Here is a 283,874-nt window from a genome sequence, read left to right as displayed (position 1 = left end):
GGGGAGAGTGGTGGGTAATGAAATATGATGGAGAGGTAGAGATATAAATATGGTGGGAAGGATAGACCTAGGAATGGGGAGAGATAGAGGGTGGGAGGGAGAAGTGGTGATCGAGAGAATGGAGAGAGAGAGAGAGAGGGAGAGAGAAGAAGAGAGAGCGAGGGAGAAATGGATAGATATGGGGGTAAGGAATGAAGGTGAGAGACAAAGGGAGAGAAGGTGGGAGAGACCTAAAGAAATAAAGGTAGTGAGGGGGAGGTGTGTAGAGAGAAAGAAAACATATAGTAGAGAGTGAAGGGTAGGAAATAGAGGTCAATAGGTAGTGTTAGATCTTAGGGTTGAGAGGAGAGAATGAGATATAGAGAGGTAGAAATGGGATAGAGGAAGAGTGATAAAGAGATCTAGGTCTATAGGTTTAGAGATTGGGGGAGATAAATATAGTGACATAGAGAGAGTGAGAGAATTATGATAGAAGCATGATAGTTACTAAAATTTTACTATCTAAAAATTTGAATGAGTGTCTGAAACCTAGAATCTACATCTTAACTCCTAGAGGTATGCAACCACTCTCAAACATCCTACCAATATTCACATGAATTATAACATAAAGTATAAGAAAGGAAAAAGACATATTTAAATGTGACTTATACTCAAATGTTATATTTCATGTATATATTCTTATTGGGAGAGAGGGAGTGAAAGAGAAAGACAATTTGCCAAATGGAAATGAAATTTTCAAAATGCATTTTCATTTGGCAATCACCTTATTTGGTGCATGCCAAATAGGTTTGGTATGAGAAAACCTTATTTTTGAAACACCAAACCTATTAGTGCATGCCAAATATGGTGAGTACCTTATTTCTTGCATACCAAATGGCTTTGTTTGGGCAAAAAAAATTGGCAACGTTTTGGACCCTCATCTTGGTGTATTTACCCATATTGTAATAGTGAGGAAATGGGGTTCACTAGTCTAAACATGCAAACTAGGAATTGAACCCATTCACAACAACATCACATAAAGGGGAATAGAGTCTAATAAGACCAACTATAAACTTATTGGAAAGGGTTGGGCAGACTATTGAATTTTATTCACCTTGTTTGAGTTTAAATCAACATGAACAAAGAGTTTTAGTATAGATATATATACACTGACTATAGATTTGGAAGTGGGAAGTAGTGAGTAACCTATATCTGAAATTTGAGCTCAAAAATGTTAGGTTGTGGGGATAGGTAACCTAGTCCTGAAGGTGTCGGATTCAAATATCAGAAACAGTTTCAAGATCCAAATGTCACTTGGATTCTCCTCCTGAAATTTCATCACAAAAGTGTCAGACACTGTTTTTTGATTGTCAATGTCTAGGGTTTTCTATTTCTTCGAAATTTGGTTCAGTTTGTCTTAGTTTATACTTTTTGGATCTATATTCATTGTCTTCATAACTTGTCACCTACACACATAAGAGAGGAAAATTGTTGTTGAGCTAATATGGGTTTTCCTAGGTCAACCCTTAGGTTTAGAAAAGAGATGGATCTAGAAATAAAATGCTAAATTGAAATATCATACCTTCTTTGTGAATATTATTTTGTCATATAAAGCCTTCATAAAAATATTGACATTTTAATGTATAAATTCATGGATGTCTTCATAATAACTTGATCATGGTTGCCATCTTGAATGCTTGAAATCTAAACACTTGACCTCTCCTTCACTGCTCTGATGATGCTTGATTTCTTGCTCACTTGAATTTGAATTGTAGAGTGAATTTCCTTAATGAGAGATGTTTGTGAGATATATGAAATGAGGGGATAAGACTTCCTTTTATTATTATCCTCATGAAACATGTTGAAAATTATGAATATGCCAACATCATAAATCAATTCCCGCTCAATAGTTTTTGATCATTAGAGGGTTAAAAAATGGGCCATTTTGGTCTAGATTGTGGTGCCCAGTGTCCTATTCTAGGAGGACTATGGTGCCTAGCCCCCTAGTCCAGTCCATCTGTGATAAATCAAGGTCCACAAATTAAAGAAATGAATGAGGATCATAGATTTGACACTGGTGTGAGAAAAATTACAAATCATCAAGACATAGAAGGTAGATTCAATAGAGTGAGGCCTAAGTGAGTATGAAATTGCATAAGGATACATTTTATGACACAACATTTAGCCCCCACTTTAGTGGGAGTATGAACTTATGCTCATACTCTTGATAAAGTGCATTACAACACAAAAACACTTTCATAGAGATATTAAGGAGATAAGAAACACCAAACCCCCAAGGACTTAAGATCTCATTAGTCTAATATCAAGATAAAAGGAGAAACACAATGAGGAAGAGGATAAAGATATAACTTATTGGTCTAGTAAGGATCTTCTTACTATAGGTCATGTCGGCACAAAAATTACAAAACAAAGCCTTAACTTTCAAAGTAATATAACAAATATTAACCATGCAAAATGGGTGTTGTAGTGTGCAACAAACATGTCACGGTGTGTGATCAAAGTGTACAAACTAAACCTCAAATTTGTGTGCACAAAGTGTAACATAGAGTGGAGTGTATGCCCCCACATTAAAGTGATTGTGTATGCCTTATAGGGAGAAATTTCTTTAAGGTAACATACATGCATCCAAAAGAGAAGCACATCATAATAGTGAAATACCCTGAAGATTAGGAAAATCAAAGGTGATCAGTAACAAGACACAAAGAGAGAGCACATAAGGGATCCACTATCTGGGGTTAGTATGTGCATCAGATAAGTCATGCATATCAAATATGATTGTAATGAATTAATCTCATCCCACGTCAAAGGTACTATAACTACAAGTAAAATGGAAGAAGAGCACATAAGATGAACAACACAAGTCTTATTGGCTCAATATGGAAGTGACAACAAAGAAAGATCTTAGTGATTTGTGTTATCCCCAAGTAGACAACATAAAAGTATATTTACAACAATCAAACATTTATGATATAACATGAATACAACATATAAAAGAATTGAGATACATATAGAGGAATGTCACAATAGGTTTGATCCCTTCATTACATTTGTGACAACAAAGAAACAAGAGTCATCCAAAGAGAGTTTAACATAACACAAAGAAACATCAAGCATCACATCATGGGGGAACACATCACATGCAAGAAAACACTCACAAGAGTCTACTGCACAAGTGAACCTAGTCTAGCAAATCATCCCCTTCCCAGTCTTTCTTAACATCATTTAAGGATGGTGGACAAGATGCAAGAGGATCCACAACATGCATAGTAGAAGGATTTATCGCAAGTTCTAAACAAGGACCATCTTCTAATGATGAATCACTTTGTTTGTCACTAGGAGGTAGGATTTAAGATTTTACAAATCTTGAAGACAACTCATGATTAATCTCAACATCCTCATACATATCATTAGACTCATTATTATCCGCAGTATTATCATCAATATCATCATCCAAATCAATTACAATATGCACGAAGGAGATGAAGAAGAACAATCATTTTGCATAGATAATTTTAATTTTTGACATGGATGATTAAGATAGAGCTCCTCTGTAGGATCAAGAGAAGGTTGGGAAAATAAAAACAAAGTCAACATTTGATGGCTTAGGGGAGGAAACAATTTAGAAAGAAAGCTCGCAAGACTTGCAATGATGTCTTCATCGGTGTTCTCTTGCACTACAATTTATCTTATTAGGACTTGAAGATTGAGAATGTTGGGGATCAATCAACATGGGCTTCTTATCTTCCTTTATAGAAGGAGGAACTAAAAAAACATCACTAGGTCAAGAGATATAGGATGCTAAGTGCTTTTATCTTTGACCATTATAAGATGAAGGAGGTGGGACCGAAACATATATAGGAGGAACAAGAGGAGTAGGAAGAAGTCCAGGTCTAAGATGTGGAGGAGGGATATCCATATCCATAGGTGAAGAATCCTTAAGCTTACTCAAAGTTGATATCCTTTCATGTTTGAATTTTTTATAAGACGAGAAAGAATATCCTCACAAGGTTACAAAGGTTTCAATTTCTAAGGCTAAAAACAATCAAGGGTGAAGTTTCCATGTTTTGCTAAGGGTTGATAATGTTGAATCGTTGAATGGACCAAAATACTAAGAGGGGGGGGGAGGGTGAATCAGTATTCCCACACTTCTAAAACTTTTACTTTTATTTTTTAATCTTAGCAATTAATGTCGGCAACATGAATCAACAAATGCAAAATAAGTAAACAATACAACCACAAAATGAACACCAGATTTTTACATGTGGAAAAGCCAAATGGAAAAAACCATGGAGAGGGTTAACTGTCAAGATAATATTGTAGACACCTAAAATTGTCCAATCTAATTAAATAAATATTTTTATTTATTTAATTATTTTAAGCCTAATTCTTCTATTAATTAAATAAATCTTTATTTATTTAATTAATTCATTAATCCTCTTCAAGCCTTTTCCCCCATTTAAATAAATAGATTTATTTATTTAAATTGCCTTTTTCCTAAATTAAATAAATATTTTATTTATTTAATTGATCCCACTTCTTCTATTAATTAAATAAATCTTTATTTATTTAATTAATTTATTAGCCTTTTCTACCCATGACACATGTCATTCATCTCTTAATTCCTACACTACCTACCCTCTCATTATTTTCTTATTTCTTCTACCTACCCTCTAATCCTAGCCGACCATTTATCTTTTACACCTCTCAATCTTATCCCTCCATCTCTTACAGTGTCTTCTATATAAGGAGATACTTCCTTCGTTATAAATCCTCCGAAGCATTCAAACTTTCATATGCGATCAAGCCTACTTGCAACCATATTTCTATTCTTTGTTGAGCTCTTGTGCACACATAAAATCTGAGAGCAAATATATCAAGCAAGATCAATGGAGATAGGAAGAATGGAGATTCAAACCCTATTAGACATGTGATGGTATCATCTTTTTGATTTCATTGATTTGCATTGTCTTAGGTAATCTTCATATGTTATGGTGGATCTTTGTTGTTGTTAGGCTAGGGTTTCGTGGTTGAAGCTATTCAATCTTTCAATATTGTTGTTTCCATTTTTACCATAAACATTTTGGAACATTCGATGGGACTCTTGTCCTTTTGCACTTAACATCTTGGTTGCAGATTTTATGCTTTTGAAGTTGCAGATTTGATAGTTTCGCGTCTGCGCATACTGGAACCACGTTTTTTCTTTTCTATCACGTCTGTGACCCTTGAAATCGCATTTGCATCCTCGACATCATTTTACATTTTTCAGATTGCAGATCCACGTCTATGTTCCCGAATCGCGTTTGTGCATCTTTTAACCACGCCTATGTTGCAGATCTGCGTCTGTGTTGCCGAAATGCATCTGTGAGGGTTGAAGGCACGTCTGTGTCCTGTAACCGTGTCTGCATGAGATTCAATTACGTCTATGTTTTTTATTTTGCAATTTTTGGTTTTTGTTCCAGTTTTTAGGGCTTTATTTCATCATTTTAATTTCAGATTTGGTTTATCTGGCTAATATCTTGTGATCTAGCTAACAAATTGGTGTAGCTTGTCCTTGAAGCAACATGTCTTGTCGAAGGCCCCCTTTTTCACAAAGTCTTTTGGATCTAAAATTTACCTAACTCGTGTGCTCGCAAGAGGGGTATTATTGCAAAACTACTAACAAATCTTTGTTGCTAAATTTTGGCAAGAGTTTTTGATATTCATTGTGTGCCTTGTTTTCATAGATTACCAAACACTTCAATTGGTGCACTGAAATTGAACCAGTGTCTTTTGTGTCTTGAGCAATAGGCTCTTTGTGTTTAATCTCTAGAGGGCCTATCTCCTCGTGTGGTCTTTATGACTACTAGTGAGGAGAGAATGACCCAAGTGGTAGCGAGGAAAACCCACCTCTTCTGAACCATTATAAATATCTATATCCATGGTGAAAGCCATGGGTAATGTGTGTTGATTAGTTCATACCAACACTATGTCTCCCCATAAATTTGTTTGATCAAATTTATTTGATCAGTAGTAGGGCGTAAGCCCTACCGGTTGGGAGCCTTATGTATTTACAGAGTTGAAAGTGCCACATGTATGGGCACATGAGCAAATGCCCTTACTAGCACCTTTTTGTTTTAGAAAGCTAAAATCCTTCTAGTTGTTGGGGCAGGAGGTCAGACCTCTGGAGCGGCCCACACACATACGGTTCTTAGTAGAGATACAAAATTCACCACAGGGAGTTTTTGTGGGGACTGGTGCTTGGCTACCCCAGAGAAGTGAGTACCGAGGGTGGAGCCAGTGGGGTCAAGCATCTAAGTATCCGCTTTGAATAGCGTAGCCTTAGGGGAAACCCCATGTGGGATCAACAACTATTGTCTTGGACAACCATAAGAATTGTGCTTGTCCTCTTTTAAACATTCAAGATCAAACATCCAAAACATTATGTCTTTTGTGTCTTCAAGTGTATGCAAAACATTTATACATCGAACAAAACACTTTCTTTTGAGTCATTTTGATTCTAAACACTTGCAAACATTGAGTCCTCATCAACATTGTGTCCTCTTGTCATGAAAAAACGGTCAAAAAAATTCAGATTGGGTCACAACAAACAACTTTACAAATTTGAAAATTTTTACTCAGTTTCTGGAAATGCGTCTGTGTCTAACAGAAACATGTATGTGTCATTTAACCACATTTGTGTAGGACAGAAACATGTCTGTGTCTGACAGAAACGCGTATGTGTCATTTAACCACATCTGTGTAGGACAAAAATGCATCTGTGTAGGACAGAAATGCGTTTGTGTTATCACAAGCAAAACTGCATTCGCAAAATCTTAGAAAAGACTATGTGCAGTGTTCAAACACGTTTGTGTCATTTAACCGCATCTGTGAAGTATACAGGCACGTTTGTGTTCAGCATTGGAAAAAACTTACAGTCCAACAAACAATAGCAATCAGTTTCAGATTTCTTGAGCTTCCTAAGTTATTTCTTCGGGTTTTCATCTAGCATTCAGCCTATTTTTGGGTCTCACAAAGTTCATCATTGCTTTACACCTTGCATTACATTCACATTTGTCTAAACTTGAGTCAAAAGGTCACTTGCTTGTCCTCATCTTGCTTTGTCAACACACTACATACAACAACATTTTGCTAAGTGGTCCCTCATCAAGGTCTATCACCTTTGGGTTTCATTTGGTCTTACTTAGAGTCAAGGTCAACTTACCTCATCAAGAGAAACTATCATCTCTTTGGAAGCCACACCTACTCTACTACATGCATACTTGGTCTTACACTTTGGACTTTGCAAGTAAACCTCAGATTCATTTACATTCCATCCAACTCTTGGTCTTCCATAATCTTTCCATTTTCATATAGTCTCACACATCTTGATCAAGACCTATTTCATGGTTGAAACTCGTTCCCAAAAATATAGGAGAGAAGCTAAAGAGGCTCAAGACTCTGCAAACATGAGTGGTTATGAGTATGACAATGATATCTTTTTTAATTTTGATCATACCACATTACCTGACATGGACATTTATAGAAACATTAAGAATGTTGAGAACATGGAAAATACAAACAACAATGATACACACAATGACAATGTGGACAACATTCCAGTACATTCAACAGAATTGGAAGACTATTATGGATCCCCATTTTAATAGATTGGTTGAGGAAATCATGAGAAGAGATAGACAATATTTTCTACAGGTAATGGCACAAAGTGGAGCTAAGATACCTCGTGATTTTGACATGTCTCAAATAGTGGAAAATTGACCTATGCAAGAAACTCAACTCAACATGAATCAAAGGAGACCTAATAGTGGAGGTACTAAAGGACCACGTTTCGTGCCTAAGTCACCATCAGCTTTGTTTCAAAAACCTGAGGTCCCAAATACACATGGTCAAGCTTATGATACGCAAAAAAGAGCATCTCATGAACAACTTTGTCTACACATACCATTATGGAAGTCTTATGTAGATAAATACACTCAATTGCATACCAATGCTAAGGACCAACCTCCAAAACAATTGGATATCCAGAGGCATGCTCAAAATTTGGACACAAGAAAACCCCGTGTCAAATTTGGGGGCACTACACAAGAACAAACTCATGCCATGCCTGTAGAATATGATATGCATGGACAAAGTAGATATTCCATTCCTCATTTTGACTCTATACCAAGTGGTCCCTATACGCAGTATCATTATAGACCTCCTCCATATGAACATGTTTATGATCAATACCATCCATATATGTAGTATGCTCACCCTCCACCCGGTGGCTCAGGCATGTGATATGGTCCAAGAAGTCGATCTCCACCTAAGAACAATTTAGAACAACAAATAAAGGACGTACAAAAGAAAATGAAGGACATTAATACACCAAAGCCAACTTACACAATGAGAGATATATGTCCCTATCCATTTGACAAAAGCATTCGAATGCCTCCTTTTCCTACACATTTCGTGACACATAAGTTTGATAAGTACAGAACCAAAGGAGACCCTAAGGTACATATAAGACAATTTTTCACAAATTGCATTGAGGTAGCAATGGAAGAAACATACTTGATGAGACTGTTCCCACCAAGCTTAAGTGATCAAGCTATGGAATGGTTCTCCCAACTTCCACCTGGAATTAAGTCACGAGGTGATCTAGCAAAATCTTTTATCCAACATTTCTCATATAACATAGAGACAGATATATCAGTCACCACTTTGTGCAACACCAAGCAAAAGGATGGGGAGTCATTTTCATCATTCTTACAAAGATGGAGGAATTTAGCTAGCAAATGCTCTTGTGAAATTCCACAAAAATGAATGGTAGAGATGTTCACCCAGAATGTCAACAAAGAAATTGGTTATGACTTGAGGAAAGCTTGTTTGTCGACTTTTAAGGACATCATTGAGAAGGGATTAGCAACATAAAAGGTCTTAATTGAGAAAGGATTTATTAAGATGTTCAAAGAAAATAAAGAGGATTTTAAAGGAAAGGACAAGCCACGAATTTGGAACAAGAACAAGAACACAGTAAATGATGGCGTTGTCGATGCTAACACAGTGAGACCAAAAATCATTCTTTCAGAATCAAGTTCTTCTACAAACAACCAAGTGAATACTAAAACAACTTCTAAACCATGAAGGAAATATACCCCATTGGGAGAACCACTTGAATATGCTTTCAAGAAGCTAGTGGCAAACAAGATAATAACAATTCCAGACAATCCTCCATATGAACCAAAGGTCAAACCAAATTGGTGGAATGATGATGAGTATTATGAATATCACAAGAGCAAGGGACATGAAACAAGAAATTGTCATCACTTGAAGAACATCATACACGATCTTATTGATAGAAGTGACATTGAGATCGAAGGAAATTCATCCAATCAAGAACATGAGATGTTTAAGGAACCATTCCCTAAACATGACAAGGGAAAATCCAAAGCCATAGATGAGCAAGCCAACTATACAAAAGCATCCTATAACTATGATTCAACTGTTAATCACATTTCGATGGACAATTATGTCTCTACCATTATCATAAAGGACAAAGCACCTGAAAATTCTACCCAAAGACCTAAAGTTGTCTTTAAAAGGCATTGGACCTTCTTTTGAATCTACCTCTGAATGTAATGTCACAACTCGTCGAGGTAAGGTCACCTTGCAAGGTGCTCCAGCTAAAACCACCACTTCCTCAACAACCAAACCTAAGTATGATCTGGTAGAACAGTTAGGGAGGACGCCCGCACTTATCTCCATCCTTGAGATTTTACGCATATCCCCCGCACATAAAGCCATCCTTGATAAAACTTTGAGAGAAACTTTTGTCCCCATTGATCTGAACATGGACCAGTTTCAAGCCATGGTGGGATACCTTTCCGTTCCACATTCTCTCACATTCACTAAAGCTAACAACGTCTCCGTAAGCCAACCACATAATTCACCTTTACACATTGAAGCCTTCCTACACAAACATATAATAAAATGAGTCCTGATAGATGGAGGAGATGGTCTCAATATATGTACTATGAACACGATAATACAATTGGGATATTCAGATAAAGTTGTGAATGCTACAAACAAAATTACCATCAAGGCATATGATGATGAAGAGCGTTCATCCAAAGGTACAGTCACCTTGCCTCTTAGAGTAGGGCCGGTTACAAAGGATGTGGTTTTTCAAGTCCTAGACCTCGATCTCACATACAACATATTGCTAGGACGTCCATGAATTCATGAGATGAGAGAAGTCCCATCTACATACCATCAATGCATTAATTTTCCTCATAATGGAGTTGAAGTAACAGTTAATGGTGATCCTAATCCATTTATATACTGCAATAATTTGAGACCAAAAGCTGAGACAATAATTCCAATTAATAGAGAGGCTATCCCATCTTCTGCATATATTGACCCTGGATCATTAAAACCTTCAATATCAAAGCAAGGTGAGCTTAAAGGGATATATCAATACAAAGGCATGGGTGAATACACTCTAAATCAAACCATGTGCTTGCGGTAAGTTATGAGTTCACCTAAAGAATATGGATGACCACATCCTTCTAAATAGGTATCTATCATTACGCTAAAATGGGATCCTACTATATTCCAAAAGCGGGGTGAAATGGAAGAAGAAGACTTATACAAAATGCTTTACAAAGACCCTGAAGATGGTACACAAGATCACATCAAGATACCATGTGAAAAATATGGCAATTCAAGATCCTACAAAATTTGGGTACGATGGTAAAAGTCCTCTTGGCTTAAGAAAAGAAGGCATCACTCAACCTTTGCAACCAGAATTAACATTTAAAAATCAACACTCAAAAGGGCTTGGTTTTATATCTTCCAGGGTAAACACTCGCAAATCAGAAGAAGCATTGCAAATCATGATTTCCAATGATCAACAAGAGAACCGCTATTTCACTAACTCTAATGGATGGGAATGGGGTTCAAACAAATCCTCCAGTGATTATGAACTCACCAAGACATTCAGAGAACCAGGTGAACCCACAAAAGAAGAGGAATTTCATAGAAAATTCAGAGTTGGTCAAGAAACAATCCCTGAGGATCCCACACAGTCTTTGTCTTTGGATTCTAGGTTGAAATCATGGAGAATGAGGACACCCATTCCAGAATGCACTTTTAATGATGACAATTTGGACTTGTTCACGATCGAGACAGATGAGGAAAGTGCCAGTGATGACCTCAACAACTACCTTGACATACCTGAATATAACTGTATCTACACCCTAACACCCGCTGACTTCGAAAACATTGAAGGCCTTCCCCTTGGTCACCACCAACTTATTGATTGGGACCATGAAGGACCTATACAATTCGACACATTCCAAAACGATGAAGCCTTTATCAACTATTTAGGCAGACATGATGATCTTCCGCTTGGGGACCATAAGGCAAGATACACTATAGAACTCAACATCATGGCATATTTTGGTGAGGGTGTTGGGCCTTCCAGTCGCAAAAATATAAAAACAAAACAAAACACGGGTTTCACGGTGAAAACCACATTGTGGCACTGTCTAACCCCAAAAAAGTAAAAAGAAAGGATGTATCTAAGGGTGAAAACCTCTATGAGGCACTCGAAGATGGAAGGCTCGACATTCTCCCGGCATCATATGAAGAAAAATCATCGATGTTAGTAGAAGAGACCATCAAAACAAATATCGGTATAGAAGAGATTCCACATAACATATTCTGGGCACAATCTCTGACAGAGAGAGAAAGACTGAAGTTCATAAGTTTCTTCACAGAGCGACAAATCAATTTTGCATGGTCATATGTCGATATGCCTAGACTGGATCCGGATTTAGTAATGCATCATTTGACAGTTAAATTGGGGGCAAAGCTAGTGAAAAATAAATTAAGAAAGATGCATCCACAAGTGGCATTATTAGTCAAGGTAGAGCTTGAAAAATTGTTGGATGTCGGATTCATACGACCAATTGATTATCCTAAATGGATCTCCAACCTAGTACTAGTCAGTAAGCCAGATTGCAGCATCAGAATATGTATAGATTTCAGAGACATCAACAAAGCTTGTCCTAAGGATGACTTTCCATTGCCAAACATTGACCTGATCGTAGATCTTACATCAGGTCATGCAATGTTATCTTTGATGGACAGATTCTCTGGCTACAATCAAATAAAAATCACATTCGAGGATCAACACAAAACAACATTTACTTGTCCCTGGGGAACTTTCTGCTGGAATGTCATGCCCTTCGGGCTAAAGAATGCAGGCACTACATACCAACGAGCCATGACCACTATCTTTCATGATCTTATGCATGTAACTGTAGAAGATTATGTTGGTGACCTTTTGGGAAAATCATTAGACAGAGACACACATTTGGACATCATTTCAGTCGTTTTTGATCGGTTGGAAAAATACAAGGTGAGACTAAATCCCAAGAAATGTGTCTTTGGAGTAACCTCCGGGAAGCTCCTTGGATACATTGTTTCAAAAAGAGGAATTGAAGTCGATCCAACAAAAGTCTAAGCGATCCTAGAAATGCCACCACCAAGAAATATCAGTCAACTTTGATCTTTACAAGGAAGACTTCAGTCCATACGGCGATTCATAGCACAACTTGCGGATAAATGTCATCCTTTTCAAAACTTGCTACACAAAAACATCAAATTCAAATGGGATTATAACTGTCCATAGGATTTTCAGATACTCAAAGATTATCTTCTGAATCCACCAATCCCAGAACAACCCCTATTACTCTACATATCAGCTACATCAACAACACTGGGGGCACTCTTAGCGCAACAAGATGCTGAGGGCAAAGAAAAGGCAGTATATTACATTAGTCGTACTTTGGTCGGTTATGAGTTAAACTACACACCAATTGAGCATGCATGTCTCGCTGTGGTTTTTGCTTCGCAGAAATTACGACATTACATGCTAACTCATAAAACTAAGTTGGTCGCAAGGATTGATCCATTGAAGTATCTGCTCAATAAGGTGACACTTACTGGCAAACTATCCAAATGGGCGATGCTCTTGAGTGAATTCGACATTGAATATGTGAAAAGAAAAGCAATAAAGGGACAAGCCATCACAGATCAATTAGCAGATGCTCCTCTAATTTTAGAATTTCCAGATGAATCCATCATGGTGGTATCACACACGAAGCCTTGGTAACTGTACTTTGACGGCTCATACACGCAACATGGTGCAGGAGCTTGCATCCTCTTTATCACACCTCAAGGGGATTCCATTCCCAAATTATACATTTTCATTTCCTTGCACTAATAACATAGCAGAATACAAGGCATTAACAACTGGATTACGGATTGCAGTTCAGTGGAAGATCCAGGAACTTCATGTTTTTGGGGACTCTCAACTTGTAATTCATCAAGCAACTGATGACTACCAAATAAAGGATGAAAAATTAATGCCTTACAAGAAAATGGTAGATGACTTCAAGCAATATTTCATGAAGTTAACCTTTGAGTAGATACCAAGAGAGTAGAATCTAGCCGCAGATGCCATGGCTACTATTGCCTCGCTGATCGATCTACCGCAGAATGAAACCCGCTATTAGTTCTTGGTGGATAACCTTTTGGTTCCCTCGTATGAGATCACTCCTACTGAGATGATATGTGCCATTGGTCCTAATCCTCAGTTATACGGTTCCATTTTAACATACCTTCATAACAACACCCTTCCTCCTGACTTATCCAACAACCAACGTCGTACTTTCATTCGCCAATCTTCCCGATACGTCATTTTAGCCGATATCCTATATTTTCGAGGTCTAGATGGCACTCTCCTTAGATGTTTAGAAAGGGACGAAGCTCATTTTGCGTTATGCGAAGTTCATGAAGGAATATGTGGTCCACATTCTAGTGGTCCTACCTTAGCCAAGAAACTCATCAGGACTGGATATTACTGGCCCAATATGGAAAAAGATTCATATCAGTTTGTTAATAAATGTAAGCAATGTCAAATTCATGGAGACCTTATTCATGCGCCAGCGCAAGAACTTCAACCGATTGCGACTCCTTGGCCCTTTTGTTAGTGGGGACTCGATCTCATAGGCAAGATTCACCCTCCTTCCAATGACCACAAATTCATTATCACTTCCACAAAGTATTTCACAAAATGGATTGAAGTTGTGCCTCTTACACAAGTCACTAGAAAATAGATTGCTACATTCATTCTCAACTATATCATTTTCTGGTATGGTATTCCTCTTTCCATCATCACTGATAACAGACGTCCCTTCAAAAACCAATGTTCGTGAACTTTGTGATCGCTTTCATATTACCCATCGTTTCTCCACTCCCTATTACCCCCAAGGTAATGGTCAAGCTGAGGTGTCTAATAAAACAATTCTTAAAATCCTAAAAAAGACAGTCGATGACGCTGGCCGAAATTGGCATATCCAACTTAATCCCACACTTTGGGCTTATCGCACAAGTGTTCGCACACCTACAGGAGCCACACCTTATTCACTTGTCTATGGCGCTGAAGCTATCTTGCATATTGAGGTCGAGTTACCATCTTTACGAGTCTCTCTGCACAACATTATCAGTGATGAAGACTACAGGGTCTCTCGCTTACAAGAACTAGAACTACTGGATGAATGAAGACAAACTGCTTTTAATCATCTCAAGGCTTATCAACAACAAATGAGTCGCAGTTACAATCAAAAGGTAAAGCCTCATACATTTGTGGTAGGTGACTTAGTTCTCAAAGAAAATCCTAAACATCAGCAAGACAAAGAGAAGAAGGGCAAGTTTGAACCAAATTGGCTTGGTCCTTACATCATTACAACAACCTATGGATCCGGTGCATATCAGCTCTCAACCCCAGAGGGTGAACCTTTGGAGGATCCTATCAACAACATGCACCTTCGCATGTTTTACACATATCTCTTCAAAGTCTCCTAAATAAAAATTAATTAATTAATTAATTAATTAAAAAAATACAAAAATAAAAATAAAAAATACAAAAAAATTAAAAAATAAAAAAAATGCAAAAATGCAAAAATGCAAAAAAATAAAAAAAATTGAAAAAATCGAAAAAAGTAAAGAGAAAAAAATCCATCCAACAGTGAAAACCACTTTGGTGGTGCCCTAGGAAAGTACCATGGTGAAAACCAGGTCACCAACGCCATGTGTAGAGACATTGCTCCTCCCTCCTTTAGGATTCCATTTCATCCTTTCACTTTGCACACACTCACAACCTTTCCGTCCATAATAAATTAGCTCCTATTTGTGGCTAAGGCAAATCCTACATCTAGTGATGGGTGTGGCACTAAGAGCATCACATGTTCCGAGGAGTACAATTTCTTCCAGTTTTCTTCAATCTATCCGCGCACAATCCACAATAAAGCAACACTTGCATCGTAGATCCACAATAAAGCTCTATCTTCTTCGCAATAAAGTATTAGTTTCATGGATTCAATCAACTTCCAATGAGACACAAGCAACAACGGGCTTCAACAAATCAATTTTTTTTCAACAGACTTAGACAACATTATGGTTCAGTGCTATCTATCATTTTGTGAAAGTAAATGTAGTCACATAAATCTGTCCATTTAATTAAATGAATATTTAATATTTATTTGATTATTTAACCATCAATTAATAATTAATTAAATTAATATATTTAATTAATTCATCTTAACCCTCTTCTCCTATTAATTAAATAAATTATTCAATTTATTTGATTTAATTCACTTAACCAAATTCAGACCATTAATTAAATAAATAAATCATATTTATTTAATTAAATCTTCTCTCACATTTAAATAAATTAATATTTATTTAAAACCCCCAAAATCCCACCTCTCACATTTAAATAAATAAATCATTTATTTAAATCACCTTTATCCTCCACCCACTTGCATTTTCCTACAAATGCAAGTTGCACAATTATTTTAAATAAATAATTTATTTAAATCACCTTTATCCTCCACCCACTTGTATATTCCTACAAAAGCAAGTTGCACAACTATTTTAAATAAATTATTTATTTAAAATCCTATTTATCCTCACCCACTTGAAACCTTTAATGGTTTCCCTTAAAGTAGTCAAACTTGATGGCTTTAAAGTCTTCAAACTTGATGGCTTCCTTCTATAATCTTCTTAAGACTTTAATGGTTTTCCTTAAAGTCTTCAAGCCTTTAATGGTTTCCCTCAAAGTCTTCAAGCATTTTAAATGCTTTATCTTCTTTTTCTCATTTAAATAAATTAATATTTATTTAAATATTTATCCAAATTCAACTTACACCATTTAATTGAAATAAATGATTTTATTTTAATTGAAAATACCAAAATTTCTCCCACTTGCATTTTCCTACAAAATCCACTTGTATGCCTAAACCCCTTCTAGATTCTTCTAAACCCTTCCTAATTAGCCTAAATTCATCCCTTAAATATTGTCACATTCCTAAGCAAATTGGAGTCACTTCTCAAAGACTCCAAAGTCTTTGAAAAGCAATTAATGCTTTGTGTGTTCAACAAATTAACCCTCAAAGTCTTGGATAACCTTTGAAAGCTTCCAACCTTCAACCACTAAATGGCTCAAAGTCTTTGATAACCATTGAAGGCTTCCAACCTTCAACCACTTAATCCCCAAAGTCTCCAATAACCATTAATGGTTAATTCAACCCTCCCACATGGTTAAAACATTTGTTTTGACTCAACCTCTACCCAACCCAAAGGTCTCATCAGGCCATTAATGCTTTGACCATGATTATCTCTTAAACATTTGCACAAAGGTTTATCCTTGGATTAACTCTTAATCCAGTGGGTAATCTTAATTTAGACTTGACCCTTGCCTTCTAGATAACCATGAAGTCTTCTCAGGCCTTTAATGCCTCCAACCTCTTCTCTCAACCCAATCCTATGTTGAAACTTGTCACCATTTTATTGGTGCCAATTGTGCACATGGATCCCCAACTTTCAATCCTAACCCTTGTTAAGATTGCTCAATCTTAACCCTTCATTTCCCTATTTCTTCTATAAATAGAACCCTTCTCCTCAAGCAAAAGGAGAAGCATTTTAGAGTATTGTTGTTATACTGGCATTAGCATAGAGCTTTTTCATAGCATCACTATCTACTCTAGCATAGTATTTAGCTTTTCATTTCATATTTGAAGCTTAGTATTAAATCTCAATCCTCCATAAGCATCCATAGTGCAAAAAGCTGCTGAGAGCTACACTCATTTGGGACTTGGAGAGGAGAGGAACAAGGGAGGAGCAACTATGAGCATCTTGATTAGCTATTTCATTTTATGTTTATATGCTTTCTATTTCATGCTTAATATCTCTCTTGATATGCCTGTTTAGGATAATCTTTTGTCGCTAACACTAACGTTTGTTTCTTGTGCTCTTGTGTGTGTTGCCATCAAACAGATTTTCTAATCCTTTTTGCAGAGCATCATTTGGTGAACCCGACGTGAATCCAAACACCAAAAAGATCAATTTTTTTTTTTTTAACCAATAACATGTTTGAATGTTGAAAATGTCACACAGGTTGCGATTTTGACACTGTTTTGGTGCGTTTGGCATTATTTTGGCGCTATTCCCCCTGTTTCAGTGTTTTTCCCTTCTTTGTCTTTCCCTTTCTTTTAATACGTTTGTGTTAAATAGTGCCTCTGTTCAAACGCAGACTAGCGCTATTGTAACAAAACGTTGTACAAATCACTTTGTAACCAAAAAAAATAAAAAACCAAAAAAAAAAAAAAAAAAATTAGGCTTGTAGAAGCCCACCAAATAGGCGGATTTTACTAACTATTTTTCTCTTTTGTGCAGATTTAAATTAGATTAAAAAGTAGATTTATATTTTTTACTAACTTGTTTTTTGAAGTTGGTTTTAAAAATGAATTCACTTTTTATTTTGGTTTAAAATTAACTTCACATTTCAAATTTGGGCTTTTAAAAAAGAATCACACATTTGTTTGGGGCTCTTAAAAAGAATTTCATTGTTCAAAGGTAAAAAGAACCACAAACTTATACAAAAACAACTTTATTTTTTTTGCAAGTTAGGAAACAAACTTCGTTTTGGTGCTTAAAATCAACAAGGCAAATTTTATTTCTTGCATCAAGATAAAACTCACAATCCACACTTCCATTTTTGGTGCAAATAAAATTCACAATCAACTTGTCTCATTTTCAAAGCAATTTTCCTTCAAAGAAAAACGTGTTTTTCATTAAGTTGACCAGGATTTTCAAAATTCTAGATTACAAAACACATTGCCTTTGAAGTTAAAAAGAACACCATGACTGTTGGAGCAACATCTCCAAATAGTTAGATCATATTGCCATGATGGATTAAAAAGAACAAATGAATTTCATGTTTGGCACGCTTGTGCACAAAAGTCAGTCGAGTGGACCTACTTCTAACACACACTATCCTCTCCCTTGGCTCTCGTGGTCCTAGGTGCAAGAGAAAAGTGTTAGTAACACTCAAAATTTTATTTTTTTAAGAGAGGCCTGCCAAGGGATCGATACTCTTGGGAACGACCTCGAGCGGTAAATCCTTCGAGCCGCTATAGAAATCAGGTGAGAGCGAAAGCTGTAGCCTTGGGTATAGCTGTTCCTACAGTGTAACTGGCCGAAAGGACAAATGGGCCCCACCACCAGTTACAAGGCTCTTAAGTGAGTCACTGCAGAATGAACTTATGTCCAAAGCCATCGAACATGACTAAACACCTTTAAGTAGTAGCTCACCCGTTCTATTGATTGAGGATATTTGAGATACAATTTAGTGCAAGAGCATAGAAGGTTTTGCTCCCAAGATACTCACCATACATATTTCCTTGAGTAGAAACATAGCTTTTTGAAAAGTCACTTGTGACTTGATAAAAGTGGTGACTCCCCCATCATAGGGATCATCTATTTGTTATGCTCGTGCAAGACTTAGTATATCACATCCTTACCTGCCACGGCGGGATTCATAAGGTATGTAGTACCAAAGTCGAAGAAATATCAAGATGTGGGCTAAATTTATCACAACTGGCCACTTGACCTTAGGGATAAAAAGTGTTTGAAGTGTGTTCGTTTTACAGACCTAGTGCAAATTGAGCCGACTTCAGGCTTTGGAAATACACCTTAAAATAAATCTAAAGGAAGGGTCAAAAACAAGTCCAAGGATTGGGTTGATCTAGACCCATACTCATTTGTGCCTTTGAGGCTACAATTTTGTGTTTGTGTGCTTGCTTTGTTTTCTTGTCAAAGAAAAATCAGAAAATCAATCCCAAAAACAAAGTATTCATCCAACATTTCTCAAAAACAACCAAAAGTACCAAAAACAAAGTGCAAAACAACAAAGAGACAAATTTTATGACCATTCTTCACATCTTGCGAAAGAAGAAGTGTCATCAGAATATCCCCTTGAAAAGGAGACCACTAAGCTCAAAGGCTTTGATCAAAAGGAGGAAATTCTTCTATCTCAATAGACAAATTTTTGTCTCACATAGAGTCTTTCTACATCGCATGCGTCTATACCTTCAAGAAAAAAAAAACACAAACGAGTTTGATTCAGAATCATTGAACCGCAGAGCTTTTATGCAATATAGGGCTCTGAGTTATCACAAAAATCAAGGAGGAAAGATTAATCCCAACTTCTTCCCAAAACATCTGTATCACCTACAACACAGCTCGAGAAGTGCCACCAACGCCTGAAAGGGAAGAGGTAGAGTTTGTTCCATTTGTAACACAAAGTTTTTATTGAAGTTGAAAAACAAAACATCCATCATCTCATTCATACATCATTATTCCATCATCAATTCATCCCAAAACTCTCAAAACATTAAGAGGTTCTTGTCCCAAGTTCTCTTTTAGATATTGCTTGAAATCAAACACATCACATCACTTTTAGATTGTTTCTACATCTAGGATAAGCTCATCCTAAGAGACACATCTACGCAGGTTAAAACTAGTTCATGAGTGAATCCTCTCATTGCTAGGTAGTCAAAATCTGTAACACATCTCAGATTTCTCTACACCTTATCACATCCAAACTCCTCAAAACAAACAAGCAATTCAAAGAAGGAATTTTGGTTACATCTACCTTAAAGTGCTAGAGATCCCCATACAATACAAATCACCAATCATCAATCTTTCATCAATAACTCATCATCATCTTCAATCAACTTCAACACAAACTTACAAACAAAATGGCTCAAACCCGATCGCGATCAAGGCAACGAGAAATAGAAATTGAGGAAGAAGAAGACAACCTCAATGAATTTCAAGAAGCACTTGGAGGAACTGTAACTGATGAAAACCCAAGTACTCCCACTCCTTCAACAATTGAAAGGGCTCAGCATAACCCTCACTTCAACAAATTATTTGATGAAATATTAAGGAGCAATGCGGATGCTCACTTCTTAAAACTCGCTCAAGAAGGAGCCAAACTCCCCTCGGACTTTGATCTTGCCCAATTAAGACAAGCATCAGAAAGACAAAGTCACCATGAGGAGGAAAGGGGTAGAAATCACATTAGATATAACATTCCTCGAGGTAACCCACCACCTCCTCCTCCAAATGAAATAGAGATGTTGCGGCAACAAGTCGAGAATCTCGCCCAACAACTTCATAGTGGTGTTAAGACCAATCAATTCTCACTTAACGACATTTGTCCCTATCCTTTTGATAGGAATCTTTATATGCCACCCTTTCCACGCGGGTTCGAAACACCCAAATTTGAAAAATATAGAGGAAAGGGGGATCCCCGTGATCATGTCCGAGAATTTCATTCCGCTTGTCTTGAAGTGGCTTATGAGGACACATACCTAATGCGCCTTTTTCCCCAAAGCTTGGGAGGAACCACCACATCATGGTTTTCCCGATTACCAGGTGGCATTAGAACATTTGAGGAACTCATCCAGAAGTTCCTATCTCATTACTCTCATAATATTGAACGCGACATCACCATGGCTGATCTATGCAACACCAAACAAAAACCAGGTGAATTATTCTCAGTATTCCTGCAACGATGGCGCCAAATGTCTAGCAGACGTTCTCTTCAGTTACCTGAACGAGAACTAGTGGAAATTTTCATTTCCAACTTAAACGAAGAAATGGAATTTCACCTGGATGTCAAAGATACCGATTCTTTTAACGATATGATCACCAAAGGTATAAAGTGTGAACGGGCACTCATCAAAAAAGGACTCATCAAAATCTTTAATGAACCCAAAGATGGTCCTCGCCCGCGCTTCAATAGTGATAAACCAAACTTCTGGAACAAGAATAAGAATATCGTCAACGATGGGGTTGTGGATGCTCGGACTGTCCAAAATGCACAACCTGTGGTTCGGTTTGTAGGACAAAATCCTCCACCTCAAAATAACACAAATGTTCCTCTTAATCAAGGTCGCATCACATCTCATGATGAACCAAGACCTCGTCCACAAAAACAAAAACGCACATACACTCCCTTAGGGGAACCCATTGAAACAGTGATGCGACAACTCATTTCTCAGAATTTGATCACTTTACCTAAGTTATCAAATTATGAGCCTCAAGTCAAACCAGCATGGTGGAGAGATACTGAACATTGTGAGTTCCATCAAGGAAGAGGACATAAGACAAGTAATTGTCATCGATTGAAAGATCTCATTCAGGATCTTATTGACCGAGGAGAAATTGAAATTGAAGGACATGACCCAAAAACAACCAATAATGATCATCAGATGTTCAAGAATCCACTTCCATCACAAGATCAAAGGGGTCCTTCCACTTCCAGACGAGGTCCTGATACCACTGATTATACGCAGGCTGCGTATAATTACACTGTCAATCACCTGTATGATGCCAGTGAACAAATTGCAACTATCACCTTCAAAAATCCCACCTCAAATTGCAATGTTGTTACACGTCGTGGCAAGGTCACCATCAAGGCAGCTCCACAAGGCACCACCTCCGTCCCAAAGCAGTACAATCTTGTGGAACAATTAGACAAAACCCCTGCACTTATATCCATTTTGGAACTATTGCGCCTATCACCATCTCATAAAACAATCTTGGATCAAGCACTCCAAGAGGCGTCAGTCCCTGCAAACCTGAATACAGACCAATTTCAAGCCATGGTTGGAAATCTAAAGTCATCACCTTGTCTCACTTTTTCCGAAAGTGACAACTCTTCTTTCCAACAACCTCATAATGCTTCGCTACACATTGAAGGCTTTGTCAACCAACACAGGATCAAGCGAGTCTTGATAGATAATGGAGCAGGCCTAAACATTTGTACACTACAGTTGGTCACAGCATTGGGATATGCAATAGAATCAGTGGATCCTCGCAAGAAGATCACCATCAAGGCCTATGATGATGCAGAGCGTTCATCCAAAGGAGCGGTGGTGCTACCAATCCGAGTGGGCCCTGTGGTAAAACACATAATTTGTCAGGTTCTGGACCTTCCTCTGCCATATAATCTATTATTAGGGAGACCTTGGATACATGCCATGCAAGCCGTTCCATCTACCTACCATCAATGTATCAAGTTCCCACATAACGGTGCAGAGATCACAATCCTGGGCGACGCAAATCCCTTTGCATTTTGCCATAATATCAGCCATCAACCAGAGATTACTGTTCCTAATAATAGGGAAGCCATTTCCTCCACATCATATGTAAATCCCGCCTCTCTTGCCAGTTCAAACACTCCTATACCCAAGCAAGAAAAGCTTAAGATGAAAGTCGCAGAGGAAGGTCCTGGAGAATACAACTTGAGTCAGCTCTTTTGTGTGGGACAAATGCCTACTTCTCCTAGAACACATGGTAAACCACAGCAGTTACCCCAGCAACCACTAAACATGCCTGCATGTGCCTTAACGCCTTTCATCCTTGGAAAGAATCAAGAGGAAGAGACACAAGATAAGGACCTAGCGGAATGGATCTATAAAGATCCCATCACCACTGACAAACCGCGAGTTACACTTCCTACAGAACAGTATGGCAAAGGCCTCCTCATTATGCAAAGAATGGGATATGATGGTCAGAGTGCTTTGGGATACTGCAAACAAGGACGACATGAACCGCTGCTGCCAGAGTTCAAGCCCAAAGGTAATACAGGCCTAGGCTTTGAAAAAGAGATCCTTCCTAAACTTAGATTTAAAGGAAAACCTAGCAAACCATTTTGCCCACCTACTGTAAAGAAGACACCTTTCATAATCAAAGCACCATCAAGCAATATTGTCACTGCCCCATCGAGGCTCACAAACCCACCGCAACCATCATCAATATCACTCATCCCACCAATCGAACTAGTAATCCCATCCACAGCAGTCATCACATCAATAAAACCATTCATAGCAGCAACTATATTGGAACCCGTAGTAGCATCTATGGCACCAGCCGTTCCAATAGAAACCACTAAATCAACACTGCCGATACTTCCAGTGACAAATCCTCTAATCCCCATCACGGTTCCTGCAGCACCGATCACCACAAAGATACATAAACCAATCACACCTGTCGTGTTCAACTCCAAAGACATCCCAGTATGGTATAGCAATCGGATGCTCGAAAGTGATTCAGAGACTGACTCACATGAGTGGGAATTCGATTCAGTGCAGCTTAACACTTCAGATGAGGAAGACACATCACCACCTCCGCCACGCAAAGACATTCCTGTTTACGGAGAAGCACAGATAAAGACCACTTGGGTACCTGAGCTGGAAACATCTTCCACAGACCCTACGTCTCATCCTACGCCGGATTCTGACAGGGAGAGTACCATCAACGACCTTCACCACACTGTCTTAACCCTCACTGATACATCTCCCGCACTTAACTTAATCGATGAGGTAATGCCCATTATCCACCCTGAACTCATCGAATGGAATCAACCAAATCCCCCATGTCTTGACCTCTTCCAAAACGATGAGGCTATCATTGACTTTTTGGAATTAAGGGATAATCTACCAAGCGGGGATCACAAAGCTGGATTCGCCATTGAACTTAATAGCGCAGCATACTTCGGGGCGGATGCCAAACCCTTCAGCTGCAAAAATATAACATTAAAACATGGATCTTCTAGTGAAAACCACACTGTGGCACTGTTTGATCCAACAAAAGTAAAAAGAAAGAGCGTATCCAACGGTGAAAACCTCTCTGAGGCGCCTGAGGATGAAGGGTTTGACATTCTCCCTGCTAATACACAACAGGAACGATCAACGATCCTCATTGAGGAGACCAAAGAATACAATGTGGGGACTCCTGAAAACCCTCATATCATACATCTGGCATCTCTTCTCACTCCAGAGGAACAACCTCAATTTATAGAGTTCTTCCAACAGCGTCAGATCAACTTTGCATGGTCATATGCAGACATGCCTGGGCTTGATCCTGATTTAGTCATGCATCATCTCACAGTAGCAAAAGGAGCCAAACCTGTCAAGCAGAAGCTTCGTAAGATGCATCCTCAGATTGCCGTGCTAGTCAAAACAGAACTCAAGAAACTCCTGGATGTTGGTTTCATTAGACCAATTGATTATGCAGAATGGATCTCCAACATTGTACCAGTTGGCAAACCAAAAGGGGGCATCCGCATTTGTACAGACTTCAGAGATCTGAATAAGGCATGTCCTAAGGATGACTTCCCTCTACCAAATATCGACATCATAGTAGATTTGACAGCAGGACATGCCATGCTTTCACTCATGGATGGCTTTTCAGGATACAATCAAATAAAGATCGCACCAAAGGACCAACATAAGACAGCCTTCACATGTCCATGGGGCACATACTGCTGGAATGTAATGCCTTTTGGTCTAAAGAATGCAGGAGCGACCTATCAAAGAGCAATGACCACCATCTTCCATGACATGATGCATACTATAATGGAAGATTATGTGGATGATTTACTAGCAAAATCACTTACTAGAGAAGGACATCTTCACATCTTAGATAAAATCTTTGATAGACTGGAACAATACCATGTTCGACTCAACCCAAAGAAATGTGTCTTCGGAGTGACCTCCGGGAAGCTTCTAGGATACATTGTCTCAAGCAAAGGCATTGAGGTCGATCCAGCAAAGGTTAAAGCAATCATGGACATGCCACCTCCAAAGAATATCAGTCAGCTAAGAACACTACAAGGACGGCTTCAATCTATCCGCAGATTCATTGCACAATTGGCTGATAAGTGTCACCCATTCACACACCTGCTACACAAGAACATCCGCTTTCAGTGGGATGACAGATGCCAGCAAGCATTTCAGGCGCTTAAAGACTATCTCATAAATCCACCATTGCTGATGCCACCAGATCCAAGTAGACCGTTGTTACTTTATATCTCAGCGACAAGTACAGCATTAGGTGTATTACTGGCACAACATAATGCAGAAGGAAAAGAGTGTGCTATTTACTACATCTCTCGCACACTGGTGGGCTATGAACTCAATTACACACCTATTGAGCGAGCTTGCCTAGCAGTAATCTTGGTAGCCACTAAACTGAGGCACTATCTGTTAACACACAAGGTGCAACTCATTGCAAAGATTGATCCACTCAAGTATTTACTCAGCAAAGCAGCATTGACAGGCCGCTTGGCCAAATGGGTGATGATTCTAAGTGAATTTGACATTAAGTATGTGGACCGTAAAGCTATCAAAGGTCAAGTTATTGCAGATCAGTTGGCCGATGCACCACTCATAGGCGATCATCCCCTCATTTCCAATTTTCCAGATGAAGAGATATTCATGCTCACAGAAGTACAACCATGGAAGCTATATTTTGATGGTTCATACACTAGGCACGGCTCGGGGGCAGGCATTCTGTTTATCACACCTCAAGGTGATAGCATCCCGAAGTCTTACAGGCTCACATTTCCATGCACAAACAACATAGCAGAGTATGAGGCCTTGATCATAGGACTCAGGTTATCCGTACAATGGAAATTAAAATAATTGCAAGTATATGGGGATTCCCAACTAGTCATTCGACAAGCAACCGATGAATATCAGACCAAGGATGATAAACTCATGCCATACAAGCAAATGGTGGACAATCTAAAGACATCATTTACTACTATCACTTTTGAGCAGATACCAAGAGATCAGAATCGAGCTGCTGACGCTATGGCTACCATCGCATCTCTACTAGATCTTCCACAGAATTCAACACGCTACGAGTTCTTGGTAGAACAGCTTTGGATCCCCGCTTATGATATCCCCGAATCTGAAATGATATGTTGCCTTGTCGGTTCTGAATCCCCATGGTATGGTGAGTTCTACACTTATCTCCGTGATCACACCCTTCCTCCCAACCAATCAAATAATCAACGTAAAACCTTCATTCGCCAAACTGCTCGATATACCATTATTGCTGAAACCCTATACCGACGTAGTCTTGATGGTACTCTCCTTCGATGTCTGGAACAAGATGAGATAACAAAGGCTTTGGAAGAGGTACATGAAGGAATTTGCGGGACTCATTCAAGTGGTCCATCACTAGCCAAGAAGATCATGCGAGCTGGATACTATTGGCCATCTATGGAAAAGGATTCCTACTACTTTGTCAGGAAGTGCAAAAAATGTCAAGTTCATGGCGACCTAATACATGCACCAGCTCAAGAACTGCAACCAATCACAACACCATGGCCTTTTTGTCAATGGGGCCTTGATCTTGTGGGTAAAATCCATCCATCTTCATCCAATGGCCATAAATTCATTATTACCGCCACCGAATATTTCACCAAGTGGATCGAAGCTGTTCCACTTACCCAAGTCACCGGCAAGCAGATCGCCTCATTCATCCTCAATTACATCATCTGCCGGTATGGTGTGCCCATGTCCATTGTCACAGATAACGGTCTTCCTTTCAAAAATCAGGATGTTCGTGAGCTTTGTGAGAAATTTCATATCCAACACCGCTTTTCCACTCCCTATTACCCACAAGGCAATGGTCAGGCCGAAGCATCCAATAAAAACATATTGAGGATCCTAAAGAAAACAGTCAATGATGCCGGCCGTGATTGGCATGTTCAATTGAATCCAGCGCTATGGGCATATCGAACTAGCATTCGGACCCCTACAGGTGCAACTCCTTATTCATTGGTCTATGGTGCCGAAGCTATCTTACCTATTGAGGTTGAGATACCATCATTACGAGTTTCCTTGCATAATCTCATTGATGATGAAGCATACAGAGTCTCACGCCTTCAGGACTTAGAGTTACTTGATGAGAAGCGACAAGATGCATACAATCACCTCAAAGCCTATCAGCAGCGCATGAGTAGAAGTTACAATCACCGAGTTAGATCTCGTACATTTGAGGTAGGTGATCTTGTTCTTCGAGAAAATCCTCGCAACCAACCAAATAGAGAACATCAAGGCAAGTTTGAATCAAACTGGCTGGGCCCATATGTTGTCACTGCTGTATTCGGGTCCGGGGCATATCAGTTGGCTACTTCAGAAGGAGAACCGCTTGCAGATCCAATCAATAGCATGCACCTCAAAAGATTTTATACCTAAGGTGTACAGAGCATCAGGCTCCCCTACATATCAGAAAAATACCAAAAACATTCAGAAAATGTCCTGAAGAAAATACAAAAACATTCAAAAAAGTAAAGAAAAATCATGCATCCAAATGGTGAACAACCACTCCGGTGGCACCTTGGGTAAGTACGATGGCGAAAACCTGGCAAACAGGCGCCACTCGTAAAGGCTATGGCTCCATTGTCTTTCAGGCTTGTTGCGATCACATTCATACATACACACATCCATCCATCTAACCATGGCTTGTTATTTTATCTGTAATCCAAGAAAGTACTTCATGCGTCTAGCATCCCGCTTTTTCATAAATCATGTCCAACTTGGGGGCAATGCCCTTACAATCTAGATGATGGAAGTGGATTCTACATTACTGGTGATTCATTGGCAAAAACATTCAAAAATGTCTCGCAAAATACAAAAACATTCAAAAATGTCTCGCAAAATACAAAAACATTCAAAAATGTCTCGCAAAATCCAAAAACATTCAAAAATGACTCACAAAATCCAAAAACATTCAAAAACTATTACACAAAATCCAAAAACATCGAAAAACCCATCGAAAATCACACCAAAACATGGCAACACCTTGTACATATTCATTCAAGCAGATGCAAAACCAACATTAACACAGTACTCACACAATGACCATTTATCAATCGACCACACAATCCACATCCAACAAATCAGAAACTGTCTTTAAAAACAAGGATGCATCCTTCCTTACCAAAACAAAGACAAAAGTGACGTTTTCTTTGACAAGAAAATTATGTTAAGCTATCAAATGCTTGGTTGATTCGTGAGTAATTCATTTGTTTATCTGTATCGGGATCTTTCAGCATTGTTTTGTATCGTTTGCGCATTATTTCCGATGAAGTTCTGGGACATGTACTAATGGTGTCTACGTGGGAAGTTCACCAAGCTACGTGATCTTATGCAAAATGCAGTCATAGATCACTACGGCTTGCTGACTACAGCGTATACCTCGACCATATGAGCATGAACCATTACCAAGGATCCATATTCTTTATTCTTTATGTATATATTGTTTGTTTGCAGGTACAATTCTCTTTCTTTGGTTCCTCCTACCTCATCCAAACTGGATAAAGGTTTTATCTCTTATTACGGTATGCACTTGTCTCAAGATATGATCAGCCTAAGATCAAGGAGGACGATCCAAGTCATGCATGAACGGTGATAATCCTTGTCTGTTTCGCAAGCAATACTCAGGTCAACTTGATCCATTATATCAAGTTGCTTGTATTAACTTGCTATATAAAAATCCATGTAAGAAATACTCTGGTCATCTTGAATCTTTATGTCAAGTTGCTTGTATTTTCTTACAACATTTTAAAGCTCAATGATGAAAAATAAAGCACTATGGATCGTCATTTCATCTCATCTGTATATATTGCATTTCGTTGCATTCCACCCATCCATACATTCATAATAGCTGCATATCATGCATACGTAGTCATAATAATGCATACTCTATTTTACTCATCTTCTTCCATAGGACTCGGTCCTAGTCCTCCATATCTTCTATCTAACATTGAACCCCCCCCACCCTCCCCATCTCGATAATCACCATCACATACCCTACATCATGTCCCAATCAACCTAATCAAGCCACGTTCATCACCATACATCTCTAATAGGAGGGATTGTGTTTCCCATCCTCATTCATCCACACAATCAAGCCAGTTACTCTGTCTACACAGATACATCGACTCCCACACACCTAGACTATCAACAGATACTCTGATCAAGTATCTTCGGGTCTCAACAGGTAATCGATTATGGTAATCCTAGACTACATCAGGCATTTATCATAATGACCTAGTCTCAACGGGGCTACCATGATTCCCCACAACCATCCATCACACGCACATACTATCAATTGATTAGCCAATCAAACACAATCCAACGGACAATTACATCAATTGTCTACGTCTCAACGAGTATTTTGCTTCATATACCTTGACTTCATCGGGCAATTACATCAATTGTCTAAGTCACATCAGGTCACTTTGATTCACTTACTCAGACTTTATCATGTCCAAGTGACCAACTGACATCAACTGTCACGCTTTGACTTGACCGGGGCAATTAAACCGATTGCACCAGATTGTCCAAACAATTTTGATCAATTGTATAGCATCAATCAAAACCCCACACTACATCTGCTATGTATCTCTTGCATGACCTCAGGGTACTCATTGGCTTGTTGTTTCTTCATATTCACTCCATTTTCTCCCATTCTTTCATCATTAGTTCTAATTTCTTCTATTCTACCTCCCCTCCGCTTTTCATTCTTTTTCGAGAGATCGCCCGATTTTTCAAAAAAAATTCGACCCATCTCTCGAGGGGGCATACCACCCATTAAATTTACATTTTATGGGGCATTTCTTCACACCTATTTTTCTTTCTTTGAAACGACGCGATAAACCGCACCGTCTCAAAGAGGGGCAAATGTAGTCACATAAATCTGTCCATTTAATTAAATGAATATTTAATATTTATTTGATTATTTAACCATCAATTAATAATTAATTAAATTAATATATTTAATTAATTCATCTTAACCCTCTTCTCCTATTAATTAAATAAATTATTCAATTTATTTGATTTAATTCACTTAACCAAATTCAGACCATTAATTAAATAAATAAATCATATTTATTTAATTAAATCTTCTCTCACATTTAAATAAATTAATATTTATTTAAAACCCCCAAAATCCCACCTCTCACATTTAAATAAATAAATCATTTATTTAAATCACCTTTATCCTCCACCCACTTGCATTTTCCTACAAATGCAAGTTGCACAATTATTTTAAATAAATAATTTATTTAAATCACCTTTATCCTCCACCCACTTGTATATTCCTACAAAAGCAAGTTGCACAACTATTTTAAATAAATTATTTATTTAAAATCCTATTTATCCTCACCCACTTGAAACCTTTAATGGTTTCCCTTAAAGTAGTCAAACTTGATGGCTTTAAAGTCTTCAAACTTGATGGCTTCCTTCTATAATCTTCTTAAGACTTTAATGGTTTTCCTTAAAGTCTTCAAGCCTTTAATGGTTTCCCTCAAAGTCTTCAAGCATTTTAAATGCTTTATCTTCTTTTTCTCATTTAAATAAATTAATATTTATTTAAATATTTATCCAAATTCAACTTACACCATTTAATTGAAATAAATGATTTTATTTTAATTGAAAATACCAAAATTTCTCCCACTTGCATTTTCCTACAAAATCCACTTGTATGCTTAAACCCCTTCTAGATTCTTCTAAACCCTTCCTAATTAGCCTAAATTCATCCCTTAAATATTGTCACATTCCTAAGCAAATTGGAGTCACTTCTCAAAGACTCCAAAGTCTTTGAAAAGCAATTAATGCTTTGTGTGTTCAACAAATTAACCCTCAAAGTCTTGGATAACCTTTGAAAGCTTCCAACCTTCAACCACTAAATGGCTCAAAGTCTTTGATAACCATTGAAGGCTTCCAACCTTCAACCACTTAATCCCCAAAGTCTCCAATAACCATTAATGGTTAATTCAACCCTCCCACATGGTTAAAACATTTGTTTTGACTCAACCTCTACCCAACCCAAAGGTCTTATCAGGCCATTAATGCTTTGACCATGATTATCTCTTAAACATTTGCACAAAGGTTTATCCTTGGATTAACTCTTAATCCAGTGGGTAATCTTAATTTAGACTTGACCCTTGCCTTCTAGATAACCATGAGGTCTTCTCAGGCCTTTAATGCCTCCAACCTCTTCTCTCAACCCAATCCTATGTTGAAACTTGTCACCATTTTATTGGTGCCAATTGTGCACATGGATCCCCAACTTTCAATCCTAACCCTTGTTAAGATTGCTCAATCTTAACCCTTCATTTCCCTATTTCTTCTATAAATAGAACCCTTCTCCTCAAGCAAAAGGAGAAGCATTTTAGAGTATTGTTGTTATACTGGCATTAGCATAGAGCTTTTTCATAGCATCACTATCTACTCTAGCATAGTATTTAGCTTTTCATTTCATATTTGAAGCTTAGTATTAAATCTCAATCCTCCATAAGCATCCATAGTGCAAAAAGCTGCTGAGAGCTACACTCATTTGGGACTTGGAGAGGAGAGGAACAAGGGAGGAGCAACTATGAGCATCTTGATTAGCTATTTCATTTTATGTTTATATGCTTTCTATTTCATGCTTAATATCTCTCTTGATATGCCTGTTTAGGATAATCTTTTGTCGCTAACACTAACGTTTGTTTCTTGTGCTCTTGTGTGTGTTGCCATCAAACAGATTTTCTAATCCTTTTTGCAGAGCATCAGTAAACATTGTGACCACAATCAAACAAGATTTATACAAGTGACAAGAGACACTAAACTTGAGGACTACAGTGGATGTTGGTGTCGAATCTTGGTTTTCTTTTGATTTTATCTTTTGGTCTTTTAGCTTTTCTAGGATGTCTCTGACTAGAGATTCTATCTCCGGGATGTCTTTGACTAGAAAGGCAAGGATGGGGTACCGTCACCTATTTTTCTTTGTTGTCTATGGATTGTCTCTTAGTAATCCTATGACTTGTCCAAGGATATGAGGACACTATGAGTCTAGTGTGAACTGGGGCATTCCTTGTTTGTGACTGTCTGATCTCCATGCAAATAGGTACAATGAATTTCCAGGTCAAACATATGCCTCGATTGTCATAACCTATTTGCCATAATAAATCTCAATGATGATAATAGCATGAGAAGCTCTTTCACTTCCATATCTTCTATCTGCCATCCCCCTTTTTTGATTGACCTCCATCGTCCTTGAGTCTATGTAGCCTGCTATCACATGACTGAGTATAATGACACGCCAAAAATATTTGCATTTCATGTAGTCTGCACCTGCATTACCACATATTAGCATTTCATACATACATATAGATATCACAATTGCATCACATCGTGCACACAACACATGTTAGCACATTTTACATTCTCATCATGTAAATAGTTATTTGCATTGTCATATTCATTTGCATTTCATACATTCACATTTGCATCATGCATGACATATTAAAAACATAAAAGAAAAAAATATTGCATTTCATCATGTACATATTTGCATCCATATCATAAGCATCACATAGGTACACATGCATATAAATTCCGCAAGGATGAATCATCTCATATATATATCAAAAATCATAAGTGTCATGATACAATGATGTCAAAATACATATGGCTACACAATCACCCAAAGGTGTCAACATCATCATACAAAATGGTACAAAAACTGATACATAGGGAGCCCTCCAAGGTTATGATGAACTCCCTCCCTCAGAGCCAGCTGGCCTTGATGGAGTCTGAGCCCTGGAAGGACCCGCCCCAGGATTATCTCTCCTGCCCCCTCTAACTAGTGGTGGTGGAGGACCCATGACCCCACTGCTAGATGCTTGTCTCCTGTCTCTCCCTCCAGAGGTCGTCATCGTCTGCAATGGTCTCCTGAAGCTCCTAGCCGGCTGCTCTGGTGGCACCACTCTATAGTACAGGTCTCGCCAATAGGCTATCTCCTCCCCTGCTCGTAGAACATAGGCGTATCTAGCTCCTGTGTCCTCTGCTGCCAGCCTCCCTACCCTCAGTGTTGTCTTAGCCTCTATGTAGCGCTGAATAGCCTGATCTCTCTCTTGCTCAGTGTCCCTCAACTGTCTCGTGAGCTTAGCCGCATCCCTCTCCAGATCCTGGATCTCATCTTCCTATCCTTGGCAGATCTCCCTCAAGGATAGTAGCTCATCCTCCTCCTCTCTCCCTTCACCCTGTCCCTGTGGTTTCTCCTGTACCTATCTGGGAACCTATGTTGTTGGCACTCGTAACAACAATCCACCTCTACTCCTCACTACATGCATCTATCTCTCCTCTCCACCCTCTCCTCCGAGCCACTCCTCTCTACCACTTCCCCTCGCCTCCGTCGTCGACCTTTGCCTCCACCATCCCCACTATCATCTCCACCATCTCCACCATCCCCCTCTATCAGTTCCCCTGGATCTGTCAGCCATGGAAATGGATGCTCTCTCCAATATGTAGTGTACTATGCATCCATCCCTGCATCCTCCACATCCACCCAAATGTCCCAAGGCATTGAAACCATCTCCAAAATCTGTGTCACAACTTGATCATAAGACAATAATGGCCTTAAATGCACTTGATCCCTCACTGTCCGTGCATACATCCCTGACCCCCGTGGCATCCGTTGTATCTAGTCGAACTACCTCTCAATAATATATGGTGTCCTCCCTATCAAATACCTGCTCCTGAATAAATATGGCAACTCCACTGCATCATCCTCCCACTCCTCACAGTCTAAGTAAGGCCTCCATACTACACTGTCTATCTTATCAATCACCCTGTGCCAATACTCTAGGCTCCCAATTTGTGGCTGAGAAGTAATCATATCATATAGATGTACATAGCTACACCCATGTCCCCTACCTCTAAAGTGTATCGGTCATGTAACCGATAGATGCTCATATGCCAATACCTGCAACAAGGTCACTCTGCATCCTAATCATGTTGATCCATGATACATAAACTGATGCAACTCATAATGCAAGTGTGCCAGTAGACACAGACCCCATGCAAACCTGGTGTGCTCAGTCACCAACATCTCCAGTGTCCTCCCCCATCCCACAACCAACCCTCATGTCACCTTATCCGGACATAGGAATCCACTGATCACTCTTGCCAGCACAGTCCGTAGTGCCAATCCTGTAGCTATCATGGTGTCCCAAGACACAAGTCCTGCCCTCGTCTCCAATCCTGGATCCTGGAACACTCATCTCAATGCATCCCGATCTCCCTCTTGATCATAAGGAACCAACTCCCCAACGATCGGTATCCTCGGTATCCTATATACATCCTCTAAGGTGACTGTCATCTCACCCATCAAAAAATGAAATGTGCATGTCCTTGAGTGCCATCTCTCAGCTAGTGATGTCAACAATCCCATGTTCGCCCAAAACTCAGGCACATACATAATATATCGCAAGCCCATAGCCTCCACTGCTGCTCTATCCTTGAATCTCAGCTCTGCTCGCAAACTCTTAGTCGAAGGGAATCTCTCTCATGACTCCAACATCGATAGGTCCTCCTGCAGTCAAACCAAACAACCATGTCAATCCTAGTGGTACTCCTTGTTCATCACAAAGTGCTGGTTTTTATCCTAGTGCTTATATCTATCATATGGTACTCTATCCTAGTAGTACTCCCTATTCATCACAAAGTGCTTCTTTTTATCTTAGTGCTTATATCTAATATATGGCACTCTATCCTAGTAGCACTCCATGTTCATCACAAAGTGTTGTTTTTATCCTATCTTTTAGGGCACTTGCTTGAGCGCATCCTCTTGAGTAGCTTATCCAATTGACAACATATGTTCTATCACAAAATTGTCAATTTCAGCCTAATCCAATTGGCAATGTATGTTCTATCACAGAATTGCCAATTTCATTGGTACTCCCTGTTCATCACAAAGTGCCTCAATCTATCCTATCCTAGGGCCTCTGCTTGAGTGTATCCTCTTAAGTAGTTTCCTGATTATGTTGCATCACATAATTGTCAATCCTAGCCCTGTCTGTTATCCTAGTCTTCCCTAGAGGACCTGCTTGAGTGTATCCTCTTAGCAGCTTATCCAATCGACAACGTATGTTTACCACAGAATTGTTGATTCGACCTTGAAGACATAAACGTGCATTCATGACACAAACGCGCTTGCATACTTCACAAACGTGCCTGCCCTTCACAGACGCACCTGAATCATACAGACGTGCCTCTGTTCGACACATACGCGTTGGTCCTACACAAACGCACCTACACTTCACAGACGCGCTTAAACTTGACATAGGCGCACCTAGCCTACCCAGACGCGCCTGACACCAACGTAGATGCGCCTTAGCGTGTTTTTTACCCCGCTTGACATTTTTGCAACCTACCTAATGCACATTTATTACCCTACCTAACATGCATTTATGACAACAATTAATGCAACAAGATACAAGGAGGTTTTGTGGTACTTATTGGCTCTCCTGGATTTGCTGGCCTCTGATATCGACGAACGCGATCGAATCTATGCACCAATGCCATCATTGTTGATTGCTCTCTGCTCTCTCTACACTCTAATCTCTTAGGTGTGTGGATGACAATGAGGATGTTTTCCCTCATAGTCTATCTTATAAACTAACCTAGCCCTAGTCTCCCGAGTCAGTCTTCTTTATCCCGTGACTCTGTCACTCTATCCTATCTTGTCAGTCCTTTCTAGCCTTTCTTTCTTATCGAGAGATTGTCTATGATCTTTTCAGACATTTTAATCCAATCTCTCGAGGGGGCATATCATTCCCATCTTGGGACAACTTTGTATCAGTTCATCTTATCTTCTTTGAAACAACGCGACAAGCTGCATTGTCTCAAAGAGGGGCAAAATATAGACACCTAAAATTGTCTAGTCTAATTAAATAAATATTTGTATTTATTTAATTATTTTAAGCCCAATTCTTCTATTAATTAAATAAATCTTTATTAATTTTATTTAATTCATTAATCCTCTTCTAGCCTTTTTCCTCATTTAAATAAATACATTTATTTATTTAAATTATCTTTTTCCTAAATTAAATAAATATTTTATTTATTTAATTGATCCCACTTCTTCTATTAATTAAATGGATTGTTTATTTAATTAATTCATTAGCCTTTTCTACCCATGACACATGTCATTCATCTCTTAATTCCTACACTACCTACCCTCTGATTATTTTCTTATCTCTGCTACCTACCCTCTAATCCTAGTCGACCATTTATCTTTTACACCTCTCAATCTTATCCCTCCGTCTCTTACAGTGTCTTCTATATAAGGAGATACTTCCTTCATTATCAATCCTCCAAAGCATTCAAACTTTCATATGCGATCAAGCCTACTTGCAACCACATTTCCATTCTTTGTTGAGCTCTTGTGCACACATAAAATATGAGAACAAATATATCAAGCAAGATCAATGGAGATAGGAAGAATGGAGATTCAAACCCTATTAGACATATGATGTTATCATAGTTGTGATTTCATTGATTTGCATTATCTTAGGTAATGTTTATATGTTATGATGGATCTTTGTTGTTGTTAGGCTAGGATTTCATGGTTGAATCTATTCAGTCTTTCAATATTGTTGTTTCCATTTTTACCATAAACAAATATAACTAGTTATATGGTACCATAAACAAATATAACCAGTTATATTGTGTTTACAAAGGGGTGGTTGTGATGGCATAAAAATGGAACCAAGTAGCTAAGACCTAATCCCACTCTCATGTACACAATTTTTAATACGAAAGAGCCTAGGGAGATATCCCACTTTGACTAATTTTGTTATGGAGAAGGGAGAGTCAAGGAATATCTCTTCGAGTTTCTATTCCTTTGTTGTAATGAAGAGTAGATATGCAAAATATGATGCCACAATCAACTATGCTAGGAGATGAGAAATGAAGAACACATAAACTGAAAAATGTAGATTATGTCCAAACTGTAACTGAGACACTGAAAGTAGAACTAAGAAATGGATTCAGAGGTGCACTTGCTGCTGAAAATTAGAGCAAACTAGGCAGGACTAGGGTGCCACACCCTGGTCCCTGTCTGAATAGGAAGCTAGAACTCTGGATCTGGGATCTTGAGGTCCTAAAATGTAGAACTGCCACAAAAAGTTACAAAACCCTGTGGACCAAGGCACCATGCCCTGGTCCTTGTAAACTAAGACCAAATTTTGAGGTTGGGTCTGTGTCTGTGTTTTCCGTCAGTTTCAAGAATCGTGTGTGCACCGAATTCCTGTACCTGCAACATGAAAAAGGGTGTCCAGGTGGCAATATAGGGTTTTTCCTTAGTCAAACCCCTTTTTTTGATGGTTTCCACCTCCACAAATAGAAGATGATGTACTAAAAATGTGTGTGCAATAATCTTGTGTGTATGCAAGATCCTAAATGAAAATGACAAGGAACCTAGAGTTCTACCCTACACTTTGGAGAGTAAACCCTAAATGCTTGTAAATGTAAATGTAAATGCTTCGAATCACAAATGAAATAAGAGATCTAAATAATGAATGCAAATCTAGAAATCAAGCTCATACAAAGACATGAAAATACCATGAAACCATATGAAACCCTAAAGGAGAGGTACAAGCCAATCAATAGTTGGTGATTTCCTATTATTCTTCAATATCTTCAAAGCTCCTAATTGATATTGAAAAGGCTTGATGTAGACTTGATGAATGCTTGGTTTGTTGTTGTAGACTTCACATAATTTGTACTTTCACTTCACAAGAGGCTCCTTCAAAATTGCTAGATCGGATCCTTCAAATGAGGAAAGGGAAGACTATATGTAAGGAACCCTAACTTTGTTTTCAACTTTAGGCCAACCTAGAATCAATATTTTTTCACAAATATCAGGATTTAAACATTAAAATACTACCAAAACATGCTCTCGAAATTCAGGACCAGGTAGCTAGCTACCTGGTCTAACCAACTTTTTGCCAAATTTTCAGGGAAGCAATATATTGTGATGCTAAAGCAAACTCCAGAAGGATATGGAAATTCGTGATGTCTAGATATGCAAAATCGAGCCTTGAAGGTCAAAATAGGACATAATTAGGGTATTTGATGAAATTATTTATTGGAGGAATAAAATAAAAGGGACACACTTAATGTAAAGGGCCCAATTTTATGATGTGCAGAGTGATGAAAGAAGACATTAGATTTAATTAAATTAATTAATTAAATGCTTAAAGGGAAATTAAGATGCAAGATGAAAACACACTAAGGTGGGTGCTAACCTAAGTGTGGAATTGTACCACCCAATAAAGGGTGTACAATTTACGATGCTACAGTGGCTCATTGCCATAATACAAAAATGAATCAGTGCCGGAATGCTCACTACAATACAAATAAGTGAACTAAGGAAAGTTTCATCTCCAAATTCATGAAGTCAGTTCTAAGATAAGCTTGGATATCTACTTACAACAACTCACAATAGATCCGATAAGGGATCTCTCCAAATTGTCCACAATTGCCTGTAGCAGATCTGGTAAGGGATTACTGTAACACTATGGTTGTACTCTGCTAATCCAACTGCTTGCAGTTGATCTAATAAGGGATTACTGCAACACTATCTACACTATGACTTTCCTACATACACCTTCACTCATACATCATAATCTATTGTCACACTGTATACTGCTCTTCTATCCACAACTCTATTACTTGCACACTTCTTACTCTGCTATTCATCACACACCACACTTCTTTTCCACATCTCTCTCTCTCTCTCTCTCTCTCTCTCTCTCTCTCTCTCTCTCTCTCTCTCTCTCTCTCTCTCTCTCTCTCTCTCTCTCTCTCTCTATATATATATATATATATATATATATATACATTGAGATAATATGTCGACCAAGCACAACTGATTTATACAATAATACATTGCTCGAATCAACATGTTACCAAAATATGTTTTGATCAAAATAGGTAATCAAGTCAGTCTTTACTGATCTTCTACATGCTTCCTTCACATGCTTCAATTACCGAAACACCCGCCTCAATTACCGAAACAAAAAAGGTCTATCAAACCCATAGATACAAACCCATAAGCATAAATACCAAGCAAAACAACTCATATCTTCAAGATACAGATGACACAGATTCCGATTAATAAATTATAATGCAATACAAACATTCGGTAATACAAGAGACACAACTGATACTAGAAACTTGATACAAATCATGATAAGCAAAACATCTTTCAGAAAATAACTTCAGTAGATCATACATACTTACTATGCTACATCCGATCCAACTGGATCACCGGGTTTGACATCAATGACAACATTCACACAAATCTAACAATTTCCCCCTTTGTCATTGATGACAAAACATCTCAAAAAGAATAATCTCTAAAACATGTCTGCATACATACAAATCCCCCTCACTCATATGACTCACATCTCTCCATTTCTCCATTAACCTCTCTCCCTAATTCTCTATTTACCTTGTTGATCAGGTTGAAAGCACTGAAGTACTGAGAAGGGGGGGGGGGGGGGTGACTCAGTATTTCCACAAACTTAAAATCTTTCTTCTCAACTAAAACCTTCCACAAAAAATATCAAACAAACTTGACTGATCTAGAATAATGCAAAATAAACATGAAGAACGCAACCACAAGATAAACATCGAATTTTAAACGTGGAAAACCCAAATGGGAAAAACCATGGAGAGTGTTAAATCTTAGGATAGTATAACTAGTTATATTTGTGTTTACAAAAGGGGTGGCTCACTACCAAGTGGCTCATTGCCAGATTAGAAAAGCGGCTCAGTGCAAGACTACTCACTACAGATATACAAGGAAAATGGCTAACTACCGGAATGCTCACTGCAATTGAAAAGGTTGAACTGGAAAAGAATTGCATCTCCAAATGCATGGGATTAGTTCTAAAGTTAAGCTCAGATTACAAATCTTAAACTCTACAACAAATCCAGTTAGAGATCGATGTACAACTATCCTGTAGCAGGTCCGGTAAAGGACTACTACACCACTACAACACCGTCTGTCTTTGTTGTCCGCAACTCACACTTCACACATTGCTATCTTTGCTGCTAACTCTCTTTCTCACACCACTCACACCTTCATACACTTATCCTTGTCATCATGCTAATACTTATGTATATGTATATATATCGAAGGACACAAATACAAAATAGTGTGTCAGCTATCCTCAACATGTTATCAATATGCTCATGTCAGCCTCCACAAGACTTCTACACACTTCCTTTTCATACTTCAATTGCCAATGCATATACCGAGATTACCAGAATGGGGCAGAGTCATCCAGACCCAAGAGTACCGACCCATTATTGCAAGATCAAGTTCAATATCTCCAAAATATAGACTTCACACATACCAAGAGGACTGCAACACAAAGCTCGAAGAGATACTACTGATATTGACCAAAGCAGCTAATAACAGGATCAATGAGAACACAAAGTGCACTAAAAAATCTGAAACAAAAATCATCCAGATATGTCCTCAACACATATATCAACAACATCTGTACATAATAAGAAACTGCACATACTAACTACATACAACCTTGCATACAACATCCACAACATCCAGGTTAATATTTGAACCACGCACATTGTCTGGTCCAAACCAGATAGTCGGTTTGACATCAATGATAACAATTTATTCACACAAGTCTAACATACATTTCTCCCCCTTTGATATCAAGGACAAAGGGTGCCTTTGATGAAAAAAAAATGCATTTAATAACAAAAAAAAGTGCTAATATTGTATGTCAAACCAAAAAAGGATTCTTAACTGCTCTTCTTCTGAAAAATCTGCTTATATTTCTCCTTGAGCTCTGGAAGGAGAACCTTCCAGGAATGCACAACTAGTTTGATGCTAACAGATAAAATTCAACATTCAACTAACACATCAATAGCAATAGATAAATTGTCTGAAATAGATGGATTTTGTTCATAATCAATTGCATCATTAAGCAATACTGAGAAATGTTATAGTTTAGCTTCAATAATCTTTTAGCTTCAACTATCTCCTTAACTTTCCAGAAAATGCTCACATAATCTTCCTTTTGCCTTTGCAAAGATAATAGCTCAGGCTACAGAGAATTTACCTTCTTTCTTTGCTCACCATCTTTGTCTCTCAGAAAATCAAATGACTTATCGATAGAATTCCATCATATTTACATCATATTTCATGCAAGCATATGTTTGTGTTTGAATGTTCTATGAGTTGTCATGTTATTGCAACAACATTTGTGATCACATCCAGAGAGCATTACATCATTGATCTTCAATCAACCATTGCAAATTTGAGGTATTATGATACAACATTTACTTCAGTATTTCAATTACAGTTTCAATTCAATTCAAGGTTTTAAATCTAGTAAAAATGGTTTTCTAGATAGTTTCACTTAGATCAAAGGAACTGAATTACCAAACTTGAAGCCTAAATTGATCTATAGATCTCTAATCTCATCCCAAGACCTCACCAAGTACATAAATGATTGTTGGAATCTTATTGTTCTAGAAAGAATTGGTAAATAACTTTTAAGATCTTATGGAACAATGTTTTAAAACCTAAAGTAGCTTGCTTTAAATGGTTATTTACAATTCAAAGACTCCCATTTGCTATATCTTCCTCTGTTGTTACTTTTTGTTCTATTTACAAATAAAAATTATGAGCATTAGACATATCTTTTTTGATTGCTTCTTTGCTAGAGAAATTTGGAATATGTTATTTTATGATTTGGTTGGGTGGGGAGATAATGAAAACACAATTTGGCAAGAGATTCTCTTTGTTTTTGTGAATGGCTTAGGTCACTTTTATAACTTGTTTTGGCTTACTTTGTCTGCTTATATTTTATGGGCATACTGGAAGGAAAGAAACGAGGACATGTTTTAGGGTACTAGGAGAGTGCTTACTAGGTCTTTAAGAAGACTCATATTTTATGTACTATTTTTGTGCTGGTAACACTTGCTATGAAAATATCAAAGGAAAAGTTTAAGAAACTACTTAAAAATGGAATAATGGAGAGCAACAAAGAAGAGGTAAAATATGAAGGACATTGACCTTACAATAAGGATGATACTGTCCTATATATGTAGAGTTATATAGCTTTCCAAAAGAAATACAACAAGTAACACTCTACTGAGGTTGAAATATTGATCTCAAGTTTCAAAGAGGGCCAAGAGTCTATATTAATTAGGGACAAGACTTCACTATAGAAATAATCATATCCAATGAAGAGTTGTCAGTTGTTGATCCACCTTGGAACGAAAATGATTCATATAGTGAGAGCAGGAACTTTCGACAAAGTCTCAAAAGGCTGTCTACTACATTTTGGAAATAGTATGTTTTTGCCCACGACAGTTAGATCTATAGATGAATTCTATTTCAAGGACAAGCATTATAATGTATAGTTCTATAGTTTATTTACTCATACTTAAAAACATATATCGTATTATTTTGATCAATTTTGTATCATAAACAACATAAAAATGGTCTATACCCTTTGATTTTGATCTTAATTAGAGTCTGCATGGTCTCTTAGTAGCTTACTAAAATGGGAGAATGAGCCATCCTAAACAGTTTTAGTTGGTTATGTACTTTCATTTTTTATTTACAATCTTTAATACAAAAAAGTTTGATTTTGATATTTAAGTGAGGAGGATTGTTGTGTTTACATTAAACATATTGATGATTATATTCTAATCATGATATTATATATGGATAACATGTTATTTTTAGTAATACCAAGGGGATGATTAGGAAGATTATAACTCAACTTTCTAGCGCATTTGAGGGTGACAACGTTAATACCTGTAATAAAAATCAAAAGGTGTTGGGTTTTAAGATTTTTTTAGCTTAGTCAAAATAAGCACGTTGACAGTATTTTGCAACAATTTCTATGCATAGTTGTATGTTGAACTTGTGAGTATTCCTTCACCTCTTGGCACTAAGATTTATTTGTGTATCTATCCTAAGTTAGATGATGATTTAGAAGATATGTACAATGCACCTTATAATAATGTTGTAGGGAACCCGATGTATGCAATGGTTTGTACGAGACCAAATATTGCCTAAATAGTAAGAGGCCTTAGAAAGTTTATGTTTAACCTTGTAAAGAGCACTAGACATGTGTTGAAATATTATTTATACATTTATGAGAAATTTTTAATTATTTATTATATTATCATGATTCTAATGATGTGGGTAAGATGTTAGACATACATGATTTTGTTGATGGAATTGGGCAAGTGTCTTCGATAGTCAAAACTCCACTAATTACTATTCATTTTCTTTGTTTGGTAGTGTCATTATTTGGATGAGTAAGAGGCAACTCACTATTGCTTTCTCCACTACTAAATAATATTACATGGCTACTACATGTGCTTGTAAAGAGGTAATCTGATTACAAAGACTATGTTCAAGAGTTGGTTTTTATTGCATAGTGGTTCAAACTAGATGTGATAGTTAGAGCGTTATTTTTTTTCGTCTAAGAATCACCATGTACCATGCTTGTATGACGCTTATTGATGTACAATATCACTTTGTTTATGAGATGGTTGAGAGTGATAAGGTCATGATTTAAAAAAATTGACACTTTAGATAATGTTATAAATTCACTTACAAAAGTAACGAGCATGGAAATATTCTCTTGGTGCATGGGAGGCCATGGGTATTGTATGCTATGCTTGAATAATTTCATGCTATTTATGTCATGACAACGGATAATAGTAAATGAAAGATTGCTATGTTAGTTTCTATTAAATTGTAAAACTAATGGATATGTTGGACCTCTAATTTTCTTGGAATGGGTAACTTAGACACCTACAAGGAGTTGAGGGAAATCATTTTATTATTATTATTCTTTGGATTATGCAATATATTATTGTAATGACATTGAATAAGGGAGCTTACAAAAGGAATGCAAAAATAGGGAGTTATGGAGTACTTTTTCAAAACAGGCAATGCAAATGCAATTATTGCACTCATGGAATTGTTGCAAATGAAAAAGGGGGCTTATTGACATCTTACAGTAGAGACTATTATGTGTCAGTGTCTAAGAGAAGTGATTTTCTATTTTGAAGACCAATCTCATGTAGTAGGTCGTGATAATTTTTATCATAATATTTTGTGACCATGTCTGACCTATAATATTGTTTTATAATAATTTTTGAAGCCTCCTTAAAGTCTATATATTGAAAAGTTAGATATATAATTATTGTGAATCTCACAATTCTGAAATATGATTTCTATGAGATGCATTGAACTTGACTAAATTTTGTCTAAAAAATTCCTAATTATTTAAACCCTAAACTTATCCTATTTAGATGACATTTATATGTTTCCCACTATAAAAGTATTCGAATGGCTTGTCCTTGAAGATTGCCTCCTATCCTCGCAAATACACAAGCATTCGCATCCTTAGGTGATCGTCCCAAAGCACTCCTTCACGAGACCCTACTTTAAGTGTACATTTCAAATTCAAACTTCACACAGGGGCCAATAATTTGGAGGGAAATAGAATGCACCTCTTCAGAAGAAACCAGAGCATTTTACTTCAAACAATTTTCTTCGTCATCATTTTCAGTTGAATTCTCCAAATTTGTCCGAGAAGCTCAATTTAGAGGGCTTCCTTTCAAATCTGGTGTTAGGCGAGCTATTTTTTTCCCCTTTCAATGGCTATTGTCCAGGACAGCGAGGGAATTTTAACCCTAGAAGATGAAGAGGAAGAAGAAAAGGAAGAAGAAGAGGCTTCTGATGACGATGGTGATTATAATGACAATGACGACGACGACTACAATACAGACGACGACGAAGAAGTAAACAACGACAAAGATGAAGAAAATAATGAAGATTGTTGCAATTCATACCGAGACAGGAAGAAGCAAAATGTCGCGGCATTGTTGAGGTAACGAACTCCTACTCAAACTTTCTAGTTAAGTGCAATTAGGGAAATTTTATGGAACGGAAATTTCCCTTGAGGGAAAAACTTTGCCCTTGGTATGCTGTATCCATTTTAGGCACGTGATTGATATTTTTATTCAATTATAATACTTTATCACGTTTCGTGAAAATTTATTTAATTTCAATACTTTATCATGTTCTGTGAGATGAAATCTGCACTAATTTGTCCAATTTCAACATATATTTACCCAATTCAGTAATTTATGGTGCTTTGTGAGATTAGATCCGCACTATTTTAATCCGATTTCAACACCTTACCATGTTTGACGATGTTTGGAATTAACATAATCTTAGTGAAATTCTAGCGAGCGCCTCAGCCTTCGGGGCTTCCTTGTCTTTCGGATACTTAGTTTCCTTCATTTGCTTTTCCTGATCTTCTCATTACTTTATCCTGTCTGTCACCGTGACTCACATTTTATCTCCTATCATTGTTGGTACATCGTTTTCGGTTCTAGCTGAGTTAATTTATTTTATTATATTTCTTTGACTGTAAATATTAGAACATTGATCTTTCCCCACAAGTTTGCGACAGCCTCATCTATTTTATGCTTCTCGATGTCACTGCATTTATGCAGGTCCATTCTTCCCATAATTGATTACCTGCTGTGTTAAAACAGGATTTTGCATTCTTTCAAACACTTACGTCTGTAATTGTTTGCAACTGAAATTCAAGGCACAAATTTAGCGCAGCCATCAACTTAATTGTTTATAACTGTACTTATTCATCTTCGATTTTTCATTGTTGCAATATGCGCACTTTATCATGCATCACATTGAGTAGAATTAATATGTTCTTAGTCAAATTTGAGCAACTATCTGAATCTTCAGGAATTCTTTTCAGGTCTTTCAGATAATTTAACACATTTTTTGATCTCCTCATTACCTTGTCTAGTGTGCCACTGTGACTTCTGATCCAACTGAAAAGGTGCTTTGGTGCATCTTTTCGACTTTTTTTTGAGTTCATTTATTCTATTTTCTGTCTGCTTTTACTAATAATTCAGAACATTGATCTTTTCCTAGAAGTTTGTTCTCACCTCCTTTAGTTTCCGTTTCTTGATGTAATTGCATTAATGCAGGTCCATTCTGGTACTAAGAGAGTTTGCCGTGTCAAATAATCTTTTGCATGCTTTCAAACACTTTACTCTGGCATAAGGTTGGAGTAGCAGTTAACTTAAGTGTTCCACTAACAATAATTCTTCAATTTTGATTCTTCAAGGAATAACTCTTCATTTTTTTTTCTTCGAGCAATAATACTTTTTTTTTGATTTTCCAAATGCTTTTGCCAACTGCTATCTTGTGCACAAAAAATTTAATGTCCGACGTAAACGTGTTATTTTGCATGAAGCAGATAGAGCTGAAACCAAGGACCTCCCATGTGCACACGGGGGTACTCTGCTAGTGAGATACTAGGCCCTTTGTGGTTATTGGCTTATGTTAACTTTGGAGCATGGTTTGCTTTCTTCTGACAAAAGTGAAATCACTTAGTTCAGGTAGTTGCAGCCTTTTGTCAATATGTCCTGTAAGCCTGTCGTGAAGTATGCCAGGTATATTATCTTGCCCACCTATCATCTTGTAATTGCCTTGGAAACCTGTAAGCTTGTTAATGTTTTCCTTGATTTCCATCTCCAAACCCCTTATCAGTGCCAACTTTTTTACTGCATTGCTTTGAATGCCATGATGCCCAATCCATGCTATGCACCATATGATAGCAGCATTTCCTGTTAAGTACTTTGCTTCAGTTCTCCTTGTTTTGGGTTTAGCCATCTAATCTCTCAAGATTCAATATTTGCTGGATGCTTATGGAGTACACTGTCCTAGTTGAATTCTACTTCAAATAGAGAGAGGTTTGAATTCAATTAGTATTCTTTGAGTTTCTGGAAATGAAAAGGATAAAACACTAAAAAAAAAACCACAAGATAACTGACAAATATTTTTACTCTGGGAACTCCAGTATGTTGAAAATGAGCTGGAAGTTTCAAATGCTTTGCTTTGTCTTCACTCCATTGGTCAAAAGTAGTTACAAAGAGTTTGAATAAATCATATTCAACATTCTTCCTTTTTTTGTGTAAAGATAACCCCCTGATTTTTTTTAAATTTTTTTTGCCAAATGGAATAACAACTTGACCATGCAAATAAGAGATTTCTTGCTGATAAAGGAATCGATTTAAATTTTTTTCAATAATCATGCGATATGTGGTTACAATGTCCAAGAAGTTTAATCATTTCAAATAACACATTAACATATAACGAATAAGATATCTAACCCAGTAATCATAACACCAAAATACTTCAAACATGAACCTTAACGATGCAACTCAGATCTGAAAACAGTAGTCACAAAATGAAGTCAGACCACATTCAATGCTGATGTTGGTCATTCCACAGGCATATGACCCTCTCTTAGTGCAGCGATATAGACAATAGGCCCTTTCAAGCAATCTAACTTTCCCCACAAATGCTCAGAACTGAATACTTTGCCTTATCACATGGAATGATCACCTTCAAAGACTGCAAATCAGATTACAGACCCTCTGCAATAGCAATCTGCCACTCCAAACTTGTTCCCAAGTGCTTAGAACTTAATATCTAGCCTTTCCAACTGGATTAATCACTTCGAAAGTCTGAAAGTCAGAGGTTAAACCTCTGCAACAGAAATCAGCTAGCATTGATCACAGTAAAGTATCAGAAATCTACACCAAACTCCAAGCGAACTACAGAAAAGTTACATTTGGGACTCTAGGTAAGGGGGGCCTTCACAAAAGGGGCGATTTCATCCATAAAATTATTTTGAACAGATAACCCTTGCAAGAAGCTTCCAACGTAGTCGCCTTGCATTTAGAAATTTTAGGAAAAATACCCAGAACCAAATTATAAATCCTTCCAATTTCAACCAGCACCTTGGGAATACATTAACAATCTGCTCCAACACAACAAAACCTCCAAAAATCTCTTAGCATAACACTCCAAACTGAAAACCCATAACTTACTTCCATAATACCTAAAAAATCTTCATCATTGTGCAAATCTATAACCCAAAAACTTCAAAAAACCCTTGTATTTCCTGTGAAGAATCACTAGATCAGCTAGGGTGGGTCTCTCACCACCGAAACCAACAAGATTGAAGAGGGTTTTCATCCTCAATAATATTTGGAAGAACTCAAATGCTCATTTTGACAAGATATCTATATGTGTACAAACTCTCCTTTAAGAAATGAGAGCCTGAACTCCAATTTATAAAGTTTTTAGAGAAATTAGGGTATTCAATTTTTTTAAATATTTAATTTTCCTCAAAAAGGTCCCCATAACACCTTTTTAAAACAACTTTAGTCCCCCAACCTAAGTGTCTAGTTTGGGGATATTCGCTTTCTGAAATATTTAAACTTAACTTAATATTAAAACATTAATGTAATACTTAACTGTAAATATTAAAATAATTTCAATCACCTTAAAAATTGCCAAGACACTGAAAATGAAACTAATTCAAATGGAAACAGATTTGGGGCTGAAGCGGATGGCAGGTGCCAGAATGTAAAGACCTTAAGGTCTGTATGATCTAAAACTATGTTTTTCTGAACCAGTAATTGCAAATTCAGGAATTTTTTTATTATTGAACTGATATAGAATATAGAATTCGAACAACAACACATAGCAGAGGATAACTCTTGAGGGTTTCGTCTCAAGACCACTTAGAGCTCAAACAACAACACATAGCAGCAGTGGTGATCTCTTGGGGGTTCCGTCCTGTTGATGTGTGTTTTATGCACATGCAAGCATCAGAATAAAATACCAAAGTACTTTACCCTCTCTTGAACAAAATCACCTCAGATGCTAAGGGTAAGATCAACTAAAATGATTCCAAGGTTTCTACAGTCAGGTCTTGACGAGTGGGTAACTCAATGGTCGATGTGAATTGCTGTTTTCACTTGGGGTCTTACACAATTGTTCGAATCAGCTTCGCTTATTATGAATGTGGAAAGGGTATGTCGATAACTTAGGATTTAGCAATGTAGTTCTTGAATTAATTCTAACAAGACTTTCTAAAAAAGGACAAAAGAGAGTAGGGATAGGAAATTTATTCTAAAACCTAGAATGCAAGAAGTGATGAACAAATTCAGTGGAATCAAACTAGGCAAGGTCTCACCATCAAGTCGAACAGATTTTGACACAAGCTTAGTGCAATCATCTAAGGTGTATTTCATAGATTTTCAAATTACTACCATCAAACATTGATACCATCCAAGTTGATGCATAACAATGGATGTATAATAATCAAAATTAAGCTTGCATAAACTTCCAATTGACCACGCACGACACACTTACAATCAACAAGAGGCTAGTGGTATGGATAAAAGGATTCCACACAAATACATTCAACAAATTCTTTCATTCAATCTAACAAACATTGAAAGCAAATTCTAATCTAACTTGGAGGAATTGAGAACCTTGAATGCAAGACAACACTTAAACAAAATCACCATCAATTCGAACAACGATTTATATTCAAATCTGCAACATCTACCAACAATATTCAAAAATCTCTCTCTTACAAATGAGAGGCAATGGGGCATACATAGAGTCTCATACAAAATGGATGGTCAAGATTAAATCAAAATCAAGGGCCAAGATCATGGCAACAAAGCCCTAGAGTTGCCTTAATTAGGGTTTACATAAAAAATGGAGCCACCAACATATGACCCAATAGAAAGATACCTAGTCATCAAATAGGGAATCTTTTAGAAGATTCTGCCTTACATCTCTTTCTCTCACAGCATAATCCAAGAATCTAGCTAATACGGAATCTAACTCCTCCATGGAAATGCTGGGTAAGGTATCCTGCTGTAAATCAATCACGTCCAATGCATCCGAGCAAGCATCCAAGGTGTTCTCCCAATCTGGCATGAGCCTTTGTGAATTGTGAACATGAATCAACAAAGAGACCAAGTCATCCATCTGACTCTTCTTCAAAGAGTCCAACTGATTGAAGTACATGAACTTCATTTTGTCTCTCAATTCAACTAAGTGTAAACCATTGGCTTCGTTGACATCAACTCCCAATGATTCCTCAATTGAGACAAGGATCTTTAACTGAATATCATGAATTGATCCTTCCATCTCTGCACAATTCTTTTGTGCGCTCTCATAAGTTGATTTCTTCATGGCTAATGAACAATACCAGCCATGGAAATCGTATCTATCTCCATTGTGCACAATACTCTCCCTGATCAATGTGGATGTAGGAATTTTCTTCAAAGCTCTGAGGCGTGGAATAGTCTTCTCCTGAATAGGTCAAAATTCCTCCCAAACTCCCTCTAGATTTTGTATCCTGAATATGAGCCTTGTTGTCTTGTCAAAAGCCTTGACTAAATGAGTAAGGAAATCATTCGCCTGTCTCTTTGTATCTTCAATCCATTTCTCCACTTTCGAGAGTGTATCTCTCGCTGCCTCATAATGTGTATGTAGTCCACGATTAACTGCAACAGGGGAAATAAGGGTGGGATTCTATTGTGACCATTTCACACATCGCCCCATTGCAAATGGGGACCCCTGCTTTTTTAGGGTTTGTTTTCTAGGTCTTTTAGGGTTTTGTTAGTTGGCCTTTGCATTTTGAGTGTCGCCAAGGGGATCACCTGGATAGCAGGTTCTGCTTGAGTTAGGTCAAATTGGTGAGTGATGAAGTCTGAAAGTCCTGATCTTGAAATTTGGCTAAGTCTGGAAACTGAAAATCCTCCAAAAACTAGATTTTGCAATATAGCTCCTAGAGGTCTGAAACCACTCTCAAACATCCTGAAAGTATATATGGAATATAACTTAAAGTAACTTAAATGTTATATTCCATAAAATTATCCTGACAGAGATTTCAAAAAGTCGCTCCGGACCCTCAGAGAGGGCCCACAACGAGATTTTGATTTCCTTCATTTTGCAATAAAAAGAGACCAAGTTTTGATCATGAATGGAAAATAAATGACTTTTTCCACCCACCTGAAGAAGTTTTGACTAGAAATGATGAAGGACTTTGTTGAAAATAGAAAAATCGCTCCTGACCCTCAGAGAGGGCCCACAGCGAGAAATCTTATAAGGGTCATTGCTAGCCTTATTTGGTTGATTTGAGAGGTCAAAAGCGTGGTGAAGGATAGAATGAGCATAATGAAGTATCCAGACTTGATCAAAGATGATAAATTGAAGGAGTTTTTCCTAGGAAAGGTAAAATCGCTCCTGACCCTCAGAGAGGGCCCACAGCGATTTTCTTTATGTACACATTTTTGGACCTTTCTTGGACATGAATTTTTATTCATAGCAAAGAACAAGATGACATCTTCCTTGGCAAAGTGATTTTTAGGTGAAAAGTGAAGCATTTTGGTCCAGGTAGCAAAAATCGCTCCTGACCCTCAGAGAGGGTCCATAGTGAGATTTTCAAATATGCATTATTCTTACAACATCAAAGTGATTTTATGATTGGAAGGGATGAAGGAAAGCATGTTCTATCCGTTGAATATAATTTGGAGGATCAACACAAGATGAAATCAACCTAAAATTCAAAAATCGCTCCTGACCCTCAGAGAGGGCCCACAGCGAAAAATCGCTTCGGACCCTTAGAGAGGGCCCACAACGAGAAACCTAAAATGGGAATTTTTCACCCAAGTTTGAGGAAAGCTAAGGTTAGGCATGGATTTGAAACGATGTTTGAAAAGCCTTGAAGTGAAAAGAAATCATTGAGAATCAATATTTTGAAGGCAATTACAAAAATCGCTCCGGACCCTCAGAGAGGGCCCATAGCGATTTTCCAGTTTTCCCTCCTTGGTTTGAAGAATTGAGATAAAAACTTGCTTGGACAGGAGGAGGACGTGATGTGTTATGCCTTGGAGGTGATTTGAAGATTAAAAGATAAAGGAGTTTGCCTAAAACCAAAAAATCGCTCCGGACCCTCACTAAAGGCCCACAACGAGATTTTCAAAAAATGCATGTTTTCTTCAAAATGGTGCTAAGGCAAGGTTAGGAGAAGGAGAAAAGACCTCCAAGAGCGTGATGAATATTATTTTGCCTTTGAAACTTGATGATTTTGGTCAGAAAATGAAAAGTCGCTCCAGACCCTCAGTGAAGGCCCACAGTGAAAAATCGCTCTGGACCCTCAGAGAGGGCCCATAGCGATATTGTTGAAAATCCTCATTTTACCTTGCAACAACAAAGCGAATTTGGTTGGAGTGGATTAAGGAAGGACATTGCCAAATGATGAATGAAGTTTCAATGAAAAATGATGAAGAATCAAGCCTAAAATCAAAAAATCGCTTCGGACCCTCAGAGAGGGCCCAGAGCGATTTTTCAGGATCCTCTCCTTTGTTTGAGGAATTGAGACCAAATCTTGTGTGGATAGGAAGAAGAGATGATATTTTATGTCTTGGAAGCAATTTGGAATCCAAAAGATGAAGGATTAAGAGCAAGATTGAAAAATCGCTCCTGACCTTTTCCGAAGGTCCAGGGCAAAATTGGTGATATCCTTCATTTTTACATTTTTGAGCGTTGATATTCCTTAAAATTCACCAAGTTGCTAACTTTGAGGCCTTTGGAAGGGCTAAATCATATTCGCATTAAATTAAAGGCATTTTAATTTAATAAATTAATTTTTAGGCCTTGAAATAATAAAAAATCCACTTTGGAGGCATTAAAATTAATTTTCACATTTTAAATGAAGGTGAGCGCTCAAATACATTTATTTGCTTTTACAAGCAAGTCAGCCTTCTTTTGAGGGGGATTTTATTTCATTTTCATTTCCCTTTTGGCAAGTCGGCCTTGGAGGGAATCAAGGTGAGCACTCTAATATGGGGGATGCTTTGTTCAAGTTTAGTCATTCATTCATCCTTTCCTAAGTGCGAAATTGGAGAGCTATTTGAGGAGCGAAATCCAGAGGTTGAAGTGCAATTTGGAGGAGTGAAATCTAGCTAGAGTGGAGCGAATTTCTACTAAGTGTTGAAGATCAAAGAGGGTGGAGTCTATTCTTTTTGAAGCTAGAGGAGGCGCAATTTGTTCAAAAGATGGCTTTGATCTACACTTTGCCTAGCAAAACCTATTTTTTACATCATTTCTTAGAGTTTAATACTCAAGAGGAGGTATGGCAAAATCATCTTGACACCCTTGTTTAAGGTTTGATTTTTGGACATTTGTTTTGAAAAGTCTAAGTATCGCATGGTTAATTAGGAAATGATAACTCAAGATTTATCATGAAGTTTCCTAATTAAAATCCTAAATCTTCCTTTTTAGTCTATATTTCTAGACTTCAAGATATATTACTAATTTTGAAATGTTGTGTAGGTATCAAGATGGCGACTCTTGAGGTTGGAGTATCTACAGGTCGGCAGGCTCTCATCAAAGAAGATCCAGTCCAGGACAAAGATAATCTCCTCCAGCTCAGTATCATCAAAGAAGATCAAGCAAGGATAAGGGCGACCTCCTCCAGTTTAGCATCGACAAGGACGACCTTCTTCGGTCAAGTATCATCAGGAATGACTTCTTCCAATCCAACATTCCAAGGCGAGGTACATCATCATCCTGCACATCAAAGACAAGAGAAGTTAGGGCAAGGGTTCGTTGAAGGAGCAGATAGTTCCAGAAGAGTTAATTAAAGCTAGCTTCTCAGCAACATCAAATTGGCATCAACCAAGTGTCAGAAGAGTTGGCATCCTAGTCATCACTTCTCCAGTCGGTGTGGTCCACCACAGCATGTCCAGATTCAATGTACTTAACTCATGGAAGGTGGCACAAACTTCTATGTACCTACCCCAACTATCTATTGGTCGAATTTTCCAGAGAAGACATGTGTCCTTAAAATGTAATTTTATCATTGGTCAAGCATTAAATGTTATGTAATGGTTGTAACAAACCCTAATTAGGGTTTTCATTGTTGAATCTTGGCCATTGATCACAAATTGATCTTAGCCATCGAATTGTATTAAGGGCACTATATAAGCCCCGGCTCTTCATTTTTGTAAAGGCAGTTAGAAAGAAGATAATAGGAGATAGAGAGTCAGCAGTTAGAATAGTGAATTAGTCTAGCAATTGGAGTAGAGTAGAGAGAGAAGGCAAAAGATTGTTGCCAAGATGTTGTTGTAAAAGGCTTGTAAAACTTCATTGAAGAAATGGTGAAATTTATGGGTCGATTCAACAATTTGCATGGTCTCTATACTTCTAATATTTGATTTCATGTTATTAGATGAGTGGAAGAAATGTGCTTGATTGATGGTGAAATTCGTATATCCATACTACTAGCAATTTGTTGATTGCAGACTTGCCTTGTGTAGTCAATTGGAATCATTCAGCTTAAGCTTAACTTCAATTGTCGCTTCTTCATTGATATGCATCAGCTTGATGGTGTCTATGCCTGCAGTGATGATTTGAACATCATAAAGCTTTCTTTCGAAGATCGCACTAACCTTGTGGAGATGGTCCTGGGATGTCAAAACAAGACCTAGTTAGAATTTCATCAAAGATCAATCATTGCTCCTACATTCTTAGTATCAGAATTAGATCCTTTTCTCGCCCTCATCTTTTTTCCTTTTTTTTCAAATCAAAGCTAGTAAAATCTTGTGTTCCAGCAGCACTCAAAGCAAATCAGACGTTTAGTCATCAAGTGTAAGTCCCCTTGTGATTCCAGCAAATCACATCATACCACAGAGAGCTTATCCACACGTAGAGATCCTACAGCAAGGAACCTTGAAGTCATCCCGATTGATCCTTTTCGCGATATCTTAAGCATTCAGAGACTTTATTCAAGAGAGGATAAGGTACCTTTAGGTATTTTATTCTGTGTTTGGTCGTGTACAAAATACACGTCAACAGATTCTCACGCCTTATCCTTGCAATATACTCTCTTAGTTTGATATTTTCTTCTTCATACTTCTCTCTTTTCAATCTCCCTATCCAATCTTGCACTGATTGCCTTGAGATTATCACCAACCTCCTGAAATTCTTGCTCTTTTGTAGCACGACCAAGGGCAACTAAAGTAATCTGGAAATCCATGGGAGTAGCAATGTTTGTTGTCACATCTACAATAGGAACAACCACCTGCGCTATCCACATTCCTGTCTCATCTTTAGCTATATGTGACAAAATTTTAGCTTTCTTAGGTTCTTTCTCCTTGTTGCTCCTAGCTAAGTAGTCATCAATAGGTTGTGCCTCTACCATCCTCTTACTTTTCTCCATACTCCTCATCAGCCAATCAGGAATAGCGGCCATCTCCATACCATCATTGAGACATATCTCTCGATCAAGCTCTCTCAACGTCGAGATAACATCATCATCATCATTAGGATCATCTCTGGTCAAATTGTATACATTCGTCCCCAAACTAACCTCCAGGAGGACAGTAGGAGATCCTGACTGATCATCATCTTCATTAAGTGGAGTATATGTAGCCGTGGCATGTAAATCCTAAACATTCTTTGGTAATATCACTGTGCTGGAACATTGCTCAAACTCTTTGTTCTGTTTTGGCAGTTCAACTTCCTTGATTGATGAGACACTAAGGGGAGGTGAAGGAATGATAATCTTTTGCTTCATCTTCTTAACCTCCTCAATCTTCTTCTCTTTGGCCTTGACTTCTCTTGGTGTGTTCTTCCTTCGCTTGGGAGCTTGACTCTCCTCATTTGCATGAATCCTTATGTCGCTTATAGTCCTTTGATCATCTTTGGAAGAGGGTTCCTCCTGTTTCATCTTTCCATAAGTGAAGGTAACACCTATGTCAACTAACTTGCTCATCTGATTGTCTATCCATCCTCGGGAGAAACTTAGGACCTCTCTCATCAATACATTCAAATCTGTCACTTCTTGTTCTGACCAATTAGGCAATAGAAATGCCTTCTTCATTTCATTCTCATATTGTGGATGTGTATGATCTATTTCATCTAATATCTGATTAGGAATGACATTTTGGACCACATTCTTCTTTTCACTGCCTGCTCGTCTATCAGGTTGGTCCAATAATCCTCTATGTCTACCTTGTGGATGGACTTATCTCCTCCGATCCTTCCTATTTTCTTATTCGGATCAAACCTTTCTCTTCTTTTGTATGTTGCAAACCGATAGAATGCAAGTTCTTCAACTGCTGTGCTAGCTGTTGTGGCGGATTGGCAAACTTCCAATGTCTTCACTACCGAAATAGGAAATGATATGCTCGTTCTATGTTTGTCCTTCTGGATAGAATCAAACTCCAGAAGCTGTCTCACCACCTCAAGTGATATCATTCCGTCTGTAGGATACTGTTGATGTATTTTTTATGCAAATGCGAACACAAAATAAAATACCAAGGTATCTTATCCTCTCTTGAACAAAGTTTCCTCAAATGCTAAAGATTTCGCCTAAGGATCAATCGAGGCAACTCCAAGGTTCTGGTATGTAGGGTCTCTACGTGTGGATAAGCTCAATTTGGTTTGATGTGATTATGTTGGATTCACAAGGGGACTTACGTTCAAATGCCTGAGCGTTTAATTTGCTGGAACTCAAGTCCTATCTACTCACCGGGAAGAATAAAGAAATAGCAAAAGGTAAAGGGCTCAGAAAGTCTACTCTAAGACCTAGAATGCAAGAAGATGGATGAATGACTAGTTGGAGTCCTACTGGGCTAGGTCTCACCATCAAACTGAACAATTCAACACCAACTCAGTGTGATCTTCTAAGGGATACTTCGAATATGTTCAAATCGTTACACCATCTGATACTGATCACCATTCAAGTTAATGCATAAACAATAGACGCGTAACAACTCGAGATTAAGCTCATTCAATGCTAGTTGATCACGCATGGCGCACTTACAATCAGCAAGAGGTTAGTGGTTTGGACTAGGCGGATTCCACGCGAGTGCATTCAATAACCTCCTTCATTCAATCTAATTATTTACCATCTAAAATGAAGATTCAACAAGAGACCATGCATATTGCAAAGAAACGACACATTTCACCATAACTTCAATGAAAATGGAGTTCATTTACAATTTAGGCAACAATTTCTTGCCTTTTCCTCCTAGTCTAATCTAGTTGCTATTCTATTTTACTGACTATTAGCTATTCTAACCTCTATTAACCAACTATTAACCTTTACAAATGAAGAGCTAGAGCTTTATATAGGGAGCTCTTTACAATTCAATGGCTCTGATTGATTTAGAATGAATCTCTAGGATTACAAGATAGAAAACCCTAATTAGGGTTTGTTACAACAAACTTCTTTAGCTAGTGAGAAAATTATATTCAATGCTTGAGAACCAATAGGAAACAGGGGTAGGTACATCGAAGTTTGTGCCATCACTGGTGAGTCAGCTACATTGAATCTGGACATGCTGATGTGGACCTATCTGACTGGAGGAATAGTGACTGGGATGCCACCTTGTCTTGTACTTGCTCATATCTCTCTTGATACTCAATTTGGTGATGCCGAGAAGCTAACTTTGATTAACTCTTCAGAAATTATTTGCTTGTTCAATGTACCTTTGCACTGACCTCGGTTGATCCTCCTCTGTCCTTGATGTATTTGAGAAACGATGTACCTTTCCTTGGCTCTCTTGCGTTTGATAAAATCCCTTCATCGTCAAGTCACTGCCCGTCTGGTAGCTCATAAAGCATTGAAGTGTTATAAGATCTTTCTTTTGAGATCTTGTGGCTTATCCATGTGGAAGAATGAGGTCTTTGAGGATGGTTAGCTTTACTATTTGCAACTCCTTGAACACTTGAAGTCCTTAGCACTTTGAGTCTTCTTTTATGCGCTTGAAGTGTCCTTGATGAATGATGGAACTGGAAAAGGTCGCCTTGTCTGTTCTTCCTTCTAGCCCACTCTTGTTGATCTGCAAAACAAACCAAAAGATGATTAAGTATATAGATTATATTTATCCTAACATGGTATTTCTTGCTTTAAATCATCAACAAGAAGGCATTAGAATCAATTTCGCTTTAGACCCTCCGGAAGGACAGACTCTATACTGAAATTCGTTGTGGATCCTCTCCAGGGATAGGCCCTATAATGAGATTTTCGCTCTGAACCCTCTCCAAGGACAAGCCCTATAATGAGATTTTCACTCTGGACCCTCTCCAAGGGCCAGGAGAGAAATTGACACTTTGTTCAATTTTCCTTCATAAATCTTCATTTCTCATCCCTTTCTCATAAAAAACAAGTCTTCTGCCTCCAAAAATGCTTAAGAATAGGTTTCGCTTGAGGGCCTAGGCAAAACAAAAGACCTCCTAAGAATTTCGCTCTGAACCCTTTGGAAGGGTCAGGAGCGAAATTGACATTTTTGGACAAATTCTTCACTCTTTGAGACCACAACTCACTCAAATGCATGCCTAGGGATGCCCCTAAGTTCAATCAACCTCCATCAATGTTAGGCTTGATACAAAATTGAGAGCAAAAGGAGGTTTCAAGAGAATTCGCTCTAGACCCTTTGGAAGGGTCAGGAGCTTAAGTGAAATTCGCTTTGGACCCTTTGGAAGGGTTAGGAGCCAAATTTGCCATTTAGTCTTAATTCCATCATTTCCTTTGCTCCAATCCACCTTGCAAGGCAAGTATACATCACTCTTCCCTCAACTACGCCATAGGAACAAAGATCTTAATCTCAAACAAGGAGCAAATAGAGGTTTTAGGAAATTTTGCTCCGGACCCTTTGGAAGGGTCAGGAGCGAAATTTGCCGCCTTGGCTCAAATTCATCATTGCCTTCACCTCAATTCACTTCTTAAGGCAAGAATATATGAATCCCCCCTCAACCATGTCCTAGGAACAATAACTTTAATTTGAACAAGGAGGAAATATGTGTTTTTAGGAGAATTCGCTCTAGACCCTTTGGAAGGGTCAGGAGCGAAATTCTTCCTAGGGCCAATTTCTTCATCCATTTATCCTTTCTTTGCCTTGAATTTCACTTACTACACCTCCTCCTATCACCATCAAGTCAATTTGCTAACAAAACAAGGTTCATTTAGTGCACTAGGTGAAATTGAGAGTCTTCCTAAGGATTTCGCTCTGGACCCTTTGGAAGGGTTAGGAGCGAAATTTGCATTTCTAGGCTCAATTTACATTTCTAGGCTCAATTTACATCCAATTTGATATGCTCACAAGGCATAAATAGGTCATTCCCCATTCCATCAAGGCGTAGGAGCAAGGATTTTAATCTATGCTAGAAGCAGGAGAGGTTTTTAGAGAAATTCGCTCTGGACCCTTTGGAAGGGTCAGGAGCGAAATTCATGTTTTAAGCCCAATTTCTTCATTTTCCCCTCAACTTTGCTCTTAGACTTGGCTTTTTGGTCCTCCCTCCATCTCAATCAAGTCCATTTGCCCTCAAATCTACTTGAAATAGGATTCATTCAACTGTTTGAGTGAGATATGAGGTCTCTTGAAGGATTTCACTCTGGACCCTTTGAAAGGGCCAGGAGCAAAATTCATGTTTTAGGCTCAATTCTTGACCTTTTCTCCAAATTTCCATGTCTACGTTTGTCCAAGGCGTCTCTAAGGGTGAACTCAACCTTTTTTCCCTCAATCCATGCCTTAGGATGGACGTTTTGTCTAAAATAGGAATCAAAAGGGAGCTAAGGAAGATTTTGCTCTAGATCCTTTGAGAGGGTCAGGAGCGAATTTGACACTATCACCCAAATTCCTCATTCAACTCTCAAGATTTCATGCTTAATCTTCGTGTCCTTTGCTCCTCGAAGGGTAAAATTAGTATCAAACAAGGTCCTAGACATAACGCAAAGACTCTCCCAAACTTAATCAAGACATAACCCCAAGACTAGAGCAAGGCATGACCTAGAGAAGGCTTTCAAAGAGACCCTGACCTGGACCACCTACTGACCCACCTCAATTCAAGTAGACCTTGCTATGCTAATGATCTCTCTGACAATTCTTCAATGCAAAGGCTAATAGTCAAGAACCTAAAAGACCAAGCCAAGAAGACTAACCCCAGAAAGGAAAAAGTAGGGGTCCCCATTTGCAATGGGGCGATGTGTGAATACGTCACAACAGATACCTAGGAAGACTGTAAGGTTCGGATTGAAATCCATGAATCCTTAGGTATGTGAAAGTGGGAAACTGTATATACCACGATCCATATTTCTCTATCAGCACTGTTGCCTCCTTGGACAACCTCCTGTGGATTCCGCCTTGCAACATTCGCGTTATGTACATAGTGAATGCATCATTCACTCTCTTACAATCTTCAATTTGATACATGTTCAGCCGTGGATAACATTCATAACTCCTGAACTACCCTTGTCCATTCCCGACTTCACCTATTCATATCAATCCTTTGTAGGTAACAAAATGTGCAAGTAGGTACACTAGGTAGGAAGTCATGGCGAATGACTTGGATCTCTCTATATTCCCTAGTTGAAAATCCAGATTGTCACTTATGATTTTGACCAATTAATCAGTGTTCCTTTCAGACAATCCTTGATGAAATAGAACATCTATCAGTCATATATTGCACCTTGTGGCATCCCCATCACTCGGTTAAGCAGGAATACTAAATCACTATATTCATCTTTGAAATCTGTGCACATGAGTGTCTTGGGAGCCTTGGAATGATGAGACCTAGGTTCGATCATCCATTCCTTGTTAACTACGGTCTTGCATGCATCCATCTTCTTATATCTTTCTTCATATTCATCCTTGGTTCTATCTTTCATGTCCGCTCCACGTGGAATTCCAAACACCTCAGCAATTGCATCCTCAACAAGGTAGGCAATGATGGCACCCTTAGGAGTCTTGATCATTTGTGAGCGAGGATCATATCATCGTGCACGCTCTAGGATTAGCTCGCTACACTGTATGGACTGCGGGAATCCAACAGCCTGATAAATACCACTCTTCATAATGTTTGCAAAAGCTGGGGAAGGAATTTGGCTTCCAATTCCGAACATCTGCTGCCGCATTTGGTCCATGTTCAGGAAATGCATGTTTGTGTTTGTAATCTCCTTCCATCTGGATGACATCTTGGATTCTGGATAGAATCCCGTCTCAACTATTTTCTGTTTTGCCCTCCGAATGGTAATTCTGGACTTCGACTTTGCACTTGTATTGAGCTAGAAGTTAGACACTTAAGAAAATTTATCCTGATAACTATTTTCAGAATTAAATAAGTTATGATTTCTTAATGATCTAGACAAGTTTATGGATGGAAATCAAGAATTTTATTCATATCTTAAACGAATTCTGAAAATAGAACGAAAATATGACAAGATTAGGGTATGAAACCCTCATGAAATTCGTTAAAATGATCAATTTTCAGACTTAGCAAAAGTCTGAAGACACCTCCTTATACTTAGAAATTTTACCCAAATTAGAGTGCAAAGGAGTATACCGGATCGGGAAATGAACTAGGAAAGGTGTGAAAAGTAGTGTTTTCACACAAAAGTTGTCCGAGGACACCTTCTCAAGGTCAACAATGGCTGCCAAACAGCTTGCAACTCTATAAATCAGTCATTAAAATCTTGTTGCAATCGCGTGTTATGCCAAATCTATGATGAAAATAAATTTCCCAAGGCAAAAATGAATAAATCTGAGCATGTATGTAGGGCTGGAAGTGAATTTTCAATCTGAAGACAATTCTGAAAATGGAGTTTTCAGACTTACCAGCACCTCTAGGAATGATAGTTAACTCAGAAAATTGCCAAGAAATGGTGCAAAAATGCAATCCAAGTGAAATCGCCTAATAGGTAGGTGGCTGGAAATGAATGTTTTCTGAGGACAGCTCCTTGACAATGGAGTTTCAGACCTGCAACAGCATTAAGAAGGTCTGAAAATGCTTTAAAAATCCTCAAAAAACACCCCCAAACAAAAATCGCCTAGGCTGGAACAAGCTGGCTGGTGAAAAATAGTTCTGATAATATTTTACCAGCCAACAATGGAGGTCATGCAAGCTGCAAATAATGGTGTCAAACTCAGATCTGCAAATTATGACAGCAAGGAATGACCATGGCAGCCACCAAAAATGAAGGAAATGCACCAAGGATGGAGGAATTCGACCTCCCAATACAAAATCGCCTTCTCCCAAAAATGGCGCCACCTCTAGCAAAAATTGTCAAGTCTGAAAAATATCTTCAAATGCCCTCCAATGGCTACCAAGGAAAATTGCCCAAGGCTGGGAATGAAGAAAAATGAACAATGAAATCAACTTCAACCTCCAAAGTGTCAATTTGATACTTCACCAAATTCACCAGTTGGAGGAAAATCGCCCAAATCAGCAACACACTTGGCAAACATAATAATATTATAATGCTGGCCTCCCTCTTTTAAACTTGTTTTTGCTTTGAGTTTTCACCACACAAGCAATGTGGGATAAAACTTTGTTACTTATACTTGCCTGGGGAAAATCGATTTGCTTCTAGAAGGTGAAGATCATTTAATATTTATTGCAAATCATTTATTAATTGTTTTTATTTTTTAAATAATTGTCATCACTTTTAAAAACAATTAAATGTGGGGTCAATTTATTAACAAGATTTTAAAATTTGATCCAAAATTGACCCATCGGGAAAATCGATTTATGTTTGGAGTGAAAATTCCAATCCAAACTTGCCATTTAGCACAAAAAATCACCTTGGGGGAAAATCGACCGCTGTTTGGATAGTCATCGGGACCTAAAATCATTAAAATCATCACTTGTGGAAATTTGCTTAAGGTTTGGAATCACTATCCGCATTAAAATCCTCAAAATCTCGTCATAAAAGTCCTGGTGGAAAATCGATAGGCAGTAGGAATCATCATTTTAGTCCTCATTAAAGTCATCCACAGTCTTGGTGGACAACTGTGGGTTGTCAGGAAGAATTCCCACACTTAGCCAAATTTTACCATCCCGGTGGAAAATCGCCCCATGTCTGGATAATGAGTGAGGGAAAAATTAGGTCCATTAGGAATCTAGTGGAAATCCACCACCAGTCAGGATTTTGAGTGGGGGAAAATCATGGGTCATCGGAAATATGGGGGAAAAGCACCTCCCATCAGGAATTTGGACATTTTGACCCTTAGAACATGGATTTTGCATCCGGACACTTAAAATTTGCAATAAAACGCATCAGGACTTAGGCAAATTTACCAAAATTTGAGCGAAACAAAAGGAAACCTATTGCGATAAAGTGCAAAAATCAACTTGAATAACTTCCTAGGAGCAAGCAACGACTCCTAAAGGTCCTGAAACACCCTAGCACTTAAAAATCACCGACGAAGACATTCAAAAACACATTAACGCTCAAAAGGTTTACACTTAGACAAAATTAGAATCATTTAAAATCTCAACTTTTACGCACTTGATCCTATAACTTCAAAACCCTAAACGATAGTTAGGCGTGATAAAAAATCCGAGACTCGGGCACGAGAACTAAAAATTACCCATTATGCTACCAAAACCCTAAACTAACCAACGCAAAAAGCAGGAAAGAGGGGGTCCCCGTTTGCAACGGGGCGTTGTGTGAAAAGGTCACAACATGTACCAAGACCCAAATCGTGCACAAAGGTATATCAAAATATTCAGCATCCCCAAAAAACAAGGCAGAGTCTTCAATATATACCCACTTGGGGCGATACATTAACTTGTAGTGCAAGGCAAGTAAACAATTTGATTGCCTTCGATGAAGGGATGTCAATCTGTAAAGAGGCAACTCGTAGTTAGCAGCGAGTTGGTTGAAGTTGGTAGAAGCTTCCAGTTTACAAATAGTGGCAGACAGTTGGCAGTTGGCACACAGTCAACACATAAACCCTAGGGTGCTTTGTCCCTAGAAGACAAAGCAAATTTGATTTGGCCCCCTTCAAGAAGTCGGTAGAAGACACAAAACAAAACAAAACAAAATCTGATTTTCTTCAAGAAGCTTCAAGAAGTCGGTTGTCACTACAAAACAAAATCTGATCTGTTGTCACAACAAAACAAAATCTAATTTTTCTACTAAAGGACAAGAGTGCACAGTTGGTAGCCAACACTACAGTCCAGGCTAGGTGGCCCTATTTCATGGGTTCATCACGGTCCTTCCATCCCCTAATTGCTTGACCTCAAGCAATTTTAGGTTGGGGTGTTTGAAGATTTCGATTCCTTCCCAGGTGGCATCTTCCGGTGGTAGTCCCTTCCACTTGATCAAGTATTTTGGAGTAGTTTTGTTACGTAATCTCTTCTCCCTTACATCCAAAACATATTCAGGTTCAAGGATCAATTTTCCTTCATAGTCCAGTGGAGGGAGCTCCATGGATAGGCTGATCTACTGTTTGAAGGTGTTCTTTAAGCATGAAACATGGAAAGTATTGTGAATCTTGCTGTTGGGAGGTAATTCCAACTCGTAAGCAACCCGCCCCACCTTTTTAATCACCCAATAAGGACCATAAAAGCATGGTTGTAACTTCTCTTTTCCGCTTCCCCTCATAGACTATTGTCTAAAAGTCTGTAACTTCAGAAACACCAAATCACCCTCTTCAAATGCTCTTTCTGTTCAATGTCTATCTACATAGAACTTTTGTTGACTTTGGGCTTGTCACAAGTTCTCTTTGAGGGCTTCCAGAATATCCTTGCTTTGTTGAATCAAATCTTTAGCACTAGGTACTCTACTATGAGTGAGAATTAGATCCACAAAAGAAGTTGCATCATTGCCCCACAATGCTTTAATGGGGGACATCCCACTCGACATATGGTAAGTTGTATTGTAGAAGTATTCCCCAAGATGTAGCCATCTGGCCCATGATGCTTGCTGACCTGTTGTGTAGTTCTGTAAATATCCTTCAATCCATTTGTTCACTATCTCTGTTTGTCCATCTGTTTGTGGATGATAACTGGTGTTGGGTGTCAATTCCGTTTTTGTCAAATGAAATAACTCTTGCAAAAACAAGGTGAGAAATCTGCTGCATTTGTCACTTACAATCATTTTCGGCAATCCATGTAGTCTAAAAATCTTCCTAAAGAAAAGTTTAGCCACTTGGGGTGCCTTAAAGTCTGATGATATAGCATAAAAGTGTGCACACTTGGTAAGTCTATCAACCACTACATACAAACAATCCTTGCCTTGGGCCTTTGGCAAACCGGTAATAAAATCCATAGATATGCTTTCCCGTTTTTGGTTGGGAATAGTTAAAGGCTGTAGTAATCTTGTTAGAAAACATGCTCAGCTTTGTTCTGTTAACATTCTTTACATTCCCTTACATGCTGTATCACATCCTTCTTCAATCCTTTCCACGAGAAATGCTCTCGTACCTATTTATATGTTTTGTAAAACCCTGGATGGCCAGCCAATGGGGTGTCATGGCATACCTTTAAGATTTTTTCCTTCATTTTAGATTCAGGTGTAATATATACTCGCCCCTTGTAGAGAATCAGCTCATTCATTGTTTTGAACTTGTCATCTTGCACCTTGCACTCCAAGATATCACTTGCAAATGAATTTTTTACATACTCTGTTGTAATCAATGCTCTTCAATCAGCAGATATATCAGAAATAGAATGCAAATGAGGTTTCAGAGATAGAGCATCCACCCCTATATTGCTGTTTCCCTTCACATAATCAATATCAAAATTGTAAGCCTGGATTTTGCTAACCCACTTTTTCTGTCTATCATTTAATTCTCGCTGATTAAGAAAATATTTTAAGCTATTATGATTAGTTTTTACCACAAACTTGTTGCAAACTAAATATTGTCTAAATTTGGTCAATGCATGCATTATGGTTAGCATTTCCTAATCATAAATAGAGAATTTACATTCAGCCTCCTTCAACTTCTTGCTCTCAAATGCTATAGGGCGTTAGTTTTGCATCAGAACAACTCCTATTCCCTCTCTAGATGCATGCCACTCTTAGACAAAAGGAAGCAAAAAGTTTGGAATTGCCAGGATGGGACACGAACTCATCACCTCCTTAAGCTTATCAAAAGCTTGCTGGGCTGATGTTGTCCATATAAATGGTCCTTTCTTGGTTATATTTGTTAAGGGGGCTGCCAATTGTGAAAACGTAGTTGCATAGTCCCACAAATCCCTTCAATTGTGTCGAGTTGTTGGGTCTAGGCTATTCTTGGATGGCTTTGATCTTATCCTCATCAACACTTACTCCATGTTTGTTGATCTTGAAGCCCAAATATAGGATTCCTTGTAACCCAAACTCACACTTGGAAACTTTGGCATAAATGGACTGCTGCTCTAAGATTCCCAGCAGCTCATGAAGTGTTTAAGAAGATCTTCCCAAGATTTGTTGTAAACTAAGATGTCATCAAAAAAGACAAGAACAAATTTCCTTAACTGTTGAACAAATACCTGGTTCATACATAATTGTAAAGTTGCTGGAGCATTTGTTAAACCAAAGGGCATTACCAAGAATTCATAGTGCTTGTAGTGACACCGGAATGTTGTCTTGTGTACGTCTTCATCTCGAACTTTGATCTGATGGTATCTTGAACGCAAATCAATTTTGGAGAAGAAGTTGGCTCCATGTACCTCATCAATAAATTCATCAATGCGTGGTATTGGGTAACGATTCTTTATAGTCTTCTTATTGAGAGCTTGGCAGTCGATGCACATCCTCATGGTTCCTTCTTTCTTCTTGACCAGCACTATAAGATGCAAAAGAGCATATGCCCCATGTTGAGTAATTCTTTGATTGCCTTTTCAATTTCTTCTTTAGAAACCTTCAGATGGCGATATGGAGTGATCATTACTAGTTTTGCCCCCTCTTCAAGTTCAATGATGTGCTAGAAACCCCTACTAGGAGGTAACTCCGGGGGTATGTCTCTGGAAAATTTATTATGCTTATCCAAGACCATTTGAATCTGCATGTTGCTAAGCTTTTCTCTTCTTGCAGCTTTTGATTTAGTAATGAAGCATTCTGTTGCCCAATCTAGCTGTTTTTCGTGGAACACTCGCTCCATTCTTTTGGCTGATATTTCCATTGTTTTGTTGGACATTCCCTGAAGTACTCTCCTTTTCCCATTATAAAGGAAAGTCATCTCCAACTTCCGATGGCTAATCTTGTACTTATCAATTGCATGCAGCCATTGATAGCCCAAAACTACTTCCATGTACATGTCAATTACATAAAAACCGTCCTTCAATCTATATTCCCCCATAGACAACCTGATTTGGGGAACCTTCTAAGTGCAGGGAAGTGTAGTACCACTTGCCACCTTTACTCCAAACCCTTCAATCAGGATTGTTTTCAGACCAAGCCTCTTCACTGCTTCCTCGTTTACATAATTATAGGTGGCTCCACTGTTGATAAGGATGATTATTCGTTGTCCCTTCAAAATGACTTTTATGCGGAAGGCACTATGACGTGGTTCTCTAGTAAGTGATGCAAGTGTACCGCCTTCCGACTCATTGTTTCTGTTTCAATTTCAACATCAGCCTCTTCACTTTCAGTTTCATCATTGAAGATCACCTCAATATAATGTATTTGCCCTTTTCCTAAGCATCGATGCTCTAGTTGCCAAGGTTCCTAGCATGTAAAGCACAACTTCTTCTGCCTTAGCTCATTTCTATTAACTTCTATTTGATTGGGCCTTGCTAGAGGCATCCTTGGAGGTATTGGATTTTTTTGAAAGGTTTTCTTGAACTGTGTAGGTGGGGCTGTCCTCTTACTGCTGAAGGTATCCTTGACTACTAAATCCTCTAGGTTGAGGGCTGTTGTGATGGCCTCCTGTAATGTTGTTGAGTTTAAGGCGTTAAGTAACCCCTTAAGTGGCTCAACTAAACCTTCCACAAAGAGTACTATCAATCTCTTATTTGTCACATCGGGTACCATTACCACAAGTGTTTGAAATTCTTTCAATCAGCATTTGACTGAAATCTTCTATGGTAGAAATTGAGTCATGTCCTTGAGTTATGAGTCCATGATACCACCACTTGTGAGCTACTCCTTCCGAGTGTAAGGTGGTGAACTTGATGGCCTCTTTTTTGTCATTGGGCTCAATGAGTAATAAGTGTCTAGCTTTTGTAACCAAGATCTTGTTGTGGTATGGCTTGTTCCATCAAAATTAGTTAAAGTAATTTTGCCCAGGCATTGTTGAATGTCTTTTCTTCCATCATACTCCTTCCTCCTATGTCCACCTTTGGATTTCAGTCCACAATACTTAGGGAAAGACATATGATTCTTAACTGCCTTGCTCAACGTATTATACTCCGCCAAAAGGCGGTCCATTTCACCAGTCTGGTCGGGTTGACCCTTTTTGATCTCTTCATTTGACAAAAAATTAGCCCTAAATGTTTTGGTTGAATTCCTCTCACTGCTAGGGACAGATCTTGCTTCATTGAAATTACTTCCTTCACCCTGAAAGATTGACTTTACTTTATCAGCAACGCTTCCTTCACCCCACTTATTAACGGATTTCCCGCCATCTTGATTTTATTTAAGCCCTCTCAGCAATTGGGTGACTTCCTTTGATGTTTCTGCTGGAACTCTTCTTTCTCTCTCTTTGATGGTACCACTGTTTCCTTTCACTCATAAAACGAATCCCCAGTTGGCAGGGTTGAAGCTCTGTTACCATTGTAAAGACCTTAAGGTCTGTATGATCAAAAATTGTGTTTTTTTGAACCAGTAACTCCAAATTTAGGAATATATTTGTTATTGAACTGATATAGAATTTCTTTACAACAACAATTTAAGCTTTCGGATTACATAGAACTCAATATAGAATTCAAACAACAACACACAACAGAGGATAACTCTTGAGGGTTTCATCTTAAGACCCAAATCGTGCACAAAGGCAGACCAAAATATTCAGCATACCCAAAAAACAAAGCAGAGTACCCACTTGGGACGGTACATTAACTTGTAGTGCAAGGCAAGTAAACAATTTGATTGCCTTCGATGAAGGGATGCTAGTCTATAAAGAGGCAAACCACATTTAGCAACGAGTTGGCTGAAGTTGGTGGAAGCTTCTAGTTTACAAATAGTGGCAGACAGTTGGCGCATAGTTGCCAACCCTAGGGCAGTTTGTCCCTAGAAGACAAAGCAAATTTGATTTGGGCTCCTTCAAGAAGTTGGTAGAAGACGCAAAACAAAACAAAACAAAACAAAATCTGATTTTCTTCAAGAAGCTTCAAGAAGTCGGTAGAAGACACAAAACAAAACAAAATGTAGAATCCCTTGTCTAAATCTGACCCTGTTGTGATGATTTGAGGTCCAAGGAATATTGTCAAACACCTGTCTTGCAAAGTCTGTACTTGCTGTTCTTTGTTTCAGTTTGTTTGGTTTTGTTTTGATGATTGCCAATGATGACCAAATGCTTAAAAAAGAATGTAAATAAGCTTAACAAATAACAGAGATGCAATGCAAGACTTCTCTTTTTGATTTCCAATGGCTTATGAAGATTGAAAATGATTGTAACTGCTTCCTACAACCAATAAGCATTTCTACAAACACTTGGCATGCATACTAGTGATTCAATATGAACTGAAATGAATAACTACAACAAAGGCATTTCATCAAACAGTTATTGTGCAACCTTGTAACTCCTTATTTTTGAATGGCAAAGCCAAGTACAATGTGCCGAACTAAATGATGTTAATATATAATGAGAAACCTGGAATGTAATGGCAGTTTGCTGTTGAAAATACTTGATGGTGCGCCTGCTGGTAAAGAATTCTTCAACATATAATATTCACCAAGGCTGCACTAGCTGTGGCATCCACCAAGATGAACAGAGAGGCACATTTCCATAGGCGTTTAGGTCTGTTGAAGGACACGCTTAAACCTGGTGATGAATTCTACAGGCTGCAACAACAATAAAGTCTGGAAATGAAGCTTCAATCTGATCTATAATGGCTGCAATAATGAATATTCAGGTCTGCAGTTGATTAACCTTTATTGCTTCTCAAAACCTTGATAGAATCCTCCACTTTAGGCACAAATTGGACTTCTGAATGAAGCCCACACTCTGGCAATAATCTCAGCTGATATTTAACAGCCTCAAAATTGCAAAACACTGAAGAGTATTCGTTCTCCAATGCTCAACAATGGCAGAAACCCTAGCTGGTTCCTTCTCCAAGCTAGAACTCCAAAACACAAGTTTACAATCTTCAAAACATAATGAAAATGAATTCCTTTTGATGCCTTTTATAACTTCTCAAAGGAGGTCGACCCCTTAATGACATTGGCCATGAGGATCGACAAGGAGAGCATATAGGTTGCACACTTGTTGCACTTTCAAGAGCACTTAAGTATCATCCTCTTTGAGTTAGAGGAGTCTTATAGGGACAAAATGATAGTGTTGATTGACAATAGAGCCACCCACAACTTTATTGATGAGGGATTAGTGACCAAGATGGGTTTGAGGACAAATGATTTTGAGCTATTTAATGTTACCATGGCTGATGTATTTACTATTCCATGCAACAAAAGGATTCAACAACTTGACTTGACCCTAGAAAGGCATAAGATGTGAAATGATTTCTATGTGGTTGACATTGGTGAGACAAATTTGATTTTGCATGTTAATTGATTGCACTAATTTGGTGAGTACTCACAAAATTATGAGACTTTAGAGTTGAAATTCAAATCTGTTGGGAAGGAGGTTGTTTTTGAGGCCTATCGAATGGGGGTGCCAGGATAGTTTCAGCAAAGAGGATGGAGAGAACTTTTCGCAGAGGTCTTATTATGTTGATCAAGAAAAAGAATAGTACTATGAGGATGCCCATTGATTATAGAGCCCTCAACAAGAAGAACATTAGGAACCGCTATCTCATACCTAGGATTGATTAGTTGATGGATGAGCTTCATGGTGCAGTGTGCTTCTTCAAGATTGATTCAAGTTTAGGATACTATCAAATAAGGGTCAAAGATGAGGATGTGCACAAAACAACTTTTAGGTGTCATTATGGGCATTGTGAATTTTTGGTCATGCTAATTGAATTGACCAATGCATCAGCCACATTTTAATCACGCATGAGTCAAGAATTTTATTTTACAATTGAGGAAATTTGTGCTAGTTTTCTTTGATGTCATCTTGATTTGTCATAAGACATGGGAGAAGCACTTGAGGCACATACATGAGGTGCTTGGCATATTAGAGCATCATTCATTCTTTGCCAAAGCATCCAAATGTGAGCTTGGTTTGATCACGATATTGTATTTAAGGCATAAGATTAGTGTCCAAGGGGTTAGCATAGATGAGAAGAAGATCGAGGCAATAAAGGATTGGCCTCAACCTAGGACTTTGTCACATTTGAGATTCTTTTTCGGACTTTGTGGCTATTACAAGAGGTTTGTCAGAAGATTTTCACAGCTTGCAACCCCACTGACAGATTTGATGATGCGGGCCTTCTCTTGGAGCATTTGAGCACAAAGTGCTTTCGACAAGCTCAAGAAGGTAATAAGTTCATGTCTTGTTTTAGCTATTCCAAAATTTTCACTTCCTTTTGTTTTGGATTGTGATCCTTCAGGAGATGAGATAGGAGTGGGTTTGATGCAAAAAAACACTCATCTTTTGAGAGTAGGAAGCTCCAGGAGCTAGAGAGGAGCTTCTCTATCTATGACAAGGAGATGCTGATCATCATGCATGCACTAGCCAATTTCAGGCAATATTTGGTTTGTGGAAAGTTTGTGGTGAAAACAGATAATAATAGTTTTAATGTATTTCCTCGATCAAAAAGATTTGAATAATAGACAACAAAAATGTTTAACTAAGTTACAAGGCTGTGGTTTTTCCATTGAGTATGTTAAAAGAAATAATAACATGGTGGTTGATGTACTTTCTAGGAAGTCTTGTTTGTGTTCTATGATTGTTATATCTATTGATTTGAAAGTTTCTATAAAAACCTGAATATGTCATGAACACATTTGCTATTGATATATTGGATGTCAAGCTACAAGATGACATGCACAAGGTGGTTAATCAAATCATTCTTTACAAGGATTGGGTGTATCTTGCTCCAGAATCAAGGATGAAGGAATTTTTTTTGACAGCATGTCATGACACACCACTAGCTGGTCACCCAGGGTATTACAAGACATATAAGCAAGTAAAAGAGTGTCTTTCTTGGAAGGGATTCAAGAGTGATGTTTTAAGGCATGTTAGGGAGTGTTTGGTTTGTTTAAAGCAAAATAGAGCGTGTATTTCTAGCTGGTTAGTTGCAAACTTTATCCATAACAAATTAGAAATGGGAGAGCTTTTCCATGGACTTTGTAATGTCCCCTTCTCGAGCATAATTAGTTGGTGGACAATTAGCCTATTTTTTGAGTTTTCTTGTAGTCTAATTGGTGAGTAAGTGAGAACTCAAAAGTTCTTGAAGAGCATAGCTTTAGTTAAACAGGGTTGTTATTCATTGTAATGAGCTCTATTGGTCATGTGTATCTTCATGACACTTTGAAAATTGATTTCCAGCTTTTGTGGTGCTCCCCAAACTTCTTGGAGGAGCATACTACTTTTAGTAAGTCACCCAATCACCTCTGATTGTTGTCCTTAGTCTTCAATATCATGTCAATATGTTTAAAATTCTATTTCTACGACATTCCAATGCTTTGTGCAACTTGGGGTAAATTAATTTAATTATTCACTTAAGCTGTCTAATGTGAATTATTAGAAAGACAGTTTAGTGTAATAATTCATTAAAAAGGTGTTAAAAATGAGCTCCAAAGTTGGACGCCTAGGAGAAGGGGCCTTTTCCACATGATGAATTATTAATATTTCTCAAAAAGTCTTTGTGAAGGAATAAGAAATTCTTGTATTTCAAAAATGGTTATTTCCCTCCAAGAAAGTTATAAAAGGAGGTTGTGGGCTCATTCGTAAGGTTGGATTGTGTTGGTGTTTGTTTTATCATCTACCAAACATTAGGATAGGATACTCGAAGGCATTCTATCCTCTCCTAAAAATCACTACTGATTCCAAGGTCTATATGTGCGAACAAGCGACTTTAGTGGAATAGCTTCTTGGGTAGTGTATGCTGAAATTTCAAGGGGGACTTACGTTTAACAGGTATCTTGAACTGCTGGACTTAGATGGATTTAGCAATTTTAGGCTCTTCTTTTTTTTGGGAATTTTCTGGGATTTAGACTTTCAAAAGAAAGAAAAAAAAAGGATAGGGTTAAGAAGGCTAATCTAATCCTACGAACTCTGGAGACGGTATCAACTGGGTGCTCTCAAGAAACCAAACCTTGCTTCGCCACACTAGGGACAACTACACAAGGCCGGTGCAATCTTCAATGGGTTGTGCTAATGATCGAGATGTTGGGATGCACATGGGATGGGCTCAGACTAACTTTGCATGGTAGAATGGAAATCATCCATTTACCAAAAGTATGAGCGGAGATACACCATCAATTGACACTTATCAAATCCTTCTTCAAATTAACAACAATGAAAGCAAATCTAGATTAATTTTAACTAAGTGTTGAGGCAATTGAAACCATGCAAATCATTCAAATAATAGAGATTACAAAGCAGCGCACATGCAATATATTATCTGGAAATGACGTTAAGCAACAATACATCAAAAACCTCACCCCTCCAAATGAGAGGAGGCAACCTTATATAGTTTTTCAAAATGAATGAATGGCCAAGATGAAACAACGATCGAGGGCCAAGATTGAAAGTCTTAAACCCTAATTAGGGTTTCTCGAAATACTATCAGCGCAAACAAATGAAAGAGTGACACATGGCGTAGCTGCTAATTTCACCAAGGTGAGTGGCCACTTTCTTCTTTCAGAGATTCAACGTATCTGGACACAATGAGCTTGACCTCCTCCATGGTGACACTTGGCAAACCGCCAATCTGGAAGTCGATGAGGTCCACATCATCGGTACATGTGGCAAGGATGCCTTCCCATTCAACTGCTTGGGTGAAGAAGTTCTCATCGATGGAGAGGAAGTTTGCAATCTTTGAAAGATCGCCTTTGTCAATCATCCCTGAATCCCGGAAGAAGCTTGCCTGAATCCTGGCTCTCAGGTTCTCTGCTTGTAAATGCTTCTCCCTTAGGCTTTCCTTCTTCCAGATCTCTGACGCCACACGGAATACCTTACCCAGGATCTTTCTAACACTTGCCTTTGTCTCAGAGCACTTGGTCTTGGATTTCTTCAAAATCTCAATCCGAGCAACCAGAGTATAGTACCACGTGCTGAAGTCGTACCTGTCTCTTGTCTGTATGATGCCTGCATCCACTAAGCTTCTCTTCGACATGCCTCGGATAACCTTCAGATGAGGGAGTATTTCATTCTAAATTTCGTCCACCTCTTCCCAATTAGAGGCTAGATCTTGGATACGATCGATCAATAAAGAAGTTGCCTCATGTGCCGATACTAAGTTTTCTAACAGTGTGTCAGCACACACCGAAGCGTCTGAAATCCACTCCTTTTCTTGAGTGTACGAACCCTTCATATCATCATAGTCTTTCATTGATCCCTGCTGAAGAGGCTGTGGCGGAGTAGTTGGAACCTCACGGTTGAGTGGGCTGGTGAGATGGAGAACATATTTCTTCCACTGTTGGTTCTCTTCTTCAACCTTCCTCCTCTTTTCCTTTTCATAAGCTAGCCTCATCTTTAGAACGTTGCAGGAGTCATCAAAATATTGGACCTCTTGGTCCTGGGTGGGTTTACCCAGCTCTATGGTGGTAACCTTGTAATCATGCGCGGTGACATTGTCTCTAGTCTTCCCTTCTTTGGGCACCGCTATCTGGACTGTCCTGAATCCTGCGCTGTCTTTTTGAATTAGGGAAAACTTCCTGGCGGGTTTGGGTGGTTTAACTATAGTGGGTTCATTCACCTTCTCCAGGAATGTTGCGGTGACCTCCTCGGGGCAGGGCTCCTTGGGAACCTTGGCCTTTATCCTTGCTCTCAGCCAATTCGGAATGGTTGATTGCTCTACAGTGTTCCGATCAAACTCATCATCTGCCTCTCCTGGGTTTGCTGGTATGCCACCCAAGAAGATTGTAGGTGCTTCAATTTGCTCTATGTCTGGACTTTGGAAGACCTCTTCCACTACTTCCTCAACTGGCTGGGAAAGCACTCTTACTTCATCATCAATCACTCAGATGTTCATCTCTTGCTCCCCAGTTGCACTCTGATCGGGCGCAATGGAAGCAACACTTAGGATGGAGTGACTCTCGCTGGATTCTCTTCTCTCACCTACAACCCTTTTCCCTGTGACCTTTGTGGAGCTTCCAACCAACTCCTTCCTCTTTCGAGACCCAACACTTTCTGGATTTCGAGCATCACCGACAGAGGTACAAGGATTGATGGACAGAGTATCATCTACTCCCATTAATTCATAAGTCAAGGTCACACCTTTGGCCTTCAACTATTTTGTCTTTTCAGATGCCCACCACCTTGAATACTCAACCACCGACCTCATGAGGTCTGCTAGATCCGATTTCTCTCCCTCTATCCAATCTATTAAGACTAAGGGTTCATTTTTCATCTTCTCAAAGCCCGGCTACTAAAGTTCTAGGCTTTTTTCTACCTGACCGACAACTCTGAATACTTCCGTTGCTCTCACCATACTCAAAGGGATTCTTGACCAGAATCTCTTCTTGATCTCAAAGCTATCGGCTGCATTAGCCCAGTAGTCTTCTAGATCCAGTCTGTGCTCAAACGTCGTTCCTTCGATCTTCTTTATCCTATGGAATGGATCGTAATCTTTTCTTGCCTTGTATTGATAGAAGGGATACCAAGCCAGCTCCTTCTCAGCGGTTGGAGCAGCTTGTGATGATGGACATGTTTCCAGCCCATTACCAATTGTAGGTGAGGACGTTCCTGCCTTCTTCTGCTTATCCCTTTGAATCACTATATACTCCTCCAATTGTCTCACAACCTCGAGCAACACCACTTGGTTGGTAGGGTAAGCTGGAAGCTTGTATGGAGGCCCGGAGAATCCCTGAATTCGGAGGTAAGTGAATTTTGGATATTGGATGTACCAACACCCGAACCGATCGATGAAGTCCATAGACTATTGAGAGAGCCTCTAGTGCAGGCCACCTTGAAGTGTCCGGGTAATGTGCATCAAGAAGGTATCATTCACCCTTTTGAAATGGAATTTCTCCTCCATGTGGAGCTGGGGATAGCAATTGTATACTGGAAACTGGTTCTCCTTGTTCCCAATTTCTCCTCTACAAGTGAGACCTCTGTACCTGTAGGTCCTAGCCAAAGAATAAAACAAGTAAGAACTCATGAAGAAAGTCCTATTCGTCTCCAGGTTCCTTAGCTGGCTATCTAGGTTGTTGTTGATCATCCAGGCCCAGTCTATCATTTTTACTCCATTGATTATTTCATTAATGAAATAATACATCCAGGGTTCGAATGGAGCTCCCTGAGGATTTCCTATTATTCTATTGAGTAGGACAATCATGTCCCCAATGTCCTCCTTAAAGTATGCTCGCACTAGGCTCTTTCTCTGGAGTTTGGAGGCGACCTTCCTCGGCTTGTCTAGCTAGGAATGGTTAACTATGGCGTCATATTCCTCTAGGTGGTCTTGGTACAGACTGTCAGCTTCGTCCTTAGTCATATACACTGTGTTGTGGTACTCTGGGATCCTGAAGGCCTCTCTGATGGCCTCATCGCTGAAATTTGCCAACACTCTTCCATCAGGTGCAACAATGTCCTTACTGATGGGTTTGTAGTGTTTGGCACATTCGACTACTAGTTCATTGCACTGCATGGTGGGGAGGAAGCCAACAACATGCACGATACCACTTTTCATCATCTTTCGCGCAATCGTGGTAGGCACAAGGTTGTCCAGATCAAACATTCGCTTCTTAAATTCCCTCAGATTGATGTGTCCGAGGTTGGTGTCGCTGATGTTCTTCCACTTTGAAGTCATCCTCAACTCTGGAGGAGCATCTTTGTCTACCTGGAATTTCATAATGTCTAGGGCTTGTAGGCAAACAATGAAATTTTCAAGTTAGAAAATAATTTGCAAAGTTTTGAAAATAACGGGGTTGCGAAATGGCTAAGTGTTGGAAAATTTTCCATTTTTATTCTCATACTTAGCCGAAAAAACCCTCAGTCTTAAGGCTGGTTGTGGTTACCACCAAGTGTCAAAACTCTAAAAAAATTTCATACTTAGCCGAAAAAATCATTTATTAAATTTTGGAAAATATTTAGAGAATTCATAATTTTAATTTCACCTCTGACTTGGATAGAAGTAAGGCTAGAATTTTCTCCAGAATACTCAGAAAATTCAGAAAAATTTAGATAATTCTTCCTTGTACTAGTTGCCTTTCTCCAAAAATCTGTAAAACTTTTGCCCAAAAAGAAGTTATCCAACTTCCAGCAATATCTAAAATTTTCTCCAGATGATCTTCAAACTGACATGCTTTACTAAGCTCTCCTTAGTAACTTTGAACTTCTTGGTAATGAAGTTGATAATGAAGTATTTGTAGACAAGGTTAAGTAGAAACCCTTAAAATCATCCAACTCATACTTCTAATTTTAACTTCATGTTTCCCAGTTTTAAGACAATATCTCAAAAAAAAACTTTCCATTTTGATTTAAGTTTGAAGATATTTATCAATTCTCCAATATTCCCTTTCAAAAAAACTTTCCATTTTGATTTAATATCTCAATAATCTTTCAATATTCTTTCAATATTCTCTTCCTCCAAAAAAGCTTTCCATTTTGGATTTATTTTGAAGATATTTAATAATCCTTAGATATTTTCTTCATTTTGGATTTAATTTTGAAATCTCTGTGGATTTTTGTGACATCATGTTGACTTGGTTTGACCTTCCATGTGCAGGCAGACTTTTGGAAGTTTATCTTCATCTTCTCCAAGTTTTGGCGGACTTTGCCTACCTCTCGAAGGTATGGCGGAGTTTAGAGGGCCTTCCCATGTGTATGGCGGACTTTGGAAGGTGCTCTTGGGCAGACTTTGGTGGCTTCTCCATCATTTGAAGACCTTGGGCGGAGTTTTGAAGGTCTTCCACATGTTTTGCTAGGGACACCAAGGGCTACTAAGACATGGCGGAGTTTGAAGAGGGCTCAAGGCATGGCTCCCACCTCGGGCGGACTTTGGAGACACCTCCTAGGGTGGACTTCTAGCAACATCCTCTAGAGCGGACTTTAGGCAAGGCTCCCACCTTGGGCGGACTTTGATGGCTTCTCCAACTTATGGCGGACTTTAGGCAAGGTTCCCCATCACTTGGCATGCTTGGGCGGACTTTAGACAAGGCTCCTCATGGCCTAGGCGGACTTTGAAGGTTGCTCCCAACACTTAAGACCTTGGGCGGACTTCAAGCACCTCTCCTCATGGCCCTCTAACCTATGGCGGAGTTTAAACACCCCTCCTCATGGCCCTCTAACCTATGGCAGACTTTGGTGGTGTCTCCCCAAGTACCTCCAAGACAGTGGCGGACTTTGGAGTGTTGGTCTTTATGGCCTCCCAATGCATGGCCGACTTTGGAGAGTGCTCCCACATGGCCTCCCAATGCATGGCGGACTTTGGATGGTCTTCAACACATGGTCTCCTGTATCGTGGTGGAGTTTGAGCCTGCAACAATACTTCAAAACCCTTATTAGCTAGACTTAGAAGAATTTTCAGAGAAATTTCCAAATTTCACAGCTTAATCAAATTTAACCAGATTAACTTGAAATTTGAAATCCATGCCTAGGTGGATCATCTGAAGCAGCAAAAAGCCTAAAATCTAGGGATTTAGCTTTTTAGGTCGAAACTTGGAGTTTTCGAGTTCTGGTCGAAGCTGGTCAGTGGTGCAAGTGTAAACCCTAGGTTTGGATCCCGAAAAAGCAAAAAAGCCTAAAATCTAGGGATTTAGCTTTTTAGGTCAAAACTTGGAATTTTCGAGTTCCGGTCGAAGCTGGTCAGTGGTGCAAGTGTAAACCCTAGGTTTGCATCTCGAAAAAGCAAAAAAGCCTAAAAGCTAGGGATTTAGCTTTTTAGGTCAAAACTTGGAATTTTCGAGTTCCGGTCGAAGCTGGTCAGTGGTGCAATTGTAAACCCTAGGTTTGCATCCCGAAAAAGCAAAAAGCAGACATCCCTAAAAAATAGGGAAAACTTTCTAAAAATAGCCATATCGGGGATTGGGCTAAAAATGCCAAAAACAAAACTTCCTAAAAAATAGGAAAAAGCAAAAAAGCAAACTTTGTCCAAATTTGTCCAAATCAATTGCAATCTTCGTCCCTTGGCCTCTCTAAGCACTCTGGTGGTGTTCGCATTCCGGAATCACATAACTTGCAAAAACTAACTTTCAATCGTCAGGGCCTGAAATGCTCTGAACTGGACAAGGCTTGGGGAAACTGCAGCAAAAGGTCATAGGACACTAACAAAACCCTAGAAAGCAGGAAAAGAGAGGGTTCTGTTGACGTGTATTTTGTACACTATCAAACACAGAATAAAATACCTAAAGGTACCTTATCCTCTCTTGAGTAAAGCCTCTGATTGCTGAAGATATCGCGAAAAAGGATCAATCAGGATGACTCCAAGGTTCTTCGTTGTAGGATCTCTACGTGTGGATAATCTCTCTGTGGTATGATGTGATTTGCTGGAATCACAAGGGGACTTACATTTGATGATTGAACGTCTGATCTGCTTTGAATATTGCTGGAACACAGGGTCTTACTAGCTTTGATTTGGAAAAAAAGGAAAAAAAGAGGAGGGTGAGGAAAGGATCTAATTCTAATACTAAGAATGTAGGAGCAATGAATGATCTTTGATGAAATTCTAACTAAGTCTTATTTTGACATCCCAGGAACATCTCCACAAGGTTAGTGCGATCTTCGAAGGAAAGCTTTATGATGTTCAAATCATCACTGCAGGCATAGACACCATCAGGTTGATGCATATCAATGAAGAAGCGACAATTGAAGTTAAGCTTAAGCTGAATGATTCCAGTTGACCACACAAGGCAAGTCTACAATCAACAAACTGCTAGTAGTATGGATATACGAATTCCACCATCAATCAAGCACATTTCTTCCACTCATCTAATCATAAAATCAAACATGAGAAGTATAAAGACCATGCAAATTGTCGAATTGACCCATAAATTTCACCATTTCTTCAATGAAGCTACAAGTCTTTTACAACAACATCTTGGCAACAATCTTTGCCTTCTCTCTCTACTCTACTCTAATTGCTATTCTATCAACTAGCCAATCACCTTCTAACTACTCTCTATCTGTCTTCTAATTGCTTCCAACTATCTTCTAACTCCTTTTACAAAATGAAATGCAAGGGCTTATATAGTGCCCTCAATACAATTCGATGGCTTAGATCAATTCGAGATCAATGGCCAAGATTCAACAATGAAAACCCTAATTAGGGTTTGTTACAACCATTACATAACATTTAATGCTTGACCAATGATAAAATTGTATTGCTTGGACACATGTCCTCTCTAGAAAATTCCACCAATGGATAGCTGGGGTAGGTACATCGGAGTTTGTGCCACCTTCCATGAGTTAGGTACATTGAACCTGGAAATGTTGAGGTGGACCACACTGACTGGAGAAGTGATGACTAGGATGCCACCTCGTCTGACACTTGTAACTTAGTAAATATTCAACTTGATGTTGTTGAGAAGCTAGCTTTAATTAATTCATCTGGAACTATCTGCTTCTTCAACGAACCCTTGTTCTAACTTCTTGTGTCCTTGATGTGCAGGATGATTGTTGTACGTCGCCTTGGAATACTGGATTGGAGAGGTCGCCCTTGATGACGTTAGTCCAAAGAAGGCCGTCCTTGTCGATGCTAGGCTGGAGGAGGTCGCCCTTGTCCTTGCTTGATCGTCCTTGATGAGAACCTGCCGACTTGTAGATCCTCCGGGCTTTGGATTCGCCATCTTGATACCTACACAACATTTCAAAATTAGTAATATATCTTGAAATCTAAAAATTAAACTTTAAAAGGAAGATTCAAGATTTTAATTAGGAAACTTCATGATAAATCTTGAGTTATCATTTCCTAATTAACTACGCAATTTTCAAAACTTGAAGTTCAAAATTCAAAATTTCAACATTGGGACTAGGATGATCTCGCCATACCTCCACTTGAGAATTAATTCTTAAAAAAGATGCAAAAATAAGGTGAATTTGCTAGGCAAAATGTAGATCAAGACTCCCTTTAGCAAAATGCGCCTCCTTTAGTCTTCACAAGCATCAACTCCACCACCTTAAGTCTTCAACACTTGAGAAAAAATTGCTCCAAATGGGCCAGCTTTCGCACTTCTTCTTTGCCCTCCAAATCGCACTTGAAATAATGAGTGAATGATTTGAATAATGAACAAACACACCCAAATATATAGAGCGCTCACCATTTTACCTCCCCATAGGCCGACTTGATAAAATAGGCTCCGAAATAAATAAAATTGAAAAAAAGAAGAGGCCGACTTGATAAAATATTAAAAAAAATGATACCTCAAGCGCTCCATCTTTTTTAATTTTAATTTCACAAAATTAATTTTAAATGCCTTTATAATAGAAATTCGATTTTTTTTTTTGAGGCTAAAAATTAATTTATTAAATGCCAATTTAATTAATTTTTTTTTTTTTTAATATTCCAAAGTTAGCAATTTGGCATCTAATGCGATTTGGAGGATATTAATGCCCAAATATGGTAAAAAATAACGAATGTCAATAACCTCGCTCTGGTCCCTTGGAGAGGGACAGGAGCGCTCTTGCATTTTAAGCCTTGCATTCCTTGCTTTCACGTTCAAAACCTCATCCTTGGCGTCCAAAATGGCATTTTTATTTGGAACTTTGAGTTTAATTCACTTGATCTTTAGAAGGAGCGTGCCTTATAACATTTTCGCCCTGGTCCCTTGGTGAGGGACAGGAGCGATTTTCTACTTTTGTCGTTGATCTTTATCTTTTAAATTGCCAATTCATGTTGTGGGGTAAGCAATGATCCCCATTGTTCATTCCATAGTTGAACTACTCGCGACTCGGCTCGACTCGCCAAGCCCCTGGGAAAAAAACTCGGCGAAAACTCGGCGAAAAACTCGGCAACTTAAAAACACGCTTAAACTTAGTAAAAAACGCATTTTTTTTGCAATTTTTAATGAGAAGATGCATCCAAAGAGTCAATAAATGATAACACAAAAGAAACAAGCTGATTCTAGATATATTTAAATACAAAGTGTCTACAAAATCGCATCCTCATGAGGAATGCTGATGGCTGGAAGCCTGAAGCAAAATAGTAAATTACTAAATAGTTTTTGTAAAACCAAAAGTAAATACATCATCACAAATTACAATTACAACTTCCTCTTCCCAGCTCTAGCAAAAACATGGGGAGAGGTAGAACTAGAGGGTCTAGACTGTCTAGTCGTATAAGTCTGCTGTGGGACTGGGCGTGACTGTGCCTCCTCGCTCGGTATGGTTGATTGAGACTCATTCTCCATCCTGGATGAAGCTATGTCTCCACCTGCCTCTGGCACTGGCAATGAATCCTCATCCTCATCCTCATCCTCATCCTCCTCAATGTCATCCAGCCTGAAACCAAATCCACCCCCCTCCTCCATAGCCTGCCTCTCCAAATCAGTGATGTCAGTGTCGGAAAACAATGGAGGCTGCTCCTGTGATGTCCAATCATTGTAAGGATCTATATCATCCAAGTCAATTGGACCACCTTCTAGTTCCTCTACCTTCTTTACGCGCAATCGAAGATTATATTGCACGTAGACAAGGTCATTGAGCCGTTTCTGCGCTAACTTGCTCCTCTTCTTCGTGTGGATTGCTTCAAACAAGCTCCAATTGCGCTCATAATTGGATGAACTGCAAGGCTGACATAAGACTCTGAGGGCAAATTTTTTGAGATGTGGGGTGTTTCCACCCCAATTTTGCCACCAAGCATCTGCAAAATAAATAAAATGGAAAAGTTAGAAAGCAAAGAGAAAAGAGAAAACATAATTTATCAATCATTTTAGTCTTTAGATCCCAAAATCCAAATGGCAAATGTTATACCTAGGGTTTGAGTGGTTCTTCCTCTCCTAGCCAGCTCTGAAGAGAATAGCTTACCCCTTCCTCCCTCATAATTTTGGAGCTCACTCACAATGAGGTCTCTCTCCTCAACATCAGGTACCATCCTCTCAATGCATGTACTGAGGCCCTCCATGACTTCTCCATTCGAATCTGAGTAAGAACCCCCGAACCTAAAACGAGGGTTGAGGAAGTACCCTGCTGCATGAATGGGTTGGTGGAGCTGATTGTTCCACCTCCTATCAACAATTTCCCAAATGGGATCAAATTTGAGCCTATCCCCCTTGTAGTAATTTTTGATAGACTCTTTGGCCCTATCCATGGCCTCATAAAGATATCCCATTGGGGTTTTATCCCCATCCACCAAGCGAAGAACTCGAACCAAGGGCTCTGACACCTACAATTGAAAAATACAAATTACAAAAAGATCAAAATTTAAATAATGAAGTTACAAATTAGTAATGATAGACTTGAATCAAGAATAACTAAAATTTAAAAATTAAAGTTTTGAAGTAACAACCTTCACAATCTCTGCAGCCCTTTGTGCAAATTGGTTGTCGAAGACTATGCATGCGACAGCCTCTCCTTCAGGCTTCTTTGAATAAGGTGAGTTAAGCCATTCTCCACTCACAAACATTTGTTTCAAAGAAGTCAATGCAGCAAGAATGCTTTGCAACGTCAAGAAAATCGTTGCAAACCTTGTGACACCAGCTCTCACCAAATCTTTCCCTTGCGTGTGTTGTCTCATCAAATTTAGGACCCAAGGGTGATTGTAGATATATTTAGTGATCCTCCTTGCATCTTCCACAACTGGAGTCACCCACTCAAGTTTTCCTATGTCCTCCAAAAGAAGGTCAAGGACATGTGCTGCACAAGGTGTCCAAAAAAGAGTGGGGTGCCTCTCTTGGAGGATTCTTCCTGCAAAAGAAGAATTTATTCTTAAGAAATATGCAACCAAGTAAAACAAAGCCCACAACAAATGAGAATATTGCTAATGCCTAAAGGTGATAATTCAAAAGGATTCTACCTGCTGACACATATGCTGCTGCATTATCTGTGATGATTTGCACCACATTCTCTACCCCCACCTCCATGATGACACGCTCCAACATTCCAGCCAATGTTTCTGCATTTTTCACCTTGTTGGAGGCATCGACAGATTTCAAGAACACTACATTGTCCTTGCAAGCGACCAAAAAATTGATGATGGTGCGGTTCTTGCCATCTGTCCACCCATCAGAAAGAATGGTGCAGCCATAATTTGCCCAATCAATTTTTTGATCCTCCATCACTTCTCTTGCTCTAGCAACTGCATTTGTGAGCAACCTGTAAATGCAAAGTGAAATTAGGTATTAGTACACAATTTTGATTTAATAAACAAGAAATCTAAAAAATAATTAAAAATGAAATCAAGTGGACTATGTAGTAATTTACTAACCTCCCACTCAAATCCCTGCGAGAAGGGGCCTTGTACCCCTTTCCTGAAACTGTCATAGCAGTCACCAAATTCAACCAATAAGCATTCTCCGCCACATTGAATGCAATGTTGTTGAAGTACCAAAAATTAGCAACTGCAATGTCAGTTTTCTCATGTACCTCCTTATTCCATCCACTAGCCTCTAATGATGGTTGTCCTCCAGGTGTGTTTCTGGGCACAAAATAATCACCTATCGAACCTGATCGTTGTGATGGAAGTGGAACAGGGCCCCGGCCAGGTACTCTACTAGAGGAAGTAGAAGCAATGGGTGAGCTGATGGTCGGTTTGTGGATACGTGGGCCACGCCGAGAGCCCACTATGCCCTCAAGTGCTTCTTCTTCCTCTTCAAGGTCAATAGAAACACCTTGAGATTCAGCTATGGCTGATCTCATGGCTAGTTTTGCCCTCTCCCTTTGCAGTTTCTTCTCTTCCCCAGCTGCAAGTAGGGCATTCATTTGTCTTTTTATTTCTTCATTGGTCCCAGGGCATGCTCTAGCATCATGCCTATCTATTCTTGCAAGGTGGTATTTGAGGCGGTTGATGCCTCCATGAAGTATTCTCTCACACTATATGCATATAATTGACCCAGGATCGGGTCCCTCATAGGCATACCTCCATGCCCCATCTCTAGCACCTCTAGGACGGGTGCCTATAAATCCAGATGGGCATGGATCTAGTGGCCATTGCTCCCTTGCCATGATTAATGCTTACTTAACCTACACATACAAAGTGCAAAAAAAAATTAACATTTTAGTTAAACAATTTAGCACTAAGCAAACTATCTACATTAGTTTAAATAAATTTAGACATCATTCGAAGTTTTTTTAAAAAAAAAGTAGGGTTTGAATTTTTTTTTGAAAACTAGATTCTTCAAAAAAATTGTGAAAATTCAACAAGAATTGTGTTAAATCTTGTGTAAATAACTTAGAAATGATTTAGACTACCTAGGAATCATTTGTAATCAATCTAAATGCAACAAAAAATAAACAAATTGTTTTAAAAAAGCATAGAAAAAAAAATTAAAAAACTTACTTGGAATCTGATTTTCCCTTCAAATCCCCTTCAAATCCCCTTCAAATCCACTTGGAATCACTCAATAACCACCCCAAATCACCTTCCAAGCCTTCCAAATGAGTTTCCCCCTTCTCAGCCCAAAACACAATTGAAAAACAAAAAAACAAATGAGTTTTAAGCCGTTTTCGGCTGTATACAAAACACGGGCGAGTTTTTGGCAAAAACTCGCCAAAAACTCGGCGAGTTTTTGTGACTCGCCGAGTATTCGGCGAGTTTGTCATCTATGGTTCATTCTATGCATGCTTAACTCGTTTCCTCAAGGCAAAATAGGCTCTCCCAAGATTTTCGCCCTGGTCCCTTGGAGATGGACAGGAGCGATTTTGCAAATCCAAGCTTATCCGTCCTTTGTTAGGCTTCCAAACTATCTTCAACGGGCTAAAAATGCCTTCTTTCATTCGTTTCAATCACAAAACTTGCTTCGTCCTTGCAAGAAAATTGCATTTTTTAGAAAATCGCTTTGGACCTTCAGCAAGGGACCGGAGCGCCTTTTGTCATCTTGGTATATTTCCTTGCTTGTGGACCACTCAAATTATATTCAATGGACAAAACATGCCCTGCTTGATCTCTTCCAATCATAAAATTGTCCTGATCCTGCAAGAACAGTGCAAATTTGAAAATCAAGCTCCGGTCCTTCAGTGAGGGACAGGCGCGAATTTTGCCCTCTAAGCCAAATCTTTTCACTTTTCATCTCGAAATTCCTTTGCTAGGGAAGATTTCACCTTACTTCATGCTATGAATAAAAGTTAATGTCCAAAAAAGGTCTAAAAATTGTGCATATAAAGAAAAGCGCTCTGGTCCTTCAGTGAGGGACAGGAGCACTTTTGATCTTCTAGGCAAAAACTTCATCATTTCATTGTTTTTAATCAAATCTGGATGCTCTATCATGTTCATTTCGTCCTCCACCATACCTTTGATGTTCCAATTTGACCAAACAAGGTCAGGAATGACTCAAATAAGCCTTTTCGCCCTGGACCCTTGGTGAGGGACAGGAGCGCTTTGCCTTGGTCCCTTGGAGAGGGACAGGAGCGAAATTCGCTCTGGATCCTCAGTGAAGGATAGGAGCGAAATTTGACTTTTTGAACTCTCTATTAGGATAATTTTTATGGAATATAACATTTAAGTATAAGAACCTTTCTTATACTTTAAGTTATATTCCATATATACTTTCAGGATGTTTGAGAGTGGTTTCAGACCTCCAGGAGTTATATTGCAAAATCTAGTTTTTTGAGGTTTTTCAGTTTCCAGACTTAGTCAAATTTCAGGATTAGGACATTCCAGACTTAGCCAAATTTCAGGATCAGGACTTCACTCCAGCAGGACCTGCTATCCTATTGATCTCCTCGACAGCACTCAAAAATGCAAAAGCCAACTAACAAAACCCTAAAAGACCTAAAAAAACAAACCCTAAAAAGCAAAAAACAGGGGTCCCAATTTGCAATGGGGCGATGTGTGAAAATGTCACAACAGGTTCCCATTTTTAATGGGCCGATGTGTGAAAAAGGTCACAACAGATTGGAAAGTGTTATTTATGGTTTCGATGTGGTTTGAGTTGTAGGATTTTGGTGTGTTGCAATCAAATTTCAGAGTTGTTTGATAGAGTTTGTTTGTGGGGACTTTGGAGGTACACATGTTGGTTGTACCACTACATGTCAGGCTGTACAACCTTATTGCAGGTATAAAGGTCGGTTGCAAATATTATATTATCTGTTGTTATCCTTTGTTGTTTTCTATCTTTGCTAGTGGTACACTTGGTAAAGGGTCGGAAGTCTTGTGAAGTGCTGGACTTACATCTTAGGTATAGGCTGTACCCCTGTTATGTTGGGTGTGGTAACTATAATATGAATCTATGCTGTTTGAAGTCACTTTTCATACTATTTGGTTGCACCTTGGTCTTATCTAACATTTCTACGCCATTTTATGATGAACAAATGGGGTATAGTCGAGTCATGCATTTCTCAATTGCTGTCATAGGTGTTGTAGCAGTAATGATTGTTATCTTCATAGCAGATTGATGCATCTTCTTTGATATTGTTTTGGGTGTGTGGGTTTACTCCTTTTTAGTGTTTCTGAGTACTTCCAGCAGTAGTATAGACTTATATTGACAATTTACCAGCAAAAAGGAAACTGTATCAGACCTATTTCAACCACACTCATCACATATAAAAGGTATCATGCCATTGTTTCATAGCTGAGTTGATTTGATTATGATATTTGGCACTAGTTTTGGGATGTTATAGCAGTTGGTTATTTTTAACACTTCATATCAATAGTTATTCCACTTTGACTAGTGTTTATATTGCATATGGACCAATCTTGTAATACTTCAGATGGTTATACTGCTGAAGAGTTGATATTTTCTATGCATTTTATATTGTAAACATTGGATGGTAGTATTGCTAGTGGATTTGATCTTTGCTTATTGTTGATGTACTTACCCCACTGAACAAGTGGGTATTTTGTATTAAGCTTTCCCACTGAATAAGTGGAAGTTTCCTCTTTGCTTTCGCACCACACAAGTGTAAGTGCCCTCTTTGTTTTCTCAGTGGATAAGTGGGTGTTTTATACTTACACTCTGTTGAATAAGCATGTAGTGTTTTTTCTTTCAGTATTGTACAAGCACTCCACTGAATAAGTGAGGATGGTTGGCTCACTGCTTAGTGCATTTCCTTTATAGTTACAACATTCAAGTTAATTTCAAAGTCTTGAACACCGTATGCTCTCACCTCCCATCTTGGGATCTAGATGATCAAAACATGGAAAGGTTATTGTATTGCATCTTACTTTCAGTTGGAAGTCTTTAAAAAAAAAAGGGTGTATATCACAGGCTTTATCATTGGTTTTATAAAAGTGCAAGGCTTTGTAGTAGTTGACACGCTCACTAAGTACACTCATTTTCATGCTATATCTTCATAGTACAAGGCTCCAAAGGTGGTTGATTTATTCTTTCGATAGATATTTAGATTACATGGGTTGCCGAGGAACGTTATGAGTGACATGTACAATACATTTATCAGTTTGTTTTGCCAAGATCTTTATTGATTGACAATTATGAAATTGACTCCAAGCACTCGCTATCATCCTTAAACAAATGGGATAACAAAGATTTTGAAAAAATGGATAGAAGGATATTTGAGGAACTATGTTATGGAGCAGTAAACAACTTGGATTAAATGGCTCCACCTTGTAGATGATTACTACAATTCTACTCATCACATGTCTATAGGTATGGCTCTTTTCAAGACACTCTATAGTTATGATGCAATTTCATTCATGGATTTGTTTCTTTTGGACAGTAGAGTTCTTGGAGCTAGAGCTTTGGTTCAAAAAATCCTAAATATCTTGAATACACTCAAAGAGAATCTACAACAGTCCAAAACAAGCAAAAGATGTATGCTAATCGTCATTGATTAGAGAGTTTTTGAGGTAGGAGGACATGGTCTTCTTGAGGTTACAACCCTATAGACAATATTCCCTCAAGGAAAGTGGCATGGAAAAGCATAAGCCATGGTTTTATGGACCTTACAAGATCATAACGAGCAAAGATGAGGTTGCATATGAGTTGGAACTTCCAGAAAACGATAGGATTCATAATGTTTTTCATGTGTCAAGCCTTAAGAAGGCCCTTGGATAGCATGTCACACATTCATTAGAGCTGCCATCACTTGATGATGAAGGAAAATTGATTGTTGAGTCAGAAGCTATCATTGACATGAGAGAGAAGAGGCCAAGAAACAAGGTCATTCCAAAATACTTGATGAAATGGAAGAATCTTCCACGTGTAGACACTATAAAAGAGTGGAGATATTTGAGCATTAAAGTTTGAAATTGCTTGTGGGCAAGCAATTAGGGGAAGGGAGGATTGTCATGTCCTTTCCAATCTAGTTGGCTTCGAATTTCACATTTAATAAAAGGTGTTTTTCTTTATCACCACACTTTTTTCAATATTTATTTAATAAAATAATTAATCAAAAATATTTAATTTAAAAATATATAAATAAATAACTTTCAAATTTAAATTTAAAGCTCTAGGCGGCAACTTTGGACCCATGGGTTCTATTTGTTAGCAAGTATATATGATTATGAGCTGGTCATTTGGAGTCATGAAGAATTCTTATTCATTTGCTTGCATAACTGATATTTTTCTAGCTATTTTGCAGTGACTTTGAAACCCCTCATTTACAAACTTGAGGTAGGACACAAATCCTCACCTTAGAATGCTTCCTTAAAGGGTTGCAGATTGTGCTAATAAAAAATATCAATTCGTTGCAGGTTAAGATTGCAGATTAACAAATTCAAGTGTGATGTTAGCTGGGGCAGACCTTATTCATCCCCTTCATGCAACAGGCTTTCTTATCACCCACTAAAGAGGGCCTAGCCAGGGGAGTTAATCACAAGGCACAACAACAAATAGCCATTTTTTTCTAGGAGGCAACAACTTAGATTTCATGCTTACAATCTACACCCACAACCATTCACTTGAGGGCAACATCACTTAGAAGGCAAGACTAGCAATTGTGTAGTTCTTGGTTGTTACTAGCAATTTAAAATTGGATTGCCAATCATCTGCACCAGATTAGTTATCTTCCATGTGCTAGGGTTTGAGAACACAACAGATCACTCAACAAGCAGTGCCACACTACAACTACGATTTGGAGCAACATGAGCACTTAACGCCTAGATCTTCCACAGATCCACTCGCCGTCCATATTGCTCCATTCGTAGCCTAGATTTGGCATTTGTTTGAGTAGTGTTATGTTCATACTATCCCATCGTCGATCTAAATTCTGATCTATCAACTGATAAGACAACACTAGATCTCTAAATTGGATGTATAAGTGTAATAGACATTTATAAACCCTAAAGACTATTTACAACATTACATATGGTGGAAAAATCGTTAATGATCAATGAAAAGTTAGGTTTGCTGCATATCAGAAACCCCTTTGTAGACATAAGCTTACAACAATGTTGTTTCTGAATAACTTTCTATTTTCATTGTTAGATCTGAATTTTAGAACACAAAGTTGTTATCAAAATAAAGCTTGACTATCTAATTTTCTATTTTTTGAAGAGAACTGAGTAAATTGTGTTCATTTAGAAGCAGAGTGGCGGAAACTACTTTGTCCCTCCTTGGGCATGCATATCCCTGTATTCGTTCCCGTATACGAAATGGATACGTATTCGATACAGCCCAGATACACGTTGAATATTGTACCCACGCGTGCTCAAAAAACCTTGATTTCCAACTATGCTAGATACTGTGATTTGATTTTCTTAAAATTTGATGTAAATCTTCCTAAATTTAATTTTAAAAACTTCATTCACGCATTTTAAAAAAAAATTGGTATAAAGAGAACCTCCACCAAATGAGAAAGACAAATGAAATGTTTTTCTATTTTAGTGACCCATTTTTTGGGTTATCTTCCAATGCAACTCTACTATTTTTGCATATTGTAATATGTTAAATCAACTTATCATTATTTATGTAGGAGTTATGTGTCTACATTGCTTTTGAAGTAATGAAAATCTCCTCGAATAACATAGAAAATTGTGTTAAATATATGTGTACGTGTTTTTTATGAATGACATGCAACCGTATCCATATTGGGGGTCTTAAATAATGGCTGTATCCGTATCCGATACCGTATCTATATTTGTATCCGTATCCGTGTCCATGCAACTTTGTGTAGAAGTGCTTGTGTATAACCTAACAGCCAAGGATTATCAAATTTTAGACTGCCAGTTTCTCTAGGGTTTTTTGGAGCCTGAAATGTCAAAAGTAAATCCCTATGCTGCTGTCTTATCTTTACCTAAATCACTATGAATCATTTGTGCACCAACATCTTACTCCTAGAACCAATCGAACTGTCTAATTTCACTCGTAGGCTCTCATTTTGAAGAGATCAATCCGGACTTGTCAGCAAGAGTAACACAACGAAAACACAAAGATATGATGGAGGCAATGCAGAACAGATTGTTTTATTTCATGAAAATTGATTACAACCAACTGTTAACAACCGGGTTACAGCATAACCAGCTCATAGGCTTGGTAGATCATATAGAATACGTCACAACCGGGACCATGAATCTTAAGATCTATCTTCTATGTACAATCTCGCTACTTGATTCTTTGTTTGATTACATTTTTTGGATCCGGTCGGCCCAAAAAGGGTTCAAAACCCGAAGAACAAGACCTAACGTGTAAAATTAACAAGGTCGGCCTCCACCAAGAGATTTTTTTGGAAAATCCAAAGAATGAAGTGTAGATCGTTGGAAAAGGTCGGCCACACGCCAAGGAACATTAGAATCAACACCCAAGGCTCCGCAAGCTTCAGAAGGGGTTCCAGAAGATCACCAAAATAGGTCCAGGCAACTGGTAACAAGAAACTGTCAAGGAAACCGATAGCGATAACTTGCCGGAAAATGATCCAAATGCGATGCGGTCTGGAACTAAGAAAGATGATCAAGTTTTCAAGTAGAATCCAACTCCACAGGATTCGGTGAGCCAAAACCGGGACACAGAAAGAAAAGCTGAAACTGCAAACAAAAAGCAAAACAAAAAGAAAATGTTTTTGGTGGATGCAAGATTGCTATGATCCGGGGATGCTCCTGCATCAGTCATTCGAGGTTATTAAAAAAGTGAGCCTCTCACTTTGCTGGGGTCAGAGGAAAACCAAGGCGGTCTACCTTTGCCTGAGGAATCCAAGATGAATCTTCAACTGGTCCGTCCTTCCACTTCACAAGATACTCCTTATACTGACTGCTCCGAGTACTACGCCCAATTCTACTAGCCAAAATTTCTGCAATCTGATCCGGTTCCTTCCGGGGCAATTGTTTCTCCAAGTCTGCAATACTGTCCTCACTGAATTCTGGTTCATGATACTCATGAAGATCTGCAATGTTAAACAGAGGTGAAATACTCAGACTATTCGGTAACTCTACTTCATATGCATTTCCAGAAGGACGGACTACCTTCTGACCTACCAACTGATAAGACGACACTAGATCTCTAAATTGGATGTATAAGTGTAATTGACATTTATAAACCCTAAAGACTGTTTACAACATTACATATGGTGGAAAAATCGTTAATGATCAATGAAAAGTTAGGTTTGCTGCATATCGGAAACCCCTTTGTAGATATAAGCTTACAACAATGTTGTTTTTGAATAACTTTCTATTTTCATTGTTAGATCTGAATTGTAGAACACAAAGTTGTTATCAAAATAAAGATTGACTATCTTGATCTAATTTTCTATTTTTTAAAGAGAACTGAGTAAATTGTGTTCATTTAGAAGTGCTTGTGTATAACCTAACAGACAAGGATTATCAAATTTTAGATTGCTAGTTTCTCTAGGGTTTTTTGGAGCCTGAAATTTCGAAAGTAAATCCCTATGCTGCTGTCTTATCTTTCCTTAAATCACTATGGATCATGTGTGCAGCAACAAATCTTACTTCTAGAACCAATCGAATTCTCTAATTTTCACTCGTAGGCTCTCACTCTGAAGCAACCACCGGTAAGGAGGGACCTTAAAGAGATTAATCCGGACTGGTCAACAAGAGTAACACAACGAAAACACAAAGATATGATGGAGGCAATGTAGAACAGATTGTTTTATTTCATGAAAATTGATTACAACCAACCGCTAACAATAGGGTTATAGCATAACGCGGCTCACAGGCCCGGTAGAACTTCTAGAACTGAACTTCCTCAAAATCCCACAAGGTCCAAACTTCTTCATCTTCAATTTGTCATAAGTTCCAACTCGGAATCTCTCTTTTCTTAGATATACCATCACTTCATCGCCATATTCAAATTCCTCTTGTCTCCTCTTCTCATCTGCCTTCTCCTTATACTTGTTGTTCATGTCTTCCAAATGTTGCTTAACTTGAATATGCAAGGCTGCCATGTGATCTGCAGAGTTTTTTGCTTCTGAACTTCTTCGGTCTTCACTGTTAATGTCTCTCAATTTTGATATACCTCTATGATGCACTCCGGTAACTATCTCAAAAGGTGTTCTTCTGGTACTCCTATTCACTGAATTGTTGTAGGCAAACTCTGCTTGTGCAAGAATCAAATCCCAACTTCCAGTTTTATCTCCAACTAAATATCTCAACAAGTTTCCCAAACTCCGGTTAACTACTTCTGTCTGTCCACCAGTCTGTGAATGAAAAGTAGAACTGAAATTCAAATCTGTCTTTATCTTTTTCCAAAGTGTTCTCCAAAAATAGCCAACAAAAGTAGTCTCTCTGTCTGAAACTATGCTCTTAGGCAATCCATGCAATCTCACCACTTCCTTGAAAAACAGGTTTGCTACATGTAATGCATTTGATGTCTTCTTACAAGGTATGAAATGAGCCAGCTTCGAGAATCTATCCACTATCACAAATATAGAATCATTCCCTCTCGGTGTTTTAGGCAACCTAAGTACAAAATCCATGCCTATATCCTCCCAAGGCCTTACCAGTACTTTGTAGATGCAGGTCGGATCCGCAATCCGCCACCCAAAAACAAAAATTTTAGAACACGCAACCTCCGGAACGAAACTTCGCTTTGATACCACTTGGAGCAGTCACCGGTGAGGAGGGACCTCAAAGAGATCTATCCGGACCGGTCAGCAAGAGTAACACAACGGAAACACAAAGATATGATGGAGGCAATGCAGAACAGATTGTTTTATTTGATGAAAATTGATTACAACCAACCGGTAACAACAAAGTTACAGCATAACCGACTCACAGGCCTGGTAGAACATACAAAATAGGTCACAATCGGGACCTTGAATCTTAAGATCTATCTTCTATGTACAGTCTAGGTGCTTGATTCTTCGATTGATTACATTCTAATGCACAATTACATTTATATATACAATCCAAAGGATCCGGTCGGCCCAAAAAGGGATCAAAACCCGAAGAACAAGACCTAACATGTAAAATTAACAAGGTCGGCCTCCACCAAGAGATTACTCTGGAAAATCCAAAGGATGAAGTGTAGATTGTGGGAAAAGGTCGGGCACACGCCAAGGGACATCAAAATCAACGCCCAAGGCTTCGCAAGCTTCGGAAGGGGTTCCAGAAGATCACCAAAATAGGCCCAGGCAACCGGTAACAAGCACTGTTAACCGGTAACAGGAAATTGATAGCGATAACTTGCCAGAAAATGATCCAAATGCGATGTGGTCTTGAACTAAGAAGGATGATCAAGTCTTCCAGTAGAATCCAACTCGACAGGATCTGGTGAGCCAAAACCAGGACACAGAAAGAAAAGCTGAAACTGTAAACAAAAAGAAAATGTTTTTGGTTAATGCAAGTTTGCTATGAACCGGGGATGCTCCTGCATCACATTCATTTGATATAATTAGGCTTATGCCTCTTAGAAAACATGGGGATTATCTTTTCATGCACTAAAAGTACTTACAAGCATTGGGAATTTGAAAACTCAACTTTTTTTATTCTTCTTGAATGAAATAGGAAAACATGCCATGACCATAGGATCAAAATGAGCGACTACTAAGCAAATCATCCTGAAGCTTATAGAGTTGCCATAACACATCCACAACCACCAATATGACATGCAAAACTGCCTTGACAATAACATAGTGAACATGTTTCAAGGAAGCATTACCAAGGCTTGATGGAGAAGATGACACAATCTCTCAAAGAATCCAAAGATGACATAACATCTAATTGCAAAGATCAAGGAATCCCAAACACAATTTTGAAGGGGAACTACCTTTCAAAGAAAAACGGCTTGAAACTGGGTTAAAAAGCAAACCCCACTCCATATGTAGCTCACAATTGCAAGGGGTGACAACCTTATATTGTTAAGTGCTTAGTGGTACCAAGATCAAAACAAAAAAGAGGATGGTCACCGTAGGAGCATTTGAGGATTGCTTGATAGATCAAAGGGAAGACTTCGGAGATTATCACGCTCAAGTAGGGAAGATCTTGGAGATGAGACAAAGGAGGGGGAATTAGTAGGAACCATATGATGTTGATGACTCACTCCTTTGCACCTAGAAGCAGGGTCTACACCAAAATTCAAACTACTCATAAGCTAGAGGTTGCTTCAAATTTGCTCTCCCACTTGGAGCCAAATCTTGATTAGGAGACCTCTCGAAAGATCCAACTCAACATGATTCATCCAAGGTATGATGGGTCTACAAACTAGTTTTAGAAGCAATAGATAGAAATTTTTGAAAAGAATTTTCAATAGCTATCAAATTGGAAGGTTGCGGAAGTTGCAGGGGGCTATTGAGTAAACAAACCCAAATTGAAGTCAATGAGAAAGTCTCAAAGGAGGGAATAAATTTTGGAAACCACATTTGCGAACACAAATTTATCTTGTCCTAAGACTAGGGCTTTGCTTCCAAAAATTCCTTCAATCTTCTGTCAATCCATAGAAAACAATAAAGTCTTGAACCATACGGGTAGATGACTAACTCTTTAGACAAGAAGGGTTTCCATGATCTAGAAAACCGGGCATCAAATTCAACCACAGATGCTAAAATCTACAAAACCGGATCTAGTTTAGAGTATCATCCCCCCTCCAACACCTTGAGGCCCAAGATGAACAATGGAATCTTTTCAGATTTATTCATCAATAAAGATGCAGAATTTGGCTGATCATCAGCCAGAACATTACCAATTCCCACTAGAAAAACAAGAAATGTGCTGAATTCGGTTGATCTTCATGTCAAAGATCTATCACTGGCCAAAATAGTCCAATTCCCACCAACATAACATGAAAAGAGGGCTGAGAACAAGTAGCAGCCGTAGCCACAACAATTGCATCTATAATAAATTTGATGGCATCAACAAGAGAGCAGATCCCTTGCTAGGATTTTACACACAACTAACTGTTGGAACTTGATTTGAACACCTAACAACTAAACCCTTTGAAAACCCATAGTTCAAAGCCCAATCAATTGAAGTACCTGTAAAAGAGATGGAAATATTAATAAGGAGATGATAGAATTGCATGCAACATCTGCAACTACTATAGCGTCCATCCCAAAGCTAGGACATCATAATACCTTTGGGAGCTTGGTGTACAATTGCACGATTTTTAGGTGTGACTAATAGGATTACTGCATTGGTGGTGTTCATCTTTGTTAATGCACATTGTTAGTAATTCTTCAAGTTGGTTGGATAATATTGAGTAGTGTTTCTGTTGGTTCCCGAATCAACATATCCCTAAACCCTAAGTATTTAGCCACGTTCCTATCAACAGGTCTAAGGCTAGATCTGGCCAATGAATGAGATTCAATTACAAGACTGAAATCTCCTACACTTTTGGCTCTGCAAGACCAAGGCGGGTAAACCTTAACAATGCCTATTGATTTTTCAGACCTACTTATGGGTTGACACTGTTACATAAAGCAGATATCTCAATGAAAATATACCAAGGAAAGGAAAATAAACCTTAAGCTTTGGCTTCAACCTTAGTTTATACCTTACATGCTTGCATTGAGATCGATCATCTAAGCTTAAACTACTTCTATTGCAGAAATATGAAAGGTGAAATAAGAATATAAAAGGTGAAATAAGAATGATTCTAAAAGCTAAAACTTGATCAGTGCCTTGCCTAGGGTGAACAAAGTCCAATCTACAGAACATCAACAGTCAAAATGAAACACCTTTAACTCCCATTTGAACATACTATAACTTGCGTAATCTGTTCAGAAAACCATAATTGAATGACCAATACCTTCCAATCAAACACACATCGCAATAGTTTGAAAACAAAATTTAACTCTTTCTTTGAAAGAGATTCACATTCAACTACACATTCCTACTGGAGGAAGACAAACTCATATATCATTGATATAAAAGCTCATACAACACATGGACAAAAAATATGAGGCAATCAAAGAATGATCTTCATTACATTAATCATCAAAATAAGAGTTTACATTCAGGTGGACATCTGTAGAAAGGAAATGTTCATCTATCCTTGTATTCCTTTTGGCCTATGTACATACTACTTAGCAAAGCTTTCAAAATTCGAATATCAACCATTTCACAATGGCCCTGGATTCCCTTTTATAACACTAAGGGAGCAAACAAGCTTTAGGCCAATTGTGACATCTGTCAAAACCCTAACTAGTACGTTTTACAAAATGATACTAAGTAACTCAAATCTTCCTTGCGTATCAAAACTTCAGAGCCCATTAATTGCAGTTGCTTGTGGAGATCTGATATGAAGCCTAGAGCCGCACTCTTAATAAAATCTGTTAGGTAGCTCATTTGCACTCGTATCAGCTGTAGTTATGATCAAAAATGTCGAAGCTGAATCTGATATACTTCGATTGGTAGGAGGTGGTTGAGCATTTATATCAGTTTGCGAAAAATATCAATCTACAAGGGGAAAAGCAAAGAATGAATGCAATCTCACCTACTCTTCCTCCTTGGGCTGTTCTTCCTCTAAAGAGCAATATTTTTTATGCCAAATATCTACGTCATTAGCTGGCGAAACAAAAGATTTCAGGCCCTGCAATTTATTCATTGCTTCTTTTACTCTCGGAGAGGGCATGGTTACAGTTTCCAATGAAAACTTATGATAAAGAGAATCTACATCAAGAATTTTATCAGTGATCGAGCGGTAAGCATTCTCTTGGTTTGGTTCATCTACCAACGCGTCTAGAACCTTATTAATTGCAGTTGCAAAATCTTCTCTCCACTTGGCGAGATCTTTTATTTGTCCCTCATCTGTCAGAATTGGAGGAATATCCCACTTTTGCAGGCCTTTGAATGATCCAATCTTTTCTGTCAGAGTCTTCTTTTCTTCCTCTACGTGGGGGAGTTCTTTAATCAATAAATTGAAATTCTTCTATGTGGTCCCCACAAGTTGGGGTGCTTTAGGGTCATTCTTTATTACTAAAATAATTTCTTTCAATTGTTGACCCTTAGGGAACCAAGTAGTCTTAATTGGTTGAAAAAAATGAAAGAATGTTGTCAACTTGATCACATAACTGTGATACCAAAGAATAAGAGGTGTGGACCTCACCCAGGCGGCCTAGGACCCTGTTTGAAATCTACAAAATTGTTGATTTCCTTATGTCCAAAATTTTCTTTTCAGCCTCTTCTCTTGTCTTTTGTAACTCTTCTTTCATCTTCTCCAGTCCTTTGGGCTTGGGACCCATTGCAGATGTTGAATCTCGCATAGCTAAGTCATTTTTCAACTTAGCATTTTCAATGAAAAGCCTTTTATGATCAACATTTAATGCTACATGTAGAGCTTTAAGCTGTTCATGTCGCTTCTCTTGTTCTTCCACAACTAACTTAGCAAAATGTGCAACATGCATAGATACAGTGGCTGCCTCTGATGTAGTTGTATCGGCTAGAGTCCTTACTACTGCCTCACTTGTTTTATGCTCCATTCCTTTCAAAACAACAGGCTTGTCTGTAGTAGGAGCTTTAGACCATATAGCAAATGCTATTATGCTTGGGTTAACTCCAGACCCATGCTCTCCAAATTCTTGTGCATATATTGGGTCTTCCTGCCTCATTGTCTAATCTAGGACAAAAATCTTCTCAAGGTCCCATCCTAGTACCAAGAGAATGCTACTCTTCTTCACTAATTCCTTCCCCTCTTCAGGAGTGCATTTGATGGTATTCTTATCAAAATTCTTAATTTCTTCTTAAGATAAATCCTTGAGTTTCTCCCTTAACCAAAATGATTTAAACTCATATGAATTGACAAAATTGTCATCGGATAAAAAATTTTTAGAGGCAATAACCCTCTTATCCGTGACTTCATCTTCAGGGATCACACTGGGGATGATTGCCTTGTCCAAGTCCACCAAAACTTCTACAACTTCATCTTCTCTAAATGCATCATGAGGGGATGGTGGTGGCACATTGGTGTCATCTTCTTCCACTGTAATATCAACAAAGTCAGAGATCTTTGCTTTCCACTTTTCCACCTTCCTGATTATTTTGGGAGCTGGTTGCTCTACTCCTTGTGGTCCTTGCTGTGGTGCATCCTTTGAAGATTCTCCCCTCAAAACTTCTTTCCCCTTATATCTCACTGAGGGGTCAAATGTGGGTCTTTCCTCTTCTACCCTGCTAGATTGTTTGGCTTGCCTCCGAGCCAACTCATCTTCAATCAATTTGTCAAACATTTTGACTTTGCAAGACATCCTAGCAAAGTCATTGTGGATGTTGGCACAAAATCCTTGGAATTCAGGGTCCTCTTTTTCCTCTCCCTCTCCAATTTACTCAAAAAATTCCACTTTCTTCTCCTTTGCAGGGCCTCTGAGGGGTTTGCATTTCTAATTAGATCTTCACTTTCATCAAAATGGTGGGTGAAACCTGTTGTGACCATTTCACACATCGCCCCATCGCAAATGGGGACCCCCTCTTTTTGCTTGTTTTTCGCTCGTTTTTGCTTTCGTTTTTAGGGTTTTGTTAGTCAGTTAGTTGTCTGGATTTAGGGCCAAGCCTTAGGGTTTTAAATTTTGCCTTTTCAAGCCAAAATCCAGTTGTTTTTGAGAGCTTTTGAGCTTCTTTTCTAGAATGCAAATTTTGAATGCAATGATTTTGCCAAAATGGTCTAATTTTCAATTGGAATGTTCATGCAGAGCTTAAATTTGTCTAAGTGTTGACCGTCAATGTGAATTTTTGTCTGATTGAATATTTTGACCAAATTTTGACTTTTTTGAATTTTGATCCTGGGCATTGGAATTAATTTGTTTTCGCCTCGTGAAGTGTTAAAATGTGAAAAATCTTGTTATTTTGGCCTGTAGGAGCAAAATCGCTCCTGTCCCTCAGTGAAGGACGGGAGCTCAATTTCAAATATCTCATCATCCTTGCAGAGTCCAGACAAATTTTACGTTTGAAGTGATGGAGAACGGCGAGATCTTTCCATTGAATATAAATTGAAGATTTTCATGAGCACAGAAATGCCTCCAGGAGGAAAATCGCTCCTGTCCCTCAGTGAAGGACCGGAGCTACAATTCAAATTTCGTCTTGTCCTTGCAAGATTTTGAAAACTTAACAATTTGAGGACGTCCAAGGGAAGATACTTTGCCAAATGAATATAATTTGATATGCAAAAACGAAGGAAAATGACCTATATTGACTAAATCGCTCCTGTCCCTCTCCAAGGGACCAGGGCGAGGTACCTTGTAGCTCTCGTCCCTCTCCCAGGGACTAGAGCGATTTCCTTCATTTTGCAAAATCCAGACAAGGGTCAAGGCAAGTTTACGTTCAAAAACAAAGGAGAACATGAGATGAACGCATTGAATATAAATTGAAAATTTTTGGGACGTCCATACCAGTGTTAAATGCCTAGTTCGCTCCTGTCCCTCTCCAAGGGACCAGAGCGATTTTTGATATAATTGCTTTTCTTGCAAAGTTACAAATGATGTCAAGGCATGGACGGATAGAGTGAAGAAGGACGAGTCCGTTGAATATAAATTTGGAAGATGACAAAGTGAAATGAAGGCTACAAGAGCAAGTTCGCTCCTGTCCCTCTCCAAGGGACCAGGGCGATTTGCTTTGGATTCCTCGTTTTGTTCCAAGTGCGTGCTAAGTTAAAAATTCACAAGGTTATGCAAGGTCCATGGCATCGTTTGAAGATAATTTGCAAGGGTTTGAACGTCTAAACATCGCCAAATAGTGTAAAAGCCCCATATCGCTCCTGTCCTTTGGACAAGGACCAAGGCGATACTATCAAAACACTCACGTTCCTTCAAAGATCAAGTCAAGGCGAGGATGGACGAGGTAAGGGACATCGTTGGGAAGATGTTGCAAAGGAGATCGAAGTTTAAAAGTCGCCAAGATCAAGGAGAAATAATGGATCGCTCCTGTCCCTCTCCAAGGGACAAGGGCGATGGTCCTTTTAATACGTCCAAACACATAATGAAGACAAATGGAATAAGCGCGAAAGGACATGAGCATAGAGGTTGTTCGCCCTACAATGGAAATTCGAAGATCAAAGATACAAGATGAACGTGAAGACATGGAGATCGCTCCTGTCCCTCTCCAAGGGACAAGGGCGATGTTAGGCAAAACACACGATATTCTTTGAAAATCACGTTAAGGCAAGGACGCACAAGGTTTTAAATGGCATTTGGAAGATGATACAAGGAAAGGATCGTACCAAAATGGAGAATTTCAAGCAAAAAAACCTTAGGATCGCTCCTGTCCCTCTCCAAGGGACCAGGGCGATAATGGTCATAAGATGCACTTGCTCGCATAAGAAAGAAATTCAAATTCGAAGGACCACCAGATGATCGATTTGGAACGTGGAAATGAAGGAGTTGAACGTTGAAAACGCAAGAATCTAGACCAAAATCATGGATCGCTCCTGTCCCTCTCCAAGGGACCAGAGCGATGAGGTACGTCCCTTTATTTTCACATTTTTGGCGCCAAATTAAACAATTCAAATTTCCTTAAATGCTAAATCGATTTAAAAATTGAAAATCCATTTTTATTTGGCATTTAATATGGCGTTATCTCTTATTAATTATTTTTTGCCTTTATTTAAAATCGAAATTCTCATTTAAAAAACGCAAGGCATTAATAATTACTTATTTAATTAATAAAAAATCGATTTCAAGCGCTCATTTAAGGAGGTCGGCCTTCTTATTTTATTAAAAATCATTTAAAGATCGTTTGAAATTGTTATATTTTACCAAGTCGGCCTAAGGGATAAATCGATTGCAAGCGCTATATAAGGGGAGTGGAATTATCATTTTCTACATCATTATTTTACCTTCCTTCATGCGAATTGAGAATAAGTGAGGATAGTGCGAATATTATCCAAGGTGGCGTAGACATTCCAAAGGTGGTGCGAAGCGTGCTTGAAGTGTGGAGTGCGAATTGCATTGAAGACCAAAGGTGGCGCTAATATCATCTTGTGTGGAGTGCGAATTGCATTGAAGACCAAAGGTGGCGCTAATATCATCTTGTGTGGAGTGCGAATTGCGTTGAAGACCAAAGGTGGTGCGAATTTGAAGACCACGCCTAAAGGCGAACTTGGGGATCCTTCTAAGACCACGTCGAAGGTGCGAAACTTGGAGATTTGTAAGTGCGAGTTTGAAGATCCATTTGAAACCACATCCAAGGCGATAATTGAAGATCACATTCTCTCCAGAGGTGGCGAAGTCAATTTTGAGGAGATCATATTGAAGATTATCTTATACCTCAATTTTGCCTAGGCGAATTTTGTTCTTGCATTCTAGAGTTAGCTCTCTATCGAGGTATGGCGATCTAATTATTGTTGTTTTATTCATTCATCGTCATATTTCAAATTTTGAAATTTTGAGTTTTGAAATCTCTTGGCTCAATCGTTGTATTTTAGGAAATGATAACTCTAGAGACTTATCATGAGGTTTCCTAAAATTTATCTCTCTTATTTACGTTATTTATTGCAAAATCTATTTCTTATAATGAAATGTTGTGTAGGTATGGCGACCCCAAAGGCGGGAACATCCACCAGTCGCTCGGCTCTCATGAAAGAAGATCAGAAGACCGAAGAAGTGGAGACCAAGATCGTGTCCAAGTGGAGCAACATTGGAGATACCAACTTGGGGAACTTTAGCACAAAGAAGTTTCGGGAGGTCCCTTACATCGGCAAGCCATCACCTGTCGCCCGGAGAATAATAGAGAGTGGCATCATCAAGGCGGCCGGTGTTCCTCCAGCCATTCAGTGCCACGAGCTAATGATCGAGTGTGCCCGTCATTACAATCCGCAGTCCAGGACAATTGTGTCCAATGAGGGAAACACTTTGGCGTACCTTTCAGAGGAAGCCATAAGTGAAGCCTTCCATCTTCCAGAGCACAGGGACATGATTTACAAGAGCATTGAAGGAGCCAGATCAGTATATGATGATGATCCAGATGCTTGCCTAAGCATAATCAACAAGAACTGGCTACTCAAGAGTCGTCCCCGTCTGAGCAAAGTACCGAACACACCACACAGGATTGATTTCCAAGAGGAGTACAGAGATTTGATCACCATGCTCAACAGAGTCACAGGAGCACCTCATGCCTTCTATTTTGAGAAATGGATGTTTTACTTCATCCAGGTGATTGTTCAAGGAAAGGGTACAATACATTGGGCTAGGATAATTAGCCATTGCTTAGACGTACAGTTGAGAAGACTCAGGGCTACTAAGTCCTTCCACATGAGTTCATATGTCATCTATGCCTTAATCAGGAGCGTTGAGTACGCAGGACTACCTCACAGAGGAGTGATTGGGAGAGGACCCGGCGAGGTCAGAGTTTGTGAATCCTATACCTACTTGCATCATCCACCAGGGAAGAACTACAAGTTAATCAATGATACTTTCACGATGAACATCACAAGGACGTTGCAAGGAGGGATTCACAACAGATTATCTCAGGATGCCCAGGAATTCATCAAGAGGTACGGTGCTTGGTTCATTCAGTTTCCCAAGTTCACTTACATTAGAGTGTATGGATGTCCTTTACCTCCATACATGTTGCCGAGATACCCGACAGATAGAATTGTGTTACTTGAAGTAACAAGGCAGGTGGCAGCATATGTGAAGGCATTCAGACACAGACATCAGAATGGAGTTCAAGTACCTATTATTTTGGGTAATTCAGTTGAGGTATGTCCTAATGTCTTAGCCATGGATGACGCAGAGAAGGAGTTAGCCTTGTATCCTTTTTCATCTTTTGCTTGGAGGAATAGTTTTGATCCACATGGACATTTAGAGGAGACGGTCGGTAGAAGATTTAGGCATGAGTACCAAATTGAAGATTTTATGATGAATCTCCTAGATGATCTCGAGGTGAAACGAAAAATACATTCTAGATTGCCTTTGGATTTCATCAGGAAATGTAAGATTTACAGAGTAGCCGACCAAGCTCAGGACAACGGCAGGCACATCCAATCTTCATATGATAGAGAAAGCAAAACAATAAGTTTGAATTGGAATGAGCCCGAGGCCGTGGATTTAGATGATTTGATGGCACCAGTCTTGTCTTGTACTCGCAGATGGGTAGACGTTCAACATCAGAAGTTGAGAGAACAGGGCATAGCCATGTCTTTTACTTTGGAAGAAAAGCCAGCCGAAGGTGGAGCCAGTGTTAGTGAAGGCAATCCTAATCCTGGGAATTCAGGTGAAGGTAACCTTCGATGTGCCAGTGAGGGCAATCTCCATTCGAGAGGTTCGAAGAGAAAGGAAAGATCAGAAAAGAAAGAGCCTTCCAAGAAAAAGCAAGGTGCCAACAAAGATCAAACACCAGGTACTTCTTCCAGGCCAGAGGATAGAACAGTTCGAGTGGAAGAGTCCATGGAATCGATGGTACAGAATGACAGACAGGAGGAAGAACAGGCACAGCATGCTTCATCCGATGGATCTCTCCAAGACTATGATTTAGATAATGATAATGAAGTAACATCTCCTCCCAGACAAGAAGAAATAGTACATAAAGAGATTCAAGTTCAAGAGACAAGATCAAATATCCCAGATTGGTTGAAGGAAAGATTGACTAAGGTGATCGTAATTGAGGACGAGGACAGTACAATCGATTTAGAGAGCCTCGTAGGACGTTCACATATGACAACAGAGAAGAAGAAGGCTACAAAGATGTCCAAGATGATTCGAGATGAGACTGGATCTAGAAAACTGCAGATAGCTACACCGGCAGCAGACAAATATGAGGGTGAGATCCTAGCAGAAGACTATCATATACAGACTATTGAGTTAGGACCTTCCACAGCAGAGCAGACTTTAGATGATGCCACCGACACATTTGAGGCATTGAAGGACAAGCTTAGAGAAGAAGTGGAAAAGAATAGAAAGCTAGAGAGAGAGGTCGGTGCATGGAGGACGTATTTCAGTCACATCAATGAACCTTTGGGACGTCAGGATCCAGTCAGATCACCATTGCAGGCATTGCCCCTTCAATCAATCAATGAAGCAGAAAGATTCAGGAACCTGGTCCAGCGTACATGTGGTTGGATGGATAGATCTCACACAGTGGCCATTGAGTTTGTTACAAGGATGTCGAAGATCACCCGCCAGGCTATCCAAGTTCTTGAGATTATTCACAGATTGATGGCAACAGTAGCTGCATTTGCCCATACCAAGGATGTCGTCATCCCTGTCTTGAAAGTTATAAGACACACATCCAGAAGAATTTTAGCACAAGAGAGGATCTTAGAAGGTGATTCTCACAGTTTGTTTCAGTGGTCAACCTTACTCCATATAAAGAGTGTTCTCTTTGAGGACATCAGTGTTAGATGTGGTCAAGTTGAGGAGATGATCAATCCGATCCAGGACAGAGTATTTGAGGTACTTCGTACCATTCTTGGCAGAAGGATCGAGGTCGAGACAGATGTGGATTTACAAGAATTTGAGGATAGAATCAAGATCATCTTTCGCAAGGACGCAGATGTTACAGATGAGCAGTATGATCAGATGTATGCCACCATGCTCCTGATTGATAGAACAAAGGAACTTGAACCTACTTGGGACACAGCTCTTCTAGATGCATTTGATCAGGTTATCCACTTAGAAGAGAGTATCAAGAATCTTCCCGAGATTCCAAGCACAGAAATCGAAGGAATCGTGACAAAATTCATTGCATATGCTAAGAAAGAGAATTGGAAAGGGAATAAGATTCTAGATGAAAGGTTGTTACAGATGACATGACATCTTATTTCTCATTGGTTGATACCTCCTAGATTTTTGTGCCAAATTTAATATTTGGCTATGTATTTAATATTGTTCAGTAAAAAGGAGGTCATTTGTAACAAACCCTAATTAGGGTTTAGGTGTCATGATCTCTTCCATTGATTTACTTTCAATCTGGACCTTTCATTGTAACTGGGGATGCTATTTATACCCCCATTTTTCATTTCATTTGAGAATAGAAAAATAGTGAATAGTGTGAGAGATAATAGTTGATGTAATAGAGAGATTAGAGTTAGAAGCAATTTTATTTTGTAGCAAGATTGAGTCTTGAAGAGAGAAATTCAAGCAATTGTTGTATATGATGACTTTGAAATCAATAAAATATTGAAGTTATGGTGTTTTGTTGCAAATTTCTTAAGTTATCTTCATGGTTGTTGGATGTACTTGAATCACGCTCAATCAAAGTAGTTTGTTAATTTGAAAGACTAAGTGTGAGGTTTGATATTTGGTAGGATTCGCAATCCAAACCACTAGCTTCTTGCTGATTGTAGGAACGCCTTGCGTGGTCGACTGGAAAACATTTTGAGTCCTTAACCTTCAAGCTTTTTCGCTTCTAGGATATGTACCTTCGTAGTAGTGTCCTTGGTCTTTGATGCATTGAACACCATTATTACCTTAGAAGATCGCACTAATTTCAATTGAGTTGTTATCTTATGGCAAAATTGAAGTTGGTTGAGTCTTGCCAAATCTCATTCATGCTAAGTCGTTCATAGGGTTAGGCTAGATTAGACTTCCTTAAACCCTGTCCTTTTGCCATTTTTTTGAAAGTTCCTTTTAGATTAGTAAAATCTTCGAACCTTTGAATCCGTAAGACGCCTTGGAGGAAACAGCAAATCACATCATACCACTAAAAAAGCTTGTCCACACGTGGAGACCCCACTAAAAGAACCTTGGAGTCCATCTAACTGATCCTTTTTGCAGATCTTCAGCAGTTAGAGACTATTTTCTCAAGAGAGGATAAGATGCCTGTTGGTATTTAATTCTGTGTATGATTGTGTACAAAATACACGTCAACAGAATTGGCGCTAGAAGGAGGGCTCTTTGGTTTCAAAGTTCGAAGTCCGAAGATTTTGAAAAGAGAAAAACATTGCAAACATGATCATGAAGTACGATGGTGTTGCCGAATGAAGGACTGAATCAAGTGGTGCAACCCAATTTGCAAGTAGGCAATACCCAAGAAGACATCATTTCCCAATTGAATCAAGTAGCTTGGAACGCAAGGAGAAGTCAAGTCGAATATAACAGAGTCAGAATCATCTTAGAGCAAGAGGAAGATAGAGCCGAAGAACATCAAAGGGTCATAGCTAGGAATCTTCGCAATCAAAGGAACCCACAATAATCCTTGCAAGACTTCACGCTGGATCGCATTGGTTCATTCTCGCCGGAGAAACATCAAAGGTTGTTGAGGTCTACACCAGGCATCAAAGATCTAAGTGAACTTCAGTTTACTTCCAAAGCAAAGCGAATTAAGAGAGAGGACACTCCCAAAGAGTTCGAACTAAGATTGGAAGGATCTCCTGAGTCATCACAAGTTCTTCAAGAACAAGTGCAAGCGGCAATCCAATCTAGTATCCAGGCAATTTCACAAACAAAGAGCCAAGCTAGTTCATCAACTTCAGTTTCAAGGAATACAATGGCTCATCGTGCTCCACCTCCACCTCCTCCTCCTCATGTACTTAATGGTGCGACGTGGCTAGTCAACAATCCATCACAGTTGGAATTTGCAGTTTATCATGATATGCCGAAAAATCCAGAACACTTTTGTTCCAAGTTCAATGTTAGTGATTTCCATCGCACGGCAGAAGATCACATCAAGATGTTCGAGGACCTTCTTCGTAATAGACAAATTGAATATGGAGATGTTGCATGTAGGCTTTTTCCTTACTCATTGGGGGAAGAGGCATACTTTTGGTTTATTCATTTACCTACAGGGTCCATCAGAACTCGGGACGCGATGAAGGACGCATTCATTGCCAAATTTGGCATCCCAACTACACCAGCAGAGTTATACAGACAATTTGTTGAGGTTCGAAGGAGAGAGCATGAACCTATTACTTCCTTGAACGACAGATTTCACCGAGCATACACAATGTTACGTCCTCCTTATCTTATTGCAGATCCAAGGGAAATTTACTATGGAGCCTTAGATCATCTCACAGCTATGTTCGTGAGGACACATCCGACTCCGAATGATCTAAATGCGGCCTATACAAGAGCCATTGAAGTGAGTAAGCACATGGGACAAAACATCACTGGACCACTACTACATATGGGACCCGTCGCAGCACCGAACCAGATGCAAGCAGTTGGCACAGCCTTGGCCAACCAAACTCCAGTCATGAATCCAATCCCGCAAGCGACATATCCCAACGTACAGCCGGCAAATTAGTTGGTCCTTCACCTAGGAGCTCCAATTTCTCAAGCCCCACCCGCTCAACCTGTGTACCTGCAAAATGCTACAAATTCGTCAAGGACACAAGAAGAGAAAGACGAAATGAAAGAGCTGATTGAGCAAGTCAAGAGGCTATCGACCGAGGTAACTCACTTGAGGAACCAGAATAATCAACTTCAGAGCATGCAGAGGGCCAACCATGGCCAACACACGAACAATCAGAATTTCCAAGGGAATAATAATCAAGGATTTAGAAACAATTATCAAGGAAATAATAATCAAGGTTTCCAAAGAAGACCATGGAACACGGCTCCAAACAATGGAAATGTGGTGACGCCCTTGGACAATCCACCAAATGCACAAAGTCAAGAGAACCCTTCTTCGAGCAAAGTGTTTTTAGCCGAAGCAGCCTTGTCCAGTTGGTGCAGACTCCACAACACGAACCAGCATTCCGAGTTGCAGTGTCCTGAGTTCAAAATTGCGGCCGACATTTTCCAACAAGAGATGCGTACTACCAATCCACCTGAAAATCCTCCCACCACAGGGTACGAAATTGTTCCAACCACGCAGTATGGTCAAGCCATGATCGTTGAAACCTGCAGATATTCACAAGAAGAAATTAGTCAAGTACAAAATGGGAGATTTCCTCCAGAATCGGCCAATGGACCGATGGTACCACCAGGATCTCAGTTTCCACCAGCATCTGCAAATAGACCTGTAGAGGATTCAGAATACTATTTCCCACCATTAAACGACAGTGTCCTAGTAGAGGGAATAAAGGAAGTGTTTCACCAATCGTTAGGAGGAGTGAAACAAAGAGTTTATCACAGGAATCAGCGAAATCCTGAACCTCTAACAACGTCGATCCCTCCAAACAATTTTTCAACTCCGCCGGATCCCCAAGCTAGTAACGTCCCTGAATACCCGCGGAACACTCAAGAATACAGACAAAGGAATATTTCACCTCCCGAGGGAAATGAAATGAAAAGATTGGCCACCTTAGTATTGGATGAACTCAAGAAAGTCAAGATAAGCTTACCGCTCTATGAGTTGCTCAAAGTGTCAGAAATTAAAGAGGCGGTGATCAACAGTTTGAGTGAACCTAGTGCAACGAGGTCAAATGTTCAAGCCACTATCAATGTGACTCAAGAGGAGGCCGATTTTCAAGAACAACCCGAACAAAATGAGTGCATGGTTCAAACTATAACCTTCCCAGCTAAAAGGGAAGATATGTTGGAAGGAAAAGTATTACTTAAAAGAGGCGAAACAAAGAAAGCTCAGCCTATAGTCAAAGAGAACCTCACTACTAACTTGGTTCTTCCCGAAAAGGAAGTCGCAATCAAGAAAGATAGTGTAAAGAGGGATAAATCTACAAGCAAAGCCAGTCACTCGAAAGAGGAGAGCCCAGCAAAGGATGATCATTCAAAGATCAATCAAGTTAAACATCAAGAATCAAGTGAAGAAAATTCAGCACCTTCTCAAGGAAAGGACGAACCGGCCCCGTTCCTGCTATCAGTCAGAATATTTGGAAAACTATTACACAATTGCCTTTATGATTCCGGAGCCTCAAGCAATGTCATGCCCCTAGCTGTTTGCCAAAGACTTGGAATAACTCCCGCACCTACCAAGAGAAAAGTCACTCAGCTTGACAAGACAGAAGTTCCAGTCATGGGAGAATTGAACAACATTCACATGCAATTGGCCGCAGACCCAAGAGTCCAAAATTTTATAGATATATCAATAGTGGATATTCCAGACTCATATGGAATGCTCCTGAGTCGAGATTGGTCCCGAAAGTCGTGCAAATTGTCTTGAATAATCTCAGCAAAATCATATAATTCATTGGTATCAGCATGCTGGATTTTTATTGCCATCATCATAAAATCCACCAGCATCATTGTCAACCCACAGTCTTCTCCTAAAACTTGACAAACGATATAGTAATTTTTTGTGAAAGTCTTCGAAAAGAGTGAGATCAAGGGGCTCCATCTCTGAGTTCACAAGGTAGCTCTTTCCTCTAAAATTTTTTCTTAAAAAGAGGGGCAAAATCTTCTGCCTGTAGCATAGTATTCTTTCTTCAGCCTATCCTTGTTTACTCTCCTAAGAGCACTCCTATCCAAATCAAAGCACTCAATGATAGCCTCCTTTGACACATTCACCAATACATGGCCTGTAGCCTTTTTAACCGTCATGCTTTGATGATGATAGATCTTAGCCAATTCTCTGATTAGCATCGGGTCCGCAAAAGCATTAGGGACCACCAATTTCCCTAGATTCAATCTCCATGGGTTTGAGACTGGGATAGACTTATCCCTGTTTCGATAAAAGTTGTAAAATATGTCCCACCCTCTGTCATTGGTGCGGGCATCTCTGCATCCAGACTCATTGTCACCAAATGCAGCCTTCATGCCCCCCCTGCATTGTAGAGCCCTGAAACAACTCCAAGAGATCCTGGTGGAGGCTCCTTCCCTCTTTTTTTTTTTTCTCGGTTCCATTTCCTCTAGTTGTTCCTCCACCTCTTTCTCAATTTCTTTTGCTGTCTTTGCTGGAGCCAATGTAATTGAAGCCTCTGTAGTCTGCTCAGATTGAGCAGGAACTTGTTCCCCTTCTGTAGAGGTTTGTTTTCTTTTCTTAGGAGCCCTAGGTGTGGCCTTCTTTGTAGGGGCTTTCCTCTTTTTGGGTTCAAAAGCCTTTGCCCGCGGGCTCTGCTCTTCAGTGGGTGGATTCTGGGTAGATGAGGCCTCTGCGGATGGTGCTTGAGCAAAGGGCTTTGCAACAGGTTTTCTCCTCTTTGAAATGGGTTTCTTGGCTTTTGGAGGAGGGCTAGGGTCATCTGATGATTCATCATAGGTTGAAACTACAACTGTTTTAGCTACCCTTTTCCTTTTTGGCTTAGGAGGGTTCTCCTTAGGTGGGGCACTTGGTTGAGGTTCGAAGATAGTGCTAGCAACATCAGGAGGGGTAGGGTTAGCAACAGGCACATCTGCAATCGCTGGCAAGGGGTGGACTGTAGTAAGTGGGATAGCATGGGTAATTTCAGGGGCAGAGGAGCTTGTTTGTGTAGCTTGTGCCTTTGAAGTAGATGAGGTGGGAGCACTAGAGGAGGATGCCGTTTTAATTCTTTAAAACAAGGAAAAAGCACAATTCAAACAGATAGGAGATTCCCATAGCTAGGGCAATGAACATAATTTTATCCTAAACACCCCTCGCCCCCAACAACAAGACACAACCTTTTAGAATGGAAATGTATGGTTTTAACAGTTACTTACTAGTTTTAGGGCTCAATTTGGTTGCATTGGTTGGCTCTTTGATCGTCTTGAAATCACTCTGGTCCTGTGCTTGCAAATGACCCTTGAATTTTACTTTTATGGCGCATACATTGATCACCATTAATTCATACGTGCATGGCACCTCGGGTTGGTGGCTCGAAATTTGAATTCAACCGTTGATTGCACGGACAAATGGCTGAGATTACCCCTTAATTGTCCTGTCACTGCTGACATGGCGCATAATAAATCATCTTTGGTCACCTTTGAGAACTCCGAGAATTCAAAACTTCCTTGTCTCTCAAGTTTTCCTCCTGCGGGATAGCGAGGAAAACTATATTCTTGCTTTCTGATTACTCCGCATCACCTTTCTGAAATGGATCATTATCCCGCGGATAAAATCCTCTTCATCGCTACACATCCCGTTGTCTCGTGATGTAGCGTCTTGTTTCTTAGGAGGACCTGTTGACTTGGCTAAAATCGTATCGCTACAACTCTATGCGGCCAACACAGAATAGAATGCTGAGAATCCTATCCTCTCTTGAAATAAGGAAATCCCTAATGCTGTTTTAAATTGATCAATGGGGATAACCTCAATGTTTCGACTGTCAGATCATGACTGCAGGATAGCTCAACAGTTTGATGTGTTTTGCTGGAAACACAAAGGGGACTTACGGTTAGGTAGAATCGGTTCTGTTCGCACGGGTTCCCTAAGACTTTACAGTCTTAATTCCATCAAATTTTATCTTTGACATGATGCTGTTTAGGTTTCAACTTTGATAAAAAAAGTAAAAAAAGGAAAGGGAAAGAGATAGAAAATATCTAATTAATCTATCTAATATAGCATATTCAAGAAAATAGATAGAAACCTTAAAAAAAACCAGATTTAACATTATCAGCTAATAAAGCACAATGTTGTAAAATCTAGTGCAATCTTCAAAGGGAGTTGGATTTTCATGCTACTAAATGTAAATGCGGAATTTGACATCCATTCATTTGATGTTTAACAATCGAACTAAGCATATAAATGGATTCAGACTAACCATGTAGGGGGAATGGCAATCAACGAATCCTTAATGGTATGAACGCCAAACTTTCTATCAAATATTATCCCAAAAATACTATCTGAAAGCAAAATACATAACAAGAAAATTAAATGGTTAAGAAGGATACCATGCACTCACAAACAAATAAGACATCTTTAATTTCCATTAATTCTGCATAGATTTCGCTAGAGTTTCAACAACAATCTTAGACTTACAAAAATAAGGGGAAACCAACCCCTTTAAATAGAGTTTCACAACAATGATGAGTGGCCAGGATTAAAACAAAACAAGTGGCCCAGATTCATCCTACATAGTATGGCTGCCCATACCTCTTAATAAGGAACAAAATATCCCCCACCAACTACCAACTAACTAATAACTACCCCACATAAATTTGCTCCCCAAAAAGTGCACTTGCACGGAGCTCAAAATTTGCAATGACTTTGGGTAGTTGAAAAGAAGTAACTAGCTTGGAAAAGTGCATTTGGAATTTAAAAGAAACAATTATTTTTATGAAAGCACTTTTTCCTTTCCCGAGGTAGGTTCTTCCACTAAAAATTCAACTTCCCCTTGCAAGTAGTCTTTACAGATGTCCTGACTTGCTGCGTGTTCTACCCGAACATTGTTTGGAACCTCATGCAAAGCGGGAGCAACTCCTTATTAGAAGGAATGGGAGGATTACACACTTTGAACCTGTTGGTGTCTGTTTTATCATCTACCAAACATTAGGGTAGGATACCCGAAGGCATTCTATCCTCTCCTAAAAAATCACTATTGATTCCAAGGTCTATATGTGTGAACAAGCGACTTTAGTGGAATAGCTTCTTGGGTAGTGTATGCTGAAAATCTCAAGGGGGACTTACGTTTAACAACTGTCTTGAACTGCTGGACTTAGATGGATTTAGCAATTTTAAGCTCTCTTTTTTTTTTGGTTTTATGGGGTTTAGACTTTCAGAAAAGGGGAAAAGAGATAGGTTAAGATGGCTAATCTACTCCTACGAATTCCAGAGATGGTATCAATTGGGTGCTCTCGAGAAACCAAACTTCGCTTCGCCAGACTAGGGACAACTACACAAAGCCGGTGCAATCTTCAATGGGTTGTGCTTATGATCGAGATGTTGGGATGCACAGAGAATGGGCTCAGACTAACTTTGCACGGTAAAATGGAAATCATCCATTCACCAAAAGTATGAGCAGAGATACACCATCAGTTGACACTTATCAAATCCTTCATTCAAATTAACAACAATGAAAGCAAATCTAAATTAATTTTAACTAGGTGTTGAGGAAATTGAAACCATACAAATCATTCAAACAATAGGGATTACAAAGCAAGTGCACATGCAATATATTATCTGGAAATGACCTTAAGCAACAATACATCAAAAACCTCACCCTCTCCAAATGAGAGGAGGTAGCCTTATATAGTTTTCAAAAAATAAATAAACGATCAGGATCGAACATTGATCAAGGGCCAAGATTGAAAGTTATAAACCCTAATTAGGGTTTCCCAAAACACTATCAACTTAAATGAATAAGAAAGTGACACATGGCACAACTGCTAATCTCATTGGGGTGAGTGCCCACTTTCCTCTTTCGTCGATTCGATGTATCTGGACACAATAAGCTTGAGCTCCTCCATGGTGACACTTGGCAAACTGCTAATTTGGAAGTCGATGCTGTCCACATCATCGGTACATGTGGCGAGGATGCTTTCCCACTCAACCGCTTAGGCAAGAAAGTTCTCATCGATGAAGAGAAAGTTTGCAATCTTTGAAAGATTGCCCTTGTCAATCATCCTTGAATCCTTGAAGAAGCTTGACTGAATCTTGGCTCTCAGGTTCTCTGCCTGCAAATGCTTCTCCCTTATACTCTCTTTCTTCCAGATCTCAGACGCTACATGAAACACCTTGCTCAAGATCTCCCTGACACTCTCCTCTGTCTCGAAGCACTTGGTCTCAGATTTCTTCAAAACATGAATCCGGGTGACCAAGGCACAATACTAGGTGTTGAAGTCATACCTATCTCCCGCTTGTATGACACCTGTATCCACTAGACTTCTCTTCGACAAGCCTCATATAACCTTTAGATGCAGAAGTATTTCATCTTGAATTTCCTCCACGTCCTCCCAATTGGTAGGTAGGTCCTGGATACAGTTGACCAGCGAAGAGGCTGAATCGTGTGCTGACACTAAATTTTCCAGCAGTATATTAGCACGTGCTGAAGCATCTGAAATCCACTCCTTGGCATGTGTGAACGAGCCCTTCATATCCTCATAATCCTTCATTGATTCTTGCTGAAGAGGCTGTGGAGGGATAGCCGGGATCGATGAAGAGAAAGTTTGCAATTTTCGAGAGATCGCCTTTGTCAGTCATCCCTGAATCCTTGAAGAAGCTTGACCGAATCTTGGCTCTTAGGTTTTCTACCTGCAAATGTTTCTCCCTTATACTTTCTTTATTCCAGATCTCAGATGCTACATGAAATACCTTGCTTAGGATCTCCCTGACACTTTCATCGGTCTCAAAGCACTCGGTCTCGGATTTCTTCAGACCAAGGCATAATACCATGTGCTAAAGTCGTACCTGTCTCCGACCTGTATGATACCTGCATCCACTAGGCTTCTCTTCGACAAGCCTCAAATAACCTTCAGATGTTCATCCTGAATTTCCTCCACATCCTCCCAATTGGTGGCTAGATCCTGGATACGATTGATCAGTGAAGAGGTTGAGTCATGTGTTGATACTAAATTCTCTACTAGTATGTCAGCACGTGCTGAAGCGTCTGAAATCCACTCCTTGGCTTGTGTGTACGAGCCCTTCATATCATCATAGTCCTTCATCGATCCCTGCTGAAGAGACTGTGGCGGGGTAACCGGGATCTCAAGGTTAAGTGGTCTGGTAAGATGGAGAATGTACTTTCTCCACTGCTGGTTCTCTTCTTCCACCTTCTTCCTCTTTTCTTTCTCATGGGCCAGACTTGTCTTCAGAGCATTGCAAGAGTCGTCGAAATATTGGACCTCTTGGTCCTGGGTGGGCTTACCCAGCTCTATTGTGGTGATCTTGTAATCATCTGCAACGACATTGTCCCTAGTCTTTCCTTCTTTGGGCATCGCTATTTGGACTGTCCTAAATCCTGCACTGTCTCTCTGAATTAGAGAAAACTTTTTGGCGGGCTTGGTTGGTTTAGCTATAGTGGGCTCATTCAACTTCTCCAGGAATGCTACTGTGATTTCTTCGGAACAGGCCTCCTTGGGGACCTTAGCCTTTATTCTTTCCCTCAGCCAATCTGAGATAGTTGATTGCTCTACAGTATTCTAGTCAAATCCATCATCTGTCCCTCCTAGGTTCGTAGCTATGCCATCTAAGAAGACTGTAGGCGCTTCGACTTGCTCTCTGTCCAAGCTTTGGACAACTTCGTTCATTACTTCTTCAACTGAAGGAGAAGGCATTCTCTCTTCATCATCAACCATGCATATGTTCATCCCTTGTTCCTCAACTGCATTTTGATCGGGCACAATAGAAGCGGCACTAAGGATGGACTAGCCTTCGTTGGACTCCCTTCTTTCTCCTACGATCTTCTTTCCTGTGATTTTTACGGAGCTCCCAACTAACTCCTTCCTCTTCCGAGACCCAACACTTTCTGGATTCCGGGCATTACCTGCAAAAGTACAAGGATTGGAGGGCAAAGAGTCATCCACTCCCATTAGTTCGTGGGTCAAGGTCACACCTTTGAACTTTAATTGCTTTGTCCTTTCAGATGTCCACCACTTGGAATACTCAACCACTGTCCTCTTGAGGTCGGCTAGATCTGACTTTTCTCCCTCCTTCCAATCTATCAAAACCAATGGTTCTTTTTGAAGCCCAACTGCTGAAGCTCAAGGCTATCGTCTACTTGGTCAGCTACTCTGAATACCTCTGTTGCTCTTACCATGCTTAACGGAATTCTCGACCAAAATCTCTTCTTGACTTCGAAACTATCGGCTGCGTTAGCCCAATAATCTTCTAGATCAGGCCTGTGCTCAAATGTCCTTCCTTTGACCATCCTTATTTGGTGGAATTGATCGAAATTCCTTCTTGCCTTGTACTGATAAAAGGGATACCAGGCCAACTCCTTCTCAGTCGTTGCAGCAGCTTGTGACGATGGACATGTCTCCAGCCCATTACCAATTATGAGTGAGGAAGTCCCTGCCTTCTTTTGTTTATCCCTTTGAATCACCATATATTCCTCCAATTGCCTTACAACCTCGAGCAATACCACTCGGTTGGTAGGGTAAGCTGGAAGCTTGTATGGAGGCCTAGAGAATCCCTGAATTCGGAGGTAAGTGAACTTTGGATATTGGATGTACCAATACCCGAACCGACTGATGAAGTCCATAGACTCTTGAGAGAGTCTCTGGTGCAGTCCACCTTGCAATGTCTGAGTGATGTGCATGAGGAAGGTATCATTCACTCTTTTGAAATGGAATTTCTCTTCCAAGTGGAGCTGGGGATAGCAATTATACACTAGAAATTGGTTGTCCTTGTTCCCTACTTCTCCTTTGCAAGTGAGACCTCTGTATCTGTAGGTCCTGGCCAAGGAATAAAATAGGTAAGAACTCATGAAGAAAGTCCTATTTGCCTCTAGTTTCCTCAGTTGGCTGTCTAGGTTGTCGCTAATCATCCTGGCCCAGTCTATCATTTTTACTCGATTCATTATTTCATTAATGAAATAATACATCCAGGGTTCGAATGGAGCTCCATGAGGATTTCCCATTATTCTGTTGAGTAGAACGATCATGTCCCCAATGTCCTCCTTGAAGTACGCCCTCACCAGGCTCTACCTTTGGAGTTTGGAGGCGCCCTTCCTTGGCTTGTCCAGCCAGGAATGGTTGACTATGGCATCATATTCCTCCAAGTGGTACTGATACATGCCGTTAACTTCGTCTTTCGTTACATATACCGTGTTGTGATACTCTGGATCCGGAAGGCCTCTCCGATAGCCTCATCACTGATGTTTGCCCGTACCCTTCCATCAGGTGCAACAATGTCCATACTGGTGGGGTTGTAATGTTTAGCACATTCAACTACTAATTCATTGCATTGCATGGTGGGGAGGAAGCCAACAACATGCACGATGCCGCTCTTCATCATCTTTCGTGCAATGGTGGTAGGCACAAGGTTGTCCAGACCAAACATTCGCTTCTTAAACTCCCTCAGATTAATGTGTCCAAGGTTGGTGTCGCTAACATTCTTCCATTTTGAAGTCATCCTTGACTCCGGAGGAGCATCTTTATCCATTTGAAATTTCATACTGCCTAGGATCTGCAGGCAAACAATGAAATTTCAAGTTAGAAATTAATTCTCAACTTGAAAAAAAACGGGGCTGCGAAATGGCTAAGTGTTGGAAAATTTCATCTTATTCTCATACTTAGCCAAGAAAAACTGAAATGCCATCCTTAAAGCTCTTTAATCTTCAAGAATGGTTGTGATCGTAAATCGACACCAAGTGTTATAACTTCGAAAAACTTTCTTATACTTAGCCAAAAAAATGATTTTCTTTCCCTAGAAATTCGAATAAATTCACTAAAAATTATTTCTCAAATTCTGGAAAATACTCAGAAAATTCATAAATCTGAATCATGAATTTGATTTCACCTTCGAATAAATGGAAGTAAGGCTGGAAATTTCTCAAAAAATACTCAAAACTCAGGAGAGATTCAATAATTCTTCCTTATGCTGGTTGTCTTTCTCAAATATCTGCAAAACTTTTGTCAATAAAGTTTATCCAACTTCCAGCACTATCCAAAACTTTCTCCAGATTATCTTCAAACTGAAAATACTTTACTAAGCTCTCCTTAATAACTTCAAATTTCTTGGTGTAGAAATGAGGTTTACAGCGAAGTATTTGTAAATAAAGTTAAATCCTCAATTAGAAACACTCAAAATCTTCCAACTCATACTTCCAATTCTAACTTCACTCTTTAGGAAAGTGTTGTCATGTTTCCAAGTTTGAAGAAAATATCTTCCAAAAGTTTCCAATTTGGTAATAGGTTCGAAATATTTTTTAATCTTCCAATATTCCCTTTTAAAAACTTTCCATTTTGGATTTAAGTTCGAAATCCTTATCAATCTTCAAATATCCTCTTCCAAAGAACTTTCTATTTTGGTCTCTAAGTTCAAATCTTGGAGGATTTTCATGACATCACTTGCATTCTTATTGATTTTGTTTGACTTTCATGTGTAGGCGGACTTTTGGAGGCTTACCTTCATCTTCCTCTAACTTGGGCGGACTTTCCTTACCTCTCCAAGGCATGGCGGAGTTTTAAGACCACTCTTCTACAACCTTTGAAGGCCTAGGACGGAGTTCTATCTTCCTCAACATGGCGGACTTTTGCTGGTCTTCAACCAGCATGGCGGACTTCTAGAAGCTCTCTATCATCTCCTTGGATAGGGCGGACTTTGGGGGCTTACCTTCATCTTCCTCTAACTTTTGCGGAGTTTTGAAGCACTCCCACATGGCAGACTTTGGAGACTCTAAAACATTGTATCTACTTCCTTGGGCAGGGTTTAGAGGTTCTCCAACATGGACGGACTTTTGGAGACGCTCCCTTGGGCGAACTTTTGAACATAGCCTTGGGCGGACTTTGATGACTCCTCCACCTTGTTGCTTGTTAAGGCGGACTTTCAAGGATACCTCTAACACCAAGGGCTATTAAGGCATGGTGGATTTTGATGACTCTCTATCATAGGGCGGAGTTTAGAGGTGGCACCAAGGAGAGTGGAGTTTGAAGGCTTCTCCTCATGGGCTTCTGTTGACGTGTCTGAAATCGCATTGCTGCAAACTCCATACGGCCAACGCAGAATAGAATAGCCGACTGATTATCCTACTCTCTCTTGAGATAAGGAAGTCTCTAATGCTGTTTTCTAAGTTTGATCAAAGGAGACTACCTCAAGGTTTCTTTTGTCAGGTCTTGACTGCGGGATCTCTCAGTGGCTTTATGTGTTTATGCTGGAAACACAAGGGGGCTTACGTTTGATTAGTAATTTCATATGCGAATTCCCAGGGACCTCTTTTGGTTTTCTTTCAGGTGATGTTGATTTATTTGAAGCTGATTTAGCAAGACTGGATTTCTAAAAAAAGGATAAAATTGGGAGGAAAGAAAGGAAGGGTAGCGAGAGAGAACAGTAAATATTAACTAGGACAACAGATTTACCCAAGCAGACAGACACCTCCAGGAAACCAGGTTAAGCATCATCAGTCATTCAGACACAATGTTTGCATAAACTTAGTGCAATCTTCAAAGGAGAAACCAGATTTTCATATTACCAAATACAATATTAGAACTTCTATATTCATGATACGTGTACTTTTGATAATCGAACTGAATCATAAAATAGCCCAGATTAACCATGCAGAAAGGAAAAAAAGCAATCAGCTATCCTCTAATGGTATGGACTGTGGAGATTCTATCAGATGCTTGGTAAGAACTGCTGTGTAAAATGAACAGACATAATTAAAAGCTTTCTAATTTAAATGAAGAAGGAGACCATGCACTCACAAGGAAATTTGAAGGTAATTTCAATCCATTGTATTAATTCCTGCAAAATTTCTTCAGAGCTTTCGCAACAATTCAAGAACTTCCTCCTAAATGAGGGAAAACCAGTCCCCTTAAATAGGTTTCCAAAAATGGATGAATGGCCAAGATCTAATCTAAACAAGTGGCCCAGATTCATCCTTACAAAAAGAGGGACCCACACTCATAAATAGGGAGATAAATATCTACAACTACTCAAAAGGAGCAATAACTACCAAAGGATAATTACAACTTTGAAATAATCCAAAAAGGGGAGGTGCACAAAAAACTTTACAATATGTTGACCAAAAGTCAACTGTCACCCTTTTGGGACAAAAGTGCACTTTTTAAGACTTGGAGGGAAAAAAGCATTTTTGAGAAACTGCTTTCTCTATTCTGGTTTCACATTCCTTTTGCAGAAACTGGTCTTCGCCATGCAGGTATTCTCGCCATAAATCACGACCTGCTGCTCGTTCCTCGCGGACATATTCCTGAAACTTGATGCATAATTGGAAGAGGGGATTAAAAGGTGGCATGGGAGGGTGGCGAATTTTGTATTGCATGCCTTCGAGATACTGGTCCACGTGCCTTAAACCGTCCTTCCAGCTGGAGCGATTACGCTCGAAGCATAATATGTCTGAATGGAACTGACCAGCAAAACTTAAGTCTTCAATGGAATAAGAAGCCTTATCTGCTCCCAATCTTCCCTCCCAATCCGGCCGGATTACACTGTCGGACAGGTCATTTATCCACCCCGAAACCATTGATCGGAGGATGGTCTTGCCTAGTTCTTGCATGTTCCCCAGAATCGCCTCACACGCGTCATTTTCTTTGTCAATAATTTCCTGGGCATCGTTCTTCATGGTGACGGTCCAATACCATTCCTTGAGAACACTGATGCTATGGGGACTCAAGATGTCAGGCAGTGTGGGAATTTGTGTATGTGTCCAGAAAAGAGCTCTTAGGAGGGGAAGGGTAGAGGCCGCTACTTCATGCATGTGGAGGGATTCTCTCTTTACTTCTAACAACCTGACGAGAGTGAGCTCTCGATGGAGAGCCATTTCCTTTACTTCTTTGAGGATCTGTTCTCCCTTTTTCTTGATGTCTTGCACCCATTCCTTAACGGCCTTTGCGGTATCCCGGATTCCTTCAAATTCAGTTGTGGTCCTCTGCGCCAATGCCATTGGGGGAATATGGGATTCAGAGGGGTTGTGTAGTGGCCGTAGGAGCTTATCGATGTATCCCTCGGCTTGTTCAGCACGGGCTCGATACATGTCCTTTTCAGCCGTGATTTCCTCGAGCTGTCTGAGTATGTTTTGCACCGAGTCCTTAAATTCCTCCTTTTCTTGCTCTTTTGTAGCTCGTCCGATGGGGACAGTCGTAATGCTATAATCTGCCAGGGTTATTTGATCTGCTAGCTTGTTTACGGGCGGGGTAGCAATATGAAGAGTGCGGTTCCTTTGCCCATCCTTGGTTATCTTAGAGTATGTTCTCGGTTTCTTCTTCCCTTTTGCTTTTGTTTGATCCATTCGTGAGAAGATGTCTTCAAGGTCGATGGGCGCCTTGGTGGCGGCCCTACGCTGAGCTCTGGCGATCAGCCACTCTTGAGGCACCGTCTGGGTTGAGGATAGGGTTAAGTTAGCACCTTGTGCTCCCATACTTTCAACTGGCTGATCACAAATTAACAGCTGTCCCGCCATCGGAGGGGTGGAAGAAGGAGGAAGCTCTTTGTTTGCATCTGAGTTCTCCCCTATCTCACTGAATAATTGTCTGATATCTTCCTGTGATGGTGGCTCCTTGGTTCCCTCGAGCTCATGGATCTCGTCTGTTCTTTGTTCCCCTTCGACAGTTGAGTCGTCCTTGGCTGCATGGAGGAGTAGTAATTCATGGCGGCTCTGCTGGGTAGGTTCATGCACTTCGATCCCCTGGGTGGATGGGATTTCTCCTTCCTCTATCTGGTCACCCGGCTTAGTCGGATTGGGGCCCTTTTGCTCGGTGTCCGGCATATCTGGAGCAGGAGGATCATTGGCTTGGAATGCCTCTATGTCGCTCTGGGAAGGCGGAGCAGGTATGCAATCCAAATCTATGGCACCATCGGGCGAACTGGGGTCTGAAGATGAAGTGGTCTCTGGCCTTCTTATGGGAATCTTCTCCCTCCTTGTTCTCTTGGACGTCCGAGTCCCTCTGCAAGCCTTAGTTTTCTTCCTTTTCTCTGGTTTTTCAGCTGATGTCCTTTCATCTTCGGAAGACTGAGAGTCGAAATTGCCCATCAGATGGTAAGTAAACTGGACCCCTTCATGGACTAGCCTCTCGATCTGGTGTTGTAACCATTGATCTGTGTATCTTGCCGGGGCTGCCATGATTGCTTCGAAATCCGTGATTGGGTCTTGAGACCAATCAACGCCTGGCAAGAGATGCCTCACTGCTTCGAATTCCCGGACTTGGAGACAATTCCTCGAGTCTGTGAGCTGATCCGAGACCCGACGGTACTCAAAGAGTCGCATTTGCTGCACACTCAATCTAGAATATTCCCGTCGCCTGACTTCGTAGTCATCGGAGCAATTTTTCCAGTAATCTTCAATTGACTCCTTTGCTCTGTAGCGCCTACCGTAAGCTCTCTTTGCCAAATTGTCATGATCGAAACATTTTCTTGGGAAATGTTCCTATAGGCCATAAGAGGCTAGCTCTGCAAGGGACTCTTCTGCTAGGGTGGGAGTTCTCAATTGGACATCATGGTTGCCTATGATCATTGGAAATGCGAATCCAGCCTGCTTGCTTTCTCGTAATAATATGCCGGCAGGGCGTGATTGCCTTGCCACTTCCATGAGGACTACTTTATCGGTTGGGTACCGCGGAAGTCGAAGGGGGGCACCTTCGAAGCCAGCAATTCGGATGTAGGAGAATCTTGGGAACTGAATAAACCAGGCCCCATACCTCTGCACTAAAATGGTAGCTTGCTCCGAGAGCCTTATGTGTAACCCTCCCTGCATTAGCCTGACTAGGCGCATTGTGAAGGCGTCGTTGACACGTTCGTACTGTCCAACCGCGTAAGCCGGGCTGCTCTTTTCCCTTTGAGCTATATCCTGGTAGTGCAGCTGCGGGTAGCAATCATAAACCTTTACCTGACCAGGCCCATTCCCGATCTCACCTTTCATTATTAATCCTGGCAGTGGCTGGTTCTTTGCGAACATATAGACCAAATAGGAGGTCAAGGTGAAATACTTCTTTGTCTCAAGATCAATCAGCTGAGCGTGGATGTTATCACTTATGATCTGAGCCCAGTCAAACTTAGACTTTCCGGCAAAGACCTGTTCTGTAAAATAGAACATCCATTCTTCAAAGTAGTTGGACTTAGGGAGTCCCATGACTCGGCTAAGTAAGGTGACCATATCACCATGTTCATTATGAAAGTCACTTCTGGGGGTCTTTTTCACAATCCTGGTGCTTGAAGGCCTTTTTTCTTTGAACCATTCTTCGTTAATTAGTGCCCTGCATCGAGCTGGGTTCATATCATACGCCCCCTGTGCCTCGTCCATTGTTGTAGCTATGGGATTATTTGGAAAGGGGATATCAAATGCATCGCCGATAGCCTCAGGGGAGAAGTCGGCAATAGTGATATCTTCCAGAAGCACTAATCTGGACTTTGGCTCGTAATGCCGAGCAGCTTCCACTACTAATTCATAGTTCTGGATTGCTGGAGGAAAACCTGCTGCTTGGGCGATGCCACTTTCCAGCATTTGCCTAGGCCTGCCATATGCATTGGGTGAGAAGACCCGATCCCTGAAATCCTGAATATCAATGTGGCCAAGGTCGGTGTCACCAATGTTGTCCCAGATACTCTGGACCTTTGACTCTCTTAACCCTCCCCTCTGATACTGATACTTCATTCTTTCAACTTTCCGTGGGATGTCTGATTTGGATGCTCGTGAGGTTTCTGCTGCAGCGGGTGTTTTTGATGATTCTGCCGCTGATTTAGGCATTTATCCTGCACAGCCAGACACGGATTACAAGGTGACACGAGAATGACGATGCGGGTTAGATAATAACAAAAGTGTTTCAACAGACCGAGATTAGTTTAAATATCACTCTGGGCTAACAATCTGATTAACTTCTACAGCATCATATTCCTGAAGATTTATGACTAAGCATTCTTACTCTCGAATTTTTTGGATTAGTTTTAACAAAGGCAAAACATGAGAATTTTGAAAAGAGATGCAGTTTCCGGTCGAACCTCGGGTATGAATCCTAAATTTTGGATGTTCGAATGACGGAGATGCAGACTCTAAGCATTTCAAATTTTGCGTATTTTGCCTATTTGATTCATACATTTTAAATGACCGTACGCGATAAGGCGTACTTACCTGATTGGAGCGAATGATAGGTGATTGCCCGACCTTGGTGCGCGGGGCGAGCGGATGATCCTGCAAAATTTGAATCCCAACGGTTATCCTTCCTGTTTAAATTTTTGCGGTTTGGAGGATGAAAGAGGATTTATCAATTTCACATGGTTCTGTGCCTAGCAACCTGAATTTTAAATGGTTGATGGGAGGATGATGCGGTGTCTTACCTCCTTGTTTTCGGATTTAAGAGTTCTTTCAAATTTTGAATCGCATTCTTTGAATTTTGACAAATTGGAGGCTTCTTGATTTAGCCTTCGCGGACTTCGGACCTGGGGTAAGGGGTGTGGTTTGCGCTGTCAAAACTGTGCCTTCTACGCTAAAACTTCGCTTTCTTTTAGGACTTCGTTTTCTGCGTTTTCTGCTTGCCCTGGCCTTGTGTTACAAACTGTGCCTTCGCGTGCCAAAGTTCGGATCTTTAGCCCGAAGAGGAGATGCGTTGGATTTTAAACTCGGCTTTGCCCTCGTTTTGGTTCGGACCTAAAGTCCGAAATGCGATCGCACAGTGTTAATTTCCTCGACTTTCGCCGGCGCTCGAGGCTTAGGGTCCGAAAACGATAATCGCGCCCTGTTTGGTTTTTAAACTTTCACTTTGCCCTTTCGGAGCTTAGGGTCCGAAATGCGATGTTCGCACAATGTTTTAAAACTTTTAAAACTTCACTTTGCCTTTTTCGGAGCTTAGGGTCCGAAATGCGATGTTCACACAATGTTTTAAAACTTTTAAAACTTCACTTTGCCTTTTTCGGAGCTTAGGGTCCGAAATGCGATGTTCGCGCAATGCTTTAACTTTTCTTTGCCTTTTTCGGAGCTTAGGGTCCGAAATGCGGGGTTCGCACAATGTTTTAAAACTTTTAAAACTTCACTTTGCCTTTTTCGGAGCTTAGGGTCCGAAATGCGATGTTCGCACAATGCTTTAAAACTTCTCTTTGCCTTTTTCGGAGCTTAGGGTCCGAAATGCGGTGTTCGCACAATGTTTTAAAACTTCTCTTTGCCTTTTTCGGAGCTTAGGGTCCGAAATGCGGTGTTCGCACAATGTTTTAAAACTTTTAAAACTTTACTTTCCCTTTTTCGGAGCTTAGGGTCCGAAATGCGATGTTCGCGCAATGCTTTAACTTTTCTTTGCCCTTTTCGGAGCTTAGGGTTCGAAATGCGGTGATGTGCGTTTTTTTTTTTTTCTTTTTTAAAACTTCAACTTCGCCTCTGGTCGATATTCGGACGCGGGGGTCCGAAACGTGGTTTTTTGACGTTGCTAAAAAAAAACTTTAACTTTGTCTCTGGTCGATATTCGGACGCGGGGGTCCGAAGTATACTATTGCACTGTGTTTTAAACTTAACCTTCACTAAAATTCGGACCTAAGGTCCGAAAACGTTGTTGGGCAGTGTTATGTTTTGAAACTTTAATTTTTTGGAAATTTCGGACCTAGGGCCCGGAATGCGATTGCCACCTTATGCTTTCAAATTTTTTTGAATTTTCACCTTCGGATGCTTACATCCAAAAAGGGGGGAGTGCACAACGTTTTAAAACTTAACTTTGTTGATCTTGACTTTCGCCAAGTTCGGACCTAAAGTCCGAAAAGATGCTCGTATTGCGTTAAGTTTTGAAATTTTGGAACAAACTCTCGGTATTTACGCCCTAAAGCCAGATCAGTCAAAAGGGCTCATTGGTTCATTACTCCAACGTTGATCAGCTTACGGACTGATCACAAACTCGCTCGAGGAGACACGAGAAACTCTGATTCGATTCTCGGGATGACGATCAAAAAACTCAAACCACGGAAAAGGGGACCCTGTCGGCGACAGGGGGCGTGTGCAACGCACAACAGCTTCCCAACTTAAACTCTACATGGCGGACTTTAGGCTCATTCACCTCTAACATGACTGAGTTTATTGATATGCCCCCAATGCATAGGGCGGACTTTGAACACATCCTCTAGGGCGGACTTTGAACACATCCTCTAGGGCAGACTTTTGAGTGTTGACCATCAACTTGTTAGGATAGGGCGGAGTTTTAAGACCACTCCCAAGGCTTCTCCAAGGTATAGCGGACTTTGAGAACCCCTCTTCATGGCTTATCCAAGACATGGCGGACTTTTGGAGGGTCCCCAACATGGGCGGACTTTTGACAAGTCTTTCACATTGCGGACTTTTGCTGAAGCTTCCACATGGCGGACTTTTGCTGAGGCTTCCACACCTGTCATGACACTCAACCTTATCCATTAGCCATACTTAGACAAAATTTTTGGAAAATTTCAAAATTTCTCATTTTAACCAAAATTAACCAGTATAACTTGAAATTTGAAATCTATATTTAGGCAAACCATTTGAAGCGATACAACTCCTAAAATGTAGGGAACTTGCTTTTTAGGTCAAAACTTGGAAATTTTGGGTCCCGGTCAAAGCTGGTCAGTGGTGTAAGTGCAAACCGCAGATTCCCATCCCGAAAAAGCAAAAAGCAGGCATCCCTAAAAAATAGGAAAAACTTTCTAAAAATAGCCATACCGGGGATCGGGCTGAAAATGCCAAAAACAAAACTTCCTAAAAAATAGGAAAAAGCAAAAAAGCAAACTTTCTAAAAATAGAAAGTTGTCCGAATTCACCCAAATCAATTGTGATCTTCGTCCTCCGGCCTTTCTAAGCACTTTGGTGGTGTTTGTATTTTGGAATCACATGATTTGTAAAAACTAACTTTCAATCGTCAGGACCTAAACTGCTCAAAACTGGGCAAGGCTTGGTAAAATTGAAGCGGAAGGCCATAGGACATTAACAAAACCCTAGAAAGCAAGAAAAGAGAGGGTCCCCATTTGCAATGGGGCGATGTGTGGAAAAAGGTCACAACAGAACTGAATGCCCTCAAGATGGGTGTCCACTACCCTCAGTCGCTTGTGCCATTTTGATTGACGATCTTCAAAACACAGTATATCTGCGTGCAGCCTGCTGATGCATTCCATGTCCTTTGCAGAGTATGTAGTTTTATCGGTCCTCAACCTGTCATTCCATCGTGACACTACATCGTCACCTTCCATGTCATCCTTCCAGCCAGCGACCAATGCTCTGAGGATATTTTCACCGATACTCTCAACGCCAGACAAGTCTTCCTCGCACTCTTGAGTTTTTCTGATGGTGTCTGCCATGTCCTTCATGTTGACAATCCAATACAATTCCTTAAAGGTGCTGATATTATGGGGATCTAGGATTGTCTGGAGCACGAGAATCCGAACGTGGGTCCAGAAGAGAGCCCTCATGAGGGGTAGAGCTATGCTAATCATCTCCTGGATTTTGGCGTACTCTCTTTGTACCTCCACCATTGTCAGGCGGGTTGATTGTATATTGATTGCTATATCAAATACATCCTTGATGATTCTCTTCCCTCTTGTCTTAATGCCCCGGATCCATTCTCTGACTGCTTTGGCGGTGTCAGGCACTCCTCCGAATTCAGCTGTAGTTTTTTGCGCCAACGCCAATGGAGGAATGTGGGATTCAACAGCGTGTTGCAGCGGTCTTAACAAGTGATCTACATATCCCTTGGCTTGCTCAGCACGAGCTCGATATATATCCCTTTCAACAGTTATTTCATCTAGCTGCCTGAGCATATTCTGCACAAAATCCTTGAATTCTTTTCTCTCCTGCTCTTTGGTTGCTCTTCCCATCAGGATGGATGTGATGCTATAGTCGGCAAATGCAACTTGATCTGCTGGTTTGTCTGTGGGTGGAGCAGCAATATGAATCGTCCGATTCCTCTGCTCATCCTTGGTGATCCTGGAGTAAGTCCTTGGCTTCTTCTTTCTTTGGCTTTTGCTTCTCCTATCTGAGAGAATATGTCCTCCAGGTCAATTGGTGGCTTGACAGCTGCCTTTCGCTGTGCCTGGGCTATCAACCAGTTGTGAGGGCTGGTTTGTCTTGGGGTAACCACCAACTCTCCACCTTGTCCTCTAGATGTCTCTGCGGACTCGCTGCCTATCTGCGGCTGATCGGATCTAGAAGGTGGGTTAGGTGCTGTAATATCCCTTGAACTGAGAACAAGGAATATTTGACTGTGCTGACTACGTGTTATGCATTTTATATTTCTGCGTGTTATGCTGATGTATGTCTCAGCAGTTTCAGATTGTTATGGGTATTAGCAGCCACACATTTCTCATGATTGCACAACTCCAACTGACTACTAATGATAAGATGATTTGCCAAAATGCTTATACAACTGATTTATAATCAATTTAGACTCACAATCTTGTACTTACAGCTAACTGACATTATGACAAGCAGTTGTCATGGAACCTCAGAAATTCATGTTTCAAATGCAAACCTTATTCCTTCCTTTCTTATTTGAAATGACGATCAAATAGGACATTACAATGCAATACTAGGGATCAACTCTTATACACTTAGTACTCTAAGAACTTATGACAGCCATCGGTATTACAACCATATAAACAAATGCATGAAATGTTGGATATTGAACCTGATTATGAATCGCCTAACTCAATCCTTGATGAAGCAAGAAATATCGTAGATTTTTAAGGCTCCAATCAGCAGATTCGAACTTGTGTTCAGAAATCACCCTTGCTGTAGCTAATGGACTGATAATAATTGATAGTCTGCTCCTAGCCTTCCATCTTTCCTTCCAAAATGATCGTCCAATTTTCCCAAATGTGGTGCTTCCTTATTTGGTGATGTTGATGACCAAAATAGTGATATATGAGCAAAATCGAAGGGCAAAGTGGGTCTGCTACTGTTTGCTTCAAGTCTGGTCTGTCATTGATTTCTACACCTTCAAAATCCCTCCAAAGGGATCGCCTTTTCTCCTTGGTACAGTCGCTGTCCTCCAAACCTTGGTATGCTGCACCAACAATGAAATGTGAATAAAATTGTGGTAGATAGGGTCTGATACGATTTTTGCCTCAGATCTGTTTTTTAACACCTGCAACACAACTGAAAACTCTTTCAAATACTCCCATCAAAGTCGTCTAATTCCTTCCAATGTGCTGTTACAAGTATGAATCAAATAGAGCCCTTGGAACACAAATTTGTAGTACACACAGGCTGATACAATTCTGAAGATGTCTGAGATGAAAACTCAGAAAATCGAAAGTCTTCTATCACCAAAATCGCCTTCAATGATCTCCAAATTGAATCCTATCCAAATTGGCCCTTGGCCAGCAATGAAGCTCAAGTGAAAGGACTGATTTGCCCTTCCCAACCACCGTAAACTCGTTATGCACAATGTGGGAAACTGAGTATCTCCCACTCCCAAGAAGAAGAAACTAGGGTTTTCTCCAGCCGTTCTATCAATCTGCTGAAGGTTTGCATCCTCAGAGATTCAGCTAATGCAAAGCATCAGTCAGTTCATCAAATCCAAATCCATTCTCCAATGATCATACCATGAGGCTCATCCTCTATTTATCCTTTTTCCTCCATACGTCTCATAAACTTCTAGAGGATTCTAGGAATAATATTATTTTATTTTAGTGACTTTATAATTAATTATTTTATTTTAAGTCACTAATTAATTAATTAATTAAATATAAAGTCACCCCTTTTAATTCTTAATTTATTTCATGACTTTATAAGAAATTAATTAATTAATTTCTCCTTATTTCTCCACTTAGCCAAAAGGCTAAAACTTCATTAAAGGCTAGAAAAATGGGGATATTACAGGCGCTGTATCTGGTCCCTTACTCACTATTGAGTTTTCTCCCACTTCATTGAGCAATTGATGTGTAGCTTCTAATAGTGGCTATTCCTCAGTTCTACTGGGTCTTTGGGTTCTTTCTTCCTCCTTTTCTCCCTCAGCTGTGGTGTTATCCCTGTTGTCACCTTCCTCCTGTTGCAACTCATGTCTGCTCCCTTGCGTGAGCTCGTGTGTCAGTTCCCTTGATCTGGCACCATCTCTCCATCTGCGACCTGATTTTCAAGTCTCTCCAAACTAATGATCTATGTCTCTGTTTCTTGCTCACTTTGCGTCTATGGATCATTCGGCTTTGATGCAATTGGATCATTCTGTGAAGGTGGAGTTGGTAGATGATCAAGCTCGACTACATCATCATCTGAACTGGGATCCTTGGATGAGGTAGTAACTTCTGGCCTCCTAATTGGCATCTTCTCCCTTCTTGTTCTCTTTGATGCTCGGGCTCCCTTGCTAGCCTTTGCCTTCTTTCTTTTCTTCTCTGGATTTTCAACTTCTTCTTCCCTTGGCACACTTCAGGCTCCTTCGTCCTCTGAAGATTGGGAATCAAGATTGCCCATGAGACTATAGGTGAACCGAGTCCCTTCTTGAGTTAGCCTTTCTATCTGCTGTCTGTATATCTTCTAGGGCCTTCCATGATGGCCTCAAAGTCTGTGATCAGGTCCTGGGCCCAGTTTATGATTGGTGGGAGGTCTTTAACTACCTCATAATCTTGAGTCAGCAAGCAATCTCCATAATCAACTAACTGATCCGAGACCTGGTGGTACTCGAAATCTCTCATTTGCTGAACATCTAACCTTGAGTAGTCTCGCCGGCAGACCAAAGTCATCTAGGTAGTTAGCCCAGTAGTCTTCTATGGATGCCTTAGCTCTGTAATGCCTACCATAGGCCCTCTTTCCTAACCCAGCGGGGTCGAAGTATCTCCTGAGGAGATGCTCTTGCAAGCAATATGTTGCCAATTCTTGAAAGGATTCTTCGGCTTGCACAAAGTTTTTGAAATACACATCCTTCTTGCCTATGACCATTGGGAATAAGAACCTCGAATGCCTTTTCTCTCTGAGTATGCTCCCTGCTGGGTGCGCCTATCTTGCAACCTCCATGAGGACCATTCTGTCTGATGGATAATAGGGAAGCCCATATGGTGCGCCCTCAAAGCCTGAGATTTTGATGTAGGAGAAGCGAGGGAACTGAATGAACCATGCCCCGTATTTCTGTATCAATGTGGTAGCCTGCTATGACAACCTTATGTGTAATCCCCCCTGCATCATCCTAACCATGTGCATTGTGAATGCACCATTCATGCGCTCATATTGACCAACTGCATAGGCAATGTTGTTCTTTTCTCTCTGAGCTATGTTATAATAATGCAATTGGGGGTAGCAGTCATACACCTTTACCTGATTCGGCCCATTCCCAATCTCACCCATTTTGATGAATCTTGGCAATTGCTGATGCCTAGTGAATATATAGACTAAGTAGGAGGTCATGGTGAAGTATTTCTTCTCCTTGAGCTCAACTAGCTGCGTGTGAATGTTGTCGCTGATGATCTGAGCCCAGCCAAATTTAGCCTTTGCATTGAAGACTTGCTCTGTAAAATAGAACATCCAATCCTCATACATGTTAGACTGGGGTAGCCCCATAACTCGGCTAAGCAGTGTGACCATGTCCCCGTACTCATCATTAAACTTGCTTTTGTAGGTCTTTTTGACGATCCTAGTGCTTGGGGGTCTTCTTCCTTTAAACCATTCTTCGTTTATTAATATCTTGCATTTATTGGGCTCCTTGTCAACAACGAGTCGAGCTTCATCAATGGTCACTACGGTGGCGCGTTCAGGCAGTGGGATTTCAAATGCTTCCCCGATAACCTCAGGTGTGAAGTCGGCCATTACCATTCTCTTTACCACCACCATTCTTGTTTTTGGCTGATAGTGCCTTCGGCCTCAACCACAAGCTCATAATTTTGTATTGTCGGTGGGAAACCAACAACTTGCACGATGCCACTTTGTAGCATCCGCCTGGGTTTGCCATATGCATTTGGAGTATACACCCTATCTCTGAAGTCTTGAATGTTTATATGCCCAAGGTCTGTATCCCCAATATTATCCCACTCACTCTGGATCGTTGACTCTTTGATCACCCCCCCTGATACTGATATTTCATTTTTTCCAGCTTGCGGGTAATGTCGGCTTTGGAGGTTTGTGATGTTCCTGGTGCTCCGGGTGCCTTTGAAGACTCTGCCACTTGATTAGGCATTTATCCTGCACACCCGACCACGGATTACAAGACAAGTTTTAAAGCGAAAACAAGGGTTAGCAGTGGCCGAAGACGACGTTAGCATGAAAAATTGTTAAACATGCAGACAACTTGAAACTTGAAAGTGCGTTAAAACAGCCTACTTAAACAATTTAAATTTTGTGCGTTTTAAATACGACTGGGACACTGAAATTTGGTCGGTTGGTTTCTCGTTTTGAGCAGATGTTGAAAATGTTGCTCTCTATGCTCCTGAAGGGTAAAAAGTTGCAAATGTCAACCGGTTAGTGTGAATAAACGGTTTAAACTCTCAATTTTGGTTCGCGCTAATTGCTATGAAGATGATCGTGCACGTTTGCAATTTCTGAAAGATGAGTTTATGCGCTCAAAACGGCTTGGTACCAGAACTCCTAAATTTTGTCTAAGTTTGAACTTCGGCCAGAAGGTCGAATTTGGCAAATGGTAGCTGTTAATTGCTGAAGGGTGTTTAGTTTTCAAAATTTAATTTGAATTTTACATTTTATATTAAACCCTAGCTTAAGCAACATGATTACTTTGCACAAATTTAAACCACGAGGAGGGGAAAATCGAAGTTACACGAAGATTTTGGCTTTCAAATGACTCCGGCCAAAGAAAATGACTCCGGCCAAAGAAAACCCTTCACGTTCTGGCTTCCAAGGAGATTTTGTGAACTTAGAGATTTTAACTTTCCCCTTGCGTGATTTGAATCCGCTCTTGATTTCAGCTTCTGGAGATATTGTGCGATGCCTTGGATTGTCGAATGCTTTCATTCCAAATGTAAACCTTTGCGCCTGTCTGATTTCGGCCAAAATAGCCAAAATGTGTGATTTAAAGATTCTCGGCTAAAAGGGGGTTATGGCGCGATTTAGAGATTTTAACCTCTTTGGCTCAGATGAAGACCTATGAGATGGTTTTGGGCGAACTTAGACTTTTATTGTTTTCGGTTGAATGAGGGAGTGTGCGAATTTAACCTATTCATTTCATTTTCGGCTCATGAGGGTTTTAGTGAAATTCGCAAAATTGAGGACATGCGTGTTTTAACCTTTTTGCCCTCTGCAAGAAATAAATCACTCGACTTGCCTTTGGGATATTTTTAGGTATTTTGGCCCAAATAGCCGATTTTGGTCTTATTAAACGCCCCTTTGCCCTAATGTAAAACTCGGGCCATTTGATGATTTCGTGCAACCTTGTATCTATTGATCATTTCCGGCTCTTGAGAAATTGCGCAATTTTGGGCTATTTGAAGTGTTCGGCTAGAAGGACTCCTTTTTCCTTTTCGACTTACTAGCTGGCTTTGTGAACTTGTTTTGATTTTTGGCCTAAGTGAGTAAATGGCGCGATTTTGTTGAAGGTGTTTTTGACTTGGTCAAATTTCTTACCTCTTCACTTTTCGGCCTAAACGACTAATTTGCGAGTTTTAAACGAACTTCACCTTTTTTCGGCCTACTAGTTGATTTTGCAAACCTTAAGTGTGTTTCCTTTTTGGTCAGTGAGAACCTTTTTGCATTTGGTTGGTGGTTAAGAAGGCGATTTTGGCGAACTTTCTCTCATTTTGGCCTAGGAGGCCGATTTGAGAGTTTTAAGTGATTTTCGGCCTATAGGGCCTTTTTGTGCGATTTCTCTCATTTTGACCTCTTGGGCTGATTTTGGCCAACTTTGTCTTGAATTTCGGCCTAGGAGGCCGATTTATGAGCTTTGAATTTGTTTCTCCTTGCGCGACTTTGTCCTATTTAGCCGATTTTGGCTTAAGGTGTTTTTGAGCAATTTGTCACTTCAATTTCAGACAGAGGCCTTTTTGTGAGCTTTTTCTCATTTCGACCTCTTGGGCCGATTTTGGCAAACTTTGTCTTGAATTTTGGCCTTGGAGGCCAATTTATGAGCTTTTGACTTTGCATTTTGGCCTTAGAGGCTGATTTTGAGCCTCTAAGCTATATTTCGACTTGAAAGGTTACTTTGAGTCTTTTAAGTTGTCTTGCTCACTTATCTCAACCAGCTTCAGGCTTGAATCTTGCCCATGAGCAATGTCGACTTGACAATATTTGCGATTTCACCCTAAGGCTCTTCATTCAACTTTCCTATGCGAATGGAATCGCGATCAACTTTCAAGGTGCGAATTCTCCAGGACTTAGGACGTATCATCTTCTCAATGCCCAAACTCCTTATTGTTGCATCTTCTCTCTACAAATTTACCAGAACTTCCTACTCGGGACCTCAGCGAGGACGAGACGAAAAACTGAAGAATGGGGGACCCTGTCGACGACGGGGAGTGTGTGCAAGGCACAACAGGACCCATTGCCCTTTGTTCTTTGTACCATACTCTATCTCTGCGGGATAGCGGGGGCAACTATCCCTCTCTATCCCCCTTATCCTGCATCACACTTCACAGACTTCATTTACCCTCGCGAGGTAACATTCGTCCCTCTTTCACACGTTCCGCTTTGTCCCGCAAGTTTCCTTGTTCAACTTGATCTACTTCAGCTTCTGTCTTGTTGTCTTCATCGTTGCAGTGTGGCGGGGAGTACTGAATTCCTTAGCTATTTATTTGCCACACCACATTTCTTATTCATATCTAGAGCCTGCAGGGTATGAACTTCCTTTGATCGCCTTTGTTCCCGCTGTCCCGCATGGGCATTGCATTTCAGTGAAGGACTTGTTTGGCATTGTTCCTTGTTGTTGCTGTGGGATGGAGGGGAGTACACACCTAATTACCATTTCTCAGCTCACATCACCTTTTGCCGAGTCTTTCAATCGTGTGGGATAGTAAGATTATTAAAACCTCACTCCTCTCGCTACCTTGCATGGGGCACTTGTAGAAAATCATTGATGGTCCCGCGGGATGGCGGGGGCCATCCATTTCTTTTAACACTTAGCCCGCAACGCATATCTTTCCCTTTTTGAATCCCTTTGGGATAGAGATAACATCACCTTTTCAGAGAATTACGCGGGGTAGCGGGGAGAATTATGTTCTTCGCACATGTTTAGCCCGCAACGTTTATGAATGCAATCCATGATCTTTGTGGGGCAAAGACCTCAACACAATTCCTTAGTTCGTGCTGTCCCGCAGGGTGATCCGGCTACCTTTTCAACTCCATCAAAATAACACCATGCAGGGTAAGTATTTGTGCTGCTGCCAACTTGATTTCTTAGCTCGCATGGGCAAATTTCTTAGTATGAAGGCTGCGTGGGATAAGTTCTGCCGTTAGCGGTAACACTTCCTGCTATCCCGCACGGCTTGAGACCAAGACTTACAACTGTTGCGGGGTAGAATCCCTTAGCACTAGACTGGAGATCCCTCTATCTTGCGTGGTCAGACATATGGGGGTTGCCACTTAAGTAAAATTTTTTGAGCACGTGGAGACTTGCGAAGGGTGAAAGGGAATGTGGCCTGGGGATATACTAGGGCATTTTAAATTGATACCTAGGCATTGGGGGCAAAATAGAGAACATGAAACATAGATGTATTTCAGCGACCGACCCGATAAGGAGACTAATACACATGGGGCTGGTAAATTCACGACCGTGGACCCTTCAAGTGACAACTTAAATCATGAACACCAGCTATCAATGGTCAACTGCAGAATATAACAGTGTCTGGGAAAAACAGAGGCAACAGCAGCATATTTTCAAAACCCATGTAAAGCCCTAAAGCCCTAGGCTTAAAATGGGTCCCTAAAGGCAAAATTTTGACACCTCCAACATTTTCTATGTTCAATATATCTCATTATGATCTGCAAAAAAATGCTGACCATTTTGTGCAGATTGATATCTTGGATTATCTAGATTCTAAACTATATTCTTTGAGCAAATTGTGTTGCTCTCCCTATTTGAATTAACTCAAGAAGATAAAAACAGTCGTGTAAATACTTAATCAAAGTTTTGACTTTAGGAACATGTTGAATGTAGGACCACAACACAATGCATGTTGATAAGGAAGGATTTCAATATAGATATAGGATTCACAAAGTGTTCTGTAAAATGATTTATTTTTAATAATTTAAATTGAAGTTGCCTGACATCTATGCCTTTTTACCTATTCTCAACACACCTTACTATCTATCATATGTAACCAAGATCACAAATTTCTTACATAATGTTTGGTAGTAGGTACAGTGGACTTAAATTATATCCTTCCTTCACCCCACTCCCTCCCCAAAAGAGAACATAAATCTAGAGTATAAAAAATCTTCTTGGGAATAAACTGGCAAACCAAAACATAAGGATTTTTCAATTAATTGGTATTTAATCAGGAAAAGTTTGGGTTAGGGCTAAGGAAATTTTGGTTAGGATTAGGGAAAAATCATAAAAAATCACCACAGAAATCAGAAGAACCCAGAACTCTAATTTTTTTGGACCAAATAATTGTGATTTATTGGGAAAAATCATGATTTTCACAATAAATTGACTAAAAACTGATAAAGAGCAGGTTGAATGATTAAATTGAAACATTTCAAATTTTAAATGCGAAAATTGGAGCCCAGGCTCATACATTATTTGTGATAAACTGTTATTCTTTAAAGGTTTCTGCAACCATGCACAAAACTACCTGCCAAAATGATATGGTGGATATAGGACAAAGGGCTACCTACACATAACACAATAACTTAGAATAATATTACCAAAAAGTTCAAAAATTAATACAGAATGTTCAAAAGACTCTTATTGATCATGATGTTTGATTACTTTATTGGTTACTTCATACCAGGTCCTCGCTTGGCCATAATAAGAAATTTAATGAGCTTATGAAGTCAATCTAGATCTAAAATACATAGCTTTTATTCTTCTGAAACGTATCTTCATGTGTCTTTGACAAGGAATCACAACACCTCAGTCTAAGCTTCTACGAATGACTGCTTTTTCTGCCCCGTGTATTTTTTTCAAGTCTGTTGATGACAGTCGCGTTTTGGTTCTCCTTTACAAGCCCTTGTCAAAAGCAGAATGGTTGTATGTTCAAATTTTATGATACGATCTCTTTTCAATTCTGCCACTTGTTGTTTGTAATTAGGGTGGCGGATTCTAATTGCCTTGGGCAACATTGGAATCCGCCTAAGGGGGCCAGCCCCTTCTCCAACGCATAAGGGCTGGGCCCTATATCTCCACGCCTCACCTCCACGCTACACTAAAGTCTACACGCCTCATGATAGGGCCTATCCTAAATTTCGCATTTAGCAAATTAATGAATTAAATAATTAAAAGGTTTTTAATTACTTTGCAAAGCCAACATGTTAAAGGGGTTCACTCCACATGTAAATGAGCATTCAACCCTCATCACAAATTATCCATTCAGCTCTCACTACATGCGAAACATACAAGTCTGGATAATGCGAACTTCAGGATGAAAGTCTACATCTGCACCTACAGAAATTATATCTGCCATATCAGCAATTTGAATCTGCCAGTTGAGGTGTGAATTCCATCATTAGAAGTCAGCGAAACTTAGTGAAGATAGTGCGAATTCCATGAGGGTCTGCAAATCTGGGTTAAAGGAGCAGCAAGCCAGCAGCAACCAACACACATATGACAGCCAACCAATTTGCCATTCCTTCTGTGACAGCAACATCCACTTCTACAAGTTCTTGAGATAAGTGTTGTAATGATTGCATAACCATAATCCATAATCAGATCCGAGGATCTTTTCTGGCTGGGTTTTTCCTCCTAGGAGGTTTTCCCAGGGTAACTGTGTCTTGTCTTTATTTCATTCTCTTTCTTCACAATGCTTAAATCTGAAACTATAAATCTCTAATCTAATTAATCTAATTAGTAAACAAATTCTGATTTTCTGAGTTTAGTTAATCTGAAAGTGTTAAACTTAGCACTACTATAATGCATTCTTCGACTTCTATTCTTATTCTGTTTTAGTGTATATACCAGTGGGAAACTGCCTTTAATTATTTAATCCGACTAAAGATCTTTTCTAACTTTCTGTGCATTGCAGTAAACTTTTCAAGATGTTCAAACTCAAAAGTTTAAAACAAAGCAAAACAAGGCTTCATATAGTGGATCTAGAGGCACTTAAGAAACCTGCAAAAACGAAATATTTTTAGTTAAATACATTTCTGCTAACTTAAATTAAAATAAGATTTCTTCAACAGAATTGTGCTTGAAATCAGTATTTTTTAGTCAATAATATTATTGTAATTTAAAAATTATTCTGATCTTGATCTATTTCAGAGAGGAGTGGTCCTATTATAAATGCTTCTTGCGAGTGGTTGGTTATTAAGAAAATATCTTACAAGTAGCATATGGTGTAAGCCTAAGTACTTTCTTAAATGCAGAATGGAAGCAAATATTGTACTCTGTTCTTTTAATTTTACTTTATGAACTTAACTGCCTGTTATTGCTCAACAGTGGTAATCTTGTTGTGAGAAGGCAAGCACTACTTCCCAGAGTACTATCAGTCTCTGATGGTGCTGCCATTGCAAGGAAGCCCTTCAAATCTCCCTGTCCTAATGGCCAGGCTGACAAGAATGAAGAACTTACTCGGCGCCTTTTTGCTCGGAAACGATTTGTCCCATGGGGTTTGCAGAAGCCAGTCTTGACTCCGATCACTAATTTGCCATTGCTTTCAAAGGTCACTGCCAAAGAGATTGAGGAGGAGGAGCCATGTCTTCCTCCTGGCATTGAGCCTCTTGTCTTGTGGCATCCAGAATATACAGATGGTGCTGGAGCAGAGTCTGATCCAATAGTAGTGGATCCCATCCTTGTTCGTTTTCTTCGTCCACATCAAAGGTACAAATATAGAACCTTTTTCTATGTTACTCTAGCATTGCTTTTTAATTAATTCAGTCTCACTCCTTGCTGTTTCCTGAAGCCATTTCGCATGGGATCTATGTAGACCTTACAAGTTAAATAGCTGTTCCCATCGAAATACTAGACACTAGACTGACATTTATTACATCTTATTGAAAACTAATAGCTGCAGCTGTGGTGCCGTCTAATTATTTATAATGGTAGCAACATAAATGCTTTTAAGAGCTTGAAATACACATCAGTGTGGAAAGTAATGTGGATATCCTATTTTTCTCAAATCAATGGTTTTATGCATTTATGTATGGTAGAACACTGATGGCTGTAGCTTTCTGGTATATCCAGTATATCGTTAAGCTTATTGGAATGAGTGTATGGACTTTTTTGGATAATCAAAGTCTTTTGCTTTCCTTCTCTTCTAGTTCATGTCCCTGATTGGTTAAGCAGTTTGGAGATAAGTTTACAAAGTTCTGTTGCTATAAGTGCAGGGAAGGTGTACAATTTATTTTTGAATGCGTGGCAGGCTTGCGAGAGTTCTCAAGGGCTGATAAAAGTCATGCTGGTTGCATTCTAGCAGATGACATGGGGTGAAAGTCTAGCCTATACTTTATCTGATTTTTATTTCTTCAATTATCATGTAAAAGGAGAAGTTATACTTATTAGATGTACGGTGCCCTTTTCTATAAATCTAGTCAGGTCTTTGTTAAACGTTATTTATTAAAATGCATTAAAATGATAAAACTTGCAGTTTGGGGAAGACATTACAGTCAATTACGCTTTTATACACCATGCTCCGACAAGGGTTTGATGGAAAACCAATGGCCAAGAGAGTAATAATTGTTACTCCAACAAGCCTTGTAAGCAACTGGGAATCGGAAATAAAGAAATGGCTTGAAGGACGAGTTCATGTCATTGCAATGTGTGAGACAAGCCGATCAGATGTTGTATCAGGAATTAACATTTTTTTGGACCCTCGTAGTCAATACCAGGTAGGAATCCCTTTTATAACTTCTTTTCTGAATGGCGATTTCAATTGTATTGCTTTTCAATTTTGTCATGTGCTACATTCTCATGCATGGTAGCAAAAGTCTCTCAATTGGGAAAAACTTGCTGTATTTTTGTTTTTCTGGATGTAGGAATAAAATGTCCTTTGTTTAGGAGAGTGGCTTAATGTTGGCCATCTTTCTCTGTAACCTTCATTGACTTCAATGTTTAAGATCCCAATTCTTTTGCAAAACGATTCTCCAGCCGCTTGGCCAGTTTTCTCTTCTTGCATTTGTGTAACTACAAGACGCCGAAGTTTCATTTAAATATTTTCTGCTCGTTCATGAGCCTGGAAAATCAACTTTACAGGTTTATTCATGAGTATAGTTTGTTATATGGAATGGTGATATTTTGTATGAAAACTCTAATTCATAGGGCTATGTCACAAGGTTCAAATTCATAAGCAAAAGCAACAATAAAATTAGAAGTTCAGTAAGAAATTTACAAAAAAAAATCATCCTTAAATTTGTCTAACGTAAATTTGATTTTTTAAAACGTAAAGTAAAAATTCAAACAATATTATGTTAAATTTAAATACATTATAATAAATTTTGAAAAATGTCCCAAGATTGGCAAATATAGAATTTGAATTCAAACGTCAACTAATATAAATTTGTAATTTTTTAGTATATAAATTAATAAATTATAATAAATTTAAAATAATTTAAAATTTATCATTCAAAACTTGAGCTGCTGCTTTCATCACAATCACGTCTAAAGGATGTGGAATGGTGATAGGAAGCCAACAAACTAAAGTTTTTAGGCTGGGTTTGGGAATGAAAAGTTGAATCCATGCGGGTAAGTGAGGTAGCCGGTAGGGTTCCACCTCTCGTAGACATAGCTTGCATATAAGACAATGTAGCGTCACATGACTTTACAACATCAAGATGCAGCATCGCGCGATTCTGAAATAGTGTTAAATATCTAACGAATTTGTGATTCTGCGAGCAGCCCGTTTGAAGAAGTTGAAAATAGCAAGTTAAAAACACAATCTCAAAATATATTTTAAATAAAAAACTTTAAATATTTTTCCATACGAATTTTCATATTCACCATATTTCAAATTTAAAATTCATTGTATTTCAAATTTTTGAATTCACTCTATTTCAATTTTTTTTTTCTTGAAATAAAAGGAATCCTGTGACATAATCATATGTTATATGTTTGGTATTAAATCCTATTTAGGCTTTCTATTACATTGAGAATTATAACTATAAAGAAAAAGACTCAAATAATTGGAGTTTAGTGACATATAATTAACTTTTAATAAAATAAAATAAAATAAAAAGATACTAGAAAATAGCTAATAAAAAAAAGTTGTTTATTCTTAGACAAAATAGCATCTCATAAAAAATATAAAATCTGTAAATCGCAACGGTTTTTAATGCAATTTTAATTGTTTCAATCATTTTAATCTGTCTTTTCAATGCTGTAAAAATGGAAAATATCTGCTGAAAAACAATTGTATTATGTAAATTTGTGTTTTTGATAAGATGCTGTTTGTATGAAGAATAGCTTTTGTCATTAAAAATACTATAAAATGAGTTTTTAATTATTTTTGAAGTTAATTTTTTTTTAATAATAAAATAATTGAAATAACTTTTAAATAAAAATAACTCATTAAATAAAAATAAAATAACTCTTAAATAATTTTTAAATAAAATAAAATAATTTTTGAAATGAATAAAAATAAAAATAAAATATATAATTTTTCTCTTTTAAGATAGATGTATTTAAGTATCTATATTAATTTTGATTTTTATGGTCTAACATTTTTAAATGTTTTTAAATCTATCATTGACATTTTTCTAGTTCGTCATGAACGTTGATACTGTGCTTTCATAGTTTATACATATGATGCAAATCAATTATATGAGCAGGTTGCGTTCTTATCATAACAGAAGGTTGAAGTTCTCTATACAGGTTGATTGAAGAATTTCTTGCTTTTATAGGTTCTGATAATTTCTTATGAGACTTTTCGAATGCATTCATCCAAGTTTGAGAAAGAGGGTAGTTGTTGTCTTCTCATTTGTGATGAAGCTCATAGGCTTAAGAATGACAGTACGATTACAAATCGGGTAAGTTTGCTTGAGGGTTGAGGTCTTAAAACAGTGTCAAAATATATTGATTGCTTATAAATGCCTATATATTGTCTACAAATTTTCATGCTTAATGTATCTGGTCTTGTAATGTTTATAGAACAGGCGTTAGCCAGTCTGCAATGTCGTAGGAGGATTTTGTTGTCAGGAACACCCATGCAGGAAAGTTACTACCTTTGAAGTGTGATGTTAAAGGTGCATATCTAGATTTATACTGGCTCTTTTTTGTTATTACCGCAACTAAGTTCTTCTAGATCTTTATGTATGCAGAATGACCTCGAGGAGTTTTTCGCCATGGTTAATTTCACAAATCCTGGCATTTTAGGCAATGCAGGGACATTTCGTCGCCACTATGAAGTGAGTTTACTCTTCTTTATTGCATTTTTTGCTTAAGTCAGAGTGAGCACAGGTGCGCATTCAAACGATTTCATTTGAGCATACAATCCATATAAACTTAAAGGCGTACGTGAACATGGGAGGTAAATGTACAGGGTCATAAAGATAAAATACTCATATTAAACTATCAAGCAAAGTTTTGTGTAACCTAATTGCCTAGGTGCAATAGGTTCAATATTCAATAGGAAAAAACTTCTTAAAGCTGTAAATCTGGCTATGTTTATATCTGTTATTTAGTGTTTGTATGTTGTCATTTGTCTAATTTAATGTTTGCCATATATAGCAAAGCATTAGATATGTTGCCATTTTCTAAAAGAGGTGTATATCAACATGGATGATTTCTGAATGTTAGTTGAATGTTTTTGAGATTTGGTCAAACCACAAGGTTTCTTCCCATGCAAAATGTAATATTGAAAAAGTTGGCCAGCGGGTCAAACGTTTGATTGACTACACAAAACCCGGGTCAAACGTTTGATTGACTACACAAAACCTCAAGTCTTGAATAAAAGAAGACAAATCATGGAAAAGAAAATGGTATTGGACATGGATATGGCGAATTTTTAAGACCACATAATACAGCTAGATAGAACAATTTGAGAAATACATATATATTCAATTATATAGACATCTAAACGCATAGAGCGTAACATTGAAATGTATTTTTATATGTTTTTTAGTTTAAATATTTTTAGTTTATAATTCTTTTCCTTTTATATTATATTTCGTCTTTAGCAATTAAATATGAGGATACATGTATTTCAGTAGGAAAAGGGAAATATTTGGCAATTTCGGAAGAAGGTTATTTTTTTGGTTCTGTTCTAGTCTCCTCGGTACATATTGAAGATTTTTTATTGTAATGATTGAAGAACTTTTCTCTTGAGGGCATTTACACTTTTGACCTTAGGTTGAGGGACTGGTTTTATCATACATGGTGTTGAGACTTGGTCAAAAACTTGGCAAGTTGTTTTTTTGACTTGGACTTGGTTGGTGGAAAATCTCTACCAAGATTTGACAATCAAAAAATATATAAAATAAATGTTTTTAATTTAAAAAACAATTAATGCTGATTTTCTGTTTTCTTCACAAGCTTAGCTAAGTTTGACATCCAAGACTCGTACGTGGATGCCAAACTTGGTTGACTGTACGACTTCAATTGTAGACATGTTGAGCCTGATTTGGACTTGGATTGACAAGTCATTGCCAAAATTCACCATGTCTCAACACTATGGTATTGCAAAATTAAAGGATAGATGACTCATTCATTATATACCTATGTTCCATATAGTTTCTTAATGTGGGGATGAGGGGAGCAAGGGCCTCAGTTTGTGGATGGTGGGGGGACAGTGACACAAATACATATAGTACCTGAAAAATTAGTTATAATTAGATGTATAAGGAACAAGTATAAGAATTACAAATGTAACTTTAGCATACTAAGTAAACTATGAAACAGTAAACACATTGCAATGATTGCATTGAATATCAGCAATGAAAATGTCATATTCAAAATTTCTATTAGAATTCTATTCAAAATTTCATAATGATGATTACAATGTTCAAAATACAATAGAGTCAATGACTAATGGCTTGATGCCTGTAATCATCCCCAATGTTCTCACCAAATTTCTCTCTTGAATTGTTGGACTACATAAGCTCAATCTCCTCCAAACCAATACAAACCAACACTTTTTGTGTAGTATCATCATCAACCAGTGTTAGATCGTTTGGCTCTACATCTCATAGGGTCACTAGATTCTCCTTGTATGTAATTGTGTTGTGATCAATGAGATGTGCAAGGCACTATGTGCAACCATAAGCTTCTCTGCCCTCCTAGATGTAAGCTTGTTCCTCTTAATGGAGCAGATGAAGCTATAAGTAGACTAGTTCCTCTCAATAGTAGAACTAGAAACTTGGGACCGGAAACTAGTGGCTAGATCGGTAGTCAAAGAAGTAGGTCCATGCATATTCCACGAAAAAATTGGGTCCTCTTATGCCATAGTCTCTCTATCTATCTTGGCCTCTTTTGAATATTCCCTAAGAATGGAAAATTTTGTCGACTCAGTATGCATGATGTTGCATTTGTATAATTATATGTGTTTTGAATTGCCATCACGAACCTTGGATTCACCTCAACATGTATAGGTGTAGTTTTGGCAAGCCTTTGCATGTACCACTTTGGGCTTAGTGCATATTTAGCCATGTGCAAGGGACTGTTGAGGTTTTCCCATTTGTGATGAATGATTAGCTGAATATTATAATTACCAGGATAATCACCCATTGACCCTTGGTACTTGTCTCTTATATCGAAAACATGCCCTTGTCTCATACACATATATGGAGGCATTTCTAGACATTAGGAGACTTCAGATCCAAAATGAACCTACAAATGGTTTCCATAGTCTTTGAGTATGTTGTCTTTTGTAAGACTTTCATACTTGGTTGTTTGGGTGTACCTTTCGAGCTATCCACGAAACCTTGATACACTATTTTTGGACTTTTGGAGTTGGTCATCCTAACATGCATGTTAGATTATAGCTGAAACCCTGACACCTATACCATGACATTACCCAACCTACTTTCCTAGCTTGGCATTAATGGTGAGCTACTTGTTCATGCATTTCCCTCTCTTATTTCTTGTTGAGTTTATTTTTAGTTATGTTTTGTTATTTCTATTTGCTTACATTCTCTAACAATTTCAAAACCCTCATTTGCAACCGTTTGCAGTTTTTGGTCAAGGAAGTTGTTGGTGGCTTGGTGGGGCATTTTTAGAGTGTGCTTTCAGGTGTGCACGAGTGTGGCTCTATGTTTGTAAGCAATCTCTTCGAGTTCCATCTCTCATACCATGCCATTTCATCTTTGCCAAGTAGGGTTTTCATGTTTTTGGTTTTTCTTTCGTTGCTTTTTGTTTTCTTTATGTCTTTGTTTGATAGTGTTGTTTGATTTCCACTTGTTTTGTTATAATTTATTTGATTTCTTTGATTTTCATTTGTTTTGTGTGGTCGTTGACCATTTGTAATATGCCTCTTTTTGTTTTGAGTTGTTTTCCCTTTGACAATTCTTTCCATCAAAGTTGGGAACTGTTTTGTCCTTGATGACACCATGTTGATGTCATTAGCTTGTTGGGCTTTTGGAGTTAGCCTTTGTGTATGTTTTTGAAACCCCAACATTAGTGCCTTATGTGAGGTAATAAAGATTAACTGGTTACAAGTTGTCAAGGTTCTCCAATCCAAATTAACTGGTTACAATCCTTCTCAAAGTCAAATGAATTTTCGTTTTGTCAAGTTTTTAGGATGTCAAGATTCTCCATTCCAAATTAACTAGTCATAATCCTTCCCAAAGTTTGATCTTGACAATTCTTCAATACAATATCCTTTTGGGATCAAATTTTTGGAGTTTCCTTACCCATGTGCCTTATTGGTGGCTGTCGCAAAATTCAACTCCAACTCTTTTCAAAGGTATAACTGTTGTCATTTTATGACACCCTTGGTTCATCAGTGAGAACCGATTAGAGATATGTTCCATGGACCAGCATGGCCCCAGTTGATCAAGAAGAGAAGAATCATGAAGTGTGAAGTGTTGCCTTGTCCGGAGGAAGTTCCTCCCTTGGCCTTTTCTTCTTCCTTGGAACTCCGGAACCCCAAGGTTTCGAAGTTCTTTGCCTTAGCCGTTTTATTTCCTTCTCCGGAGCTCCAGAACTCCAAGGTTCAGAAGTTCCCTTCCTTCCCTTAACTTTTCTCTAGTTCTCCAGAACTCCGGAACCCCAAGGTTTCGGAGTTCTTTCCCTAGCTTAGCCCCTCCTCTCCTTGGCCTTTCTCTCTTTTCCTCCCGAACTCCTGAACCCCAAGGTTTTGAAGTTCCTTGTCCCTTTTTCCTTCCCTCTTTGGAACTCCGAAACCCCGAGGTTTCGAAGTTCCTAGCCTTCCTTTCCTTTGCCTCTTCTCTTAAGCTTCTCTTTTCCCCGGAACTTCGGAACCCGGAGGTTCCGAAGTTCCCCTCCTCTCTTTAGCCCTTTGCCTTTCTACTTTGGAACTATGGAACCCCGAGGTTCCGAAGTTCCTTTGCGCAGTTCCCCGAAACTCCGGAACCTCGAGGTTCCGAAGTTCCCTTCTCTTGCCTTCCCCGGAACTTCGGAACTCGGAGATTCCGATGTTCCTTTCCTTCTCTCCTTCTCTCTATCCCGGAACTCCAGAACCTCGAGGTTCCGAAGTTCCTTGCTCCTTCCCTTGTCTTCCTCACTTCGGAAGTCCGAACTTCTGAAGTCCGAACTTCTGAAGTCTCTAGACTTCCTTCCGGCTGGTGACACTTCCGAATGGCGTGATTGACACTCAAGGCTTTTAATGCTCCGACAGTTTTGGTGACCGGTGTACTGTTTTTGGTGGAGCCACAGGGGTGCATTTAATGTTTTTGGTAGGATTTCCATCAAGGGAGGTACGGGGCCATGCTTGGTGACTTATGTCATGCCTGACTTTGGAAGGTTAGTGAATCCACCTTCTCAGGATTGCCCTTTGTGGGTATGGCTAGGTTGCTTGCATGTACAAGTCAAGTGCATGCACTTCCTTGCACCTCCAGACTGACATGCAGGGGTCATGATCACCCTTGTAATCATTTTTTCTATATAAAGGCTGTTAAGCCTCATTGTAAAGGGTTCTCTCCCTGCTGCCTTGAGCTTTCTTATGCTCTTCTCTTCTCTTGAAGACTTATAATCTTTTGCATTTCTGCAACTGTAAGATTGGCCTTTGGCCCTATGATTAATTGAAAATCTCTTTTCTTGCCTTCCTTCAACTTATGTATGATGTGTATGTGTTTTTACCTTCATTATAAGTGTATGTTCATGGTTTCCTTTCACATGTACGCTGTGTTAGCTGGTTTTCTAAGTGTGACTTTGTGGGAATCTTTCTCCCCTCTTAACACTTAGAAAATTCCACCCTCCACACATGCGTTTGGGTCACTCATGCAATTGAAGCTTGTGCATCTCTTAGGCTTTTCAGTTGATTCCTTGTGCCATTTCGGGTGGGGAGAGGAACAATCTCTTCTTGGTGCATCACCTCCCTTATTTCAAGCAATTTTCTCTTCCCTTTACCTCTGCAAATTGTTAGGACATGCTTAGGAGTTAGTTTTTGAAGTGTTGAGTTGGTTTAACACTTGCACCTAGAGTGAGAAGGAAGCCGACCTTCTCCGGAGATTCAACCCCCTTGTAGAAGGTCCCACACTTCAGGGTTGTTTCCATGTTTCACAAGGTTGCTGAGTTGATAGCTTAGCAAGGGTGCAAACTTTTCTGATAACAATAACTCTTATTGAAATCAAGGTTTTGGGGTTCCTTTACTTCAGTACCGCATTAGTGGTTGGTCCAAAGTCCACCTCGACAAATGTTAGTATAATATCTCTTTGGTGTTAGAGTTTCGAGATTCCCTTATTTTGATATCTAGCTAGTGACCACCCCAAAGTCCCATCCCGTTATGTTTCAAGTTGAAGAGGGGAAAACGTAGCAAGGTAAGATTTAATGGTTAGAATCCAAAGAAAAGATAAAACATTAAACAAACCACTTATACCTTGGTAACTTGCCTTCTCCTTCGGATTAGACCTTCGGTGAAGTGAAGAATGTGCCCCTTCCTCACTTGACTGGATTGGTCCTTGATGGTGATATGGATTGCTCTCCTTTGCTCAACAAGAGGGATTTGATTTGATAAGATTTGATAGGATTTGGATTGGAAGATTGAAGGATCATGAGAACATGATAAGGGTATGATAGGAAGAAGATAGAAGAGAAATGGGCAACATGAGAATGCTATAGAGGAAGTGGATCCTTTTGTGAGGAAATGATCCTCCAATTTATAGATTGGAGGAGGCCAATGAAGGGCCAATATTGATTTGGTTATGGAGGGATGAGATTGATTTAAGATAAAAGGCATGGATCAAGGGTGCCTTGGGATTATAAAATTCCTTTAGAAGAGGGGGGAAAGGAAATTTGAATTTCAAAATGAGGAATTAAAAATTCCAAAATAAAGGATGCATGGAGGGATTCAAAGAAATTTGAATTTCTTTGAGAGGCTCAATGTTGATGTGACATGAGTGGGAATATAAAATTGAAGGATAATGATAAGCATGATTATGAGAGATTCTAGAAGGATTAATTAGGTTAAATGGGGATTAGGAAAAGTGATTTGTAGGAATCAGATGACTAGGTTAATTAATTAAAATTAATTAACTGAGTGGGTTTAGAGGAAATAATTATTGGAGGGACTTTAGAAGAATAGGGGAATAATTAATTTATTTGATAAATTAATTATTAGTGACATGATTAATTAAATTGGATTTAATTAACACTTAGAGGAATAAGGATAATACAATTAAATCAATTAATTATGTTGACAAGCTTAAGTTAATTAAATATTAATTTTAGGTGTCTACACGAGTTTCAACGCTTATTAAGCACATGCTATTGGAATGTTGGAATTCCTTGCCTCAAAGTACCTATTGGGAGGCATCCTTGATCCATGAACTATAATCTCATTGAGATTCTTATTCCTCCAATTTCTAGAATGATCATGATTTTATTTTACTACATTTTTTACATCATTTTCAGGAAGTATGCTTGAATCTAATAATATCATGATGTAATATGCAAGAATGATGAATTTAATTGTATGATGAGTTACTTAACTAGAACTACTAATGGAGTTCTTATGTTGTCTTGCCAATACTCATGCAAGGAGAACAAGCTCTACCTAAAGAGATGGAGCAGGAATACAAGGGTTACCTCCCTTCATTAAAGATGTTCTCCCCATGGATTGACTTTGGAGATAGTGACCTTGGACATGTTGACATTGAAGAGTTTGCACAAAGAGTTAGTTGAAGATAGAACTTTCATGGCTCAATGCTTGGCCAAGTCAATCTTTGTCTAGGTTGTTGCATTCTATGTTTCTCTCCAATCTCTAGAGCTCCTCCTAGCCCATGCAAAGGCATATAATCATAGACAAATTAAGGTGTTTCTCTCTACTGGCCAGACCATTTTGGATATCAATTTAAAAATCATCAAGTGGGTGTTTGGGCTTCCCAACAATATGCAAAGATTAACATGAAGAAGGCTCTCAAGTACTATGAGAGAAACACCTTAACATTTGTGAAATTTGTGAATAACACCCTACTATTGACTAATATGAAATTTGCTGTAAAAATGGCCAAGGTGATCCATAAGAGTGAGTTTCAAGAATACGCTAAGGATATGATCACTCTTCTAACCAGTTTTTTGGGGCATCCTAATGCCAAGGATTTATACTCCTTGATGGTGTCATTCATCCTTCATATCTATGATGGTAAAAGAATTGACTAGGCAACCCTGATCAATGGCACTCTACATGAACAACTGTCAGAGATAGGGGAAACCATTGACATCTGACTTTGTGTATTTGTTGGCAAATGAAAACTTCCATAGGCTTACCAAAGTTGGAACCTGTTGTGATCTAATCACACATCACCCCATTCCAAATTGGGACCCCCCTACTTTTTAGGCCCTCTCAGTCTTTTGGTTTTGGTTTTTGGGTCTTTTGGTAGCAATCTCATTGGTTCTCTAAGTTTGCAAGTGTTTGGGGGTCAGTTTGATCAAGTCTACAACTCCTTTGAGCAAATTTGGCTAAGTCCGGGGCTTGTTTTTGTTGTTTTAAGGTTTTTCCTTCAGTCCCAGATTTTAGGGTTTTCAAAAACTGAACGTCACATTGGAATCATGGCCCTTTGAGGAACCTCTCAATGAAATTTGAGCAAATTCTGAGCAACTTTCTATTTTTAGAAGGTTCCTATTTTCTAGGGATTTCATTGCCTGCCGGATTGGTCTAATTTTGCCAAAAATCAGACTTACAATTTTTAGTAATATCTATTTTTAGTAAGTCCCTTTGCGTCCTGTTTTTCCCTAACGTTGACATTTTGAAACATTTTCTATTTTTGGAAAGACTATTCAGATAGGTTCTTCGTAGGCAGACATTGAAGACCAAGTATTCACGAGCATTCCTAAATCTGGAAAGTCAAAAAGCAGGTTGAAGGATAAAAAATGGCTAAGTGTGAGCATCCATTCCATAAGTGGAAAGTGTCAAAATCTTCTAAAGTTTGGCGAAAATCACTTCAATTCCCCAATGTGGCATCTTGAATCTAAAGACATTCAAATTTGACTAAGTCCGGAAAGAGGCAAGGGAATTCCTTCATCAAAGTGAAAATGGTAAACTTCCTTCATCTAATGAAATCCACGCCCAAGTGCAAAGTGGGGCACCAAATCCAAAGAAGTCAGGGAAAACGTCAAAATCACAAAATTCCTCCATCTTAGCAAAACAACGCCCAAGTTTGGGAATGGCCGCTAATATAAGGACCTCATGAAAAGTGCTAAAAATCTCAAAGGTGGATTAGCACCCTAGGAAAGAAAGAGGGAGCCAAATGGAGGTTGTATTGGATAGAGTGCTCAAGGAAAGAATTCCTTGACCAAAGAGAAACAACGCCCATGCTAGAGAAAGGGCGCCAAATTGAGATAGCCAAGGAAAGTCCCCGAAATGCAAATTTCCACCACTCAAGCATTTTGGCGCCCAAGGAGGAAGAAGGGCGCTAGGAGAGGGGGGTTGTGGAAAACCTACAAGCATTCAAAATTCCTTCATCATAGTAAAACAACGCCCTAGCTAGGAAAAAGGCGCCAAAATGGGTTGCTCATGGAAAAACAACAAAATGAAGATTTGCCTAGGTGAAACCAATGCCCAAGTGGAGGGGTAAGGCGCCAAATTGGTGTCTCCATGGAAGTTGAAGAAATACCAAGCTTTCTTGGCATAGGAGAAACAACACCCAAGAGCTACGAGGGGCGCTAAAATGGCGAAGTCATGGAAATTCCAAAAAGTTGAAAAATCCATCACTAGTGTGGTCTAGCGCCCAAGGGGAAAGAATGGCGCCAAATTGGAAAATGCCTTGGAAAATGTGTAAAAATGAAAATTCCTTGACAAAGGCAAAATAACGTCTAAGTCCTAACCAGGGTGCCAAAACAAGGTGGCCTTGGATAAATAAAAAAATTTAAGTTCCTTCTCAACATGCAAATAGTGCCCAAGCCCTGGACAGGCTGCTAAATTGACTAAGGCATGGAAATCTTGAGAATTCCACATTTCCTCCTCCACAGTGATTCAACACCTAGTTTGGAGTCCAGGCGCCAAAATGAAGATAGCATGGAAAATCAAAGAAAATGAAAATTCCTCCATCAAAGTGAATTTTCCACGTCCAAGTTGAAAAGATGAAAATTTTTTAAGGCATGGAAATCTAGGGGTCAAGGATGGATCGAAAAGCAGAAAATCCCCTCAAGATTTTTTTTTTAAAATCCATTTTTAGACACCAAATGTCATCCAAATTTCAAAATTTTTACAGATTTGGATTCGAGAGAGATTTGGAAAGTTCCTAAAAAATAGGAGATGGTGGAAAATTGTCGAAAATCTCCTCCAGAGTAAGGAAAGTTCAAAAAGCTTCAAGAAAATCCTTCCTAAGTCAAAGATTCTCTCTCCTAAAGTTTTCTCTCTCCTAGGATTTTTCTGCCAAATGGATTTATAAAGTGAGTCTTCCAAAATCCCTCCAAAATTCAAAAAAATGGAAGGTTGGCGTGTTGGCAAGAGAACATTCCAAATCTTGACGCACAATTCAAGGCATTAAAGGAATATTTCATTTTGGAACTCAAGTACGATGGTGGAATCCGTTTGCATGGCGTGTCAGAAAGGAAACTATGATGCATCATTAAAACAATTGCCCAAATTGACCCTTGCCAACTTAGCAGCATGTTAGAGGAATTCTATATAAACGCACAAGTACAATTCATTGTTCACGTGAGGATTTGGAGAAAGAAAAGTTGGAGAGAAAGTGCAAGAAGTCAGACTTGTTCGCAGAAAGTGTTAATTTATTCCTGAAATGGCTGAATCAAGCAAGGTGGCAACCATTACCAGGCAGGCACAGATAAAAGATGAGATGAAAGGCTTCCCTCCGTAGTCAAAGATGGTATCTAGGTGGAAGGAGATCAATGATACAAATTTAGGAACATTCAACATGATTGCCTTCCAAATTAGGATGTTTGGGACAGCAGGGCATAGTCCATCACCTATTGCTTCCAGGATTGCCAAAACCAGAATTGTTGCGGTAGCAGGTTTTCCTTCGTCTATTCAATGTTCGGAGCTGACCTTGAAATGCGCGAAGAACTACATCCCAGAGAGAAGGGCTTTTTTGACGACAAGTGGCAAGCTATTGTTCAACTTGACCCTGGAAGCTATTGGTGAAACCTTTGGAATTCCTTCACATCATTCCATGACCTACAAGACTATGAATGGAGCCAAGGTAGTATACGATGCAAGTCCTGACAAATGTGCGGAAATCATCAACAAGAGTTGGTTGTAGAAGCCTAGGCCTCACATCTCCAAGATGCCTAAGACGCTCACCATTTTTGAATTCAAGCAGGAGTATGTGGATCTGATAATAATGTTAAGCAGGATAATGGGGTGTCCACATGCCATAAATTTTGTATCAGGGATGTTTTTCTACATTGGCGAAATCATGAATGCCAATGGATTAGTGGACTGGGCTAGGCTAATCAACCATTATGTTCATGAATAGCTGAAAGATTTGAAGGAGAAGAAGACCCAGTACTTCTATATGAGCTCTTATGTGATTTATTCACTTGCAAGGATGGGTGGCTTCGATGGTTTGTCGGGAAAAGAGTCATGGGCCGTGGTCTAGCACAACTGAAAGCTCATAAATGTTATCCTCAGCTGCACCTCTACAACACTAATTTTTTTAAACTGGCAAATGACACTTTACTATGTACCTAACTAGATTTATGCAGAACGACTCTACAAGAGAGTCACCATATGCCAAGGCTTTGGTACAAAAATTTGGGGCTGCATTATTGCAGTTTCCAAAGTTCACTTATATTAGGATGTAGGGATTGTCGTACCAACCATATAAATTACCGAGCTATCCATCCGATAAACCGGTGCTGTTGGAGCTTATGAGGCAATTGACGACCTATGACCAAATTCAAAAGAAGAAAAGAAAGCTGTCTAATGAATTCCTAGTTGTTCTCGATGATTATGTAGAAGTGTGCTCGAACCTGGCAGCAATTGAGAAAGCAGCCGAGGAGTTGGCATTCTATCGTTCGACATTTTACATTTCCAGATCTCATTATGATCCATATCGTAAGATCAAGAAGGTTGTTGGATTAAAATTTGTGCATAAGTTTCACCTAGAAGATTACTGGGCAGGTGCGAAGGATGAGCTTGAGATCAGGAAGAAAATGTTTTCTAGGCTACCCCTTAACACAATCAGGATAGGTGAAATAATGCAAGTGCCGGATCAGGTCAAGGAGGACTCAGACTCAATGTAACCAGAATTCGAAAAGGTGAAAGATCAACCCATTTGGCTTCGAGATTAGCCAGAGCTTGAAGTTAATGATTCGGACATTTTGGCCAGACTCGTAATGGAATTCACCGAACATTGGGTGGATCGGCACCTCAGGAGGTTGAAAGAAGGAAATGTCCGTCCAAGCTACGAGTTGATGGGAAGTCTAGATTCCCATAGTGAAGCCATTGAGGGATCTTCACAAGCTGAGGCTGAAGGAGAAGTTCAACAAAAAGAAGATGAGCTTAATAAAGGAAAGAGTGCTTCGAAAAGGCCAAGAACAATAAGGAAGAAAGAAATCCAGTTGGAAATTCAGCAGGAAGCTTGTAATGGGCACCCCCTGTTCGGTACTAAATTTATGTCCTTTTTACTTAGTGTAATTTTGTCAAACAGTTGGCGTGCAAGCTGACTACTGGATTTTTTTTGGTTCTTGTTTTGCTATGGGATAAATTTGGTAAACTGATATTTATTGTAAAGCTTTCAAAGTTTATTCAATATAAAAATAACCAGACATATCAAATGCCAAAAACAAGAGGATTAATGCTGATGGTATTTATTTAATTCCACTCCAAGCATACAAATCAGATTTGAAGAATATTACAGACCATAAGATAATAAACAAGTTCAAACCTGGACTCCACAAGTATAGAACCTGCTGAAAACACTGTTCACGCACTGTAGCTGCACTATTCACGGCATTGTAGCATTTTTACTATTCACGCGGTACTGTAGCAAAACACTGTTCACGCGGTACTGTAGCAAAATACTATTCACGCGGCACTGTAGCAAAACACTATTCACGCGGTACTGTAGCAAAAACACTATTTTCAAATCTGCACTTTCAAACCCCTGTAAAAACATCATGCGAGAGGACCAAATGAAGCCCAATGTGTTTCCTGGATGAAAACACCATTAATCCTCCTGACTGTGTCTTTCAACAGCGAAGAGAATGCTAGCAAAGAGGGATTCCGTCCTCCAAGCCCAATAATCAGATCTCTACGAAATCCAATAGCATAACATTAATTCATCCCAACATATCCCAAAAGAGAGCTCTCAACCTCCATTTATATCTTCTTCCTGGATGCAAACACTTCATTTCCTCAATGTGGGATAATACATTTTAGAATAAAATATTATTTCCCACAATGTACACATTAAAGGGAACTTTTAATATTTTAAACATTACTTTATATTCCCAACCTTATAATATAACGATAAAGTTAAATATTTAATTTAACTTTACACTTTATCGTTAAATATTAAAACCTTGTTGATAATCCCTTTAAATCATTGTCGCCTTCAAATATTTTCTACTAATAAGTATGCCAACCAGGGAACACTAAAAATTCCAAGTCACTGCTTGGAGACTAACTTACTATAAATAGTAAGTGTCTAGAAACCCTGTCAAAGCAGCACCGATTGGCCTGAAACTGAAAACACCTAGGCCAAAACACCTCAGGATCCCACCAATGTCCTTGTTAGCCTTCGGGATCGTGTCAGAATAGGCTAGCGACACCCCATATCATGTTGCGCTAAAAAGGGGACATTACAAAGCTCAACAGGAAGAACCACCACAAAAAAGGGCAAGAATGGAAATGATTCAATCGCTTGCTAGCTCATCTAGTGTGTGGGAGGTAGAAATGTTTGCACAAGAAAATCCAGTTAAACCCCCACAAGGCAATCTTCCCAACAGTGCTACAGCACAAGATTTTTTCAGCGTTAGCACTTCACATAGGCGAAATCAGCCAAGGATGCAAAGGCAAGAACTTTCCTCTCATCCAGAAGAGCCACGCCAGGATAGTTTCGTGGAGATGATCCTTGAGGAAATGGAGGATACTGAACAAGATCATGTGCAGAAGGAGATTCAAGATCAATCAATTTCCGCCCTTGATTGGCTAAGAGATAGATTGAGGAAAGAACTAGAAAACGAAGTTGATCCAGCACGAGAATTGAAAGAACTTTTGAAGAGACTGCATCAACCAACAAAGAAGAAAGCTGCTCAGATTTTTTCCAAAATCACGAGAGATGAGTTCGGATCCAGGACTCTACATTTAGCTGAGCTCGCAACAGACAAGGATAGGACTGAAATCCCACCAAGCGATTATGTGATTAGGGAAATTGATTTGGGGTGCACTTCCACGACCCATGTTTTGGAAGATTTCGAAGGATCTTCCTTGGCTATGAAAGAGAAGATGCTTAAAATGAAAGAAAAAAGTAAGAGGCTGAAAAGTGAAAATACGGCCTTGTGTGAGTATATTAAAAGTTTCAAACATCCGCTTAGGGAGGTGTTGTGCGTTGTGCACACCTCGCCCCTTTGCTTTACAGGGGACCCCCATTTTTGTTGTCTGCCCGTTTGAAAGTGAGAAAGAGAGGGGTCTGTGCAGGCCACCTTCAGATAAGCCGAAAGTAGCAAGTCTTACAAAGTGATCTAGAGGCCGAGTTTGGCAAAGAGTGAAGAGGGACCGACTTTGCAAAAACGCATTAAAGGCCGAACTTTTTTTAAAATCAGTGAAGCATTCAAATTTTTCACTAAACCCCCGAAGTTTACAAAAACGTATTAAAGGCCGACTTTGCCAAAATCACACAAAGGACCGGGTTTGTAGAATAAGGTCAGGAGTTTAATATCACGCAAACGATCCTCACAAATGAGAATCAATCAAAGAGGACTTAATCACTCATTTCGTCAAGGGCGGGGTTCGCTCATTTCGCTTGAATTGGTCGAGTTTGCTAGGCCAAGTTTGAAGAGAGACATTTAAAAGATACATCTCACAAAGAGTTTCCAACCCAAACTCCACCGAGACAAAGCCAAACGTTTAGAATTTAATGTTTGTTAAATTAAATTATTTAATTTTTCAAATTGATTGATTAAAATGAAATCAATGGTTTGTTGGTCGCAGGACATCATCATAGAGAACCCAGAGAAGGCTTGAAAATGCAAATCGAAGAAGGATCGCAATCAAGGCCAGGCGTTGAGCGTTGAATAAGAAGATGCAGGAACGTGTTGCTGGAGCGCGAGATCTGAATTGAGCATTGGGAAGCGTGCCACTAAACGACAAGCTAAAATCTACCACCGGGACCAAAGACCGAAGAACACTCCGAATGCGGCAATCATGCATTATCAGGAAAAGTACACAGCTGGATTTAATTCCAGGAATTTAGTTTTAAGAACTGAAATTGTTTTATTGTAAAACTGCCTGTGGGCCTGTTGATGTATTTTTTATGCACATGCGAACACAGAATAAAATACCGAAGTATCTTATCCTCTCTTGAACAAAGTTCCCGACTGCTGAAGATCTCGTTGAAGGATCAGTCAGAGTAACTCCAAGGTTCTGTTATGTAGGATCTCTACGTGTGGATAAGCTCTCTGTGGTATGATGTGATTTTGCTGGAATCACAAGGGGACTTACACTTGACGACCTAAACGTCTGATTTGTTGGAATCACAGGTCCTATTAACTAACTGGAAGACAAACAAATGGCAAAAGATGCAGGGTTCAGGAAGTCTACTCTACTACCTAGAATGCAAGAAGATGGATGAACGACTAGGTGGAGTCCTACTGGGCTGGGTCTCACCATCAAGTTGAACAATTCAACACCAACTCAGTGCGATCTTCTGGGGGATGCTTCAAATATATTCAAATCGGACACCTTCAGATACTAATCATCATTCAAGTTAATGCATGAACAATAGACGTGTAACGACTTGAGATTAAGCTCATTTTATGCCAGTTGACCACGCAGGGTGCACTTACAATCAGTAAGAGGCTAGTGGTATGGATTAGACGGATTCCATATAGGTGCATTCAACAACTTCTTTCTTTCATTCAATTTAATTATCTATCATCTAAAATGAAGATTCAACAAGAGATCATGCATATTGCAACGAAACGACATATTTCACCATATCTTCAATGAAAAAGAAGTCTTTACAATTAAGGCAACAATGTCTTGTCTTGTCTTCCTAGTCTACTCTAATTGTTATTCTATTTGCTATTCTACTACTTATTCACGGACTATCAACTATTTACTAACTATTCTCTATTACCTAACCATTCGCTAACTATTAGCCTTTACAAATGAGGAGCCAGGGCTTATATAGTGCCCTCAATACAATTCAATGGCTCAGATCAACTTAAGATCAATGGCCGAGATTTTACAATGAAAACCCTAATTAGGGTTTGTTACAACAACTCAATTCTGGCCAATGAAATAATTGCATTATTTGGACACATGTCTTCTCTGGAATATTCGACCAAGGGATAACCGAGGTAGGTACATCGAAGTTTGTGCCCTCTTTGATGAGTCAGGTACATTGAATCTGGACACGCTGAGGTGGACCAACCGGACTGGAGGAGTGATGATTGAGACGCCACCTTGTCTGACACTTGCAACTTAGTTGATGTTCAGTTTGATGATGCTGAGAAGCTACCTTTAATTAACTCTTTTGGAACTGTCTGCTTCTTCAATGAACCCTTGCTTTAACCTCCTTTGTCTTTGATGTGCAGGATGGATGGTGTACCTTTCCTTCAAATGCTGGACTGCAAGAGGTCGTCCCTGATGATGTTGGATCTTCTTTCATCTGCAAAAACAAATCAAACGATGATTAAGGACATAATAAATTCATTTCAACATAGTATTTCACACCTTAAATCATCAACAAAAGATATTAAAATGAAGTTAGTTCAAGACTCTTTCCAGGGACAGGCCCTATAAGAATTTCGCCCTGGACCCTCTCGAAGGGTCAGGAGCGAAATTTGCATTCCTGACCAATTTAGACCTTTTTTCAACATTACCTCACAACCAGCACTTTGCCTGGTCCAAACAAGGTGAAGAATATGCCTCCCTAAGGATTTCGCCCTGGACCCTTTGGAAGGGTTAGGAGCGATTTTCTTGATCAGGCCTCAATTACCCCATTTTTTCACTCCAAAATCCTCGGGAAGGTGAGCATATGCTTGTTTTAGTCCAACAAAGTCTAGGGATCCATCCTTTGAGCTTCTCACATGGGCAAATTAGGTGATAATGAGAATTTCGCTCTAGACCCTTTGGAAGGGTCAGGAGCGAAATTCCTTCTTTAGGCTTTATTTTACACTTCCTTTACTTCAATTCACCCTACAAGGTAAGAATATCTCACTCCAGCCTCAACCATGCCATAGGTATCAACATTTTAGCTTCACTCAAGGGAAAAATGGTTGATTTGGAGAATTTCGCCTTGGACCCTTTGGAAGGGTCAGGAGCAAATTTCTCTCTTTGCTTGTTTTCCCTCACTTCAACTCATCTTGCAAGGCTTAAACAACCTCTCTCTAGTCTTTTCATGCCTTAGGAATCAAAATATTGTCTTGACACAAAGAGGAAATAGTGACTTCGATGAATTTCGCTCTGGACCCTTTGGAAGGGTCAGGAGCGAAATTCACTTTTTGCTTGCCTATTCACACTAAATTTCACTTTCTTCACTTCACTTCATCTTGAATCCCCCATATTGAACCCACTTCTCAAGTTGGCAACATTGGTTCGATCTTCACAAGGCCCAAAAAGGAGAATTTGCTCAAAAAACTAGCCAGGGACAGGACCTATCCAGAATTTCGCTCTGGACCCTTTGGAAGGGTCAGGAGCGAAATTCCAATTTTAGCTCAAAATTTGCATCTTTGGTGGATAAACATCTTTCCAAGGCATTCCAAATAGCTTCTCTCATCCTAGTCTAGGCCTGACTTAGCACAAAATTTGGAGAAAAGGATGGTTTTAGTGTTTTTCGCTCTGGACCCTTTGGAAGGGTCAGAAGCGAAATCCTTGGTTTGGGCTAATTTCCATCATTTTTCAACACCAGTTAACTTCAAAAGGCAAGAACATGTCTCCTCGCACCCATCCAAACCATGAAAACCCAATGTTTGACTAGACTTGCAAGGAAAATAGGTGGTTTTAAGATTTTCGCTCTAGACCCTTTGGAAGGGTCAGGAGCGAAAATCACTTTTTGGCTCAATTCCTTCAAATTTGATAATCATTGCTAAGTCAAAGTCATTCCTTAGGACCTCTCCCATCAAAACTCGCCTTAGTCAGCACTTGGCTTGGCACAAAATTGGGAAAAAAGGTGATTCAGAGAAAATTCGCTCTGGGCCCTTTGGAAGGGTCAGGAGCGAATTTCTTAATTTAGGCTTATTCCTCCATCATTTCAAGTTGCATTCACCTCGAAAGGCTAGAAAACACTTCTCCTCTCACGTCCAACCCAAGTTTCACTTGATTTTGCAAGGGGAAATAGGTGGTTGAAGAATTTTCGCCCTGGACCCTTTGGAAGGGTTAGGAGCGATTTTCATCATTTGGCTCAATTCCTTCAAACTTGATAATTATTGACCATTCAAGGACATGCCTAAAGACACCTCTAATCTTGACCCACACTAGACTCGGCATAAATTTGAGGGAAAAGATAGGTTTTGCACAATTTCGCTCAGGACCCTTTGGAAGGATCAGGAGCAATTTTCCTTTTCTAGCCCAAAATCATCATTCTTTCAATCCCAATCTTCTTTGCAAGGTGAAATTTCATCTCTCTTCGACCTAGGAACAAGGTTTTAAGCTGAAACAAGGTTAAAAATATATGCTTGTAAGGAATTTCGCTGTGGACCCTTTGGAAGGGTCAGGAGCGAAATTTCCTTCCTTGGCTAAAACACTCATTCCTTAACTCTTTCAAACGTCTTTAAGGGTTTCAATATGTCCATTCTCTCTTTCAACATGCCTTGGACATCAAAACTTGGCCAAATAAGGAAAGAAATGAGGTCTAGGAGGATTTTCGCTCTAGACCCTTTGGAAGGGTCAGGAGCAAAAATCTCATTCTTGACTTGATCCTTCATCTTTTCAACTCCAATCCACTCTAGAAGACAACTAGACATCATTCTTCACCCAAGGGATAAGGTCTTAAGCCAAAACAAGGTCAAAAGATTAGGCTTGCAAGGAATTTCGCTTTGGACCCTTTGGAAGGGTTAGGAGCGAAATTCACCTTCTTGGCTAGAATCCTTTATTTTTTCAAAGCTCTCACACATTTCCAAAGTCCAAACACGTCCATCCTTCCTTTCAAGATGCTCTGCAAATCAAAATTTGGTCAAACTAGGGAGGAAATGAGCTTTAGGAAGATTTTCGCTCTGGACCCTTTGGAAGGGTCAGGAGCGAAAATCACGTTTTGGGTTTGATCCTTGACTTTCCAAACTTCAAACCACTTCAAGAAGCAAACTTAGATCATTTTCCACCTAAGGAAGAAGGTTTCAAGGTCAAACAAGGTAGCAAATGAAGTTTATGATGAATTTCGCTTTGGACCCTTTGGAAGGGTCAAGAGCGAAATTCTCCTTTAGGCCAAAATCTTGTTCTTCAAAATCAATCAACTCCATCTCAAGGCAAGAACATATCAATTCATTCCCCAACATGCCCTAGAAACCCACACTTAGCCAAAATTGGGAAGGAAATGAGAGCTACCAAGATTTTCGCTCTGGACCCTTTGGAAGGGTCAGGAGTGAAAATCATGTTTTGGGCTTGATTCTTGAGCTTTTCAACTCCAATTCTCTTTGAGAGGCAAACATAGATCCTTCTTCACGCATATCCATCAAGATGCTGACTTTAGCCAAGGGAAAAATAAGAGTTTTCAAGAATTTCGCTCTAGACCCTTTGGAAGGGTCAGGAGCGAAATTCCTAATCTTGGCCAAAATCCTTCACATTTCAATCTTGACAAGGCTAGAGCATTCAAAAATACCTTCAAACATGCCTTAGGAACTAGAAATTTGGCCTTCATAAGTGAGAATTTGAGGTCTTCAAGGATTTTCGCTTTGGACCCTATGGAAGGGTCAGGAGCGAAATCCCTATTCTTGGTCAAGATCCTGACTTCATTTTCACATTTCTTCATTCAAACAAGCGCTTTACCTTCATTCAAGCCTGGGAATGCGTTAGTTCTAGGTTTTGGTCAAAGTAGAATGTCTTATGGAGAATTTCGCTCTGGACCCTTTGGAAGGGTCATGAGCGAAATTTGACATTTTGGACTCTCCGTCAGGATCATTTTATGGAATATAACATTTAAGTATAAGTGACATTCTTATACTTTAATTTATATTCCATATATACTTCCAGGATGTTTGAGAGTGGTTTCGGACCTCCAAGAGTTATATTACAAAATCTAGTTTTTGGAGGATTCTTCAGTTTTCCAGACTTAGTCAAATTTCAGGATCAGGACATTCCAGACTTAGCCAAATTTCAGGATCAGGGCATTCCAGACTTAGCCAAATTTCAGGGCATTTGAAGATCAGGATGACATTCCAGACTTCATCACTCACCAACTTGACCTAGCTCGGACCTTCAAGAATGATACCCACTCACAAAGCAAGACACAATTAGCAACAAGAGCAAAACCAGGCCCTAAGGAAGACTCTCAAAGAAACCCTAACCTGGAGCACCTGCTGACTCCCCTGGCTCAAGCAAAGCCTACCATCCTATTGATCCCTTGGCGAACAAACAAACCCTAAACACCTAGAAAGCAAACCCCAGAAAGCAAAAAAAGTAGGGGTCCCATTTCCAATGGGGCGATGTGTGAATACGTCACAACAGGGCCCCACTCAAGATATTTTAAAACAAAGGGGACACAGGTTAGTTATGTCCAACTACCGGATAGACTCAAATTAATGCCAAACAGTTGTAGGCAGTTGAGAGGTTTGTTGGGTGGACCACTGAGAGTTTAATGGGCATGGGTTAGGGCTGCCAGCTTCTGGAAGGCAGATCAGGACCCTTGGGTGCGGTCTATCCTAGCCTTCAATTCAATATTGTAAAGATCTATAAAAGGCAAAGGCCTTTCTTTTGTAAAGAGTTAGACTCTGGTTAGAATTTTTGATGGTTAGACAGTTAGAGTTAGATAGTTAGATTTTAGAAGTTAGAATAGACTAGATCTTAGCAGTAGTATAGAGATGCTGCAAAAGTTGTTGTAATATGCAGCTGAAATCAATATATAGACATTGATTTGGTGTTTATTGTCTTGTTTTCATCCTGTTTGCATGGTTTCTTTCAGCATTTAAGATAGATCTTTCTGTTTTGGGTGTTTAGGTATTTGATAGATTCAGGCTCATACCATTGAGGATATACTGATTGTGTATCCTTTTGTATGGTTAACCCGAGCCTTCGAATTGTGCTTAGTTCAATTGCAGGTGTCCGTCTGAGCTGCGCTAGAATTGGGTGCTTAGCCGTGCGTTTGCAATCTGAAAATCTTCCAAGTCCCTTTGAAGATTGCACCGTTCCTACAAGGTTGTGAGCTATTTTGGCCAAGCAGGAATTGGTTATGTTGAATCCGTCTACCCGCATACCAGTCTTGTTAGTTTTAGGTCTCCTAAAGCCTTCCCTTTTAATTTTATTTCGCAGTCCGAGAATCATAGAAGACCAGCTAGTTGCAAAATCGTAAGACACCTTGTGCTCCCAGCAAAACACATCAAACTACTAAGCTATCCTGCAGTCAAGAGCTGACAACCAAAACATTGAGGTCATCCCCATTGATCAAATACACATAGCATTAGGGATTTCCTTATCTCAAGAGAGGATAGGTTTCTTAGAAATTTCTATTCTGCATTGGCCGGATGAAGTCGTAGTTCCGCGACTTTAGACACGTCAACAGGAGGCAAATCCGTCTTTTGTTCCTCCTCCCTCTCTTCCTAAAGAGGTCATTGATGACGCTAAAATGATCAGAGAAATAGCCCAACATTTCAGGGAATGGGTGGAAGATGTCTTGCTATAGATGGCAAATTCATTGAAGACTTGGTTCGCCTTCACTCCAGATTTGTTGCCCTTCTGAACAGACTTGCAGTGACAGATGGTCTATGGGAGGATGTTCACATTTACCAGGACTTGACCATCCCGTGACTCAGAGCCCTAATGAAGGTTCCAAAGCAAGTGTTAATTGATGGGAAAGTGATTCAGGAAAATGAGATTTATGATTTTCCACGATGGTTATGTGCTGTTTGCTCTAGAAAGGATATCTTTGAAAGGTTCAACATGAGGTCTTTAACTTTAAAAGACTCAATTAGAAGGGTACAAGAAGAGATTATTTGCATGATTGAGGCATTATTTGCAAGAAAGCTGAATGAGGGTGGAGTGGCACTGAACTTCTTGAGATCCCAGTTGCATGAATTCTTCTTTTTAGGGTCATTTTCAAAGGAACATTTTGAGGATGTTTCTTCATTTTCCAGCACAATGAAGAAGACGCAGGAAATGATGGTGGAATAGGAGAACTTCTTCTGCAAGAGCGAAGAGGAAATCACCTTGATGGAGTTCAAGATTGAGAGTGTGCCAAGTGTCTCTGTAGGAGAACTGGAAGCCGTGGACGAGAATCTTTTGACTGAGTAGTGGTGGCACACTTATTGTTTGAATATTTTGACTAAGCGGCGGCTCGATCAATGGATGCTGAATTTGCAAAGAATCTTTTGCATGCAGTCGCCACATTTAAGATTTTATGACAAATTCCTCTCGCATGAAGGAATGATGGACATTTATGACAGCATGAATGATTTTTGCATGGGATATTCATTGCATGTAGAGCGAAGTTGATGTAAATGGTACATTTAATGCATAAATGGATGCTATTTTGGGCATGTCTGAATTAATTGTATATGGGCTTCATGGGCATTAATTGTTGATTCCCACCTTGTTGCATCATGTGTGGAGAATCTTTTGGGGGAAAACCCTAATTAGGGTTTGCATGTCCTCGTGGTTTGAGGCCTATATAAAGGGGTGACCCCCCTCATTTGTAAGGGAGGAGAGATTGCTTTCAAGATTGTTGCTATAAGTTTTGAAGCAAATACCTTCATACATTGTTCAATTTGTTGGTGTATTCTTGTGCTGTTTTATAACTTGCATGGTCTGACTCTCTTCGCTAAGATTAGATTTGCTTTAAAGTTGTTAGGCGAACGAGATTTGATGAGATTGTTTATAGTGTAGACCCGCGCTCATACTTTTGGTTGGTAGCTAATTGTTATCAATTGTGCAAGGTTAGTTTGAGCATTTTCTACGTGGACAACTAACTTCGATCATCGAGTGAATGTTGTTCAAATTAAAGGCTTTCATTGATGATATGTAAAATTAATGCACAATCTTTGAAGATTGCATCGCCTTCGTGTAGTTGTATTGTGTTGGCGAAGGGAAGTGTGGTTTGGTCTCACTTGAGCAATGCCTGTCTCCTTGTTCTTGGCTCTAGATTAAGTTAGACTAGATTTAGTATAGCTTTCTTAACCCTTCTCATTTACTTTCCGCATATTTTAAATCGAAAAATCCTAAAAAAACGAGCCATTCAAAGCTAAATTATTCGTGGGTCTATTCCTTGAAATTGTAAAATTGTCTAATCTTCTTTCAGAGTATGTAAATCTCCTTCGATTACTAGTATATCACATCGGCCAACAGAGTCATGTCCGTTGCATGAAGGAACCTTGGAGTTAGCCGTTTGAACTTGTCGCAATCTTAGCATCTGGTTAAACTTTGATCAAGAGAGAGTGAAGTGACCGTTGGGAACTTTATTCTGTGTTAGACGCTGTCCTAAAAAATACGTGAAGAAAATCATGTAGCTAGGGGAAACTAAGGTATATGAGCATTAGCCTTAGTTAGAAGTGAAAGAAAATTGGAAGCATTACAAAAGTAAATCTCTACTTTCTCAAGCCTTCTAAAATTTGTGGTGAGCACAAATTTGATCCATCAAAATCCAAAATTATCCTGCAATAAAAATCAAATTTGACCTACAACAATTAACATTTTATAGGTTCTTTAGAATGATTGTTAGTTTGATACCGTATTAGCCTTATTTGACAAGCCATTAAAGTTACATTGCCGAGTGGCTATTATATAAGCCCAAAGAATTAAACTATAACCCCCACAATTGAGGAACAACCTCACAACTAGACAATCTACATGCAACAATGTGCTAACAAAACAATAGTACAACAAACTTTTGTTGACATTATTTAATTACTCTAATTTCATATACATGCCCATGCACACACATGCCAATGATTGTATGTTTTTGGAAATATTCATCTTCCATCAATAATTCTTACCTGAGCAACTTGTTGGAATAACTTTACACTAGTCTTATCATATAAGGGAACTCTTATGAGCTATGCATCTTGCTGTGCATTGAAGATTGGAATCTGGTAGATGTTCTGATATGCATCAAGTATTACAAATACAGATTTAATGGGACCATCAAGTATGCCGGATACTCTGTTTCAAGATTACTTTATAACTAACATTGTTTACTTTTGGACTTTTTTGGGATGAGTTAAGATACCAATTCTTCGTGGACGAGAGCCTACTGCAAGTGAGAAAGAGAGGATACTAGGTGGGGAGCGGTCGGTTGAACTCAGTGAAAAAGTTAATCAGGTAAAAGTCTTGTTCATAGTGTTTGATGGTGATTGTCTCTTGCATAGGGATATACTAGCATTCAGATTGTCTTTTGCATAGGGATTGATTAGCATATAGATTGTAACATGCCTGATTGACTTTAGATTTAAGTTGTTTTTTGTTTTTAGTGCAAAGAACATACACAAGTTTTCCACAATTTTTGTTAAAGTCATTTTTAATTTTTGCAGTTCATTTTGCGCCGAACCAATGCATTACTATCAAATCATCTACCTCCAAAGGTAATTGCCATTTTTAGAAGTTCTTGCAGATGTTTATTAATGGTTCTGCTTGTGGGTAAGTTATAAAAGGAATTTGTTCTAATAGGTGAGATTTCATTGATTGAATGCAACATAACATATGATTGTATGTTGTAAGCTACTGCAATTTTCTCAAGGATAAACAGGCTAATGGGTACTCTTACAATTGTTGCTTTTACTCAAACTTACTAGAAAGACATGAACATTTGTCGGACTTGTAACTGGAAAGAAAAATGTTTTATCTTGAATAGTTATATGCATTGGGTGTGATGGACTTTCAATGTGTATCTTCTTCTTAATTTCATATTCTTGTAGCTGCTATAATTCTCCTTCCTGACAGAAAACATAAATTCGATTACAATCAACTGTTTAGAATTGTTTTGGATGTCTTTTGTGGTCTGCTTTTGTTTGAGTGGCTTGGTTGCATTTCTTGACTCTACGGGGATAACTATTTTTCAGATTGTGGAGGTGGTTTGTTGCAGGATGACTGATCTTCAAGCTAATTTGTATCGACATTTTATTCAGTCTAAGAATGTATGTATGTTCTACAATAACCTTTTTTTTTTTTTACATAATTTACATTTAAATATTTTGTTGCTTGCATTTTTTAAGAGCAAATCTTTTACTTGATCCTTTTAATGCACTCAATAATTTAGTATCTTACAAATATTTCTTATATTTTTCCAGGTTAAGCAAGCTCTCGAGGACCAAAAACACTCCAAAGTCTTAGCATCAATCACAGCCCTTAAAAAACTTTGCAACCATCCAAAAGTAAGGTCTCCTCTTTGTATGAGATTGCAAATCATGTTGAAATGGGTTTCACATTATGGAAATTTTGAGTTTAGAGATTACAATATCATGTTGAGATGCAGTAAGCTAAGAGGATTGGGGATATAAAGGAATCAGCTTTGAACATGTTAGTGAAATAGAGTGTTAGACACATTATGAAAGGCTCTTATGATAAATGTCTTAGTGAGACTTGCATATTGTCCATACAATCTTCGATTTTGAATACATTCTCTTGCACTTGTTTGGTTTCTGCTAGAGATTGAATTAAGATTTGTAAACATAAAAATATGTAAATGAAGATAAATTTTCCTTTCCTCAAACTAAAGTTTTAATACTCAGACTCGCCACAAACTCGGCAAACCAAAAAATTGGACTCAGACTTGGAGTCTAAAAAGACTCACGAAAGGACTCGGCAAAAAAAAAACCGTAGTGTTACCAAAAAAATAAAGAAATTAGTGCATTTAGAGAACATAAGAGCCATAATTGAAACATTACACATGTCATATGATCTCCAAACACTCAATATTTGAAATTTCATCATTCATACTCGTAGTTTCAAACTTTAAAATGTATAATAGCAGCATAAGTTTATAAATGTTTACAAAATTACATTTAATGATATGTCCAAATTTGAAAAATAACAATGAACAAACTAAAGAGAAGACTGCATCTTCTTCTTCCTAGCTCTAGTGAAAACCAAGGGAGAGATATAACTAGAGGGTCTAGTTCTAGGAGTCTAATGTGGCTTCTCCAGCTCGCCAAAATTAGGTTGAGAGTAGCACCACTTGCTAGGAGCTCAGGGTGAGAGAGAGAGGGGTAGAGAGATAGGTCTAGATCTTGGGGGAGAGGGAAGAGATTGAGATAGAGAGTGGTAGAGAGAGGGGAAGAGGAAGAGCTAAGTTACTGATTTGGGTACGGATTGACGGATTCGACAATTTTTTTTTCTTGGGTACCGGTATGTCCGTACATATATATATTAATTATATATATATATATATATATGTATACATATATTATATATATGTTCAAACAACAAAATTATATGTTTTGATGCATTTCATGCATCATAAGTGGCGAAATTAGGGTTTAGATGTTAAAAAAAGATTAAAAAGATGTTTTTTTATTGTTTTTGTTTTTTATGGCCCGTGGGCCCCGTTTTTGGGAGCCCACGGGCCTTGGTTCGCTTGGGTCCACTCGGGTTCTCCCTAGGTTCCTGTCGAGTCCTGCCCAGGAGGCTGGGTTCTCTATGGGTCCTTCGTGGCAGGACCCACAAAGAACCTAGCCATCTGGGCAGGATCCGGGAGGAACCCAGGGAGAACTCGGGGAGAACCAGGACCGGGCAAGAACGAGGACCCGGACCCAACCCATTTTGCCAAGAATCGATATCTTAGAGGAAGAGTGATAGGGAGATATATAGGTCTAAAATTCAGGGCAGTTAAAGTGAGTGAGATAGAGAGAGCAAGGGAATGCTAATAGGAGCCTATTGATTACAGAGATTTGACTGTCTGAAAATTTAAAAGATCTTCTAAAACCTAGAATTTGCATTATAACTCCTAGAGATCTAAAATCACTCTCAAACATCCTGCCAATATATACATGAAATATAACTTTAAGTATAAGAAAGGAAAAAGACATATTGAAATGTGACTTAATGTTATATTTCATGTATATATTCTGATGAAGAGAATGAGACTGACTTCAAAGAAAAAAATTAGATAATTTTTTGACGCGTTTCCTCTCTTTCTAGGCGTGCAAGCTGGGCGATGCGAGTTTGTGTAAAAAACTCGCAAGTCCATGTAAAAAACTCGCAAGTCTTTTGTTAAGACTCGCCAAGACTCGGCTCGCAAGTCCTTGGCGAGTCGACTCGGCCCACCAATGGACTCACGAGTCCGTGGCGAGTCCCAAGAGTCTTAAAACTATGCCTCAAACAAAGAAAACCTATTCATATCTATGACATTAAAAGTGCTTCTCATCTCCAGAAATTCCCCACAACAAAGAAATATTTCAGTTTCTAGTTTCCTTGTTGCCAGCTTGCTGTGCATCTTCTCCTAGGTAAATGTTTAAATATTAGGATCCTGTTCCCAAATTTTCTTAAGTAATTGCAGAGAAAGACAATTTTATGGTGTAAATTATAAACAATCAACCAAATATTTGCTCTCCTTATGCAATTTGTCAGTTAGCTAACATCATGGCAAGCACCTTGCAATGTAAAATAAACATACACGTTGATCTATATATGTGTGAATTGTGCGAAAGAATCAGGATTCATTCTGTTATGTTTGCTATGCCCTTAGTGTATAGTGTGTATTGGTATATGTGTGGGCCATTTTAAGTTACATTTAACATTTATAATTTTCATTCATTAGGGGAAAGGACCCAATAGTTGTGCACCCTAACTTCGCGCTTCTCAAAATCCTACTTGGAAATTTCAAATCACTCCGATTTTTTTACAGCAGCTTACTTGGCAAGTCCCCTGCTTATAACTAAGTTTTCAGGGCCACATCATCAAATATGATGCCACATCAGCATACTTTTTGCCAAGGTCTCCAAAACAGCCCCCCCAAAAAGTGAGACCAATAGGCGTGCAAAAGAGACCCCAATAGTTGTGCAGGTGACATGGCATCACCTGATTGGTTACTTTTTACAATATTAGTACATTTCTTAACAACTATTGGTACATTTCCTAACAACTGTTGGTACATTTCCTAACAAAAATTGATATTTTTTGTTTCAAACAATAGGTTTTATTTGTTCAATTTTTGGAACAAAAGGTATCAACAACCCTCACAACAATTGGTACATGCTCAACTACTGGGTCCTTTCCCCTAGTTAGTTTTTTCTTTAAGCTGATCTAATCAAAATGAAGGAGTGTGACCCTACCTAATTATGTCTATGAACAAGGATAAGCAAGGCTCTTTCATATTATCACATTGCAAATTCTATTCTTATTATAAGGTTGTCTTCTTGAAGTGACTTGGTTATATAACATGCACCCAATATTCTGCTCTATTTTCCATCAAATTGTCTTCTATATTGAGTCTAGTTCAGTGATATGGTAATTTCATTACAAGTGGTAGCAGAGCTTCTATTTGGGCAAAAGTGGATGAAATCTTGATTTTGAAGAATTGTGCATATCTTGCAAATCATTGTGATTTTTTCTACATTTTTTTAGGGAAGTTGCAGATTGATTCGAGGAAGCCACAATCCAGTTTTCAGCATTTTGTAATCAATATTTAACGACGTATTGTAACTTTAGTTTTTTCATAAATTTTATCTTGAGGTTGTAATTTTCGAAAGCTCTCAAAAATATATTGGTGATTTGTTCTTTGAATTTCCTTGAAATCATTTGGTAAAAGTTGGGTCAAAGGTGATATTTTGCACTATCAAGCCTCAACATGACATTTCAACAAACTAGAGGCTGGGGCAAGGCTTTAAACACGCTAGGGAAATTCCTATTAACATTGAGATAGACTCCGAGTTTGTATCAAGTTGGACTTTGAGCTTTTTTTTCTTCTCTGGATGAAAAGATGCTCCTACTGACGAGACTATGCAAAACATGAAGTTTGAAATGGCCAAAAAAGGAGATTTGGATGGCCAAAAAAAGGAGATCTGGATAGTATCTGATCTAAAATGGCCAAACAAGGCGGTTTGGATAATATTAGTAAGCAATTGACTAATCTTTGAAACTGTTTTAGTAAGTTGTAAGTTTCACAATTGATTTTGCAATCCTAAGGTGGATCTATAGGACAATCCAATCCTAATACAAATGTTGCGCAACCTCACTGATGGATAGCATTGATTTCGGGTTGCAAAACCTGCTATTGAAGGTGGATATGCATAAGTTCAATGGCAAGGATGAACTTCCTTGGATATTCAAATGTTCTGTTTTGATGAACATTAGACCCCAAGTGGGCAAAATGTTATACTATCCCAATTGTTCCCAAAGTAGTGACCAATTGTGTAGAATGCTTAATGTCATGTTATATCTTCCCTACGACACTCATGCATTGGGTTGTTCAAGTGGGTATAGTATGTCTTATGTTCTATCTTTTGCTATCTTGCTGGGTTGGGACCCCATATAAAACCCAAATATTTATATTAGAGAAAGCAGTGCCATTCCCTTAGAGTGCCCAATTATTATTGTGAAGGTTGCTTTAGCTACGTGGGTGGAAGAGAAGAGGTATTACTCACAATTATACCACAAAAATCATTAGGGTTGTAGCTAGCCATAGTATATTTGGAGCATCTTTGAAGGCTAACAGTCTCACTCCACTAGTGTGCCCATTTATTTTGTTAAGGCTTCTTTAGCTATGTGGACCCTCTTCGTTTTAACTTGTTTGTATTGCTTTTAACGTTTATTAAGGAGATACTTGTGGTTCCTTTAAGGATGTCTTAGCAAGTATTGTTTAGTGAGTATCTTGTTTTACAGAATCAGCCTGATGAAGGCTTTTGTTTTGAACTAGTCTTTTGCTTCTTGAAAGAACCATCGATAACAGTAGGCTTGATGGGGAAGAGTAAGATGCCTTTACTACACATTCACAATTACATGGAGAACCCATCTGACAGTGTTAGTGGAACAGATAAATATCATGTGGTTTTGTACTAAATAATAAAAGAGATCTTCTTAACCATGACAAGTTGTTTAGATAATGAAGAACCATGTGATCAAGAGAGTGTAATCGTGCTTTTTGTAAATCCATTTAATTAGAGTTGCTGGATTGTCCCAATGTTTATATTGTTACTTAGTTTTGTGTATATACTATGTCTAGATGCCATCTTAATTTTCCATAATCAACTATTTTTTAAATGCTTATGTCCTGCCAAACATGTTTCCAATTGATTGATCTGTTATAAGTTGCTATCACAGAAAAGATCTTTGCTAGATTGGATGTTTTTGTTGCAGAAGAATATACCATACCTGCTATGAGCTTTCATACAGTCTACATGCTATTCTATGGCTAAGGTTTGTTTGAATGGTTGAAGGATATACATGTCAGTGACCATATCAGACACAGTCTGGTTATTTTCAACGACATTAGATGCAATTTGAACTGAAGCAGTAAACCACTTCATAGGAAGTTCGTTTTCATTCAGAGTAGGTCTAGGTATATAGATCCTGGAATAGGCGAGAGCAGTAACATGTAAATTGACATTGCCTGTAGTACTGGTTTTGTTTTATAGGTTCTTTTGACTAAATTATGTCATCTTGTTATCCAGGTGTCAAACAGTGCTTCAATAACATTTCAGAGATCTGTCTGCTGTGTTGAAATTAAGTATTGAAGCTAGTGAGAATCTCGGATATCTACTTTGCAAAGAGGCAAATTTAAATTTCAGAAACTTGATAAGTGAATTATTTTTACAAGAAAAATGTGTTTTGAAAAATTAATTGGGACTTGTCAGGGTTTGTTTACTACCCTTATGCTTCATAATCTCTGTTTTGAATTTGCTTTAGCATTTTCATCTTCTTAGGAATAGTGTATAATACTAGCAAGTTGAATCTATAAATTTGATGAACATTGCTGCTTCCTTGGGTTGTTGCTTTCTTGAGAATTTTACATTTTGTAGCATTCTACTAAATCCTTCTGTGATGGTGATGAATCTGATGATAAGCCATGACATTAAGCAACTGTAAATCTATCTGGGGGTATGTTTACTGATAGTTGACTTCCTCGTTGCTATGATTAAGTCTTAACGAAACTAAGTTTGTCAAATCTGTTTGGTGTTTCAAGCTTCAGTAAAAGTTAAAATGCTTCCCGAATGTATTCACTCTCTTAGTCAATCGAAGAGAAGTAAATCTTCAGCTTGAATAAATTTAGATCTCTTCCTATATGGACTTCAAATATAAGCTGTTCTGGCCATGTTGGATTCATATCCTGGTTCATGCTTTTCAATAAATTTATTCATAATTTAGAAGCATACTATATTTCCAAATGTATCTCTTTTAGCTTCTTCTGAAGAGAAGTGTGTGCTAAAATCATTGATCTTATTACAGAACTTAATCCCTTTTCTTTGTTGATGTTTATCACAAAATAATTGTTCATATTGTTAAAAATAGAACCAGAATGCTATAAACACAGATGATAGAACCTAAGAAAGCTTAAGAGAACAAGAACACAACAAATTATCCTGGGAAAACCCTCCACCTGAGGGTGAAAAACCCAGCCACACCAAAAAATAGATTTTATTGAAGGCTCAAAATAAGTACATATCTGTCACTTAGAAGACAATCATTTTAACAATGATTGATAATGCTCAAATAGAAGACGACTATCAGAAAACTGCTTACAAAATAATTTAGAAGATGCAATAGAACGAATCTGCACACCCAAATGGTCACAGCCGAACATAAATGATCAACTCAGAAGATTAGAGTAGATACAAAAATGCAGCATCCAAGACCTGAGATTTCTATCAAAAGATCATTATAAGAATGTCGATCATCATCTAAATGTCCCACGACATATGAATAGATAACATATTCCAAGACCCGATAAACTCCTGAAGAAGAAGGCGGAAGGCCAATCATTAAGAACGATGTCAGTTACACACCGACATACACCACGAGCTGGGGAACTTCAGAGGAAGAAAAGAAACGATATTCTAGTTAATACAAGTCGGTGGCAGTTATGAAGAATTCTAAACAAGAAGAAAGAACCAATACATTTCTAGCTGTTGAAGAAGCAAACCGAAAACAAATGAAGAGGACAAGAATTTCATAAATACGACAGCATGATATCTACTGAAGTTATAATCTTTAACACATTAATTTGTAAATTCATGTGATATATGTTCTTTAGCATTAGTTACCAGTCTAAAAAAAATAGTCAATTACAGTCAATGAAATAATATTTTAATAGTTAAGAATCATGGAAGTTGTTTTTTTGGTGAAAAATGATAGATAATTGTATCAACTAAAGAAGCATGTCTTAGTTTTTGTTAATGTATTTTTTCTATTTTGTAATAATTTCCTAACCATAAGGGTTACAATATGTAGTTAGTTTTGTTATTAGTCAAAGCAGTATATTTGTTCATTGGAGAGATTTTATGCTATTTTAATCTTTAAATTTGTTAATCTTTCAGCTCATCTATGATACAATTCGATCTGGTAGCACTGAAACAGCGGGATTCGAAAATTGTATACATTTTTTTCCACAGGAAATGTTTTCTGGAAGGTATTTATGCCCACGATTGCCATCCTATAGAATTTGATGCTTTGAGTGTTTATACATTTTTTTTGATTTGTCTGTCTATGAATTTCTGAATGATTTCTTTATAGGTCAGGATCATGGACAGGTGGTGATGGAAGTTGGGTTGAGTTATCTGGAAAGATGAATGTTTTGGCTAGACTTCTAGCACATCTTTACCAAAAGACTAATGATCGCATTGTGCTTGTTTCGAACTACACTCAGGTATCAACTTATATTTTTTCTTTCACACATTAATCTTATGTATTTATTTCCTTTAGTGTTGATGCTCTTAGAATATTATGTTTTCAAAAGTTGCACTAAAAAAAAAAATGTAGGTTACCAAAGGTAGCCAAAATATCTTGGTTGTAATTAATTGGCTAAATATGTGATAACATAGCAGGTTTACAAGAAAAACACATTGAGTTATTGTTAGATCTCACAAGCTCATTATGCATGTACTTTTAATATAAGTGAAAACTTGTTGCTGATAGTTTATATCATAGAAGCAATTGTCTGCAAAAAATTGCGATTATACCCATTTAATCCAGAATCTTGGAGCTAGCTGATTTATTCCCCGAAAAAATCCCGATTCACAAAAAAATCATTGACCAATCGTTGACCCAATTTTTGTTGATTTTTTGCATTTAAATCATGTTAAAAACCCCCAAAAATGGCAAAAAAAATTGAAAAAAATCATTGTAAAAACTTGCAAAACCCTTGAAAAACTCATGAAATTACTGAATTGCTTAGAAATAGGGTTGATTCAAGACGGAATTAGAGTCAATGTGGAATCAACGTTGAAAAAGTTTGTTATTTTGTCCATTTTGGGGGGGTTCATTATTCCCCACACTTGTTCAAACCCACGAGCTCAACGACCCAACAAAGGCAGAAAGCTCGTGAGCTCAATGGCCCAGCAGGGGTTTGAAACTTGGTGGCTGCCTCACCCATGGAGTGTTTCTACCACTTCTACCACAACACTAAACTTTCAAAGACATATATTAAATATATAGATATAGATATATGATTTTTACTTTATAATTGATATAGTTAATTTTTGCTCAAACAAAGACATACAATTTATTATGTGAGCAATATATCCAAAGTGCTCCACAAAATAAATCTGAATGACAACAAACAAGCTTACATAGTTGTAATAAAAGAGCATCCAACACACAATCATTAAAATTTGTCTCTACCTAAAATAGTAGTTGCAAGCTAGGTATTGCCAAAACCAATGGCTTGCTAATGTTTTACTTCAGATAAACAAATGCCTTTTGTTGAATTCTACCCCATATAAAAGACTTACCAATTGCCATTAGGAAATATAAAGCATTGGAACTGTGCAATATGTTTTGATAAGCTTTCCCAAATATTGAACTATCCCTAGAAAACTCCTTGCCTCAATCACAATCAAAGTCTTGGATCACTTCAAAATGGCTTCCACTTTTACTAAATTTCTGACAACAGATGGATCTCTTTCTGATAAAATTTGATCTCGGCTACTTCATAGACTTAGCTAATCTTTGATCTCAGACTTAGACAACTATTTGGTGTATTTGGTGACTGCCCTTTCAAAAAGTTAAATGAATATTTGCCTATGTAATCAGCAATATGAATATAAACAACAAAATCTATTTTCTACAAGTCATGGGTTAAACTCTATTTTATTTACTCTCTATATTTGTATGCTATGGAAATGCCCTTAAGTTTTAAAAAAGAGTTTTTTGGGTCTATTTTTCTACAATTTTTTATGATTTTTTTAAATCCAATTTTTTACCCATTTTTTCAAAAAATCTTATACTATTGGTTTGCCAATTTTTTCCCCAAACGATTTTTGTTTCTATGATTAATATATTTGGTGACAATACATTTCTTAGAAGCACATGGAAACGGCTATAGATAAATATATAAATACTTCAATATTTGTCAAACAGTTTGCTGAAAGAAACTCATGTTTCTGCTATTGAGGGATAGAGTAGCTTGCCATCTTAAGATCAACCTACGTGGATATTCACACATAATCAACAAAAAAGTAATAACAAATAGCTAATAATTTGGTGTAGATCAAAACTCTATTCACAGTCATCTGAAAACGTTAAGGTATGGTTATGTGTCCATGGATAGGGTGCCATTTCATATCAAGGTATGGGAAAGAAAGAAAAGAAAGATAGATAGAAATAAATTTTATTAATGTCCACGGATCGCGAAAAGTAGGTGAATAGGACATGGGAGAACAATAGTATCAATAGAAAGTTCTAGGAAGAGAACATTCTCGAGATGCCCAAAAAGTGGAAGACCAAAACAAAAATACAAATAGTTGTGGATCACTAACACTTGGTTAGGATTACAAGTACAAATAGCCAAGTAGGGGGAGCGAGATCCCCAAAGAGCATAAGTTAAGGACACTTGGAAGAAATGAGACAAGTCTCATCAAATATTTTTGTCCCACCCTAAAATAGAGGAGTCATAGGTGTAATCATCAATCACTGCGAAAGGATCAATACATGATTTGATGGTGCTCATTGGGAAATGTTAAAGGCTAGGAGGGTTGAGTTGGGGAATTCAAAGAGGAAGGCACTCCCTCGAGAGTCCCACCTAAGATTCAAGGCCAATGCAACTCCCATAGAAATAAATAAGCTTGTAATAAGGGATTGTCAGTGCGGCTAGGAGGTGGTCAGAGAGGAGTAGAACTATGTTGTTGAGAAGGAGCCGTGTTGTGTTGTGTTGTGTTGCTAGAAAGTAGACCCATGTTTCGAGGGGGAACATGTTGAGTCATAAATTTGAGAAACACTATTTGCCTACAATTGTATGTGAAGTAGCAATATCTGAAGACTATTTAGAGTCATTTGTCTCTTCGATGTGCTAGGAGGAGATCAACATGGGGGCTAGACACCATTGTTCTAAATATGTAAAGAAAGTAGAGGCCCACTACAAGGATTTCTTTGAAAGGTGAGGACCTCCTATAGATAAAGGGATAGACACCATTGGTCCATATATCTAAAGAAAGTAGAGAGTGTTCCTTGCATAAAAGAAAAAAGGTGGGGCTATGTTATTTATAGTCACCTAATGATGCATTCAAGGTAGGGGGTCGAACTAAAGACAACATAACCTAGTAGACAAAACATCCAACACAAAATCACATGCCAAGCCTAAGTAAACCAATGCTACCTTCACTAAATTAATTAAATTTACCTTTATAGACTACAACAAGTTGATAGAAGCCTAAACTCATTACATACACAAAAATTGACACAAGGTTTGATCTATGCCAAGGATAATTAAGTCCTTCCATAATTTGGGTCTTCTCGTATCTCTTCCCTTTCCAGCACAATTGGTCTTAGTTTGACTTCCCTTTAAGAGTATAACCTAAAGGTCCTTTTCTGTAGCCTTCCCTCTACCTTTGTCTTGTTTTTTGACTCTACATAAGAAGATCAACATCTTCTTTATTCCTTTTGTATTGCACAATTATTGCCAACTGTTGGTGTAATTTATGTTTCATGTAATTACACTTTACTTAAGTTAACTTAGGATAATGCATTTCATAGTAGTTTGCATATAAGACACTTAGGGAATTGCACATCTAGGGAATATGGCTATAGGAGAAATCCCACCTTTGGTGGTGTTATCTTGTTATCACACTTTCATATCCACTTATACTTGAATGATAATTCCACCTTCGGTGGGTGATCAGCCTTTAGCGGAATTATTTATTATTTCTCCTACCTACTTGTTGGTGTCTGTTTTATCATCTACCAAACATTAGAATAGGATACCTGAAGGTATTCTATCCTCTCCTGAAAAATCACTACTGATTCCAAGGTCTATATGTGCGAACAAGCAACTTTAGTGAAATAGCTTCTTGGGTAGTGTATGCTGAAAATCTCAAGGGGGACTTACGTTAAACAACTGTCTTTGAACTGCTGGACTTAGACGGATTTAGCAATTTTAGGCTCTCTTTTATTTGGGATTTTTTGGGATTTAGACTTCAAAAAAAAAGTGGAAAAAAGATAGGGTTTGAGAAAGCTAATCTAATCCTACGAACTCCAGAGACGGTATCAATTGGGTGCTCTCGAGAAACAAAACTTTGCTTTGCCACACTAGGGACAACTACACAAAGCCGGTGCAATCTTCAATGGATTGTGCTTATGATCGAGATGTTGGGATGCATAGAGGATGGGCTCATACTAACTTTGCACGGTGAAATGGAAATCATCCATTCACCAAAAGTATGAGCGGAGATACACCATTAATTGACACTTATCAAATCCTTCATTCAAATTAACAACTATGAAAACAAATCTAAATCAATTTTAACTAAGTGTTAAGGAAATTGAAACCATACAAATCATTCAAAGCCTTAAGAGAAAGCACACATGCAATATATTATCTGGAAATGACCTTATGCAACAATACATCAAAAACCTCACTCTCTCCAAATGAGAGGAGGTACCCTTATATAGTTTTTCAAACATAAATGAACGATCGAGATCAAACAGTGATCAAGGGCCAAGATTGAAAGCTATAAACCCTAATTAGGGTTTCCCAAAACACTATCAGCTTGAATGAATAAGAAAGTGACATGTGGCACAACTGCTAATCTCATTGAGGTGAGCGTCCACTTTCCTCTTTCGCAGATTCGATGTACCTGGACACAATAAGCTTGACCTCCTCCATAGTGACACTTGGCAAACTACTAATCTGGAAGTCGATGATGTCCACATCATCGGTACATGTGGCGAGGATGCTTTCCCACTCAACCGCTTGGGCAAGAAAGTTCTCATCGATGAAGAGAAAGTTTGCAATCTTTGAAAGATTGCCCTTGTCAATCATCCTTGAATCCTTGAAGAAGCTTGACTGAATCCTGGCTCTCAGGTTCTCTGCCTGCAAATGCTTCTCCCTTATACTCTCTTTCTTCCAGATCCCAGACTCTACATGAAACACCTTGCTCAAGATCTCCCTGACACTCTCCTCTGTCTCGAAGCACTTGGTCTCAAATTTCTTCAAAACATCAATCCGGGTGACCAAGGCATAATACTAGGTGTTGAAGTCATACCTATCTCCCGCTTGTATGACACCTGTATCCACTAGACTTCTCTTCGACAAGCCTCAGATAACCTTTAGATGCAGAAGTATTTCATCTTGAATTTCCTCCACGTCCTCCCAATTGGTAGGTAGGTCCTGGATACAGTTGACCAGCGAAGAGGCTGAATCGTGTGCTGACACTAAATTTTCCAGCAGTATATTAGCACGTGCTGAAGCATCTGAAATCCACTCCTTGGCATGTGTGAACGAGCCCTTCATATCCTCATAATCCTTCATTGATTCTTGCTGAAGAGGCTGTGGAGGGATAACCGGGATCTCATGGTTAAGTGGCCTCGTAAGATGGAGAACATACTTTCTCCATTGCTGGTTTTCTTCTTCAACCTTCTTTCTCTTCTCTCTCTCTTGAGAAAAACTTGCCTTTAGAGCGTTACAAGAGTCATCGAAATACTAGACCTCTTGGTCTTAGGTGGGCTTACCCAGCTCTATAGCGGTGATCTTGTAATCATCTGCGGCGACATTGTCACTAGTTTTTCCTTCTTTAGGCACTGCTATCTGGACTGTCTTGAATCCTCCACTGTCTCTCTGAATCAGAGAAAACTTTCTGGCGGGCTTGGGTGTTTTAGCTATAGTTGGCTCATTCACCTTCTCTAGATTTGCTGCCGTGATTTCTTCAGAACAGGCCTCCTTGGGGACCTTAACCTTTATTCTTTCCCTTAGCCAATCAGGGATAGTTGATTGCTCTACAGTGTTTTGGTCAAATCCATCATCTGTCCCTCCTGGGTTTGGAGCTATGCCATCTCAAAAGACTATGGGAGATGTAGGCATTTCAATTTGCTCTCTGTCCGGACTTTGGACAACTTCCTTCATTACTTCCTCAATCAAAGGAGAAGGCACTCCTACTTCATCATTAACTATGCATATGCCCATCTCCTGCTCCTCAACTGTATTCTGATGAGGTACGATAGAAGCGACACTTAGGATGTACTGGCCTTCGCTGGGCTCTCTTCTTTCCCCTACAATCTTCTTTCCTGTGACCTTTACGGAGCTTCCTACTAACTCCTTCCTCTTCCGAGACCCAAGACTTTCTTGATTCTGGGCATTACCTGCAGAGGTACAAGGATTGGAGGACAAAGAGTCATCCAGTCTTATCAATTCATAAGTCAAGGCCATACCTTTGGACTTTAATTGCCTTGTCCTTTCAGATGCCCAGCACCTAGAATACTCAACTACCGTCCTCATGAGGTCGGCTAGATCTGATTTCTCTCCCTTTGCCCAATCTATCAAAACTAGTGGTTCATTCTTCATCTTTTCAAAGCCCGACTGCTGAAGCTCAACGCTATCCTCTACTTGCTCAGCAACTCTGAATACCTCTGTTGCTCTTACCATGCTCAACGGAATTCTGGACCAAAATGTCTTCCTGATGTCGAAACTATGGGCTGCGTGAGCTCAATAATCTTCTAGATCAGCCCTGTGTTTGAATGTCATTCCTTCGACCTTCTTTATTTTGTGGAATGGATCGAAATTCCTTCTTGCCTTGTACTGATAAAAGGGATACCAGGCCAGTTCCTTCTCAGCAGTCGCAACAGCTTGTGACGATGGACATGTTTCCAGCCCGTTACGAATTGTAAGAGAGGAAGTTCCTGCCTTCTTCTGTTTATCCCTTTGAATCGCCATATACCCCTCCAATTGCCTCCCAATCTCGAGTAACACAACTCGGTTGGTAGGGTAAGCTGGAAGCTTGTAGGGAGACCCTGAGAATCCCTGAATTCTAAGGTAAGTGAACTTTGGATATTGGATATACCAATACCCGAATCGACTGATGAAGTCGATAGACTCTTGAGAGAGTTTTTGGTGCAGTCCACCTTGCAACGTGCGCGTGATGTGCATGAGGAAGGTATCATTCACTCTTTTAAAATGGAACTTTTCTTCCATGTGGAGCTGGGGATAACAATCATAGACTGGAAACTGGTTCTTTTTGTTCCCTACTTCTCCTCTGCAAGTGAGACCTTTGTATCTGTAGGTTCTGGCCAAGGAATAAAACAGGTATGAGCTCATGAAGAAGGTCCTATTTGCTTCTAGGTTCCTCAGCTGGTAGTCTCGGTTGTCACTAATCATCCGGGCCCAGTCTGTCATCTTTACTCCATTCATTATTTCATTAATGAAATAATACATCCAGGGCTCGAATGGAGCACCTTCAGGATTTCCCATTATCCTGTTCAGTTGAACGATCATGTCTCCAATGTCTTCCTTGAAGTATGCTCTCACTAAGCTCTTCCTTTGAAGTTTGAAGGCGCCTTTCCTTCGCTTGTCCAGCCAGGAATGGTTGACGATGGCGTCATATTCCTCCAAGTGGTCCCGATACATGCTATCAGCTTTGTCCTTTTTCACATACACCGTGTTGTGATATTCTGGGATCCTGAAGGCCTCTCTGATGGCCTCATGACTAATGTTCAGCAACACTCTTCCATCAGGTGCAACAATGTCTTCACTGGTGGGGTTGTAATGCATAACACATTCAACTACTAATTCAGTGCATTGCATGGTGGGGAGAACAGCAGCATGCATGATGCCACTCTTCATCATCTTTCGTGCGGTTGTGATAGGCACAAGATTGTCCAAACCAAACATCCGCTTCTTAAATTCCCTCAAATTGATGTGTCCGAGGTTGGTGTCGCTAACATTTTTCTACTTCGAAGTCATCCTTGACTCAGGAGGAGCGTCTTTATCCACTTGAAATTTCACAGTGCCTAAAATCTGCAAGTATACAATGAAGCTTAAGTTAGAAATTAATTTGTGAATTGAAAAAAATAGGGGTTGCGTGTGGCTAAGTGTTTGAAAATTTCATTTTATTCTCATACTTAGCCATAAAAACTGGATTTTCACTTGCCAACTCTTCAATGCTAAGAATGATTGTGATCATAAATCAATACCAAGTGTTATAACTTTGAAAACTTTCTTGTACTTAGTCAAAAAAATGATTTTCCTCCACTAGAAATTCGAATAAATCCACTAAAAATCATTTTCCATAACTCTGAAAATACTCAGAAAGTACACGAATCTGCATCATAAATTCAATTTCACCTTCGAATAGATTGAAGTAAGGCTGGAAAACTCTTAAAAACACTCAGAAAGGATTAGCTATTCTTTCTTATACCAACTGGTTTCACTCAAAAAAAATCTGTGAATCCTTTGTTACGAAACTTTCTCCAGATGAACTCCAAACTGCCAACATTTTACTATGCTCTCCTTAAGAACTTCGAACTTCTTGGTGTGTAAAAATGAAGTTACAAATGAAGTATTTGTAAATAAAGTTGAATTCTCAATTAGAAACACGCAAAATCCTGCAACTCATATTTCTAAATCTAACTCGCATTTTGGGAAAGTGTTGTCATCTTGGTTAGTTTGAAAATCCTTCAATTATGCAAGTTTCTAATTTGTTTTCAGTTGGTTAATTCGAACTAGGCTCATAAAAGAATATCTTCCAAAGTTTCTAATTTAGAACTCAGTTCGAAAATCCTCTTGATTTTGCAAAATATCTTCTTTCCAATTTCAATTTTGAGTTTCCATTTTGATTTTCCAATTTAATAATCTTTGAAATTTCTTTTTTTGCTCAACTTTCTAATTCGATTAAGAGTTCGATTTTCTTGGAAGATTTGATGACATAACTCAAAATTTTATTGACTTCGTTTGACTCTCATGTTTGGGTGGACTTGTGGAGGCTCATCTTCATGTTTGGGCGGACTTTTTATGACTCTCTTCATGAGTGGCATTTCTCCTAAGGCATAAGGCGGACTTGGATGCTACCTCCACCAAGGCGGACTTTTTCCACTCCACAAGACATGGTGGAGTTTAGGAAGGCTCCCACATGACGAACCTTTTGAATACTTCCAACATGGCATAGGGCGGACTTTGCTTGGGCTTCAACTTGTCATGAGGGCGAACTTTCTTGACCCCACCATTTTCTCTATTAAACTTGGGCGAACTTTGATGCATCTCTTAGGGCGGACTTTGAAGTGATCTCAACCTATGGCGGACTTTGGACACCTCTCTAGCTTGGTCATGGTTGAGCAAACCTTTTGAACACTTCCTATACTCAACATGGGCGGACTTATGGCTACCAAGGCAGACTTTCAAGGCATAATGGATGGCGGACTTTGGTCTATCACCAAGGGCGGAGTTTTAGATTAGCTCCTCAAGGCATGGGGCGGACTTTGATAGCCCCTCCATTTTGGGTGGAGTTTTATGACCTCTCCTTGGGCGGAGTTTAGATTCATCTCCTATGGCGGACTTCAAACATTTCTCCACATGGCGGACTTTGGAGGTGACCTTACCTAAAGCATAGGGCGGAGTTTAGAGCTCCCTCTTTGTGGCCTCTTTAACATGGCGGACTTTTGGTTACCCCCATCATAGGGCAGAGTTTTGAATGACCTCTCCTCATGGGCGGACTTTTGCTTTCTCTTCATCATGGTGGACTTTGATGGCTTCCAATCAGGGCGAACCTTGATCATCTCCCCAACATAGTGGACCTTTGCTTGGGCAAACTTTTTGAACACCTGTCATGACACTCAACCTTATCCATTAGCCATTCTTAGAAAATTTTTGGAAAATTTCAAAATTTCACATTTTAACCAAATTTAACCAGCTTAACTTGAAATTTTGAAATCCATACTTAGGCAAACCATCTGAAGCAATATGACCCCTAAAATGTAGGGAACTGGCTTTTTAGGTCAAAACATGGAAATTTTGGGTCCCGGTCGAAGCAGGTCAGTTGTATCAATGCAAACCCTAGATTCCCATTCTGAAAAAGCAAAAAGCAGACATCCCTACAAAATTGGAAAAACTTTCTAAAAATAGCCATATCGGGGATCGGGCTAAGAATGCCAAAAACGAAACTTCCAAAAAAATAGAAAAAGGAAAAAAGCAAACTTTCTAAAAATAGAAAGTTGTCCAAATTTGTCCAAATCAATTGCGATCTTCGCCCTTTGGCCTTTCTAAGCACTTTGGCAGTGTTCATACTTTGGAATCACATGGTTTGCAAAAACTAAGTTTCATCCTTAGGACCTAAGCTGCTTAAAATTGGGCAAGGCTTGGCAAAACTGAAGTGGAAGGCCACAAGTACTAACAAAAACCCTAGAAAGAAGGAAAAGAGAGGGTCCCCATTTGCAATGGGCGATGTGTGAAAAAGGTCACAACATCTGGCGACTCCACGAGAGGAATGTTCCTGAATATTCCTAGGATGAAACCCATTTTGAACTTAGAATCAAAAATTAATTATAACTAACTTACCCGCCGGTTCAAAAGGGCATTCAAAAAGGAAAGAGGAATCCTAAATTGTATCAAGATCTTTCATCCTTCAATTATAAGTGTGGGCAAAATGCATTCATTCCCGTCTCTTAAGATCATTATGACTCTTTGATTCCATTATGGCAAGTCGCATATTTTTAAGTGCTTTGTCTTAACTCCAAAAGCATCCTTGGATAGAGACTCACTGCTAGCGAGCATCCATAGCCCCGACGAGGTTATCTCTATAATCTCACAGAGATTGCTCTACTTCCGGCGATTTATACTTTAATTTGAGAAATACACCTATAGAGATTTCCGCACACCCAGAAGCCAATTGTTTTGATTTTCTTCCTTTTCTTTCTTTTACTCTTTCTTGATATTCTTTTCTTTTCACATATTTCCACACTTTGGCTTGCAAGCAATGAAGCTTACCATGGGCTTGAGCATTATAGCGGCGCTGAAGTAAGACTTTTGACGAATTTCTTGATGTTTTCTTGCCATAACTTCACTTCGGGAGACCAAAAATGACTCAGAGAATTCTTTAAGTGTATAAGATATAATGACTGAAAGACTCAGTGTCGAGATACAATTGATGATTCCCTTTCTAGTCAAATGCTTATCCTAACCTTGAGATACTTTCGAAACAATTAATCTAAAATTCAAAAGTTTTCCACAAATATTCATCAAAGGAATACCCCAAACATAACTTAGCGGGGTCAAACCAGTGTGTGCGTGTTAAGCAACATCATCCTTTTGCCAATAGGAATCCTCTTTTATTACTAAACTAAAGCACGCGGAAGCAGGGGAAAGCAAAACAACTAAGCTAACGAAAGAAAACTAAACTAAGGAAACAAAAACAACTAAACTAAACACACAACCAAAGCAAAACTACCCTAGCTATGTACAAACGAATTCCACCATGGAACTTAGGGCATGAAGTAATGTTTTAGAAATTGCCCGTTAACAGGCAAAGGAATGTCATCACCTGTCAGGGTCTTCAACTTGAAAGCATTCTCTCCTAGTATCTTGGCAATCTGGTATGGTCCTTTCCATAAGCAATCGAACTTGTCGTGATCTCCTTTTCGTTCATGGAGTTTATCCCAATAAAGGACCAAATGTGAGATTCTGAAGGCTTTCGTGGTGGCTCGACTATCAAACCATCGTTTGATTGTCCCTTGGTACTTGGCAAATTTCTCTAGGGCTTGATCCCTTTGCTCCTCCAGAAAAAGTAGTGTGGAGAGACGAATTTGGACTTTCTCTTCTGGATCCAGAAATTCTTGCATGAACTTCAAAGTTGGGATTCTCAGTTGGATAGGGAAGATTGGATCCTATCTGTAGACCAAATGGTATGGGGAAGTGCCCAAGGATTTCTTAGCTCTTGTTCTGTCTGCCCATAGAGCAAATCTCAATTGCGTGTGCCAATCTTTTGGGTTCCTATCGAGCAGCTTCTTGATCACATGAAGCAAATTTTGGTTGGTTGATTCTGCCAATCCATTGCCCTGGGGGTAATAGTTTGAAGAGAATTTTAAAGTGATGCCATAATCGAATGCCCAGTTAGAAAACTTTAGAGAAGTGAAGGCGGAACCATTATCGCATACTAGAGCATGAGGGCATCCAAATTTGGTGATAATGTTCTCTTCAAGGAACTTGATTACTGTATCCGTTGTACAGTTCTTTAATGCCTGGGCTTCAGACCACCGGGTGCAGTAATCGGTTACTGTTAGAATGTATTTGTGTTGTGCTGATGATAGTGGGTTTATTGCTCCAATAAAATCTAATCCCCACATGGCAAATGGTTTTACTTTTGTGATTGGTTGCAATGGCATCGCGGGGTTCTTCTCTCTAATGGCGGCAACCTGACAAATGTGGCATGTCTTTACATGTTCATAGGCATCCTTAAAAACAGTAGCCCAATAATATCCTACTCTTAGGATCTGAAATGCACTGGCTTGACTCCCTCCATGGCCTGTTCCAAACTTAGAGTGGAAATGTTCTATTATTCTCTTGGCTTCATCATATCCAACACATCGAAGGTATATACCTTCATGGTTCTTTCTGTAGAGTACTGATCCTTGAAGCATATAACGTTGGCATTTGAGCCTGAAGGCTCGTTTTTGTGCGGAATTCATGGAATCGGGGTTTCTGTGATCTGTTAAATATGACATGACATCATAGTACCATTCCTTCTGGGAAACATTAGTCAAGACATATGCTTGTTGTATTAGTCCAGGTCCTTCAACTGCCATAGTTTGTGTTAGGGCTTGCCCTCGGACTAATTTCATTGGTTGTAATTCTATATCATACTCTTGGATTGTGGCGACCCACTTTCCTCGCCTTTCGCCTAGCTCATTCTGCATCAGGAGTGTCTTAACAACAGCATCAGGCACAATGGCGAAGATTTTACTCCTTAAAATATAGTGCCTAAACTTCTTAATAGCCTTCACCATGGCATAAGCCTGCTTTTCAACACTTGGATATCTTAGCTCTGCATCTTTGAGGGGTGAGCTCATAAAAGCTATAGGATGCTCTTCCTTTTCTTCTGTCCGCTGCATGAGTATTGCGGCACATGAATGTTCGGATGCAAAAGAATACAGGTATAATGGCTTAGTGTAGTCTGGACTGACCAAAACAGGGGCATCAGTTATAGCCTGCTTGATTTCTTCAAATGCTCTCTTTGATGACGGTGTGCATTCCATCTTTGCACCCTTTTTGAAGATTTCATTTAAAGGTTTCACTATCTCGGCAAAACCGGTGATAAATTTTCCAACAAAATTAATCTTTTCGAAGAAAGACCTTAGCTCTTTTTGGCTAGATGGCAGATTGATCCTTGAAATAGCATCAATACGTTCAGGATCAATTAATATACCCTCTTCTGTAATCAAGTGTCCTAACAACTTGCCTTCGGTGACCCCGAATATGCACTTCTTTGGATTTAAGGCAATCCCATACCTTCGGCATCTCTGGAATATCTTCCTCAGGTCTTTAACATGGCTCCCTCTTTCTTTTGATAACACAGTAAGATCATCCATGTAGATGATTATAGTCCTCCCAATCAGCTCTATGAAGGCGATATCCATGGCCCTTTGAAATGTGGCTCCAATGTTGATCAACCCAAAAGGCATCCTTTTGTAGGCAAATGTTCCCCATTTTGTGGTGAATGCAGTCTTCAATCTGTCTTCATATTCAACAAGTACTTGATTCTAACCTGAGTATCCGTCTAGAAAGGACATCATTTGTGAACCATTCACAATTTGTAAAACTTCATTGAGGGATGGCAGGGGGTAATTGTCCTTTTCAGAGGCTTTGTTCAAATTCCGGAAATCGACACACAATCTAATTTCCCCGCTCTTTTTCCTGATTGGGACCAAGTTGGCGACCCACGTTGAATGGCGTACTGGGAATATGATTCCAGCTGTTAATAATTTTTTAACTTCTTGGTGTATGAGAGGTTCTAGTACTGGGTTGACTAGCCTCTCGCATTGCCAGAAAGGTCTACTGTCCTGTTTGAGAGGGATTGTGTGGGTAATGACAGAAGTATCATAGGTCCTTAGGTCCTCATAGCTCCATGCTATGATATCAGCATATTCTTCTAAAGCGTGAATTATCCCAGCCCTTTCTTCTGGTGTACATATTTTACCTATGTACACGTTTTTAACATTATCTTCAGTTCCCATATTGACTTTCTCGAACTGGTCACCATCAGTCTTTTGACCTTTTATTTCATTGATTTTGTCCTGATCATACATTCATTCATCGAAATCCGAGCAGTTGATCGAAAGCTAAGAAAAATATTTCCCTTCATTGTGATGGTACGGACGTAGGTACAAGCATCAGAACATAATTTTTTTTTATTGTAGGTTTTTTAATTTTTTGTTTATATTTTTTAGAAATTTAAAATTAAAATCGTGCATAAAAAAACATTAAAATGCAATATTTTTTTTTAAAAAGAGTTTTGTTTTTGTTTTTGTTAAAAACAATGGTATGTAGGTACTGGCGGGGGCATACCAATCGTAGGCATCTTTATTTGTGGTCTTCTACAAGGCTTTTTTTGGTGGCATCATCTTCATGTTTCCAGTTCTGCACTTTGTCATGTTGTATTGTCTTGAATGAGCTATGTTGTGCTTGATGAAATAGCTTTGACAATCGACAGACAACTAAGAGGGTGGGGAGTGAATCAGTTGTCTCACAAACTTACACTATTCAAACGTATTCTCAGATCGGATTAGAAAGCATGAAAGCGTAAATCAACAACGCATCAAGAACACACATAACACCAAAATTTTGATGTGGAAAACCCGGTCAAGGGAAACACAACGGTGGGAACCTACCCACAATATGATGATACATTGTTAGAAGTATATGAAATATTACAATGGGGAATGCACATGCATATAGGCACACTGCCTAAAGCTCATCACTCAAAAACAACAAGGGCTACAACCCAAGGGAAGAATCACTATCTTACAAACAGATTTGAATTACACTCAGAAGATCGTGGATTGAAGAAATAGCATCTACTAATGCCTGGTTACAGTTCCGATTAAGCATAGAATAACTATCTTCGTCTCACACTCCTCTGCCTCCGAAAGATGCATACATTCAATGCACATACATTCTGATTCTCATCCATACACTTACACAATTACAAAGATTTATTTATACATGACATCAACCTTATCAAGGTCGACTCAACACACATCACCTAATTACAAAAATATAACCACACGCTACAAAATCAAATGCGGACCAAGCAATATCGGCCAAGACATAGCACAGACCCATATCACACGCTTCGAATATGAAACACCTCCAAGAATTATGCATCGAACATCCACAACACGCTACAAGCATCCTATCGGCCAAAACAATGCAGAACACCATCACACTGGAGAAAATCATCAATTACACGCACAACGATCAATGCGGACCACCAACACAAAAGGCACATGATCTAGAAACATCCACAAGCATCATGAATCACCACCGCAACAACTCAAATTATTAGAATCACATTATCATTATACCGAACATCAAGAACACTAACTGCAACGACCGTCAACCTGGAAAAATCACTTGCGAAGCTCCAAACCACAAACCACTTGAATTGAAGATACACATCAACGTCTCAAACATTCCTTCAAATCCGCAGAACAAGATATTACAATGCAGAGCAGTACGGATCAAAATACTGAACACACTGGCATCACTGAACAATTGAAAAACCAACCATAACACAAATATCCATAACTAACTCAAATCTTCTTGCGGACCTTTGAAAATCATATTGAATCATCTATACACAATCCTCTACAAACCCTTTAATCCGCAAACTTTGATCATCACCATGCAGAACAAATCTTTAATGCACAATGGATGCCATTTTGGGCAGGTAGGAATTTATTGTAAGTGGGCATGATGGGCATTTAATATTTATTTCCACCTTGTTGCATCATGTGTGTGGAATCTTTTGGGTCAAACCCTAATTAGGGTTTGCATGTAATCAAGGCTTGGGGCCTATATAAGGCGGTGACCCCTTCATTTGTAAGGGAGGGGGATCTATATGAAATTGTTGCAATAAGTTTTTGAGATAATAATAGTGAAACAATGTTCTTTGATGGTGTCCACTTAAGTTATTTTTCAAAACTTACATAGTTTCACCTTCCTCACTTAGAGTAGAAGTAGAGTAGTGCTTTGATTTCAATTGAGAATGCTATGGTGTTTGATGAATTTCCATGGTTCATAGTTTTGCATCTTGTTGATTATAAGTTGTAGTGTAAAGTTAGCCTCAGCCGCTAAATTTGTGCTAAGTTCGATTGTGGATAGTCATTTGGATTGCGCCGTTTTGGGTATTCAAATGCATTTTCTCCTTGTGAAAATCCTTCAACATCCTTGGAAGATTGCACTAGTTCTTGTGGAGTTGTAGTTAGTCTTGGCAAAGCAGAACTTGGTTTATTTGGAATTCGTCCATTAGAGCACTATCTATTGATATCACTGCCCTTAGGAGTAGATCTAGATCCTTCTATCCCTTTCCCCTTTAATTTCAGCTCATTCGAAGCAGATGCATCATAGAATTGCTATATCCGATGATGAAGTGCCAACCACGACAAAGAAGTGAAAGAAGGATCCAAATGTAAGTCCCCTTGTGTAAGTCCCCTTGGAATACTGCAATCTTAGCATATGATTGGACTTTGATCAAGAGAGAGTAAAGTGACCATTGCGCCACTTTATTCTGTGTTAGACGCTGCCATAAAACACACGTCAACAGGTTGCTGTAGGCAAATTCTTATACCAACTATTTCCTTTCCTCTCTTGATTAATATTATGATTTTGCATGGCCACTAGTTAACATTATTAGAAAATATTCTTCCAAGAGCATAGGAGTAATCCAATCCCAAAGAAGGTGAATAATCATGGTGTTGATGCGTTTTTTATGCATTTCATACACAAAATAAAATATTAAGGTATCTTAATCTCTCTTGAACAAAATCTCCTCTTATGCTAAACTTCGTGATCATACGAGGTGACTCCAAGGTTCCAAATGTCTGGTCTTGACAGGTGGATAAGCTCAATGGTTTGATGTGATATTGCTGGAATCACAAGGGGGACTTACATTTGTACTTGAACTCTTGCTGTATTGCAGCTGGAACTTGAGATCTAATTGACTTGAAAAAAAGATAAAAAGGATGAAGGTATAAAGAGACTACACTACTCCTAAGATCAATGATAACAATGGATCATGCTAGGATGGACACATTCCTTAACCAAGCTTTGCTTCGCCATGTTGCCAACAACTAAACAAAACCGATGCGATCTTCCAAGGAAATGAACATTTTTCATATCATGAATCATTCACCTAAATACCGAATACGCTGGCACAACTTGAATAAACATATCCATGATTGAACTTAGCACATTTTAATGTTCAGGCTAACTATGCACTGCAATTGAAAATCATCCAACCACGAATAGTATGAACCAAGGAATTATGAACATCCACACATTACTCCATCACGATCAATGAAGTTCATCTAACATGGGGATAGAACAAGAAATCATGCAATATGTAGAAGAAACAACACTTTCCACCATATCTTCAATGAAAATGATGTTTAGTTACAAGCTTGGCAACAATTTTTGCATGCTCCTCCTACTCTACTCTATTTGCTAATTGTTTGCTATCTATTGTCTATTGATCCGCTATTAACTTTTACAAATGAGGAAGTGGAGCCTTATATAATGCTCTCGATACAATTGAATGTCCAGGATGAAATCCACATCAATGGCCAAGATTGAAAGATAGAAACCTTAATTAGGGTTTGTTACACCCCTTACATAACATTTAATGCTTGACCAATGATTTAATTACAATAAATATGACACATGTCCTTTTTTGAATGTTGACCAATAAATGATGAGGTTAGGTACATCAAACTTTGTGCCTCCACATGTGGTAGTTATCCCCCTCGTTGGGTGAGTCAAGTGCATTGAATCTAGACACCCTGACTTGGAATGATGCGATTGGATAGGTGATGACCTGGCGCCACCCCAACTTCTTACTCCTTGTAACTCATCACAAGTGTTTGTGGTTCAGGCAATATCTCTTGATACTCAACCTTTCCAAGCACCTGATGTGATGGTGGTGGGAGATATTCCCAAATTGCATCAGCTATTGTATTTTCACACATTTCATCCTGCAAGTATTGAAGTATAATATTTTCTGTTATGCTTTGAGTTGATTAAGGAATCTGCATCATTTTTATACATATCACAGTTTCATTTTTTATAGCAGTTTGATTCTATTAATTTTTTCAGTAAATGTCTATTCTCAGTGAGGGCAGCTTGATTTAGATGGTTTTAACATTTGTTTTATACACTAATGTAAGCACTGTTGGTATTTTCCATGTTAATGAAGCAGGCCAACACGATCCTCATTATTATCGACTACAAGGAGGGCTGAAATGTAATGTCCCCATTTTTGGAGAGGAATTAATTAATTAATTTAAATAGTTATGTTGTCCAAATTATTATTATTTTTCATGGATAGCTTAATTAATTATTTTAATTAATAATATTAAGTTAATTATTTATAAAATTATCAAATAAATTAAAAATTAAAAGATGACTTTATGTTTAATTAATTTAATAAACTGACTTAATTAAACTTTATATCATAAAGTCACTTTAGTGAAATAATATTATTTCTAGAAGCTTTTGACTTAATTAAACTTTATATCATAAAGTCACTTAAGTGAAATAATATTATTTTTATATTATTTCTAGAAGCTTCTAGAGATGGGCTGGAAAAAGTATAAAGGGAGATCTAGTTGAGCTTCAAGGCAGCTTGGCTTTATTGATTTGGATATTGATTGGATTTCGTGGATCCGAGGGGTTCCTGCAGATCTTCATCTTTGGGAACGAAAACTCCCATGGATAGCATAATTGAGGGAGTGAAAGACCTTCCGAGGGGTTGCAGCTGAGAGTGGGAGACAAATCAGTCTTCCATATTGAGCTTATTGAGTTACTACATTGTCATGGTGGTTGGGATTCATGAAGTTTTTAGACTTATCCTATTGGAGTGCTAAACCCATCAATTTTTATTGGAAGAGGAAGCTGATTTTATTGAAGATCTTTTGGAAGTGTTGTTTGGGTGAATGCTGATCAGATTTCAGACCTGAGACAAAATCGTATTTCTTCCCCAAACCCACGACTTGGGTCATATTTCATCACTAAGGCATCCAAACATCCCTAGGAAGGCAGCGCTAGCATTGGTGAAGAATGGCGATACTTTTGGAGAGACTTTGAAGGAATATTAGAGAACAAATCAGACGCAAATTGGGTCTGAAGCAAAATTGTATCAGACCATTAATTCCTTCAATTTTGCTCATAGCTCCCCAAATTGGCATCAAACCACAACAAAAGGGGTAATGCCACTCTTGAGGGGTGAAGGCAATCATTTATGAGGAGAGTTTGGATGATAGCAGCAGACCATTAATTATTTCAGACCATCTTATTTGCAGCAGGGGCGAGTTCTGAGGACATGTACGATTTTCAGATTGGAGGCTTCAAAATTCATGGTATTGCTTGCTTATTTAGTTATCAAGGAAGGCGATTCATAATCAGGTTCATTAGCCAACATTTCAAGCACTTATTGTTATATATTTGTAATACCAATGGCTGTCACGAGTCCTCAGAATTTCTGAGTATTAAGTGAATAAGAGTTGATCACTAGTATTGCATTCTAATGTCCTATTTGATCATCATTTGAAATAAGGAAGGAAGGAATAAGGTTGCATCTTGATACCTGATTTTCTAAAGGTTGCATGTCAACTGATTGATATAATGTCAGCTAGTTGTAAGCACATGATTGTGGGTCTAATTTGATATAGAAAATTATAAATCTGTTGTATATGCATTCTTGGCTATCATACTTTCATTTGCAGTCATTTGTAGTTGTTCATTTATGAGAAATATGTGATGGTTCACCTCTACATCAATCTGGAAATTTCTGAGACACCCTGTCAGCATAACACGCAAACACAAAACTACATAACACACAGATTGGACAGTCAGTTATCAGCAAATATTCCTTGTATTTTCTATCAAACCACTGCAGGGGATATTTCATGAAATATAATATGCTTTAAGAATTGATTTATTGTTTCCTAATGACTGTAGTTTTGTATACTATTGTTTTGTTGATCGAAACAATATGTTTCTGTTAAAACATTTTGCCTGTGCTTTAATAAAAAGTTACTGACCTATGTGCCTCAAAGATTGAACTTTAATTTCTTCTGCCTTTTATATTTGATAATTTGAAATTTTATCTGGGGTATCATTATATGAATTATTTGGATTATCAAAATAAGTCTTTTCCATGCATGCTTTTTCGCAGTTACATTGATTTTGATTAGTTACCCAATAATTGGAATGAACTGTATGAGCTATTATTTTTGAATCTATTCTGTGTCACAACTTGATTGATTGTGTCTAATGATCAGACACTAGATCTTTTTTCTCAAATTTGCCGGGAAAGAAATTATCCATTTCTGAGGCTTGATGGAACTACTTCAATTAGCAAACGACAGAAATTGGTACAAAGATTCAATGATCCTTGTCAGGTTTGCTTCACATATATCTTCTATTTCAAAGTTTTTTAGGGTCAATTCATATACATGTAAAATAAGTGGTAAGGCTCAACACCATCATATTCTTTTGCAGAATGAATTTGCTTTCCTTTTGAGCAGCAAAGCTGGAGGCTGTGGGCTAAATCTTATAGGTGGGAATCGGCTTGTGCTCTTTGATCCTGATTGGAATCCAGCTAATGACAAGCAGGTTAGTGTCGTCTAAAATGAGAAATGGTTGATTGTTAGTGATCCTTGTTGGCCATATAGGAAATGAACAAAATTAGTGGGCAAGTTATTTAGACTATAAATTTTTATGATAGTCATCATGTGGGAAGATGGAACAACGTTTCATAATGAATTTTGAGTTGTTTTCTCTATGAAAATGTTAGGCTGCAGCAAGGGTATGGAGAGATGGGCAAAAGAAGAGAGTGTATATATATAGATTTTTAACAACAGGAACAATTGAAGAAAAGGTGAATAAGCATTCTCCATTAGAGCCACAAAAATACTGTTAGGTCTCACTTTCCAGCTTATGAGAATATCTCTTGAAACACTGAAATATGGATCCATCCTTGTCATGCTAGGTGTTTCAGCGTCAAATGTCTAAAGAAGGTCTTCAGAAGGTGGTTCAACAAGGACAGGCAGATAATCCAAAATCTCAGGTGCCACAATTTGGAATTTTTATTATAGAGTATCATGGTATTCAAATACAATGAAAGGCTGATCTTGTGTTTGCTTAAAATCTCAGGTGAATTCATTCTCCATTGAAGACCTACGAGATCTTTTTATTCTTAGAGAAAACACAAGGTAATTAAATTTTGTTGCTCTTGAACTAAAATGAGTCAAATTAACAGAGATAAAAGGTTTGACTATGGTATTTTATTTTCTACATTGTGATACACATAAAATATTTATGGCTACTTTTGTGACAACTTGCTCAATAATATCAGCACTAAAATTGGAGTTTTCAAAAAAAAAAAGTTGTTCTAGACATGGTTTCTAGAGAAGCAATCTCTTTCTTTCATTTCAATAACAATTTTCTTGTTTGTGTAAAATTAAATAGATATTTACAGAAACACAAATTTTTTTCTTTTTAATTTTATTATTTATTATTTATTATTTTGTGGCAATATCACATAAGTGTACATTTGCAAATAAAATAAAATATCGAGATCCTTTTCCTATTTGGAAAAACTGATAGCCCTTAGAATCTAAGGGTCTTCCTTACTGGTCATGTTTTTTTTATGCACTTCAAACACAAAATAAAATACCAAGGTATTTTATCCTCTCTTGAATAAAGGCTCTCAAATGCTATGTTTTCCGATCAAATGAGACAATTCCAAGGTTTCTACTGTCAGGTCTTGACTTGTGGATAACTCAATTGGTCGATGTGATTGCTAGTAATTCAAGGGGACTTACATTGAATACTTGAATGTTGTTGGAACTTAAATTCTAACTATTTGATTGGAAAATAAATTGGCAAAAGAGATAGAGTTTAAGAAGTCTATACTAATCCTAAGAATTTGAGAACAATGAACAACCTTTAGTGAAACTCGACTAAACCTTGCTTTGACATGCAAAGCAAGAACTTTGCAAAGCTTAATGCAATCTTCTATGGAAAGCAGGTGATGTTCAAATCACTATCAAAAACAAGGATACCATCAAAGTGATGCATATCAAGGTATGAATAGCAATTGAAGTTAAGCTCATTTAAGGATTCCAGTTGACCACAAAAGGCAAACTTACAATCAGCAAATCGGTAGTGGTATGGATAAATGAATTTCACCATTAATCATTCACAATTACTATCTTTCATCTAATCGACATGAAACCAAATGAATTGAGAAGTAGAGACCATGCAACTTGTTGAAATGACACATTAATTCACCATAACTTCAATTAAATCGTATGCTCTTTATAACAAGATTTTGGCAATAATCTTTGCCTTCTCCTAATCTAACTTCTACTTCCTAATTGTTTGGTTATTACCTATCTTCGATTTCTCTACTATTGTTAACTTGTTATTATTAACCCCCCTTCACAAATGAGAGATTTGAGCCTTATATAGATAGCTCTTTACAATGAATGGCTCAAGTTGATTCACAATGAATGCCTAAGATTACAAGATGGATACCCTAATTCGGGTTTGTTAAAACAACTCCCTCGGACCAATGAAAAAATTACATTTAGGTTCAATATTGAATGAGAACCAATGAAATATGAGGGTAGGTGGCTCAAAGTTTGTGCCTCCATAAGATGAGTCAAGTGCATTGCATTCGGACATGTTGATGTAGAACTCCTCTGATTGGTGGAATGATGACTAGGATGACACCTCAATTTGCACTTGTAGACTTGATAGATTATCATGAATGAGTATTGAGTAATATCTCTTGATACTCAACATTATTCAGTTTGCTGAATGTGACGATGATGATTGATCTTTCTTTATTCACGATTTACTTGATGAATTATGCACCCAGTTAGATTTAACTCTTGAATGTATTGACTATGATTCTTGGATTCCTGAAGGGAATTCAAGATTGTAAAACATTCCTTCATCATGTAAGTTATCTTTCTTTCATGCTCCAATGTCTTGACTTTCTGGTATCGAGATGATGTCTTGATCAACTAAACTTCTTCATGTCGCTATGATGCAATGAAAGTTTTGAATGTATTATGCTCCTCTTGTTGTCTCTTGCAAAAGAAACAAGAAGGCATAAAAAATATAAATAATTCATACTTAATTTTACCCATCTTTCACCTCTTATGTGCTTTGATTCGTCTAATCAAATGATATCTTAGCTCGGATCAAAGTCTGATCTAAGTCTGATCAGAATCACTTATTGAGTGAAGTTGAAATGATGTGAAACATCTCCTTTATATAGGCGTTGGATGTTAAGGGTTGCCTCTTTTCATATTAGGCCAACTTTGCTTTACATAAAATGATTTAATTCCTTTGTAGGGCGCTAATACCATACTTGATGTGATAGCTGACTTCTCATTGATGCTTGCTTGATGGTGTTTTAAGGAGATGTAGGCAATTTAACCTTCCTTTGTATTAGACTCTTGGTGGCATTCACCATGTCTTTTGTAATTGCATATCTTGGTCGGTCTTTTCTTATTCGTTTGCATCACCTAGTCGCTATTTTTCAAGCCATTTGTATCATGATGTGGGCTTTTACTTCATTTATAGTTCGGCATTTTAGCTTCCATTCGTAGTTCGGTATTTTGTTCTTCATTTGAATCATAACTTAGGCATTGTTGTCGATTTTATTGTAGCTGTGGTCGGAATCCACAGGCGTACTTAAATAACACAAAGCTTGTGATTATATTCATAATATAATATTATTAGTTGTAAGATAATATAATTAATATAATTATATAATAATTATTATATTATTAATTGTGAAAATTATTGTGATATAATAATTATATTGATAGGCATTATAATTATTATATTGGGATAATATTTGTGATAATATAATTATTATGATGTGATGTCCCCGATATAATTAAATAATAAATTTAATTACTTTATTGTAAGGCCCCAAATTTAATAAAAAATCTTTCGGCCCCTTTTATTTCATTAGTTTAGGCAAGTCTTGGTTGGTCGTGTCGGCCCGTTTGTAACCCTTTGGGAAGTTTCTTGAAGCCCATATATATGGCCGAGTTAGTCTTTGTCATAGGTATGCAAATTTGGTATTTTTCTTTGTATGTGTGAATTTCAGTTGGAGTTCAGCTTGCTTGTTTGTCACTTCGGAGGTGAGAGATCCTCCCTACTTGGCATCCGCAGTTTCGGTGGGAGTTCTCCTTACCCTATTCTGTTTCTGTTCCGAGCCAGTGTAATTTGTGTGCGATCATTACCAATATAATTTCTTGTGCATTTGCGAGTATTCATCATCTACACCTAAGTCTCTTGTGCCTGGAATAATAATAATTTGTTCCACTACTCAATACAACTTCGAATTGATTAAGTGTCTGAAGGGCTTGAGGGCGGAACTTGGCACACATTCACCCAACGTACGACCCACTACGGTACACCCCCATCCAACACCCACCACATGACGCAATACTGTACACCCCATCCAACACCCAATGTACGATCCACTACTATACACCCATCCAACATCCACTGTACGACCTCTACCCAACACCGTACGACCTTGCCTTATACCACCGTACGGTCTCTGCACCAAACACTACCGTACACCCTTGCCTCCCTCGCCAGTACGGTCAGGGAACTTTACAGTGGTATCAGAGCTTGTGATCTTGCCAGCCTGTCGTGTAGTGGATGCAAGTGTACACTAGAAGGAGGTACCATTTGGTTGACCGAATGGGGGAACCACAGGATCTTGCAAGAGAAGTCATGGCACTATTAAGGGAGCTAACCAGAAGCCAAGCTCAGCTCAACGACACCATAAGCAGAGGGGAGCAACGACAACAAATCATGGAGGAAACCTTACGACAATTGGCCTTGGGAAAGACGAATGGGGAACAAAATGGGCATGGCGATGACTTGATAACTGGAAGGTCAAACGTCCAACGCTCACATTCACGGCCGCTGATGCCGACTTTTCCTTAGTAATCAGAAGTGCCACGTGGGGATCATGTACCCACCTTTCAGGAGTTGCAAGCACAGTTGAACCAAGATTGGAGGGATGCAAATCTCGAGGGGGACATATCCTTCAAGGATTATGCTAAGCTTCGGATGAAATACTCGAGTGGCAGAAGTCAGGGCTATTATGGACAGTATAACAATGACATCAAGCGGAAGGTTGGCAAGATCAACCTGTCATCCTTTGATGGGACCAGAGTAACGTCGACACGAGCTTGGGTTCAAAAAGCAGATACCTACTTCCAACTCAACCCCATGCTTGAAGATGAAGCTATCAAGTTTGCGACACTTCACCTCGAAGGAGTCGCGCGCAAATGGTGGCATCATGGAATGGTCACTCTCGGCCATTACCAAATAACTTCCTATGCTGACTTCACGGAGAAGCTCATAGATTGGTTTGACGGGAAGGATGCAGAACTCAATTTCAAGGAGCTGGTGCAACTGAAACAGTCGGGACCGGTGGACAGTTACATCACAGAGTTCCAAAGACTGTCCGTGTTGGTAACAAACATCTCAGAGTGGAGATTGGTGGTCTTGTTCATGGACAGATTGATGGAACCTCTGAAAGGTTCGGTAAAAGGGTTCAACCCCAACACGCTCACAAAAGCAATGAAAAAGGACCGTAACATGGCAACATCTTCCTCTTCCAAAAATTTGGCACATACCCAACCACCTTTCGTTCCGAAGGAGAAGGATAATAAACCCTTTCCGAAGAGGTCATTTCTTGATGAAGCCACAAAACAAAAACTTAGAAGGAAGAAGCTTTGTTTCACCTGCAAGGAGCCATGGGAACCAGGACACCGATGTTTGGGCAAAGGAAAGATTCACCATATTGAAGTAATGTCTGATGGAGAAGAGGAGCATGAGGAAAGTGAACCACCAAGGGAAGAATCTGCCGAGGAATCCAGCCTGGCAGAGAGAATCTCCACATTGGTTAGGAGGGGAGGAGTCATTGTGACACTGGCGGGTACCCCAAAGTACAGTGTATTTAGGGTACATGGTACACTCCAAGGGCAACGAGTCTTGGTTATGCTCGATAGTGGGGCCTCGCTCAACTTCATAAACTCATCATTCGTCACCCGAAGGGGTTTGTGTACAAAGGAGCATGAAGGGTTCGATGTCAACGTGGCAGGAGGCAATCTCCTATCATGCACTCACTTGGTTCCGCAAGTGAGCATCACCATGAGAAATTACATGGTGACCGACGATTTCTTTGTAGTAGATCTGGATGACACGGATGTCATATTGGGCATTCAATGGATGGAGACCCTCGACCAGTACACATAGAGCTTCAAAAGGATGGAGTTCTCATTCGAGGTGGATGGCAGGAAGGTGGTTCTCAGAGGAATGTCGAATGGCAGCCCGAGGGAGATTTCCGCCGAACGGATGGAAGCCATCTTCCGACATGATGATGTAGTCTGGGCAGCACATTGCTTGACCTCGACAAAACCTGTGAAAGAGCATCTGACTTACTACTAGGATGAGGAACTTTAGTCGGTTCTGGGTAAGCATAGTTTGGTCTTCGTTGACATTCCACCTCGTATACCCCCACATCGAGGGTTCGAGCACACCATCGAGTTGGAGGAAGGAGCAAAGCCCGTTATCACCACATCCTACCGCCACCCGAAAAAGTTCAAAGAAGAGATAGAGAAAATGATCCATGAACTCCTCGATAAAGGATGGATCCTGCCCAGCTCTAGCCCCTTCGCGTCCTCGGTGGTACTGGTGAAGAAGGACGAAACTCTCAGAATGTGTGTTGACTATCGTGCACTGAACAAGAAGACTATCAAGAATAGATACCCCATTCCCAGGATCGATGAGCTGCTGGACGAACTACATGGCACAGTCTATTTCTCCAAAATTGATCTCCGCTTTGGGTACCATCAGATCCGTATGAGGGAGCAAGATGTGGAAAAGACAACTTTTCGTTGCCATTACGGACACTATGAGTTCTTGGTCATGCCGTTTGGATTAACCAATGCTCCGGCCACTTTTCAGTCCTGCATGAACCACATCTTCAACAAGCAACTGTGTAAGTTCCTACTGGTGTTCTTCTATGACATACTCATCTACAACAAGACTTGGGAGGAACATCTGGGACATTTGGATGAAGTGTTGGGGATTACAAAATCGCAATCATTGTATGCCAAAAGCAAATATGAAGGCAGCATTGAAGCCTTAGACAAGATGTTGAGCAAACAAAAGCAATCTAAGGATACCGGTGGCTTAGGATTTGAAGAGGGTCAAAGTTCATATAGCGAAGACACATCCAGTAAGGAGATACAATTTACTTCTTCAAATGAAAGCGAAGAGAAGAAGACATTCATGATAAGAAAAGATAGTGGTAAGAAGACATGCAGATGCTGTCAAGAATTGTCACACAAACCAGTGTACAGAATCAATGAATCGGAGACCATACTCAATGCACCGACATGCAGATCCAAGGAGAAACGGAAGAGCTGATAATGAAGAATTCACCAGAGTTAGCAGCATGAAAGGAAGACCCCTGGTGAGGCAGTCATTTGCAGGACCAAGACAATCTAACCGGTATGTTCCAAACTTTCATGGTTATTGTCACCGGTGTAATAAGTTCGGTCATAGAATGGTAGACTGTTGGAAAATGAATGTAAACCCCAGTTCTGAGAGTAGAAACTCATTTGTTGCATTACAAGGTACAAATGTCACTTGCTTCAATTGCAATGAGTTTGGTCATAAGAGTTATGAGTGTAGGAGAAGTTTGGTCAATACTAATGTAAAATGTTATAAGTGTCAAAATTTTGGTCACATAGTAAGGCATTGTAAGTTGAGAACTAGTGAGCAAAAGAAAATTGTACTGGATCAGAAGATAGAAACTAAATCGAAACACAAGATGATAGGAGAGGAGAAGATAGAAGAGAAACAGGTTTGGAGAGAGAAGGAGAAGAACAAGACAGTGTCAAGCTTGATTGTGCAAACTGCTCTACACGTTGAAAAGAAGAATTTATTAGTAGTGTATAGTGGCTGCTCAAATCACATGACCGGAGACAAGAAAAAGTTTATCAAGCTTGATGATTGGAATGGTGGTTCTGTCTGTTTTGGTGACAACTCCATCAAGATTAAAGGCCGTGGTACATTGAATATTGATGGCAAGCTTAAGGCTCATGATGTGTACTACGTGGAAGGACTAAAGCATAATCTGCTGAGTGTAAGTCAGATGTGTGACAAAGGGTACAAGTTCACATTTGATGCTACCGGTTGTCAGATAAGAAAGCAAAGTACTGGTCAGGTTGTGGCAGAAGGAAAGAGAATAGATGGTAATGTCTACAATCTGAGGGAATGCTATGAGTCTCAATGTATGATGGGACAGGTTGATGAAAGCTAGTTGTGGCACCGAAGATTAGGCCATGTGAACTTTGACAATCTGGTGAAGATAAGCAAGAACCGGTATGTAAGAAACATTCCACAAATAACTAAACCAACAAGTACCTTTTGTGATGAATGCATCAGAGGCAAGCAAATTAGAGTGCGCTGCAAAACAAAAGAGTATAATACCTCAAGACCTCTGGATTTAGTACATACAGATTTGTGTGGACCATCAAGGACAAGGGCCCTGACTAGTGAGAGATACTTCATGCTATTCATTGATGACTACTCAAGGATGACTTGGGTGACATTTTTGCATTAAAAATCATAGGCATTTGAAAGATTCAAGATTTTTAGAAGGATGGTTGAAAATGACAGTGGACATTGGTTAAAGTGTTTAAGATCAGACCGGGGTGGAGAATATTCTTCAAGTGAGTTTATTGACTACTGTGAGAAACATGGAATCCAGAGACAGTATTCAGCAGCAAGAACACCACAACAGAATGGTGCGGCAGAAAGGAAGAATAGGACAGTAAAGGAAATGGCTAGAACAATGTTAAATGAGGCTAGCATAGCGGATACATACTGGAAGGAAGCAATTCATACTGCTGTCTATACATTAAATCGGGTACAACTAAGAGTGAACAGTATAATGACTCCCTATGAGTTATGGTACAACCGAAAACCATCACTCAAGCATTTGAGTGTTTGGAAGTAACTGCTTCATCAAGAGAGATGCAGATGGATTTGGAAGTTTTGATTCCCGAAGTGATGAAGGAATCTTCTTGGGTTACTCAACCAAGAGCAAAGTTTACAAGTGGTACATCAAGAATTTGAGAAAAATGGTTGACAATATAAATGTGAGAATAGATGAAGACCCACACAATAAAGAATTTGCACCGACACCCTATATTGATGTTTCTGATGATAAGCATGAAGATCAATCTGAAAGTGGATCAGTGGAGGAAGCACCAAGCAAGAACACAAAAGAACCATCCGGAGGAATAGATCATAGGAGATAAAAATGAAGGGTGCAAACCTCAAAAAGACTAGCCCGGAATGATGAGCAGGTAAATTTCTGCCTCATGACAAAACTTGAACCCAAAACATTTGATGAAGCTAGCAAATGTGAGAAATGGGTAGATGCCATGGATGAAGAGTTGACACAATTGATAAGAACAAACATGGGAACTTGTTCCTAGACTGGCAGAGAAGAATGCTATAGGTACCAAGTGGATCTATCGGAATAAGATGAATGAAGAAGGCAAGATAATCCAACATAAAGCAAGGTTAGTTTGCAAAGGGTATGCTCAAGTGGAAGGTATTGACTTCGAAGAAACCTTTGCACCAGTTGCTAGGTTAGAGGCAATAAGAATGTTTTGAGCTTTCTTTGCCTATAAAGGTTACAAGGTCTACCAAATGGACGCCAAATCTACCTTTTTAAATGGTAACTTGTTGTGCGCTGCACATGCTCCCTGTCGCCAACAGGGTCCCCCTTCCTGTTTTGAGCTTTTCGTCGTTGTCCTGCTAGGTTCCGAGCAGAGTTTCTTGCGTCTCTTCGAGCGAGTTCGCGACCGATCCGTAAACTGATTGACGTTGAAGTAATGAGCCGATGAATCCTCCTGGCTAGTCTAGCTCTCGGGCGTGAACGCCAAGAGCTTTGTTCGAAGTTTTGAGAATCGCCTTAGGTAGACGTAAGGTAGCAGGAATTGACGGAGCCCGCCAAGCAAAGACAGTGTGCCTAAAGGTCGCACGAAGACCGAAGTCGACATTTTTCGCACAACAGCTGTGAAGCAAACTGCATAAGGATTGTCGCCGCGATGTTTATGAGATTTAAACAAGAGATGTTTTTCGCTTGCCGATGAACGATTGGAGTGCCTGGCCCAAAATGCCTTAGAATTCTGAGGCCTCCTAAATCCAAGTTTGTGGAATTTGGCAAAAGGCTAGTAGGAGGTCCGATGTTTCGTACAAGTTTTCAAAGTTGCCTAAGGGGGCCTAATTTCGGACCCTGGGGCGAGAATTTCGAAGTCTGATGTTTCCTACTTGGTCCGAAAATAATGCAGAAGTGCTTTTAAACGTTGCAAAGGTAGCTCTAGGTCTGAAAATCATTTAAAACGCTCAAATTCACACCTTGGGGCGAAACTGGAGTTTGTGAGAAGCACGTTTAGGTCCGAAATTCACCTTGAGTGTCCATTTTCGGACCCTGGGAGTAAATGGGATAGTGTCTCGAGTTTGCAAGATCGTCCCCTAGGTCCGAGGTTTCTTTTAGAGCTCGCCAAACATGTCAAAATCCGAAAACCCTTAAAGCGACATCATTTCCAGACCTTGGAGTGAGTTTTAAAAATAGAGATAAAAGGCGAAATGTTTCCAAGGACTCTTTAAGCCCCGAAAATCACTAAGCGATATCATTTTCGGACCCAGCAGCTCCGAAATGTGAGATAATATCAAAATCGCGAAAATGCTTTTAGGTCCGAAAAACGCTTGAAATCATAAAGTCACATTTTCGGACCTGGGTGCGAGAATTAGAAAGAAGTGTTATAAGTTGCAAGAAGGGCGTAAAAGTCCGAAAACTTCAGTTCGCTAGAAAGCCTCAAATTCGGACCTTTGCTCCGAAATTCTGAAGAACCTCGACTTTGCAAAACGCGCCCAGCAGCTCCGAAATAGGCGAAATCGTTCCTTAGCTCCGAAATTGCGATGAATACAAGGGTCGAGTGCTCCGAAGTTTATTTGCAAAATACACTTCGAACGCCCAAGGCAACATAGCGCTTGGAATCCGAGGTTCTCCATTCGAGCCCCGAAGTCATTGCGAAATTCACCAAAGCGCCCTCCCAGCTCCGAAAAACTCTAAACCCTCAAATTCGGACCCTAGAAAGCAAATGAAGAAAACGCAAAATATTTGAAAGGGGCGCGTTTGGTCCGAAAAATCGCGAGAACGCCTCCAGCTCCGAAGTTTTTTACGAATAGAGGCGTCATAATTCTTGACGTCGCGAAAATCGCGAAGGATGGTATAGTATAAAAGGGTTCGCGCAGCTTGCGAACTCATTCCAGCTCCGAAGTTCTATTGGCAAACTCTCCAGGTCCTAAGATGTTTTTTTTAAAACCACCAAAACCTCTTCCTTTGGATATCGACAAGCATCTAACAATAAGCTGCGGGTATAGCGTCCGAATCCAAAGTTTTGGGCAAGGCCATCTGAAGTTCGAAAACATCTCCGAGGTAGCAAGAGCCTCCCAGCTCCGAAATTTGTAGGATCGTCTTCTAAGTCCGAAAGTTTTGCTCGCAAGCGGTGCTAGTGCTCCGAAAACCTTCAAGCACCCAAAACCCCAGCAGGTGAAAATCGCAAACTTTCTAAATTGCAACAGAAGAGATGTCAAGTCCGAAGTTTTCGCCAGGGTGTTGAATCCTCCGAGTTTGCAAAGAGGAAGTGTTAGGACCGAGTTTTTTGTTAGAATCCAAGCTCCGAAATTCGCCAGAGGTGTGCAAATCACGAAGTAGAAGACGCGAAATTTGCAAGGCTTGCAAGGAGGAAAACGCAGTTCAAAATTTGAAAACCATCCAAGGTCTGAAAATAGGAAGGTAAAGTGTTGCATTAACCCCTCCTGATCATTTAAACTCAGATTGCCAATTACCCAGGGTAAGAAGGAAACCATTTAAAATGATAAATTCTCTTTGTCCAGCAACCATGAAAATTTAAAACAAAGAGATAACCGTTGGAATTCAAACTTTGTAGGATCATCCGTTCCTTTCACACGACAAGGTTGGGTAATCTCTCGCCATCCGCTCCCATCAGGTAAGTACGCTTTGTTGCGTATGATCATTTGAAAAATGCTTAAATCGAATGGGCGAATGTGTAAAATTTGATTGCACTGCTTGAATTCTTGAAATTTGCATCTCTTTCGCTCATAAACATTGTTCAAGGCACTCGAAATTTAGAAATCCACTCTTAAGGCTTCGCCAGAAATTGCATCTCTTTTCAAACTTAGAAAATTTTCATGCTGTCTCTGTTGGGAGTTAATCCAAAATCCAGAAGTGATAAGTATAAATGTGTAGTCAAGAATCTTCGTGAATATGCTGTGGTTAAAATTGATCAAGCTGTTAGCTAAAAATATTGCTCCATGTCCAAACTAAATTTTAAAATTAATCTTGGCATGCTAGGCATTTTCTTATCTAACCCGCATTACCTTTCTTGTATCACCTCGTAATCCACGTCCGGCTGTGCAAGATAAATGCCTAAATTGGCGGTGGAATCATCAAAAACTCCCGCAGCAGCCGAAACCTCACGAGCATCCAAATCAGATATCCCGCGTAAGGTTGAAAAGATGAAGTATCAGTATCAGAGGGGAGGATTGCGGGAGTCGAAAGTTCAGAGCGTCTGGGACAACATTGGTGATACTGACCTTGGCCATATCGATATTCAGGACTTCAGGAATCGGGTCTTCTCACCCAACGCATATGGCAGGCCTAGGCAGATGGTGGAAAGTGGCATCGCCCAAGGGGTAGGTTTTCCTCCAGCAATACAAAACTATGAATTAGTAGTGGAGGCTGCTCGGCATTATGAACCAAAGTCCAGACTAGTGCTTCTGGAGAATATGAATATTGACGATTTCTCCCCTGAGGCTATTGGTGATGCATTTGACATCCCCTTTCCAAATAATCCCACAGCTACAACCATAGACGAAGCACAAGGGGCATATGATATGAATCCGGCCCGATGCAAAGCACTGATCAACGAAGAATGGTTCAAGGAGAAAAGGCCTTCGAGCACCAGGATTGTGAAAAAGACCCCCAGGAGTGATTTTCCTAATGAACATGGGGATATGGTCACCTTACTCAACCGAGTCATGGGACTTCCTAAGTCCAGCTACTTTGAAGAGTGGATGTTCTATTTTACAGAGCAGGTCTTCGCTGGAAAGTCTAAGTTTGACTGGGCCCAGATCATAAGCGATAACATCCACACTCAGCTGATTGAGCTCGAAACGAAGAAATACTTAACCATGACCTCTTATTTGGTCTATATGTTTGCCAAAAACCAACCATTGCCAGGATTGATAATGAAAGGTGAAATCGGGAATGGGCCCGGTTAGGTGAAGGTCTATGATTGTTACCCACAGTTGCACTACCAGGATATAGCTCAGAGGGAAAAGAACAGCCCGACTTACGCGGTTGGTCAGTATGAACGCTTCAATGACGCCTTCACAATGCGCCTGGTTAGGCTAATGCAGGGAGGGTTACACATAAGGCTCTCGGAGCATGCTACTACTTTAGTGCAGAGGTATCGAGCTTGGTTCATTCAGTTCCCCAGGTTTTCCTACATTCAAATAGCTGGTTTCGATGGTGCCCCCCTCCGACTTCCACGGTATCCAACTGACAAAGTAATTCTTATGGAGGTTGCAAGGCAGTCACGCCCGGCCGACATCTTACTCCGAGAGAGCAAGCAGGCTGGATTCACATTTCCTATGATCATAGGCAGCCATGATGTCCACTTAAAGACCCCTACCCTAGCAGAGGAGTCCCTTGCGGAGTTGGCCTCTTATGGCCTACAGGACCATTTCCCAAGAAAATATTTTGATCACGATAATCTGGCTAAAAGAGCCTATGGTCGAAGGTACAGAGCAAAGGAGTTAGTTGAAGACTATTGGAAGAATTGCTCTGATGACTACGAGGTCAAGCGACGGGAATATTCTAGGTTGAGTGTGCAGCAGATGCGACTCTTTGAATACCTTCGGGTCCCAGACCAGCTCACAGACTCAGGGAATTGCCTCTAGGCCCGAGAATTTGAAGTAGTAAGGCATCTCCTGCTAGGCGTTGATTGGTCCCAGGACCCAATCACAGATTTCGAGGCAGTTATGGCAGCCCCGGCAAGCTACACAAGTCAGTGGCTACATCAGCAGATCGAGAGGCTAGTCCATGAGGGAGTCCAGTTCACTTACCATTTGATGGGCAGTCTCGATTCTCAGTCTTCAGAAGATGAAGGAACATCTAGTGCATCTCGGGAAAGAACTGAGAAACCAGAGAAAAGAAAGAAGGCTAAGGCTTGCAGAGGAACTCGAACATCGAAAAGAACAAGAAGGGAGAAGATTCCTATAAAGAGGCCGGAGGTCACCTCATCTTCAAAAGATCCCAGTTCGTCCGACGATGCCATAGAATTGGATTGCGTACCTGCTCCGCCTTCCCAGAGCGACATCGATGCATTTGAGGCCAATGATCCTCCTGCGCCTGATGTATTGGACACTGAGCTAAGAGCCCTCGAGTTGACCGAATTGGGTAACCAAATAGAAGAAGGAGAAATCCCATCCACCCATGGGGTCAAAGTGCATGAACCTACCCAACAAAGCCATCACGAGTTGCTGCTCCTCAATGCAGCTAAAGACGACTCCACCGTCGAGGGAGAACAAAGGATAGACGAAACTCATGAGCTCGAGAGGACTGAAGAGCAACCTTCACATGAAGATGTCGGGCAATTGTTCAGCGAAATAGGGGAGAATTCAGTTGCAAGCAAAGAGCTTCACACCTCTTTCACTCCTCTGGTGGCAGGGCAGCTACGAATTTGTGGTCAGTTGGTTGAGAACGTGGGAGAACAGAATGCTAACTTGACCCTATCATCAACCCAGACAGTGCCTCAAGAGTGGTTGATTGCTAGAGCTCAGCGCAGGGCCGCCACCAAAGCACCCATCGATCTAGAGGATATCTTCTCGCGTATGGATCAAGCAAAAGCCAAAAGGAAGAAGAAACCGAGGGCATATTCTAGAGTGACCAAGGACGAGCAAAGGAACCGCACTCTTCATATTGCCACCCCGCCCGTAGACAAGCCAGCAGATCAGATAACACTGGTAGATTATAGCATCACAACTGTCCCCATCGGACGAGCTACCAAAGAGCAAGAAAAAGAAGAATTATAGGATTCAGTGCAGAACATACTCAGTGCGGAAAAGGATATGTATCGGGCTCGTGCTGAGCAAGCTGAGGAATACATCGATCAGCTCCTAAGGCCATTACACAACCCCTCCGAATCCCATATTCCCCCGACAGCGTTGGCGCAAAGGACCACAACTGAATTTGAAGGAATTCGGGATACCGCAAAAGCTATCAAGGAGTGGATGCAAGACATCAAGAAAATGGGAGAACAGATCCTTAAAGAGGTGAAAGAAATGGCCCTCCATCGAGAGCTCACTCTAGTCAAGTTGTTAGAAGTAAAGAAGGAATCCCTTCACATGCACGAAGTGGCAGCCTCTACCCTTCCCCTCATGAGAACTCTTTCCTGGACACATGCGCAAATTCCCACATTGTCTACACATCCTAGATCCTCATAGCATCAGTGTTCTCAAGGAGTGGTACTGGACCATCACCATGAAGAACGACACCAAAGAAATTATTGACAAAGAAAGTGACGCATGTGAGGTAATTCTGGGGAACATGCAAGAACTAGGTAAGACCATCCTCCGATCAATGGTTTCAGGATGGATAAATGACCTGTCCGACAGTGCAATCCAATTGGACTGGGAAGAAAGGTTGGGGACGGATAAGATTTCCTATTCCACTAAGGACTTAAGTTTTGCTGGTTAGTTCCATTCAGATATATTATGCTTTGAGCGTAATCGCTCCAGCTGGAAGGACGGTTTAAAGCACGTGGACTAGTATCTTGAGGGCATGCAGTACAAAATTCGCCACCCTCCCATGCCTTCATTCAGTTTGCTCTTCCAGTTGTGTATCAAATTCCAGGAATACGTTTGCGAGGAACGAGCAACAGGTCGTGATTTATGGCGGGAATACCTGCATGGCGAGGATCAGTTTCTAGAGAAAGAGTGTGAGACCGAAATAGAGAAAGTAGTCTCTCAAAAGTGCTTTTTTCCCTCCAAATCTTAAAAATACACTTTTGCCCAAAAAGGTGACAGTTGACTTTTGGTCAACAAATGTAAAACTTTTTTTATGCACCTTTTTGGATTGTTCCAAATTATCGTAATTATCCCTTTTTGGGTAGTTATTGCCCATTTTGGGGTGGTTGTTGATATTTGCCTCCCATTTATGGGTATGGGCAGCCATGCTTTATAGATGAATCTGGGCCACTTGTTTAGATTAAATCTAGGCCATTCATCTTTTTTGAGGCCTATTTAAGGGACTGGTTTTCCTTCTTTTTTAAAAGAAGTTCTTGGATTGTTGCGAAAGCTCTGAAGAAATTTGCAAGAATTAATACAATGAATTAAGACTATTTTCAAGTTTCCTTGTGAGTGCATGGTCTCCTTCTTCACTTGATTTAGAAAGCTTTCAGTTATGTCTATTTATTTTACACAGCAGTTTTTTTTGATCAAGCATCTGATAGAATCTTTACAGTCCATACCATTAGAGAACAACTAATTGCTTTTCTTTCCGCATGGTTAATCTGGACCCTTTCATGCTCAGTTCGGTTATCAAATACATACTATGAATGTAGAAGTTCTAATATCGTACTTGATAATATGAAAATCTAGTTTCTCCTTTGAGGATTGCACTGGATTTATGCAAACATTGTGTGTAAATGGCTGATGATGTTTAATCTAGTTTCCTAGAGGTGTCTGTCTGCTTGACTGAATTTGCTGTCTTAGTTAGAATTTACAGTTCATGTCTCTCTCTCCCTCTCTATCCTTCCCTTCTTTTTCCCCTTTTTATTCAGAAAATCTGCGGTCCTACTAAAACAACATCAAATTAACCAATATCATCCGATAGAAAGATCGTAAAAGTTCCAGGGAACTTATCCATAAAATTGCCAGTTAAACGTAAGTCCCCCTTGTGTTTCCAGCAAAAACACATCAAGCCACTGAGAGATCCCGCAGTCAAGACCTGACAAAAGAAACCTTGAGGTTTTCTCCTTTGATCAAACTTAGAAAACAGCATTAGAGACTTCCTTATCTCAAGAGAGAGTAGGTTAATTAGTTGGCTATTCTATTCTGCGTTGGCCGTATGGAGTTTGCAGCGATGTGATTTCAGACACGTCAACATAACCTTGAAGAAGAGGTATATATGGAACAATCAGAGGGTTATCCTTTACATGATGATGAGAGGTTTGTATGCCGGTTGAAGAAAGCCTTGTATGGTTTGAAGCAGGCTCCCAGAGCATGGTATTCCTAGTTGGATAAATACTTGAAGGAGCAAGGATTGCAGAAAGGGAATGCAGGCAGTAACTTGTATGTCAAGATAAATGGAGATCACATGATTATTGTAGTTGTATATGTGGATGATATTATCTTTGGTGGAGACAAGGACATCATGTGCAAAGAATTTGCAGATCAGATGAAGACAAAATTTGAGATGTCCATGTTGTGTGAGTTGTCCTATTTTCTTGGTTTGGAGATCTCACAGCAGGAGAAATGAATTTTCATCTCCCAAACCAAGTATGTGAAAGACATGCTGAAGAAATTTCAAATGGAGGACAGCAAACCGGTAAGTACTCCCATGGTTACCGGTTGTAAGTTGAGCAAACTAGATGAGTCACCAGAAGTTGAGCAAACACTGTATAGGTCTATGATTGGTAGTCTGTTATATTTAACAACATCTAGACCGGATATTGTACAAGCTGTTTGCATGGTAGCAAGATTCCAAGGTGCTCCTAAACAGTCTCACCTAAATGCAGTCAGAAGAATCTTTAGCTATTTGCAAGGAACTATCAGCTATGGCCTGTGGTATCCAAAGAAAGGAGACTTCACTTTGCAGGCTTATAATGATGTAGATTGGGCAGGAAGTATTGATGACCAGAAAAGTACAAGTGGAGGTGCTTTCTACTTAGGAGACCGGTCAGTATCATGGCACAACACGAAGCAAGACTCAGTGTCATCATCCATTGCTGAGGCGGAATATATAGTTGCTGCTACATGTTGCTCACAAGTGCTATGGAATAAGCAAACATTGAAGGACATACAGGTGGAGATACCAGATGTCATGTCCCCTCTTTAGTATGACATGACACTTTACGTGGATTTGCCTATTCCAGACTCTCGTAGGCAGATGGTTGTGATGAGAGAGTCATTTTGGCGTTTATTTGGTGAATGGATGGCTCATTATGCTCTTGGAGACATTATATTTTATTATTTGGGGCCAAGATTTTATATTTTTAAATTGAGGTGCACTTTTTATTTTATGAAGTAACTTTTTATCTAAAAAGTGCAATGAGGCTTCTAGAAGATTCTATTATGGATACTTCTAGAAAGTTATGGATACTTCTAGAAAGACTAAGAGGCTTCTAGAAGATTCTATTATGTGTATAAATAGACCCCATGGGTCTCTCATTTGGCATCCAAGTTTATTTTTTCTCTAGTGCATCTACTTGAGCATTTGTGGAGCTTGAAGGTCTACAAGTATTCAGCTGAATCATTGGGAACGATACCTCCCAAGTGATTGCATAACTGAGGGGGTGAAAGATCCTCTGAAGGGTTGCTCTTCGGAATTGGTACTCAGCCAATTCAGGTGTGCTTAATTGGAATACTATCTTGTCAGGGTTCGATTTAGAGATCAGTTGCAAACTTACATCTTTGTTCATGTATCAATGAATGTCATTGTCTATCATTAGAAAGTCTGAAATAGTGATCAGAAATTAATTGCAACAGTTGTATACTTCAAACTCCCATATTTCTGAAGCATGTATGACATCTATTTGACATAATGTCAATTCTAGAATTGATGAAAAATTGAGTTGTTCCCTTGGTAGTTAAATTGATATATGTTTCCTATATACTTTGCAAATCAGTAAAGTGCTTAGTTGTAGATTGTATGTAACTTGTTGGACAATATTCCTTGAATCAAAATCATCAATTCTTCCATACATTATTAAGGGATACTACAGTGGTATCAGAGCGGTTTCCTGCCAGCCTGATAGGGTTTATGCGGTCACCGTACAATCAAGTTTACAACAGAGGTAGCAGGGCTCTATTTACACCAGGTAAGGACATGGGTGATAGGCAATCACAAAGCCCACCTAGAAACAGGAGGGATGATGAGATTATGCAACGTTTGGAACAAATGGCCACAACCCAGGATAGAACCTTACAGAACATTGAAGCTTTGATGCGCCATTTGGTTAGGGGGAATAGGAGAAATGACCATAATGATGACCGTGATGACAGGAGCATAGCAGGATCACAACACGAATAGGGAACACGGTCTACCACAGCAAATAGACCCACACGTCCTACATTCCGTCCGAAAACACCACCACCCACACCTAATGATTTGGAAAGAGATATTAGAGATGAGCTCAGACTGGCAACGCAAGAGTGGGAAGATTTACCAGGATATGTACAGAATGGGTGGACTTTTGACAGGTATCTGAATTATAGGGCTAACAGACAGAAACAGGTGGAAAAACAAAGTGAATCGCAACGGGTCACTAACAAGTTGACATTACCCACATTTGATGGAAGTGGGAAAATGACTGCTCGGGCATGGATTCATAAAGTGGATACCTTTTTATCTTTGAAGACTATGACAGAATTCGAAGCACTCAAGTATGCCACTTTACACCTGGACGGGGCAGCTCATGATTGGTGGATGCACGGCATGATCACGTTGCAGCACAATCAGGTAACCACTTACCAGGAGTTCGTGGATAAGCTGATAGAAAGGTTTGATAAGAAGGATCCTGAGGTATATTTCCGGGAATTAGCGCAGCTCAGACAGACAGGAGGTTTAGAGCAGTTTATTAATAACTTCCAAAAGCTTGCAGTAATGGTACCTGATATTTCAGAGCGGAGGCTAGTCATTTTATTTACAGAAGGGTTGACTGAACCAGTCAAGGGGTGGGTTAAGGCCTTTGATCCTCTCACATTACAGGAAGCCATGAAGAAAGCTCGTAGCATGGAACTTGCAGCGCCAACAAATAGGTTGGGTTCGAAGGGCTCTTCATCATTCAGAGATAATAGAGGGGGATTCAACAAAGGTAAGGAAAAGGTTGATGACACAAAGGGCAAGTCAGCTGCACCTCTGGATAGGGAGACACTTAATGACTTGCGTAAGAAGAAGTTATGCTTCTTTTGCAAGGGTCCCAAGAATCCAATAATACACATCTCCAAGAATCCAATAATGCACTCAAGAACAAAACACATTGCAATCAAGTATCACTTCTTGAGGGAGAAGGTAGCAGTAAGAAGGTCATAGTTGACTATGTTCCAATTGGTGAGCAAATTGTTGACATATTTACCAAGCCACTTCCTTTAGGTCCATTTGAGTACTTGAGACAAAAGATGGGAGTTGTCCCACCATCCGACAACACTTAAATGCGTAGGAGGATGTATGATTCAGGGGGAGTCAATCATTGTTACTATCTTATGACTGTTGTATCATGAAGCATGGACACAGGGGGATATTGTGTCCTAACCGGATGTAGCCAAGGTAGAGATTATTGGTGTCAGACTAAGGTTTCCTTTGCCATTGCTATCAGAGGGGGAGATAAAGCGGAACAGATAATGTTGACATCAATGCCAAAGGGGGAGATTGTTGGCATTGAGTTGTCATTGATGTCAATCGGTATTGCAGGCTACCGATAGAGGTATGTCAACCTGGTATGAAGAAGATTGATCCGGCATAAGGAAGATTAACATGGAGGCTTGTGAACCGACATGAAGGCGTGGAAGACAAGCAGGTATTGAGATTGTTAGTGACATCACCGGGAAGAGGTGATATGAAGTTGTGTGTTGGCATGGCAAGTTGTAACCAGTTTGTAGGCTGGCTGTTTGTTTGTGCTACCAGTGTAGTGTACACTACCGGTTAGCAGCAGGAGAAGGTCTCACCGATAAGGGCTTGTGTCGGTATAAGTTTGTTGAATGTTCAAGTTTAAACCGACCTTGTGTTCGTGAACTTAGTGTATGTCAATGTGATGCCACATGGAGCTGAGGTGGCGAGCATTCAGAGGTCCGTGAAGTTTCCATCGACATGGTTGTTGGAGTAGTTAGTTGGCATTAAATGAAACAACCACAAATCATGAGTCGATAACAGATTGATGCGACTCAAGGAAGAATGAACGACAGAGAAAGATCAGGGAGTTGTTGGCACCTGGATCGAAGCAAAGAAATCAGATTGCAAGAGGTCCTCGAGAAGGAAACAGTTGGGTCATAAATGAGTCGACAAACTTCAAGGCTGGAAATCATGGTCGGGTTTGCTATTTTTGGAAAACATACTTTGGATAGATGAAAAAGGCGTGATGGCTTATTCCTCCAATGCAGGTGTGCCATCCAAGGTGGATTGGATCAGATTCGATGCAGATTTGGTCGGGAGAAGGAAACCGTAGCCACCCTCTGTTTGAATTGGTTCTTGGCGAGAAAGCTTCAATTTAAATATTGCGGCCTAAGTCAGATAGTGTGGCTATTGAAGGGAGAAAGAAGAGTGTGAAATTATTGTCTGAGAGCCGAAGAGAATAAACACTTGAAGTGTTTGTGAGTGAAGATTGTACCGATAACGAGAAGCAGGGTAAACCGGTGTAAGGAAAAAACCGACAGAGTGAGCATAGAATGTAGAGGTGACAAACTGAAAGAAGCAGTACTTGATAGAGAGTGACCAAGTGTAATTTGTATTCAACAGAACATGGGGAGAGAAGATTAAGGAGAGTTAGAACTAGCAGGAAGGCTAAGTTGCAGTGTGTGTTGAGCTGATACAAACCGGTAAGATAGAAACCGACAGTGCAAAGCTTTGAAAGGTTGCAAAACTTCTTTTGTATATTTGAGTTTTTCATATTGTTTACACTAAGTAGGTGCTTAGTGCAGGGGTTGTAGCTCCTTTAGGTTGTGTTGGTGTCTGTTTCATCATCTACCAAACATTAGGATAGGATACCCGAAGGTATTCTATCCTCTCCTAAAAATTCACTACTGATTCCAAGGTCTATATGTGCGAACAAGCGACTTTAGTGAAATAGCTCCTTGGGTAGTGTATGCTAAAAATGTCAAGGGGGACTTACGTTTAACAACTGTCTTGAATTGCTGGACTTAGATGGATTTAGCAATTTTAGGCTCTTCTTCTTTTTTGGATTTTCTGGGATTTAGACTTTTAAAAGAAAGGAGAAAAGAGATAGGGTTCAAGAAGGCTAATCTAATCCTACGAACTCCAGAGACAGTGTCGATTGGGTGCTCTCGAGAAACCAAACCTTGCTTCGCCACACTAGGGACAACTACACAAAGCCGGTGCAATCTTGAATGGATTGTGCTTATGATTAAGATGTTGGGATGCACAGAGGATGAGCTCAGGCTAACTTTGCATGGTGAAATGGAAATCATCCATTCACAAAATGTATGAGCGGAGATACACCATTGATTGACACTTATCAAATCCTTCATTCAAATTAACAACAATGAAAGCAAATTTAGATTAATTTTAACTAGGTGTTGAGGAAATTGAAACCATGCAAATCATTCAAACAATAGAGATTACAAAGCAAGCGCACAAGCAATATATTATCTGGAAATGACCTTACGCAACAATACATCAAAAACCTCACCCTCTCCAAATGAGAGGAGGTAGCCTTATATAGTTTTTCAAAAATAAATGAACGACCGAGATCAAACAATGATCAAGGGCCCAGATTGAAAGCTATAAACCCTAATTAGGGTTTCCCAAAACACTATCAACTCGAATGAATAAGAAAGTAACATGTGGTACAACTGCTAATCTCACTGGGGTGAGCGCCTACTTTCCTTTTTTGCAGAATCGATGTACCTGGACACAATAAGCTTGACCTCCTCCATAGGGACACTTGTCAAACTGCTAATTTAAAGTCGATGATGTCCACATCATCGGTACGTGTGGCGACGATACCTTCCCACTCAACCGCTTGGGCAAGAAAGTTCTCATCGATGAAGAGAAAGTTTGCAATCTTTGAAAGATCGCCCTTGTCAATCATCCCTGAATCCTTGAAGAAGCTTGACTGAATCCTGGCTCTCAGGTTCTCTGCCTGCAAGTGCTTCTCCCTTATACTCTCTTTCTTCCAGATCTCAGACGCTACATGAAACACCTTGCTCAAAATCTCCTTGACACTCTCCTCAGTCTCAAAGCACTTGGTCTCGGATTTCTTCCAAACTTCAATCCGGGTAACCAAGGCATAATACCAGGTGTTGAAGTCATACCTATCTCCAGCCTGTATGACACCTACATCTACCAGACTTCTCTTCGACAACCCCCAGATAACCTTCAGATGAGGAAGTATTTCATCTTGAATTTCCTCTACGTCCTCCCAATTGGTAGCTAGATCTTGGATACGGCTGACCAGTAAAGAGGTCGACTCATGTGCTGACACTAAATTTTCTACCAGTATATCTGCACGTGCTGAAGCATTTGAAATCCACTCCTTGGGCTGTGTGAATGTACCCTTCATATCCTCATAATCCTTCACTGAAACCTGTTGAAGAGGCTGTGGAGGGGTAACCGGGATCTCATGGTTAAGTGGCTTGGTAAGATGGAGAACATACTTTGTCCATTGCTAGTTTTCTTCTTCAACCTTCTTTCTCTTCTCTTTCTCCTGAGCTAAACTTGCCTTCAGAGCGTTACAAGAGTCATCGAAATATTGGACCTCTTGGTCTTGAGTGGGCTTGCCCAACTCTATGGTGGTGATCTTGTAGTCATCTGCGGCAAAGTTGTCCCTAGTTTTTCCTTCTCTAGGCATCGCTATTTGAACTGTTCTGAATCCTGCACTGTCTCGTTGAATCAGAGAAAACTTTCTGGCGGGCTTGGGTGGTTTAGCTATAATTGGCTCATTCACCTTCTCCAGGAATGTTGCTGTGACTTCTTTGGAACAGGTCTCCTTGGGGACCTTAGCCTTTATTCTTTCCCTTAGCCAATCCGGGATAGTTGGTTGCTCTACAATATTCTGGTCAAATCCATCATCTGTCCCTCCTGTGTTCGTAGCTATGCCATCTAAGAAGACTGTAGTCGCTTCAGTTTGCTCTCTGTCCGGACTTTGGACCACTTCCTTCATTACTTCCTCAACTGAGGGAGAAGGCACTCTCACTTCATCATTAATCATGCATATGTTCATTTCTTGTTCCCCAATTGCGTTGTGATCGGGTATGATAGAAGCGACACTTAGGATGGATTGGCCTTCTCAGGACTCCCTTCTTTCTCCTATAATCTTCTTTCCTGTGACCTTTACGGAGCTTCCAACTAACTCCTTCCTCTTTCGAGACCCAACACTTTCTGGATTTCAGGCATTACGTGCAGAGGTACAAGGATTGGAGGGCAAAGAGTCATCCACTCCCATCAGTTCGTAGGTTAAGGTCACACCTTTGGACTTTAATTGCTTTGTCCTTTCATATGTCCACCACCTGGAATGCTCAACCACTGTCCTCATGAGGTCTGCTAGATCTGATTTCTCCCCTTCTGCCCAATCTAGTTGGTCAGCAACTCTGAATACCTCTGTTGCTCTTACCATGCTCAAAGGAATTCTCGACCAAAACCTCTTCCTGATCTTGAAACTATCGGCTGCGTTAGCCCAATAATCTTCTAGATCAGCCTTGTGTTCAAATGTCATTCCTTCGACCTTCTTTATTCTGTGGAATGGATCGAAATTCCTTCTTGCCTTGTACTGATAAAAGGGATACCAGGCTAGCTCCTTCTCAGCAGTCGCAGCAGCTTGTGACGATGGGCATGTCTCCAGCCCATTACCAATTGTAAGAGAGGAAGTTTCTGCCTTCTTTTGTTTATCGCTTTGAATCACCATGTATTCCTCCAATTGCCTTACAACCTCGAGCAACACCACTCGGTTGGTATGGTAAGCTAGAAGCTTGTATGGAGACCCGGAGAATCCCTGAATTCAGAGGTAAGTAAACTTTGGATATTGGATATACGAATACCCGAATCGACTGATGAAGTCCATAGACACTTCAGAGAGTCTCTGGTGCAGTCCACCTTGCAATGTCCAGGTGATGTGCATGAGGAAGGTATCATTCACTCTTTTAAAATGGAAATTTTCTTCCATGTGGAGCTAGGGATAGCAATCATAGACTGGGAATTGGTTCTCTTTCCATGCCTCCTGGCATTGAAGAAGGTTCCTAATTCCACCTTGGTCAGCAAGAACATTGTGCACAGTGGAGACATATATAATTTCCATGGCTGGTATTGTGCATTAGCCTTGAAGAAATCAGCTTATGAGAACGCCCAATCGAGTTGTATGGAGATGGAAGGATTAATTTAAGACATTCAGATGAAGATCCTTGCCTCGATTGAGGAATTATTGGGTGTTGATGTTAGTGATGCTAGTGGTTTACACTTAGCCGAATTAAGAGACGATGAAATTTATGTATTTTTGCCAGTTGGACTCTTTGCAGAAGAGTCAAATAGATGACTTGGTCTCTTTGTTGATTCATGTTCATAATTCGCAGAAGCTCATGCCTGAATGGGAGAACACTTTGAATGCTTGCTCGGATTCATTGGATGTGATTGATTTACAGCAGGATACCTTGCCTAGCATTTCCATGGAGGAGTCAGATTCAGTATTGGCTAGATTCTTGGAGTGTGCTAGGAGAGAGAGAGAGAGATGCAGGGAGGAATCTTCTAGAAGATTCCCTATATGATGACTAGATATCTTTTCATTGGGCCATATGTTGGTGGCACTATTTTTGATGTAACCCTAATTAGGGCAATTCTAGGGTTTTGTTGGCATGATCTCGGTCGTTGATCTTGGATCAATCTGGGCCATCCATTTTGTAAGAGACTCTATATATGCCCCTTTGTCTCTCATTTGTAAGAGAGAGTTTTTGTAGAATTGTTGGTATATGCTACAACTATTTGAATCCTAGTCATTGTTCAATTGTTGGTGATTTTGCTCTTCAAGTGTTGTATTTGCATTGATGGTTCTCAATTCCTCCAAGTTAGATTAGAAATTAGATTAGAATTTATTTTCATGTATGTTAGATTGAGTGGAAGATTTGTTGAATTTATTTGTGTGGAATCCTTAATCCATACCACTAGCGCCTTGTGTGGTCAATTGGAATTTGAGTAAGCATAACTTCAACTATTATGCGTCCGTTGACAAGCATCAATTTGGATGGTGTCTACGTTTGATGGTTATAGTCTGAAAATCATTAAGTATACCTTAGATGATTGCACTAAGCTTGTGTCAATACCTGATTGTGAGACCTTGCCTGGTTTGATTCCACTAGATCCATTCATCATTTCCTACATTCCTAGTTTTAGAATAGATTTCCTTAACCCTATTCTTTTTCCCCCTTTTTTAGTAGGAAGTAAATCCAGAGCCTTATTGATAAATCTTAGGTCGTCAGCACACCTATTCCGCATCATTCATGATAATCCAAACATTTGCGTAAGTCCCCAAAGTGAAACACAGCAATTCACATCAACCACTGAACTTACCCACTCGTCAACACCTGACATGTAGAAACCTTGGAATCATTTTAGTTGATCTCATTGTTAGCATCTGAGGTGATTTTGTTCAAGAGAGGGTAAATTACCTTGGTACTTTATTCTGAAATGTTTTGTGCATAAAAAACACATCAACATTCTTTTGGCGCTAGAAGGAGGGCCTGAACGCACTGAATGCGTAGACAATTTGACTTCAAATCTTGTTTGTAGGAGTTATCCAGGACTTTTGTCCCTACTCCCACGCTCAACATTCTTGCAGTCATTTGAAGATTATGTTCCAGAATGGTGTTGCCTGAAGAAGAACTTATCCAAGGTGAACAAAGAGATATCATTTCACAATTCAACACTCTTGCTTGGAGAAACCAAAGTAGTCACGCTGAATTCAGACAAGTGAGAAAAGTGATAGACAAAGAAGAGCAGTTGGGAAGCTTGCCTCCGATTATCATTGTTCTTGGAGCAGTTGATCGTGAGAACCAGTCTACCAATCAGCCTGGAAGAAATTGAACCTGTTGAAGATTTCAAGTTAGTATGAAATACCATGGTGCTGCTTGATCTTGATAGAACGAGCGAGCTTGAATTGGACGAACTTGAGTTCGAGCAACCGAACCTGGGAGATGAAAGAAAGATTATATCCAGTTTGAACAACTTTGCCTGGGAAGTAAAAACAAGTGCACCACAATACATCGGAGTTTCTCTTATCTTAGAAGAAGAAGAAGAGATAGCTGAACGAATTGACGAACAAATTGAGGAGTAGATTGAAATAGATTTACTTGCTCAAAGATTACAACAAGTCCGGATTGATCCTAGATAGATCACCCTGGATGGCATCAATTCCTTCTCACCCGAGAGACTTCAGAGGATTCTAAGATCTACTCCTGGAGATCGAAGACATTGTGAGTTGAGGACTCCTCGCAGATCCAGACTTGGAAGGCGGGAGGCTTCACCAAATTCAGATATAGCATATAGAGATAGAGTATTCAATCCAAGGGACGTGCTGAGAGAAGACAATACTTTTCCAGATCCTCCAGATCCAAATCAAGAGGAAGCTCAGCAGTTTCGACAAGAAGACCAGGAGATGGCCGAGAATCAAGGACCACCCCCAAATGGTGCTACCTGGTTGGTTACCAACCCGTCACCGCTCGCATTCAATGACATTCATGAGATGCCGAAGAATCCGGAGAATTTTTGTTCAAAGTACAATGCTAGCGACTCAAGCCGGATGACGGAAGATCACATCAAGATGTTTGAAGACCATTTGAGAAATAGACCGATTGAGTATGGAGATGTTGCTTGCAGGCTCTTTTTCTATTCCTTGGGAGAAGAAGCGTATCATTGGTTCATCCATTTACCTGCAGGATCCATCACCTCATGGGAGGAATTAAAAGAGACATTCATTGGAAAGTTTGGAATCCAAATTTCCCCATCGGAGTTGCATAGACAGTTTGTTGAGTGCAAAAGGCAAGAGAATGAACCTATCAATTCATTCAACAACCGATTCCAGAAAGCTTACACAAAGTTGCAGACTCCTTATCTCATTCCAGATGCTCGAGAGATATATTATCATGCTTTAGATCCACTTACAGCTATGTTTGTGCATACTCATCCCTCTCCAGCAAATTTGAACGAAGCATATGCGAAGGCAATAGAAGTTAGTAAAATATTACGTCATAATCTTAGTGGACCTTTGCTCAATTTGGGGTCGCCCGCGACCGCCAATCAAATTTAGAATTTAAGCCAAGCTTTGGTGCATCAGACGCCGATAATGAATCAAGTTCCACAGCCGATGTATCCAGTTGCTCAACCATCAAATCAGTTGGTACTCCATCCTGGAGCACCCATTTCTAATGCTCCGCAATCACATCTAGTGTACTTGCAAAATGTTGTAACATCCACAAGGACACAGGAGGAGAAAGAAGAAATGAAAGAGTTAATAGATCAAGTAAAGAAATTATTTACAGAGGTTACTCACCTGAGGAACCAGAACAATTAGCTCTGCAGTATGCATAGAAATTATCAAGGTGGTAATGAAAACAGCAATCAAGGTTACCAAAGTAACAATCAGAATTATCAGAACAACAATCAGAATAACCAAGGATATCGTGGCAATAATCAGAACTATCAGAAGAGAACGTGGAATATTGTGCCCAACAATGGAAATGTGCCGTCACCTCTTGACAATCCGCCTGCTTCGGAAAGTCGACCGGCTGACAGAATTTTCCTCGCGGAGGCTGCCTTATCAAATTGGTGTAGATTACACAACACTAGTCAGCATTCAGAGTTGCATTGTCCCGAATTCAAGGTTGCTGCTGACATTTTCCAGCAGGAAGTGCGAAATAGTGAAGCTTCAGAAAACATTCCAACGACGGGATATGAAATTGTCCCCACTACAAGATATGACCAAGCATTAATCATTGAGGATTTCAAGTTTCCTCCAGTTTATGAAGAAAGTTTAATGTGCGAACAAGGTGGAAGATTCCCTCCAAAATCGGCAAATGGACCTATGGTTCCGCCCAATTCTCAGTTCCCACCTGCTTCAGCCAATGGACCTATTGAAGATCCAGATTACTATTTCCCACCATTGAATAACAATGTTTTAGTTGAAGGAATTAAAGAAGTGTTTCATCAGTCGTCAGGAAACACTGGACCAAGAGTTTATCAGAGGAATCAGAGGAATCAAGAGCCTTTAACTACTTTCGTTCCTCCGAACAATTTTGCTATGCCACCAAATCCAAGTGCTAGCAATACACCAAGCTATCCACAAGATTCACCTGAGTATAGACAGAAGAACATTCCCCCTCAAGGAGAAGAGTTGAAGCGGCTGAGTCTATGTGTGTTAGAGGAATTCAAGAAAATCAAGGTAAGCCTATCATTGTTTGAACTAATGAAGGTACCTGATATCAGAGATACATTAATGAATGGATTAAATGAGAATACTGCCGGGAGAGCATCAGCTCAAACCAGTTCCAACATTCAGAGAGGTTCAAGTGTTCCTCAAGCGAGCATAAATGTTGTTCAAGATGAACCAAATATTCAACAGTCATAAGAAGAGGCATGTAGTGTTCAAGATTCATCTAATATGCCCGACAAAGAATAATTAGTAAAGATGACAGATGTGCCAAAGAAAGAAGATATGCTAGAAGGCAAAGCTTTTCTCACAAGAGATAATGTAAAGAGAGTTAAGGATTCACTAGTTGTGACTGAAAATCCTAGCAAGGATGAAATCCCTCCTAAGAGTGAAATTGCTTCTGTCGAGAGCACGGTTAAAAAAGATGAAGTTTCCAAAGAAAGTGTGAAAAAGGAAGAAAGCTTGCAAGTCCATAGGGATAAGCCAACAGTGAATTATCAAGATGAGCCAGCCCCATTCTTACTTTTAGTAAGGATTTTTGGCAAGCTTTTACATAATTGTCTGGTGGATTCCGGAGCTTCAAGTAATGTAATGCCAAAGGCTATATGCGAGAAATTGGGTCTCATTCCCATACAGACTAGTAAAAGAGTTACACAATTAGATAAGATAGAGGTACCTGTGATTGGAGAGTTAAACAATATTCATATGCAGTTGGCTACGGATCCAAGAGTCCAGCACTTCATAGATATATTAGTTGTAGACATTCCAGACGGATATGGCATGCTCCTCAGTCGAGATTGGTCATGAAGATTGAATGGTTACTTTTCGACCGATTTCTCTCACATGTGGCTGCCATGGAGAGGTGTACCAAACTAGATCAAGATAGATAGTACCCCAAGATTAAGATTGATGATAATAGAATATGGGGAAAACAATGAAATTCTTTTCCTGGAAACAAACCTAGGAAATTACAGACCGAAAGTTGCAGAGGTTTTGATGCTTCAAAACCCAGTTGAAAAGATAGAAGAAAATCATGAGATTGTGAATTCCACGAAAATTGTAGTAGAAAGTGATCATGATACAGATGAAGAAATTGATATGTTTGAAAGTTTCAGAGGATTTGTATTCAAGAATATCCAACAGGGAGTTGAGTTAGGCAACCGTGCTCGCATTCAAAATTTATTGTTGCCTAATTGGTGTCGAATTCATGATATTGCTGATTCTGAATTCTCTTGCGCAATGTGCAAGGTAGCTTTGAATCAAATACACAAGAGAATTCCTGAAATTCTGACACTTGAAGGAATTAGAGAGGCCTCTCCTAGGCCAGATGAAGAAGTTACAAATGAAATCAAAGAAGAAATACATGACGAAGATCAAGTTTGGACATTGAGATTTGATGGTTCAAAGTCAAAGAAAGGGTCAGGAGCCGGATTTGAATTGATAAGTTCCTCTGGGGAAACTTATTTGGCCTCCCATAGATTGTAGTTTCCATGTACGAACAATGTTGCTGAGTATGAATCCTTAGTTCATGGATTGCTGTTAGCCATTCAGAAGAAAGTGAAGATTTTACATGTGTTTGGAGATTTAGAGATTGTAGTAAGACAAGTGCAGAAGCAGTATGTCTGCCACGACAAAAGATTGACAAAATACCGCAACAGGATATGGGATCTCATCGAGAGCTTTGATGCTTTCAATATCAAGTCAATATACAGATCACAGAATCAAGTAGCAAATGTGCTTGCACAGGCTGCTAGTTCCTTGGCACCCATCGCCATGGAAGGATTGAAGAAGTTTACAGTGGAACTCGCATTAGTTCCATCCGTACCAGATAATGTCACCAATTTCCAAGTTTTTGAAGATGATAAGCATATATTAGATTTTCTGACAAATACAGATGTTTTCCTGAGTCAGGTTATTGATGAAGAGGAAGCCGAAGAAGCAGAATATGATTCAGATGGTATCCTAGAGTTGAAGACAAACTTCATTCCTAAGGGAATGATAGAGCTAGAAAGGATGTTTGATAGAGATAAAATGAAGATTGAAAGATTGCACAACTCAAGTGGAAGTGCTTGTGAAACAGTGAATTTGGGAAATGACAACGAAGTTAAGAATGTATTCATAGGGAAAACATGCACACCCAGTGAAAGGGAAGGCATATTAAAGAATATGAGAGATTTTCCCGATGTGATTGCATGGGGATATGATGATTTGAAGACATATGATACATCAATCATTACACATACCATTCCCTAGAAACCAGACAGTAAGCCATTTAGGCAGAGATAGAGGCCAGTGAACCCTTTGCTGGAGCCTCTTATATATCAAGAAGTGAAGAAATTGCTGTCAGGAAGGATTATCTTTCTTGTGCGACACTCAACATGGGTCGCCAATCTGGTCCCAGTTAGAAAGAAGAGTGGAGAGATAAGGCTTTGTGTTGATTTTAGAAATTTGAATAGAGCATCAGAAAAAGATAACTACCCACTTCCATCATTGGATGAGATTTTACAGATCGTGAATGTATCGTAGATGATGTCCTTTTTGGACGGATATTCAGGATACAATCAAGTGATGGTAGAATATGAAGATAGATTAAAGACAACCTTCACTACAAAGTGGGGTACGTTTGCATACAGAAGGATGCCATTTGGCTTAATCAATGCTGGAGCCACGTTCCAGAGAGCTATGGACATTGCATTTCAAGATTTGATTGGAAAATGCATCATTATTTACATGGATGACATTACAATTTTCTCAAGGAAAAGAGAAGATCATATTGAAGATTTGAGAAAGGTATTTCAAAGATGCAGAAAATACGGAATATCCCTTAATCCCAAGAAATGCATATTCGGGGTTACAGAAGGAAAATTGTTAGGACATATTATCTCGGAGAAAGGAATCTCCATTGATCCAGAAAGAGTTGAGGCTATATCTAAGATAAACCTCCCGAGCAGTAAGAAAGAACTGAAGTCCTTCTTCGGTAAGATTAATTTTGTGAGGAAATTTATCTCCGGATTTGCTGAGATAATATGACCACTGAATGAAATGTTGAAGAAAGATGCTAAGATGGATTGGACGACAGAAGCAAAGAAAGCATTTGAAGAGATCAAGTCCACCATCGTTGAGGCTCCTGTTTTGGTCAGTCTTGATTATGCGAGGCCTTTTTATGTGTATTCATTCTCCTCAGAACATACTTGTGCTGCAGTCCTTACACAGAAGAACGAAGATAAAGATGAACATCCCATAGCATTTATGAGCGCGCCGTTGAAAGATGTGGAGCTGAGATATCCGAATGTAGAAAAACAAGCTTATGCTTTGGTGAAAGCAATAAAGAAATTTAGACATTACATTTTGAGGACAAAAGTTTATGCCATTGTCCCAGATGCAACAGTTAAGACGCTCCTTATGCAGAATGAATTAGGAGAAGGAAGAGGAAAGTGGGTCGCCACTATCCAGGAGTACGACATTGAGATACAACTGATGAGACTTGTTCGAGGTCAAGCCTTAGCGCAGACTCTAGCAGTTGATGGACCTAGATTAGTTCGACAAGTCTATGCAATTGAAGATGTCACTCCAGATGAATGGTATAAAGATATTGTTTGCTATTTATTGAACCATAGATGCCCCGCGCATATGGGCCTAGCTCAGAAGAGAGCATTAAGATTGAAGTGTCAGCATTTTATGTTACAAGGCTTGGTTTTATACTGAAGAAATCATGAAGGAATATATTTGAGATGTGTTGGAAAGAATGAAGCTAAACAGATTGTGGAACATTTTCACAACAGATTTGGGACAGGTCATGGTGCAAGCACACCCAGTGAAACAATGTCCATTAAAATGATAGTAATGTCTATGAATATATGGTTGTCTTTGATGAAAAGGCTTTCTCCAACTGTCCATGTTCTCCTTTGAAGGTGAACTTGTCTTTGGTAGGATTGTACTTTCTTTCTTAATCTCCTCCTTTTTGTCCTTCATAAAAGTCTTCATGTAATTACTTGGTTTTCCATCTTCTCTTTGTGTAGAGTCCACGTCCTTAGAGCTGCTCGCCTCTTTTGAATGATCTAATTGTTTCAAAGAGTTTTCTAACTCCTTCCTTAAGGATTCAACTTCAAGCTTTAATCTATCACAATCTAATTCTTTTTCTTTGAATTGATCTATCATTACATCCTCAGTTTGTTTGGCCTCTTCTAGTTGTACTTTCAGATTTTCAATTATTTCATTTGATTCTTCTTGAGCTTTACACAATTCTTGAATTTTTGCCTTTTGTTTTGCAATCTTCTTTTTGAGCTTTTCATTTTCCTTGTAAGCATAGTGAAGTTCTTCCATGAGATCTACATCCTCTTCTTCACTACATGCCTCTTTTTCTTCTATTTCACTCCCAAGGTCATCTTCATTTGTCACTTCATCATCTGCTATTGCCATGTGTATTCCAAGTGCCACCTCATCACCTGTGCTAGCTTTTATGTTATCACATGTATTTGATTCTATGATATCAATACAATCATCACTGCATATAGAATGGTTTTCTCTTTCAAAGAATTCATCATCTATTACTTCATTCCTTATACTTGCTGCCTTTTTATTTATACTCCTTTTAGTATTTCCTTTTCCCTTATTTCCTTTTCTTTTTCCCATATGTGCTCACACGATCTACCTTCAAGCGGTTAGGCTTTATAGAAGGAACCGGCTCTGATACCAATTGAAGAGCACACGTTTTTCAACTTCAATCATAAGTATATAACTTATCTCATTAACATATTCATTGCACACCAACATTCATATGTGATCTAAATAATATGAACACAAGTAGAACACGAGACATATACGTGGAAACCCTTACGGGAGAAAACCACGACAATAAATGCTTTTATATAAATCTTCTTTTACAATGTTCGTAGGCACCAACCTACTAGAGGCACCAACCCCTAACTTCGTTTGTGAGCACCAACCCACTGGAAGCACCAACTCCCAAATCTGAATTTGTGAGCACCAACCCACTGGAAGCACCAACTCCCACTTCTGAATTTGTGAGCACCAACCCACTTCATATAAATCTGAATTTCCACCTTTACAATGTTGCTATAACAACAGATGATGGACTTTGATCTTCTCAAATCTGTTATGATGAATATTACTAATCAGTCACATAAAAAGTATCTTCTTAATCTGCTATTAATTTCTCATATCCCTCCTATCAAATATACAATTTATCTGCTCATGCAAAGCCTTCACAAATCTGAAATGATCTTCTATATATTCTTATTCAGCTTGATCATGTTCCTTCTGTTTATCTGAATATATTTTCTTTATGTTTGCATGTATACTCTTTATACAATTCACACATCATATTACTTTCTAAAATCTTTTCATTCTGTGCACACCACAGACAGCGAACATCCCTTCTCTTCTCTGATTTATATTCTCAATGTTAACTGTTACTCACTCTTATATCACTTCATGAATCTGATCTAACACATTCCATAAATCTGCCCCAACACTCTTTACAAATATGATCTAACACTGCTTTATGGCTGCTCAATGACTGATCCAAAACCTGCTACAAATAGGGCACAAAATCTGTTCCAAAATCTGATGCAATTTTTTCTTCAATCAGACATAAAGTCTGCTCCAAATCTGATCCAAACTTTTGTACAAGATTTGCTCATAAGTTCTTCATAAAATCTTCATAAATCTGATATATAGTTCTTCTCATGTACTGCACACACGTAAATCTCAAGGATCATTTTATTCCATATTCACACACATTCACACGTATGTGCTATGCTCCTTTCAGTAATAATCACACACTCCTCACATATTCCACTCACCCGACTCTTCCATCATTCAACATATATATCCTTATCTAAAAGACAGGTCTTTTCACAAATGAGGAGTCACACAGCTTCAAAATACTTTAACACAATTACGTTAAATGTATCTCTATTATATTCTTCATCGCACCCTTTCAAAGTTTATCAAGAAGGTAACTTTAAGTCTATGTCTTTTGTGTATGAATCGTATTATTGTTTTTAATTGAACATCTCATCTTAAAATATCCGCACCTTTCTCATTCATATTCTTCCTCTATTATCACGTGTCTTCTTCCATGGTCAAGTGGCATATATTCACACTACTTCATTATGTAGATGTTTGTATTTCTTTATTCATCATTAATAATCAGTGCATGTGTATCTGAGTCTTATGTATGTTGTTAGTATACTGTGACATATCATTGTATACAGAGTCTTCAATACATGTTTGTATACTGTAGAATATACTGCAGTTTTCTATATTCTACTGTCATTCTCTACACTGGCATGCTGTCATTTTGTATCTGTCTTAGTCTCTTCCACAACTTTGATTACTGCACCAATATTTTTCCTTCTATGGTTTGGTCATTTGTTGCTGTAATCATGTCTTTCTGTTTATGTACAGCATTATATATCAGAATATACAGTATATATTCTCAGTCACTGTGCTCTGTAGCCATTTACTGAGACAATATATATATCAGTTTGTTGCTTAGTGGTTCATTGTCTTTGTAAGAAGATCGCTGCATTGATCACTGTATACCCACATCTTGTACATGGAGTTCATCTTCAAAATTGATCATCTGTTAATGGAGATGTCTTCATACATCTTGTACATGGAGTTCATCTTCAAAATTGATCATCTGATTATGGAGATGTCTTCATACAAATCACAGCTATCCAATTCCTTAACCATCACCTTTGACATTGATGATAGTCTTCTTGCATCTTTGACATCAATGACAATATTTCCATCACTTGGTCCTAAAAAGTGTTCGATCAATGTTATTTCTCATTATCTCCATTCTAACAGATACAAAGTTTACTGTTTCATCAGTTCATCATCTGAATAATAATTTGTTTTTTAATAGGTCAGATATTCACGAGAATATGGACTGTCAACGATGTAAGCTAGATGCATCAGGAGAATTTCCGGGGTTTCAAGACCTAGCTTCAGACCCAGTGGAAAAACTGATTCCAGATGAAGATGATAATTCAGATATTGGCAACTTTGCAAAGATTTCTGGTTGCTTAGATAAGCAGAGACAATCTGAGAAACAGGTTTAACAAATATAGTTTATATGTATATATATAATCATGAAGTAATAGTTCTGTTTATTCTAAACTCTGAAATCTTTCTCACTTGTTAATGCCTGTTTTAGTTAGGATCACCACTAGAAGAAGATCTTAAAAGCTGGGGACATCACGAGCTTACAGACACGGTTCCAGATCTTATCCTTCAAGCTGCAGCAGTTGATGAGGTGAGTGCTGGGATATTTTGAAATATATCTGCTTGAATTTCAGACTGAAGTAACAAATTTGAAAGAACAAGCAGTCATTTTTTTAGTTTAAAGATAGACTGTTCTGTTCTCACCATTCTTTAGAAGTTTTTCACGGACTAATAGAAGTTCTGGAGATGGAACACGACTCTTACTTCAGCAGTTGGTATTTTCTCAATATATCTATTAAAAACGAAAATAATTTTTTTGCTTCTACCGATGGTATTTGCTCTTATTTACTGCAAACTGATCAATACTTACTTTTTTGTCTGTTGTTTAACTTATATTGACCATAAACTGCCAGACTTCATTTCATATAAATCAGTACTCTTCTGATTTGACTTAGGCAGAATCAATTGAGGGGACATAAGTGCCAAAGAATGGAACAACTTAGAAAACATTTTGAAGCTCTGTTCAATACAAAAAGAAACCTTGTATGTTTGTTATTTTGAAAACTAATTTGATTAATTGACATTCTTTCGCAGGTAACTTTTGTATTCACGAATCAAGTTGATGGGAAACTTACTCCAATGGAGTCTGGAGAAAGAAATTTTTCAAGTCAGATGTCAAACGTACTTAAAAAACAAATGCCAATTGGAAAGTTCTTGGTTGGAAAGACCTCCCAGTTGCAAGGTTTTACCGCTCCATCTCATCAACAAGCGAGCAAGGATTCTAAAACAGAAAAAGAGCCCATGATTTCGAAAGATACGGTTGAAAATAATTCTGGATCTATGAAGCCCACGGATATCAGACCAAATTCACATAGATTTTTAACTAAAACATCTTGCTTATCAGGCAGGATTCATGTAGATCGTAAATGGAGTAGAACAATTTCTAATCATAGTGAGAGGACTCTATTACCAGCGAAGAGAATGCTTTCCGAGAAAAATAATTTGGATGATGATTTTGCATAGTTGACCAAAACAAAAGATGGCTTATTACCACTATTGTCTTGTTCTTGATCTGCTTTAATTCTACGTCACCTTTCTGCAGAGTTGCAATTTCTCACGTAATGAGACAAAATGCATTGAATTTATGGCTGAATGTATTACCATGTGGAATAAGTAAATTTTAATTGGCAATTTTTTTTCTATTGAGGGTGTCACTTATAGTTTTACCACCTCAAAGGCAAAAAGGGTGTTTGGTTATGGTTTAGTTCTAGCACCTGTAAGAATTCAAAAAATATTAAATAATGGCAATATTTGCTGTTGCCAAATAAAAAATTGTATAAACTACTACTAAAGCGATTGATCATTAGGAATAATCTATCGTACTGGTTGATTGCAAATCTTTACATATATTGCAAATCTTTACATATAGATAGGTTATTTATTTGTGAAACCATGATATTAGAGGTATCGTCATTTGTCATATGAAATTAATGATTCAGTTATAACCTAAGACAACCGATTACAAGTTGCTAGCTGTAAGGGATAAATGAATTGCATAAAGACGATGCATTTTTGAAACATATTATTATTGAGGGAAAGTTTATCATTTCTTTATATTTCATTAGGTTCATTCGAAAGTCTATGTTGTACGGTATTAAGTGTATTCACTGGGTAGGATGTGTGATCTTAGGTGTATTATTGGTGTTATTTCAAATTATTTCTATTCTTTCTTTATAATTGACTCTTTTATAGTCTAGCTATCAGGCAATTTGCTATTTACTATATAAATGGGTTATAGTATATGAGACTAACTTGTGTGGTATATGAGATTACCTTGCATTCAATATAGGAGACACCTAACTATGCTACAAACAAGTTGTACATATCCTACTCACGTCAGAATTGAACTTGCTTCATTTTACTAGAGGGGAAACCACCATTAAAAACGTAATATCAAACATGATGCCAACTTGACATTTGGTTACCAAACCTATTAATGCATAACATTTTCATCAAGTATCTAAGGTATCTCTTTGGTTCCCTAAATTGTAGTCTACCAACCCTTGAATTGAAATCTCTCTTTGCTCCATCCTCGTAAATCAAAGAATTGCTACTCACAATTGAACTCAACAAAGAAGAATTCCATAGAAAATGCCACTCTCTTCAAAGAGGTGTAGTATGCCCATGGAAAATCAGATCTCATAGTTTCATGGAGGCAATTAAAGCTTTAGAGGCATGGAAGATCTACAAAGACTAATCAAATATCATGTTTAGAGAACAATCTAAGTCCATCTTTCCATCAAAGAAAGAAAATGGGTGTTGCTTGAAAATGTAAATCCCTTTAAAAATAAGCTTTATCACAGAGGAAATGGAAGATTGGCTCTACTTGCACAAGGAATAGGCATTGGTCTATTGCTTCATAGGAGTATTCCTTGGACACAAAATCTTCAAAACTTGGTCCAAAACAATTGGTAATACTTGGGCTTACTTGAATTGGGCCTAATGCCAGAAGGTTATTTAATGGTGGTCTTCATCTCTATGGATTTTCTCTTTTACTGTTCTCTTTGTTGTGTGTGCATAGATATTGTTTTTGAATTGAAGTTTTTTAAGGTTCATAAGTTGTCAATACTTTTGTCTTAATATGTTGCTTATGGTTAATTCTAGTGATGGAGAAATACTTTGCACGGTACCTATGTTCATAGGGAAGTTTTACATCTAAAGGGAATGCTTTCATAATCATCCTATTGTATCCACTCAATTCCCCTACATCTAAAGTGATTGTTTGATAGATATTTCTCCAAATTTATGTTGACTATGACTTGTTACAATGTCCCTAGATTTAATTATATTTCTAATAAATTTTGTAAAAAGGACATGCACCATATATATAGAATAAAAGATATTCCTTTTGAAAAGTAATTAAGTTAGTGGGATTTTGATAAATAATTAAGTTGGTTCCTTGAATTTACTTGTATGCCGTCTATTGGTTTATTGGTATGATAGAGTTATATATTTGATATTTCCTTTTTGAGGCATAATTGTTTACATACACACTCTTGTACTTGTTTTTGATGATTAATAACATGTTTGTCTCACACAATGAACACAAGATTTAACCTATATTAGTCACATAATTATTATTGACACATATCCTTCCATAGTTAAAATTCCTAATGGATAGTGATGTTTGAGGAAATGATGCATTTTCTAATTTCTTGTATTCTCCTTAATGTATTAGGAAGTAGAGGAAGTCTTAATCGTACAAACACTTGTTTATACTTTAGGATTGCTTCTTATGATTCAAGAAGACAATCTCACTATAACCAATTGTTAGATTATATAAAAGATAGGGTTCACAATCAAACCATGGGCATAACTAGGCCACTAAGAAGAGCGGGTAAACTCTTCTTTACTTTAGGCTCTACTAGGCCAATGGGGGTATTTTTGAAGATCATGATAGATAAATAAATGCTTAAGAAACAATATTATAGATAATAAGTTCAATCCTTTGCATGGAGACAACCTATTTTTTTCCACTAGTCACTCTTAATTCTAATCTACCAATGCTTGCACATGAGGATCCTACAAGGTAGATTAAACTCCTAAATTTGTAAATTTTCATCATAAAGATAAAATCTAGTTGAACCTACAAATGGTTTCACCCAATAATCCCATCAAAAGAATTTGTAAATTAGTAATCTAAACCATTTTCTTACTAATTTAGAAATATTCTCAAAATAGAATTTCTTTTTTATCCTCCTCAATTTCCTTTTCAACTTATACTATTTTCCCTAATTTTCTATTTTCTCTTTCCCAATTAGTCTCTCTTTAGCTCCTTGCAACTTCCTTGAACCACTAAGCACAAATTTCTATTATTTCTACTTCCTATTGCTAAGTACATTAGAGTTTTGAGTTTTTTTCAATTGGAAAGTGTATTTTAGATTTCAATTAGTGTTTTGTTGCCATTATCATGGAATGCCAATCTATGTTTGAACTACCCATGAGTGTGTTGACTAAGGCAACCTCATGTTTCACCTAACCACCTTGTAGGGTTTACAATAGCAAAAATTAATTTTCAGGTGATTTATAAGATTCTATGCAAATTGGGCACACAAGACAATTTTGAGAAGTGTTAACACATTAAGACAAATAATCCCTGTAATTTTCAAGAGATTATTGAGTATGAATAGCGATGCCCCTAATACGCTAAACCAATTGCTTGACCTAGATACTAATGCATTTGAACTTCTAGAATATTAGTCATACACCCTCAAATTCACTTGGGGTTTATTTGAGATCTTGATAGGCCTTTTCACGATCTTTATATCAGTTTTTGATCAAATTTAGGATTTAAATGTCTAGATGTGTTTTTTTAGTTTTTACACTAGGTTTTAATGTCTAGGATTTTAAATGGTACAATTTATAAAGGAAATAAGAAAATTGTATTAAAGAAGTTTTTCTCAAAAGGTGCGTGGTTTATAAGTTAATTATATATAATCAAGAGACATATTCTAAGGAGTAAATCCTTGTAATATAAAAATCTCTCCCATTGTGATTGAACGCGACAAATGGCACCTTCCTCCATGTCATCGGAGGTCGGGGAACGCCACCTTTGTCCTTTTGTCCACTCGGATCACGCAGTTAGGTCCAAGCAGGTATTTCACCAACTCCGCCAACCTGTCACCTTCGGGGACTAGGGCGTGACATAGAGATGTCTGTGCGATGCGCTATCGTCCTACGAATCTGATATTTCACAGATGGCTATTTGAGCATTACGCCTGTGCCTGGAAGGAATCGTAACAACCTTGCATATGCCCACTGATGTTGGTTTTTCGTCCAGAGCCTATATCTTTCCGGTTTGAAGGCATTTGGAGGATCTTTTGGGCATTTTTGAGACCACTCTTTGTAGGTTGGAGCTCTCAACGATTTCTTGGACAACATTCATAGCTTCTTATACCAACACCACCATTGTTGTAGCTCTCCAAATAGTTTACAAAATCATCTCCGCGAGCACTTTGGAAAGGGGAGTTCATTTATTCTCTTTCTCATTTTAAATTTGCTTATCTCTCTATTTATCTTTACCATTTATTTTCCTTGTGGCTCTTTCTGGGTTGTTTGTGGAGGTGGAAACACCAAAATGGGGGTTTGACTTAAGCAGGCTTCATAACACAATCCCCAACATTTTCCTTCTTTCTTGTGTGTAGGTTCTCAATCGTGAAAGAAGATTATTTAACAGGAGGCTTCAATCGTGGACCTTTCATGAGCTTACTCTATTCCTTCCTCTTGAGTTATTCTTTCATTTCGTGTTTCGCACTATCATTTTGTCTTATCATTTTCTTGCAAACATTTTGTATTTTAATTATATCTGTCGTTCTAGTACGGTTCCCATGCTCCGTCCGTACAAGACGGCAGCACGCTGCGCTGGTGTCCCATCTCTGTGTGCTCGTCTCAGGGACAGAGGCTCAACAGATCTATTTGGACGTCCCCTCTGCAATTTAATAGTTTAGTTTGACTATTTTCATCCCCTGGCTCACCTTAGCGCCAGTTTGAGTGAGGTATCAGAGGGTGGATTTGTTCTCAAGGATTCATCATCCTTGAGGTAGCAAATTTCCTCCGTTATTTTTTTGGTGAACGTAATATAAAAGATTTTTCTTTTTACATTGTGTATTTATCATTTAAGTGTATTGCATAAATCTAAAAATCTAGTTTTAAAAAAAAACAACAAAAACATAGTTTGCATCATTGTTCTAGCATTCGTAGTACGTTTTTCATCTTTCTAAGTATCAAACTTTGGACAAGAACCTTCGTGTCCCTATAGTGTAGTCTTAGCGTCGGAAGACTCGTCTATGAGCATTACGACCCAGACTGCCATGGGAGTCGTAGCCAGGAGGTCATCCAGACAGAGATTTCCTCTTGACCGTTATAGTCCTTTGCTTAGCACAATGTTTAATGATCAACTTCTTGATCCAAATGATCTCTTTGCTTCTCGTCCCCTTAAGTCCATTTTGACAGGGGGTGCCCCCTCTCCACCTGGTTCAGAATCACACTTAGAGTAATTTTCTGAGAAATTCCACGCCATCTTCGCCTCCAGCTGTTGATCATGACTTTATTGTCACTGTTGATTTGGAGCAAATTGACATGCTTGAGAAGAACATGAGAGATTTTGAGGGTTTCCTAAATCGGGAGAATGTCCTCCCCCAGGCTGGAAATGTCATCAACACTCTGAGAGAGATGCTGATCTTAGACAAGAGAGGTTTGGAGATGTTGAGGGCATTATCTATGATTGTCAGGAATCATGTGCCTTTGGCTGATGCTCCTCCTCAGGATGGCCAGTCCATTACTTGTGGACTTCAACTTAGTGTCAGTATGCCTGGTTTGACAGTTCACATGGTTGATCCCGGGCCTATTATTCCTAGTATCACTGCTTCATCTATCCCCTTGGGCTGTACGAGTATGTCTAGTGGCTCAACCTTTTCCTTTGCTGCAGCTCAAATGTCTACGATTAGCACTATCACTACATCTAGTGGTGGCACTGGTCCTTCTGGAGGTTCTGGTAGAAGTGGTGACAGATCTGGTCCACCTCCACCTCCCCCGTCTAGCAATCCAGTCTTGAACACCATCTTACAAAATATGAGGCAGTTGTAGTTGCAACTCACGAACTTGGCTTCTACCTCTGGTTAGTCATCCATGCCTGCATATTACAGAAAATTCCCCTTGATATCACCATCTTGAACACTATCTTTCCTACCGTGACTAAGTCATTGAAATTCGATAGATTTAATGGTGATGGGGGCGCTAATGTGCACATTGATTCTTTCATGACCATGTGGAACAACTATCATAGCCTAGACTTTGTGTTGCTTAAACGATTCTCACGGTCACTTAAAGGTACCATGTTAGAATGGTATATCTCTCTGCCTGATTATTCTATCTGTACCTTTGATCGACTTTTGGACCTTTTCTTTAGATGGTTTCAGGCTAACATTGGCAACATGGTCACTATTGCTGACCTTGTTCATTTTAAACAAAAGCCCAATGAAAAGGTCACAGATTTTATCTCAAGATAACAATCAATTTCTACCAAAATCCCTTTTTCCTTGCTAGATAGTGATCTGCAAAGGATGTTTATTGACAATCTGCAACCGACATTGAGAGAGAAGCTATCTCTCAATTGATATCAAAATTTTTTAACATGTGGTCTGCGCTTACAAACTACCAACACACCATGTCATAGTTGAAAGATTCTACTTCAAACCCCCGCGGTGGGTCCTTTGTAGGCACTTCCAGAGAAGGATCTAGGAAGAATAAGGGAGTAGCTGATGCCGTGGCTGTTCCTCTAATAGCTACTGGACAAGGCTCGCAACAAAATAGAGTCTTCACGAAATTTAATGACTCTTATTTGAGCATAATGCAATGATTGTTGAAAGACAATCTAATCACCCTTCCTGAGATTAGATCATTTTTTGATAGCAAACCCTATCCACACTGGTACGATGGATCCAAATTCAACCATTACCATCATGTGCCTGGCCATGAAACTGAGCGATGTTATCATCTTTGACACATTATCCAGGACCATATCGACAATGGTGCAATCAAAGTTGATGCACAAAAACACAAGTTGAACAAGTCCATTGACAAGACTAATAGTGACTTGCAAATCTATACCGATCACTTTCCCCTGCATTCGAAAAATTTCATCTCTGCATCAAATCCTTCTTTGGATGATGGTCCATTTATGAACATGGTCACCATCACTCCCATTTGCTCGCCTCCTAGCCAAAAGGGAAGGGTGTCTGACATATCTTTATCATTCACTCATTTGGATGTCCTGTATTGTGGAGAGCCTGCTCCTTTGTGCATCCCTGCTAAGTTGAATGGTCAAACTGTCATGGGTGTGCTAATTGACCCATCATGCAGAGTCGATGTCATTACAGAGGAGACTCTATTCATAAACGGTTGGCATATGCCTGTGTATGATGATTGCTGAGTGACCTTGAGGACACATGATGTGTTTTCTATCCATCCTTTGGGTAGTATCACCTTGATGGTCCTTGTGGGGTCTAAGGTTGTATCTTCCACATTTGCGATCATTCCCGAGTTAGACCTATTGCAAGTTAAGATAGGCATGCCTTAGTTGATTGCTATGCAAGTGGTTCCTTTAGTCATTCATAAATGTCTCAAGTTTCGCTATGAGGGTTCGGTGCATGTCATCCAGGACACTGGATATCGACCCTTGGTAGTCCGTGGGGATTTTTTGTTATATCATTTTTGTCTTGCTCCAGTGGGGCCCATGCTTCTTCATGGTGACTTGATGTATCGCACATACTATTAGTATAAGATGGGGGAGTTGGCTCCTAAATCAACCCAAACTAGTTTTCCATTTCCCTTTCTTGCATCGACCTCTACTTCGTCTATTTCGGTCTTGGAGTGGGTGGTACCTCATGTCTCCTCATCACCAAGGACCGATGCTAAGCCTGCTCCTTCCCTTGAATAAATCTCTGTGTCCGCCTAGGACTGCATAGATTCCAGTGGTGACTTTAGTTCCTACGATTGCATGTAGTGCAAACAAGGGAAAGGCACCTATGTTGTCAATGTCTGCGGGCGGCCCTCATTTCGAGCTCCCGATCATGGTCGATATCCCTCAGCCCTCTCGTTATGAGAAAGGGAAGCGACCCTGTCAGGTTCGTTTGTCGCCGCTCGCTCTTGCTTTATAGCCCGCATTGACACCTCTGTTCCTCCTACTTCTCCTCGAGTGAAGTGAGGTAGGGCGCCTGTTGCTGTGAATGTGGTGCCTATCCCAGATGCACCTCTCGTTTCATCGGTTGGGCATTCTCCTATCCCTTACACGATTCCGGAGGCCTCTCCTATGGAACATGATGCTCTTGAATCCTATAGAGACTCGGTTGGTGCTCCTCACCTCCATCATAATAAGCATGCGCGTGAGCGTAAACACTTTTGATGGGCCATGTCTCGATAACGTGATGCTGCCTTGCATTCCGCTGGTGCGTCTTCGGCACTCGGTCATGTTGTGTCAGAGTCTATTTCTTCGGATGTTCCTGTCTCTGCAACCACTTCGGTTTTGCTTCATGCCACTTCGAGGCCCATTAATGAACCTCCCCTTAAATGGGTGTAGGTTTTCATTCTCCTTCTTTGGAGCCACCCCTCATTACCTCTTTGCCAAACATGCCTCCATTGTCTTGACCCATTAATATGCTGCATACACAGGTAGTGTCTAGCGCAACTCTTTCTGCTCCCCCTATTTCGCAACCATTCCAACACCAGTTTTCTTGGGGTCCTTAAGCCTGCCACACTTGATAGGAGACCTATTGCAACTGTCCCACCTAAACGTAAGTTTGAGTAGGGCGTTGTCCTGGAGTTTTGACGACAAAAATCCTCGCACGTATGTTCCTCCTCCTTTCCTTTGCCTATTTATGTGTGTGTGATTGAGAAGGCCCCGCCTTCTCTTGAGTTTTTCACTGCCACTCTTCGAGAGGTCGACACTCCTGTCCTTGTTTCATCTTCTCCGATTGAGTCAGCCGCTTCTTCTACAGAGGCTTGCATGTTCGACTCCTTGGAAGACATCTCGACCTTGTCTATGATCTTCACACGATCGTTGACCCTCGCCTCTTCCGAGCCTATGGATGTAGACGTTGCTACTGCTTAGTCCCTTGCTCTTGTTACTGGTGAGGTGCTCGATGAAGCTCTTGCAGTGGTCCCTCTCTGAGCTTGTCCTCCTTCTCCCTATGACCTAGATTGGGAAGACAATGATCTCCTGAGGGATGACCCTTAAACTGTTTAACTTTTTATTCTCCATCTTTTTATGCGTGTGCTTGCCTATGTTCCCCCATACTTATTTATATGTTTGTTCCCTCTCAGAGGACCCAGGTTACTCCGTAAGTACTTGGATGCAGGAGGTTGACTATCTTTATTTGTTTCACTCTCTTGGAGGACTCGAGTTACTTAGTAGGTGCTAAGATATCAAATATTTTTTGGCATATATCTTCCTCTATTTGTCTCTCTATTTCTTCTATATGTCGTATCTTGCTTTATCGATATTCGGGGACGATGCAAAGCGTTGGTGGCATCTTTAGACTTCTATGTTAAGCTGAATTTTTTTTTTATCTTCGTCTTGATGTGCTCTTCTTCAGATCCGATAACTTTGGCACTCTGACGATATACCCATCTCACAGTTGTATTGCATATCTCTTCTCATTGCTATGGGTTTTGATGCCAAACTATCATATCCCCCTGTCCTCTTGCCTTTTATTTCTGATGTTGTGGATATCTTTGTGTCACTAGCTAATGGTGACATTCCATAGAAATATCTCGCTATGTTGACACTGCATAGCTTCTCTTATCCTTATAATGACATCCCTTTCATGCATATCATTCTAGGGGGGGCATCATAACTGCATTTCTTCGTAATCTTCTTTTGTCATTTAATCTCTTGTATTAGCATTTCTTGTTGATCACTTTTCCATGTTTGCCTAGGTGGGGGCCAAACCACTCGATATTTTTCTTATCGTGTTTGCTTAGATGGAGGATAACCCATTTGAACTGTCTCTTTTGTTCACCTTGGTAGGGGCCAATCTACCACTTACCAAATCTATCTTTGATTGCCCAATCACATGGCTATCTAGCGTATCGCTACCCATGCCGACAAGAACCTATCTATCTTATCGCCCTATCGTATGGTCATCCATATTGGCATATATCTTTCCCTATCATTATGTTATCCATACCGACATATCTCATTACCCTATCGTATGACTATCTAGCATAATGCACTTTTCTGTCCATACTGGCGTATTTCATATCACAACGATTACTTATCTTGTATCTTTTTTGTAACTAGGGGCTTTTCTCCAAAGCGAAGCTCGTTTCTGTTACGCTATCTTATCTATCATTTATCTTATCTCTATCTTTTATCTTATCATCTGACATGTTAGTGAGTAGGTAGCATGTTTGTGATGCATCAAATAACAATATCTATTCCAAATCTCAGCTTCAGCTCGCTGGGGGCAAACTCATATGATGAATGAAAACCAGCCTCCCTATTGTGACTCTCTATCTTCCTTTACTTTAGCTTCACATCTCTCGACAAAGACATGCTCGCTAAAGTGGGGGAAAAATGTAATATAAAAAATCTCTCCCTCTATGATTCAACACAAGAAATGGCGCCTTCCTCCATGTCATCAGTGGTCAGGTATCGCTACCTTTTCCTTTTCATCCACTCGGATCACTCAGTCAGTTCCAAGCAGGGATTTCACCAACTTCTCACCTTCGAGGACTAGGGTACGATGCAAAGATGTCCGCAGCGTACTATCGTCCTGCGAATCTGACAGTTCACAGGTGGCCATTTGAGAATTACACCTGTTCTTGGAAGGAATTGTAACGCTCCTGCATGCACCCATCGACGTCATTTTTTCATCTAGAGCTTATATCTTTCTAGTTTGAAGGCATTTTAAATATCTTTTGGGCATTTTTGAGACCACTCTTTGTAGGTTGGAGTTCTCGATGATTTCTTGGACAACATTCATAGCTTCCTATACCAAGACCACCATTGTTGTAGCTCGCCAAATAGTTTACAACATCATATCCACAAAAAAACTGGAAAAGGGAGTTCATTTATTCTCTTTCCCATTTTTACTTTGCATATCTCTTTATTTATCTTTATCATTTATTTCCCCATGGCTCTATCTAGGTTTTTTTGTGGAGGTGGAAACACCAAAATGGGGTCTGAATTAGGCATGCTCCAAAACACAACCCCCAACATTTTCCTTTTTTCTTGTGTGTATGTTCTTGATCGTGAAAGAAGATTATTTATTAGGAGGCTTCAATTGTGGACCTTTTGTGAGCTTACTCTATTCCTTCCTCTTGAGCTATTCTTTCATTTTGTGCTCTGCACTATCATTTTGTTTTATCTTTTTCCTGCAAACATTTAGTATTTTAATTGTATATGTCATTCTGGTACGGTTTCCGTGCTCCGTTCGTACAAGATGGTAGTGCACCACATTTTGGCACTAGGGCAACAACAATGCGGGAAAACTAAGAGGGGGGGGGGGGTCAATCAATTTTCACCAAACTCAACCAAATTAACCATAACTTTATATATGATCAATAACAACAATAGAAAAGATAAACACCACATCAACAAAACACATAACACATGGATTTTTGACGTGGAAAATCTTGTTAAGGGAAAAACCATGGGGGAACCTACCCACAATATGATGATACTCTGTAGTAGTATGTGTAAATATTACAGTGTTGAATGCACATGCATTCGGACACATTGCCTAGAGGTCACTGCTCAAAAACAAGAAGGGATACAACCCAAAGGAAGGCTCACTTCTTTACAAAGATCGAACAACAATCCAGATTACATGAATTGAAAGAATAGCATCTCTAAATGCTTGATTATAGTTGCAGTTAGGCACACATACTCAAACTCTGCTCTTCACACTTCTGCACACTCTTTCTCACTTCTTCGCTTATCTCCTCTATTAATGAAGTATAAAAATAATATTCACACATGCAGATGCCTCTCAGAAATGAATATTACATGCATTTGTATAATTCATCAACCTTAACCTTAAGGTCATCTCAACATATAAGACCTAATTACAAAATTACACCACATGATACATAAATCCATAACCAGACTAATATAATATTGGCAAGGACATATCATGGACCCAAATCAAATCCTCAAACATGCAACACCATGAAATAATTCGCCAAGATCATCCACAACACTCTAGACCACCTAATATGTTGCATAACATGAATTATACCACCAGACCAATAAAATATTCAATAACGTGCACCACGATCAACACGGACCACCAAAACACATAGAAAATGATCAAAGAACATAAAAAATAAACATGAATTCCACCACAATAACCACAACAACTCGACTAACAAGAATCATCGTTATTCCATCACTGGAGCTCAAGAACACCAACTGACAAACTAAAAGATACGCTTGCAAAGTTACAAATCTTGAACCATCCGATCTGAGGACACACATGAATGTCCCAAACAATCTCCAAAATGCACAACTCAAGATATAATCATTCAGGAGAAATATGGATCAAATACTACAACTCTGTAACACATAACACTAAAAAACCACTCCACATATTGGACCTCATAACTTGACCAAATCACCTCATAGCATCATTAAATTCACACTGAATCAACTAGAGATAAACATATCAAAACCCATTAATCCGCATCAGCACATCTGCAATAGATCATCCGAATAACTTTCTGCAACATACTAATTCTCTACAACACATGAATATGTTGACATCAATGACAACAACACATTCTAACAACTCTAATATCCAACAATCTCTCCCTTTGGCATCGATGACAACATATGAATGTGAAAAACAATCAATGCAAAGAAAGAAATCAACAACTAACAATCTTGCCCTGAGATCATAAGGATCAACTCCCCTTTTGACAAATAACTCAAAATACTTCAGGGTTTTTCACAAGCTTCTCTCTCCCTTTGACAATAATGCCAAAGACACATACAAATAATTATTCTCTCCCCCTTACCAGATAATCTCCCCCCCTTAGAAGGACAATGTCTCCTAAGAACAAACTCACAAAACTGAATGATGGAATCACATACTGACTACTCCCCTAGAGCAACAACATCAACTCATCAATCTGGATAATAGGATAAGACAATGAAGTCCACCAGATTAGTGGAACTCAATGCATCTAGTTCATAGCAGGAGGGGCAATCACCCCTAACTTCTCTCTCAGATATACAAATATTTCTGTAGGCAAAGGCTTCGTGAAGATATCTGTAATCTATTCCTTTGTAGGTACATACTTCAATCTGATTTCCTTATCACTGACTTTCTCTCTCAGATAATGAAACTTAATTGATATATGCTTTGTCATAGAATGCAACATTGGATTCTTAGAAATATTGATAGCAATAGAATTATCATAGTATATAACAGTAGGCTCATTATAAATGACTCTAATATCCTTTAGCATGTGCATTCAACTTCTGTAGTAGATAAAGAAATAGCATCTTGCTTCTTACTTAACCAAGCAACCAACTTCTTTCCAAAAATGAATGCTCCATCGGTAGTGCTCTTCTAGTCATCAACATCACTTGCCCAATCAACATCAATATAAGCATTTGAAGTGAAATCATCATCCTTCAGATACCACAGATCACAATCAACTGTTCTCTTCAAATATATGAATATCCTCTTCACAATAGTAACGTGAATTTCCTTAGGATCAACCTGAAATCTTGCAACAAGACATACATTATTCATAATGTTAGGTCTAGTCCGAGTCAAATATAGTAGTCCACCAATGATAGATCTATACAGGGTCTGATTAGCCTTTAGAGATTCATCATCTTTTGTCATCTTTCATCCAGTCACCTTAGGAGTTCCAACGGGTTTGGAGTAATTTAACCCAAACTTCTTCATCAATTTCTTCACATAATTAGATTGTGATATGAAAATGCCTTTGTCAATTTGTGTAATTTGTAGTCCCGAAAAGAGTTTCATCTCACCTATCATAGACATCTCAAATTGTTTTTGTATATCATCAACAAATTTCTTACTCAAATCATCATCTCCTCCAAAAATAATGTCATCAACAAAGACTTCAGCAATAAAAATATTATCATTATTAATCTTGAAGTACAAATTACTATCAACAGTACCTTTATAAGATCCCAACTTCATCAAATACATGTCCAATCTAGCATACCAAACTTTAGGGGCTTGTTTAAGTCCGTACAATGCTTTCCTCAATCTGCATACCATGTCTTCATCATTTGTTAATGAAAATCCATCCGGTTTCTCAATGTAGACTTCCTCTTCCAATTCACCATTCAAAAAGGCTGACTTCACATCCATCTGATATACCTTGAATTTCTCATGAGTAGTATATGCAAGAAATAGTCTATCAACTCCAATTCCAGCTACCAGAGCAAAAGTCTCCTCAAAATCAATACCTTCCATTTATGAATATCCCTTACATACCAATCTTGCTTTTCTTCTAACAACTTGTCCATCTTTATTCAACTTATTCCAGAACACCCATTTAATACCAATTACATTCTTGTTCTTAGGTCTCAGAACAAGTTCCCGTGTTTTGTTCTTCTCAATCTGATCTAACTCTTCTTCCATAGCTTTTACACAATCTTCATCTTTACAAGCTTCAACAACATCTTTAGGCTCAATTTTAGAAATCAAACATGTCTCTTGAGCAACAATCCTTCTCATAGTCATCACACCTTTATTTTTATCACCAATAATATGATTCTCTAAATGATTTAATCTTACATACCTAGGGGTCTTCTGATTATTCTAATTTTCAATCTCTTGAACTTCTTCACTAGCAACAACATCTTGAATTACTATCTCTTCCAGATCATTCTGCTTCATACTTGGAGTTTGCACTTTTTTTGAAGTAACATACTAATCACTAGACTCATATCCATATGGTCTAATTTTCTTCTCATGATTCTTATCGACTTTCACATTTTCATTTTCCATTATCTTTCTCAGTCTCTTTTTGTAACATCGATAGGATTTTCTCTTAGTAGAATATCCCAAAAGATTCCAAAATCACCTTTTATATGCACCCGGTTGAATGTGTATACAAATGTGATAATAAATTCTCTCTAATAGATATGCAAAACATCTCCTTGAATCAACATAATTCTAGCAACATCCAAAACTGTTATGTTCTTCCTTTCAACAACTCCATTTTGCTGAGGGGTCCTCATAGCAAATAATTGTCTCCTGATTCCATGCTCTTCACAAAAAGAATTAAACTCACCGGAGGTGAATTCTCCACCTCTGTTAGACCTTAGTCACTTCAGCTTCAATCCTGTCTCTACCTCCACTCTATCTTTGAATATTTTAAATTTCTCCAATGCTTTAGATTTCTCCCTTAGAAAAGTGACCCACATCGTCCTAGAATAGTCATCAATCAACAACATAAAGTATCTATCTCCCTACAATCTTCTCACCCTAGAAGGTCCACATAAATAAGTATGCACAAGGTATAATAATCCATTAGATGCATATGGTTTTCTCTTGAATGAAAGTTTTGTTTACTTTCCCAATTGACATTCTTTACACACTGAATTAGTATGATTCACTATCTTAGGCAGATGTCTAACAACTTGAGTAGAACTAATCTTAAGCAACCAGTCAAAGTTAACATGACACATTCTTCTATGCCACAACCAACTCTCATCAATCTAAGCAATCAAGCAACTTTTCTCACCAACATTCATATGAAAGATATTACCTTTAGTTTTAGTACCTGATGCAATCTCTATATCAGAGCTATTGAAGATCTTACATTTCCCATTCTTGAATTGCAAATCATATTCCTTATCAACCATTTGTCCAACACTCAAAAGATTATGTTTCAAACCTTCAACATATAAAACATCATCAGTACTATGCTTACCATGAAGAGAAATAGAACCTCTACCATGGATTACACATTCTTTGTTGTCTCCAAATATCACTACATTGCCATCATACTTCTCCATATTCATAAATTTACCTTTATCACTTGTCATATGATATGAACAACCACTGTCAGTCACCCATTCATCTTTCTCATCAATTTTAGCAGCCAAAGCTTTCTCTTCAACAATACAACTTGTAGAATCAACAAATACTAGATCATCTTCTTTGAAAGCAATGAACACAAATTCATATTCTGAATTCACTTTCTCAAACTCATCATCTCTCACACCTTCATCAATATCATTATAAAATTTCTTCTGGTATCTATACTTTCGGTTAGGCTTGTAAGACTTTTCATATTTTGATAATCTCTCAGCTCTTTCAGGACACCGAGAAGCAAAATGACAAACCTTATTACATGAAAAACATTTCAAAGGTAACTTCCCTTCATACTTACTGGCTCCCTTAGGCAATCTTCTAGCAATAAGTACTTCAAGCTCTTGATCTAATTCTTTCTCTTGTTGTTCCATCTCTCTCATCTCTTTCATATATAGAAACCCTAGTTGAATTATCTCTCAGATCATACTTCTGCTTCCTAGATACAATAGATTTAAATGCAGTCTTAGTTTTACCATGTGGTTCTCCAAGTTCAATCAATTCAAAAGAAACAATCTTACCAACCAACATATCTCTTGTCACAGTCTAGATCTCATCAATAGCAGTAACTTTATGTTTATAAGGAGGCAAAGATCTCAACACTTTAGCTACAATCTCATCTTCTTCAAGGGCTCCATCGACACATCTGATGTTCAACACAAGATCATTCAGTTTAGCCATAAAGGATGAAATATTCTCATCTTCTCCCATCTTTAACATCTCATATTTTCCTTTCAAGCTGTGCAATTTAACAACTTTCACATGTTTATCTCCTTCATATAGGGTTTCTAACTTCTCTCAAATCTCATGTGCAGTCTGCAATCCCATCATATTAGTCATCTTTGCATCAGTTAGGGCACTCAAAAATGCTTCCTTAGCTCTTATGTTATGTTCAACATCTTTGATCTCGGCTGCAGTAATAAGACCATTCGCAGGAACAATGTATGCATTCTTTGTAATCTTCTCCAAGACAATTCAAGTGAACTTCCATATGACTCTTGCATATAGAGTAATTAGTTCCATCAAATCTCAGACTCTGCTTCTTAAAAACAACTAACATCCCGGATCTCCCCAAGTGGTCAAGCTCCTTCCAGAGGATCTAGCTCCGATACCAATTGTTGGTAGTAGGGCAACAAAAATGCAGGAAAATTGGGAGGGGGGGGGGTGAATCAATTTTCACCAAACTCAACCAAATTAACCACAACTTTAGATCTGATTAATAACAACAATAGAAAAGATAAACACCACATCAACAACACACATAACACATGTATTTTTGACATGGAAAACTCGGTTAAGGGAAAAACCATGATGGGAAGCTACCCACAATATGATGATACTCTGCAATAATATGTTTAAATATTACAATGGGGAATGCACATGCATTCAGGCACACTACCTAGAGCTCACTGCTAAAAAACAAGAGGGGATACAACCCAAAGGAAGGCTTACTACCTTATAAAGATTAGATAACAATCCAGATTACATCAATTGAAAGAATAACATCTCCAAATGCCTGATTACAGTTCTAGTTAGGCACACACACTGAAACTCCGCTCTTCACAACTTTGCACACTCTTTCTCACTTCTTCACTTATCTCCTCTACTAATGAAGGATAAAAATAATATTCACACATGCAAATGCTTCTCACAGATGAATATTACATGCATTTATACAATTCATCAACCTTAACCTTAACCTTAAGTTCAACTCAACACATAAGACCTAATTATAAAATTACATAACATGATACATAAATCCATAACCAGACCAATACAATATTGACAAGGACATATCATGGACCCAAATCAAATCCTCCAACATGCAACACCATCAAATAACTCAACAAGATCATCTGCAACACACTAGACCACCAAATATGTTGCATAACATGAAGAATACCACTAGACCAATAAAATCTTTAATAACACGCACCATGATCAACACGGACCAGCAAAACACATAGACCATGATCAGAGCACATCAAAAAGCAAAGTGAATTCCACCACAATCACCACAACAACTCTAACATCATTATTCTAACGGTAGTCAAGAACACCAACTAACAAATTGAAAGATATGCTTGCAAAGTTCCAAATCATGAACCATCCAATCTAAGGACACACATGAACATCCTAAACACTCTCCAATATCCACAACTCAAGATATAATCATTCCGGAGCAATATGTATCAAATACTAAAACTCTGCAACATAGAATAGTGAAAAACTAGTCCATATACTAGACCTCATAACTCGACCAAATCATCTCATAGCATCATGAAATTCGTACTGAATCAACTAGAGATAAACATCTCAAAACCCATTAATCCACATAAACACATCTACAATAGATCATCCAAACAACTCTCTGCAACAAACTAATTCTCCACAACACAAGAATATGTTGACATCAATGACAACAACACATTCCAATAACTCTAATATCCAACACTGCACTGGTGTCTTAGCTCTGTGCACTTGTCCCGGGGACAAAGACTCAACAAAGCATCCAAATGTCCTCTTTGTAATTTAATAGTTTAGTTTGACTATTTTCATCCCCTGGCTCACCTTAGTGCCAGTTTGAGTGAGGTATTAGAGGGTGGATTTGTTCTCAAGGATTCATCCTCCCCGAGGTAGCAAATTTCCTCCGTTACAATCCTTTCATAAAAAGACATAAGGAAAGGTATAAGAAGGAGATAGTCTATGGGATGAAAAGTGTGTGTTGAGTTTCAAGTTCATCAAGCAAATACACCAAGGGAAACCATTCATGAGAATTTATTGCAAATCTAAAAGGACAGAATAAAAAGCTATCATAGTAGGTCTAAGAGTAGAGTTTAAGAAGAGATATGTGACAATATTGTGGTAAAAATCTAGTTTTATTTGTATTAGATTTGAAGGTGGCATAAATAACTTCATTAAATAGTAAAGTAATGAATAAAATTTGTGGTAGACTTATAGTCATTTAATTTCATAACATATTTGAAGATCAATTTGAGAGGAATAACATATATTTTGAAGAATAAATTCATCCATCATCCTTGTAGAGGTGGAGATTTGAATGGGGGGTTGGTACCTCTAGTGGGAAGTTTCTCACAAGCTGAATGAGTGGTTGGTGCCTCTAGTGGATAAGCGTTCATGAACCGAATCAAGGATTGTTGCCTCTAAATTTGTAAAGGAATTATTATATAAATAAAAAATATATTTTTTGGCTTTCTCCAATAAGGGTTTCCATGTAAATATCTTGTTATTGTATTTTGTGTATGTGTGATCATTGATATTTTGATTGATAAAGTTTAAATTGATAAAATGAATTATTATACTAATTCACCCTTGCTCTTAGTATATCATGTGTTCATCATTTGGTATTAAAGCCAACTCCTTCAGATTAGTCTAACCAACTAGAAGGAAGATCTAAAGGAGAACACATGGGTGTGCAAGAATGATTCTCCTCAAATAAAGCTCCATTATTTGATGGAACAAACTATGCCTTTAAGAGTCTTAGAATGGAAACCTATATAGGTGACCTAGGCTTTGAAATTTGGCAATCCGTAGTGAATGGATATAAGACTCTATCAAGTCATCCAGTGGATGCAATAGGAAAGAAGGCATATGAAAGTAATGCAAGAGCAAAAAATGCAATTTAATGTGCATTAACGAAATTAGAGCTTGTGAAGGTGATGAATTATGAATTTGTGAAAGACATATGAAACCAATTAAGAAACATCTATGAAGGAAACACCAAAGTAAAGAAAGCCAAACTATAAACTTGTAGAAGAGAATTTGAAATCCTCAAGATGTTGGATGAAGAGAACATTGCAACATATCTACTTTGAGTTGATGAAATAGTTAATACCATATGAGGTCTTGGTGAAGTATAGGAATAGATTCAATTCTAAAGTCTTTGCAATAGAAGAAATGAAGGACTTAGACAAATTATTCATGTAATTCTTATATCATATGAAATGAGGATTGAAAAAGGGAATCCACCTAAAGGAGATTCATTCTTCAAAGTTGCAAGGAGATTAAAAGAGAAATAACCTATTGTAATTAAAGACTCTAAAGAAGATGCAGATAAAGAGAAAGATCTTTTTGTTCAAAAGATAAGGAGAAAGAACGAAGGGAAGTTGCTGTTTAAAAGCTCTAGCTATGAGAAAGTTGGACACTTCATTAAGAATTGTTTGTATCTAAGAGAAAGTGATATCAATAAAGAAGAAGAGCTTTACCCAAGGGAGGAAAACAAAAATTTAGCCACAAGTATGATAAGAGGGTGATCCCACAATACTGGGTTACAATTTTTGGTACATCTTGATTTTTGCTAAAATCACACATTTTTTAGAAAATATAATGATTAAAACCTTGAGAGGTTCTATTTGAAGTAATTAATTAAATAGAGTTAGATCAAAGTCTCTTAGATCAAAATCCCTTGGATAGAACCTCTCTACTCTTAAATCATACTTGCAATGGAGTCTACTTGATACCTATCAAAATACTAACAAAAAATCACTTTTACATTAGGTTTTGGGGGTCAAATGAATTCATTTAGAAGTTTTGTTTTGTAAGTATGTAGTCCTTATTATAATATTTCCAAAAAGTTAAATTTTTAATATATATTTTTATTTCTTATGAATGTAGGTTTTTCATTGAACATTAAGGACCGTGTTTCACACAAGTGGAAAAACTGAAAAATAGAGAAAAAATTTGTGAAAAATATCTTTCCCTAGGTATTGATATCCTCATTTCAACACAAAAATAATAAGTTAATTCAAATAATTACAAGAAAAGTTATGCATTACATAATACATCTCTATCAAAACTACAATCATCTCGACTTAAAAAATTAACAAAAAAATATATATTAAAAAAAACTTATGAAAACATATCCATCCGCTAGATATTGATGTGAAAAAACTATATTAATATTAGAATTTCATTCTTTCTATTAAAAATGTTATGCACTACATAGTAGATGCCATTTCTGAAGAGTGTCGATTACTATAAATATTAAGTTTTTAAAGGTTACGCAAAAATTCTCGTATGTGTACGAGTACAAGAATACAGGTACGAGGAAAATATTACGAGAATATTCCCTTAGGGTTAGGGTTATTATTTGTTAGTCGACTTTGTATGTTACCCTAAAATTGCATGTTATAAGTGGCTGGAATGCATAAGGGATTGTAATTGTGTTGTATTGTTTTACTGGATAATAAGAAAAGATTGAATGACTATGTTTTGTGGATGTAGCCCATCTTGGGCGAACCACATTAAATCTCTGTGTTATTTGTGTTGTGTATTTTTATTCATCTTTTGTGTATTCAAATCTGCATATCATTGTCAATTTGTATTTTCTCTTAATCTCCCAAAACCCTAACAAGTAAAACCTTAGATAGACAGAAGAAATAGGATAGAGGCAAAAACAAATTTATGTTTCTGACCCAAGATAGTTGATATTGAAATAACATCACCTCTTATGAAAAATATCTCCCAATTAAGTTAACTACTTGTGTCATAGGGTGAGGAGAAACATGAAGGGTGAATTGAGTGCTAAGGCATTACCTTTTCACCAAGAAAGAGTGCAAGATTAGTTGTAAGAGTTATGTGAGCCCTATCATATTGTTCTTGAACAAATGTTTTAAATGCTTTACACTTTCCAAGAGAATGAGAATAATTACAATGAAAAAACAATGTTCATCACCTTTCTTATGCTTAGAATTGTTATTGATTTTAACAAAAGGAAAGACAAAATATTTATCATATTTCAATCTCCAAAAAATTCTAGGAGCTAACTTCTCTTGGTCACCAATGAGATTAGGTTTTGTCTCTTGTGATGTAGGACAAGGGTTGTCAGAATAAGAAGGATTGTCATTTATGATTTTAACAATTCCATTATCAACTAGGTCTTACATAGTCTTTTGAAAATCCAGACAACCATTAGCATGATGGTCATGAGATTGATTATATGAACAAAAGGGAGTTTTTGAAGAAGAATCACCCTTAGATGGATGATAAGTCTTATGTATTGCAAGATAATCCTTAAAATTTTGAATTCTAAGGAGATCATCCACAGGGGAATCATGAAAATGTCCTAGACCTTTGGTACTAGTTTGTGTAGGAGGGTTTATAGGGACTCTAATTACTTGTTCAAATTTCCCATCCTTGTCTACTAAAACCTTATTTTTATATTATGTTATAGCTACTCCTATAAGAATTTATTGATTGTGAAGGACGAGGAACATTATAATGAATCTCTTTAAAATTTGTAGTGTAAGTATATCTAGAAGGAGCAAAGGGAAAAGTAGATGGAGAAGAAATTCCTTGTATAGGGGAATTTTCCTTTCTATGATCATGCATATCATCTCCAATAGTTTGGGAAGGAAGATCCTTATCATCCAAGGCCTCATCTTTAATTAATGTTATGTTGGGAGATAGATCATGAATGAAATGCATAACATCATTTTCTCTACAAATGCTTTGATGATTAAGATAATCTCTAGGAGAATAAGGGGGATCTAGAGAGATTGAAACACCAATATCTTGATCTTGCCCCCTTGCACTAGGGTATGTGTATGAGAAGAATATGGTACCATGTTTCTCTTTAATGCTTTCTCTCCATTAGAGAAATCATTGATAGGAGTATTAGCTTTTTCTTCATTCACATTAGATACCCTGGGAGAGGTACAAGTATTAGGTTTTCCATTAGCATCTCTAGGATTGGGATCTGCAAAATCTTTGATGTGATCTACATATGTAATGTATTTTCCTAAAAATATCACCATAAAAAAATATTAACTATGGATAAAAGCTTTGAGATTTAATTGATGAATAAGAAGTGTAGTCACACAAATCTGTCCAGCTTAATTAAATAAATATTCGCTATTTATTTGATTAAAAATCCACCAGCCACTAGTTAATTAAATTAATATTTAATTAATTCATCCCCAAACATTCTTCTATTAATTAAATAAATTATTCAATTTATCTTAATTAATTTATTAAACCAAATACAAATCAATTAAATAAATAAAATCTATTTATTTAATTAAAATCCCCTTTTCCTCTTTTAAATAAATTAAATAAAAACATTTATTTAAATCATTATCCTCACCCCACTTGCATTTTCCTACAAATGCAACTTGCACACATTTATTAAAATAAATGAATTTTTATTTTAAATAAAATCCTATTTTCCCTCACCCACCAAATCCACTTGCAAAATCTAATCCCCTTCTAAATTCTTCTAACCCCTTCCTGATTAGCCTAATCAATCCCCTAATTATTGTCACATTCCTAAGCAAAATGGAGTCACTTCTCAAAGACTCCAAAGTCTTTGAAAAGCATTTAATGCTTTGTGTGTTCAACAAATTAACCCCCAAAGTCTTCCAAGACCACTAATGGCTCTTACATGACCATTTATGGCTCTTACATAACCATTTATGGTTATTTAAAACTTGTCTCCCCAAACATTTATTGTTTTGACCATATTCATCCATTTCACATTTGCACAAGAGTTTATCCATTGGATAAAAGCTTTATTCTTTGAATAAAGAGTTTATTCATTCAACCAACCTTGACTCTAAATCTCAAAGTCATATAAGACATTTAATGCTTATTCCCTCCCCTCTCAACCTATCTCACATTGACACTTGTCATCCTGGGATTGGGTTGAAAGCCCTCACATGGATTTGAAATCATTCAATCCCGACCCTTGTTGAGATTACTCAATCTCAACCATCCATTGCTCCATTTTTCCTATAAATAGAGCCCATTTCTTCATAATCCAGATCCTGAAAACTTGTATGCATTTAAGCTATAGGCATTTTAAGAGAGCATTTTAGCATAATTAACTAATATCATGTCATTTTGGATAAAATCAATCATTTTAGCATCAATAGCATAGTATTAGTTTTTCATTTCAGATTTGGAGCACAATACTACAATCTCAATCCTCCATAAGCATCCATAGTGCAAAAAGCTGCTGAGAGCTACACTATTTTGGAACTTGGAGAGGAGAGGAACAAGGGAGAAAGAGTTAAGAGCATGTTAGGAGGTATTTGGAGATGCCTCATCATATTTGCTTCTTTAGTTAAATATGCTTTCATGTTTTTAGTGTCTCTCTTGGTATGCCTATTTAGATTAGTCTTCGATTGAATAACACTAACGGTTTTCTAGTTTCTTGTGTTGTTTGTCATTTGCTAATCTTGTCCATTTTGTAGGGCATCATTTGGTGAACCCGACGTGAATCGAAACACCAAAAAAATATCATCTTTTTAGCAAACTAACATTTTTGAATGTTGAATTTGTCACACAGGTTGCGCTTTGGCACTATTGAACACGCTCTAGCGCTACCGACACTTTCTCTTTTAGCGCTATTGTTCTTACAATAGCGCTATTGTCCAAATTTCAGCGCTTTTGGATTTGTTTTGGCGCGTTTGTTGTTCTTTTGGCGCTATTGAAAATCTTTCAATGCTTTTGCCTCTCTGGCTTTACCCTTCTTTCAGCGCTTCTGTGTTAAATAGCGCTTCTGTTTAAACGCAGACTAGCGCTATTGCAATAGAATGTTGTAAAACTCACCTTGTAACCGAAAAATTGAAAATCTTAGGCTTGTGGAAGCCCCCCCTTGGACATAGATTTTACTAACTATTTATTGTTTGTGCAGGTTTAAAACTCACCACTAAAAATCACAAATTTTCCTTTGGTGCATTAAAAACTTGAAACAAAGAAAATTTTCATGCTTTCTAGTTAGGATCATTTGTCTTTTGCTGCTTAAAATCAACAAGCAAATTTGATTTCCTTGCATCAAACTAAAGAGATTTACAATCCACACTTCCAATTTTGGTGCACATAAAATACACAATCCATTTGTTTTGATTTTTGCAAACAAATTTTACTTCAAGCAAACGTGTATTTCATTAAGTTGACTAGGATTTCCAAATTCTAGATTACAAAACACATTGCCTTTGAAGTTAAAAAGAACACCATGGCTGTTTGAGCAACATCTCCAAATAGTTAGATCACATTTTGAAATGGTGGATTAAAAAGAACAAGTGTCTTTCGTGCTTGGCACACTTGTGCAAAAAGTTGGTCGAGTGGTCCCACTTCTAACACACACTATCCTCTCCCTTGGCTTTCGTGGTCCTAGGTGCAAGAGAAAAGTATTAGTAACACTCAAAATTTATCTTTTTAAGAGAGGCCTGCCAAGGGATCGATACTCTTGGGAATGACCTCGAGCGGTAAATCCTTTGAGCCGCTATAGAAATCAAGTGAGAGCGAAAGCTGTAGCCTTGGGTATAGCTGTTCCTACAGTGTAACTGGCCGAAAGGACAAATGGGCCCCACCACCAGTTACAAGGCTCTTAAGTGAGTCACTGCAGAATGAACTTATGTCCAAAAACATCGAACATGACTAAACACCTTTTATTAGTAGCCCACCCGTTCTATTGATTGAGAATATTTGCGATATAATTTAGTGGAAGAGCATAGATGGTTTTGCTCCCAAGATACTCACCATACATATTTCCTTGAGTAGAAACATAGCTTTTTGAAAAGTCACTTGTGGCTTGATAAAAGTGGTGACTCCCCCATCATAGGGATCATCTATTTGTTATGCTCGTGCAAGACTTAGTATATCACATCCTTACCTACCACGGCGGGATTCACAAGGTATGTAGTACCAAAGTCGAAGAAATATCAAGATGTGGGCTAAATTTATCACAACTGGCCATTTGACCTTAGGGATAAAAAGTGCTTGAAGTGTGTTCATTTTAAAGACCAAGTGCAAATTGAGCCGACTTCAGGCTTTGGAAATACACCTTAAAATACATCTAAAGGAAGGGTCATATACAAGTCCAAAGATTGGGTTGATCTAGACCCATACTCATTTGTGCCTTCTAGGCAACATTCTTGTGTTTGTGTGCTTGCTTTGTTTTCTTGTCAGAGAAACATCAAATCAGAAAATCAATCCCAAAAACAAAGTATTCATCCAACATCTTGCAAAACAACCAAACACATCAAAAACAAAGTACAAACAACAAAAAGTCAAAATTTTATGGCCATTCTTCACATCTTGCGAAAGAAGAAGTGTCATCAGAATATCAACTTAAAAAGAAGACAATTAAGCTCAAAGGCTTTGATCAAAAAGAGGAAATTCTTCTATATCAATAGACAAATCTTTGTCTCCCATAGAGTTTTTCTGCATCACATGCGTCTCTACCTTCAAGGCAAAACAAACGAATTTGATTCAGAATCATTGAACCACAGAGCTTTTATGCAATATAGAGCTCTAAGTTATCACAAAAACCAAGGAGGTAAGATTAATCCCAACTTTTTCCCAAACATCTATATCACATACAACACAGCTCGAGAAATACCACCAACACCCGAAAGGGAAGAGGTAGAGTTTGTCCCATTTGTGACACAAACTTTTTATTGAAGTTGAAAACATTTTCATCCATCATCTTTTTTCATACATCATCACTTCATCATCAATTCATTCCAACTCTCAAAACATTAAGAGGTTCCTGTCCCAAGTTCTCTTTTAGATATTGCTTGAAATCAAACACATCACATCACTTTTCAGATTGTTTCTACATCTAGGATAAGCTCATACTAAGAGACACATCTACGCAAGTTAAAACTAGTTCATGAGTGAATCCTCTCATTACTAGGTAGTTAAATCTGTAACACATCTCAGATTTCTCTACACCTTATCACATCAAAATCTTATCAAACAAGCAAGCAATTCAAAGAAGGAATTTCGGTTACATCTACCTTAAAAGTGCTAGAGATACACATGCAACAAAATTAACCAATCATCAATCTCTCATTTCATCAAAAACTCATCATCATTTTCACTCAACTTCAAAGACTCATAAACAAAATGGCTCAAACCCGATCACAGTCAAGGCAACGAGAAATAGAAATAGAAGAAGAAGAAGAGGAAAATCTCAATGAATTTCAAGAAGCACTTGGAGGAAATGCAAATGATGAAAACCCAAGTACTCCTACTTCTGCAATAATAGAAAGGGCTTAGCATAACCCTCTCTTTAACAGACTATTTGATGAAATACTCAGGAGCAATGCAAATGCTCACTTCTTAAAACTCGCTCAAGAAGGAGCAAAACTCCCCTCTGACTTTGATCTTTCCCAATTAAGACAAGCATCTAAAAGACAAAGTCGCCATGAAGAGGAAAGAGGTAGAGATCCCATCAGATATAACATTCCTCGAGGTAACCCACCACCTCCTCCTCCAACTGAAATGGAGATGTTGCGGCAACAAGTTGAGAATCTCGCCCAACAACTTCATAGTGGTGTCAAGACTAACCAATTCTCACTCAATGACATCTGTCCCTATCCTTTTGATAGGAACCTTTATATGCCACCCTTTCCATGAGGATTCGAAACACCCAAATTCGAAAAATATAGAGGAAAGGGAGATCCCCGTGATCATGTCAGAGAATCTTGAAGTGGCATATGAAGACACTTACCTAATGCGCCTTTTTCCCCAAAGCTTGGGAGGAACAACCACATCATGGTTTTCCCAACTACCAGGTGGCATTAGAACATTTGAGGAACTCATCCAGAAGTTCCTAGCTCATTACTCTCATAACATTGAACGCGACATCACCATGGCTGATCTGTGCAACACTAAACAAAAACCAGGTGAACTATTCTCAGTATTCCTACAACGATGGTGCCAAATGTCTAGCAGATGTTCTCTTCAGTTACCTGAACGAGAACTAGTGGAAATATTCATTTCCAACTTAAACGAAGAAATGGAATTTCACTTGGATGTCAAAGACACAGACTCTTTTAATGATATGATCACCAAGGGTTTGAAATGTGAAAGGGCACTTATCAAGAAAGGACTCATCAAAATCTTTAATGAACCAAAAGATGGTCCTCGCCCACGCTTCAATAGTGATAAACCAAGCTTCTGGAATAAGAACAAGAATATCGTCAATGATGGGGTTGTGGATGCTAGGACTATACAAAATGCACAACCTGTGGTTCGGTTTGCAGGACATAATCCTCCACCTCAGAACACCACAAATGTTCCTTCCAATCAAGGCCGCATCACATCTCACGATGAACCAAGACCTCGTCAGCAAAAACAGAAACACACATACACTCCCTTAGGGGAACCCATTGAAACGGTATTGCGACAACTCATTTCTCAAAATTTGGTCACTCTACCTAAGCTATCAAACTATGAGCCTCAGGTCAAACCGACATGGTGGAGAGATATTGAACACTGTGAATTCCATCAAGGAAGAGGACACAAGACAAGTAATTGTCACCGATTAAAAGATCTTATTCAGGATCTTATTGATCGAGGATAAATTGAAATTGAAGGACATGACCCAAAAACAACAAATAATGATCATCTGATGTTCAAAAATCCACTTCCATCACAAGATTAAAGGGGTCCTTCCACTTCTAGGCGAGGCACTGATACCATTGATTATACACAGGCCGCGTCACTGTAAATCACCTGTATGATGCCAATGAACAAGTTGCAACTATAACCTTCAAGAATCCCAACTCAAATTGCAATGTTGTTATGCATCGCGGCAAAGTTACCATCAAGGCAGCTCCACAAGGCACCATCTCCATCCCAAAGCAGTACAATCTTGTGGAACAATTAGATAAAACGCCTACGCTTATATCCATTTTAGAGCTATTGCGTCTATTGCCCTCTCATAAAACTATCTTGGATCAAGCACTCCAAGAGGCGTCAGTCCCTACAAATCTGAATACAAACCAATTTCAAGCCATGGTTGGAAGTCTAAAGTCATCACCTTGTCTCACTTTTTCCGAAAGTGACAACTCTTCCTTTCAGCAACCTCATAATGCCTCACTCCACATCGAAGGATTTATTAACTAGCATAGGATCAAGCGAGTCTTGATCGATAATGGAGTAGGCCTAAATATTTGTACACTACAGTTGGTCACAGCATTGGGATATGCAGTAGAATCAGTGGATCCTCGTAAGAAGATCACAATCAAAGCCTATGACGATGCAGAGCGTTCATCCAAAGGAGCTGTAGTGCTACCAATCCGAGTGGGCCTAGTGGTAAAGCACATCATCTGTCAAGTTCTGGATCTTCCTCTGCCATATAATCTATTATTAGGGAGACCCTGGATACATGCCATGCAAGCCGTTCCATCTACCTATCATCAATGTATCAAGTTCCCACATAATGGTGTAGAGATCACAATCCTGGGCGATGCAAATCCCTTTGCATACTGTCATAATATCAACCATCAACTAGAGATTACCGTTCCTTATAATAGAGAAGCCATTTCCTCCACATCATATATAAGTCTTGTCTCTCTTGCCAGTTCAAACACCACTATACCTAAGCAAGAAAAGCTTAAGATGAAGATAGCAGAGGAAGGTCCTGGGGAATACAACTTGAGTCAACTCTTTTGTGTGGGACAAATGCCCACCTCTCCTCGAACACATGGTAAACCACAATAGTTACTCCCGCAACCACTAAACACGCCTGCATGTGCTTTGACGCCTTTCATCCTTGGAAAGAGTCAAGAAGAAGAAACCCAAGATGAGGACTTGGCGGACTGGATCTATAAAGATCCCATCCCCACTGATATACCGCAAGTTAAACTTCCTATGGATCAGTATGGCAAAGGCCTCCTCATTATGCAAAGAATGGGATATGATGGTCAGAGCGCTTTGGGATATTGCAAACAAGGATGACATGAACCTCTACTACTGGAATTAAAGCCCAAAGGTAATACAGGCCTAGGCTTTGAAAAAGAGATTTTTCCTAAACTAAAATTCAAAGGAAAACCTAGCAAACCATTTTGTCCGCCTACGGCAAAAAGGACACCTTTCATTATCAAAGCAGCATCAAGCACCATCCCCACTGCCCCACCAAGGCTCAGAATCCCAACACAACCATCACCAATGCCAATCATCCCACCAAACGCACTCGTAATCCCATCAGCAGCACCATTAGCAGCAGTAACTGTATCAAAGCCCGCAGCAGCATCTATGGTACCAACAGTTCCAACAGAAGCAACTGAGTCAACATTACCGACACTCCCCATACCAGATCCTTTAATCCCCATCAACCTTCCTGTAGCACCGATCACTACAAAGGTACATCAACCAATCACACCTGCAATATTTAACTCCAAAGACATCCCAGTATGGTATAGTAATCAGATGCTGGAAAGTGACTCAGAGACTGACTCACATGAGTGGGAATTTGATTCTGTACAGCTTAACACTTCAGATGAGGAAGACACATCACCACCTCCACCACGCAAAGACATCCCTATTTACGGAGAAGCACAGATAAAGACCACTTGGGTTCCTAAACTGGAAACATCTTCCACAGACCCTACATCTCATCCTACGCCTGATTCTGACAGGGAGAGTACCATTGACGACCTTCAACATAACGTCTTAACCCTCACTGATACATCTAATGCACTTAACCTAATTGATGAAGTAATGCCCATTATCCATCCTGAACTCATCGAATGGAACCAATCAAATCCTCCATGTCTTGACTTCTTCCAAAATAATGAGGCCATCATTGACTTTTTGGAATTAAGGGATAACCTACCAAGTGGGGATCACAAAGCTGGATTCACCATTGAACTTAATAGCACAGCATACTTTGGGGCGGATGCCAAACCTTTCAGCTGCAAAAATATAACAATAAAATATGGATCTTCCATTGAAAACCACACTGTGGCACTGTTTGATCCAACAAAAGTAAAAAGAAAGAGCGTATCCAATGGTGAAAACCTCTCTGAGGTGCCTGAGGATGAAGGGTTTGACATTCTCCCTGCTAGTACACAACAGGAATGATCAACGATTCTCATAGAGGAAACCAAAGAATACAATGTGGGGACTCCTAAAAATCCTCATATCATACATTTGGCATCTCTTCTCACTCCAGAGGAACAACCTAAATTTATAGAGTTCTTCCAGAAGCGTCAGATCAACTTCGCATGGTCATATGCAGACATGCCTGGGCTTGATCCTGATTTAGTCATGCATCACCTCACCGTAGCAGAAGGAGCCAAACCTGTCAAGCAAAAGCTTCGTAAGATGCATCCTCAGATTGCCGTACTAGTCAAAACAGAACTCAAGAAACTCCTAGACATTGGTTTCATTAGACCAATTGATTATGCAGAATGGATCTCCAATATTGTGCTTGTTGGCAAACCAAAAGGGGGCATCCGCGTTTGTACTGACTTCAAAGATCTGAATAAGGTCTGTCCTAAGGATGACTTCCCCCTTCCAAATATCAACATCATAGTGGATCTGACAGCAGGACATGCCATGCTTTCACTCATGGATGGCTTTTCAGGATACAATCAGATAAAGATCGCACCAGAAGATCAACATAAGACAACCTTCACCTATCCATGGGGCACATATTGCTGGAATGTAATGCCTTTCAGTCTCAAGAATGTAGGAGCAACCTATCAAAGAGCAATGACCACCATCTTCCATGACATGATGCATACTATGATGGAAGATTATGTTGATGACTTACTAGCAAAATCACTCACTAGAGACGGGCATCTCCACATCTTAGATAAAATCTTTGATAGACTGGAACAATACCATGTTTGATTCAACCCAAAGAAATGTGTCTTTGGAGTAACCTCCGGGAAGCTTCTAGGATACATTGTCTCAAGCAAAGGCATTGAGGTCGATCCAGCAAAGGTTAAGGCAATCATGGACATGCCACCACCAAAGAATATTAGTCAGCTAAGGACATTACAAGGGCGACTTCAATCCATCTGAAGATTCATTGCACAATTGGCTGATAGGTGTCACCCATCACACACCTGCTACACAAGAACATCCGCTTTCAGTGGGATGCTCGATGCCAACAAGCATTTCAGATGCTTAAAGACTATCTCATGAATCCACCATTTCTGATCCCACCAGATCCAAGTAGACCATTGTTACTCTATATATCAGCAACCAGTACAACATTGGGTGTACTACTGGCACAACATAATGTAAAAGGAAAAGAGTGTGCTGTTTACTACATCTCTCGCACACTAGTGGGCTATGAACTCAATTATACACCTATTGAGCGAGCTTGCCTAGCAGTAATCTTAGCGGCCACTAAATTGAGGCACTATCTGTTAACACACAAAGTACAACTCATTGCAAAGATTGATCCACTCAAGTATTTACTCAGCAAAGCAGCATTGATAGGCCGCTTGGCCAAATGGGTAATGATTCTAAGTGAATTTGACATTGAGTACGTGGACCGTAAAGCTATCAAAGGTCAAGTTATTGTAGATCAGTTGGCCGATGCACCTCTCATAGGTGATCATCCTCTCATTTCCAATTTTCCAGATGAAGAGATATTCATGATCACAACCACACAACCATGGAAACTATACTTTAATGGCTCATACACTAGACATGGCTCGGGGCAGGCATTCTATTTATCACACCCCAAGGTGATAGCATCCCGAAGTCTTACAGGCTCACATTTCCATGCACCAACAACATCGCAGAGTATGAGGCCTTGATCAAAGGACTCAGGTTAGCCGTACAATGGAAATTACAAGAACTACAAGTATATGGCGACTCACAACTGGTCATTCGACAAGCAACTGATGAATATCAGACCAAGGATGATAAACTCATGCCATATAAGCAAATGGTGGACACTCTAAATACATCATTTGCTACTATCACTTTTGAGCAGATACCAAGAGATCAGAATTGAGCTGCTGATGCTATGGCTACCATCGCATCTCTCCTAGATCTTCCACAGAATTCAACACGCTACGAGTTCTTGGTAGAACAGCTTTGGATTCCCGCTTATGATATCCCTGAATCCGAAATGATATGCCACCTTGTCAGTTTTGAATCCCCATGGTATGGTGAGTTCTACACCTATCTCCATGATCACACCCTTCCTCCCAACCAATCGAATAACCAATGAAAAACCTTCATTCGCCAAACTGCTCGATATACCATTATTGCCGAAACCCTATACCGACGCGGTCTTGATGGTACTCTCCTTCGATGTTTGGAACAAGGTGAGATATCGAAGGCTTTGGAAGAAGTCCATGAAGGAATTTGTGGGACTCACTCAAGTGGTCCGTCACTAGCCAAGAAACTCCTGCGCAATGGATACTATTGGCCATCTATGGAAAAAGATTCCTACTACTTTGTCCTAAAATGCAAGAAATGTCAAGTTCATGGTGACCTGATACATGCACCAGCCTAGGAACTGCAACCAATCACAACACCATGGCCTTTTTGTCAATGGGGTCTTGACCTTGTGGGTAAGATCCATCCATCTTCATCCAATGGTCATAAATTCATTATTACCGCCACCGAATATTTCACAAAATGGATCGAAGCTGTTCCACTTACCCAAGTCACTGGCAAGCAGATCGCCTCATTCATCCTCAACTACATCATCTGCCGGTGTGGTGTGCCCATGTCCATCATCACAGATAACGGTCTTCCTTTCAAAAATCAGGATGTCCGCGAACTTTGTGAGAAATTTCACATCCAACACCGCTTTTCCACTCCCTATTACCCACAAGGCAACGGTCAGGCCGAAGCATACAATAAAAACATATTGAGGATCCTAAAGAAGACAGTCAATGATGCCGATCGTGATTGGCATGTTCAACTGAATCCAGCACTATGGGCATATCGAACTAGCATTCGAACCCCTATAGGCGCAACTCCCTACTCATTGGTCTATGGTGTTGAAGCTATTCTACCTATTGAGGTCGAGATACCATCACTACGGGTTTCCTTGCATAATCTGATAGATGATGAAGCTTACAGAATCTCATGCCTTCAGGACTTAGAGTTACTTGATGAGAAGCGACAAGCTGCATACAATCACCTCAAAGCCTATCAGCAGCGCATGAGCAGAAGCTATAATCACTGAGTTAGATCTCGTACCTTTGAGGTAGGTGACCTTGTTCTACGAGAGAATCCTCGCAATGAACCAAACAGAGAACATCAGGGTAAGTTTGAATCAAACTAGTTGGGCCCATATGTTGTCACTGCTGTGTTCGGGTCCGGGGCATATCAGTTGGCTACATCAGAAGGAGAACCGCTTGCAGATCCAATCAATAGTATGCACCTAAAGCGGTTTTATACCTAAGCTGTACAGAGCATCAAGCTCCCCTGCATACCAGAAAATACCAAAAACATTCAGAAAAATGTCTTGAAGAAATACAAAAACATTCAAAAAAGTAAAGAAAAATCATGCATCCAAACGGTGAACAACCACTCCGGTGGCACCTTGGGTAAGTACGATGGTGAAAACCTGGCAAACAGGCGCCACTCATAAAGGCTATGGCTCCATTGTATTTTAGACTTGTTGCGATCATATCTACTTCATACATACATCCATCCATCCGAAACCATTATAAATCTCTAATCAGAGAAAGTACTTCATGCGTCTTGCATCCTGCTTTTTCATAGTCATGTCTACACTTGGGGGTAATGCCCTTAAAAATCTAGTTGATGGAAGTGGATTCTACATTGTCTTGTGATTCATTGGGTTCAACATCCAAAACACTTCAAAAATACCAAAAACATTCAAAACAATACAAAATCCAAAAACATCGAAAAAAAAAAAAAACCATTGAAAACTCACACAAAAACATGGCAACACTTTGTACATACTCATCCGCGCAGATACAAAACAAACATTGACATAATACTCACACAATGACCATTTACCAATCGACCACACAATCCACATCAACACTCAAAACTGTCTTTAACAAGGATGCATCCTTCCTTACCAAAACAAAGACAAAAGTGACGTTTTCTTTGACAAGAAAATTATGTTTAGCTATCAAATACTTGGTTGATTTGTGAGTACAAACATTTGTTTATCTGTATCGGGATCTTTCAGCATTATTTTGTATCGTTTGTGCATTATTTCCGATGAAGTTCTGGGGCATGTACTAATGATGTCTACATGGGAAGTTCACCAAGCTATGTGATCTTATGCAAAATGCAGTCGGAGATCACTACGGCTTGCTGACTATAGCGTATACCTCGACCATATGAACATGAACCATTACCAAGGATCCTTATTCTTTATTCTTTATGTATATACTATTTGTGTGCAGGTACAATGCTCTTTCTTTGGTTCCTCCTACCTCATCCAAAACTGGATAAAGGTTTTTATCTCTTAGTACAGTATGCACTTGTCTCAGGATATGATCAGCCTAAGATCAAGGAGGACAATCCAAGTCATGCATGAACAAAGATAATCCTTGTATGTTCCGCAAGCAATACTCTGGTCGACTTGACCCTTATATCAAGTCGTTTGTATTAACTTGCTATATAAAATCCATGAAAGGAATACTCAGGTCATCTTGAATCATTATGTCAAGATGCTTGTATTCTCTTCCAACATTTTAAAGCTCAATGATGAAAATAGAGCACTATGGATCGTCATTTCATCTCATCTATTTATATCTTGCATTTCGTTGCATATCATCCATTCACTCATTCATATCTAGGATTTTTATGCAAAAAGTGACCATTAAAAACTGGTCTTGGATACAATCACAACCGAGTACTCTGATACATCATCAATGCATCATGCAAAGTCTCAAAAACCTTGCATTCCTCATGGTCATATCATCATCGCATTTAGTTGCATCTTGCATTAAGTACATTCACGTCATTTTAACTTACATTGCATATAGTTCATTTTTGACATTAATTTTCATTAAACATTTACATCATTGCATCAATTAGTAATTAGATTCATTCGTGGGATTAAATTGTCTTTGATTATATTAAGTCATTTACTAAGCATTCATATAGTGTCGATTATCCATCATCATTTTATCATCCTTTATCATTTATTATTGCATACATTCATTTATAGTTAAAAAGTGCATTCATTCATCCATTAACTAAGTATCCTATTATGCTCATTTTAGGATTCATTCACATTTCATTCATTTATCCTCTTTTTTAATTGCATTAAGGTGCAGTTATTAAAACATTAGTTATAGTATCATCACATTATCATATTTAAGCATTTAGATTCATAAGTCCATTTGTTTACAAAACATTGGTTCTTAACATTTTATATCCATTATGCATATGCATTCATTTAACACATTATCATATAAACATTTGTACTTTACATTTTGTTTATCCATATTACATTCATCTAAAACGCATCTAGATGCATATCCATACATAAAAATCATTTATCATTACATTAACATCATCTCATCATTATATTGCAAATAGGAAACAACACCATCCTGTTCACAAATCATCATAAGCATACATCATCATCATGGCATTACATACATAAAAGAATTACATCAAAAATCAAACAAATCATACATATATAAACCTGCATTCATATGTTAGTATCATCATAAACACATGCATAAAAGAAACATCTCATTAAATGCATACATGTACATATATCCATCTAAGCCATAACTCATCATCCTGCATAAACATCCATACATAAATCAAATGCATATCATCAAAATATGGGATCTCCTCATATATCTCATCTCATATATCAGAGTACAATGAAGTCTACAAAAATCGGCTACCAAGAGCCATCCAAGATAGAGTCCAAAGAATAAAAACAATGATACAAATACATATATGCATGAATGCTCTCTCAAATGCCACTCTGGCCAGATGCTGTCCCAACACCTCCCCCTGCTCCACCATTGGTGCCTGCACCACCTGATCCATCTCTTCGTGGAGGCCTCATCGAACCACCACTCCCTCCTGCATCCCCTGATGTCTCCCTCCACAGCGGACCCATCACACCCCCACTGCTCTGCATCCTCTGCGATCACTCTGATCTAGCCTGCCGCATCTGAGAATAACTGAGAGCTCGCTGACTCACTGGCACCACCTGCTCATATAAACCCCACCAATACTCTATCTCCACCTGTGCTCGCCGCATCTCCCTCATCACCTCCCTCGTAGGCCCCTGTGCTCCTACTCCAATCCGCACTCTCTCCTGCAGCTCCGCCAATCTCTCCACTGCACTATCTCTCTCCCGCAGCACCACTGTCAGCTCTGACTCCCATGCAAATAACTGCACATCCCTAGCTGCCACCTCCGCCTCCAAATCCTCTATCCGCGTCTGCAAGCGTACTATCACATGATCCCACAGATCTCCAGTAGCTCCCTCCCCGGTATCCATAGCTACCTCCCCTGCACCACCCTCTCCAGTAATCCCCTCCCCTTTGTCCATCGGGATCTCCCTCTCCATCCCCCTCCCACTCAGCTAAACTCCTCCCTGTATCAATGGTCCTTGTGATATCCGTAGAGGCAGTCCACCTCTCCCTCTCTGTTGACTCCGCATCCCCAATCCTCCTCCACCTCCTCCATCTCCTCCATCTCCTCCTCCATCTCCTCCACCACCTCCTCCACCTCCTCCACCTCCTCCACCTCCTACTCCTCCTCCTTGACCTCCTACCCTCCTCTGTCTTTGTCCCCTCTCATCCTCAAAAGCTGGGATCGGCTCTGCTGGATCCGATATCCGTGGGATCAGGTGCGCTGCTCGGTACTGCGTATACTCATCTGTCACACCTGCATCAATGACCCTTGGTCACATGTCTCATGGCCTCGCCTGCAGTGTCCGAAACTCTGCCAGTGCCTGATCATACGGTAGCACTGGACCCCATGCATACCTCTCCCAAATAACTCGAGCATACTCTCCTGATCCCCTAGGCAATCCCTGCTGCCGCCCAAACTATCTCAACACTCATCCGGGCACCTGTCTCTCCACATGGTATGAGGTCCTCCCAATGAGGAATCGAGTCATAAACACATATGGCAGTGCCTCTGCGTCATCATCCCATGGCTCACACTCCAAGTATGGCCGCCATATCACTGCATCCAGGTCGTCTAATGCCCGTCGCCACCACTCTAACTTCCCCAAGTGGGGCTGACTCATCATGCCGCTGTACATAAACATGTATGGCTGATCTACTGCACGGAATCTAAGACTCACTGGTCGAGTCATTGGTAGGTGCTCCCAAGCCCAAATATGCAGCAGCGTCATGCCCACTACTAAGGAACCCCTCCCTCGGTAAACCACCTCATGGAGCTCTTGGTACATGTGCGCCAACACGCATGGCCCCCACGCAAATCGGGTCCCCTCGGACATCATCATCTCGATAACCTACCCCCATCCCACGACCAAACCATGTGAACGCCTGTCTGGACACAGCAGTCCTCCCACAATACCTGACAAAACTACTAGTAGAGGCTCATATAATGCCGCTATATCCTCCCAAGCAACGGAGCCATCATCAATATAAACGTCCTCATCAAAAATCCTCTGCACCGCAAGAGTCCCCCAGGATCTGTCGTATGTGACCAGCTCCCCTCGAATCAGAATCTGCAGGATGCGCCACACATCCTCCAGGGTCACTGTCATCTCCCCCTGTGCCAAATGGAAGGTGCATGTCTCGCTGTGCCACCGCTCTGCTAGTGCTGTGATCAAACCGTGATTCATACGAATCACGGGCATGTGCATCACCTCATATAGACCAGTCGCGACAATGCAGTATATCTCTGCTTGTGTCAATCGGTCCCGCAACCCCTTTGTCGCAGGATGTCGCTCCTGTAACTGCAACACGCGCAGCTCCTCCTGCACATGGGCATCCATCAGTCACCATCAGTTGTTTTGTTTTCAAACTTTTTTAAGTTTAAACCTAGACTATCAACAGATACTTTGATCAAGTATCTTCGGGTCTCAACAGGTAAGCAATCATGGCCACCTAGACTTCAACGGACATTTATCCTAACAAATCACCTAAGTCTCATCAGACTGCTATGGTTCAAAACAACTCCCACTTCACCTCGCCATCCATCAATCATTGGTATCGGAAGATTTTCTTCATCCAAACTGGGGCATCTCTCTATCCTAAGGCAAAAGCACTATTAAACCATCAAAAGCGCTAGTTTACAAACAATAGCGCTACAACCCTAACAAAAGCGCTCAATTAGCTATCCCATAGCGCTCAAACTACAAAAGCGCTCAAACAACTATACAGTAGCGCTACTTTAAATCAATAGCGCTCAATTAAGCCCTCAATAGCGCTTATTAATCAATAACGCCCAAACTTGCCTACAATAGCGCTACTACAAACCAAAAGTGTTCAAACAATGGGGCAATAGCACCATTGCGGCGCAGTAGCGCTAGTTTATGGAGCAAAAATGCCAAAACTGTAGTTCCAGCGCTCTTGCTTCGACTTGACTTGGACCCAGCTAAAAACCTATCAAAAATGCAAAAAAATTAAGTTTTCGAATTTGCATACCGCTGGTCCGTAGTCGTCTGGACGCTGGAACCGTCGAACTCGCTCAAATCTGTGCTCGGTGATTTCCAACTGGTTGTGGTCACAAATGATCCTGTTTTCACCCCTTTCACCCCATTTATATCATTCGCTGTCACCGTAACTTCCCCCCGCTCATCGTCGTGGTCCCCGTGAACTTCCCGAGCCCCCCATTTCTCCATTTTTCCTCCGTGAACTTCTATTTTTCACCCGTATGGATAACTTCTTCTCTTCTACCACCTCGCCAATTTTCATTCTTTTTCGAGAGATTGCCCGATTTTTCAAAATTTTTCGGCCCATCTCTTGAGGGGGCATACCACCCATTAAATTTACATTTTATGGGGCATTTTCTTCACATCAAATTTTCTTTCTTTGAAACGACGCGATAAACCGCACCGTCTCAAAGAGGGACAAATGTAGTCACACAAATCTGTCCAGCTTAATTAAATAAATATTCGCTATTTATTTGATTAAAAATCCACCAGCCACTAGTTAATTAAATTAATATTTAATTAATTCATCCCCAAACATTCTTCTATTAATTAAATAAATTATTCAATTTATCTTAATTAATTTATTAAACCAAATACAAATCAATTAAATAAATAAAATCTATTTATTTAATTAAAATCCCCTTTTCCTCTTTTAAATAAATTAAATAAAAATATTTATTTAAATCATTATCCTCACCCCACTTGCATTTTCCTACAAATGCAACTTGCACACATTTATTAAAATAAATGAATTTTTATTTTAAATAAAATCCTATTTTCCCTCACCCACCAAATCCACTTGCAAAATCTAATCCCCTTCTAAATTCTTCTAACCCCTTCCTGATTAGCCTAATCCATCCCCTAATTATTGTCACATTCCTAAGCAAAATGGAGTCACTTCTCAAAGACTCCAAAGTCTTTGAAAAGCATTTAATGCTTTGTGTGTTCAACAAATTAACCCCCAAAGTCTTCCAAGACCACTAAGGGCTCTTACATGACCATTTATGGCTCTTACATAACCATTTATGGTTTTTTCAAACTTGTCTCTCCAAACATTTATTGTTTTGACCATATTCATCCATTTCACATTTGCACAAGAGTTTATCCATTGGATAAAAGCTTTATTCTTTGAATAAAGAGTTTATTCATTCAACCAACCTTGACTCTAAATCTCAAAGTCATATAAGACATTTAATGCTTATTCCCTCCCCTCTCAACCTATCTCACATTGACACTTGTCATCCTAGGATTGGGTTGAAAGCCCTCACATGGATTTGAAATCATTCAATCCTGACCCTTGTTGAGATTACTCAATCTCAACCATCCATTGCTCCATTTTTCCTATAAATAGAGCCCATTTCTTCATAATCCAGATCCTGAAAACTTGTATGCATTTAAGCTATAGGTATTTTAAGAGAGTATTTTAGCATAATTAACTAATATCTTGTCATTTTGGATAAAATCAATCATTTTAGCATCAATAGCATAGTATTAGTTTTTCATTTCAGATTTGGAGCACAATACTACAATCTCAATCCTCCATAAGCATCCATAGTACAAAAAACTGCTGAGAGCTACACTATTTTGGAACTTGGAGAGGAGAGGAACAAGGGAGAAAGAGTTAAGAGCATGTTATGAGGTATTTGGAGATGCCTCATCATATTTGCTTCTTTAGTTAAATATGCTTTCATGTTTTTAGTGTCTCTCTTGGTATGCCTATTTAGATTAGTCTTCGATTGAATAACACTAACGGTTTTTTGGTTTCTTGTGTTGTTTGTCATTTGCTAATCTTGTCCATTTTGCAGGGCATCAAGAAGCAATTTGGAAATTCTAAGAATGCGACATGTCAAAGTGCTATGAATGAAAAGAAGCAATGTGAAGTGAAATAAACTATTATCCAACACATGATTATGATAGATGTAAGTGAAAATCAATGCAATCATATTTGAAATAGAAAATAAATAAGATCTATTAAGGGCCATTATGAATGTTCAAAATCATATTTGAAAATAGATTTGAAAAATTATGCAATCCACAAATCAAATTAACAAAAATAAATTAGGATTTACGTGAATTAAACCTCTACATTTATGTAATTTGATTAAAATAAGATCTATAGATGTAAAATAGAAAAATAGAATGTTCACAAATCAGATTTGAAATCATTTTAATCCAAATTAGACAACCCACAAGCTTAAATTTAGAATTTAAAATTAGGGTTTTTGTGAATTTAACCTCTAAATTTATGAAATTAAATTGAAAATTAAACTCGTGAATGTAAATTTGAATTTTAAATTGCATATCGGATCTGAGAACATAAACCATAAATAAAGGTGTAAGGAGTTAGGCTCACCAAAATGTAATGGTGAAAATGTTAGGGTCTCACCCAATGATGTAGTAAAACTTTAATATTTTTGCTTAGGTACCACTACATTAAAGAGGGGAGAGATTTAGCCATAGATCAACAAGGATAGAGATAAGAATTCTATTGGAGTCACTGGATTGGAAATTGATGCCCTCTTTTGAGTTGAATTGTGAAAATATTGAAATTAGGGTAAATGTGCTAGAATTCAAGTAAATATGTGTGAATAGTGAGCTACAATTGTCAAATTGAGCCACAAAATTGGATATGAGTAATATGTGAGTATTCGGATCTATTCCCAAAAGGGGCTCCTTATTTTTTTAGAGAAAAATGTTTGTCCCTCTGGTCCTCCACACTTTTTGCCTTCGAAAGGGGAATTTGTTCGTATCTATGAATAATGTTGATCTTGAAAGTCGTAGCTCCGCATTTGTTCCTGCACACATTAGAGAATGGAAAATGATTGGGAATAGAGTTTTTCCTAAGTCCAACCTCGGTTTAGGAATTAACCTTGAATAAAATATTGCAAATACTGAAATAAATAATGGAAAGGTATACCTCAGATCTGCAATTGTTGATAATGATGCTTTGCTTCTTGAATGTAATCACATATGTTGTCTGAAATGGAATAAACATGACAAAAACCTAATAACACACACATTCTTGCATATGAATGATGTAATTTTGCTCTATAATGGTTGAATGAAGAATATGCAGCCTTGAAGATCTTTGAAAATGCTTGATAATGAATGCACGAATGCTTGATTACTTGGAAATGGAGACTTAGTTCGTTAGGATGAAATTAACTTGATCAAATATCTTTATATAGGGGAAGCTAGGTCATTTACCAATTAGGCTGACGTCCAATGATCATGTAGAGCCACAAATTTCATTTCCCTCCAGAGAGATAGGGCCTATCCCCTGCTTCAAAATAGGGCTCACCTAAGGGGGACCAAGGCACTAGAGTTTGTGTCCTCCTTAGTTAGGGACTATGCCTTAGGCCCAGGAGAAGGACAACACTCTAGGAAATAAAATGACAAGTGTACATTGTTGGAATGATCTAATACCGTTAGTAAAATGAGAGGGGGGGAGTGAATTAGTTTACTCACAAGTACAACAATTAATTCAATTAAAAACCTTATACCAGAGCACAACACAATGAAATATATATCATGAAAGTACAACACACATAACCATAATATTTTGACGTGGAAAACCTGGAAAGGGAAAAACCATGGTGGGAAACCATACCCACAATTAGATGAATACTCTACAACAATATTATGAATAATTACAATGGGGTTTGCACTTGCAGAAAAGGCCAACAACCTAGAGTGCACTTCTCATCACAAAGGAAAGTCTCACTGACTTACATAAACATCAGACTATAATCTAGAAATAAATGAACCGTGAAAGTAGCATCTACTAATGTTTGATATAGTTCCGGTTAAGCACTAATGTCTTCTCTACAACACAAAGCCTTTCCAACCTTCATTGGAATGATATGACTTTATTCGCACATAATGCTCTCACTGATAATGCATACATAACCTCCCATAACCATCCATATGTAAGTTACATGAATAAGTCACCTATAAATACAAATCATCAACCTTATTGACAAGGTCGGCTAAACCCTAAACCCATAAACCCATAATTACAAAACATTACATCACACGATACCACAAGACCAATATTATGATTTATATTACATAGCATGGACCTAAATTAAGTATTCAAACAATTATATCTACCAGAGATTCCGCTAAGACCAAAATCTAACACGCTTTACCAACCGATAGAAACCCTCAGTGAAATAACATAAAGTTTAACCGGATCCAAATAGGACCATCATAACAAAATGCCATCCAATGCAAAGTCACAAAATACTCAGAACATGATCAAGAAACACCTTCAGCATGATAGAAACCGATTCCATAAGCCGGACCTAAAATTCACTGACCAAGTCACCAAATAATGCATACTGATAAAGCTAACTGGGATAGTAGAGGTAAGCTGGTAAAACCAGAAACTAGCTGGTACCGGTAAATACCAAAAGTGATAACAACCAAAGCACCAAATCATGAACCAATAGAATATAGCAAGCATGCAACCATCCAAAATAAGCATCCAAGATTGATTCTAGATATCTGATCATACCAGATCAAAATCACAACCAAAACCAAGAAGATCACCAAGACTAACCGGGATAGATCCAACCGGGATAGTCTCTAATTGGGATACAATGTTGACATCAATCACAACGCTAAACCAAATCCAACATATTGCCAACAATCTCCCCCTTTGGCATTGATGGCAACACTGAATTTGAAAAACATCCAAGTGCCAAGGAATGCCAACAATCACCCTCAAAGATATGACTAATTTTCACATGAATACCACCTCTCCCCGTTTGACATCAATGAAAAAGGAAGGATACTAGACCAAGAATACTTAACCAAACATCTAACTACCCCCCCTGAGTAGTAGCACGATCTCATCAATCCGGATCAAATAAAATATCTGATAAGCTTACTGAATTGATGCATTCCTGCATCACTAAGGCTCTTCTGGAGGGTTGGTAACCTCCAAATGATCTATGAGATATTAAAAAGTATCTTTAGGCGATGGTTTTGTTAGAATATCTACAATCTGTTCCTTAATAGGCACATAAACCAATCTGACTTCCTTTGCTTCCACCTTTTCCTTCAAGAAATTATACCTTATAGAAATGTGTTTTTATTTGGAATGGAATACCGGATTATTTGACATATCAATAGCAACAATATTATCACAGTGAATAGAAATAGGCTCATCATAACTTACCCTTATATATTTTAACATTTATTTCATCCATAAAATCTGAGTATAGTTGGTAGCAACTGCAACATATTCTTCTTCAACTGTAGACAATGAAGTACATGATTGTTTCTTACTAAGCCATGAAACCAAATTCTTCCTGAGAAAGAATGCACCTCTAGTAATGCTCTTCCGGTCATCCACATCTCCTGCCCAATCAGAATCTGTATATGCACATAATGTGAAGTCATCATTCTTTGGAAACCATAACCCAAAGTCTGTTGTACCTGCCAAATATTTGAATATCCCCTTGACATCAATATCATGAGTTTCTCTAGGATCTACATGAAATCTAGAAGCAATACAAACAACATTCATTATATTAGGTCTAGTTTGAGTTAGGTACAACAAACCACCTATCATTGATTTGTATATGCTTGGATTCAATTTAGGGGATTCATCATCCTTTGACAATTTGAAACCAGTTATCATAGGAGTACCGTTAGGTTTAGAATTCTCAAGTCCAAATTTCTTAAGTAACTCCTTCACATACTTAGTTTGACAAATGAAAATACCTTTATCAGGTTTGAGTAATCTGTAAACCTAAGAAAAAAATCATATCACCAATCATAGACATTTCAAATTCATTCTTCATATCATTAGCAAATTTCATGCATAGACCTTATTCTCCTCCAAAAATGATATCATCCACAAAGAATTCAATAATCAATATGTCATCATGTTCAATTTTGTAATATAAGTTACTATCAACATTACCTTTACTAAAACCAAGCTTAAAAAGATACTTATCCAATCTAGCATACCATGCTCTAGGGGCCGGTTTTAGTCCATATAAAGGTTTCTTCAATCTGCAAATCATTTCCTTGTCTTTTGATAAGTAAAATCCATCAGGTTGCTCAATGTAAACTTCCTCTTCAAGATCTCCATTCAGAAATGCACATATCCATCTGATATACGTTGTAGTTCTCGTGTGCAGCATAAGCAAGAAAAACTCTTACCGCTTCAATTCTAGAAACTGGGGCATAAGTCTCTCCATAATCAATTCCTTCTTCCTATGAATAACCTTTGCAAACCAATCTATCCTTGTTCCTTATAACTTGACCTTCCTCATTCAATTTATTCCTGAAAACCCATTTAGTTCCAATAATATTCTTGTCTTTAGGTCTAGATACTAGTTCCCATGTCTTATTCTTTTCAATCTGATCTAGTTCCTCTTCCATTGCCTTATCCAATTTTCATCCTTACTTGCTTCAATAAATGATTCCGATTCAATTAGAGAAATTAAACATACCTCTTCAACAAGTAACCTTCTCCTAGTCATCACACCTTTCCTTTTATCTCCAATGATTTGATCTTCAGAATGATTTAGATTTACATACCTGGGAGTCTTTAAATTTTCTTGATTCACTGACTCATTCTGCTATTCATCTGCCACTATTGAATTTTTTGACGCTACTAGAGTGACAGGTTCACTGTTTTGAACTAATTCTTGCATTACTGGTTTTAGTCTGACAATTTCATCTTCCGGTCCATAATCAAATGATCTGATATGATTACTGCCATTCTCATGCACCTTGACATTTATGCTCTTTATTATCCTATTCAATCTTTTTTTATAACATTTGTATGCTTTTCTCTTAGTAGAATGACCCAAAAATATTCCTTCATCACTTGTAGGATCAAACTTTTCTAATGCATCATCTCTTCTATTGTAACATTTGCTTCCAAAAATTCTGAAATATCTAACAATAGGAGTATGACCAAACCATAATTCATAAAGAGTCTTACCGGTATCACCTTTAATGTGTACTCTGTTGAAAGTGTATACCACTGTATTGACATCTTCCCTCCAATAGATATCAGGTAATCTATCTTCTGTCATCATTGTCCTCGTTGCATCCAAAATTGTTCTGTTCTTTCTTTCCACTAATCCGTTCTGCTGTGGAGTCCTTGGGGTAGAAAGTTGTCTCCTATTACCATTCCTTTCACAAAATTTGTTGAACTCACTGGATGTAAACTCACTGCCATGATCTGATCTTAAGAATTTTATCTTCAGTCTTGTCTCATTCTCAACCATAGCTTTAAAGATTTTGAATTTGTCAAAAGCTTCAGATTTCTCTTTCAAAAATGCTTCCCACGTCATTCTAGAATAGTCATCAATAAGTAACATACAATATCTATCACCTTGAAAGCTTTTAGTCCTTGCCGGTCCACACAAATAAGTATGAATAAGATCGAGAGCTTCATTTGATTTATCATGTATATTTATGAAAGAAGTTCTAACTTGCTTACCCATTTGACATTCTCTACATACCGGATTATGAGGTTTAACAATCTTGGGCAAATCTTTGACAACTAGTATTGAACTTATATTCACTATGCAATCAAAATTTACATGACACATCCTCTTATGCCATAACTAACTTTCATCAACCTGAGAAATCAAGCAAACCTTCTCATTGGAGTTCAAATGAAAGATATTTCCATTGGTCTGAGTTCTAGAAGCAATCTCCAATCCAGATCTATTGATGATCTTACATTTTCCATCCTTGAATTGCAAATGAAATCCTCTATCCACCATCTGACCTACACTTAAGAGATTATGCTTGAAGCCTTCAACATAATAAAAATTATTAGTATTAGTCTTACCATCCAATGATATTGTTCCTTTGCCTTTGATCCTACACACCTTGTTGTCTCCAAATCTAACCAATCCACCATCAAATTCTTGCAATGATAAAAGATTTCACTTGTCACCAGTCATGTGATGCAAGCATCCACTGTCTATGACCCATTCATCCTTCTCTTCAATTTTTGTAGCTAAAGCCTTTTCTTCAGTATGTGTTGTTTCAATGACAAATTCCAGAGAATCATCCTTAATAGCAATAAATACCCAATCTTTGCCGGATGGGGCTCCACTACCAAATCCACTCACATGTTCATCATCATCATCATCATCATCATCATCAATAATACCAAAATCATCATCACCAGCATAATAACATGATTTATCCTTATTTCTTCTGAATCTAGGTTTCCTCTGATATTCAAGATTATGCTTATAATTCTTCACAAATAATTCATGATTCCTAGCAACTCTTTTAGGACATCTAGATGCAAAATGACCAATCTTATTACATGAAAAACATTTAAAAGGGACTTTTCCTTAATACTTACTTCCAACTGGTCCTTTAGGAATTCTTCTAGCAATCAGGGCTTCCATCTCTTCAAGTTCTCTTTCTTCTCTCTCAATTTCCTCCATATTCTTAGCATACATCTCTTTCCAATTTATCTTCTTCTTACTCAAGGAAGATTCTCTAAATGCAATCTCAGTTTTAGCAGCACTCTGATCTCCAAGTTCTTCAAGTTCAAAAGAAGTCAATTTCCCAAGTAATGTATCTCTGGTCACAGGGGTACTTGACATTGTCCAAAGTTCATTGATAGCAATAGCTTTCATCTTATAAGTCAGAGGTAGAACTCTCAGAACTTTTGACACTATCTCATCCTCACTAACCAATCCATTGCAACATTTGATACTCATGACAATCTCATTGAATCTATCCATGAAAGAACTTATCTTCTCATCTTCTTCCATCTTCAAAGTTTCATATCTTATTTAGAAACCTTCAAGTTTTGCAATTTTCATAGCTTGGTCACCTTCATAAAGAGTTTCAAACTTTGTCCAGATCATCTTAGAATTCTCCAACTCTATGAAATTCAATAGCTTTTCATCAGATAGGGAGCCTAACAATGCTTCTTTTTCTCTCAAATCATTTTCAGCTCTGTTCTGTTCATCAGCAAGTGCCGGTGCTCCAAAATTAGGATCATGAGGTGTATACCCTTTCTCCACTATCTCCCAAACTTTAGCTCCAATACATCTGAGATGAATCTTCATTCGCTCCTTCCATATTTTTTAATTAGTACCATTAAATATGGGACTCTCATTTTGGTAAGGATCGAATATGGAACTTGATGCATTTTCCATCAAATCTCCTCAAGTGGTTAAGCTTTTGCAGAGAGGACCTTCCTCTGATACCAATTGTTGGATTGATCTGATACCTGCAGCAAACTGAGAGGGGGGGTGAATCAATTTACTCACAAGTACAACAATTAATTCAAATAAAAACCTTATACCAGAGCACAACACACTGAAAGATATATCATGAAAGCACAACACACATAACATCAATATTTTTATGTGGAAAAAATGAAAAGGGAGAAACCATGGTGAGAAACTCTACCCAAAATCAAATGAATACTCTGTAGTAGTATTATGAATAATTACAATGGGGTCTGCACTTGCAGAAAGGCCAACAGCCTAGAGCGCACTGCTCATCACAAAAGGAAGTCTCACTGACTTACATAAACATCAGATTACAATTTGGAAGGAAATGAACTATGAAAGTAGCATCTACTAATGCCTGATATAGTTTCGGTTAAGCACCGATGTCTGCTCTACAACACAAAACCTTTCCAAACTTCACTAGAATGATATGACTCTATTCACACATAGTCCTGTCTCTGATAATGCAGACATAACCTCCCATAACCATTGATATGTAAGTTACATAAATAAGTCACCTATAAATACAGATCATCAACCTTATTGACAAGGTCAACTAAACCCTAAACCCATAAACCCATAATTACAAAAATTACATCACACGATACCACCCAACCAATATTATGATTTACATTACCTAGCATGGAGCTAAATCAAGTACTCAAAAAATTATATCCATCAGAGATTCCTCTAAGACCAAAATCCAACACGCTTCACCAACTGGTAGAAACCCTTAGTGAAATAACATAAAGTTTAATCAGATCCAAATAGGAACATCATAACAACACGCCATCCAATGTAAAGTCACCAAATACTCGAAACATGATCAAGAAACACCTTCAACATGATAGAAACTGATTCCATAAGCTAGACCCAAAATCCATTGACCAAGTCACCAAATAATGCATACCGGTAAAGCTAACCGAGATAGCAGAGGCAAGTCGATAAAGCCAAAAACTAGCTGGTAGCAGTAAATACCAAAAGTGATAACACCCAAAGCACCAAGTCATGAACCAACAGAATACAGAAAGCATGCAACCATCTAGAATAAGCATCCAAGACTGATTCCAAAGATCTGATCATACCGGATCAGAATCACAACCAAAACCAAGAAGATCACCAAGACTAACCGGGATAGATCCAACCGGGATAAATTGTTGAAATCAACGACAACACTTAACTAAATGCAACATATTGCCAACAATGGCATCAAAATTGGAGTTTAAGGCACCAAACAAACCCAGATAGGAGATGAGAGGGAGACACGCTAAAGTAGGGGCACAAACATTAGGTGTAAATTGGTCCGATGATAATTTATGATGCTAAAACTCTAAGCAATCAATTCTTATCACTCATGCATCCACGAAGCATTTTAAGAGATCTTCAAGGTTGCATATTCATTATTTAACCATTATGGAGAAAAGTCATATCAATTTTCATGCAAACATACGTGTGTGATTAGAATTTTGTCGTGTCCATGCCATTTCATGCAACATATATGATTACATTCAAAGAGAAAAGCATCATCATCAACAAATTTTGTCGATCTGAGGTATATCCATCTAGCATTTATTTTAGTATTTATATTTATTCATTCAAGGTTAATTCCTAAACCAGGGTTTTCCTACCCAACAATTTCCACCTTCTTTCTGTGTGTAGAAAACAAGTACAGAGTTGCGTTCGGGAGGATTGATAGGATTCAAAGAGAGAGACAAGTTCACCTTTTGACAACGAGAAATTTGGAGGACCATGGCAAATTGATACTACTTGGTCCCAAAAACTCAGGCCAAACTTCTAGGAATAGTTCTAAAACATCCTCTTTTGCCCAAATCTAGGTTGGTGTCTTCATATTATGACTGTAGCTCACTGTTCATGGCCAATTCCTTCAATAATCACCTATTTACCCCAGTTCCATCATTTTCACAATTCAACTTACAAAGAGGGAATCAAACTCTAGCCAGTTAATCTAATCAATATCAACCCTTTCCTTAGTTGATTTGAGGCTAGATCTATTGGATTCATCCCTCTTTCAATGTAATGGTCTCTTAAGCAAAATTAATGGTTTTTTTACCCTAATTGATAAAACCCTAATTTTCACCATTACTATATATATTGTTACACATATATACATATATGTATATATGCATATACATATATATACAAACATATGTATATGTGTGTGTGTGTGTGTGTGCGTGTGCACGTGTATACAATGTGTGTATTCATACACAACACAAACATACATACATACATACATACACTTGATGTATATTTCCAAAGTGACATATGTGTGTGTGTGTACACACACACACATATTACTAGCATCTTAAAAGAAAACAATAATACTTTATGACCTCCCACAAAGCAGTTCATAGAAAATAGTTCTAATATTTCTTTTGTCTAAGTAACTAATGTATTTGAATTTGAATTTGAATTCAATTATATCAATTTATTCAAACATTAATAAAAATTTGAAGACAATAATACTTTATGACCACCCACAAAGTAGTTCATCGAAAATAGTTCTAATATTTCATTTGTCTAAGTAACTAATATATTTGAATTTGAATTCAATTATATCAATTTATTCAAACTTAAATAAAAATTTGAAGGTTATCTCTCTCCCTATAAAGTTTGACATGTCCCCGTGTTTGCTCCTACAATATTTCACTTATTTAAATATCTTATATTTTCTAGATATGAAATTGATCTTGGGACTTAAAATATGGGCTCACGATGTAGCTAATTTTAAACTAATATAAATATTGGTTTGAAATAAACATAAAAGTATAATAAAGTCACTCAAAATAGATACAAAACTAATTGAAAAATTATTATGGACATACAAGTTTCACC

General features: G+C 38.9%; 2 protein-coding genes across 2 annotated transcripts; one reads left to right on the top strand and one right to left on the bottom strand.

Moving 5' to 3' along the window:
- Nucleotides 1-44,468: 44,468 nt before the first annotated feature.
- LOC131032273 (DNA repair and recombination protein RAD54) lies at nucleotides 44,469-231,698 on the top strand. The gene is given in 19 exon segments (XM_059218068.1): nucleotides 44,469-45,001; nucleotides 139,077-139,457; nucleotides 139,964-140,062; nucleotides 140,224-140,464; nucleotides 142,472-142,597; nucleotides 142,724-142,801; nucleotides 142,889-142,975; nucleotides 166,681-166,776; nucleotides 166,986-167,036; nucleotides 167,514-167,588; nucleotides 167,742-167,825; nucleotides 174,924-175,015; nucleotides 175,120-175,252; nucleotides 195,355-195,474; nucleotides 195,575-195,688; nucleotides 195,870-195,953; nucleotides 196,065-196,142; nucleotides 196,229-196,287; nucleotides 231,503-231,698. Coding segments are annotated over 19 exon segments (2,427 nt in total). The 5' UTR covers nucleotides 44,469-44,768.
- Nucleotides 82,040-85,190, bottom strand: LOC131032297 (uncharacterized). Its single transcript, XM_059218067.1, has 5 exons — nucleotides 84,334-85,190; nucleotides 83,923-84,221; nucleotides 83,416-83,813; nucleotides 82,881-83,292; nucleotides 82,040-82,770 (listed from the first exon to the last, which is right to left on the bottom strand). The coding sequence occupies exons 1-5, from the start codon at nucleotides 84,825-84,827 to the stop codon at nucleotides 82,172-82,174; spliced, it is 2,202 nt and encodes a 733-aa protein (XP_059074050.1). The 5' UTR covers nucleotides 84,828-85,190; the 3' UTR covers nucleotides 82,040-82,171.
- Nucleotides 231,699-283,874: the final 52,176 nt, after the last annotated feature.

Source organism: Cryptomeria japonica, chromosome 3 (genome assembly GCF_030272615.1).
Source record: "Cryptomeria japonica chromosome 3, Sugi_1.0, whole genome shotgun sequence".
In the NCBI taxonomy this organism is placed as follows: Eukaryota; Viridiplantae; Streptophyta; class Pinopsida; order Cupressales; family Cupressaceae; genus Cryptomeria; species Cryptomeria japonica.
Note: the sequence above shows the minus strand (reverse complement) of the source record. Positions and strands in the feature narration are given on the sequence as shown.

Excerpts from the sequence above, each read along its gene's own strand:
- LOC131032297 (XM_059218067.1), bottom strand. The coding sequence starts at position 84,827 with ATGAATGCCCTACTTGCAGCTGGGGAAGAGAAGAAACTGCAAAGGGAG. Across the intron at positions 83,814-83,922 it reads AGCAGCATATGTGTCAGCAG|GAAGAATCCTCCAAGAGAGG; the intron begins GTAGAATCCTTT and ends CTTCTTTTGCAG. Across the intron at positions 82,771-82,880 it reads AAGAACCACTCAAACCCTAG|ATGCTTGGTGGCAAAATTGG; the intron begins GTATAACATTTG and ends TTTATTTTGCAG.